This window comes from Oratosquilla oratoria, chromosome 15, assembly GCF_046742065.1.
Source record: "Oratosquilla oratoria isolate Oo_2021 chromosome 15, ASM4674206v1, whole genome shotgun sequence".
Lineage (NCBI taxonomy): Eukaryota > Metazoa > Arthropoda > Malacostraca > Stomatopoda > Squillidae > Oratosquilla > Oratosquilla oratoria.
Window position 1 is genome coordinate 38,269,036 of NC_134791.1, and position 288,358 is coordinate 38,557,393.

At 39.1% G+C, this 288,358-nt stretch overlaps 3 protein-coding genes across 8 annotated transcripts in view; 2 read left to right on the top strand and 1 right to left on the bottom strand.

Annotated features, from left to right (window-relative positions):
- Positions 1-12,928: 12,928 nt before the first annotated feature.
- LOC143033412 (coiled-coil domain-containing protein 174) lies at positions 12,929-181,488 on the top strand. 6 transcript variants are annotated; one of them, XM_076198811.1, is made up of 10 exons: positions 12,929-13,145; positions 38,683-38,794; positions 44,895-44,938; positions 86,704-86,916; positions 117,992-118,094; positions 118,308-118,423; positions 159,038-159,152; positions 169,954-170,080; positions 174,132-174,344; positions 180,786-181,488. In XM_076198811.1, the coding sequence occupies exons 2-10, from the start codon at positions 38,756-38,758 to the stop codon at positions 181,355-181,357; spliced, it is 1,542 nt and encodes a 513-aa protein (XP_076054926.1). In that variant the 5' UTR covers positions 12,929-13,145; positions 38,683-38,755; the 3' UTR covers positions 181,358-181,488. The 6 variants fall into 6 exon arrangements, with proteins under 6 accessions (XP_076054926.1, XP_076054931.1, XP_076054928.1 ...); XM_076198816.1 differs by lacking the exon at positions 86,704-86,916; XM_076198813.1 differs by lacking the exon at positions 38,683-38,794 and having other exon boundaries at positions 12,931-13,150; positions 86,717-86,916.
- A 1,356-nt stretch (positions 181,489-182,844) lies between these two features.
- LOC143033130 (zinc finger BED domain-containing protein 5-like) lies at positions 182,845-203,467 on the bottom strand. The gene is made up of 4 exons (XM_076198336.1): positions 202,013-203,467; positions 192,441-192,503; positions 190,806-190,935; positions 182,845-182,918 (listed from the first exon to the last, which is right to left on the bottom strand). Exons 1-4 carry the CDS (start codon positions 203,465-203,467, stop codon positions 182,845-182,847), a joined length of 1,722 nt encoding a protein of 573 aa, XP_076054451.1.
- A 67,995-nt stretch (positions 203,468-271,462) lies between these two features.
- Syx5 (syntaxin 5) overlaps positions 271,463-288,358 on the top strand; it is a 103,286-nt gene continuing 86,390 nt past the window's right edge. Inside the window, exons 1-2 of the mRNA XM_076198817.1 lie at positions 271,463-271,485; positions 284,620-284,769. Of these exons, the coding sequence (XP_076054932.1) occupies positions 284,638-284,769 (132 nt within the window). The 5' untranslated portion in view covers positions 271,463-271,485; positions 284,620-284,637. The remainder of the gene's footprint in view (positions 271,486-284,619; positions 284,770-288,358) is intronic.

Genomic DNA, 288,358 nt, shown 5'->3' on the forward strand with positions numbered 1-288,358 from the left:
CACCAGTTATATTCAAATCCCATTGTAGCTTTCAAAGTGGTACCATCGCAAATGCCAAGATATTCCGCAAACTACATTCCAAGAACTCGGTGAGATGTCCCTTGGATACTGGTGCAACTCTTGCGTAACGAACGGGTGCTTCGAGGATAAACTGTTGCTTTTTTGTATAACCATAGTAGTTTGTTGCAGGAAGCACAAAAAGGGAACAAATATTTTTGCACAATACACCAAGTACATCAACACCTATAACCTTGGGCAAGTTTGAATTTAAGATTTGTTATATTCTTGGGGGTGTTTCTCGGCGTGTTTCAAGTATCGGTTATCGCTTATCGCCCCCCCCCCCCCCAATAACAATCCTGGATCCGTGCCTGGGTGGTATGGATCAAACTTCACTCTATTTAGAAACACTATTGTGTTTTTAGTGTAATAGACTGCATATAGTTCAATTATTTTCTAAAAGGTGTAATTTCCATATAATATGATCAAAGAGAAGTTACGTTTTTATCCGCAGAGATATGATAGATTCTGAATGGAGAACATTCACGCTCGATTGCTCATCACATCAATTACGCCCTGTCATTTACCCTAGTCCCTATCTCTGATTGACGTGCTAACCACACCGCAATTACCGAAAGTACTGCTACCCGAGACTTCCCCCTTCTTGAGAAATCTCGCTCTGGCAGGATTATGTCCCGGTCTCACGCGTTAAGGCGCACTCGGGCCTCGTGTTCGATATTTGTTGCGAGATTACAAAGGCGGAGCATGCCGACAGGAGACCTTTTGGCCCATATCTAGGTCGGATGCGAGAAAAAATCTTAATAGTAAAAAATAAATAAATAAAAACTATAATAATGTAGATAACAAATAGAATACATAAATAAATGCAAAGGTATAGTTAAATAATAAACAGGTTTCGTGCGTTAAGCGACTTATTTGGCACCAAAAGGATTTTTTTATGTTCATTCATCCATTCATCCATAAATAAATAAATAAAGGTAAATAAAGTATAAATAAAGAATGACCAAAGTAGTTATGTTGGTGCTCAAAAATAATAATGGCATTTTGGTGTTCTAAATTTTAAGTAAACAAAGAAACGAGTTAAGCGTAAACATGTCCAGCTTCAGAATAAACTAAATACATTGCGATCAGCATCGCGATGGCATATCAGATGTCAATGATTTCCTTCGTCTTGTTGGAAGAAGTCTGCGATCATGAACTAAAAGTTTCAATAAACTGTGTTTCTCATGATGATATCTGTGCTAGAACGTTGACAAATACCCGTAATTCTACTCGTCTTACATAATTGTAAACTTATTAAAGTGAATGATTATATTACATTGTATTGAAAAATGTATATCATGTGTCTATACATAGTAAAGAATTATCTATACATAAATTTCAATCGTTCTTGAATGATTGTATTACATTGTATTGAAAATAATGCATATCATATGTGTCTATAAATAATAAAGAATTGTATAGACATGAATTTCAATCTATCTTTTTTTCTTAATATAGATATTTTAAGCTGATTATCCTATTATAACTTGAAGATGAGGACTAATTGTCCAGAAGACTAAATGCCTGAAGACCAGTTATTTTGCAAAGGAAGACCAATTGTCCGAAGACTAAATGTCCCGAAGACTAAATGTCCGAAGACTAAATGTCCGAAGACTAAATGTCCGAAGACTAAATGTCCGAAGACTAAATGTCCGAAGACTAAATGTCCGAAGACTAAATGTCCGAAGACTAAATGTCCGAAGACTAAATGTCCGAAGACTAAATGTCCGAAGACTAAATGTCCGAAGACTAAATGTCCGAAGACTAAATGTCCGAAGACTAAATGTCCGAAGACTAAATGTCCGAAGACTAAATGTCCGAAGACTAAATGTCCGAAGACTAAATGTCCGAAGACTAAATGTCCGAAGACTAAATGTCCGAAGACTAAATGTCCGAAGACTAAATGTCCGAAGACTAAATGTCCGAAGACTAAATGTCCGAAGACTAAATGTCCGAAGACTAAATGTCCGAAGACTAAATGTCCAAAGACTAAATGTGACAATAGTTAATCAATTAATAAAGGTTTATTGTATAAATTATGTACATGGATATATAAATTTATATGCAATGCGGGTAACAGCACGCCAGTGGGGGAGTTATCGTGCCCTAGTGGGTGGAAGGTGAGAGCGTGGGCCCTTTCCCTCAGGTGGGCGGCGTGGGCTGTAAAGGGCAGCCACTTGTCCACGGATCCATGACAAAATACCTCCACCCAAAATACCTCCTAAACCACCCATAATACCTCCATACGGAAACAGCATATTCTATATGTGGACGAACTAACGATTTATATAGCTTGTTAAGTGGTGGACTTTTGAAATGCATAGGTATAGTTAGATAATAAACAAACAGGTAGATAATAAATAATAATAAATTGACATATAACTAATAATAAATGAAAATCAAACAGACAAATGATAACAAAACAAAAACAATATGTATAGTATAGAATCCCATAGAAAGTATCATTAGAGGACTTTTTCATTCAGGATTATGGTAGTATGGTAGATCAAAGGAATAATCAATTCTATATAGAAATTGTTAATCAAAGGAATCAATGAAAATCAAACAATAAACTCTTTGATCTGTGCACCAATGGTGTCTGGTGATTTTTGCTCACTTGACGATTTAGGATTTTAACCTACAAAGGATTACAAAGGCGGAGCATGCCGACAGGAGACCTTTTGCTCCATATCTAGGTCGGATGCGATAAAATCTTAATTATAATAAATGAATAAATAAAAACTAATGCAAATAACATAAAATACATAAATAAATGCATAGGTATAATTAAATAATAAACAAACAGGTAAATAGTAAATAATAATAGATTGACATATAATTAATAATACATGAGAATTAGACAGACAAATGATAAAACAAAAACAAATAATATAAAATAAAAGATTAATTACAGTATCTTGCTTAGGTGTTTACCTAAATGATTTTTAAATGTCATGGACATTTTGGAATGATATTGTAAACAATACGTACAGTAGAGTATAGAATCCTATATCAGTACCTGGTCGCCATCTGTAATGGCATATAGTAATTAAGCCGATTTTCAAAAATAAAATAAAATAGATAGATAGATAAATAAATAAAATAAAATAAGATACATCTGACTCCAATTACTATATGCCAAACTTCCATGTTGAATCAGCCTAACCCAAAAAGTGAAGTACCTACAGTCAAGCAGAAATTCGGGTGAAGCCCTTCTGGTAAGATTACAAAGGATTACAAAGGCGGAGCATGCCGACAGGAGACCTTTTGGTCCATATCTAGGTCGGGTGCGAAAAAATCATAATAATAATAAATTAATAAATAAAAACTATAATAATGTAAACAACAAATAAAATACATAAATAAATGCATAGGTATAGTTAAATAATAAACAAACAGGTAAATAGTAAATGATAATAAATTAACATATAACTAATGATAAATGAAAATCAAACAGACAAATGATGACAAAACAAAAACAAATAATATAAAATAAATCATAATCATTACAGCATCTTGCTTAGGTGTTTATCTAAATGATTCTTAAAGCTTCGAACTGAACTATATTGCACTACCTGTGCAGGAAGTTTATTCCATTCATTAATTACATGGCTGGCGAAGTTTTTTCTACCTACTTCCAAATTGAATCTATTTCCGGACAGTTTGAGACCATTGTTTCTTGTCTGATTCTCATTCAATGTGAAAATTTGGTCACTTTTGATGTTGTCAATTCCCTTTAGAATTTTAAAGGCCTGTATCAAGTCACCTCTGAGTCTACCCTTTTTTAGGGAAAACAGATTTTTTTTAATCAGTTTTGTGGCTCGCCGTTGTACTTTTTCCAGTCTGTCAATGCCTTTAATGAGATTCGGTGACCATACGGAAACAGTATATTCCAAATGTGGACGAACTAACGATTTATATAGCTTGTTAATGAGTGATGGACTTTTGAAGTCAAAAGATCGCGCAATCAGTCCTAGAATCTTATTTTCTTTCTCAGAGGCTGAAATACGCTGCTTGGTTGATTTGAGATCGTTACTGATAATTACGCCGAGATCTTTTTCACTATCCACGTTTGTTAACGAATTTCCAAATAACTTGTAATCGTACTTACTGTTATTTTTACCTATGTGCATTACCTTGCATTTACTTGTGTTCATTAGCCATTTTTCAGACCATTGCTGTAATTCATCTAAATCTTCTTGAATATCTAATTGGTTTAAGTGATCATTTGCCATTCCGCACAGTTTTGTATCATCAGCAAATTTGGAAACAGTAGTCCATTGTCTATATCATTTATATATACTATGAATAAAAGTGGCCCAAGAACGGAACCCTGAGGAGGCTGAAATACGCTGCTTGGTTGATTTGAGATCGTTACTGATAATTACGCCGAGATCTTTTTCACTATCCACGTTTGTTAACGAATTTCCAAATAACTTGTAATCGTACTTACTGTTATTTTTACCTATGTGCATTACCTTGCATTTACTTGTGTTCATTAGCCATTTTTCAGACCATTGCTGTAATTCATCTAAATCTTCTTGAATATCTAATTGGTTTAAGTGATCATTTGCCATTCCGCACAGTTTTGTATCATCAGCAAATTTGGAAACAGTAGTCCATTGTCTATATCATTTATATATACTATGAATAAAAGTGGCCCAAGAACGGAACCCTGAGGAACTCCACTTGTAATATTTTTCCGTCTAGAAGTTTTTCCATTTAAAACAACTCTCTGTTTTCGATCATTCAACCAATTACTAGATGAAGTCCCTACACACACCTATGCAAAAACATAAAGTTCGGGTGAAACCCTTCTGTGTGCCCTTTATAATTGTAACACTGATAGTCCTTCATTGCTCTTTGTCTTGGTTATGTGAAACTATCCAAAAATAAATTGATATTCGTATAAAATCATTGATTCTTTGCTTACACATAACATTTTAGTTATTTGGATTATTTTTATTTCATCATTATATATTTTTCAGTTTTTTTTTCCTTTCTTATTCATAGAGAATCAGAAACAATGCATGTCTGATGCTGTGTGATTCTCATATGTATGTCTGAAAGTTGATGGCAGGAAACTAAGTAATTTATCATCTTTTTGTATTCGTCACGTGACATAGTAAAACCCAACTGATATAAATTATTCATGCCTAATTTAACATTTTCATGCCTGCTGTTCAAAATATTATTTTTCTTGGTTTGAGATCGTAATATACAGCACGAATTATGCTGTGCCCAAATGTCGCACCCAGTACTTTGTGACCAAATGTGTGCCCAAATGTCTTGTGCCTAAATGTCCTGTGCCCAAATGTCTGGATACCCACAGAACATCCCACGTAGAGTCGTTGTTCTTGCCTTTATAGATTGTTGTCCGCACTCGTAAATTCGTGGCTAGGTGCTAATTCCCGCACAGTGCTACCGAAAAAGAGTTGAACTGGCAATTCCATCCCCGGTTACATGAATCGTTCGGTTCTTCACACCACCACACCTGTCAAGGACTGCAACGGCATTCGTATCAGGTTCCAGATGAGCTTCAAACTTGCCTAAAGTTATAGGTGTTGATGTACTTGGTGTATTACGCAAAAATATTTGTTCCCTTTTTACGCTTCCTGCAACAAACTACTATGGTTATACAAAAAAGCAACAGTTTATCCTCGAAGCACCCGTTCGTTACGCAAGAGTTGCACCAGTACCCAAGGGACATCTCACCGAGTTCTTGGAACGTAGTTTGCGGAATATCTTGGCATTTGCGATGGTACCACTTTGAAAGCTACAATGGGATTTGAATATAACTGGTGCGTTATCCCAGTCCATTCTGTGGTCTTCTTGGTTGGCATGATGGAACACGGCGAAGTTGACGTCAATATTTAATGGAGTTTTTGTATTCCTTTTTTATGTATATATAAAATATGTATTTCTATTCAACTATGTCCTCTTTGCATTGAATATGTAATATACGAAAGCGCTCTGCTTCGTTAGTTTCTTTTTTCAAGTGGTCTACTTTGCGTAATACAATGTACGCAATATCATATTTCATAGCTTATAAATTTTGTATAGCGTATCTTAAATAAAATTTAATGAAAATTTTGTATTTAATTGTATGCAATATTTATGTAATCTTTGTATTGTAAAGAAATAAACAACAACAGTTTTTAAAATAAAAATGTTCACTCTACCTTTATTCAAGTTAGTATGCAAATATGCCCCACATGTTCGAACCTCACAAGAAATTCTAAAATTATTATGTTTTTGGCCAACTCCATCAACCACGCTTAGCAGGGTTGCCAGGTTTTCTACCAGGAAAAATGCCAACTTCTGACAAAATGCTGCAAAAATGTTTTTAAAACATGCCCCAAAAATGCCAACCATTACATTTCCTAAGATTTATTTTGTATTTTGGTTTTACATGTGTAGTTAAAAATAATGTATATAACTACAATTACAATATGAAAACTATTTTTTACGGTTGACTAGCCAATATAATACAATACCACATGATATAACCAAGATCAAGTAGTTAAAGATAATGTGTATAACTACAATTACAATATAAAATATTTTTCTACTGTTGACTAGCCAATGTAAAACAATGTCACATGATATGACCAAGATCAATTTATATCATTCATGTACACCATCATTTAATTCTAGTGGTACTGTAATAAACCATCATCCTCTGAAATAAATCTACTTCAAGACTGTGTGAAAAGGAAAGAAAGATATGAACTTCCAAAATAAAATATATTATACTCCGTATTATGTGAGAAAGAAAAAATACCAATAACTAAAATAAAATGTATTACTCCATACATTACGTTTAGGTTCCTAAGTAAACTTTTTTGTATCCTCTACAATAAATTAAACCAGTTTATTAAACAACCTCCTAGAGACTCTGATGTACATAAATAGAAAATACATTTGTGACTTTTCTATTGTGTTCAAATATAATCAAAAGCATCATCAGATTTAGAAATGTTTGGTGCACTACTGCGTTATTACATATTTTCACTAAAGAAGAGCTGAAACATTCTTTGGCTAGGCATAAAATCTTTACATTTCCCACATAACCAAGATAAATTTATATCATTCATATACATCATCATTTAATTCTTGATACAAGTAAAAGAGTGATCTCTAATCACGACCGGGTATTTAAAAACGCCCCCCAAAAATGCCAAATTCTCAAAAATGCCACCCAACAAATTTTCCTGCCAAACACAGTTAAAACATTCCAGATACAAAATTTGGCATTAAAAACGCCAATCTGGCAGCTCTGACGCTCAGTGATGATCTGCATTCGCAGAACATAGATGGCAGGCTATCGGTAACCATGAATCGTAACCACGAATCGTAGCTGGGGTCGGTAATTTTGCAGAGGATAAAAACGTTACTTCTCTTTGATCAAATTACATGAAAATCACACCTTTTAAAGAAAATAGTTCAAATAATGCAACCATATGCTAATTTGTTACGGTATATGTAGCTGTGGTCGGTCATACTGCAGAGGCTAAAACATAACTTCTCTTTGGTCAAATTACATGAAAATCACACATTTTAAAGAAAAGAGTTTAAATAATTCAACTATATGTAGTCTATTACACTAATAACACAACAATAAGAAACTTAAAAGTGTATTTTGATCCATACCACCAGTAATCATAGACGTGCGGGCTGGACGAGTCGTAGCCGGATGATAAAAACGTAAGTTCTCTTTGATCATATTACATGGAAATCACACACTTTAAAGAAAATAGTTCAAATAATGCAACCATACATATATAGAAGTGTGCATTTGAGCAAAACCCGTCCTTTTTTGTATTTTCTCTGTTTTCTCTGCAATTAGTGAGACCCCTATGATCTGTATATGATATATTTTATTTATTGCCAAATAAACTTATTATTATTATCATTATTATTATAATTATTATTATTATTATTATTATTATTATTATAATTATTATAATTATTATTATTACTATTATATTATTATTATTATTATTATTATTATTATTATTATTATTATTATTATTATTATTATTATTATTATTATTATTATTATTATTATTATTATTATTATTATCATTATTATTATTAATTATTATTATCATCCTATTTCTTAACTTCTGTATAGGTCAACTTTACTTATTAATCTTATTATACAATTGACCAGTGAAGAGACAAACTACAGTACACGATTATTTTTTCTAAGAGTATGATCTCTTTAAATAGGATTCGAATTACATATTATTGAAGGTGTTATTATTTTGATTCTTTGAGAACGACATACTTTTATTTACAGCTTTATTTACAACTTGTCTATGAAGTTGGGGCTAAGAAATGTGAAAATTATTATTATTATTATTATTATTATTATTATTATTATTATTATTATTATTATTATTATTATTATTATTATTATTATTATTATTATTATTGTTGTTGTTGTTGTTGTTGTTGTTATCATCATCATCATCATCATTATTATTATTATTATTATTATTATTATTATATAATACGATAGCGTGTGTGTTATTTATTTATTTTGTGTGTCACGCTTACATTAAAAGCAACGACCTTCCGTGGTGTCGAAGTTCTCGAAGCTGCCGAAGTTCTCGAAGGTGCCAAAGTTCTCGAACGTGCCGAAGTTCTCGAAGGTGTCGAGGTTCTCGAAGTTCTCGAAAGTGCCGAAATTGTCGAAGGTGCCGAAGTTCTCGAAGGTGCCGAAATTCTCGAAGGTGCCAAAGTTCTCGAAGGGGCCGAAGTTCTCGAAGGTGCCGAAGTTCTCGAAGGCGCCGAAGTTCTCGAAGTCGCCGAAGTTGTCGAAGGTGCCGAAGTTCTCGAAGGTGCCGAAGTTCTCGAAGGTGCCGAAGCTCTCGAAGGTGCCGAAGTTCTTGAAGGTCTGGAAGGTCTCGAACTTCTGGAAGGTCTCGAAGATCAAATGAAAATGAAGAAAGAAAATATGGACAGCTCTATGTAATTGAAACAAATGAAGCATTAAATCTGAGGTTAAATGCTAATCAAAATTCTAATTGCATATATTCAGTTTTCGAAAAAATATCTCAAGCAATGGTCGATAATCTTTATGTAGGGGCATATAAAAACATGAGAACTGTCGAACTTGAAGAGCAACAGAGAGCTACATTACAAAATATCCCTCCCAGAAAAATAACCATGCAATTTATTGCCGGCCCTGATGCGAGGAGATATAATAATCCAACAAATGATGAAATTGCAGCAATATTTGTCGGTGATGATGGAGCACCTCCTGTCCAGCGTGACATTATAGTGTACCATGAAGGACAACAGAGGGAGAGGATATCCTACCTCTCTTGCCATCTTGATGCAATGATTTACCCTTTTCTCTTTCGTGTAATTTACACGGGTTCCGCTAGTTATTATTATTATTATTATTATTGTCATTATTATTATTATTATTATTATTATTATTATTATTATTATTATTATTATTATTATTATTATTATTATTATTATTATTATTATTATTATTATTATTATTATTATTATTATTATTATTATTATTATTATTATTGTCATTATTATTATTATTATTATTATTATTATTATTATTATTATTATTATTATTATTATTATTATTATTATTATTATTATTATTATTATTATTATTATTATTATTATTATCAATTATTATTATCATCCTGTTTAGAGTGAGAAACGAGGAGGTGAGGAGGAGAACGGGGGTGGAATAGATACTTGTGTTTCTAAAATACCCGATTTCAGTAAAGCTCAGTTCATAGGACTACGTCAGGAGCTTCAGCTTACAGATTGGGAGGCAAAATTCAACGAAAGACCTGTAGATCAGATGTGGGAAATATTTCAAAATACGCCCACTAAGATGATTCAAACTTACATTCCTTTTAAGGACAGACGTCCCCCAAATCAGACTCGCCCAAAGTGGCTCGACAAAGAAACTGAAAAAAGTATTGCTAAAAAGAGACAGGCTTATAAGAAAAAGTGCTCGGGTGCATCTAATGACTATGAAAGTTATGTATCAATACAGAGAGATTTAAAAAAGACAATAAGAAAAAGAAAACGACAATACGAAATGAACATCGCTGAGAAATCCAAAGAGAATTCCAAAGAATTCTACAGTTACATTAGAGATAAAAAGGTTGTTAGGAATCACATTGGTCCACTATTCTCTGCTGACGGTCAACTTGAATATTCAAATGAAGGAATGTGTAATATCTTAAACAATTATTTTAGCTCGGTATTCGTAGACGAAACACCTCAAAGTGAACTCCAAACTGAAACCTGTGAAAAGTCTAGGGTAAACTTACTCACTACGGTAAATATAACAAGAAAAAATTAAATGGTGTATAGATAAACTCAAAGTTAATAAAACACCAGGGCCTGACGGTTGGCATCCAAGAATCTTAAAGTAAATTAAAAATGAGATTGTTGTTCCATTATAAATTATTTTCAAGAAATCCATCATATCCGGAGATGTCCCAAGAGAATGGAAGCTAGCTAACGTTACTCCCATATTCAAAAAAGGTGACAAAAAGAAACCAAATAACTATAGGCCTATAAGTTTGACTTCATTCGTAGGAAAAATAATGGAAACTATCATCAGAGATGCTATCGAACATCATTTAGAAAGTAACCGTTTGATAAATGATAGCCAGCATGGTTTCAGAAGGAAACGTTCTTGCGTGACTAACTTACTCGAATTCTACAACACAGTTATCTCGAATTATAACAAAAGAAACAATATAGATTTAATATATCTAGACTTTGCAAAAGCTTTTGATACCGTCCCACACGAAAGACTACTTACTAAATTAGCTTTGCATGGAATAAGTGGTAGCCTATTAAGTTGGACTAGTAATTTGTTGAATGGTCGAAAACAAAGAGTTGTTTTAAATGGAAACACTTCTAGATGGGAAAATGTTACAAGTGGAGTTCCTCAGGGTTCCGTTCTTGTGCCACTTCTATTCATAGTATATATAAATGATATAGACCATGGACTTAAAATCTACTGTTTCCAAATTTGCTGATGATACAAAACTGTGCGGAATGGCAAATGATCACTTAAACCAATTAGATATTCAAGAAGACTTAGATAAATTGCAGCAATGGTCTGAGAAGTGGCTAATGAGATTTAACACGAGTAAATGCAAGGTAATGCACATAGGTAAAAACAACAATAAGTACGATTACAAGTTATTTGGAAATTCGTTAACGAAAGTGGATAGTGAAAAAGATCTCGGCGTAATTATCAGTAACGACCTCAAATCATCCAAGCAGTGTATTTCAGCCTCTGAGAAAGCAAATAAAATTCTTGGACTGATTGCGCGATCTTTTGATTTCAAAAGTCCATCGCTCATTAACAAGCTATATAAATCGTTAGTTCGTCCACATTTGGAATATGCTGTTTCCGTATGGTCACCGAATCTCATTAAAGACATTGACAGACTGGAAAAAGTACAACGGCGAGCCACAAAACTGATTCCAAATATCAAAAATAAATCATACGAAAATCGACTAAAACATATGAATCTGTTTTCCTTAAAAAAGCGTAGACTCAGAGGTGACTTGATACAGGTCTTTAAGATTCTAAAGGGAATTGACAACATGAAAAGTGACAAATTTTTCACATTGAATGAGAATCAGACAAGAAACAATGGTCTCAAACTATCCGGAAATAGATTCAATGTGGAAGTAGGTAGAAACAACTTTGCCAACCGTGTAGTTAATGAATGGAATAAACTTCCTGCACAGGTAGTGCAATGTAGTTCAGTTCGAAGCTTTAAGACTCATTTAGATGGGAACCTGGGCGGGGTGCTGTGATGATTTGTGATTTGTTTTGTATTGTTTGTTTGTTTTTGCTTTGTTATAATTTGTCTGTTTGATTTTCATTTGTTGTTGGTTGTGTGTCAATTTATTATTATATACTGTTTACCTGTTTGTTTGTTATTCAACTATACCTATGCATTTATTTATGTATTTTGTTTGTTGCATACATTATTATAGTTTTTTTTATAATTATTATTTCATTATTATTATTATGATTTTTTTCCGCATCCGACCTAGATATGGACCAAAAGGTCTCCTGTCGGCATGCTCCGCCTTTGTAATTCTTTGTATTCCTTTGTATTAGGATGGTTTGGACACATGGAAAGAATGAGTGAAGAAAGACTAGTAAAATAGGTATGGAAGGCAGATGTGGAGGGAGTGAACATGAGGGGACGTCCTAGGATGAGGTGGATGGATGGGGTGAAGGGGGCTTTGGGGAAGAGGGGAATGTCTGTTGAGGAAGGACGGGAGAGGACAGAAGACAGGGGTGAATGGAGAATGGTTGTATATGGATGATGTTGTGATGCATGGGGGGTGAGGTAGTATGTGTGAGCAAAATTTGACGCAGCCCGAAGGGATTTCTCACTGTCTTCTCCTTTTATGCAATGGGGGGACGGAGAGGGGGGGGGGTCGCCGATTTAATGAAGCGGCCTTGCTGTGGATGTGCTGTGTCTTGCAACACTGCTTCTGACCCAGGGCAGTGGACAAGGTGCAGGGATGACCCGTCATTCAGGTGCTAAGATGAGAGGGAGGGTGGAGGGGTGTGGAGTGTATTCAGGGATGGAATGGGTGGGAATGGTTTTATGCCATTTCCTTTTTGGCTACCTCCCTTGTAAGGGAGGAAAAGCCTTGGTATATGTATGTATCATCCTGTTTTTTAACTTCTGTACAGGTCAACTTTACTTATTAATCTTAATATACAATTGACCATTCAAGAGACAAACTACAGTACACGATTATTTTTTCTAAGAGTATGATCTCTTTAAATGGAATTTGAATTCCATATTATTAAAGGTGTTGTTATTTTGATTCTTTGAGAACGACATACTTTTATTTACAGCTTTGTTTACATCAAGTACTTATAACCTGTCAATGAAGTTGGGGTTAAGAAATGTGAAAAAATATTGAAAATAACTGACGTTAAATAGTTATAGTATGCTCGTTAGACTGCACTGTAAACAGTACAAGAGTCTTTACGTTAGACATTGAAGAATAGGAAGATATTTTATCATATTGATGGGGTAAGGTAGGCCTTTTCTTTTAACCATTTATGATTTTCTTTTGGTAAAATTACTATTTATTACTTTCATCTGTAAGCTATATTCATTAACTTTAAAGTGGTCCACTCAAATTTGTCAAAAAAGAAAATAAAAAAAAAATGGCCTAGGCAGGTTTGGTCTCTTCTGGTCTCGTGGTAAGCCCTGCCTTTGGTCACTGTTTAGGTACGGGCACAAAATTTACATTTTTTTATAATTCTTAAATTATTGTTGCATATGAAAGGCAATTTGATTAAAAACAAAATACTTTTTAATTTTTTGAAATAGCTCAAAAAATAAGTGAGATACGATTTATTGAATTATTTTTTTAGCCCGCATTTTTGGCTGGACTTCATCATAGCAAAATGTTAGAATTAAGGGTGGTCATTTGTAAAGATTTCGGTAAAGAAATACACGTTAACTCTAAACCACTGGTCCAATTTTATTAAAATTCGGAATACTTGGGTTTTAAGGATCAACAAATTACATGAGTATGTCAAAAACAATGCAAGACATCTCCATCATACCATATTTGCCTTTTCATGGCAACCATGAAGTTGTCAATTTTCAGATTATCATAAATAAAATCCAAACCCCTGGCCCAACTGACATGCAACTTGGCATTTCTAGGTTTTATGGGTCAATAAAACACCTGAGCATGTCAATAACATTGCAGGACCTTCTTCTGACACCATTCTTACAAATATCTATCACGTTGCCATGGCAACTGTTGTCAATTTAGAAATAATCAATAAAATCCAAACCGCTGGCCCAACTGACATGCAACTTAGCATGCACAGGTTTTATGGGTCCAAAAATATCCCGAGCATGTCAAAAACAATGCAGGACTTTCCTCTTATACCGTTTTTACTGACACCTATCACGTTGCCATGGCAACAATATGTCGAATAGGCATCTAAGCTTCAAGAAACTTAGATTGCACAACTGCGCTATTACCAACGATTTCAAAGTTGCTCATATCCGGTAGAATAGAGGCTAATAAACAACATTATTACATTCAATATTATATGATTTCGTTTCTTGCCTTTACACTTTTACTCGGAAAACTAATTTGCCAAGGCTAATATAAAAAATTGCGTTGAAACCGGCAAGAATTAGTAAAGTTTTGAAGAACTGGGCATAAACTTGTTTAACAACAAGATAATTTTAATACCCTGCGGATGTGCTGAACGCTCCAAGCATTCAAACTAAGCCAAACAAAAATCAAAATCCAACGGGGCGCAAAAGATGGCGATATCGGCGCCGTGCATGGTTTCGCGCGTGACCATATCCCTACATGTGATGACCCTAAGCTCAAACATTAAGTGATCAATGATCTTAATCTTCTCATTTCCGGGAGAAAATAAGTTGATAAACATGTTTATAAAAATTAAAATCATAGTTAGTGATGCCTTACCGTAATATTTTTACTCTGAAAACTATGTTGCCAAGTTTGATAACCAAATTTCCGTTTAAATCGCTGAAAAATTGTTTCTAGTTTAAGAATTGGGCATACATTTGCAAAACAACAAGGTAATTTGAATATCTTGCGCATGCGCTGAACGCAGCAAGCATTCAAACCAAGCTAAACAAAAGCTAGTGGGCCGCAAAAAATTGCGATGTAAACAGTACATGGTCGACAGTGGCGCCGCGCGTGGATTCGCGCGTACCTACACTGTTACTTTACTTATGACATAACTTTCATAAGTGATAAGTTATAAGTAAACATAAGTTATGTTTACTTTTGTTGTTACTGGATGCATTAATGTATAGACCTGTATCATTAACATCAGTTGTGTGCAAATCCTTAGAAAGAATACTTGCTAAACTAATATATGATTACATTGAGGAAAATAATCTGTTAACACATGATCAATTTGGTTTTCGCCCTGGAAGATCTACCGAAGATCAGTTATTGATCACGTATGATGAAATTACTCTGGCACTTGATCGTGGAAAAACAGTTGACTTGATTTTATTTGACTATTCCAAGGCCTTTGATGTTGTTAATCATAACATTTTCAATTTTGTTGGACAAATTGATAAACCTAGGGATTACAGGCAAAGTTCTTTTCTGGATTAAAGATTTTCTTACAGAACGGGTAATGAATGTTGTTGTGGCACATGCTAAGAGTTCACCTAAGCAGGTAACCAGTGGAGTCCCTCAGGGATCAGTTTTGGGGCCTCTACTCTTCTTGCTGTACATTAACTTCATTACGTCAAATACCAGGTCTCCTACTAAGATATTTGCCGATGATTTGAAGCTGTATGTTAGTGTTGAGGTATGTTCAAAAGAAGATGCCTTGACTGCGGTGAGAAAATGTCAGGTGGACATTGATACTCTCTACCAGGTATCTGAATCTTGGGGACTTGCACTCAATCCAGCAAAGTGTGTTGCCATAAGGTTTACCAGAAGCAATGCTTTTTGGACAGATTTGGTAGATGTTCATTATCATGTCAATAACGTATCTATTCCATTTCAGGAATCAGTTACGGACTTGTGTGTGTATTGATAACAAACTTAAATTTCACCAACATATTTCTAATATTGTACATAAAGCAAGTGGAGTATCAACCAGTATTCTCCGATCAACAGTTAATCGGCAAGACTCTTTTATGCTTCCCCTTTTCACCACACATGTGCGTCCTTTGCTTGAATATGCATCCTCAGTTTGGAACTTGGGTTATGTAGGAGATGTTAGACAGTTGGATTACTCGCAGCGACTTAGGACTCTTAACCCCTTCCATACGGGGCTGCACACGTAGGCGTCATGGGGAGCGAGTGTATTCGCGAGGCTGCCATATCGGCGTCTTGATTATATTTATTGTAGTCGCCCCTCCATAATGACATTCTTTCTAATTCTTTTGTAATCGCATTTTCTATGGTTATCAAAATTCACGGGTGAAGAGAGAACGATCGATATAAGCGGTGACTATATTTTATGATGCGAGTATTATTACGACACATCGTACGGCTGGCATTGGTTGCTGCCACCGAGATCTAAGTCCATGACGCCTACGTGTGCGGCACCGTATGGAAGGGGTTAACTTATATTCTATTAAAGGGAGATTACTTAGGCATGATATAATTAAATGTTGGCATATTTTCCATGGGAAACTAGCAATTTCTCGTGATGACTTGTTCCCTCGACCCTTGTTGAGTAGCACAAGGGGCCATGACTTCAAAATTGGTCACACCAGAACACAAGTAGAAGTACGGAGAAGGTATTTTAGTATTAGATGTGTGAATCTGTGGAATGAATTGCCAGCAGAACTTGTTAATTGCAGTGATATTGATGTGTTCAAATGAGGTCTTGCAGCTTATCTCGGTGATATATTATTTGATTATATTGCATAAGGCAGTACCAATCGACACCTTGACACAGCTCCATGCAGTGTTGCTGCTTATGATACACTATCCAGCCAGTTGCAATTAATATATAAAGGTCATGTGTAGAATTATGGGCTGGCGTATCAGCAGAGTGCGGCTTCCTTGCCTACATCATAAGCTGGATGTGGATGGGAAGCCCACCAGGTAAGAGAACCAGGTAAGAGGCCACTAAGTGACTAGGCCTCTATATCCAGATCTTCGTTGATCATTTTTCTGGTCACATTGAGATTGAGATTTGATTCAGAATTAAACTTGACATCTTGACTATTCCGGGTCTCACTAATTGCTGAACAAACCGAACAAAACCGAGAAAAGCCGAACAAAACCACAAAACCCAAACAAGGACGGGTTTTGCTCAAATGCACACTTCTATATATGTATGGTTGTATTATTTGAACTATTTTCTTTAAGATGTGTGATTTCCATGTAATATAATCAAAGAGAACTTACATTTTTATCCTCTGCAATTTTACCGACCCCGGCTACGACTCGTCCAGCCCGCCGTCTAAGATTACTTGTGGTATGGATCAAACTACACGCTTTTAAGTTTCTTACTGTTGTGTTATTAGTGTAATAGACTGCATATAGTTGAATTATTTAAACCCTTTTCTTTAAAATGTGTGATTTTCATGTAATTTGACCAAAGAGAAGTTATGTTTTAGCCTCTGCAGTATGACCGACCACAGCTACAAATACCGTAACAAATTAGCATATGGTTGCATTATTTGAACTATTTTCTTTAAAAGGTGTAATTTTCATGTAATTTGATCAAAGAGAAGTAACGTTTTTATCCTCTGCAAAATTACCGACCCCAGCTACGATTCGTGGTTACAAATTTACCGCTAGCCTGCCATCTATGTTCTGCGAATGCAGATCATCACTGAGCGTCAGGGTTGCCAGATTGGCGTTTTTAATGCCAAATTTTGTATTTTTGGAATGTTTTTACTGTGTTTGGCAGGAAAATTTGTTGGGTGGCATTTTTGGGGGGCGTTTTTAAATACCCGGTCGTGATTAGAGATCATCTTTTACTTGTATCAAGAATTAAATGATATATATGAATGATATAAATTTATCTTGGTTATATCATGTGGGAAATGTTGTAAAGATTTTATGCCTAGCCAAAGGATGTTTCAGCTCTTCTTTAGTGAAAATATGTAGGAAATGAGTAGTGCACCAAACATTTCTAAATCTGATGATGCTTTTGATTATATTTAGACAATGGAAAAGTCACAAATGTATTTTTTATTTATGTATGTCAGAGTCTCTAGGAGGTTGTTTAATAAACTGGTTTAATTTATTGTAGAGGATACCAAAAAGTTTACTTAGGAACTTAAACGTAATGTATGGAGTAATACATCTTATTTTAGTTATTAGAAATTTTTCTTTCTCACATAATACGGAGTATAATACACACAGTAATACAGAGTATAATATATATACACAGTAATACAGAGTATAATATATACACGGAGTATAATATATATACACAGTAAAAACATTCCAAAAATACAAAATTTGGCATTAAAAACGCCAATCTGGCAACCCTGACGCTCAGTGATGATCTGCATTCGCAGAACATAGATGGCAGGCTAGCGGTAAATTTGTAACCACGAATCGTAGCTGGGGTCGGTAATTTTGCAGAGGATAAAAACGTTACTTCTCTTTGATCAAATTACATGAAAATCACACCTTTTAAAGAAAATAGTTCAAATAATGCAACCATATGCTAATTTGTTACGGTATATGTGGCTGTGGTCGGTCATACTGCAGAGGCTAAAACATACCTTCTTTTTGGTCAAATTACATGAAAATCACACATTTTAAAGAAAAGGGTTTAAATAATTCAACTATATGCAGTCTATTACACTAATAACACAACAGTAAGAAGCTTAAAAGCGTGTAGTTTGATCCATACCACCAGTGATCATAGACGGCGGGCTGGACGAGTTGTAGCTGGGGTCGGTAAAATTGCAGAGGATAAAAACGTAAGTTCTCTTTGATCATATTACATGGAAATTGCACATTTTAAAGAAAATAGTTCAAATAATGCAACCATATATATATAGAAGTGTGCATTTGAGCAAAACCCGTCCTTGTTTGGGTTTTATGGTTTTGTTCGGCTTTTCTCGGTTTTGTTCGGCAATTAGTGAGACCGACTATTCCAGGGGTCTCACTAATTGCCGAACAAACCGAACAAAACTGATAAAAGCTGAACAAACCAACAAAACCCAAACAAGGACGGTTTTTGCTCAAATGCACACCTATATATATGTGGTTGCATTATTTGAACTATTTTCTTTAAAATGTGTGATTTCCATGTAATATGATAAAAGAGAAGTTACATTTTTATCCTTTGCTAAATTACCGACCACAGCTACGATTCGTCCAGCCATATACATCATCATTTAATTCTTGATACAAGTAAAAGAATGATCTCTAATCACGACCGGGTATTTAAAAACGCTCCCTAAAAATGCCAAATTCCCAAAAATGCCACCCAACAAATTTTCCTGCCAAACACAGTAAAAACATGCCAAAAATACAAATTAAAAACGCCAATCTGGCAACCCTGATGCTCAGTGATGATCTGCACTTGCAGAACATAGATGGCAGGCTAGCGGTAAATTTGTAACCGCCAGTTGGTAACTTTGCAGAAGCTAAAAACATAACGTCTCTTTGGTCAAATTATATGAGAATCTCGCATTTTAACCCCTTCCATACGGTGCCGCACACGTAGGCGTCATGGACTTAGATCTCGGTGGCAGCAGCCAATGCCAGCCGTACGACGTATCGTAATAATACTCGCATCATAAAATATAGTCACCGCTTATATCGATCATTCTCTCTTCACCCGTGAATTTTGATAACCATAGAAAATGTGATTACAAAAGAATTAGAAAGAATGTCATTATGGAGGGGCGACTACAATAAATATAATCAAGACGCCGATATGGCAGCCTCGTGAATACACTCGCTCCCCATGACGCCTACGTGTGCGGCACCGTATGGAAGGGGTTAAAGAAATGAGTTGAAATAATTCAACTATATGCAGTCTATTATATTAATAACACAATAGTAAAAAACTTAATAGAGTGAAGTTTGATCCATACCACCAATGGTCATTGAGGACGGGCTGGATAAAAACGTAACTTCTCTTTGATGATATTACATGGAAATCACACATTTTAAAGAAAATATTTCAAATAATGCAACCATATATATATAGAAGAGTGCATTTGAGCAAAAACCGTCCTTGTTTGGGTTTTGTTGGTTTGTTCGGCTTTTATCGGTTTTGTTCGGTTTGTTCGGCAATTAGTGAGACCGCTGTTCCAGTGCTTGTCAAAATAACGTTCGAAGGGAGCTTTGGTAGGAGCATTTACAGCATGTTACATGTAACATGGGTAGGTGGGCTGTTCCAGACATCCATAGTGAGAATCCTATATGTAAAATAGTTCTTTCACAACACTATTTTGGCTCTCCTTTTGCACAGCTTGTTACCATGTCCCCTGGTTACTTATTCCCTAGTCATGAAAAATGGTGTTGCAACTTCATTTTTGCCATGTGGATGTAGGGACAGGTACAAAAATTTCAAAATGTTTTTAACCCATAAATTCTTTTGCATATGAAAGAATTTCTTTAGAAAGAAAATACTTTTTAAATTTTTTAAATAGCCTCAAAAATAAGGGAGATACATGTTTTTTTTTTTTTACATTTTTTATCCCAAATTTTTTACTAGACTTACTCTAATAAAAGGTTTTAATTAAGGGTGGTAATTTGTAAAGATTTTGGTAAAGAAATACACATAAACTCTAAACCACTGGTCCAATCTTTATTGAAATTTGGAGTACTTGCACTTTATAGGCCAGCAAATCACCTGAGCATGTCATAAACAATGTAGGACATCTCCATCATACCAAATTTACCTTTTCATGGCAACAATTAATTATAAATTTAGAGACTATCATCAATAAAATACAAACCACTGGCCCAGTTGACATACAGTTTGGCATGTGAAGGTTTTATGGGTCAAAAACAATGTAGGACCTTCCTTTTATACTATTCTTACTGTCACCTATCATGTTGCCATAGCAACTATCATCAGTTTAGAGATAATCATCTATAAAATCAAAACCCCTGGCCCAATTGACATGCAACGTGGCATGTGAAGGTTTTATGGATCAACAAATCACCTGAGCATGTCAAAAACAATGTAGGACCTTCCTTTTATAGTATTCATACTAACACCTGTCACATAACACATTTCATTGGGGTGTGGATAGAACCTGGAGGACTAAATCCTGTAAGTAGTTTATAATTTATGCTCTACAAAGGAACCAAATATGCCAAACCTTGAGTTGTTTACTAAATGGTTTGGATATATGACACTAATTGGATTAGGTGTGTAATACTGTTCACTCCTTTAAGTGAGGTAGGTTTGGTCTCCACCTCAAGTATAAATAGGGTCTGGCCATTAGATTATCTATGATTATACATTTCTCTATTTCGTATACATATAGATCTAATATAATGGATAGTAGATGAAATTTTGAATTATCTTTTATTTAATCCATAATTGTCTTGTCTATATATTTTCATTATACTGATGAATTCTGTATACTGGTCGCGGTATAGTAAGTTTCGATATTTTGACATGGGCTATGGACTACCTAGAAAAGGCCACTTGCTCGCTTGGGGTCAGATTTTGTAGGAGGGAAAAAGAACTTTAGGAAAATGAATAAATAGTTGTGTATAAAAGGGGACTATTGCCACTAAGTGCTTTAAGGGATATCTATTAGAGTTTTGTGTTGTGGCTTTGCTAATGATGAGGGGATTCTTTTGGCATTCGTGATAGTGGTAAAGATCCGGACTTGTGTATATACTAGGAGGGGATATGAATGGTAATGTCATATCTCCAAACTATTTAGTAAACAACTCAAGGTTTGGCATATTTGGTTCTTTTGTAGAGCATAAATTATAAACTACCTGTGGGATTTTGTTATAAAGGATTTTGTCTTACAGGATTTTGTCCTATGAGATTTAGTCCTCTGGGTTTTTGTCCATAGACCTGTTCCAACAATGTAATGTATGTGCATAACATAGCCTGTCCAGCATCTTAAACATTTATTTGTCAACAACACCCTCTACATACTACAACCACTACAAATGAGTAAGTATCAGAGAATCTCGGTGTGTCGAGTAGGCATTTTTAGACAGCAAATGCACAGCCAAGTCATCACCAATGATTTCAAAGTTGCTCATCTCTGGGAGAAAAGAGGCTAAAGAACATGAATATCAAATTAAATAGTTCTTATGTATAGATTTCCACTTGAAAAATTAATTTGCTACGGCTAATATCGAAATTTGTGTTTAAATTGGTGAAAGTTAGTATAGTCTTGAAGAACTGGCATACACTTGCAGAACAGCAAGGCAATTTGAAAATCCTGCATATGTGCAAAATGCTACAAGCATCGAAACTGAGACATACCCTTCAAACAGCAAAAAATGTCAAGGAAAACAGTAAACCTGTGACGGTGGGGCTGGCCATGGATTTGCACGTACCTATTATATGTCTTTATCATATTTCCCCTAGCTCATCTATAAACTAATGATGGTAAATCTAATTTTTTCAGTCTTTCCTCATACAGTATGTTAGGTTCTTTAGACCAGGATCATCTTTGTGGCTCTTCTTTGGACATTTTCTATTGCTCTAATATCTTTTTTCCTCCAAGGGTTCCAGACTGCTTGGGCATATTCCAAGATGGGTCTTACCATGGTTATAAACAGTGAATGGAACATTTTTAAATCCATGTGTTTTAAAGTCCTATGGATGACACCCATAATTTGATTGACTTTGTTGATTTTGCATTATATATGGCCTTCAAACTTCAATTTATTGATCACATCTTCTTCTTCTTGTTTATATTTTAGTTCTGATAAAATTATGCCATTTGAACTGTTTTATGTGTTATATCTGTGATCATAATTATTATTAGCGTGATGCCCACTTAAATGCATTATTTTACATTTACTTGGATGTAGTTTTAGCAGCCACGTATCAGACCATTTATAGAGTTTTTTTATGTGTTCTTGGAGTATGTTATTGTCATTTGGGCTTGATATAGTTCTGAACAGTTTAGCATCATTGGCAAATAAATAAACAATAGATTTTATAGCATCTGGCAAGTTGTTGGATGAATTGAGTCAGGTCCTGGTGACTTGTCATTATCCCACTTAACACATCTTGCCATTCAGATTCTTCTCCATTAACAGTAACTCTTTGCTTTCTTCCAAATAAGAATGACTCAAACCATCTGTATATTTGTTCAGTTATTCCATATATTTTTAGTTTGGTCAATAGTCTATTGTGGGAGACTGGTAAATTCTTTCATAAAGTCCAAATAAATCACTTCCACACTATTACTGCTTTCTAGAGTTAATGTCCAGATATCAATGCCCTTCAATAAATCCGTATTGTTTATTGATTAGCAGATTATTCGCTTTCATGTGATAAAGTATATTTCATCTGATTATTTTTTCTAATATTTTATAAGTAATGCATGTGAGACTTACTGGTCTGTAGTTTTCAGCTCTTCTTTTATTTCCCATTTTATAAATTGCACTAATATTGGCTGTCTTCCAGTCCATTGGTATTTTGCCAGTTAGGAGTGTTGTTATAAATAATAGTTAGAGTCTTACTTATCTCATGTCTCATCTCCCAAAGCACTCTTGGATGAATTGAGTCAGGTCCTGGTGACTTGTCAATTGTCAGGTTTGTCAGGTGTTGTGGCAGCACTACTTCCTGTGATACCTCAACTTGGTTGAGCTGGTTAAATTCTGGAACTCTGTTCAAAGGTCAGATCATCAGTGTCACTTTCCCTAGTAAAGACTGATGCAAAAAAAATTGGGTAATGTTTATGCTTTCTCTACATCAGTTGTGTACAGGTTCTGACTCCCTTCAGTTTCATTTTCAAGATCAGGAATGTTAGTTGTAGTCTTCAGTTTACCCTTGACATACTTCCAAGATTTCTTAGGATTTGTTTTTGCTTCTTGTGCTACACAATTTTCTGTCTTTCTATTATTATTATGTAGCAACCTCTTAACTTTATTTCGTTGCCTTATGTATTCCTTATGTTTGTTACGATCCCGAGTTTCCATGTATCTTTGCCAACATTTGTGTTTTTTTCTTATAGCTTCTATAGTAACTTTTAATTAGATTTACCTTTCATTGCTGAAAGTTCAGAGAATACTTTAGTTGGTATGTTTCATCTAGTATGTTCCATGCATCCACCACTCTGTGGGGAAAGCTTTTCTTTTTCAGGTCTCTTCTATAACTGTCCTTTTTGAGCTTCTTTCTATGTCCTCTTGTGTTTCTCTTATCCCAATTTAGTACATCTTCTCTATCAAGGACTTCCATACCTCTCATAATTCTGTAGATAGTCAACAAGTCACATCTTTCTCTTCTTTGTTCCAGAGTTGGTCATTCTAGTTTTGACAATCTTCATATGACAGTTTTGACTAGTGTTGGGGCCATCTTCATAGTTGCTCTCTGGATTCTCTCAATCTTCCTTATATTCTTTTTAGTACTGGGTGACCATAGTGTTGCTGCATACTCCAATTTTGGCCTTATCAGTGTGACTAGTATTTTCTTTACCATTTCTTCATCCAAGTAAGTAAAAGCCACTTTTATTGATCTTATCAAGTTATAGGCTTCACTGATAATTTTGTTCATCTCTTTGTTAGGGGACATATCTTTTGTGATGATTATTCCCAGATCTTTTTCAGATCCCATTTTCTTTACTTCCTTTGTACCAATTTTATATTGTCCTGATATCCTTTTTTTACTTTTTCCAAGTTCTATAATGCTACATTTCTTAATGTTGAAGTCCACTTCCCACTTCTGACTCCATTCCCAAACCCTGTTCAGATCTCTCTGCAATGAGTCACAGTCTGTTTCAGTACTCCCTTTCTTTAACAATTTTGCATCATCTGCAAAGAAGCTCATGTAACATTCCACACCCTCGTCCTAGTCATTCACATAAATAGTAAACATTATTAGAGCCAATGCTAATCCTTGTGGAACTCCACTAATTACCTCTTCCCATGTAGAACTCTTATCTCTGAGCACTGCCTTCATTTTTCCTCCATGCAAAAAGTCCTCCATCCATTTCAATAGTTTACCTTGTATTCCTCCTATGGTTTCCAGTTTTCTTAATATTTTTTGGGGTAGAACTTTATGAAAAACTTTTTGTAGATCTAGGAAAGCACAATCAGCCCATCCATCCCTTTCTTGTGTTATATCTAGTAGTCTTGAGTAAAGACAGATCAAATTTGTGGTATATGATCTTCCCTGTCTAAATCCAAATTGTCTCTGATTTAGTATATTACAAAGGATTACAAAGGCGGAGCATGCCGACAGGAGACCTTTTGATCCATATCTAGGTCGGATGCGAAAAAAAAATCATATTAATGATAAAATAATAAATAACTATGATAATGTAAATAACAAATAAAATACATAAATAAATGCATAGGTATAGTTAAATAATAAACAAAGAGGTAAATAGTAAATAATAATAAATTGACATATAACTAATAATAAATAAAAATCAGACAGACAAATGATAAAACAAAAACAAATAATATAAGATAAATTATAATCATTACAGCATCTTACTTAGGTATTTATCTAAATGATTCTTAAAGCTTCGAACTGAACTACATTGCACTACCTGTGCAGGAAGTTTATTCCATTCATTAACTACACGGTTGGCAAAGTTGTTTCTACCTACTTCCAAATTGAATCTATTTCCGGACAGTTTGAGACCATTGTTTCTTGTCTGATTATCATTCAATGTAAAATTTTTGTCACTTTTGATGTTGTCAATTCCCTTTAGAATCTTAAAGACCTGTATCAAGTCACCTCTGAGTCTACGCTTTTTTAGAGAAAACAGATTCATATGTTTTAGTCGATTTTCGTATGATTTATTTTTGATATTTGGAATCAGTTTTGTGGCTCGCCGTTGTACTCTTTCCAATCTGTCAATGTCTTTAATGAGATTCGGTGACCATACGGAAACAGCATATTCCAAATGTGGACGAACTAACGATTTATATAGCTTGTTAATGAGTGATGGACTTTTGAAATCAAAAGATCGCGCAATGAGTCCTAGAATCTTATTTGCTTTCTCAAAGGCTGAAATACACTGCTTGGATGATTTGAGGTCGTTACTGATAATTACGCCGAGATCTTTTTCACTATCCACTTTTGTTAACGAATTTCCAAATAACTTGTAATCGTACTTACTGTTATTTTTACCTATGTGCATTACCTTGCATTTACTCGTGTTAAATTTCATTAGCCACTTCTCAGACCATTGCTGTAATTTATCTAAATCTTCTTGAATATCTAATTGGTTTGAGTGATCATTTGCCACTCCGCACAGTTTTGTATCATCAGCAAATTTAGAAACAGTAGATTTTAGTCCATGGTCTATATCATTTATATATACTATGAATAGAAGTGGCACAAGAACGGAACCCTGAGGAACTCCACTTGCAACACTTTTCCATTTAAAACAACTCTCTGTTTTCGACCATTCAACCAATTACTAGTCCAACCTAATAGGCTACAACTTATTCCATGCAAAGCTAATTTAGTAAGTAGTCTTTCGTGTGGGACGGTATCAAAAACTTTTGCAAAGTCTAGATATACTAAATCTATGTTGTTTCTTTTGTCATAATTCGAGATAACTGTGTTGTAGAATTCGAGTAAGTTAGTCATGCAAGAACGTTTCCGTCTGAAACCATGCTGGCTATCATTTATCAAACAGTTACTTTCTAAATGATGTTCCATAGCATCTCTGATGATAGTTTCCATTATTTTTCCTACGATTGAAGTCAAACTTATAGGCCTATAGTTATTTGGTTTCTTTTTGTCACCTTTTTTGAATATGGGAGTAACGTTAGCAAGCTTCCATTCTCTTGGGACATCTCCAGATATGATGGATTTCTTGAAAATAATTTCTAATGGAACAACAATCTCATTTTTAATTTCCTTTAAGATTCTTGGATGCCAACCGTCAGGCCCTGGTGTTTTATTAACTTTGAGTTTATCTATACACCTTTTAATTTTTTTTGTTATATTTACCGTAGTGAGTAAGTTTACCCTAGACTTTTCACAGGTTTCAGTTTGGAGTTCACTTTGAGGTGTTTCGTTTACAAATACCGAGCTAAAATAATTGTTTAAGATATTACACATTCCTTCATTTGAATATTCAAGTTGACCGTCAGCAGATAATAGTGGACCAATGTGATTCCTAACAACCTTTTTATCTCTAATGTAACTGTAGAATTCTTTGGAATTCTCTTTGGATTTCTCAGCGATGTTCATTTCGTATTGTCGTTTTCTTTTTCTTATTGTCTTTTTTAAATCTCTCTGTATTGATACATAACTTTCATAGTCATTAGATGCACCCGAGCACTTATATTTCTTATAAGCCTGTCTCTTTTTAGCAATACTTTTTTCAGTTTCTTTGTCGAGCCACTTTGGGCGAGCCTGATTTGGGGGACGTCTGTCCTTAAAAGGAATGTAAGTTTGAATCATCTTAGTGAGCGTATTTTGAAATATTTCCCACATCTGATCTACAGGTCTTTCGTTTAATTTTGCCTCCCAATCTGTAAGCTGAAGCTCCTGACGTAGTTCTATGAACTGAGCTTTACTGAAATCGGGTATTTTAGAAACACAAGTATCTATTCTAAAATTGTTTAGGAGTTTGAATCTAACTAGGTTGTGATCGCTATTTGCAACAGATTCACCGACTACTACATCAGTTACCATGCTTTTGCGGCTAGTGATCAAAAGATCGAGTAAGTTTCCATATCTTGTGGGCTCTTTTACATGCTGAATTAAGTAATTGTCACCAAGAAAATCAAACAAGCGACTACCTATATGGTCATGTTCAAGGGTCATCCAATCAATGTCAGTAAAATTGAAATCACCCATTATCAATAAATCCCGGTTGCAGAAACTAGACAGTTCTTGAAATAACAGTTTGTCGTCTGCTAATGATAATGTCTTTGGCCTATATATTACACCTATATTCATTTTTTGTCCATTTGTTTGGGTTGACTCAACCCACAAACTATCATATGCATCCTGTTTCACTTTCTCTAAAACACAAGCATGAACATTGTTTTTAACGTACAATAGAACACCCCCACCTTTCTTGTGGTTTCTATCCTGATGAAAGTGTTTAAATCCCGCAATATTAAATTCAGCTTCGAACTCTTTACCATTTAACCATGTCTCAGTTATTCCTATCATATCGAGATTTTCGCTTTTGACATACGCCTGTATTTCTTGAAATTTGTTTCTAATACTACGAGCATTAAAGTACATGGTTTTAAGAAACTCGTGATTATTTCTTTTTGACACATTTTGAATTCCAATATCATATCTTACATTATCATTTTGTTTTTCATTTATACCTTGCTCTATATTATTATTTGGTCCTTCATTGACGTTCAATGCCTCATTAACATTTCTCCTATCAAAATTAACATTTCCCCCATCACAGACATCTGGTCGATCACGGTCATCCGATCTCTTTTGTACATTTTGTCCCCCTACGTCACCGTGATTCACGCCGGCCTCCCGTCATTCAGTGACATTATGTCCGGCATCCCTTTCTAAAATTATATTTTGTCCTCCAGTGACATTGTATCGTACCGTGATATTTTTACCTCCATTATAATTACATCCCATCGTGATCTTTTGTCTTCCACTGTCATTACATCCTATCATGATGTTTTGGCCTTCATTGACATTCTGTCCGGTATCCCTTCCTAAAATTATATTTTGTCCTTCACTGACATTATATCCTACCGTGATATTTTCTCCTCCATTATCATTACATCCTATCGTGATATTTTGTTCTCCACTATCATTACTTCCCATCGTGATCTTTTGTCCTCCACTGTCATTACATCCCATTGTGACATTTTGTCCTATGACATTACATCCTAATGTGACATTTCGTCCTCTAGCGACATTATATCCACTGTCATTACATCCTATCATGATATTTTGGCCTTCATGGACATTCTGTCCGGTATCCCTTCCTAAAATTATATTTTGTCCTTCACTGACATTATATCCTACCGTGATATTTTCTCCTCCATTATCATTACATCCTATCGTGATATTTTGTTCTCCACTATCAATACTTCCCATCGTGATCTTTTGTCCTCCACTGTCATTACATCCCATTGTGACATTTTGTCCTATGACATTACATCCTAATGTGACATTTCGTCCTCTAGCGACATTATATCCTAAAGTTATATTTTGTCCTATACTGGCACATTGTTCTACATTAGTGCTATACTCTACACTGTTTTCCCAAGTACATTCTATTTCCCCTTCCCTTTGGGCTTCTACCCTAAAAAAGGAGCTAATTCATTACAAACTCCCACAATGAGGTTTGTAAGAACATCTTTGCCTCTGCGGGTAAGGTGGATCCCATCAGAAGCGTAAAGGTCATGGCGCCTAGAAAAGAGATACCAAGGATCAAGAAAGTGGTATCCCAATTGTGTACACAACTGCGATATCCTATCATTGATCCCTATGGCTCTACTGTTGTTGTTGTTGTCGTTCCCTAGACTGTCTGTCCGAGCAGTCCCGTCTCCCCAAGGAAGGCCACAGCCGAAACTGGGTTTTCCCACAAATCCTTTATAGAGTGTATGTTGTGTTGTTTGCGTGCATGATTGTGTATAATGCAGTCTTCCATTATGTGTTGTATGGTATGGGGTGAAGTGTTACATCCTGGGCAGCTGTTCACAACACGGTCGTCCAGCCTCTTCTGGTAGCTTAGAAGTGCTGGGTGGTAACCGCATCGCAGTCTGGCCAAGTGGACTCTGTCCTTTCGTGGGAGAGAGGATTCAGAAGGGTGGATATCAGGGGGTCTGGCATGCAGCAGTGTGTTGTCTTTCAGTGTGTTAATGGAGCGGTGAGTGATATGATTATGAATATGTTTCCGGAGGCTGGTATTTGGTGGTTGTGGAGGAAGAGAAGAGAGTATCTGTGCGTAATAAAGGTCTTTGGGTGTAGCTTTAATGTTTCTTGGTGTGTGTGGGTGTTCTGCTATGTAGTGTAGCGGGTGTGATGTGTTTGTGGTGGCTGCAGCAAGTGTTTGTGTGCCTCTCATGTCGAGGTGGTCCTTGACTTTGAGGACTTTTGTTTCATGGTGTAAATGGTCTGTAGGTGATGTATTTGTGCAGCCTGTAATTGTTTTTAGGGCTTTGTTTTGTATGATTTGAAGGGTGTTGTGGTGTGTCTCACTGAGATTAGGAGCCCATGCAGGACTCGCATAATTCATCACTGAGCGTATGCATTGTTTGTATATTGTTATATTAGTTTCTTTGTTTTGTCCAAATGTTGTTCCAGTGATTGACTTAAGTGCATTAAGTCTAGGTGTGCATTTGTTTTTTATGTTTTATGGCTCTACTGTTCCAACACGAGCCTGCGTAGATCCTCGGGAGGATCCCACAGACTACGTGACGGCTCCCACGTTCCTTCATCTCCTGAAGGAGGACCTTGTAATTCCGAACAAGCTCCTCTGATCTCACCCTACCTAGATCAAATTTGTGGTATATGATCTTCCCTGTCTAAATCCAAATTGTCTCTGATTTAGTATATTGTTCTCCAGATGGTTTATCCATCTACTTTTTATAACTTTTTCACAAATGTTGGCTACCATGCTTGTAAAGGAAACCATTCTGTAATTTTTTGGGTCTTCCTTATTTCCTCTTATATAAATTGGTACAATGTCAGCATTTTTCCAGTCTTGTGGTATTTTTCCTTCTTTGAGTGAACAACCTAATATGTTATATATCTTGTCTGTTAGTTCTTCTTTACATTCTTTTAATATCCAGTTTGCTATTCCATCCAGGTTGTGCGATTTCCTGACATCAAGTTTCATTATATGGTCCATTATTTCTTTCCGTGCTACTATTATTTCCCTCATTGTGGTGGTGATTTCACTTCTCTCCCTTCATCCTGAAGTTGTACATTTTCTCTAGTGAAAACCAACTTGAAGTGTTTGCTCATGACTTCAGGCATTTCTGTATCTTCTGTGTATTCCATATTCCCATGGCGTAGTTTCACTGTTTCCTGTGTGATTCACCAAGGTCTTGGATCACGTGTTATACTCATGATCAACAGCTATTTCCCTCCCAGAAGAGAGATCAGAGCTCATACATGACCAATCTATGGGTAATGCTGTGACCTTACATTCACACTCACCCCCAACTCACCCCGCTCATGAGAGTTGGAGTAACGACTCACAGTGCAGCGATATTGAAATTATTTCAGCCCTGGATGGGATTTGAACACAGACCATTGTAGTGGTGGCCATGATCGCTACCACTTTGTTTGTATATTTGCATAAGCATGACATCATTTAAGGAATACATTAAGGTTGTTCAAGCCCTTCCACACATTCAAATCAAGGTTCATGCAGAATGTCACTCCATTTCTTTCTGCTCTCACACCTCCATTAGATTAATAATGTTGGTGTTCTCACCAGATGTGCAAAATGTACCACTCTACATTTGGTACATTTTGTACTTACAACTACTTATATTTATACATTTAAAATTAGTATATAATGTTAATTTACCTTAGTCACATAAATGTATACATACAACTATGATATTATTTTCATAATCACTCAAAGACATGACAGTTGGGTCCTCAGAACCTTCATTATAAGGGAGACCAAGATGATGTTAACAGTTTGGAAGACACTAGTGCAGCCTGTTATAGACTACTGCAACAAGCTGTGGTGGCCTCACAAGAGGAGTGACATATAGCATCTGGAGGCAGTGCAGAAGTCCTTCACCAGAAAAATTTTCAGGACTGCGAGACCTGAATTACTGGGACCACCTTAAGGAGCTGGGGCTGTACTCAGAGCAAAGAAGATGTGACAGGTGCTGAGCCATCTACATTTGGAAAGTTCTAGAACAACAGGTACATGACCCTACAGCTTCAGACCTCTTATAGCTCACCACCAGCAAGCAGACTGAATGCAGGTATACAAGAAGGAGCCTGCCATTCAGTACCCCTACAAGGATAAAGACCCTCTTTGTGTCCAGTCTGACACGTGATAGGCCAAAAGTTTTTACTGCTCTGCCCAATGAAGTGAGGGGCATCACTGGCTGCTTGGTAGACAAGTTTAAAGCTGGCCTGAACAAGTTTCTGTGGATGGTACCAAATGAATCCCCAGTGCTGGGCTACACCAGTTGATGTAGGACCTGCAACCACTTACCAGATTAAGTGGACCTAATGGACAGGGATATCAGTTCTGGCAGTAGTGGTGGACCACCAAGACTGTGAGGACAACCTTAAGACATTATCAAATACCAAAAATATCAGAAAGTGCCACATGTAGGAGGGGAGGAAGAAGGTTGCTCTAATAGAACATAATGTAACAGATCTCTACCATAACCTTCTGTAGTGGCTGAACATGGCAGATTGTATACATTGTAGCAGCTGTACTTTCATCTCAATTTACCATATCATCTCTTAGGATTTAACACAGTGTGGAAAAACTTATCTCTCATATCCTTCAGAGATGTCTTTTAAGTTGTGTACATGACTTGATGCCCTCCTGTTACAAACCAAGAGGTCTCTGTCAACTTTGTTAATTTATTTCAGTGATCTGACTATGGTAATCAAGTTCTTATTCACTCTTTGATCCTACAAGGGTGAGAATCATTTTGATTGTTGCTATTTGTATTTTCAAGTTCTTGAGTATATCTTTTATTTTGTGTGGGGACCATACTACAATTATATACTGTATCTTGGACAACCTTGGGTTTTTATGATTTGTACCATCATCTTTTTATCTATGTAGTGAAAGGTGAAAGGTCACCTTTATGTACTTCAGCAATTTGTATATCAGGGTGTCCCTTAACACCTGGGATTTTTCTCCTTTTTTTTTTCTTTAATTGACTCACTTCCCCTTGATTTTTTAAGCTAATACCTTGCGTTTTTTGACACTGGAATTAATTTTCCAAGTATAGTATCTAAAACTTTACAATAACTTACAGTCCATATCTCTCATTCTTTTGACCTTTTGTGTCATCTGGAAATGTGTTTTGATAACTTGTACCATCCATTATGTCATTTACTTAGGAAACATAATAGGAACAAGTACTGACCATTGTGGGACTCGGCTGGTCACTGCCTTCCATCTTGAGATTTTAGCTTTCACTACTACCCTAATGTACCTGCCCTCTAGGAAACCTTTCATCAGCTTAAGTCCTCCAAAATATTCAAATAGCCAAAGTATGATTGTAAGGGACTTTGTTGAAGATCTTCACTTCAACTTGGTACACAATCCATCCAGCCCTCAGGTACAGTGGACCCCTGCCTATCAGTGACTCGCCGTTCATGACCCTGCATATCTCTGACTTTTATTATAGAACCTACCTATTGAGTATTTGCAGTTATGCCTATCTGTGATGCCTACACATCTTGGCATTAGTACTTAAAATCTTGATTTTCCCCTCTTAATTTAAGTCTTAAAAATGATCCAATTTATAAATACATATATTGAATAAAAAATAAAATAGCAATATACATTACATAAACTAATATTACATGCCCTAGGTAGGAGACTTCATTCTGGAAGAAGTGACACTTCTCCAGCATCAAAGAGAGGCCTGCCTCCTGTGATCTCTGAAGGACATCCTCAAGGTTGTTGAGGTGGTTGTCCCAAGTGGTTCCCAGAACAATGATATTGTCCATGTATATCATCGCACTAATCCCTGACAGCCCTGCTAGTACCTGATTCATCACCTGCTGAAATCATGATGGGGCGTCTTTCAATCCAAAGGGAAGAGATGTGAACTCATAGTGCCCTTCATGTGTTGAGAATGCAGTTTTCTCACAGCTGCTCTCTACTAGCGGGATCTGGAGATACCGTGATTTAAGATCCAATAGAGAAAATATGATGCTGGTGCTGAGACTGTAACATCAAGTTGATGTCGGAGAGTGGGACCTATTATCTACTACATCTTTGTTTAGTGCTCGAAAGTTGAGACAGTTGAATCATTTTGTTCTTCTTTAGGATGGGGATGACAGGAGCATTGTATGGGGATTGGGATGGGTGGATGATCCCCTTATGAAGCATGTCTCCAATGAGTTTCTGGATTTCCTCTCGGAATTTCTCAGGAATGGGGTAAGATTTGCAGTATACAGGCAGTCCAATGGTCCTAATTTCATGGAAAAAGTGAGGCATAACCGTTAGTAGATCCCTGGTAAAGCAAAAACTCGAAGCTAGACTCTCCTTGCTATTTGGGATGGGGGAAAATTTCCTTACTTCCCATCATTGCTTGTCACCTCGTAATGTATCCACTTTCTCGGTCGCTTGCACCGTTCCCACTAATATGTCTGTTCCGCCGTCTACCAATGTGATCTCCTATAGGAGGTTAAGTTCCCCAGCCATGTGGTCTTTCTGGATCTCAAGGGCATCAGGTCCCAAGTTCAGGAACGGGACTTTGCACCAAACCTTTCCTTCTGTTCTGTGCAGCTCCACTACTCCCAGGCTGGCACCCTCAGCATATGCACATGCCATGAACAATGCCAAGATTGCTTGACCTGTGGGAGTGAGCTTGTCTGCTCTCTGTGAGACCAATCCTAGTGTTCCCCCCGAGAGACCCAGTACCCATTAAGCCTTGATAGTTCTAACTGGGAACGTGGCTACCTCGCTTACCCCCTGATGACTGCCTCTCCTCACCCAAGGCGAGCATTGGTGTTGCTGAAGCACTTGTCCCTGCAAAGATTACTGGAATATCCTTGCCGTCAACTTTGAATGTTAAAAGACGGAATGTTAAACTCACCCTGTGGGCCAATATCTAAGCCTAAAATCAACTTAGCGGGAAGACCCTCAGCAGGGATGACAAAGAATGTGTGTGTAAACTGGAAACCTGCTAGACCAAACCTTACAGTAAACTTGCCAAGGTTGAGCATCTCTGAACCATCCACTACTATGATTCTGGTGGTACCCACCTGTAAACCTTCTGCATCAAGGGGCAGGACACTCTTATGAATTAGAGGTACTGCATATAGATGAAAAAAAAGGGCTGTTTTTGATTAAAAAAAAAAAAAAACACTTTTTATATATATATATATATATATATATATATATATATATATATATATATATATATATATATATATTGGAAGTAGGCCGTTAATGCATGCGTTGTTAAAGTCAACAGCTGAGATAGCATTATTCTGTTTATAGAATATCTTTTCTATGTTACGCACTAATGTGCGGTCGTCTGGATGCAGATTTCTGAGTAGAGTACTGAAGTCCATGGTGTTTTCCTCTAGACGTCTTTCGGCTCTAATTAGCCATCTTCAGGAAGTGTTGTCTGGTTGAATTGTTGACAGAGAATGACGCAGTTTGATTGTGTGGCGGTATATATCGGCGGAGAGCGGAGTGCCCAAACGTCCGCCCGCCAATCAGCGCGCGGGGTGCATCCTCTGTCTTCTCGTTGGTAACGACGTTTCAGGTTGCTGCTGTATATTAATAGCGGGTTTTTGATTGTAAATTAGCACCGCAGTCGCCTAAATTCTCGGTACATTGGCATCACCACTACAACACTGTCTAAGAGAATTTCAGCACATCTGCAGGACGGCGCCATAAGAAGACACTACTTGTACGAGCATGGACTAACACTTAAGAGACACCATATGGAAGGCACCACCACCATCATTGAAAGAAACAATGACACCAGAAGACTAAAGATGACAGAAGCGGTGCTAATTTACAATCAAAAACCCACTATTAATATACAGCAGCAACCTGAAACGTCGTTACCAACGAGAAGACAGAGGATGCACCCCGCGCGCTGATTGGCGGGCGGACGTTTGGGCACTCCGCTCTCCGCCGATATATACCGCCACACGATCAAACTGCGTCATTCTCTGTCAACAATTCAACCAGACAACACCACCTGAAGATGGCTAATTAGAGCTGAAAGACGTCTAGAGGAAAACACCATGGACTTCAGTACTCTACTCAGAAATCTGCATCCAGACGACCGCACATTAGTGCGTAACATAGAAAAGATATTTTATAAACAGAATAATGCTATCTCAGCTGTTGACTTTAACAACGCATGCAATATATATATATATATATATATATATATGTGTATATATATATATATATATATATATATATATATATATATATGTGCAAAGTAGACCACTTGGAAAAAAGAAACTAACGAAGCAGAGCGCTTTCGTATATTACATCTTCAGTGCAGCACTTGTTGCACTGAAGATGTAATATACGAAAGCGCTCTGCTTCGTTAGTTTCTTTTTTCCAAGTGGTCTACTTTGCATAAGTGAACACACGTACCCGTGTTCTTATTAGCATATATGTATATATATATATATATATATATATATATATAAACCTTGACAAAAAAAAAATTGATTTTTTTTTTCAGGCCCATAGACCTTGATTAATTTGTGCATACTTTATTGTATATCCTATTTTATGTGTATGTTTAACCATTCATGACAAGGAAATTTGGAGTGTTTAATCTTTGAAGATTATACTAAGAGTAAATTTTGTAAGGTAGCCATATTGGCCCATATACAGTGCTCGACAAGGAGGTATGAACGGTTAGCGAGAATGAGTGATGAGGAGAATGAATGAGTCATAAATCAATAAACAAAAGCTCACTTCGTACCTCTAATACTTTCATGGGTGGCCTTTACTTGCAATGATCTCACGAAGGCGGTTTGGAATGGAAGTTACGTATTTGGCAAGATGTGCAGGGGTTATACTAGCCCAGGATTGGCGAATAGCTGCCTCGAGCTTGGGCACAGAGCTCGTATCTTTACCCTGTTGGTCTTGTTGAATGTGGTTCCACAGGTTTTCTACTGGGTTTATATCAAGACTATTGCCTGGCCAGTCTGCTATGTAAGGTATATGACAGTCTTTAAGCCACTGAGTAACACTATGAGCAGTGTGGGCTGGGGCGTGATCTTGTTGAAAGATGTTAGCACCTGAGCTATTAAGAGAATCCGCCAGGTGGTCATTTAAGAGTTGATAATAAACATATTGGTTCACTTTTACATTTTTCGGTAGTACAACAAGGCTCCCAAGTCCTCTTCCACTAAAACTTCCCCATACCATGAGAGAATCAGGGTGTTTAACTGTTTGTTGAACGTACCGGGGGGTCAAGAGGGTCGCTACCCACATGGCGATACACGTTTCCACCCCTATTGCCAGTCACAGTAAAGGTGGACTCATCAGTCCAGAGAATATCCAGCCACTTGTCATCATCCCACTCGACCCTACGGCACCTTTGGTTAAGAGTGAGAAGAGGCTTCTTCACCAGGCGGTGGCTTCTGTACCCAAGGTCGTGAATGCGGCGGTTAACTGTTCGCACACTAACCTTCCCAAAGAGTCCTGGGTTACTTTCTTTTATTTTTCTGGCGGTAATACATGGATTATGCTCTAACTGTCTCTTGATAACATTAGTAGCACGAGGGGATGTCTTTTTGCGGTACCTTTTCCTTGGTTTGTAACCGGGTGTGTCACAGCCACCATCCTTCTTAAAAATGGCAACCCACTTGCACACAGACGTCTTGCCAACCCCAACCTGCTCTATTATTTCCTTTGTTTGGTGACCAGATTTATGTAAAGCTATGATCTGGGTTATTGTCTCTTGTGATAAATACTTGCTCTTGCCCATATTAAGGCTAGAAAGCACCTCTGTCTGCAAAAAACACTGACCGCCTAGGTGGCATCACCAGAACACTCACAGAACAAAAAGCCTCCCCACGAAGGCCAAGAGAACATAAGAACATAAGAATAAAGGAGACTGCAAGAGACCATAAGGCCTATACTAGGCACCTGTATCCATCACCACCTGTCATCCCCATCCATAAAGTTATCTAATCGTTTCTTAAAACAACTGATAGTTTCAGCGCTTACTACATGGTTACTAAGTTTATTCCATTCATCAACCACCCTATTAGTAAACCAATTCTTGCCTATTTCCTTCTTAAATCTAAATTTGTCCAGTTTATACCCATTACTGTGAGTCCTGCCCTGTTTTTTTATTATGATGACCTTGTTTGCATCACCCTTATTATAGCCATTGATCCACTTGAACACTTCTATTAGATCACCCTGCACTCTGCGTCTTTCCAGAGTGTGTAAGTTTAGGTGCCTAAGCCTCTCTTTGTAAGGCAAATTTCAGAGTCCATTTATCATTTTGGTCATTCTTCTCTGTATTGATTCTGGTGAATTGATGTCCATTCTGTAGGACAGAGACCAAAACTGTACCGCATAGTCAAGGATGGGTCTAACTATCACTAGATAGAGTTTAATAATTACCTCTGCACTTCTATTCGTTACCGTCCTAGCAATGAAACCTAATGCTCTGTTAGCTTTATTCCTGGCGCTAATGCACTGCTTCCTGGTTTTAAGGTCCGGACTCACCAGAACTCCCCAGTCCCTCTCGCACTCAGACTTTCTAAAAACGTGTTACCTAAGATGTATCTATTTGCGGGGTTGTGTAGCCCTATGTTTAACACGCTACACCTAGAGATATTGAAGTTCATTTGCCATTTCACCGACCATGTGAACAATTTATTAAGATCATCCTCAAGAGGCAACTGAGGGATGATTGATAGCATGCATCATAAACCCTACCTTTAGGTCCACCCACTTGTCCGTTCGCACTTCCTTGTCCATATCATTTACCCCCCTGCTAGGGTCTTACCATTTGGTACAAAGAAGTACAAATGGTGGCGGCCCTGTCCGTACTTTCTTGTCAAATACTGTACAGTATCTACACTTGTTGCAGCATCTGAGTCCTGACTAAAAAGGTCAATTACTTGTTATTTTTATACTGTGTCTGATGTCTCTTTGGATAAGGTAGATACGCATATGTGGAGGGATGAATCAAGTACTTACACCTGTTTATATATACTTGATATTTAATATCTGAACAAATTTGAACATGTAAAAAAAAAAAAAAAATTAACTTGCGATTAAAAAAAAACTTTTTTATTTTTTTTTTTTGCATCACTAGTAATGCAGCCCCCATGTCAAGGAGAGCACAAACTGTCTGGATGGCGTTTGACCCAAACAACTGAACTGCCACCATGGCCAACCTACCCCAGCACTATGAGCGCTGGAAAAATGTACGTGGACAATTTCCATGTGCTTTCTTGGCATGGCAGTTACCTTGAGTTGGACTTCCCTCTGTGTGAGAAGTTTTTTGACTGGCTACCACTAATAGGAAAGCTAGACTGGCCTTCGTTTCTCACATGACCTGTGCAGCCGCAGGCATGGCAAGGCATGCTTGTCTGGCCATGTGGGTGAAAATAGCACGCTTCGGTAGAGTGGCCCAGTTTCCTACACTGGGTGCAGTAGGGATGCCACCTGTTTTGGATACCATCCCATGGTTCTGTTTCCATGTGTTTCTGTGTCCTCTGGCCCTGTGAAGAATGTATATATCTTCCTCTTGAAGTGTTGTCTCTGTCTCTTGTGAATGGTGAGTCTAGAAAAAATCTGTATGCCTGTTGAATGTAGAGATGGAATGGCTTGGTGTCATAACAGGTGATTGTGAGATGTTGCTCATGGCAGGGTATATTGTCAAGGCTGAGTACCTGTTGCCGGAATATTTGGTCTTTATGGGTAAGTTATGTTGTTGTGCATAGTCTATGGGAGCATGGAGAACTGCCGAAATGGACGCTTCCCCCTTGCAAGTGAGGACCCTTATGAATTGCTTGGGCATGGTTGCCTTTGATTTATTGATGGCAACATAAATGGTATGCTCTTCCTTGTTGGGCTAGTAAACCACATACAACGCGACGATATCATCCAGGCGCAGTGTGTATGAGGTGAGCGTTTCAGAACTCTTCATCACAGCAGTGTCTAAATGGCCACTAATGCTATCAGCCGAAGCTGGTGAGTAAAAGAATTTCTTGATTGCTGCCTTAAAATTATTCCAATTGTTGGGATGCTTACCCCTGAACTAACCTAGCTGGCATCGCTGCATTGCCCGCCAATTTTTGTTGGACAACACTGATCTTGTCAGTGTTGCTCACCTCTGGACTCCACCTTTCTTCCAAGAGACTGAGCCAAGTTTGAACATTGTAGCATGCTGGCTGCCCATCCATCGGGTGTCGAGTTACCCCCCTGTCAAAATCAACTATGGAATGTCTGCTGTAGCCTGCAGTGCCTTGGACTGATGACTTGCATGGCCAGTCTCTTTAGGCTTATTTTGTCTGCTAGTTGAAATGTTATTAAAAACAGAAATTGTTTCTTTTGTGTTCACACATAACCATTCTAAACTGGGTTTAGAATGGGTACATGTGTAGAGTGTATTGCCTCTAACCACTGCCACTGCCACTGTGGTAAAGTGGTACTGAGGGTGAGGCTAAATACAAACACAGGGGCTCTGTGTCTCCTTTATTTGTGACTAATAGTTGTGGTGGAGCAAATGGGAAAAACTAAATACCTTACTTGTGGAAAGGACGTGCTGTGCTCGTGGTGTGTGACTTGTCCCTTTAGGGGTCATTGCTTATCAGAATGGTGCCTCCAACCCAAACGACCCTCTGCTTGCTGGGCTGCCCAGCCAATCATCTCCCAGAACAGCAGCCACATCACCCAGCCTGCATAGTGTGGGGGCGGAGCAAACCTGGCTTAGAGCACACTTGGCTGCTTGGCGGGCAACTGTGGTCCATGTTGCATACACATAGGAAAACGGGGACAAAGCCTGCATAGTGTACACATGGTGAAACAGAGGAACAAAGCCCATGTCAGCTCACCACAGGGTGGTTGATAAGGCTAAAAAATTGACTATGTAGTGGTATCCAGGAGAAAAGTAGGAAGAGTTCTGGATGTCCATAATCTTAGGGGAGAGAGTGGAGGATATCAGATAATTTTTTGGTAGAAGGTAAATTGAGAGGGGTGGATAGATGGAGAAGGAGGAAAAGGGGAGAAGGTAAGGAGGTGCTTGAAGTAAATTGTTGAAATGAGAAGAAAAAAGGGCGGGAGTACAAGGAGAAGCTGAGAGAAGTGTGGGAGGTGGTGAAGGATAGAGTAGAGGTAGGAGTTGAGGAGGAATGGGGGTGTTTCAAGGAGAGAGTAACAAGGTATGCAAAGATAGTGTGTGGAATAAGGAGAATGGGAGGGAACAGAAGGAAAGATAGTGGTGGAATGATGAAATGAAGAAGGTTGTAGAAGAGAAGTATTCACAGACTGGTTGCAAAGTAGGATGAGAAAAACATATGAGAAGTACAAAGAAGAAAGAAGAGAAGCAGTACATAATATAAAGGAAGGAAGATGTGAAATTGGGGAGGAGTCTGTCAGAAAATATTGAAAGTAATAAAAATATGTTTTGGAAGGAATTTAAAAGAAGGGGAGGTGAATTAAGTAGAGAAGAAAAGATAAAAGGTATAGATGGAGAGATGATAACAGAAGAGGTAAAGGGGATATGGGCAGAGTATTTTATGGAGCTGCTAAATGTAGAGGAGGATAGGGAGGGAGTGGTGGTAGCAGTGGGAGGTACCAAGAAAATGACCATGTTGGGTGAGGAAAATGGAGGAGAAATAAGAAAAGATTAGGTGCAAGCAGTTATTAAAATGATGAGAGCAGGTAAGTCACCTGGGTTAGTTGGGTGTCACATGGAGTGTCTGAAGAAGGGAGGTATAGTAATTGGACTGGCTAGTGAAGTTGTTTAATGTGTGTCTAGAGTGCAAAAGGACTAGAGGAGTGCCTGTATAGTTCCACTTTACAAGGGAAAAGGGGACAAGTGTGAGTGTAGTAGTTTCAGAGGGATCAGTTTGTTGAGTGTAGTTGAGAAGGCTTATGGGAAGGGTTTTAATTGAGAGGATTAGGAGGGGAAGAGAGGGGGTAATTGGTGAGGAACAGTGTGAGTTTAGAGGTAGAGGTTGTGTGGATCATATGTGAGAAAGCTTTAGGAAAAGGTAAGGATGTTTTTTTGGACCTTTATGGATTTGGAAAAGGCTTATAACAGGAAGGCATTGTGGGAGGTTTTGCAGGTATTTTGGGCTCAGGGGAAAGTTGAGTTTTTACTAGAGTAGTAGAGCCTGTGTTAGAATTAGAAATGGAGAGAGCAAGTGGTTTGAGGTAAAGGTGGGATTCCATTAGGGATGTGTCATGTCACCATGGCTGTTCAATGTGTATATGGATGGGGTAGTGTTGGTGGTAAATGTGAGGATAATAGGGAGAGGACTGAAGATTGTGAAAGAAAATGGGGAAAAGTGGAAGGTGAGCTAGTTGTTTGCTGACAACACTGAGCTTGTTACAGGATTAGAGTGGGAATTAAGGGACTTAGTGACAGATTTTGAGAAAGTATGCAATAGGAGAAAGTTGAAGGTAAATGTGGGTGAAAGTAAGGTGATGAGATGTAAAAGGGGAGAGGATGACAGCAATTTGGAAGTAAGTCTTAATGGAGAGAGGCTGGAGGAAGTGGATAGCAGGAAAGGGAGGAGTGGAGATAGAGGTAAGTTGTAGATTGAGAAAAGTAAATGCCTTGGTGTATTAAAAAATGTCATACGAAATAGGCAACTGGAAATGGATGCAAAGAGATTATATGAAGGGGTGGTTATGCTGACGGCACAGTATTGGGCAAAGACATGGAATTTAATAAAGGCAGAGAGGAAAAGTTTAAATGTGTTTGAGATGAAATGCCTGAGAAGTATGGTAGGGGTTACAAGGTTGGATAGAATGAAAAACAAGGAGAGTTGGTGGGAAAAGGAGATGGGAGATAGGGTTGAGGAAAGAGTATTGGGATTGTTTGGATGCATGGAAAGAATGAGTGAAGAAATATTAGTAAAAGAAGTGTGGAAGGCAGAGATGGATGGAGTGAACATGAGAGAGTAACCATGGATGAAATGGATGGATGGGGTGAAAGGGGCATTGAGGAAGAGGGGGATATCTGTAGAGTAAGGAAGGGAGAGGACAAGATAGGGGTGAGTGGAGAATGGCTGTGTATAGATGATACTGTGATGCAAGGAAGGGAGTAGGTGGGGGATGGGGGTTTAGGGAATGGTTATATGTGAATGATATTTTGATACAGCCCAAAGGGATTTCTCCCCTATCTTCTCTTTTTCTGCATGACGGGATGAAGAAGGAGGGGTTGCTGATTAAGTGAAGTGACCTTGCTGTGGATGCATTGTCTTATTACATTACTTCTGACCCTGGACAATGGGCGAGATGCAGAGATGACTCATCATCCATGAAGAGATAAGATGAGAGGGAGGAAAGGGTGGTGGATGGGAGTGCACTGGATAGGGATGAAATGGGTGGGGGTGGTTATTATGCTTTTTGACTTTGGCTTCCTGGTTACAAGGAAAAAGCCCTTGGTATATAGATAGATCTGAGGCTGGATACTCATGACTACAGTATTGTATTTCATAAAAAAATCTTGTAACTTACATTCCTCCCATTGTAACTACTTACCCATTTTCAACATATGGGGGTAACCATTTTCACTGGCAAGTGGACATTGTAGGTCGGTGAGACTTTTAACAGCTCAAGGGAAGATGTGAATTGCAGTGTTTATATCACATAATTTCTTGGAAGCTTATGCTTACAGGAACTCCACCAATGATGAAACATGGTCATCCCTTTGTAACTACATAAAACTCATTCTCAGTGAATGGGAGCAGCCATCTTCACTGGCAAGTGGACATTGTAAGAAGGCAGCTGTTTGTTGCAGTGTTCATATCATGTCCTTTCTTGGATGCTTATTCTTACAGGAACTCCACCGATGATCAAATGTGGTCACCAGTAGGTTGAGTGACTCTCCACTTTGGTTTTATTTTGCAATTTTGATATGAAATATAGTATACACTTCCAGCATCTGTAAGATGATAAGCATTATTATTACTATGGAGTGAGAGTGATTCTTATGTTCTGTATATGTGAATGCAATGAACTGTTATATCCCATTATGTCTCCTAACATTATTTTTATGTTTTGCTGGACCAGAAATAATAATACCTATAGTTATAGCTTCCACAAACACTTTATTGTAAACTATGGTCATTTTTTGGTAGAATTTCAAGGGAAAAGTATTTTCAAATTTACTTATTTTCAAATTGTCCTCATAACCTCATCATTGGTAAAATTTGCTCTTTTTTGCATGCTTTTCTAACATGTGACTTTTCTGTGCTTACATTTAGCAGCTATGAGGAAACATGTCATTAGCTGAAACCCCAGGACAAGCTATGTTCTTGTTAGCTGTAACCAATATTAGCTGATGAGTATGAAGATTGATAGTTGTAAACTCCACGACATATAAGATCGTGGTTACAATGTCCGAGACAGACGTTTGAATACAAGTTGTAACAGACCTTGTAGCCATATTGTAAAATTTAGGTAAACTAGATACAATCTCCACGACCTTGTAAGTTACAATGAGTTTTGAGTGTCCGCCACCTGTTACAGTGAACCTGATGTCATAATAATATTTTAAATCAGAAATGTTTTTACATATAGTCATGATGATTCAACTTCATGAATTAATCTGTATTACTCAAGTGCATTTTAAAGTGCAAGTATATTTTATGAGTAACAATCATGCTCCCAGTTGGCAATGTTTGCCAACTGCTCATGATGTCAGAACTCCTGCTGCTTCTGACCAGAAGGGCATATGTTTCTTGTCTTTAACCCTTTCACTACGGGCCACATCGCACGTCTGGCAGCATTAGTTGCCAAACGTGCGATGTTGCATCATAATACTCGCATTATGAAAAAGAAAGTCACTGCTCTATCGCTCGTTCTCTTTCACCCATGAATTTTGATAACCATAGAAAATATGATGAAGCCAGTTTACAGAGTATGGGGGTCACGCAGGTACGACTATGATAAATATAATCAAGACGCCGACATCGGCATCCTCGTGTACCCACTTGCTCCTCATGACGCCTATGTAGGCGTCACTGTATGGAAGGGGTTAAGGAGCCCAGGCATGGTAGAAACTATTGATCATGGCTGTACAGTTCCAATTTATGTTCATGAAGAGCTGGAGTCCAGGAACCATGGTTGGAAAGAATGCAAACTCAGAATTTGTCATTAGAAGTATATTTTGGTCCATAGTAAAGTTAGATGTATCTTCTTAAACTAAGGAAATTCACTCAAATTTACTCATAGTTTGTTTAAACCTTGTATTATTTTGGCATAATAGAAGTAATAATCTAATGTAATTTCAATCAGGAATGAAATATAGTTGTATAAATATAATGTAACTTTGTTTTTGAATTACAGGAGGAAATCTCTGAAAAAGAACACTTAGGAACATGGAGACAGGAGTAAGTATTACATAATTTTGTGTTGGAAGTAGAGTGAGCCTGGTAGTTATATATAAACTAATTTGGATTAATGTAATTCTAGTAGGTCATCTCTAGCAACATGTACCATATCAGTTGCCTTTCATCTGTTTTACCACAATGATGACTGGTCATCCCTGCATCTTGCCCACTGCCCTGGATCAGAAGCAGCGTTACAAGACACAGCACATCCACAGCAAGGCCGCTTCATTAAATCACAAACCCCCCTTCTGTCCCCTCATGCTGAAAAGGAGAAAATGGAGAAATCCCTTCGGGCTGCTTCAATTTATTTTTCACATATACTCCCCCACCCTCCACCTACTCCCCCTCATGCCTCACAGCATCATCCATACACAACCATTTTCCATTCGCCCCTATCTTCTGTCCTCTCCCATCCTTCCTCAACAGTTATTCCCCTCTTTCCCAATTACCCCATCCATCCATTTCATTCTAGGTCGACCCATAATGTTCACTCCTTCCACTTTTGCCTTCCACACTTCATTTACTAATCTTCCTTAACTCATTCTTTCCTTGTGTCCAAACCATCCCAATACTCTTTCATCAATCCTATCTTCCAACTCCCTTTCCACCCCTGTTCTCCTCCTCACCTCCTCATTTCTCACTCAATCCAGCCTAGTAACCCCTATCATACTTCTCAGACACCTCATGATCACTCCCATGATTCCACCATGTACAGTGCTATCAACACAATCACTTCTTCATACAATTTCCTCTTAGCATCCATTCCCAAATGTCTATTTCTCATTACAATTTTTAATCCACCAAGGCATATACTTGCTTCTCTCAGTCTACATTCTACCTCCACCTCCACTCCTCCCTTTCCTGCCACATTCGCACCCGAGTATCTAAAACCATCCACTTCCTCCAGTCTCTCTCCCTTAATACTCACTTCCAGCCTGCTGCCACTCTCTCCCTTGTACATCTAATCATCTTACCTTTATCCACATTTATCTTCAACTTCCATCTTTTGCACACCTTCCCAAACTCTGTCACTAACTTCCTCAATCCCCCCTCTGATCCTGCTACAAGCACAGTGTTGTCACCAAACAACAACTGGTTTCCCACTTTTCTCCATCTTCTATAACTATCTCCAATCCCTGACCCACACTACCCTTGCATTTACCTCTTGCACCACCCCATCCATGTATAAATTGAACAGCCAAGGCAACATAACACATCCATCATCCAGGAGGTGTCAAGATAAGAGGGTGGAGGGGAATGGAGTATGTTGGGAATGGAATGGGTGTTAGTGGATTTTATGCCTTTGTTTTTTGGCTACCTCCTATGTAAAGGAGAAAAGTCTTTGGAATATGTATTGTATCGAAGTGGAGGAGGAGGAAATATTTAGATATAATTTATTGTATTTATTATCCAGGTTTGTAAAAGAGAGTTATCATTCTAGAATTTTATTTACATAACAAACCCTTTTGTAACAGAATATTTAGTCACAGTTTAAGTATTTAATTTTAATATAACTTAAAAATCAGAAGACAAGAATCATGTGAGATGAAATAACCTCCCCCCACAAAAAAAAAAAAAAAAACACTGTTGTGTAAAAAACTTGTTGGGAGAAAACAAAGCCCATGCACGGGAAACTTAGAAGCGGTAAAAGCCTATTTGGACACACCAACATTTAAAAACCCAAAAGGTGACTTACAAATCTAAACACAAACTCTACAACAATACACGGACATAATGAGAAAAACAAAAGGTGGAGGAAACAGATTAAAAAGGTCACCCATGAGGATAGAATTGACAAAAACCCGAAGACATGCCAATTAAAAAAAAACAAAAGGATGAACCCACAATCCTAACAAAACCTTGCACCAGACATAGGACGTAATGGGAAAAACATAAAGGTGTAGGAAACAGATTAAAAGGGTCACCCACAAGAAAAAAAATTGACAAAAGCCCGAAGATATGCCAATTAAAAAAGAAAACCCAAAAGGATGAACCCACAATCCTAACAAAAACTCGCATCAGACATAGGATGTACAGTCGAACCTCGAAAGCCCGGACCCCGAATGCCCGGACCCTCGTATGACCAGTCGAAATGAACAAAGGGCGGACTTTTCAAGCAAAGTTCCCTATTTGTCTGGTAGGTGGCAGCGACGGCCGTACACATGTACTCAAACCCGGCCCAATCAAGCCGCCACCAGGGCTGCCGTTTCGTAGAATTTTGTATCAAAACGTAGTAAAATAGCGGCATGTAGCAACTGCACAAGGACATGAACATTTTTCTACATATCAGTGGGCTGTTATAAACATTCAAAAACTCAAACTTTTGTTTAAAAATCATAGAACTAGTTATAAGATAATAAATGGAACATCAAAATATGACTTTTATTGGTAATTGTGTTACTTATAAAATATTATACCCCAAAAGATACGTTTTTACGGTGTAGAAAAAAGTTCTACGCTAAAGTTTCAGCTTTCTTTTAGTGATAATAATATAAAAAAAATAATTTTTATATCTTACTGAATATGTTAGGGCATGGGGGCCTTATATGCATTCAAGAATAAAAAACTAGAACCACCATTTTGTCAAAGTTTGACAAGTACATCTTGCTATGAAAGTCTGCACACGCCCGAGAAAAATGTATGCCCCGGTATGGCAACACTCCCATTCTACACGGCAGTGTAGAAAACGCGGCAACCCTGGCCGCCACCACTGTCCCGCGTGCATACATTCCGATATTTACAGTGTACGTAATAAAAAATACAGTACAGTACACTGTATATATATTACATTTACATGCCTGTATTACAGTTATTATTACAGAATTATTAGTATCATAGCATTATTATTACAGTGTTAGAGTATTATTCTTATGTGTTTCTATGCCATATCATACATTACCTATACGTATACCGCTATGAAAATCTACGGTTGTTAGGGCGATATTTTTGATGACCGGATGTTTAGCATGACTGGACCACCCTTCCCCCCAATTAGTCCGGGCTTTCAAGGTTCGACTGTATTTTCTATAAAGACCCACTTACGTGTTTTTAAAACCCTAGGCTGATACATACCTTGTGGGCAAAACGTCTCTGCAAGGAGACAGAATGGCCGGGTCTCGACTCGGGGTTTGACCCTCTCTTTTAAAGGGCTCCCCAATTGACCTGATGGGTCACTGGAGCCAGAGGCTGAAAGGACAAAAAGGAAGTTTTTCCCATCCCACTTAGAATAATACCATAGAAGCCTAATCCACTTACACAACCTTGAATTACACACACAAGGATATTATGCATGTAACAATAAAAACCTTGATACTAGCACAAAAAGTAAAAAGGACAATAAAATGATTAACCGGCAACTTGACATGCATGAAGCACATGTCCAGCCAGTCTCCCAGCGATTGAAAATGTTACCACATGAATACAATTTGAATACAATTAAAAGATTTTTAATACAAAGATTTGAGTACATTGTCACATACTAACATATGGTAACAGAAGATACACAAAAACCAGTAGTTGGAAATCTGGTTACATTACATAAAATAAAGATTGTAAAATACAAAGAAAAAGAAATATAACCAAAAATTTACAACTTGGCAAATCTGCGCTCCAATGCTAACATTCACGGCTACTTGACCTGAGGGCAAGGGCATTAAGGGGGTTGACTCTCATTTTGGTGATTCGCTCGATCGGATTATGCATTTCTGGTCCTCCCAACCTTATCTTTTTATGTAAGACAATGGAAATTTAACACAATGTGCAGGGAAATGGGATGCATCTGTGACAGAAATTTCATTGAAATCCATTAAGAAATGTTTACACAACAGACGATTTACTTGCAATTTTGAGTTATTTTTGAAATAACGTTTATTTTTCCAAAACTATGAGGATAATAATGATTTCCTTTGATGTACAGTTAGTAGACATCCAGATGTACCTAAACTAGTATACTCGTAATTATAAGTGAAAAAGAAAGAAAGTCAGCCTTACAGCAAATTATAATAAAACCCCATAAAATCACAACTTTAAAAGATTGTCAAAAATATATATCAAGTAGGTTAAGAATGAATTTACTAATATTGTTAGATATAAGTATCACGATCATTTTCCAACAAGAATGATCAAAATTGCTTATTTACACATGAAGTTATAGTTACTTTTGTGCGAAAAAACTAGTTTTGAGAAAATAGCATTTTTATGTTTATATATTCACTACATAAAAGTGCCTCCAAAGAGTATCAAATGCACATATCTACTTACATAATCCTTTGACCATTTCTGGGAAGTAAGCAGCTGATGTTCATTACATTTCTTTTGTACCCATGCCAGCTGAGAATCGTGACAATCCTAACCTTTCATATCCTTCACATAATGAATGGTACACATGCATTACAATCCCTTTGCTACGGTGAGTATTCTTGCACTTCTCAGGTTCAGAATGGAGAAAAATACTTCGGCAACTATCACATCTGACATATTTAGTTATGGAGTACAGTAGTGAATTTATAAACAAGAAATGTATAAAACACAGGATAGCATGTGGAGAAATTACGCACGCATACGCTGAACCCTTTTTCGATCGCACTGAGTGTGGTGACTGCTGCCTAACCTATCGTACAACAATATCAGAGTATAAAACTCTCAAAAAAAAAACACACAAAAAAACGACAAAATACAAGGAAAACAAACCATAGCAAAGAAAGGGGCATGTCTGACGGGCGGACTTTTAAATCTCTGGCCCTTTAAACCCGCCATCACCTGAGAAGGGTGGCGTTATACGTCTGGAAACCAGTCCTGCGGTGTTCAGGGACACCACACCAGTCCACACACGAAGTTTGACAAAATCGAGTATTTTTCACCGAAATGAGAGTTAACCCCCCTTAACAAAAGACCGCCGCTGGCTGATCTGACCATGTTGACCTTGGGTGTGTCAATTGGTCTAACAGCTAGCCAATAAGGGGGGGGGGAGTGAAAACTGTGTGCTTGCCGACAACTTACGATCACCATGAGAAAGAAAGAAAACACGTGAACATTGGATACGTGACACCTCCCCACCAAGAAAAAAAACAAAAACGTGTATGAGCATAGCTCTTACACATTTTTTTAAGATTTTCATTTCCTGCAGAAATCAGTGCAAAACTTCTGGCTACTGTCTGGCGTAGGCAAAAGCAAAGATGGGCAAACAACACTCACTTGCACTTGACGAATGAGACCCAACTGCAACAAGACAACAAACTCCTGCAACAGGACACTAAATGACGATGCGCTACACTGAAAAACTCCACTGCGATGGTGTCACTAACACCAAAGTTGTAAGCTACTGAGATGGCCAGCCCCACGGTTTGTCTTCAAATCCCTTGTGGGAAACTTATCCTTTATGGCGAGCAGCTCTCGTTTCCGCTCGACACTTAGGTGCCCCCAACAGAAAAATAGGCAGGGGGGCCGTTTTTGGTCTCTACCTCATCCTCGGCTTTGCTCGCCGGGCCCGTTGAGGCAAACGGGAACCCCCCCCTTAAGGCTCCTCAGAGACCCTCTTGTGGTAACCCTTTGACAAGTGATGTGACACGGCCACTGTCTGCAGCTCCTATCTGGTGTAGCGATCACATAGTTGGCAACCCTCACCCTTAAAAAAAAAGAAAAATGGTACAGATCTTGGTACTTAGCCTGTAAAAGCGTCCCCTAAAATGGCAGAAGGACCAAAACTAAATTGCCTTCCTGTCAAACCTGTGCTTGTGCACAGGACTGAGACTCATCCAGGTGCTCTGCATTAATTTTCCAACACATGATTAAATATCTAACCATACTACAAAAAATAAAATCCCTAGGCCTCTACTAAAACAGACAAAAAAAATAAATAAATAAATAAATAAAAAGTGTTGAGCATCACACAATTAAGAAAACCGCATTTGCACAAAACTGACTTGATTGTCTGGCAGTTTCTTCACACTACACCCACTTCTCAATGTCATTAACACCAACACTGAAAAATGAGGATTACCATCCGCTTGCACACGGAATGGTTCCTCAGTCTGTAATTGTCACCTTGAATGGGCCTGTCAGGAGGTCCCACGATGTCCAGCTGTATGGCAGAGAATATTTCCAATTCCTTCCATTGGTTGGGAGACCTGGCCGTATACGTGGTCCTTGACCTTCTGACTTCCTTGCCAAGAGAGAGCCTGGCTTTGCCTCTCGAAGGTCTCACAGATGCCTGGGTGGTCTGCAAAACATCCGTCGTGGGCCACTTCCAAGATGGCCCTCCGGTTAGCTGTGAGACATTGCTCCACGGCTGCCCAAGGATCCTCGTCCTTGGAAAAGGTAGACGGCAATAGCCGTCGGGGCAGCATACCGCCGCGTAGATGAAAGGCGAGTGTCTGTCTCTCCTTCTACCCCTCCTTGCGGGCATCTGGGTGTTTTGGGTGGCTAATGAGTGTGCAAATTAAAGAGTTAAATTTTATATTTGGATACACACAAAATGACACAATCAACAAATGCGTGCACCTTCAACAAGGCCGTCTTCGACACTGACGCCACGCTCTCCTTCGTGCCAAAACAAAGACGCTCATCGCATCTGCGATATCTAACATAAATACAAAATACATTTTATAATATAATCATTACAATAATTACTAAAATGATACAATACATATACTATACACCATGCCAACACATCACTTGGCCCGCACCACTCTGTGCCCTCACCGAGCAAACAAGAAAAAAACTGACCGAGGCAAGGAGAATCCAAATGAGACAAAGACAAGCCACACACATACCACAAACACAACAGTGGCAGACAGAAGTGTGGGACAAAAGGATATAATAGCCAGAGGTACGATGTGTCGTAATAATACTCGCATCATAAAATATAGTCACTGCTTATATCGATCGTTCTCTCTTTCACCCGTGAATTTTGATAACCATAGAAAATGTGATGAAGACAGTTTAGAGAGTATGTCATTATGCAGGGGCAACTGCAATAAATATAATCAAGACGCCGATATGGCAGCCTCGCATATCCACTTGCTCTTCATGCCGCCTACGTATGTGGCACCGTATGGAAGGGGTTAAATAAACACATACATATATGAGGACATAAAGACAATACATACAACACAAAAAGGAAAATAAGACTGGCGCCAGTTAACAAAAATACAAATACAGCAATTGCCGGACATCCGGGACATGATACTTAATATCTAAACACGACAAAATACAATACAAGAATACACAAATGGGAAACATCACAAGAATACATAAATGGGAAACATCACAAGAATACATAAATGGGAAACATCACAAGAATACATAAATGGGAAACATCACAAGAATACATAGATGGGAAACATCACAAGAATACATAACACTACACAATGAAAGTTCAGGTAATCACAGGACCCCTTGACCTAAGGTCATAACAATGAGGGGTAGATAGACAAGGCATAGTTCTTGGTGTGGGCCCAGGAGGAGGCCGGGTAAAGGTAGGGATAGGCACTTGAGTCTTCTTGAGCCTATCAGCATGTGAAATCTTGCTAAGGCCTGTAGAGGGGTAAAAAATCCTGAACTTGTTAGGATATTGGCGTTCAGTCACCAAAAGGGGGCCCTCAAATTTACAATTTAATTTTGACTGGCAATCAGGCATGCTTTTGAAAACATGATCAACACTGATGGTCACAGGTGTTGCACGAGCATGTTGTTGTTTCAACATGGCGGCCTTTGAAACATCCAGTTTATCTCTAACAGAAGTATAAATGGCATGCAGCACATGACTGTAGTTTACTATAGTCATCTAAATTGTAGAGGGGACGAGCAGGGCTGTCAAGCACATCATATGGGAGCCATTTCTCAACTCCAAAGATAACATAATGAGGCGTTTTGCCCGTTGAAACATTAATGGTGCTATTGATACAAGCACTAAAATGGGGAAGCCAATCCTCCCAAGACTCATGAAAATTACTAGCAAGGTGACCTAGGATCTCTAAAATTTTCCTGTTCGTCCTCTCCACAAGACCATTGGACGCTGGATGATAAGCAGTCACGAATGTCTGTTTGATACCATAACGTTCACAAATACCTGCCAAAACCTCGTTCCTAAATTCAGTCCCATTATCACTAAGGAGCACCGAAGGAGTGGTGTATGGACACAACACATGGGAAACTAAAGCATGTGCTACAACTGGTGCAGATTTGTTACGTAAGGGAGCTAAGACCACAAAACGACTAAAGTGATCCACGCACACAAGAACATACACAGAGCCCTGCGTGCTACGAGGCAGTTGCAAAAGGTCTATAGCCACAGTCTGAAAAGGGCAAGAAGGAGTAGGGTACTCTAAGATGGGAGCAGTGCTCGTAGAACCTTTGTTCTGGGCACAAGAACTACACCGGGCTACATGAGAGGCAATATCTAGTCGCATTTTAGGCCAATAATACTTCTTCCGTGCCATAGCCAGAGTTTTGTCAGACCTAGGTGACCAGCCTGAGGGGCATCATGAGCAAGGGACAAAACAACGGGAACTAGAGACTCAGGGATCACTAGCTGTGCCACATCTTGCTCAAACACTTCCACATTACGAATGAGAACCTTGTCCTGCAGGGAAAATTGGTACAGAGGTACTGGTAAAGCTGGTAAGGTGGAATCATCACCAGACTCCAAAGCATAAATGACAGCAGACCAAACAGGGTCTTCACGCTGAGCTTTGGCCAGATCTTGCAGGGAAAAGTTATGAATCACGGTAACAGCAGCAACAGGTATATTCCGTGAAAGTGCATCAGCAATGTGGTTCGCACGCCTGGGGATATGTTTTAGGGTTGAATTGAATTCCTCAATCGTGAGGAACCATCTGGCTAGGCAGCCTGACAGATTCTTGCTCTTAAAAAGCTGAGTGACAGCAGTGTGGTCCGTGTAGACTGTAATAGGATATCCAAAAATGATATCACGGAAGTGCTTTAAAGCCCACACCACTGCCAGGGCCTCTTAATGAGTAACAGAGTAATGGGACTCAGGCTTGTTAAGAATGCGACTAGCATATGCAATAACATGAGGTCTACATCCATCTACTTGTTGCATGAGTACAGCTCCAATACCTGTACCAGAAGCATCTGTACAAATAGTAAAGGAAATACTATAATCAGGGAAAGCCAACACAGGTGCTTCAGTAAGAGCAAGCTTCAAGGAATCAAAACTTGTTTGATGGACATCACGCCACTGGAAGGAAGAGTCCTTCTTGAGAAGGCGAGTGAGAGGGGAAGCAATTGAAGCAAAGTCTTTAATGAATGCACCATAGTATCCTGCAAGTCCAAGGAAGGAACGTACATTTTCAACCGACTTTGGTATAGGGAAGTCCTTGACTGCCTTGATCTTTTCACCTGTGGTATGGATACCATGCTTGTCTACAACATAACCTAGGAACTGGATACTAGCCTTGAAAAAGGAACACTTGGGTAAGTTGAGTTTCAACCCAGCTTCAGCAAAATGTTGCAAGACCATGGACAACTTAGAAAAGTGGCTTTCCACATCTTTGGAAACTAGAATCAAATCATCCAGGTAAACAAAAAGTCCATTCCCAATTAAGCCATGAAAAATGGAGTTAACTAAACGCTGGCAAGTCAAAGGAGCATTCCGCAAACCCATGGGGCAACGAAGCCATTCATAGTGCCCACTGGGAGTCGAGAAGGCCGTGATCTTACGAGACTTCTCCAGGGGTATCTGCCAAAAACCTGCTTTTAAATCTAAGGTGGTGAACACCGTATTACCAGTGCCAATGGACTGAAGAAGCTCGCTTAAGATAGGCAGAGGATAATGATCTGGAAGAGTGACCTGATTGACTTTCCTGTAATCAACAACAGGACGAAAAGATCCATCTTTCTTAGGCACCAGGAGAAGAAGCGAGTTCCACTCAGAGTGGGACTCCTGTACAACACCTTCACTCAACAAATCGTCAACCAAGGACTGGGCTATAAGCCGACGAGAGTGAGGTAGCCTGTAAGAGGGGACGTAAACAGGACGAGTGCTTGGCTGAAGATCAATTCTATGAACCACATGGTCCGTAACCCCTAACGGATCACCTGGTAAAGCCAGGTGGGTAACTAGCAGGTCAAGGAGATGAGGCATCTCTTCAGGAAAATCAATCTCGCCTACAAATGTGGTAAGCTCAGAAGCTAAGTGAGCAGGGTCACATGTTGGAGGAGACTGTAATACAGAAGCTGCTATAATAGGTGAATCCTGGAAAGCAGCAACGTGTACCACCTCAAAGGAGCCTAAGTGACTGCCAGGAGAGAGAGGAATAGGAGCACCTGTGACATTGGTTACCATCACTGTGGTAACATGATCCTCGCGAATAGTGGAGAGAGTTCCTTCTAGGGCAAGCCGACGAATACGAATAGAGTCAGGCAAAGAGAGAACGTCAGACCCTATTGGGCCACCTGAGACGCGCACCGGAACTCGAACAGAACTTGAAGGTTCAATAAGATGCTCTCCTACAACAACAGCAGCACAATGAGTAACAGGGGTAGAGCACTTAGAAGTTGGGACAGGCACATGTGCGGACTGATCAAGCACAGGAGAATCACAAACAGAAACTGGCCTATCCGAAGCAGAGATACAAAAATTGCAGAAAGTCACTACACGGCGACTAGGAGAAATATCTATGCTATGAGCTGTAAGAGCATCAGTACCCAAGAGACAATTCCACTTAAGGGCAATGCCAGAGACAACAGCAAAAGTGACATTGAAGACTGTAGCATGCGAGGGAAACTGTAAGGGAAGACAAACAGATCCAAGAACAAGCAAGGGAGAACCTTGCACAGAATGCAAATTATTACAAAAGGGAGATAAAGGGAGATTATACAATTCCCGTAGAGCCTTTCTACTTAACAGACTACATTCTGCACCAGTATCTACAGTGACAGAAAGAGGCGTATCCCTAGTAAGAAATTGAAAGGTAAGTAGTTGAGAAGACTCAACAGCCACAAAGGGAATTATTTGAGACCGAACATTGCTGGTCAACTCTTTGGGTTGTGAAACACGTGCTGGGGAAAATGGGATTGACAAGGCTGGTGAGAAGTCTCATCCCTAAGTTTCAAAACCTTGAAACATTGATCAGTCGAGTGTTTACAATGACCATGGATATGGCAATAACTGAGTCTACCTGGAGGTTCTACTCTGGAAAGGTCATGCGACAGATTACAAGAAACAGTAGGTACACTCCTGCGAACAGGGGACAGTCTTGACTTGTGTACCTGGCGCCTACGACGGTAACAAAAGTCGCTCGAATGACCAGACCTGTTACAAAAGGTACATAACAGGGGAGGGGGGGTAACTGTAGATTGAGGGGAACTATGAGTAGGAACTGTAGACTGAGAGGACTGAGGAGAACAAGGGACATGACCATGTTGATGAGCATTGCTAATACACAAGGAACTAAATGGTACTTCCCCTAGTTTACGGGAAAGCTGTGACGCAAAAGACAAGAGAGTCTCATCAGGCTTATACATGAGAGAAGATGCTGCTCTTCTCTCAGAAGGCACCAAAAAAAGGGTATAGAAGAGAAATTCAATGATAATATGAAATCTATCTAAAGTGATATTGCCATTATCTACCCAATCGGAATGTGAAAGTGACTCTAAAGCGTAAACAGCAAGGATACTGGCCTGAGCTTGCGCCCGTCTATAATCAAGAGTGCCCAGTCGGGATAAGAGAGTATCAGCCAGTTTGAAGCACCAATGGAATGAACCACCACCAGGGGTATCTGAAAAAAGTTTAAGGAAGTTAGACCTAAAGGTGTCATAGTTATAGTCCAGAGATTTGGGATCTAAACACGACGCTGAAAGTAACTCCGATGCTAGAGAATTTGGCACAATCTGGGACCTCACAAAGGAGATCTTTTCAGGCCCCGTCGAAACAGTTGACTGGACAATGGCGTCCTCACATTGGTGGATAAAATCAGCCGCCCTATAATGAGGATCTTGACCAGAGAATTTAATGACTGACAGGTCCTGATGGAGCAACGTCAACTTGTGAGCCATTGTCTCAGATGAGTTTAGTGGACTGATAAACGAAGGCCTCTTTGACTTAGACATGATAGGAGATGACAACCTTAACCCACTTCGTAAGAGCATACGAAAACACTGACACCAAGCAAGAGTTAATGCAATTACAACACACTAGCACAAAGCATCAAATAATGTAAAAAAAAAAAAAAAATACTGTATAGAGAATTCACATGGGCATGGGACACGAACGTAAGAGAATGATATAATTCACACAAACAGAAGCATTGAAACACAGAAACAATGCAATACAGTCGAACCTCGAAAGCCCGGACCTGGAATGACCGGACCCTCATATGACCGGTCGAGATGAACAAAGGACAGACTTTTCAAGCAAAGTTCCCTATTTGTCCGGTAGGTGGCAGCGACAGCTGTACACGTGTACTCAAGCCCGCCCAGTCAAGCCGCCACCAGGGCTGCCGTTTCGTAGAATTTTGTACCAAAACGTAGTAAAATAGCGGCATGTGGCAACTGCACAAGGACATGAGGAAATTTTTTCTACATATCAGCGGGCTGTTAAAAACATTCAAAAAATCAAACTTTTGTTTAAAAATCATAGAACTAGTTATAAAATAATAAATGGTACATCAAAATATGACTTTTATTGGTAATTGTGTTACTTATAAAATATTATACCCCACAAGATACGTTTTTATGGTGTAGAAAAAAATTCTACGCTAAAGTTTCAGCTTTCTTTTAGCACCAGGGCTGCTGTTTCGTATAATTTTGTACCAAAACATAGTAAAATAATGGCATGTGGCAACAGCACAAGGACATGAATTTTTTTCTACATAGCGGCCTGTTAAAAACATTAAAAAACTCAAACTTTTGTTTAAAAATCATAGAACTAGTTATCAAATAATAAATGGTACATCAAAATATGACTTTTATTGGTAATCGTGTTACTTACAAAATATTATACCCCAAAAGATACGTTTTTACGGTATAGAAAGAAATTCTACGCTAAAGTTCCAGCTTTCTTTTAGCTTTCTTTTAGAGCTTTTAGCTTTCTTTTAGAGCTTTCATCTACTAGAACAAGAGGCTGTGTAACCTTGTTGAGGTGCAGTGGCTTAACCTACTTGGTGTCTGCTCGGATCTGATGAAAGCAGATTTGTAACCTTGGTGGAACTAGTTAGCAGTCTCGAGGACCACGACAGGCCTAGCAAGCCGGTGGTTTTGATACTCTTGCTCAAGAAACACAAGTGATGCCTCGGAGCAGACGGAACTTATGGCAATGAACTCGAAATGATAATGGACAGTCTCTTAGGAATATTAGATAAGGTACAATCAATGCAACTACATTGAATGGTAAATTAGAGGAGGTTGTGGAACTAATGTTGGAGAGAAATATAGACATCATGGGGATATGTGAAACCAGGTTAGTTGGAGGGGGTATGAAGAAGATACACAATGATTTTCATCTAATTGATAAAGGAATGGACTATGAAAGAAAGTATGGAGTAGCATTTATCCTTGCACCAAACTTTGCAGAAAGAGTTGGTAAGATAGAATATGTTAATGAGAGAAAATTGGGTATGACACTTCAATTAAGTACAAGTAAAGTATCATTAATACAAGTATACGCACCACAACAAGGAAGACCCCAAGAAGAAAAAGAATTATTTTATCAGAAATTACAGGATACCTTGGACAAAATTGAGGATGTAGACAAGATCGTACTGGGGGACCTGAATGCCCATGTTGGAAATAAGAGAAACAATATAGAAAGTGTGATGGGTGCATTTGGAATAGGTGAGGTGAATGGTGAAGGTGAAAATCTGATAGACTTCTGCATTAGAAACAGCTTGGCTATTATGAATACATTTTTTAAGCACAGAGACACCCATAAATGGAGCTGGTACAGGTGGAATTCTGAAAGAGGATATTATGTAGAGAAGTCAATGATAGATCTGATCTTAACTAACAAAAAAAAAATCCAATGCCACCGGTACTCACAGACTGAAGCTAGCTATTGTTGGCAAATCAAAAAAGCCCTGAGTCCTTAAGGACATTGACCTTGAGCGTGACCTACCTGCCATCTACTACAATTCAAAAAATGCCTGGTTCACATCTTACATATTCACCAGCTGGTTCACGAAACATTTTGTGCCCGCAGTACGAAAATTTCAGATAGAAGTTTTGGGCATCAAACCTGAGGATGTCAAGGCTATCCTCATCCTTGACAACGTGCCGGCACACCCTGGCGTAGAGCAGCTTACGAGTGCTGACAGGTGTATCAAGCCCTTGTACCTCCCACCAAACACCACATCATTGATCCAACCCATGGATCAGGGCATAATTGGTGCTCTAAAGAGGCGCTACAGCTGCAAATATATGTGCGAGGTGTTAGTTGTCAATGAAGACGAGGAGGATGAAAAAGAAGACACCTGCGGTGCCAAGACCCTAGAAAACTTCAAGGCCTACAGTATACGGTCTGCCATCTACAACCTCGCAGGTGCTTGGAGTGATATGAAGATGTCAACACTTGTTAACTGCTGGAAGCCCTTACTTGAGGACGAGGATAGCCAGGGAACAGATTTCGAGGGGTTTGATGGTTTTGAGGCTGTGGACTTCCACCGAATGTTTCGAGAGGCAGGTGAACAAGATGTCAGGCTCGATGATGTTCAGGAATGGTTGTATGAGGGTGATGGGTTACAGGGCCATGAGGTAATGACGCCCGAATCAATTGCCAATGACCTTCAGAGGGATGACGATGACGAAGAGGAGGAAGAGGAGGAGGATGAGCCTGCCCCTAAGTACAAACTGTCTGAACTCTGAACCTGTGTGGACAAAATTATCAGATATACAGAGTACACCAAAGAACAAGAAGCCACCAGCCACTACACACAGCTTAGGTTGTTAAGGGAGTTTATAATAAAGCAACAGCACAAGGGAGGCAAGCAGTCCAAGATCAGCTCCTTTTTTGCCCCTTGTCTTAGGCCTGCTACCAATACCCTAGAGAACCCTATACCAGGTCACAGCCACATCCCAGACCCTCAACCGGGACCTGGTATCCTGATGGAAACATCGTACTCTGAGTCAGATTAATCTCAGAGTCCAGTATCCTGTACATAGTGTAAATACATCATAGGGTAAGTTAAATGAAAACTTTTACTTTTTATTAATACACTAAATGTACTGTACCATATCCTATCATTTCAAAAAAGCAAAAGATTGAGCCCAGTAGTTAGTACCTAACGTAATAAAAAATACAGTACAGTACACTGTATGTACAGTACATTTACATGCCTGTATTACAGTTATTATTACAGAATTATTAGTATTATTATTACAGTATTGTTATTATTACAGTGTTAGAGTATTATTCTTATGTGTTTCTAAGCCATATCATACATTACCTATACGTATACCGCTACAAAAATCTACGGGTGTTAGGGCGACATTTTCGATGACCGGACTTTTGGCACGACCAGACCGCCCTTCCCCCCAATTAGTCCAGGCTTCCGAGGTTCGACTGTACATATATCAATAATAAAGAAAAAATTATAGGAAGACCATAATTACCAAAATTATGTAAAAAAAAAAATGTATAATGCACTGATACGTAAATGTACCCAAGGCTAAGGGGGTTACATTTCCAAAGGTAAACAAAGAGTGATGTCATACAAATGGCCGCCCAAGGCACGACCGGATAGATGAATTTTTTTTTTGTATATATTCACAATATATTCACAAAATCTAAAAAAAATGACAATACAAGTATGCCGAAGGCAAAACTTATACAAAACTGTTAAGTGACAAGGTAGCCAATGTCTGTGGCGCAGAGCGTACGCTTGCAATACACAAGGCCAGGGAGCCGTCGACCGAGAATTTTGAGACTGCAACCACGAATCCGTCTTCATCCACGGAGCAATTTAAACGGCAAGTCACGAAGTGACTTGAGACGACCGTCCCACTAAAGCAGCCAGCGATATCAGTCCCAAAGAAGGCCGGCCACGAAGATTCTCGGGGAAAACGTGCAAATTAAATCACACAGCGGCATGTACCCAAGGGTCCTGAACAATGTTGCTGGTATTTGGTGCTATGTTTACGTAAATAAAAAAAAGTCACTGGTCCACAATGAGAAAACACTAGTACGTCTCACTATTAACAAATCCTGTAGCCTGTGGAAATGAAAATGGGAGAGAGAAAAAGAACACAACGGACACTCAGCACTCTAATTTTAGTCTGTGGAGGCGTGCACAATGATTGTTTATCCGCTGCCACCATTTAATGTTTTGGGTGGCTGATGAGTGTGCACAGTAAAGGGTTTAATTTTATATTTGGATACACACAAAATGACACAATCTACAAATGCGTGCACCTTCAACAAGGCCGTCTTTGACACTGACGCCACGCTCTCCTTCGCGCCAAAACAAAGACGCTCATCGCATCTGCGATATCTAACATAAATACAAAATACATTTTATAATATAATCATTACAATAAATACTAAAATAATACAATACATATACTATACACCATGCCAACACATGGGTGGCCCACAAGGTGAGTAGAGGGGATGACTAGCTGTTCCCCAGCTGCCCAAGGTACATCGCCCTTGGATAAAGTGGACAGCAACTGCCATCCGCACGACACCTCGCCGTGTAGACAAAGGGTGGGTGTCTGTCTCTCCTCCTCCTCCTCGTCAGTTTCCTCCAAAAAGGGGGCCAACTCCTTGTCCTCTGTCTGGGCTGCAATCGGCTCTGGTCTCCCTGAAATGGACTCCGTTGGTGCAACCAACTCATGTCTCCCAGAAATAAACTTCTCTGGGGAAGAACTCACTAAAACATTATCACTCTGGATAAACAGGGAGGAAATGTCGAGAATATCATCGTTGGGCTGGATGCCCGCATTCTCTTTAACAGGGTTAAGAGACTCAGGAGGTGGGTGTTCAGCTGTCATTGAGCGGGTGAAAGAACACAAAGGAAATAAACTGGTGGATGGCCTCTTCTACTTTGGATAAATCTGGGGAACTTTCAGGCTTCACCTGGAGAATCGGAGAGGGGTTTTGCCCCATTTTCCTTCCAGTTAAATTGTCCCCTAAAACCAAATCAACGCACTGAGTTGGAAGCTCAGGCAAAACAGCTTCTGCAGCCTTCCCCTTAAAACTCTTTGTGTCCATGTGCACCTCAGCCAGGGGGACACTGTTCCGATTCCCAATTGATGACGACACTACACACTCCCCAGTCTCCTCTCCTTCTATTAAACTAGCATGAATGGTTTGTGGAGCCCCTGAGTCGTGCAAAACTGTGATGGGTTTCAATTCCTCTTCTACAGTGACTTTATCAACAGACAAAAAGATCTGGTGACCTACGTCTGGTGCTTGAAGGACACTTGCCAACCTGCCCTTCTGGGTTAACCTCAGGCTCTGATGCCTTCGAAGACAATACAGACTTAGATTTCTCTGCCTTCATCCTTGGCCAACACCAATCTATCTTATGACCTATTTTGCTACAGTATGAGCGCTGTTACTGTAAATGGCCCTTAACTTTACTTCTGGGAACAGGTTTAGAATTACCTTTGCCAGATGAAGGGCGATAGGCCTCTCTCTTGGGCACAGACATATCTAAAACAAAAGATGGTTGGGGAGACAATACAAGTATGCCGAAGGCAAAAATTATACAAAACTGTTAAGTAACAAGGTAGCCAATGTCTGCGGCGCAGAGCGTACGCTTGCAATGCACAAGGCCGGGGAGTCGTCGACCAAGAATTGTGAGACTGCCACCACGAATTCGTCTTCATCCACGGAGCAATTTAACTCTGCTAACCGAATCTGCATTTAACTCTGCTAACCGAATCTGCATTTAACTCTGCTAACCGAATCTGCATGTCTATAATTTTGAGCTGGAGCTATAGATGATGGAAATCCACATATTTTGGTGAGTTGTTTTCTGACTGCCTGACCAAATCACTTCCTGGCTCCTCCCCCACTCTTTGTGACTCGTCTGACATTCCGGTTCTGTTCAAAGTAAATACTGTCTTGTATTACTAATAAAAATTGGGTTAAAACAAAAATCTCATGTGAAATCTGGCAAAAGATTGCCAACTGTAACAACAGTGGCAGGAGGAGGAAATATTTAAATTTAATTTATTGTATCCAGGTTCATAGAAGATAGTTGCATTTTAGAATTTTATTTACATAACAAAACCCTTTTGTAACCAAATTTAATCACAGTATAAGTATTTAATTTTAATATAACATAAAAATCAGAAGACGAGAATCACATGAGATAAAATAACCGACAACTTACAACCACCACGAGAAAGAAAACACGTGAACATTGGATACATGACAGTATGTATGCACCACAATGATGTTCTTAATATATTTCATGCTGGATTAAACTAGAATGATTGTTATGATTGTTCAAGCAAAGGTAGGACCATGCACTGAAGGGATTATCTTGATTAATTTTTGCTATAATGATGCAGACAAGAGATTTAGTGCTAGCTAATGGCAAACCATTTTATTCAGTTAGAGCTAATCCTGTGGTGTGGAGATTCATCTATACCAGACATGGGACTGTAATAATGAAATGCATTAATGTAAATTGTAGTGTTGTGATAGTAAGTTGGTATTATGTAGAAGAAATATTTTTAAAAAGAAAAAGAACATATGCAAACATGCCAGAAATAACTGGTTGCTAAGTCAAAGAACACATACATATCACACACACACAAACTAAATCTACCAACCCTGGAACAAAGAAGAGAAAGAGGTGATTTGCTAACCATCTACAGAATTGTGAAAGGGATGAAAATTCTTTATAGAGATGACTTACTAAAGTGGGACAGAAGAAAACCAAGAGGACATAAGAAGAAACTTAGGAAGGACAGTTACAGAAGAGATCTGAAAAAGAACAGTTACAGAAGAGATCTAAAAAAGAACAGTTTCTCACACAGAGTGATAGATATTTGGAACAAACTGAATGAGGTGTCATCTCTAAGAAAAGTTGTAATATTGAGACTCCACAATGGAATCAAAGGTATGAAGAGGAAAGTTATTTTGTTTTTTTCTGGCTTTGCAAGAGATGATAGAAGACAGGGTAAAAGTATAAAATTAGAAAGGGAGATGAGGTATAAAAATATTTCATGGAATCAAGAGATTACAGAGTTAACCACTTCCATACGGTGACGCCTACGTAGGTGGCATGAGGAGCAAGTGGGTACTCGATGCCGACGTCGGCATCTTGATTATATTTATTGTAGTTGTACCTACGTAATTTCCATTCTCTCTAAACTGGCTTCATCAATTTTCTATGGTTATCAAAATACACGGGTGAAAGAGAACGGACCATTGAGCACTGACTTTATTTTTTATAATGCGATTATTATGACGCAACATCGCATGTCGGGCAGCTAATGCTGCCAAACGTGCGATGTGCCCCGGAGTGAAGAGGTTAAAGAAAGAGATATATCTAAAGAGTGAATATCTTGCAATGCATAAAGAAGTGAATTAAAAAAAATGCAGAAATAAATAGAGAGGTAGATGACCTAAAAAAAGAACTAATCAAAGTAAGAAATGAAAATGAAAGGATTAAAAAATGAAGATACTAGCAAAAATGAGGCTTTAAAAAGAGAGGTAAATGAACAGATTAAAGTGGTGACTGAGAAAGTTGGAGATAATATAAGGGAGACAGATCTTCATAAAATTAAAAACCAATGAAAATTAGATCAGGAGAAAAAAAAAAAAAAAAAAGCATGTAAAGAAATTGTCCAACAACAAGTACAAGAAAATGTGAAACATTTATTAAAGTAATCAAAGAAAAAGAAAATTAGGTTCGGGACACAGACAAAAAAAAGTGCATAGTGGTATATGGTATAAAGGAAAAACACAATTTAGTTAGGCACTTAAGAGAAAGGAGAAAAAAATAGCAAGAGAAATTCTGAAAGAAGTACAAGATGAGGGGCAAGAAATAGAAAAAGAAATAGTGCACAGAATGGGACAATACTCAGAAGAAAAGAATCAACCTCTGAAAATTAGACTAAGGTCACAAATGATTGTAGAAGTATTAGCAAAAACAGGAAAGTTGGCAAAAAGTGAAAACTACAAAAGTATATGGATGAGAAAGGAAATGATTGATGAAAAAAAAAGAGACAAGACACTAAGAAATGAAGCAAATGAAATAGATTAGTAAAGAATGGAGACTGAAAAGGATTTTTTTTTTTTTTTTTTTTTTTTTTTTGAGTGCTGGACTTTAGGCTGAGAAAATGGTATATCAAAGGAAAGGAGGAAAAGGAAAGAAAAGTAACTCATGCCAACATAGATGGTCTGATTTCAGGATTAGATGAATTAAATGATTATCTGACAGAAGAAAAACCAGATATAAGAATTGTGGGAATGAAATTAAAAGGTCCACTAACACCATATAGTGTTTGACAAGGTTTATACAATCACTGGATGAAAAATAGAGAGAAAAAGCAGGGTGGAGTCATGTTTTTTACTAAAAAGGGCTTAGATGTGATGAAGATCTCAGGAAAAAATAATGTGGAAATGATCATGATAAGAGTTGAAAATAGTGACATGAAAAGTAGAAAATTTGTGGTGATCTGTGTGCCCCCGAGAACATGTTCTTGGAAAGAGAATGACCATTCTAAAATGCTGGGAGACACAAGTTATACATTAACCACTTCCATACATTAGAATTGAACAACACAAGAAAAATGTTAGGGATGGCAATAATTCTAGTGGAATATTCAAGCATATCAAATTAAATAATCATCCAGTTGATTGGGGTAATGCCCAGGCAATCTATTATACCAACAACATAATAGCAAGAAACTTAATAGAGTGTAGTTTGATTCATACCACCAGTGATCAAAATACCAACCTACACAAGGGCTTATATAAACTTGATAATTTTATTTGTCAAGAAATTAGTAAGATAATATCAGGTAAAATGTAACCCAGTGACTATGACCTAATGTCGCCCCACCATCATTAGTGGAAATATTGACCCTTGCGACTGTGACCTGATGTCGCCCCACCATCATTAGTGTATTGACATTGACCTTCCGCCCTCCAGGGGGTAATTGTCCGCTACCCTTATTCAAACTGTCTTTGTTCCTTTTGTCATGTATATATTATCTATGCATTTCTATTACTATGTACTTGTTGCACTGAAGATGTAATATACGAAAGCGCTCTGCTTCGTTAGTTTCTTTTTTCCAAGTGGTCTACTTTGCATGAGTGAACACATGTACCCGTGTTCTTATTAGCATATATATATATATATATGTATATGTATATGTATATTTACCTACAGTAGTTGTATTATACGGGAAGGGGAGCTATGCTCGTGGTGACCTGTTTTTGTATCTCGCAAGATCAAGTTTGTCCTTAAATTCTTGTATTGTGTTTGCACACACTATTTCTTCATCCAATTTGTTCCATATATCTATCACTGCATGGGAAGCTGTTCTTTTTCAGGTCTCTTCTGTAGTTATCCTTTTTGAGTTTCATTGCATGTCCTCTTGTTTTTCCTCTGTCCCACTTTAATAAGTTCTCTCTATCAAGGCATTCTTTTCCTTTCATAATTCTGTAGATGGTTAGTAGGTCCCCTCATTCTCTTCTTTGTTCCAGGGTTGGCAATTCCAGTTTGGCCAGTCTTTGTTCATATGTCAGGTTTGAAAGTGGTGGGGCCATCTTTGTCATTGCTCTTTGTATTCTTTCTAATTTACTTATATTCTTTTTTGTACCGGGTGACCATACCAGTGATGCATGTTCCAGCTTTGGCTTTATCAGCGTTTGTAATATTTTCTTGATAATTTCCTTATCCAGGTATTTAAAGGCCACCTTTATTGATCTCAACAAATAGTATGTTTCTCTGACTATTTTATTTATATGTTTATCAGGTGACATGTCTTTGGTGATGATTGCTCCTAGGTCCCTTTCAGAATTTACTTTCTTCACTTCTTTTCCATCAATTTTATACTGTCCTGATATTCTCTTCATGCTTTTCCCAAATTCAATTATACTGCACTTCTTGATGTTGAATTCTACCTACCATCTCTTGCTCCACTCTGAGATTTTGTTCAGATCACTCTGCAGTGAGTCACAGTCTATTTCAAAGTTTATTCTCTTTAATAATTTTGCGTAATCCACAAAGCAATTCATGTAACTTTCAATGCCTTCGTCAGTGACATTTACATATACTATAGCAAACATTATTGGAGCTAGTACTGACCCCTGTGTGTAAAAAAAAAAAAAAAAAAAAAAAAAAAAAAAAAAAAAAAAAAAATATGTATATATATATATATATATATATATATATATATATATATATATATATATATATATATATATATATATATATATATGCAAAGTAGACCACTTGGAAAGAGAAACTAAAGAAGCAGAGTGCTTTTGTATATTACATCTTCAGTGCAAAAAGTACATAGTAATAGAAATGCATAGATTATATATAAATGGAAAAAAGGAAGGACAGTTTGAATAAGTGTAGCGGACAATTGCCCCCTGGAAGGCGGAAGGTCAATGTCAATACACTAATGATGATGGGGCGACATCAGGTCACAGTCGCAAGGGTCAGTGCATCCACTAATGATGGTAGGGTGACATTAGGTCACAGTCGCAGGGTTACATTTTACCTGATATTATTTTGCTTATTTCTTGACGGATAAGATGATCAAGTTTATATAAGCCCTTGTGTAGGTTGGTATTTTAATCACTGGTGGTATGGATCAAACTACACACTATACACTCTATACCATACCACCAGTGATTTTTGAAAACCTGTCCAGTGTTGTCTGCCTTTGACGATTTTTCAGATTTTTTTTTTTTTAAATGATCAATAACATTGTCATTGAACAAATTGATGCTCCTGTTGACCACAGCAGTGTTAGGATGCCATTTTTCCACCACTCTCTGTGTTTTCTCCCAGTGATAACACAGTTCTTTAATTTCTGCAGTGGAAATGCTTCCCTTACTACTTTCCTCCTCTGAAGAAGAAAGTTCTTCAACCACTTCTTGCTGCTCCCTGTGCAGTTCTTGGAGTTCTTCAGTTGTTAGCTCATTTCTGTGGTCTTCGACCAACTCCTCCACATCATCACAGTCTACATCCAAACCCATGGACTTCCCCAGGGTCACAATATCATCCACCACTACAGGCTCCATGTCAAAGCTAGCACGAGACTGAGCTGAAGCGACTGTGTGGCGCAGCCAGTAACAAGGTGACGCTGTCTGAATGGCGGGGCAAGTGTACGAATGACGAGTTGAATTTTATTTGATCAAGTTGGACGAATAACGAGTTGTACGAGTAGAGAGGTGGACGAATGGCGGGGTTCCACTGTATGTACTGTATGTACTGTATGTATATATATATATATATATATATATATATACCTAGTTGTTACCTAGTTGTATTTTACGGGAAGGAGCTATGCTCATGGTGTCCCGTCTTCATATCTCATTTTATCTAGACTTTTTAAATTCGTGTATTGTTTTTGCACACACCACTTTCTTGTCTAACTTGTTCCAAATGTCTATTACTCTGTGGGGAAAGCTGTTCTTTTTCAGATCTCTTCTATTACTGTCTTTCTTGATTTTCTTTCAGTGTCTTGCATTTCTACTGTCCCATTTTATTAGATTCCCTCTATCAATAGTCTCTATGCCTTTCATGATTCTATAAATAGTTATCAAGTCTCCTCTCTCTCATCTTAGCTCTAATGTCTGTAGCTCAAGTTTTGCTAGTCTCTCTTCATATGATAGTTCTGAGAGTGTTGGTGCCAATTTTGTAATTGCTCTTTGTATTCTTTCAAGTTTTGTTATATATTTTTTTGTACTTGGTGACCATGTCGTCACTGCATATTCCAATCTTGATCTTATCAAAGTGAATAATATTTTCTTTACCATTTCTTCATCCAGGTATGTAAATGCCACTTTGATTGTTCTTATTAAATGATAAGTTTCTCCAAAAATTTTGTTTATATGTTTCTCAGGGGACATAATTATGACTCCCAGGTCCTTCTCATTTTCTACTTTTTTTTATTTCTTCTTCCCCCAATTTATATGATCCCCTTATTCTTTTTTTGCTTCTTCCAAATTCCATTACACTACACTTCTTAATATTGAATTCCATCTCCCACTTCCTAGTCCATTCCCATACTTTATTGAGATCACTCTATAGCGACTCACAATCTTCTTCAGTGCTCACTATTTTAAATAATTTTGCAGTATCCACAAAGAAGCTCATATAACTTTCAATTCCTTTATCCATATCATTGATATATATAGCAAACATTATTGGGGCCAGAACTGTTCCTTGTGGAACCCACTTATCACTTCATCCCAATTAGAGTGTTTGTCTCTTATCATTACTCTCATTTTTCTTTCATGCAAGAGGTCTTCCATCCACTTCAGCAGTTTGTCCTGTATTCCTCCCGCAGTTTCTAATTTCTTAAGCAACTTCTTATGTGGCACCTTATCAAAAGCTTTTTTTCAGGTCTAGAAATGCAATCAGCCCATCCATCTCTTTCTTGTATTACATCTATTAGTCTTAAATAGAAACACATTAAGTTTGTGATGCATGATCGTCCTTGTCTAAATCCAAATTGCCTTGGATTTAGTACATTGTTTTTTTTTCCAAATGCCTTACCCATCTAATTTTGATAATTCTTTCACAAATATTTGCTATCATACTTGTAAGAGAGACCGGTCTATAGTTAGTAAGATCTTCTTTGTTTCCACCCCTTATATATTGGTACTATATTTGCTCTTTTTCAATTTTCTGGAAATTTTCCTTCTTTCAATGAACTGTTTATTAGACTATGTATTTTGTCTGTTCATTCCTGCATTCTCTCAAAATCCAGTTTGCTGTTTCATGTGGTCCATGCAATTTTCTGACATCAAGATTACTCAAGTGTTTCATTATTTCATTCCTTGATACTTCTATCTCTTTCATAGGCGGACTTTCTCCTCCCATTCGATATATCTAGGTTGCATGTTCTCCCATGTAAACACCGATTTAAAATGCTTGTTCATAATTTTCTGCCATTTCTATTTCCTCTGTGTATTCAACTCCTCCTTGTCGTAGTTTCTCTAATTCTTGTTTGTTTTTCAGTTTGTTGTTTACAAATCTGTAAAATAGTTTTGGTTGATCTTTACATTTTTCTATAACATCTTTTTCATATTTTTTCTTCTCTGCACACTTGTACATATTCATTTCTATAATTAGTATATATTTTTCCGTTTTTCAGGTATTTTGTCTTTTTTCCATTTTATCCAAGCTTTATCTCTTTTGTCTTTTAACTCCTACATCTTTTGTTGCACCAGCACTTTACATATTCTTTTTCTTGCTTTTGTCTTGGGACATGCTTTTCCACTCCTTTATAAATTTTTGTCAAAATATTCCATTTCTCTTCTACTGTTGTTTCCTCCTTATGTATTTTTTCCCAGTCTTCTTTTTGAAAGAATTCTCTTATTTTATCAAAATTTGTTTTTTCATACATCAATCTTCCCTTTATTGTTCGTTTTTTCATGTATTTTTCCTCATTTAGTTCCAGTTCAATCAATATGTGGTCACATTTATTTATTGGTGTCTTATATTCAATCTTGTCCACTATTTCAGGTTCTGATGTGATTGTTAGGTCCAGTCTCGATAGTTCTTCCTCATTTCTATACCTAGTATTCTCTTGAATCCATTGTGTCATTGTATGTTCTATAATTATAATCATATCAGGTAGTACATTTCCCCATAGGTCGTCTCCACCCTTCACTGTCATCTCTTCCCAGCAGATTTCTTTACAATTAAGGTCACCCATTATAACTATTCCTCCATCTTCCATTATCTTATTTAGTGTTATCCTGGTGTCTTATAACATACTTTTGTGTTCTCTCTCTTCCCACGAGGCCATTTTAGGAGGCACATTATTTACTACAAACTTCCTCCTCTTCCCAACCTTGTCCTCCACTTCCATCATAATCATCTCTACTCTATTCTTTTCATATGTGACATTCCTCACATTTATATCCTTCTTAGTCAGGAACATAACTCCACCCCCTTGTTTTACCTCTCTGTTTCTAATCCAATAATTATATGCACCATGTCCTACACTGGTTGGTAGTGGACCTTTCAATTTTGTCTCTACAATTCCCATTATGTCTGGTTCTTTTTCCTTCAGATAATCAGTCAGTTCGTTCAATCCTGTTATTAAGCCATCTATATTTGTGTAAGACACTTTTAATTTTCTGCTACTTCCATTGTGTTTTCTGTTTCCCTTCTGTTTTCCTCTGCTATGAACCATTTCCTCACTTTCATATTCACTACTCTCCAATAGAATTTCTCTTTTTCTGACTCTGTTCTTTTCTTGTTTTTTTCCTTAGCTTCTAGTCTTTTTGTTTTCTCCTCTCTTTCCTCTTTATTCATTTCTCTTTTTATCCATACCTGTTTATATTGCTCACTGTCTGCTAGTTTCCCTGTTTTTGCTAAGATATTCTCTGCTGTCATTTGTGACCTGAATTTAACCTTAATTGGTCTGGTCTTATCTGTATTATATTTCCCTAGCCTATATATTTCTTATATTTGTTTTGCTATTACTGGTTCATACTCTTGAACTACTTCTAATATATTATTTACTTTTTCCTTTTACTCCTTTATTCTTGTAGTCCTATTTAGATTATTCTTCTCTTCCATCCCTAATATAATTATACATTTCTTTTTATCTGCTAAGTCTCTTACTATGTTCTCCTTCTCCCTCATCACTTTAGTAACTGTGTCTTCAATTCTTTCATATGTTGTTCCATTATGCCTCTAAATTCCCTTTTATTGTTCTCTTGTACTTTTTTCCAACCACTTACCTCCTTTGCTATGGTCTCTTTATTCTCTTTATTACATACATACATATACCAAAAGCTTTTTCCCCCTATATGGGGGGTAGCCACAAAGAAAAAGGCATAGAAACCACTCCCACCCATTCCATTTCCTATATATTCCACTCCCCTCCACCCTCCTCCCTCCCTCTTATCTTGGAACCTCCTGGATGACGGGTCATCCCTGCATCCTGTCCACTGCCCTGGGTCAGAAGCAGTGTCGCAAGACACAGCACATCCACAGCAAGGCCGCTTCATAAATTTGGCGACCCCCCCTCTCCGTCCCCTCATGCAGAAAAGGAGAAGACGGGGTGAAATCCCTTCGGGGTGCGTCAATTTTTATTTATACGTACTTCCTCACCCCCCATCCCCCACCCACTCCACCTCATGCATCATAGCATCATCTATACACAACCCCTCTCCATTCACCCCTATCTTCTGTCCTCTCCCGTCCTTCCTCCACAGACATTCCTCTCTTTTGTAATGCCCCTTTCACCCCATCCATCCATCTCATCCTAGGATGCCCACTCATATTCACTCCTTCCACCTCTGCCTTCCATACTTCTTTTACTAATCTTTCTTCACTCATTCTTTCCATGTGTCCAAACCATCCTAATATCCTTTCATCAACTTTATCTCCCAGTTCCCTTTCCACCCCTGTTCTCCTCCTCACCTCCTCATTTCTCACTCTATCCAGCCTAGTAACCCCTATCATACTTCTCAGACATTTCATCTTAAACACATTCAAACTCCTTCTCTCTTCCTCTCTCATGTTCCATGTTTCTGCCCCGTACAATGCTGTTGGTACAATCACTCCTTCATATAACCTCCTCTTAGCATCCATTCCCAGATGTCTATTTCTCATTACACTTTTCAATCCACCAAGGCATTTACTCGCTTCTCTCAATCTACATTCTACCTCCACCCCCACTCCTCCCTTTCCTGCCACATTCACACCCAAATATCTAAAACTATCCACTTCCTCCAGTCTTTCACCCTTAATGCTCACCTCCAGCCTGCTGTCACTCTCTCCCCTTGTACATCTCATCACCTTACTTTTACCCACATTTATCTTCAGCTTCCTTCTTTCACACACCTCAAACTCTGTCATTAACTTCCTCAATCCCTCCTCTGATCCTGCTACAAGTGCAGTGTCGTCAGCAAACAACAACTGGCTCACCTCCCACTTTTCTCCATTTTCTTTAATCATCTCCAACCCCTGACCCACCACCCTTGCATTCACCTCTCGCACCACCCCATCCATGTAAAGATTGAACAGCCAGGGTGACATAACACATCCCTGACGAGGTCCCACCTTTACCTCAAACCATTCACTCTCTCCATTTCTAATCCTAACACAAGCTCTACTACTCTCGTAAAAACTCTTGACTGCTCTTAACCTCATCACTCTGGGGCACATCGCACATCTGGCAGCATTAGCTGCCAGGCATGTGATGTTGCGTCATTATAATTGCATTATAAAAAATAAAGTCACTGCACAATCACGCGTTCTCTTTCACCCGTGAATTTTGATAACCATAGAAAATATGATGAAGCCAGTTTAGAGAGAATGAGGGTCACGCAGGTACGACTACAATAAATATAATCAAGACGCGACGTCGGCATCATCGCGTACCTACTTGCTCCTCATGACGCCTACGTAGGCATCACCGTATGGAAATGGTTAACAGCTTTCCTCCTATCCCATATATCTGCAGTACCTCCCACAGTGCCTTCCTATCTACCCTGTCATAAGCCTTTTCCAGATCCATAAGAGCCCAGAAAACATCCTTACCCTTTCCTATAGCTTTCTCACATATCTGTCTTACCACAAAGATCTGATCTACACAACCCCTACCCGTCCAAAACCCGCACTGTTCCTCACCAATTACTCCCTCTGTTCCTCTCCTAATCCTCTCTATCAAGACCCTCCCATACGCCTTCCCAACTACACTCAACAAGCTGATCCCTCTGAAACTACTACACTCACACTTGTCCCCCTTTCTCTTGTAAAGCGGAACTATACAGGCACTCCTCCAGTCCTCCGGCACTGTACCCTCTCTCCAGCAAACATTAAATAACCTCACCAGCCAGTCCACCATCACTGTACCTCCTTTTTTTTAGACATTCTGCATGGCATCCATCCAGACCAGGTGCCTTACCTGCTTTCATCATCTTAACAGCTGCTTTCACTTCATCCTTCCCTATTTCTCCTCCATTTTCCTCACTCATCACTCTCAATTTCTTAGCGCTTCCCACTGCAACTACCTTTCCCTCCCTATCCTCCTTCACATTTAGCAACTCCCTAAAATACTCTGCCCACCTTCCTCTCACTGCCTTCTCTTCCATTATCATCTCTCCATCTGCCACTTTTACCTTTTCCTCTCTACTTGATTCGCCTCCTTTTTCTCTTTTAATTTCCTTCCAAAACATCTTTTTATTGCTTTCAAAATTTTCTGTCATACTCCTACCCCATTTCACATCTGCTCTCCTCTTTGCTTCCGTTATCTTATGCTTAACTTCCTTTCTCTTTACTTTGTACCTCTCATACAATTCCCTCATCCTAATTTGCAGCCAATCTATGAATGCCTGCTTCTTTTCTTCTACACAATTCTTTGCTTCCTCATCCCACCACTCACTACCCTTCCTTCTTTTTCCTACCACCCTCCTTGTTCCACACACCATCTTTGTACACCTTATGACTCCCTCCTTGAACCATCCCCATTCCTCCTCCACTCCTAGTACTACTCTATCCTTTACTCCCTCCCACTCCTCTTTCAGTTTCTTCTTAAACTCACTAACTCACTCTCCTTTTTTTCCTTATTTAAGCAGTTCACTCTAAGTACCTCCCTACCTTCTGTCCTTTTCCTCTTTCTCCACCTATTCTCCACTCTCATTTTACCTTCCACCAGAAAATGATCTGATATTCCCCCACTCTCTCCCCTTAGAACATGTACAGCCTTAACTCTTCCTACCATACTCCTGGTCACCACTATATAGTCCATTAATGCTCTATCTGCCACCCTTCCATCCACCACTCTCTCCCATGTGTACTTATGCTTGACTTTCTTCTTAAATACTGTATTAGCTATCATCAACTCTCTTTCAAGGCACATCTCCACCATCATTTCTCCACTACGATTTATACCGGGAACTCCATAGTTCCCAATCACTCTGTCTATTGGTTCATTTCCTACCCTAGCATTAAGGTCTCCCAATACAACTACATTGACATTTCTCTCTAATCCCTCTATATACTCATTTATATCTACCCAAAAAGCCTCCCTTTCCTCTACGCTCTTCTCACTACCAGGTCCATACGCACTTACAAAAACCCACATCCCCCTTCCCAGTTTCACCTTCATCCACATCAACCTTGATGAAACCTTCCACTACCCGCTTACTTATCTCTTCACTTACTAGTATAGCCACCCCTTCTCTCCCTCGTCCCCTCTTCACTCCTGAGTACCTCCCAGCTACACTCCCAAACTCACAGTTGCCCTTTCCTTTCATTTTAGTTTCACTCAAAGCCAGCACATCCATCTTTCTTCTCACAAACATACTGCCAATCTCGTCCCTCTTACTCTCATCTGTACCACATCCACGCACATTATTTATTATTCCTCTTTAATTCCTCATTCTCTTCCTTTACTTCTCTTAACTGTCTTTTTAATTAACTGTCTTTTTAATTCTATTTCTTTAGTTAGGTTTTGATTGTCCTTCTTTAGTTCTTCCAGCTTATCAACTCTTTGAGTAATTGGCTTTATTTGGTTAAACTCAACTTCCCAATTTTCATTCATTTCTTTTAGTTTCTCCTCTAAACTTACTAGTCGGGGGAGGTTGTCATTTCCTCCCTCATTAAATCCATGGAAATAGTTATCTTTACCTTCCATTGCATTGCTCTTATCTATATTTCAAATTTTTACATTTTTACTAATCACATAGACTTCACAGTCAGGCCATCTCTTGTTTACATAGCATCTGAGATGTTCCTGGGCCCTATCTTCCCCTTCCTCATTTCCTTCCATTTTCCTCAGTAATCCCTCCCCTTCTCCTTTTTCTTCACCTTCCCACTACACCACAAGCTTTCCCCTTCCCTATTAATACAACACAGGTACTTCCTTGTGATCCTCGAAACTTGTAGAAATCACAGGAGTCCAGACTTCGCTGCCACTCCGACCAACGTGTATTTACCTAGTTGTATTTACCTAGTATTTTACGGGAAGGGGAGATATGCTCGTGGTGTTCCGTCTTCATATCTCATTTTATCTAGACTGTTTTTAAATTCGTGTATTGTTTTTGCACACGCCACTATAACTGTCTTGATTTTCTTTGTGTCCTCTTGTATTTCTACTGTCCCATTTTATTAGATCCTTTCTATCAATAGTTTCTATGCCTTTCTTGATTCTATAAATAGTTATTAAGTCTCCTCTCTCTCTTCTTTGCTCTAATGTCTGTAGCTCAAGTTTTGCTAGTCTCTCTTCATATGATAGTTCTGACAGTGTTGGTGCCAATTTTGTAATTGCTCTTTGTATTTTTTCAATTTTTGGTATACATTTTTTTTTTGTACTTGGTGACCACGTCGTTGCTGCATATTCCAATCTTGGTCTTATCAAAGTGACTAGTATTTTCTTCACCATATCTTCATCCAGGTATGTAAATGCCACTTTGATTGTTCTTATTAAATTATAAGTTTCTCCAAAAATTTTGTTTATATGTCTCTCAGGGGACATATTATTCATAATAATGACTCCCAGGTCCTTCTCATTTTCTACTTTTTTATTTCATCTTCTCCCAATTTATATGATCCTCTTATTCTTTTTTTGCTTCTTCCAAATTCCATTACACTACACTTCTCAATATTAAATTCCATCTCCCACTTCCTACTCCATTCCCATACTTTATTGAGATCACTCTATAGTGACTCACAATCTTCTTCAGTGTTCACTTTTTCAACAATATCGCATCATCTGCAAAGAAGCTCATATAACTTTCAATTCCTTTATCCATATCATTAATATATATAGCAAACATTATTGGTGTCAGAACTGTTCCTTGTGGAACACCACACCACTTCATCCCAATATATAATATATATAGCAATATAATATATATAGCAAATAATATAATATATATAGCAAATAATATAGTATATATAGCAAACATTATTGGTGTCAGAACTGTTCCTTGTGGAACACCACACCACTTCATCACAATTAGAGTGTTTGTCTCTTATCACCACTCTCATTTTTCTTTCATGCAAGAGGTCTTCCATCCACTTCAGCAGTTTGTCCTGTATTCCCCCTTCAGTTTCTAATTTCCTAAGCAACTTCTTATGTGGCACCTTATCAAAAGCTTTTTTCAGGTCTAGAAATGCACAATCAGCCCATCCATCTCTTTCTTGTATTACGTCTATTAGCCTTGAATAGAAACACATTAAGTTTGTGACGAATGATCATCCTTGTCTAAATCCAATTGCCTTTGATTTAGTACATTGTTTTTTTCCAAATGCCTTACCCAACTAATTTTGATAATTCTTTCACAAATTTTAGCTATCATACTTATAAGAGAGACCGGTCTATAGTAGGGTCTTCTTTGTTTCTCCCTTTATACATTAGTACTATATTTGCTCTTTTCCAATCTTCTGGAAATTTTCCTTCTTTCAATGAACTGTTTATTAGACTATGTATTTTGTCTGTTAGTTCATTCCTGCATTCTCTCAAAATCCAGTTTGCCATTTCATCTTGTCCATGCGATTTCCTGACATCAAGATTACTCAAGTGTTTCATTATTTCATTCCTTGATACTTCTATCTCTTTCATAGAGGGGGGCTTTCTCCTCGCATTTGATATCTCTAAGTTGTATGTTCTCCCTTGTAAATACTGATTTAAAATGCTTGTTCATAATTTTTGCCCTTTCTATTTCCTCTGTGTATTTACACTAAAGTATATAAGACGTCAGATAACAATGATAATTACGATACTATTTACCTTGACTTTAGCAAAGCGTTCGATAGGGTGCCACATCGGAGACTACTAAATAAAATCAAAGCCCATGGCATAGGAGGAAAAGTGTTAGAATGGATTAGAGCTTGGATTAGTAACAGAAAACAGCGGGTCACCATAAATGGAGTAAAATCTAGGTGGGGCAATGTTACTAGTGGGGTCTCCCAGGGCTCGGTTTGGGGTACCTTGTTGTTCATTACATACATAAATGACTTAGACGACGGGATATATGGTGATGTTAGTAAGTTTGCGGACGACACTAAAATAGGATGCCTAATTAGGTCAGGAGACAATGCAGAGATTCTGCAAGATGATCTTAACAAATTGTTCACATGGTCGGTGAAATGGCAAATGAACTTCAATATCTCTTAAGTGTAGCATGTTAAACGTAGGGCTACACAACCCCAACAGTAGTTACAGCTTAGATAATATGCTTTTAGAGAAAACTGAGTGCGAGAGAGACTTGGGAGCTCTAGTGTGTCTGGACCTTAAAACCAGGAAACAGTGCATTAGTGCCAGGAATAAAGCTAACAGAGCATCAGGTTTCATTGCTAGGACGGTAACGAATAGAAGTGGAGAGGTAATTTTTAAACTCTATCTAGCGATAGTTAGACCCATCCTTGACTATGCGGTACAGTTTTGGTCTCTGTCCTACAGAATGGACATCAATTCACTAGAATCAGTAGAGAGAAGAATGACCAAAATGATACATGGACTCAAAAATTTGCCTTATGAAGAGTGGCTTAGGCACCTTAACTTACACTCTCTGGAAAGATGCAGAGTATGGGGTGATCTAATGAAGGTGTTCAAGTGGATCAAAGGCTTTAACAAGGGTGATGCAAACAAGGTCATCATATTAAAACAACAGGGCAGGACTTGCAGTAATGGGTATAAACTGGATAAATTTAGATTTAAAAAGAAAATGGGCAAGAATTGGTTTACTAATAGTGTGGTTGATGAATGGAATAAACTTAGTAACCATGTAGTAAGCACTGAAACTATCAGTTGTTTTAAGAAACGATTAGACAACTTTATGGATGGGGATGACAGGTGGTGATGGATACGGAGCTGCCTAGTGTAGGCCTTATGGTCTCTTGCAGTCACCTTCATTCTTATGTTCTTATGTATTCAACTCCTCCTTGTCGTAGTTTCTCTAATTCTTGTTTGTTTTTCAGTTTGTTGTTTACAAATCTGTAAAATAGTTTTGGTTGATCTTTACATTTTTCTATGACATCTTTTTTGTATTTTCTATTTTTCTTCTCTGCACACTTGTATATATTCATTTCTATAACTAGTATATATTTTCCATTTTTCAGATCCTTTGTCTTTTTTCCATTTTATCCAAGCTTTATCCCTTTTGTCTTTTAACTCCCTACATCTTTTGTTGTACCAGCACTTTACATATTCTTTTTCTTGCTTTTGTCTTGAACATACTTTTCCACTCCTTTATGAATTTTTGTCAAAATATTCCATTTCTCTTTTGTTGTTTTCTCCTTGTGTATTCTTTCCTAGTCTTCTTTTTGAAAGAATTCTCTTATTTTATACATACGTATACCAAGGCTTTTTCCCCCTTACAAGGGAGGTAGCCAAAAAGAAAAAGGCATAAAATCATTCCCACCCATTCCATCCCTAAATACACTCCACTCCCCTCCACCCTCCCTCTTATCTTAGCACAAGGTGCAGGGATGACCCGTCATCCAGGAGGTGCTAAGATTATTTTATCAAAATTTGTTTTTTCATACTTTCATCTTCCCTTCCTATATTGTTAGTTTTTTTTCCATGTATTTTTCCTCATTTAGTTCCAGTGCAACCAATATGTGGTCACTTTTACTTATTGGTGTCTTATATTTAATATTGTCCACTATTTCGGGTTCTGGTGTGATTATTAGGTCCAGTCTTGATGGTTCTTCCTCATTTCTATAGTATTCTCTTGAATCCATTGCATCATTGTATGTTCTATAATCATATCAAGTAGTACATTTCCCCATGGGTTGTCTCCACTCTTCACTGTCATCTCTTCCCAGCAGATTTCTTTATAATTAAACTCACCCATCATAACTGTTCCTCCATCTTCCATTATCTTATTTAGCATTATCCTTGTGTCTTCTAATATATTTTTGTGTTCTTTTTCTTCCCATAAAGCCATTTTAGGAGGCACATAATTTACTACAAACTTCCTCCTCTTCCCAACCTTGTCCTCCATTTTCATCGTAATCATCTCTACTCTATTCTTTCCACATGTGACATTCCTCACATTTATATCCTTCTTAGTCAGGAACATAACTCCACCCCCTTGTTTTACCTCTCTGTTTCTAATTCAATAATTATATGCACCATGTCCTTCACTGTTGGTTGATAGTGGACCTTTCAATTTTGTCTCTACAATTCCCATTATGTCCACTTCTTTTTCCTTTAGGTAATTATTCAGTTCGTTCAAGCCTGTTAATAAGCCATCTATATTTGTGTAAGACACTTTTAATTTTCTGCTACTTCCATTGTGTTTTCTGTTTTCCTCTGTTATGAACCATTTCCTCACTTTCATATTCACTACTCTCCAATAGAATTTCTCTTTTTCTGACTGTTCTTTTCTTGTTTTTTTTTTCCTTAGCTTCAAGTCTTTTTGTTTTTTCATCCTGTCTTTCCTCTTGATTCATTTCTCTTTTTATCCATATCTTTTTATATTGCTCACTGTCTGCTAGTTTCCCTGTTTTTGCTAAGATATTCTCTGCTGTCATTTGTGACCTGAATTTAACCTTAATTGGTCTGGTCTTATCTGTATTGTATTTCCCTATCCTATATATTTCTTGTATTTGTTTCGCTATTTCTGGTTCATCATCTTGCACTACTTCTAATATATTATTTACTTTTCCTTTTTTTCCTTTATTCTTGTAGTCCTATTTGGATTATACTTCTCTTCCATCGCTAATATAATTATACATTTCTTTTTATCTGCTAAGTCTCTTACTATATTCTCCTTCTCCCTCATCTCTTTAATAACAGTGTCCTTAGTTTGTTCTTTCATCTGCTGTTCCTTTATACCTCTAAATTCCCTTTTATTGTTCTCTTGTACTTTTTTCCAAGCACTTACCTCCTTTGCTATGGACTCTATTCTTTTTATTACTCCTCTTCAATTCCTCATTCTTATCCTTTACTTCTCTTAACTGTCTTTTTAATTCTTCTATTTCTTTAATTAGGTTTTGTTTTTCCTTATTTAGTTCTTCCAGTTTATCAACTCTTTGAGTAATCAACTTTAATTGGTTAAACCCAACTTCCCAATTTTCATTTATTTCTTTTAGTTTCTCCTCTAAATTTACTAGTCGGGGGAGGTTGTCATTTCCTCCCTCATTAAATCCATGGAAATAGTTATCTTCACCTTCCATTGTACTGCTCTTATTTATATTTCTAATTTTTACATTTTTACTATCTTCGACTTCTTTTGTTGACACCGTCTGACTTCCTGGACCCAATCTTCCCCTTCCTCATTTCCTTCCATGTTCCTCAGTAATCCCTCCCCTTCTCCTTTTTCTTCACCTTCCCACTACACCATGAGATTTCCCCTTCTCTATTAATACAACACAAGTACTTCCTTGTAGCTGTGATCCTCGAAATTTGTAGATATCACTGGAGTCCAAATTTCATTGTCACTTGACCAATGTGTGTGATTCACCTTGGTCTTTGGATCACATGTTGGACTCGTGATCAACAGCTATTTCCCTCCCGGAAGAGAGCTCAGAGTTCGTATTACCGGTCTATGGGTAATGCTATGACCTTACATGCACACACACCCCCAACTCCCCGCCCACGAGAGTTGGAGTAACAACTGGAAGCGCAGCGATGTTGAAATTATTTCAGCCCTGGAGCAGGATTCGAACCAGGTACCGCTGGTACCACCGTACTGACAGTCTGGGACTCTACCAACCTCGCCACCAAGTCGTTGGCGTGTGTTTATTTGCCTAGTTGTATCTTACAGGAAGGGGAGCTATGCTTGTGGTGTCCTGCCTCTCAGTGTCTAGTTTGCTCTGAAATTCGTGTATGGTCTTTGCACACACTATTGTTTCATTCACTTTGTACCAAGTATGTACTTAGTTATATTTTGCTGGAAGGGGACCTACGCTCGTGGGGTCCTGCCTTTGTATCTCAGTGTCTAGTTTGCTTTTAAACTCATGAATGGTTTTTGCGCACACTATTTCATTGTCCAGTTTGTTCCAAGTGTCCACCACTCTATGTGGAAAATGTTTTTTTTTTTTCCCAGATCTCTTCTGTAGCTATGTTTTTTTATTTTCTTTCCATGTCCTCTTGTGCTTCTCTTGTTCCAGTTTAACAAGTCCTCTCTATCGAGTATTTCTGTGCCCTTCATGATTATGTACATGGTCAGTAGGTCACCTCTCTCTCTTCTTTGCTCCAGAGTTGGTAACTCCAGTTTAGCCAATCTCTCCTCATATGACAAGTGCAGGTGCCATTTTTGTGGCTATCTCTGGATTCTTTCTATTTTCTTTATATTCTTTTTGGTACTGGGTGACCACAATGTTGCCGCATATTCTAGTGTAGGCCTTATCAGTGTGACCAATATTTTTATAATAATTTCTTCATTCAAATATGTAAATGCCACTTTTATTGATCTTAGCAAGTTGTAGGATTCTCCGACAATTTTGTTTATCTGTTTATCATCAGACAAGTCATTTGAGATAATTACACCCAAATCTTTTTCGGATCTCTCCTTCTTTACCTCCTTGGTTCCAATTTTATATTGTTCTGATATTCTATGTTTGCTTTTTCCAAACTCCATTATGCTACACTAGTTAATATTGAAGTCCACTTCCCATTTCTGACTCCAGTTCCATACTTTATTCAGGTCCTCCTGCAGTGATTCACAATCCTTTTCAGTTTTTACTTTCCTTAACAGTTTAACATCATCTGCAAAGAAGCTCATGTAGCATTTCACATCATCACCCATGTCATTCACATAAACAGCAAACATTATTGGAGCCAATACAGATCCTTGCGGAACTCCACTGATCACCTCATTCCAACCAAAATATTTTTCTCTGGGCACTACTCTCATCTTTCTACCAATCAGGAAGTCCTCCATCCATTTTAGTAGGTTCCCTTGTATCCCTCCTATATGTTCCAGTTTTTTTTAAATAATTTTTTGTGTGGTACTTTGTCAAAAGCTTTTTGTAAGTCCAGGAAGGCACAATCAGCCCATTTAATCTTGAGTAGAAATATATTAAGTTTGTGGTACATGATCTTCCTTGTCTGAACCCAAGTTGTCTTGGGTTTATTATATTGTTGTCTTCCAGGTGTTTTACCCATCTATTCTTGATGATTTTCTCACAAATTTTGGCTATAGTGCTTGTTAGTGAGATTGGCCTATAGTTAGTTGGGTCTTCTTTGTTTCCTCCTTTATGTATTGGTACAATGTTAGCATTTTTCCAGTCTTTTGTTATTTTTCCTTCTTTAAGTGAGCAACTTATTATGTTATGTATTTTGTCCGTTAGTTCTTCTTTGCATACTTTTAGAATCCAATTTGCAATTCCAACTGGGCCATGTGATTTCCTGATGTCAAGGTTTGACAGATGTTCCATTATTTCTTTTTGTGTTATTGTTATCTTGCTCATGGGGGGAGATCACCTTGCATTTCCTTCATCCCAATATTGTGCTTTCTCTTTAGTGAAGACAGATTTGAAGTGATTATTCATGACTTCGACCATTTCTAATTCTTCTGTGTATTCTATGTTCCCTTGGCGTAGTTTCACCATTTCCTGTTTGTTTTTAAGTTTACCATTCATGTATCAATAGAATAGCTTGGGTTGCTCTTTGCATTTATCTATAATATCCTTTTCATGGTTCCTTTTTTCCTCTCTTCTCACTTTAACATACTCATTTCTATAGTTTAAACTTGCCATTTTCCAGTTTTTTTTAATCTTTTCTCCATCTTTTCCAAGCTCTGTTCCTTCTATCATTTGCCTCACTGCATCTTTTGTTGAACCAGCATTTGATGTACACTCTAGCTTCTGTCTTGGTACATGCCTATTCACTCCTTCATTGTAATTATCCATCAAGATATCCCATTTCTCTTCCACTTTTGTCTCTTCCATGTAAAATTTTTCCCCGTTTGCATTCTGGAAGAATTTCTTTAGTTTTGCAAAGTCCGTTTTGTTGTACATCAGTCTTCCTTTCCTATGCTTTTCATTTATCTCCATGTATATTTCTTCCTTTAGTTCAGTCTCAACGAGTATATGGTCACTCTTTCCAATTGGTGTCTTGTATTGGATGTTATCCACAATTTCAGGTTCTGTTGTAAATATTAAATCTAGTTTTGAAGGCTCCTTGTTATTTCTGTATCTGGTGTTTTCACTGACCCACTGAGTCATTGTATATTCCATGGTCATGACCAGTAGTACATTACCCCACAAGTCTTCTATCACTGTCATGTTATCCCAACAAATTTCTTTGCAATTGAAGTCCCCCATAATTACCAGATTACCCCTGTCCATTAGTATCTTATTTAATGATTGCCTTGTATCTTCTAACATTTTCATATGGTCATTCTCTTTCCAAGCATTCATTTTTGGGGGCACCACAAACTTTCTACTTTTCATGTTCTTGTCTTCGACTTTTATCATGATCAGTTCTATATTACCTTTGCCCTCTGCAATTTTTGTCACGTTAAAGTTTTTCTTGGCCAAGAACATGTCCACTACTCTGTGTGGAAAACTGTTTTTCTTCAGATTTCTTCTATTACGATCCTTTTTGAGTTTCCGTGTCCTTTTGTGTTTCTCTTGTCCCAATTTAGTAAGTCTTCTCGATCAAGTATTTCTGTGCCTTTCATTATTCTATAGATGGTCAGTAGGTTGCTTCTCTCTCTTCTTTGTTCCAAAGTCAGTAATTCAGTTTAGCCAGTCTCTTTTCATATGACAAGTTTGAAAGTGCTAGGGTCATTTTCATGGTTGCTCTCTGTAATCTTTCAATTTTCTTTATATTCTTTTTGGTACTGGGTGACCTTAATGCAGCAATTAGCCTTATTAATGTGACTAATATTTTCTAATCATTTCATCATCCAAATAGGTAAATGTTCCTAATAGTGCTGTAGGGCTGTGGGTACAATCACTCCTTCATATAACCTTCTCTTTGCATGTGCCCACAAATACCTAATACCTTTTTGTACATACATATACCAAAGTCTTTTTTCCTCCTTATAAGGGAGGTAGCCAAAAAACAAAGGCATAAAAACTGCTCCCACCCATTCCATCTCTATCACACTCCACTCCTATCCACCCTCTTCCCTCCCTCATCTTGGCACCTCCTGGATGACAGGTCATCTCTGCATCCTTTTTGTAATAACATTTTTGATTCTATCCAGCCCTTCACTTTCCTCCTTTATTCCATAGTTCACCTCCACATTCTTTCCTCCATTCACTGTCACATTTAAAATTCCACTTCCTCCAGCCCCTCACACTTCATGCTTACACCTCCCACCATTGTTACTCCTTGTGCATTTGATGACTTTACTTTCACCTACATTTACTCACAATTTTTTCTCATACACCCTTCAAACTCAGTCACCAATTGTTTCAGTCTCTCCTCAGAATCAGCCACATACACACTATCATTTGCAAACAACAACTGGTTCAACTCTCATGTCCCTCTACCCTCACCCATGAACTCCAAACCTCTGCCTAGTATTCTTGCATTTTTTTTACCTTGTCATCCTATCCATGTATACATTGAACAACCCAGACACAGCCTCATTATCACCTCAAATTATTTACTTTTTCCATTTCCTACCCTTATATATGTTCTAGTACTCACGTCAAAACATTTGGTCACCCTCAGTAGATATCCCTCATTACTGTACATTCATACACTCCACAACCATTAAACTTGCTGTACACTATCCCCAAGTTCATGTATGCCCCCCCCCCAAAAAAAAAAAATTCCTTACCTTTTGCCAAAATTTTCTCGCATGTGTCACCACAAACACTTCATCAATTCGCCCTCTTCATTTCCTAATCCTTTACTACTCTTCTCCAGACTGCCTAGGCAAGATAATTATCAAGTTTGTCTAGATAGTTTGCTTGAAAAAATTTTCATCATGGTTTTATTTTATGGTAAGTATGGCCTCAAATTTCACTAAGTGAAACTTTACTAAGAGATACAGCTCCACAGTGGCTGGCAGTTTTTCTGACTCTCCCAAAGGTCTTTTTAGGAAGAAACTTTGGATTAGTGTCTGTGTTGTATTGGACTGTTTCTATGTCACCAATTGGAAGTGGTAAGTGGAGAGGTCACCAGTTGTCCACTAAATGTGAAAAGATGAAATACCATTGAAACTGACAGATCTTGGGCCCATGTTAACCTCTTCACTCCGGGGCACATCGCACGTCTGGAAGCATTAGCTGCCCGACGTGCGAAGTTGCGTCATAATCGCATTATAAAAGATAAAGTCAGTGCTCAATCGTTCGTTCTCTTTCACCCGTGAATTTTGATAACCATAGAAAATATGATGAAGCCAGTTTAGAGAGAATGGAGCTTATGTAGGTACGACTACAATAAATATAATCAAGATGCCAACGTCGGCATCATCGCGTACCCACTTGCTCCTCATGCCGCCTACGTAGGCGTCACCGAATGGAAGTGGTTAATCCCTCAGGGCTCCCCTTATGGAGGTAGTTTTGAAAATGGGCAGCTCCACTGTATATCTTGTAGGACCACTATGAACAGGAATCTGTCATTGGTCCCTCACAGGTAATATTTTTGGGTTGTTTGCAGAAAACTGGGGCTAAATGTCTCCTACAATAGAGAATTGGGAGATTGATTGATTGCATATCACCATGGTATATTTTTTTCTTCATTGTCATTAGAATTTCATTTTATTAGCATTAATTCAGTATCTATTTACAGCTTGTGAATTTGAAAGCTGAACTTCATAAGAAGCGTACAGAAATCAAGCAATTCAAGACAGGTGAACGAGGGTTATTTAGTAAAGCTTCAGGACCAAAGAAAGTAAGAAAACCAGATAGAGTCAACAGTGGAGTTGATTCAAGGGCAGCCAAGGATCTTCATGAAGTCTCTCAAGAAACACCATCAGAAGCTCAAGCAAAGTAAGGATTTATACATACATATACCAAAGGCTTTTTTCCCAGTTTCCCCCCCCCCCCAAAAAAGGCATAAAAATCACTCCCACCCATTCCATCCCTAACATACTCCACTCCCCTCCACCCTCTTCCCTCCCTCTTATCTTGGCACCTCCTGGATGACCTGTCATCCCTACATCTCACCCACTGCCCTGGGTCAGAAGCAATGTTGCAAGACACAGCACATCCACAGCAAGACCACTTCATTAAATTGGCAAAAAAAAAAACCACATGTAGAAAAGGAGATGGGGAGAAATCCCTTCAGGCTGTGTCAATTTATTTCTCACAATACTCCCTCACCCCCATCTCCCACCCTCTCCTTTCCATGCATCACAGCATCATCCATACACAACCATTCTCCATTCACCCCTATCATCTGTCTTCTCCTGTCCTTCCTCAACAGACATTCCCCTCTTTCCCAATGCCACTTTTACCCCTTCCATCCATCTCATCCCAGGTTGACCCCTCATCTTCACTCCTTCCACATCTGCCTTCCACACCTCTTTTACTAGTCTTTCTTCACTCATTTTTTCCATGTGTCCAAACCATCCCAATACACTTCATCCACCCTATCTCCCAACTCCTTTTCCACCTCCTCATTTCTCACCATATCCAACCTAGTAACCCCTATCATACTTTTTAGGCACCTCATCTCAAACACATTCAAACTCTTCCTCTCTTATGTTTCATGTTTCTGCCCCGTACAGTGTTGTCAGCACAATCACTCCTTTATAGAATCTCCTCTTAGCATTCATTCCCAAATATCTATTTCTCATGACACTTTTTAATCCACCAAGGCATTTACTCGCTTTTCTCAATGATAGTGATGAGTGAGGAAAATGGAGGAGAAATAAGGAAAGATGAGTTGAAGGCAGTTGTTAAGATGATGAGAGCAGGTAAGGCACCTGGGTTGGGTGGGTGTGATGCAGAATGTCTAAAAATTGGGAGGTACAGTGATGGTGGAGTGGCTGGTGAGTTTATTTAATGTTCATTTAAAAGAAGGTAGAGTACTAGAGGACTGGAGGAGTGCCTGTATAATTCCACTTTACAAGGGAAAAGGGGGCAAGTGTGAGTGTAGTAGTTTCAGAGGGATCAGTTTGTTAAGTGTAGTTGGGAAGGCTTATGGGAGGGTTTTGATTGAGAGGATTAAGAGAGGAACAGTGTATTTAGGACAATAAGGCATTAAGTGGATAAGATTTTTGTGGTAAGGGAGATATGTGAGAAAGCTTTAGGAAAAGGTAAGGATGTTTTTTGGGCCTATATGGATTTGGAAAAGGCTTATAACAAGGTAGAGTAAGGCAATGTGGGATGTATTACAGATATATGGGATAGGAGGAAAGCTGTTATTAAGTGAATTTCAATTTATATACAGTGGGTAAAGTATTTCAGAATGTTGTTGAATGTGGAAGAGATTAGTGATTGATTGATTGTGGCAGTGGATGAACTAGAAAAGCGACTCATGAGAGAGGAAAATTACATGGATATAGGTAAAGATGAGGTACAAGGAGCATTGAAAATTATGAGAGGTGGTAAGGTATCTGGACTGGATGGATGGTATGTAAAGTATCTGAAAAAGGGAGGAATAGTTATGGTGGATTGGCTGGTGAGGTTGTTTAATGCATGTCTAAGGGAAGGGAGTGTGTCAGAGGATTGGAAGAGTGCATTTTTAGTTCTGCATTACAAAAGAAAAGGAGACAAATGTGAATGTATTTGTTTTGGAGGGATCAATTTGTTGAGTGTGGTTGGAAAGGCATTTAAGATGGTGTTAACCACTTCAGTACGGACCTTAAATCTCGCGGGCAGCAGCCAATGCCAGCCGTATGACGTGTCGTAATAATACTCGCATCATAAAATATAGTCACCGCTTATATCGATCGTTCTCTCTTTCACCCGCGAATTTTGAAAACCACAGATATGGCAGCGTCGCGAATCCATTTGCTCCTCATGACGCCTACGTGTGCGGCACCGTATGGAAGGGGTTAATTGAGAGGATTAGGAGAGGAACTGAGAGTAATTGGTGAGGAATAGTGTGGGTTTAGGAAAGTAAGAAGGCATAGGATAGAATATACATGAAGGCAGTGGGATGTATTTCAGGTATATGGGATAGGGGGAAAGCTGCTAAGGACGGTCTAAAGCTTTTACATGTATTTACCTAGTTGTATTTTACAGAAAGAGCTATGCTCTTAGTGACCATCTTTGTATCTCTCAGTATCAAGTTTGTTCTTAAATTCTTGTATAGTATTTGCACACACTGTTGTCTCATCCAGTTTATTCCAGATATCCACCACTCTGTATGGGAAGCTATTTTTTTTTCAGATCTCTTCTATGACTATCCTTTTTGAGTTTCTTTTCATGTCCTCATGTTTTTCTTGTGTCCCACTTTAATAAATCATCTCTAGGACTTCCATCCCCTTCATAATTCTGTAGATAGTAAGCAGATTTCTTTCTCTTCTTTGTTCCAGGGTTGGTAGTTCCAATTTGGACAATCTCTGTTCGTATGTCAATTTGGAGTGTTGGTGCCATCTTTGTCATTGCTCTTTGTATTCTTTATCTTTTCTTTATATTCTTTTTAGTACTGGGTGTCCATAGTGTCGCAGCATACTCCAATCTTGGTCTTATCAGTGTTAACTAATATTTTCTTTACCATTTCCTCATCCAAGTAATCAAAAGCCACTTTCATTGACCTTAGTAAATTGAAGATTTCTACAACTACTTTGTTGATATGCTTGTCTGGTCACATGTCTTTGCTGATAATTACTCCTAAGTCCCTTTCTGAGCTTACTTTTTTGACTTCCTATGTACCAATTTTGTATTAACCCAATATTCTATTTTTACTTTTTCCAAAAAGGAGAACGGAGGTGGAAAGGGAGTTGGGAGATAAGGTTGACGAAAGAGTATTGGGATGGTTTGGACACATGGAAAAAATGGGTGAAGAAGATTAGTAAAAGAGGTGTGGAAGGCAGAGGTGGAAGGATTGAATATGAGGGGGAGACCAAGAATGAGATGGATGGATGGGGTAAAAGTGGCATTGGGAAAGAAGGGAATGTCTGTTGAGGAAAGACGGGAGAGGATAGAAGATGGGGTGAATGGAGAATGGTTGTGTATAGATGATGCTGTGATGCATAAGGGGAGTGGGTGGGGGTGAGGGAGTATGTGTGAAAAATAAATTGATGCATCCCAAAGGGATTTCTCCCCATCTCCATTTCTGCATGAGAGGGCAGAGAGGGGGAGGGGTCACCGATTTAATGAAGTGGCCTTGTTGTGGATGTGCATCTTGCCCACTGCTTCTGACCCAGGGCAGTGGGCAAGATGTAAGGAAGACCCATCATCCAAGAGGAGCCAAGATAAGAGAGAGGGTGGATGGGAGTGGAGTATGTGGAGATGGAATGGGTGGGAGTGGTTTTTATGCCGTTGTTTTTTGGCTACCTCTTTTGTAAGGTGGAAAAAGCCATTTGTATATGTAAGTACATACATATACCAAAGGCATTTTTCCTCTTACATGGGGGGTAGCCGGTATGTAAGTACAGACTAAAACAATATGCCATTAAATTTGATGTAAGTGCCATGAAGGATAGGAAAGAAATTTTACATGCTTGTAAGGATATAAAAGTTCTTTGTAATAAAGACATTGAGGAAGCTGTGTATAAATGGTAATATAACAGTGTTTTATAAAAATGAAAGTGCATGGCATAGAAATTACAGCAGCTGCAGAGAAACTTGCTCATCACATGGAAAAATGAGCGAAGACGATTAGTAATAGAGGTGTGGAAGTCATTGGTTTGTTGTGGTGTTTTTGTAACTGTCACAGCATTTGCAACAAGGTGGAGCATGCTAAAGCTGGCAGTGCTCATTCTGGTGCTCTTGAGCCTTATAGGCTTAAATTAAATGAGTTGATAAAAAGGAGGTTTTAACCCAGCTCTGTAATGCTGATGAAATGGCATTCTTTACCCAAAAACTCTCAAACATTTTGGAATGAAGATACTACTCCAGGGAAAAAATAAGGAAAAATTCTGCCTCACTGGGTGCAAATGCTGCTGGAACACAATACTTTAAGCCAGGGAAGGCTGTTAAACCATGATATATGAAGGACTATATTTGTGAGTAGCCAGTTGTGTACTACAACACCAAAAATGTATGGTTTAATTCTGCCATTTTTAGCAACTGGTTCATCAAACATTTCATTCCTGAAGTGCTTAACTTGCAAGAAAATCTGATCATTTTTATGACAGTCACATGTAGGATTCAAACCCACTGCTTTCTGCCATTTGTAAGATTACCTTCACAGAGCCTACATGTGACTGTCATAAAAATGATCAGATTGATGTCACTGTCACTAGCGAATTTCTCTCTCAAGAAAATGTTCTACATATTGATCCTGAGGATGTAAAGCACTTCTACTTGATGACATACCAGTGTATCCAGATGCTGACAAGTTAGTGAGCACTGATGGGAAGATTTGTGCTCATACAACCCATGGACCAAGAAGTCATTGTTTCATGCAAGAGACATTATCATTCAAGATATCTTCATGTAATTTTGGTTGTAATAGAGGAAGAGTAAGGTTTAGAAGAAGACACTAGAAACCAGTGAACTCTTAAAAGCATAAAAAACTACAACCTAAAGTCTGCCATTTACAATTTTGCCTCATCATGGAAAGATGTAAAGGTGAAGACACTTGCAAACTGCTGGAAGACATTAATGATTGATGAAGATCCAGAACTAGACTTCCATGGTTTTGAACTGCAAGACTTTACTGTGTGCTGGAGAAATGTCACAGAAGATGATGTAGAAGATTGGCTTGAAAAAAATTATGCTGATCCTAGTTACCAGGTTTTATTAATGGAGGAGATAGCTGAAGTTGTTCTTGCAAAGAAAGATGCAGGAGAGAGTAGTAGTGAGGAGGAGGAGGAGGAGGAAGTGGTGGTAAGACTGGAAATGTCAGAGGTAAGAGAGTCTCTTGACATACAGCTTACATTGATGGCACTGATTTCCATGAAATTCAGGTTTATTATGAACATTTGTGTACTTTAAGAGAACTAGCAATTTGTGAACAATATAACAGAAGCAAATAGTTAAAGCTGGATACATTTTTCAAACATTGAATAACTGAACTGGAGCCAGGCTCATCACCATGGCTATCACCACAACCTAGTACCAGTTTGAGCACTGCTCCAGATGGAACCAGCAGTGCTTAAGTAGAATATACCAGCTTTAAATCAGTGTAAATTGCTACTCTGAGTCCTCAATATAAGATTACGCCAAAAATAAACCTCATCTCCCCCCACATCAGGCAAATGAATTTTACAAATGTACAGTATATGTATTTACTTATGTTAGTATTTAATATACTTTTCTATTTATATTGGTCGTTATGCTGCTTGTTATGTGTACAGTACATGGGTAACACTTTTGTGGACCTTAGTGGTGTTTTCCTTGTATTTCCATTGCTTTAACCCCTTCCATACGGTGCCGCATACGTAGGCGTCATGAGGAGCAAGTGGATACGCGAGGCTGCCATATCGGCGTCTTGATTATATTTATTGTAGTTGCCCCTCCATAATGACATACTCTCTAAACTGTCTGTAATCACATTTTCTATGGTTATCAAAATTCACGGGTGAAAGAGAGAATGATCGATATAAGCGGTGACTATATTTTATGATGCGAGTATTATTACGACACGTCGTACGGCTGGCATCAGCTGCTGCCCGTGAGATTTAAGGCCCACTCTAAAACACTTCACATCAATGGACAACCTTTCCCCTCAGTTAGTCCGTTAATGAGAGGTTCATCTTTTTGGGGAGAGGTGCTGTTGTATTGCATGAACACCCCAGTAAATAACCTTACTAGTGTTTATCTTTACACAACTTCTTCATAGTCTAGACGATAACATAATAAGAATTGTGGAATTCAGAAAATCTGATGACTCTGAGACAGTTCCATCCATTACCAATTTGTATCCCTTAGAGTTAGATTCAATTTATGAAAGCAAGCCTTGTGAGGTTGAGTTTGAATTTGACCAGCGGCAGGATGAACTCCCACTTCACAAAACTGGTTCGAGTGAGCTGCCAGGTACACCAGATGAGAAGCAATCTGTTTATGATTCAGAGAGTGATCACTCCTTAGATGAGGGTGCTGCTATTGTCACTCCTGACCTCTCTCAAAACTTTGAGCACCAGTGTCCTAAGAGAAAAGATGCTCAGAAATTTGATAGGAAGTTGAAACAATGGACCAGATCTGATCTTTTGTGATTAACTGTTTTTGCAAATATATAAATTGATTTAAGGAATGTTCATTTATAGATTTATTTCCCAAATGTTGGCAGCTCTGCCTTTGATAATAATAAACTGTTTTGTTAATTATTGGGGGACTTGTTTGAACTACATGTTGACTTCCTGCCCCAACCAATCAGTGGAGGGCAGTTGGTTGTAACTGCTCTTAAGAACAATTTATCTAAGCTCTGCCATGACTTTGTTCCTATTCTTTTTTCTGTATTCAGAGAATCAAATAAGTAGAAATTAACCAAATTCTCTTAATACCTAAAGCTGTTCATACCTTCTCCAAAACATTCACCTTTTCTTACTTCTCTATCCATCTTTGCCCTTGTTCTCCTTTGTTATATGCATCTCAATTAAGTGACACACTTTATGTAACCAGTAAGTAATTTCTTTTTGAGTTATTAAAATTTTTCTAGGAGCTGTCAAGAGTTTTTATGAGAGTAGTAGAGCTTGTGTCAGGATTAGAAATGGAGAGAGTGAGTGGTTCGAGGTAAAGGTGGGACTTCGTCAAGGATGTGTTATGTCGCCCTGGCTGTTCAACTTATACATGGATGGGGTAGTGCGAGAGGTAAATGCAAGGGTAGTGGGTCAGGGATTGGAGATGGTTAAAGAAAATGGAGAAAAGTGGGAGGTGAGCCAGCTGTTGTTTGCGGATGACACTGCGCTTGTGGCAGGATCGGAGGAGGGATTGTGGAAGTTGGTGACAGAGTTTGGGAGAGTGTGTGATAGAAGAAAGCTGAAGATAAATGTGGGTAAAAGTAAGGTGATGAGATGTACAAGGGGTGAAAGTGGCAGAAGTCTGGAAGTGAGCATTAAGGGAGAGCGACTGGAGGAAGTGGATAGTTTTAGATACTTGGGTGTAAATGTGGCAGGAAAAGGTGGAGTGAAGGTGGAGGTAGAAAGTAGATTGAGAGAAGCGAGTAAATGCCTTGGTGGATTAAAAAGTGTAATGAGGAATAGACATTTGGGAATGGATGCTAAGAGGAGACTATATGAAGGAGTGATTGTGCCAACAGCACTGTATGGGGCAGAAACATGGAACATAAGAGAGGAAGAGAGAAGGAGTTTGAATGTGTTTGAGATGAGGTGTCTGAGAAGTATGATGGGGTTACTAGGCTGGATAGAGTGAGAAGTGAGGAGGAGAACAGGGGTGGAAAGGGAGTTGGGAGATAGGGTTGATGAAAGAGTATTAGGATGGTTTGGACACATGGAAAGAATGAGTGAAAAAGACTAGTAAAAGAGGTATAAAAGGCAGATGTGGAGGGAGTGAACATGAAGGGACGTCCTAGGATGAAGTGGATGGATGGGGTGAAGGGGGCTTTGGGGAAGAGGGGAATGTCTGTTGAGGAAGGATGGGAGAGGACAGAAGACAGGTGAATGGAGAATGGTTGTATATGGATGATGTTGTGATGCATGAGGTGGAATGGGTGGGGGGGATGTGGGGTGAGGTAGTATGTGTGAGCAAATTTTGACGCAGCCCAAAGGGATTTCTCCCCATCTTCTCCTTTTATGCATGGGGGGACGGAGAGGGGGGGGTCGCCGATTTAATGAAGTGGCCTTGCTGTGGATGTGCTGTGTCTTGCGACACTGCTTCTGACCCAGGGCAGTGGACAAGGTGCAGGGATGACCCATCATCCAGGAGGTGCTAAGATGAGAGGGAGGGTGGAGGGGTGTGGAGTGTATTCAGGGATGGAATGGGTGGGAATGATTTTATGCCTTTTCCTTTTTGGCTACCTCCCTTGTAAGGGGGAAAAAGCCTTGGTATATGTATGTAACAAATAGTTCAAATATTTATTTCATCATTTCTCATTATTCAGATAATCACATATCTTACACTTTTTGCATGCATATACTTTCTTTTCTTTTATGTAGAAGCAACTACAAGTGCACTGTAATATAACTTGTATCTGTACCAAAACAAAACACTGACATAGATAATTTATACCAAAACAAAAAATTGCCTTAAACAGTGATACACCACAACATCCTACAGACCATACAAAACAAAGCTCTAAAGACAATTACAGGCTGCACAAATACAGCACTTACAGACCAATTAAATCTATTTCCGGACAGTTTGAGACCATTGTTTCTTGTCTGATAATCATTCAGTGTGAAAATCTTGTCACTTTTGATATTGTCAATTTCCTTTAGAATTTTAAAGGCCTGTATCAAGTCACCTCTGAGTCTATGCTTTTTTAGGGAAAACAGATTCATATGTTTTAGTCGATTTTCGTATGATTTATTTTTTACATTTGGAATCAGTTTTGTGGCTCGCCGTTGTACTTTTTCCAATCTGTCAATGTCTTTAATGAGATTCGGTGACCATACAGAAACAGCATATTCCAAATGTTGATGAACTAATGATTTATATAGCTTGTTAATGAGTGATGGACTTTTGAGAGAATTAGGAGAGGAACAGAGGGAGTAATTGGTGAGGAACAGTGTGGATTTAGGACAAGTAGAGTTTGCGTAGATATGATTTTTGTTATAACACAGATATGTGAGAAAGCTATTGGAAAGGGTAAGGATGTTGTTTGGGCTTTTATGGATTTGGAAAAGGCTTATGACAGGGTAGACAGGAAGGCACTCTGGGAGGTTTTGCAGATATATGGGATAGGAGGAAAGCTGTCAGGAGCTGTCAGGAGTTTTTACAAGAGTAGTAGAGCATGTGTTAGGATTAGAAATGGAGAGAGTGAGTGATCCGAGGTAAAGATGTGTTATGTTGCCCTGGCTGTTCAACTTATACATGGATGGGGTGGTGCGAGAGGTAAATGCAAGGGTGGTGGGTCAGGGATTGGAGATGGTTAAAGAAAATGGAGAAAAGTGGGAGATGAGCCAGCTGTTGTTTATGGATGACATTGCGCTTATAGCAGGATTGGAGGAGATATTGTGGAAGTTGGTAACATAGTTTGGGAGAGTGTGTGAAAGAAGAAAGTTGAAGATAGATGTGGGTAAAAGTAAGGTGTTGATATCTACAAGGGGTGAAAGTGGCAGCAGACTGGAAGTGAGCATTAAGGGAGAGCGACTGGAGGAAGTGGATAGTTTTAGATACTTGGGTGCGAATGTGGCAGGAAAGGAATGGAGGTGGAGGTGGAATGTAGATTGAGAGAAGAGTAAATGCCTTGGTGGATTTAAAAGTGTAATGAGAAATAGACATTTGGGAATGGATGCTAAGAGGAGATTGTATGAAGGAGTGATTGTGCTAGCAACACTGTATAGGGCAGAAACATGGAACATAAGAGAGGAAGAGAGAAGGAGTTTAAATGTGTTTGAGATGAGGTGTCTGAGAAGTATGATAGGGCTTACTAGCCTGGATAGAGTGAGAAATGAGGAGGTGAGGAGAACAGGGGTGGTAAGGGAGTTGGGAGATAGGGTGGATGAAAGAGTATTGGAATGGTTTGGACACATGGAAAGAATGAGTGAAGAAAGACTAGTAAAAGAGGTATGGAAGGCAGATGTGGAAGGATTGAACATGAGGGGTCAACCTAGGATGAGATGGATGGATGGGGTGAAAGGGGCTTTGGGGAAGAGGGGAATGTTTGTTGAAGAAGGACAGGAGAGGACAGAAGACGGGTGAATGGAAAATGGTTGTATATGGATGATGTTGTGATGCATGAGGTGGAATGGGCGGGGGGATGATATGTGTGAGAAAAATTTGACTCAGCCCAAAGGGATTTCTCCCCGCCTTCTCCTATTATTTAAATTTTTCTTATTAACTTTTTATGTGGTACTTTGTCAAAAGCTTTCTGTAAGTCCAAGAAGGCACAATCTGCCCAGCCATCTCTTTCTTGTATTATCTCAATTAATCTCGAGTAAACTATATTAATTTTGTGGTACATGATCTTCCACTTCTAAAGCCAAATTGTTTAGGGTTTAAGATTTTATTTTCTTCCAAGTGTTTGATCCATTTATTTCTAATAACTTTTTTGCATATATTTGCGTATATTTACGGTTCTAATTGCCTCCTAATAACCGTAGGAGGCAGTTAGAACCGTAGAAGTACGATTTGATATCTTCCTTGGCCGACCAGAGCGATGCTTTGGAGTACGAATGATGTCACTTCCTTCGTCTCGAAATTTCTTGGTCCACTTTTGCACTTGACGCACTCCAATTCCCACACGAGTAGCAATATCTTTACACTTATAACCCTCCTTATAGAGGGTTATGATTGTAACAACTGTGTCTCTTTCCAGCTCTTTACCACTTCCCATTACGGAGATATCAAGGCACAAAAACAGAGACCACCGCAAAAAAAAGACTACTCTCCGTGAGAGATGTTTAGAAAGTGACTCCATGTGACATTGAGTGCGCCTAAATAGAGTTGCCAAATAGTGTGTATTGTCTCGGCTAAATGCGGGTACAAACGCAAGCATTGAAAAATAGCGAAAAGTTTGGGTGGAAAGTTGTATTTTTCGCATGTTTTGAGTTTAGGGGAAAGTTGGGGCGCCTATAATTTTGCGCCCAAACTTTTCGCGGCTACTGTATATATATATATATATATATATATATATATATATATATAATATATACATATATATATATATATATATATATATATATATATATATATATATATTAATATTTAAGTTGCAATTTTTTCAGTCTCAAGTTCAGTACTCTAATTTTTTTTTTTTTTTTTTTCCCCCGTCTGTGTTCTTTTCTCATTTCTATCATTGGCTTCAATTCTGAGAACCTTGTCTTTCTCTTTTTCCTCATCACTCACTTCCTTTTTTATCAATATGTGTTTGAATTTCTCGCTGTTTCCTTATTTAATTGCTTTCTATAATACCTCCTCGGCTATCATTTGAGTTCTTAGTATTATTTTCAGAGGTCCATGTTGTTTTTCTTTTGAATATTTGCCTATCCTGTGAATTTTGTCAATTTCTTTGTCAAAATTTTGCCCTTCACCCTGTATTTCAAAATTTCCTTAGCTATTTCCTTTTCCTCCTTTTCTCTCTGGTATTTATACACATGTTTTTCTTGGATACCATGGACCACAATGCATTTACCTTTGTCAACTGTGTCTCTCACTCAATTTTCCTTTTCTTTAATTACCTTCATAACTGTTTCTTTTGTATTTTCTTCCATCTGCTTTTGTACTATTTCTCTAAAAGATATTTTTTTATTTTCCTTTTCTTGTTTCCATTGATTTTTTATTTCAATGAGGTCTGTTTCTTTAATTGACTCTTCCACCTTTCTGGTCAATACCTGTAATTGCTCTTTGACCTTTTTCAGTTCTTCATTTTTATTTTCGTCCTCATTTTTCATTCTATTTCTCATTTGAGGATATCAGTTTTGCTCTTTAGGTCAATTCTCTGATCATTTGCTTGTCACTCTTATGCAAAGTAATCAATTCCCTAAGTACAGCTCGGTAGTCCAATTTTAAATCTATGATTTCTTCCAATAATTCGTTTACTTGGGATTTCTTAATGCATTGCTATATCTAACTTCTCCATCTATATCTAAGCCCTTACCTATTTCTCCTGGATTTCTTTGAAAACCTGAAAAACTGTTGTTCCCTCACCTTTGGTTATCCTTGGAGTGTCAATTAAACATGTTTTTTTGGGAATGACATCTCTTGGTGATTCCACCTTACTTATATCCAGGCCTCTCTTCATTGGTTCGTTTAATATTCTTTCGTCTTTGTCTTTCTCCATTGTGCCAACTATACTTATTTCAAGAACTGGATTACCTTATCGGTCACATGAGAAACATAGCCTACACATCCTGCACAATAACAACTAGTTTCCTTTGTGTCATCGACAAAACCGCTTGATAGGTGCTCAATCACTGCACTTCCTTTCACTTTGGTGTCTTGTTTACGTGTATTTACCTAGTTGTATTTTACGGGAAAGGGAGCTATGCTCGTGGTGTCCTGTCTTCATATCTCATTTTATCTAGACTTTTTAAATTTGTGTATTGTTTTTGCATGCACCACTTTCTCATCTAACTTGTTCCAAACGTCTGTTACTCTGTGGGGAAAACTGTTCTTTTTCAGGTCTCTTCTATAACTGTCTTTCTTGATTTTCTTTCAGTGTCCTCTTGTATTTCTACTATCCCATTTTATTAGATCCTCTCTATCAATAGTTTCTATGCCTTTCATGATTCTGTAAATAGTTATCAAGTCTCCTCTCTTCTTTGCTCTAATATCTGCAGTTCAAGTTTTGCTAGTCTCTCTTCATCTGATAGTTCTGACATTGTTGGTACCAATTTCATAATTGCTCTTTGTATTCTTTCAAGTTTTGTTATACATTTTTTTTTGTACTTGGTGACCACGTTGTCGCTGCATACTTCAATCTTGATCTTTTAAAAGTGACTAGTATTTTCTTCACCATTTCTTCATCCAGGTATGTAAATGTCACTTTGATTGTTCTTATTAAATTATAAGTTTCTCCAAAAAATTTTGTTTAAAAGTTTCTCAGGGGACATATTCATATTAATGACTCCTGGGTCCTTCTCATTTTCTACTTTTTTAATTTCTTCTTCTCCCAATGTATATGATCCCACTATTCTTTTTTTATTTCTTCCAAATTCCATTATACTACACTTCTTAATATTGAATTCCATCTCCCACTTCCTACTCCATTTCCATACTTTATTGAGATCACTCTGTAGCGACTCACAATCTTCTTCAGTGTTCACTTTTTTCAATTATTTTGCATCATCCGCAAAGAAGCTCATATAACTTTCTATTCCTTTATCCATATCATTAATATATATATATATAGCAAACATTATTGGGGCCAGAACTGTTCCTTGTGGAACTCCACTTATCACTTCATCCCAATTAGAGTGTTTGTCTCTTATCACCACTCTCATTTTTCTTTCATGCAAGAAGTCTTTTATCCACTTCAGCAGTTTGCCCTGTATTCCTCCTTCAGTTTCTAATTTCTTAAGCAACTTATGTGGAACCTTATCAAAAGCTTTTTTCAGGTCTAGAAATGAACAATCAGCCCATCCATCTCTTTCTTGTATTACATCTATTAGCCTTGAATAGAAACACATTAAGTTTATGACGCATGATCGTCCTTGTCTAAGTCCAAATTGCCTTGGATTTAGTACGTTTTTTCCAAATGCCTTACCTATCTAATTTTGATCATTCTTTCACAAATTTTAGCTATCGTACTTGTAAGAGAGACTGGTCTATAGTTAGTAGGTCTTCCTTGTTTCCCCCCTTATATATTGGTACAGTGTCAGGGGGGTACAATTTATGGTTTGTATACTCGGTATTATTGAGAATTCGGGCGAGAGAGAAAGAAACACCAAGGTAACACTAACACGTGTTTTTATTGGATATAACACAGAGCACTATCCTATCTACTTCTCAAACACATATATAATAAATATCACCAGCGTGATGTCTACAAGACTACAAGACTACAAGTCTACATATATACTACACCACTCCTCGCACTGCGGGCGCGAGGCTCTCCTCGAGCGTAGTCTCCTTCTTCCGGACGAGTCCCCTTGTTGTCCTGGTGGACGGGCGCACGTCTCCTCCTTGTGTCCTGGTCCGACGAGTCCCCTTGTTGTCCTGGTGGACGGGCGCACGTCTCCTCCTGGTCTCCTTCTGTCCCGGTGCCCTCCCTCCGTGGAACTGGGAGGGGGGGGAGGGTCCGCCCTCAACGGCAGACGACCGTAAAGTCTGTCTCCTCCTTCTGTCCTGGTGCCCTCCCTCCGTGGAACTGGGAGGGGAGGGGGGGTCCGCCCTCAACGGCAGACGGCCGTAAGGTGTGTGTGTCGTTCCTCTTTGTCCTTCCCTCTTATACATCCGGGAGGGTGAGGGAGAGTGGGTGGTGGCGATCTGCGCATGCGCGTAACGACGGTAGTGACCCCGTAGTGACCAGTTGGCAGGCCTGAAAGCCAAGCATGACCTCACGCCACATTCCTCGGCAGGTCAGGTGCTCTGGTTCACCAGCACCAAGCTTCGTCTCGGGCCAAATCACGTGGTCGACGGGGGATGACCAAACGTCCGCGCCGACAGCCCTCCAAGTCTCGTCACGTGACCCACGTGACATTCCTCCGACGATGGGGACAACTCGCGACGCGGGTCGCGAGTTGTAATGTGCCTAAAATATCTAGCCTTGCTACCTCGATCTTGCGGTATGAGCGAAAAACCTCAGGATCTTTCTTTTTCCTTGAGGGAAAACTCCTTACGCAAGATCGAGAAGCTGTGGCTAATGTGACCAATATGGCATGACATATAAGTGTCGAATGTCTGTGCGTGTGTGTGTGTATGTAGACGTGACTGTATAAAAAAAAACGATGTCTCCTTCCTCCGGATCTGGGGACAAAAAGATACAGCAGTATTTGTTCTACACACATTTCCGAGTCTGGAAAATAAGACTGCCTACAGCTCTGATTTGCCTACGGCTCACGCTAGCTCAAACTAAACTCCTACAGCTCACGCTACACTCCTACAGCTCTGAATGGCTGAAAAACTAAGCACTCCTACAGCTCTGACTGGCTGAAAAAACTAGCACTCTCTCTACTGCTCCACTAGCTGGAAAACTAGGCACACTCCTATCTTCTCTCTAGCTAGAAAAAAAAACTAGCTATCTCTCTAACTGAAGCACTGGAACAAACACTCCTATCTGGAACTTCTCTGGTTCCGCTAACCTGATCCACGGCCGGAATTCCTTTCTCGGCTCTGCGGGACACGAACGAAGGGATCAATTCGCCCTACCTTGCTAAACTGGCTCAATCTATAGCTCTCACTAGCTAAAACCTAGTCACCCTCTACAGCTCACGCTAGCTGAAACTGACTGCTCGGGTTGGATCCAAATGCTGTGGGGACCAGCACCTTGTGTTTCTATCTCTCTTTCTCAACCGAGTCCCTGTTCGACGCGCCAGTGTCAGGGGGGTACAATTTATGGTTTGTATACTCGGTATTATTGAGAATTCGGGCGAGAGAGAAAGAAACACCAAGGTAACACTAACACGTGTTTTTATTGGATATAACACAGAGCACTATCCTATCTACTTCTCAAACACATATATAATAAATATCACCAGCGTGATGTCTACAAGACTACAAGTCTACATGTATACTACACTCCTCGCACTGCGGGCGCGAGGATCTCCTCGAGCGTAGTCTCCTTCTTCCGGACGAGTCCCCTTGTTGTCCTGGTGGACGGGCGCACGTCTCCTCCTTGTGTCCTGGTCCGACGAGTCCCCTTGTTGTCCTGGTGGACGGGCGCACGTCTCCTCCTGGTCTCCTGTTCCTCGTGGTCTCCTTCTGTCCCGGTGCCCTCCCTCCGTGGAACTGGGAGGGGGGGGGTCCGCCCTCAACGGCAGACGGCCGTAAAGTCTGTCTCCTCCTTCTGTCCTGGTGCCCCCCCCCCTCCGTGGAACTGGGAGTGGAGGGGGGGTCCGCCCTCAACGGCAGACGGCCGTAAGGTGTGTGTGTCGTCCCTCTCTGTCCTTCCCTCTTATACATCCGGGAGGGTGAGGGAGAGTGGGTGGTGGCGATCTGCGCATGCGCGTAACGACGGTAGTGACCCCGTAGTGACCAGTTGGCAGGCCTGAAAGCCAAGCATGACCTCACGCCACATTCCTCGGCAGGTCAGGTGCTCTGGTTCACCAGCACCAAGCTTCGTCTCGGGCCAAATCACGTGGTCGACGGGGGATGACCAAACGTCCGCGCGGACAGCCCTCCAAGTCTCGTCACGTGACCCACGTGACATACAAGTACTCCTCGTTTAACGACGACAATTGGGACCAGCGCGCCGTCGTTATTCGAATTGGTCGTTAAGCGAAAGTGTATACATATACATACATGTACTGTATGTACAATGTCCAGCAATACATGTATCTTTATTTTCGTGTATTTTCCCTCTTTTATACAGTACATTAAAGCTTTATTTACTGTTTATTTACAGTGGTTAGGTTCCTAAAATTACCGTATATGACCAAATCCGCGTATGCTGACATTCCATATTGAATACCGGGGTATTTTTTTAGTTTCGACCATGGGCGCAATATAGCAATAGAAAATTAATTATTAATTTTGTAAATTAAAATGTATCAACGTAATATGCAATTTTGTGGGCGAAAATGAAAGTAAAAAATACCTTGCTACAAGAAAATATGCTAATGAACGAAGTCGGGAGCATAGGCTCGGGACGCCACCTTGTCGTCTGCCAACGTCTCTCACGACGACGACAACGAGGACGAGCCGGATGACATTTAATTTGCAGGTAATGATTTATTAAACACAGGTTAAGTTAGAAGAATTAATTTATCATCCTTTCATTTCTTCGACATCGGCATCTAGTATAACAAACATGGTGTACCATTCGTCCGAAATGACTTCGTTACTTACGAAATGTGTTTTAGCATTTTTTTTTTCATTTCCGCTCACAAAATTGCATATTACGTTGATACATTATAATTTACAAAATTAATAATTAATTTTCTATTGTTATATTGCGCCCATGGTCGAAACTAAAAAGTTACCACTACCGGTATACACTGTACCCCAGGTAGTTTTTGCAGCTTGCAGGATGGTAATGTAGGCCTAAGCTTCAGAACACTTTACCTCACAGCTAATATCCACCGTACAAGTTCATTTATAACATCATACAAATTTGCCTCAGCCAACTTAATTATTGTACACGACGTCGTAACTTCGGGAGATTTACGTTAAACGACGTCATAAAGCCCGTCGTTACTCCGAGTTGTCGTTAACCGAGTAGGTCGTTAAATGAGGAGTACCTGTTCTATATTTGCTCTTTTCCAATCTTCTGGAACTTTTCCTTCTTTCGATGAACTGTTTATTAGACTATATATTTTGTCTGCCAGTTCATTCCTGCATTCTCTCAAAATCCAATTTGCCATTTCATCTGGTCCATGTGATTTTCTGACATCGAGATTACTCAAGTGTTTCTTTATTTCATTCCCTGATACTTCTATCTCTTTCATAGGGGGGGGGGGGCTTTCTCCTCCCACTTGATATCTCCAGGTTGTATGTTCTCCCTTGTAAACATCAATTTGAAATACATGTTCATAATTTCTGCCATTCTTATTTCCTCTGTGTATTCAACTCCTTGTCGTAATTTCAACAATTCATGTTTGTTTTTCAGTTTGTTTACAAATCCATAAAATAGTTTTGGTTGATCTTTATATTTTTCTATGACATCCTCTTCATATTTTCTCTTTTTTTCTCTACACACTTGTACATATTCATTTCTATAACTAGTATATATTTTGCATTTTTCAGGTCTTTTAACTTTCTTCAATTTTATCCAAACTTTATCCCTTTTGTCTTTTAACTCCCTACATCTTTTGTTGTGCCAACATTTTACAAATCCTTTTTCTTGTTTTTGTCTTGGAACATACTTTTCCACTCATTCCTTATAAATTTTTGTCAAGATTTCCCATTTCTCTTCTGTTGTTTCCTCCTTGTGTATCCTTTCCCAATCTGCTTCTTGAAAAAATTCTCTTATTTTATCAAAATTTGTTTTTCCATACATCAATCTTCCCTTTCTATATTATTCGTTTTTTTCCCATGTATTTTTCCTCATTTAATTCCAGTTCAACTAACATGTGGTCACTTTTACTTGATGTCTTATATTCAACCTTGTCCACTATTTCAGGTTCTGATGTGATTATTAGATCCAGTCTCAATGGTTCTTCCTCATTTCTATACCTAGTATTCTCTTGTATCCATTGTGTCATTGTCTGTTTTATGATCATATCAAGTAGTACATTTCCCCATAGGTCGTCTCCACCCTTCACTGTCATCTCTTCCCAGCAGATTTCTTTGCAATTAAAGTCACCCATTATAACTATCTTCCTCTATCTTCCATTATCTTAGTGTTATCCATGTGTCTTCTAACATATTTTTGTGTTCTCTTCCCACGAAGCCATTTTTAGGAGGCACATAATTTACCACAAACTTCCTGCTCTTCTTGTCCCTGTCCTCTATTTTAATCATAGTCATCTCCACTCTATTCTTTCCATATGTAACATTCCTCACATTTATATCCTTCTTAGTCAGGAACATAACTCCAACTCCTTGTTTTAATTTTCTGTTTCTAATCCAATGATTATATGCACCATGTCCTACACTGTTGGGTGGTAATGGACCTTTCAATTTTGTATCTACAATTCTCATTATGTCAGGTGTCTTTCCCATCAGGTAATCATTCAGTTCATTCAAGCCTGTTATTAATCATTTTTGAAATTTTTTCCTCTAGACTTGCTAATCAGAGGAGGTTGTCATCTCCTCCCTCATTAAATCCATAGAAATAATTATCTCCACTTTCTATTGTGCTACTCTTATCATATTTCTAATTTTAATGCCTTTACTGATTTGTTCAACTTCACCTATGTCATCAGCACATCTCTTGTTTACATTCCTTCTGACATCCAGGGTCCGTTCATCCCCTTCCTCATTTTCTTCCATTTTCCTCAATAATCCCTCCCCTTCTCCTTTTTCTTCACCTTCCCACTACACCACGATCTTTCCCCCTTCCCTACTAATACAACACAGGAACTCCCTCATTGTTGAAATCCACAAAAATTGGGTTTTTTCCAGAGTTCCAATATTTGCCGTCAATCCGACGATCGTGAGTGTGTATTTACCTAGTATTTTATGGGAAGGGGAGCTATGCTCGTGGTCCGTCTTCATATCTCATTTTATCTAAACTATTTTTAAATTCATGTATTGTTTTTGCATACACCACTTTCTCATCTAACTTGTTCCAAACGTCTATTACTCTGTGTGGAAAGCTATTCTTTTTCATATCTCTTACATAGCTGTCTTTCTTGATTTTCTTTCCGTGTCCTCTTGTATTTCTATCATCCCATTTTATTAGATCCTCTCTATCAATAATTTCTATGCCTTTCATGATTCTGTAAATAGTTATCAAATCTCCTCTCTTCTTTGCTCTAGTGTCTGTAGCTCAAGTTTTGCTAGTCTACACCTGATAGTTCTGAGAGTGTTGGTGCCAATTTTGTAATTGCTCTTTGTATTCTTTCAAAAAAAATTTATACATTTTTTTTGTACTTGGTGACCACATCGTTGCTGCATATTCCAATCTTGGTCTTATCAGAGTGATTAGTATTTTCTTCACCATTTCTTCATCCAGGTATGTAAATGCCACTTTGTTCTTATTAAATTATAAGTTTCTCAAAAAATCTTATATGTTTCTCCCAGGTCCTTCTCATTTTCAACTTTTTTTATTCCTTCTCCCAATTTATATGATCCTATTATTCTTTTTTGCTTTTTCCAAATTCCATTATACTACACTTTTTAGTATTGAACTCCATCTCCCACTACCTACTCCATTCCCATACTTTATTGAGATCACTCTGTAGTGACTCACAATCTTCTTCCGTGTTTACTTCTTTTTTTATAGTTTTGCATCATCTGCAAAGAAGCTCATATAACTTTCAATTTCTTCATCCATATCATTAGTATATATAGCAAACTTTATTGGGACCAGAACTGTTCCTTTTGGAACACCACTTATTACTTCATCCCAATTTGAGTGTTTGTCTCTTATCACTATCATTTTTCTTTCTTGAAAAAAGTCTTCCATCCATTTAAGCAGTTTGTCCTGTATTCCTCCTTCAGTTTCTAATTTCTTAACTTCTTATGTGGTACTTTGTCAAAAGCTTTTTTTAGGTCTAGAAATGCACAATCAGCCCATCCATCTCTTTCTTGTATTATATCTATTAGCCTTGAATAGAAACATATTAAATTGGTGACGCATGATCGTCCTTGTCTGAATCCAAATTGCCTTGGATTTAGCACATTTTTTTCTAAATATTACCCATCTACTTTTGACAATTCTTTCACAAAGTTTTGCAATTGTACTTGTTAGAGAGACTGATCTATAGTTGGTAGGGTCTTCTTTATTTCCCCCTTTATATATAGGTACTATATTTGCTTTTTTCCAATCTTTTGGAACTTTTCCTTCTTTCAAGGAACTGTTTATTATGCTATGTATTTTGTCTGCCAGTTCATTCCTGCATTCTTTCAAAATCCAGTTTGCTATTTCATCTGGTCCATGCGATTTTCTGACATCGAGATTACTCAAGTGTTTCATTATTTCATTCTTTGTTACTTCTATTTCTTTCATAGGGGGGACTTTCTCTTCCCATTCAATCTCTCCAGGTTGTATGTTCTCCCTTGTAAACACTGATTTAAAATGCTTGTTCATAATTTCTGCCATTTCTATTTCCTCTGTGTATTCAACTCCTTGTCTTAATTTCTCCAAATCTTGTTTGTTTTTCAGTTTGTTGTTTACAAATCTGTAAAATAATTTTGGTTGATCTTTACATTTTTCAATGACATCTTTTTCATATGTTCTCTTTTTCTCTCTGCACGCTTGTACATATTCATTTCTATAACAAGTATATATTTTCCATTTTTCAGGTCTTTTGTATTTCTTCAATTTGGTCCAGGCTTTATCTCTTTTGTTTTTTAACTCCCTACAACTTTTGTTGTACCAGCACTTTACATATTCTTTTTCTTGTTTTTGTCTTTGGACATATTTTTCCACTCCTTTTTTATAAATTTTTGTCAAAATATTCCATTTCTCTTCCACTGTTGTTTCTTCTTTGTATATTCCTTCCCAGTTTTCTTTTTGAAAGAATTATCTTATTTTTTTATTTTTATTTCTTTTATTATACATCATTCTTCCTCTTCTATATTGTTCATTTCATTTCATGCATTTTTCCTCGTTTAGTTCCAGTTCAATCAATATGTGGTCACTTTTACTTATTGGGGTCTTGTATTCAATCTTTTCCACTATTTAAGGTTCAGATGTGATTATTAGGTCTAGTCTCGATGGTTCTTCATTTCTATACCTAGTGTTCGCTTGTATCCATTGTGTCATTGTATGGTCAATAATCATCTCTAGTAGAACATTTCTCCATGAGTCGCCTCCAACCTTTACTGTCATCTCTTCCCAGCAGACTTCTTTGCAATTAAAGTCACCCATCATAACTATTCTTCCTCCATCTTCCATTATCTTATTTAATGTTATCCTTGTGTCCTCTAACATACTTTTATGTTCACTCTCTTCCCACGAGGCTGTTTTTGGAGGCACATAATTTATCACAAACTTTCTGCTCTTCTTATCTCTGTCTTCCACTTTGATCATAATCATCTCTACTCTATTCTTTCCATATGTGACACTCCTCATGTTTATATCTTTCTTAGTCAGGAACATAACTCCACCTTGTTTTGTCTCTCTGTTTCTAATTCAATAATTATATACATCATGTCCTACACTGTTGGATGGTAGTGGACCTTTTAAATTAATTTCTACAATTCCCATTATGTCCGGTTCTTTTTCCTTCAGATAATCATTCAGTTCATTCAATCCTGTTATTAATCCATCTATATTTGTGTAAGACACTTTTAATTTTCTGCTACTTCCATTGTATTTTCTGTTTCCCTTTTGTTTTTCTCAGGTATGGCCCATCTCACTTTCATATTCACTACTCTCCAATAGAATTTCTCTTTTTCTGTCTTTGTTCTGTTCTCGTTTTTTTCCTTAGCTTCTTGTCTTTTAATTTTTTCCTCTCCCTCTATTCATTTCTCTTTTTATCCATACCTTTTCATATTGTTCACTGTTTGCTAGTTTCCCTGTTTTGGACAAGATATTCTCTGCCGTCGTTTGTGACCTGAATTTAATCTTAATTGGTCTGGTCTTATCTGTACTATACTTTGTGAGTCTATACATCGCTTCAATTTGTTTCATGATTTCAGGTTGATCTTCCTGAACTAATTCTAGTAAACTGCTTACTTTTTCTTTTTCCTCTTTGATTCTTGTGGTTCTATTAATATTATACTTCTCTTCCATTCCCAATATAATTATACATTTCTTTTTATCTGCTAAGTCTCTTACTATATTCTCCTTCTGTTTCATCACTTAAATAACTGAGTCTTCAGTTTGTTCTTTCATTTGCTGTTTAATTATGTCAGTAAATGCAACTTTACTGTTTTGGATTTTTTTCCAACCCTGTGCTTCTTTTGCTATGGATTCTTTATTCTCTTTGTTCTTCTTTAATTCCTCATTCTCCTCTTTTACTTCTTTTAACTGTCTTTTTAATTCTTCTATTTCTTTAGTTAAGTTTTTGTTCACCTCTAATTCTTCCAATTTGTCAGCTCCCTGCGTAATCTCTGCCACCTTACTGAACCTACTCTCCCAATGTTCGGTCATTTTCTCAAGTTTTTCCTCTAGTCTTGCTAATCGGGGGAGGTTGGTATCCCCCCCCCTCATTAAATCCCTGGAAATTATTATTCTCACCTTCCATTGTGCTGCTCTTATCTATATTCCTAATCTTTACATTTTTGTTAATCCCTTCTCCAAAATCATTGGTCCTTCGCTTGTTTACAAGACGCCTGGCCTCCTGGACCAAGTCCTTCTCTTCCTCATTTCCTTCCATTTCCCTCAGTAATCCCTCCCCTTCTCCTTTTTCCTCACCTTCCCACTACACCACGAGCTTTCCCCTTCCCTGTAAATACAATAAGGTACTTCCTTGACGTTGAGATCCATGAAAATTTAATTTTTTCTTCGGAACTCCAATCTTCGCCGTCCATCCAACGAATGTATTTACCTAGTTTATTTTACGGGAAGGGGAGCTATGCTCGTGGTGTCCCGTCTTCATATCTCATTTTATCTAAACTATTTTTAAATTTATATATTGTTTTTGCACACACCACTTTCTCATCTAACTTGTTCCAACTGTCTATTAATCTGTGAGGAAAGCTGTTCTTTTTCACATCTCTTATATAGCTGTCTTTCTTGATTTTCTTTCCGTGTCCTCTTGTATTTCTATCATCCCATTTTATCAGATTCTCTCTATCAATAATTTCTATGCCTTTCATGATTCTGTAAATAGCTATCAAATCTCCTCTCTCTCTTTGCTCTAGTGTCTGTAGCTCAAGTTTTGCTAGTCTCTCTTCATATGATAGTTTTGAGAGTGTTGGTGCCAATTTTGTAATATCTCTTTGTATTCTTTCAAGTTTTTTTATACATTTTTCTGTACTTGGTGACCATATCAGTGCTGCATATTCCAGTCTTGGTCTTATCAGAGTGATTAGAATTTTCTTCATCATTTCTTCATCCAGGTATGTAAATGCCACTTTGATTGTTCTTATTAAGTTATAAGTTTCTCCAAAAATCTTATTTATATGTTTCTCAGGTGACATATTATTCATAAAAATGACTCCCATGTCCTTCTCATTTTCTACTTTTTTTATTCCTTCTCCCAATTTATATGATCCTGTTATTCTGTTTTTGCTTTTTCCAAATTCCATTATACTACACTTTTTAGTGTTGAACTCCATCTCCCACTTCCTACTCCATTCCTGTACTTTATTTAGATCACTCTGTAGTGACTCACAATTTTCTTCCGTGTTCACTTTTTTTAACAGTTTTGCATCATCTGCAAAGAAGCTCATATAATTTTCAATTCCGTCATCCATATCATTAATGTATATAGCAAACATTATTGGGTCCAGAACTGTTCCTTGTGGAACACCGCTTATTACTTCATCCCATTTTGAGTGTTTGTCTCTTATCACTACTCTCATTTTTCTTTCTTGAAAAAAGTCTTCCATCCATTTAAGCAGATTGTCCTGTATTCCTCCTTCAGTTTCTAATTTCTTAAGCAACTTCATATGTGGTACTTTGTCAAAAGATTTTTTTAGGTCTAGAAATGCACAATCAGCCCATCCATCTCTTTCTTGTATTATATCTATTAGCCATGAATAGAAACATATTAAATTGGTGACGCATGATCGTCCTTGTCTGAATCCAAATTGCCTTGGATTTAGCACGTTTTTTTCTAAATATTTTACCCATCTACTTTTGAATTTTTTTTCACATATTTTTGCTATTGTACTTGTGAGAGAGATTGGTCTGTAGTTGGTAGGGTCTTCTTTATTTCCCCCTTTATATATAGGTACTATATTTGCTTTTTTCCAATCTTCTGGGACTTTTCCTTCTTTCAAGGAACTGTTTATTATGCTATGTATTTTGTCTGCCAGTTCATTCCTGCATTCTTTCAGTATCCAGTTTGCTATTTCATCTGGTCCATGCGATTTTCTGACATCAAGATTACTCAAGTGTTTCAATATTTCATTCTTTGTTACTTCTATTTCTTTCATGGGGGGGACTTTCTCTTTCCATTCGATCTCCTCAGGTTGTATGTTCTCCCTTGTAAACACTGATTTAAAATGCTTGTTCATAATTTCCGCCATTTCAATTTCCTCTGTGTATTCAACTCCTTCTCTTAACCCCTTCACTCCGGGACTTAAATCTCACGGGCAGCAGCATATGCCAGCCGTACGACGTGTCGTAATAATACTCGCATCATAAAATATAGTCACCGCTTATATTGATCGTTCTCTCTTTCACCCGTGAATTTTGAAAACCACAGAGAATGGGATTAAGGATATATTAGGGAGAATGTAAAAATGCAGGGGCGACTACAATAAATATAATCAAGACGCCGATATGGCAGGGTCGCGAATCCACTTGCTCCTCATGATGCCTACGTGTGTGGCACCGTATGGTAGGGGTTAATTTCTCCAAATCTTGTTTGTTTTTCAGTTTGCTGTTTACAAATCTGTAAAATAGTTTTGGTTGATCTTTACATTTTTCTATGACATCTTTTTCATATTTTCTCTTTTCCTCTCTGCACGCTTGTACATATTCATTTCTATAACAAGTATATATTTTCCATTTTTCAGGTCTTCTGTCTTTTTTCCATTTGGTCCAAGCTTTATCTCTTTTGTCTTTTAACTCCCTACAACTTTTGTTGTACCAGCACTTTACATATTCTTTTTCTTGTTTTTGTCTTTGGACATATTTTTCCACTCCTTTTTTTTTTTTTTTTTTTTTATACATTTTTGTCAAAATATTCCATTTCTCTTCCACTGTTGATTCTTCTTTGTATATTCCTTCCCAGTTTTCTTTTTGAAAGAATTCTCCTATTTTATCAAAGTTTATATTTTCATACATCATTCTTCCTTTTCTATATTAATTTCTTTTCATGTATTTTTCCTCATTTAGTTCCAGTTCAATCAGTATATGGTCACTTTTACTTATTGGTGTTTTATATTCAATCTTTTCTACTATTTTATGTTCAGATGTGATTATTAGGTCTAGTCTCGATGGTTCTTCTTCATTTCTATACCTAGTGTTCTCCTGTATCCAGTGCGTCATTGTATGGTCAATAATCATCTCGAGTAGAACATTTCCCCGTGAGCCGTCTCCACCCTTTACTGTCATCTCTTCCCAGCAGACTTCTTTGCAATTAAAGTTGCCCATCATAACTATTCTTCCTCCATCTTCCATTATCTTATTTAATGTTATCCTTGTGTCCTCTAACATACTTTTATGTTCACTCTCTTCCCACGAGGCTGTTTTTGGAAGCACATAATTTATCACAAACTTTCTGCTCTTCTTATCTCTGTCTTCCACTTCGATCATAACCATCTCTACTCTATTCTTTCCATATGTGACACTCCTCATGTTTATATCCTTCTTAGTCAGGAACATAACTCCACCCCCTTGCTTTGTCTCTCTGTTTCTAATCCAATAATTACATGTGTCATGTCCTACACTGTTGGGTGGTAGTGGACCTTTTAATTTCGTTTCTACAATTCCGATTATGTTCGGTTCTTTTTCTTTCAGATAATCATTCAGCTCATTCAGTCCTGTAATTAATCCGTCTGTGTTAGTGTAAGACACTCTTAGTTTTCTGCCACTTCCATTGTATTCTCTGTTTCCCTTTTGTTTTTCTCTAGTATGTCGAATTTCCTTACTTTCATATTCACTACTCTCCAATAGAATTTCTCTTTTTCTGACTCTGTTCTGTTCTCGTTTTTTTCCTTAGCTTGTTGTCTTTTCATTTTTTCCTCCCTTCTTTCCTCTTTATTCATTTCCCTTTTTATCCATACCTATTTATATTGTTCACTTGCTGCTAGTTTCCCTGTTTTTGATAAGATATTCTTTGCCGTTGTTTGTGACCTGAATTTAATCTTAATTGGTCTGGTCTTATCTGTACTATACTTTCCGAGTCTAAACTTCTCTTCAATTTGTTTCATGATTTCAGGTTCATCTTCCTGAACTAATTCTAGTAAACTGCTTACTTTTTCATTTTCTTCATTGATTCTTGTGGTTCTATCTGGGTTGTGTTTCTCTTCCATTCCTAATATAATTATACATTTCTTTTTATCTGCTAAGTCTCTTACTATATTCTCCTTCTGTCTCATCACTTTAATAACTGAGTCTTCAGTTTGTTCTTTCATTTGCTGTTTAATTATGTCAGTAAATGCAACTTTACTGTTTTCTTGGATTGTCTTCCAACCCTTCTTTAGCTATGGCCTCTTTGTTTACTTTATTATTGCTCTTTAATTCTTCATTCTCCTCTTTTACTTCTTTTAACTGTCTTTTTAGTTCTTCTATTTCCTTAGTTAAGTTTTTGTTTGCCTTCTCTAGTTCTTCCAATCTTTCAACCCTTTGCGCAATTTCTAACATTCTACCGAACCTACTCTCCCAATGTTCGGTCATTTGTTCAAGTTTTTGTTCTAGTCTTGCCAGTCGGGGGAGGTTGATATCCCCCCCCTCTCATTAAATCCCTGGAAATTATTATCCTCACCTTCTATTGTGCTGCTCATATCTATGTTTCTAATCTTTACATTTTTGTTAGACCCTTCATTGTCACTAAATTGATCCGGTCCGGGTTTGTTTACATGGCGTCTGCCTGCCTGGACCAAGTCCTCTCCTTCCTCATTTCCTTCCATTTCCCTCAGTAATCCCTCCCCTTCTCCTTTTTCCTCACTTTCCCCCTAAACCACAAACAGTCCCCTTCCCTGCAAATACAATAGGTACTACCTTTGCGTTGAGATCCACGAAAATTTCACTTTTTCTTCAGGACGTCAATCCTCGTCGTCTGTCCGACGTAAGTGTGTGTGTGTGGTATTAGAGTGTTGTTGATATAGTGATGAGGTATATATTTATATTCTTTTGTCCAGTTGCCAAAAAGTGTTGCTATAGATTTGGCTGGGGCTATTTTGAATTTGTTTATAATGAACCATGTGTTGAGTGTACCAAGGTACGGCTGTATTATTTCAGCAGCTTTGTCTGTGTTACAATGTGTACATGTGATTGTTATAGTGTCTGCATAGGAAGAGATTTGTATTTTTGAGGTATCTGGTGTGGGTATATCATGCATGTATAGATTAAAGAGTGTGGGGAATAGAACTGAGCCCTGTAGTACTCCATTCTTTATGTTCCTGGTGTGTGATGATTGGCCATTATATAACACATAAGCATTCCTGCCTACCAGATAATTGGCCAGCCATTTTTTTTTTTTTTTAATATTGTGCATGTCTGTGCATATTTTGTTTGTTAGATTGTGGCAGGGGATAGCATCAAAAGCTTTACTGATATCTAATGTTATGAGAAGTGTTCTATGATGGGGACTATTTGAATTGATATATACATATACCCTACCAAAGGCTTTTTCCCCCTTACAAGGGGGGAAAAAAACACTCCCACTCCCCTCCACCCTCTTCCCTCCCTCTTATCTTGGAACCTCCTGGATGATGGGTCATCCCTGCATCTCACCCACTGCCCTGGATCAGAAACAGTGTCGCAAGACACAGCATATCCATATACAACCATTCTCCATTCACCTTTGTCTTCTGTCCTCTCTCGTCCTACCTCAACAGACATTCCCCTCTTCCCCAAAGCCCCCTTTACCCCATCTATCCATCTCATCCTAGGTCGACCCCTCATGTTCACTCCTTCCACACCTCTTTCACTAGTCTTTCTTCTCTCATTCCTTTCATGTGTCCAAACCATCCCAATACTCTTTCATCAACCCTGTCTCCCAAACTTGATGTGTTTCTATTCAGGACTAATGGATATAATACAAGAAAGAGATGGATGGGCTGATTGTGTATTTCTAGACCTGAAAAAAAGCTTTTGATAAGGTGCCTCATAAGAAATTTATAAAGAAATTAGAAACTGCAGGAGGAATACAGGGCAAACTACTGAAGTGGATGGAAGACTTCTTGCATGAAAGAAAAATAAGAGTGGTGATAAGAGAAACATTCTAATTGGGATGAAGTGGTTAGTGGAGTTCCACAAGGAACAGTACTGGCCCCAATAATGTTTGGTATATATATTATATGGATAAAGGAATTGAAAGTTATATGAGCTTCTTTATGGACGATGACAACTGCTGAAAAAAGTGAACACTGAAGAAGATTGTGAGTCACTGCCAAGTGATCTCAATAAAGTATGGGAATGGAGTAGGTAGTGGGAGATGGAGTTCAACATTAAGAAGTATAGTATAATGGAATTTGGAAAAAGCAAAAAAAGAATAGTGGGATCATATACATTGGGAGAAGAAGAAATTAAAAAAGTGGAAAATGAGAAGGACCTGGGAGTCATTATTATGAAAATGTCCCCTGAGAAACATATAAAAAAAAAAATTGGAAAACTTATAATTTAATAAGAACAATCAAAGTGGCATTTACATACCTGGACGAAGAAATGGTGAAGAAAATACTAGTCGCTTTGATAAAACCAAGATTGGAGTATGCAGTGATGACGTGGTCACCAAGTACAAAAAAAATATATAACAAAACTTGAAAGAATACAAAGAGCTGTTGCTTTTACAGGGGAGGTAGGGCAACTATTTAGGAGAAGATAGGCAATAAAAGCATGATGGTATACAATATATCTTTTTCCTTTTTTCAGGTTCAAAGCATGATTACAGTGGATTTTGGTAAAATTGAAGCATGGGCAGTCATGAAGTTCCTCTTCTTGCAAGGCAAAGGGGTGGTGGAAATCCATGGCGAGATGAAGGATGTATTGAAGGATGACTACCCATCATACTATACAGTGAAAATGTGGGTGTCAAGGTTTCAAACTGGTCATTTCGAGGTCACAGATGAACCCCAGTCAGGACGGCCAACTTCCGCAACCACAGAGGAGAAAGCCGACGCCGTGCACATCATGATTCTCGAGAGCCGCCAGATTTCAGCTAAAGTCATAGCTGAGACTCTATGGATTTGCCACGAAAGAGTTGGCCACATCATCCACAACATTCTGGACATGAGAAAGCTTTCTGCAAAATGGGTGCTGAAATGCCTGATCACAGATCAGAAGCACATCAGAGTGACAACATCAAAGGCAATTTTGGACCGGTTTGCAGCGGGGATGGCCAATTTTATAGCTCGTTTAGTCACCATGGATGAAACTTGGCTTCATCACTACTCGTATGATCCCCTGACCAAGCAGCAATCAATGAAGTGGTGACACAGTGGTTCACCACGTCCCAAGAAGTTTCGGACCCAGAAGTCTGCTGGAAAGGTATTTGCTTCAATGTTCTGGGACAAAGATGGATTACTCCTCATAAAATACCTGCCCAAAGGGTTGTACCATCAACGCAAAATACTACATGTCTATGTTGGATGAATTGCATGAAGCATTGAAGCAGAAATGCCATGCTGTCCTCTTTTTGCAGGACAATGCACCAGCACACACAGCACATGAAACTCTACGGAAAATACGTGACTTAGGATTAGAATTGGTAGACCACTCATCTTACTCCCCAGACCAGTACCTTCCATCAAGTTCACTCCTAACTGCAGTGGCCAAGAATTCTGCTATTCTTGGAAGCATGGGAAACTAAGAGCAACTGCATAAACGGGTGCATTGATCTCAATCCTATTTATCTAGGAACAAGGAGTAACGCAGTCTAATTCCTTTATTCTGTTTTCCAGTCTCAGTCTTGCTTTACGACCTGACATTTGTTCACCTGATGCCTTTTGTCCGACCTCCTTTCTTGAAAGTGGTCTCCCAGTGCACCTTTTCAACTCCCCCTTCCCATGACTTTTGTCCTCCTTTTCCAGTTTTAGTCACTTCCTTTTTTTTTTTTTTTTTTCCTCTCTTCTGCTCTATCTTTCTTTTTTATCTTTATTGGATCTTTTATTTGTTTGATTGTAATGTAGTTGTTTGTTATTGAGACCTGCACCTCCTTCTGTTCCCCCTTCTTTGCGGACATTTGATCCACCTTCATTTGCGTCTTTGGACTATATTCTGTTGTTTTTACATTTGGGGTTACGTTTTGTTGCTTTTTTGCCACTTGTATTATGTTCACAACCATGTAACTTGTTTATTTCTATTTGTATTTGTATTTTTTGGTATCAATATTCAATTTCAATTGCAGTGTATTTTGTTTGGTTCTTATATTTTTGTCTCATTGTAATTTGTTATTTGTTCTTGACACTTCTTTGCGGACATTTGATCCACCTCCATTTGCGTCTCTGTCCTATGTTCTGATGTTTTTATGTCAGTATTACGTATTGATGCTTTTGCTACACTTGTTTTATGTTCACAGCCATGTAAATTTTTATTTATTTTATTTTCATTTGGTACCAATATTTCATTTCAATTGTAGTGTATTTAATATTGTAAAGAAGTATGCTTGAACATGTGATTGAGAGTGTGAACCTTTCCCAGGTTACTACTTTGACGATTTATAAGGAGTTCACAGTCTTGTAACCATTATACCCCCTGAAGACAATTCCTGGACGGGAATCAAAACGTCAAGCAAATAAACCCTTCAATTGAGTCTGGTGTTTACAGTTTTCCAATATGGATCCCAGACTCCCATATATATATATATATATATATATATATATATATATATATATATTTATATATATATATATATATATATATATATATATATGTGTGTATTTGTTTTTCCAGAGCAATCCTTGAAGAGAAAGCAGATTTGTACCAGAAGTTGCATAGTGGGGTTGAAGTACTTGAAAATGATTCATTGAATGAGAAGTTCCTCATCAATTTCCAGGTGATCCTATTGTCCATATTTTTAGTACCTGTTTATAAAAGCAAATGTTTAAATGTAAAGTATCTGACATGGGGTGTGTTCTATATAAACTATATATATATATATATATATATATATATATATATATATATATATATATATATATATATATATATTTAAGCACTACTGTGTATTATAACTTTAGGTGTATATTCTTATTTCTTCTGTCCACAGAAAAAAATTATTGACAAAGTTCTTCATAAGAAAAAGTTTGAGGAAGAGAAGAAGCAAGGGGAATTAGAAAAGGAGAATCCTGATGAATATCTTGCTGATGGGCCAGAGGATGAATGGTATGTTTCAAGATGTGGTGTTTAGTATAATTACAAGTCCTTAATTTGCATTGTGAATGGGTGATAAACTGATGCAGCCTGAAGGGATTTATCCACATCTGCATTTATTCATAAGGGGACAAGGAGGGTGGGTCATCATGTAAACAAAGTAGTGGGAGTAGTCCAGCTTTGGCTGTGGGGACATTCTCTGTGAGATCGACAAACACATATCTGAAATTCAAAGGTCAATCTGAACAATCATTCAGGAGATATGACTTCAGATATTTTGAGGTCATATGAAAGGTCACTAACATTTGGTGACCAATAACTAGGGTGATAAAAGTCATAGTTAAATGTATATATATTTAGAATCAGAAAAAAAACAAGGAATTCAAATATCAGAGTTTTAGAACTCTAGGGTTGAAAAATTTAATAAAATCCTACTTTATCAAAAATTTGAGGTCAAGATTTGACCTCTGGGGTATCAAAATTGAATTAAAACTTATACATACATACATACATCATACATACATACATACAAACATATACCAAAGGCTTTCTTCCCCATCACACAGGAGGTAGTCAAAAAACAAAGGAATAGAAACCACTCCCACCCATTCTATCCCCTACATGCTTCACTCCCTACTACCCTCTTCCTTCCCTCTTATCTTGGCACCTCCTGGATGACGGGTCATCCCTGCATCTTGTCCACAAGACACAGCACATCCACAGCAAGGCTGTTACATTAATTCAGCGAACCCCCTTCTCTGTCCCCTCATGCAGAAAAGGAGAAGACGGGGAGAAATCCCTTCGGGCTGCATCAATTTATTTCTCATACTCCCTCACCCCCCATCCCCCACCCACTCCCCCTCATGCATCACAGCATCATCCATACACAACCCTTCTCCATTCACCCCTATCTTCTGTCCTCTCCCATCCTTCCTCAACAGACATTCCCTCTTCCTTAAAGCCCCCTTTACCCCATCCATCCATCTCATCCTAGGTCAACCCCTCATGTTCACTCCTTCCACTTCTGTCTTCCACACCTCTTTTACTAGTCTTTCTTCACTTATTCTTTCCATGTGTCCAAGCCATCCCAATATTCTTTCATCAATCCTATCTCCCAACTCCCTTTCCACCCCTGTTCTCCTCCCCACCTCATTTCTCTATCTAGCCTAGTAACCCCTGTCATACTCAGGCACCTCGTCGTAAACACATTCAAATTCCTCCTCTCTTCCTCTTATGTTCCATGTTTCTGCCCCATACAGTGCTATCGGCACAATCACTCCTTCATACAATCTCCTTTTAGCATCCATTCCCAAATGTCTATTTCTCATTACACTTTTTAATCCCCCAAGGCATTTATTCTGTGGTGTACTGTGGCAAATGCAGGATACGAGGTTACATACGAAAGAAAGGAGAATACAGCATGACGCAAATTCTGTAGAAATAGCATTTGTATACCTACAAAGTTTGTTCCATAAATCGATATGTTATTAAAAACTCCTGTTTACTCACGTACAAGTGTATTATTGTGTTAAATATTGAAAATGTGTGTACCCATTGCTATGTTTGTTTGGGCCTGTGTTGCTGTGATCGGATGGAAATAATTATTTCTTCACTTCTGTTTAATTTCATAACATTTCATACATACATACATACATACATACATATACCAAGGCTTTTTCCCCCTTACTATGGAGGTAGCCAAAAAGGAAAAGGCGTAAAAAATTCCCACCCATTCCATCCCTGAAAACACTCCACACCCCTCCACCCTCCCTCCCATCTTAGCACCTCCTAGATGCACCCTGTCCACTGCCCTGGGTCAGAAGCAGTGTCGCAAGACACAGCACATCCACAGCAAGGCCGCTTCATTAAATCGGCGACCCCCCCTCTCCGTCCCCCCATATAAAGGAGAGGACGGGGAGAGTGAGTGGAAGCGCGCTTCTTCTTTTCTACACCCATCCCTCCACCACCCTCTCACTAGTAAGTGAAGAGATAGGTAAACGTGTAGTGGAGTGGAAGGAGGTTTCCTCAAGGATAATGTGGAAGAAGGTGAAACTGGGAAAGGAGATGTGGGTTTTTGTAAGTGCATATGGGCCTGGCAGTGAGAAGAGTGTAGAAGAAAGGGAGGCCTTTTGGATAGATTTAAATGAGTGCATAGAGGGTTTAGGGAGAAGGGTAAATGTAATAGTACTGGGAGACCTTAATGCTAGGGTAGGAAAGGATCCAATTGATGGAGTGGTTGGGAAATGTGGAGTTCCAGGAAAAAAATCGTAGTGGAGAGCTGATGGTGGAAATGTGTCTAGAAAGAGAGTTGATGATAGCAAATACAGTGTTTTGGAAGAAAGTCAAGCACAAGTAACATTTCACACACTTGTAATTAATATTTTTAGAATTTATACTTATAATATTTTCCCCATGTCTGTTTGTCAATCTGTTATCTAATTGGTCCACGTTGGCAAAGCTCCCACAATGCTCTGCTATGTTACCTATAAATAGAGCTAATAAATGCAGGTGACAGACAGTCTCTGTGAAGAAGTCAACCGCTGCATAACCCGAACCTCTTAGTCATTTCTCCTTATCCCTGGCTCCCACCACAATTCGCTTCTTTCAATCTACATTCTACATTCTACCTCCACCACTTCCTTTTTTGCCACATTTGCACTCAAGTATCTAAAACTATCCACTTCCTCCAGTCTCCCTTACTACTCACTTCCAGTCTGCTGCCACTTTTTCCCCTTGTACATCTCATCACCTTACTTTTACCCACATTTATCTTCAACTTCCTTCTTTCACACACTTTCCCAAACTCTGTCACTAACTTCCTCAGTCCCTTCTCTGATCCTGCTACAAGTGCAGTGTCATCCACAAAACCAAAGGCTTTTTCCCCCATACAAGGGAGGTAATCAAAAAACAAAAGCATAAAAAACCAATCCCACCCATTTCATCCCTACACACTCCACCCCCATCCACCCCTCTCCTTCCCTCTTTTCTTGGCTCCTGGATAGCGGGTCAACCCTGCATCTTGGCCAGGGCCCTGGGTCAGAGGCAGTGTTGTGAGACACAGCACATCCATGGCAAGGCTTTATTAAATTGGCAACCCCCACTCCCTGTCTCCTCATGCAGAAATGGAGAAGACGGAAAGAAATCCCTTTCAGCTGCATCAATTTATTTTTCACACATCCCCCACCCCTATCCCCCACCCACTCCTCTCTTACATCACAGCATCATCCAAACACAACAATTCTCCATTTATCCCTGTCGTCTGTCCTCTCTTGTCCTTCCTCAACAGACACTCCCCTCATTCCCAATGCCCCTTTTACCCCATCCATCCATCTCATCCTTGGTCACCCCCATCATGTTCATGCCTTCCACCTCTGCCTTCCACACCTATTTTACTAATCTTTCTTCACTCATTCTTTCCATGTGACCAAACCACCCCAATACTCTTTCATCCACCCTATCTCCCAACTCCCTTTCCACCCCCGTTCTCCTCCTCACCTCCTCATTTCTCTGTCTATCTCTGTGGGAGAATCAGTTAAGGAGATGGATCTCCTAGAAATAGAAAGTCAGTGGAAACAAGAACAAGAAATTCAGAAAATAACATTTAAAGAAATAGTACAACAGCAGGTAGATTAAAAAGCTAAAGAAATGGTAATTAAAGTAATTAAAGAAAAGGAAAACTGGGTAAGAAACACAGTGGATTAAAAGTGCATTACAGTTTACGGTATTAAAGGAAAACATAATGTATACAAATACCTCAGAGAAAAAGAAGATAAAGAAATTGGAAAGGAAATTCTGAAAGAGGTTCAAGAAGAGGGACAAGAATTGAACAAAGACATCGAGGAGATGCATAGGATGGGAGAATACTCTAGAGAAAAACACTACAGGCCACTAAAAATCAAACTAAGGACTCAAATGATAGCTGAAGAGGTACTATCAAAAGCAGCAAAGCTAGCAAATAGTGAAAATTATAAAAATGTATGGATAAAAAAGGAAATGAGCGATGAGGAAATAGAGAAAGAAAAGGCACTTAGAAATGAAGCAAATGAAAAAAACAAGAAAAGAATGGAGACTGAAAAGAATTTTTTGAGAGTATTGGACCTGAAGCTGAGAAAATGGTACATACATATACCAAGGCTTTTTCCCCCTTACAAGGGAGGTAGCCAAAAAGGAAAAGGCATAAAATCATTCCCACCCATTCTACCCCTGAATACACTCCACACCCCTCCACCCTCCCTCTTATCTTAGCACCTCCTGGATGATGGGTCATCCCTGCACCTTGTCCACTGCCCTGGGTCAGAAGCAGTGTCACAAGACACAGCACATTCACAGCAAAGCCGCTTCATTAAATTGGTGACCCCCCCTCTCCGTCCCCCCATTGCATAAAAGGAGAAGACGGGGAGAAATCCCTTTGGGCTGCGTCAAATTTTGCTCACACATACTACCTCACCCCCCATCCCCCCGCACATTCCACCTCATGCATCACAACATCCTCCATATACAACCATTCTCCATTCACCCCTGTCTTCTGTTCTCTCCCATCCTTCCTCAACAGACATTCCCCTCTTCCCCAAAGCCCCTTCATCCCATCCATCCACTTCATCCTAGGACGTCCCCTCATGTTCACTCCCTCCACATCTGCCTTCCATACCTCTTTTACTAGTCTTTCTTCACTCATTCTTTCCATGTGTCCAAACCATCCTAATATTCTTTCATCAACCCTATCTCCCAACTCCCTTTCCACCCCTGTTCTCCTCCTCACCTCCTCACCTCCTCATTTCTCACTCTATTTAGCCTAGTAACCCCCATCATACTTCTCAGACACCTCATCTCAAACTCCTTCTCTCTTCCTCTCTTATGTTCCATGTTTCTGCCCCATACAGTGCTGTTGGCACAGTCACTCCTTCATATAGTCTCCTCTTAGCATCCATTCCCAAATGTCTATTCCTCATTACACTCTTTAATCCACCAAGGCATTTACTCGCTTCTCTCAATCTGCATTCTACCTCCACTTTCACTCCACCTTTTCCTGCCACATTTGCACCCAAGTATCTAAAACTATCCACTTCCTCCAGTTGCTCTCCCTTAATGCTCACTTCCAGTCTACTGCCACTTTCACCCCTTGTACATCTCATCACCTTGCATTTACCCACATTTATCTTTAGCTTTATTCTATCACATACTCTCCCAAACTCTGTTACCAACTTCCTCAATCCTTCCTCCAATCCTGCCACAAGCGCAGTGTTGTCCGCAAACAACATCTGGCTCACCTCCCACTTTTCTCCATTTTCTTTAACCATCTCCAATCCCTGACCCACTACCCTTGCATTTACCTCTCGCACTACCCCATTCATGTATAAGTTGAACAGCCAGGGTGACATAACGCATCCTTGACAAAGTCCCACCTTTACCTCGAATCACTCACTCTCTCCATTTCTAATCCTGACACAAGCTCTACTACTCTCATAAAAACTCTTGACAGCTCCCAGAAGCTTTCCTCCTATCCCATATATCTGCATAACCTCCCACAATGCCTTTCCTTCTACCCTATCGTAAGCCTTTTCCAGATCTATAAAACCCAAAAAAACATCCTTCCCCTTTCCTATAGCTTTCTCACATATCTGTCTTACCACAAAGATCTGGTCTACATGACCTCTACCTGTCCTAAATCCACACTGTTCCTCACCAATTACTCCCTCTGTTCCTCTCCTAATCCTCTCAATCAAGATCCTCCCATAAGCCTTCCCAACTACACTTAACAAACTAATCCCTCTGAAACTACTACACTCACACTTGTCCCCTTTTCCCTTGTAAAGAGGAACTATACAGGCACTCCTCCAGTCCTCCGGCACTCTACCCTCTCTCCAGCAAACATTAAATAATGCTAGGGTAGGAAATGGTCCAATTGATGGAGTGGTTGGGAAATGTGAGTTCCAGAAAAGAATTGTAGTGGAGAGTTGATGGTGGAAATGTGTCTAGAGAGTTGATGATAGCAAATACAGTGAGAAAATGGTACATGGGAAAAAAAAAAAAAATTAAAGATAACATATACATACAGGTAGTCCTCACTTTACGCGCTAGATGCGTTCCAAAAGGCAGCGCGTAATGTGAATTTCGCGTAATGTGAGGAATTAAACTCACTACTTTGCTGTTACAAGTGTTTCCAATACCATAATCCTTCCTGCAGCTGAGCCACGAGCTAAGCATATAACCTCTGACCTGCCTTGTTGTTGTTGATTTACCACCACATATGGGATCACGGGTTAATTGGCCTTTACGCCTTGATAAGTAGCGTCCCTCTGCTGATCTGCACGCTGTTGTTGTTGTTGTAGCGGCAGCTTATTGCGATTCAAGGATGAATAAATTTCTTTCAAGTTTTTTTCTACATTCATTTTTATTTTACTTTTATGAAAATAAAATTACCCTTGTACAATGAAAAAAATCATGGGTCAGGAAACCATCACGCGAGCTGAGATGTTGCTCTCACACGTTTACATACTGACAACAACACAACACTCACCGCTCGCTGTGTACTATTGTAAGATTCCTAACTAGGCTTCACCCCCTGACGTGTCACTGCGCGCTATATCGGACTCGGTGTGTGTGTGTGATGTTTGTGGTGAGGCAGGGGCGGCAGGGTCATCGGGAGCGTCCATCTCCGATTCGGTGCCTGTCTCCGATTCGCTGGTTAGCTGACTTGGTGTGCGTTGTCGGAAGAAGTTTGTGATCGGCTGTTGTTTTGTCTTTTGTTGTTTTTCTTTTAACATAGCATTATAGCAAGCCATGTTCTCCATCACACGTCGTATGATGGTGCTGCTCCTCTCGACATTAGGATCATTCTCCTCTATGACCCTCATTGCATGCATCAACGAGTCCATACACTCAGACAAGTTGGCAGCTGTGAGGGCTCGCTGTGGTCCTGGTGATGCTGCTGCTGCTGCTGCTTCCTCTTTCTCCTCCATCATTTTCACTCTCTCTTTCTCGATGTCAAACAAATCTTCATTGGAGAGCTCTTGTGTGTGAGACTGAAGCAAGTTGTCGATGTCCTCCTCTTCCAAATCCTCGAAGCCAACTTGCTGTGCTAGACGCAGACTTTTAACGTTGGCCTTGGCTACATTGTCGTCTATGCTGTATCCTTTGAAGTCGTGGACGAATTGAGGACACAATTTTTTCCAGACTCCATTGCAGCATGATGTTGGCACTTCACTCCACGAATCCTTGATGAAGGTTAGAGCATCTTTTACCGTGAACTGCCGCCAATAATCACGGACTGAGATGTTTTGTTGCTCCGTCACTTTCACAAGGTTCGCCAATGTTGAACGTAGATAATACGCCTTGAATGTCGAGATTATCCCTTGGTCACAAGGCTGGATGAGCGAGGTCGTGTTTGGCGGTAAAAACACGATCTTGATGTTGTTGCTGATATCGGCCAGGTATGCTGGGTGACTTGGCGCGTTGTCCACAATCAACAAGATCTTGAAGGGGATGTTTTCTTTGTTGCAGTACACCTCCAGCTCCCTGTGCAGTTTATTCTTGAAATAATCGCCAAACACTGTCCCAGTCATCCAGCCCTTCGAGTTGGCGTACCAGTACACTGGCAGAAAGGCCTTGTCGTAACCCTGGCCAAAAAAAAAGAAACGTAAGATTTTATACGGTCTAAAAAATTCATTCGCACAATCTTTTGCATAGAAAATGGTAACATGGAATAAGGTTAGTTTTACAACTCTTACCTTGAGGGCTCGAGGATTCTCTGAGTGATACACAAGTGCTGGCTTGAGTTTGTAGTCGCCCTCTGCATTGGCCCCCAACAGCAGCGTTAAGCGGTCCTTAGATGCCTTGAATCCGGGGGCAGAAGCTTCCTCTTTGGAGATGTAGGTGCGGTTGGGTAGTTTCTTCCAATAGAGGCCGGTTTCGTCGATGTTGAACACTTGCTTTGATGAATAATTCCCGTCTTCTATAATTTTCTTGAGCTCTTCTGGGAATTCGGCTGCAGCTCGAGCATCAGCTGAAGAAGCTTCCCCAACCAACTTCAAATTATGAAAACTGTGCCTTTTTTGAAATTTATTAAACCACCCGTTGCTGGCAGAAAAAGGCTTCTTGTCCCCTTCAATGCTGTCATAAATAGACAGCGCCTTCACCTTAATCAGCGCCAAGCTAACGGGCACACGAGTCTTATTTTGATGCTCAATCCAAGTTGCAAGCATCTTCTCCATCCTTTCCATCTCCATAGGGCGAGAATATGATGACTTGTTAGCTTGTAGAGGCGTTCCTGATTTGGCAGCTTCACGAATCTTGGTGGAGTTTTGTTTTATGGTCCTCACCGTAGACTCGCTGAGGCCCATTGCCGCCACAATCACATTGTTTCTCTGCCCTTTATCTAACCTGTCCAGAACTTCCAGCTTTTGCTCCAATGTCAATGTCTTCCTTGCTTTCTTCTGCCTACCATCACAGGCTGGAAATGTCGCTGGGCGCTTGGGAGCCATGGTAAACAAGAACACTGATGATTTGATGAACACAGAGATGCTGACACAACGAAGCGTTGGTAAACAATGAGCTTGGTGGCGAGAGGGATGCGGAGGCTGGAATCAGCTAGCGTCACCTAGCGGCTGCCTTACGGAACTAAATCGCAGCCCGCGTATTTTAACTTTCCGGATTTCGCGTTACTCTGAGGAATTTGTGTAATGTGAGGAATACCCCCTAGTTTTGGACACCGCTTTAATGTGAAATCGCGTAATGTGAACCCGCGTAAAACGAGGATTACCTGTATATGGTATGATTTCTGGACTAAACGAATTAAACGACTATTTGTTAATAGAGAAACCAGACATAATGGGAATAGTGGAGACAAAATCAAAAGGCCCACTACCACCAAATACTGTGGGACAAGGTATATACAACCATTGGGCGAAAAATAGAATGGAAAAGTATGGTGAAGTCATGTTTTTGACTAAGAAAGGTTTAAATGTGACAAAGATAACAGAAGGAAAAAACAATGTGGAATTGATTATGATTAAAGTTGAAAACAGAAATATGAAAAGTAGAAAATTTATAGTAATATATGTGCGCCCAAAGCACAGGCTTGGACTAATAGTGATCATTCCAAAATACTGGAAGACAGAATGCATTAATTGAGTTATTGAAAGGAGGAAACAGTAATTATGGGTGACTTTAATTCAAAAGAAATATGTTGGGAAGAAATGATAGTAAAAGGTGGAGTAGAACTTTGGAGAAATATTCTAGATATGACCATTGAATACACATTGACTCAATGGGTGAAGGAAATTACCAGATAGTGAAGAACTGTTGGGACTAGACTTAGTATTCACATCAGAGCCTGAAGTTGTGAACAAAATGGAATACAAGACACCAATTGAGAAGAATGACCACTAACTAATAGAGTTCGAACTAAAAGAACAATATTATGTGAGAAGAACTGAGAAAAATAGAAAAGGTGGAAAATACAAGACACCAATTGGGAAGAGTGACCACATACTAATAGAGTTTAAACTAACAGAACAAAATGATGCGAGAAGAAATGAGAAATATAGAAAAGGAAGACTAACAACAAAAATGACTTTGAAAAACTTAGAATTTTTTTTTCAAATGCTAACTAGGAAAATTTTTTAAATGAAGAAACAAAAATGGAAGAGAAATGGAACATGTTAAAAAAAAATACAATGAGGGAACAGATAAATACATACCAAAGAAGAAGCAAAAAAGGGTATACATAGAGTGGTATAACAAAAAGTGTAGTGAAGCTAAAGATAGAAGAGACAATGCCTGGAAAAGACCAAATGGGAAATATACATCAAACTGAGAAACAAATATGTAACAATATGCAGGGAAGAAAAAAGAAGCTATGAAAAAGACATAATAGAAAAATGCAATGACCAACCTAAACTATTCTACAGATATATAAATGACAAACTAAAAGACAAACATGAAATAGTGAAACTGCATGAAGGAAATAAAGAATATATAGATGATGTGGTAATGGCTAAAATTATGATCAAACATTTTAGAAAAGGGGACAAGTGTGAATGTAGTAATTTCAGAGGGATTAGCCTGTTGAGTGTAGTAGGGAAGGCTTATGGGAGAATCTTAATTGAGAGGATTAGGAGAGGAACAGAAGGAGTAATTGGTGAGGAACAGTGTGGATTTAGGACGGGTAGAGGTTGTGTAGATCAGATCTTTGAGGTAAGACAGATATGTGAGAAAGCTATAGGAAAGGGGAAGGATGTTTTTTGGGCTTTTATCGATCTGGAAAAGGCTTATGATAGGGTAGACAGAAAGGCACTGTGGGAGGTTATGCAGATTTATGGGATAGGAGGAAAGCTTTTGGGAGCTGTCAAGAGTTTTTATGTGAGTAGTAGAGCATGTGTTAGGATTGGAAATGGAGAGAGTGAGTGGTTTGAAGTAAAGGTGGGACTTCGTCAAGGATGCGTTATGTCGCCCTGGCTGTTCAACTTATACATGGATGGGGTGGTGCGAGAGGTGAATGCTAGGGTAGTGAGTCAGGGATTGGAGATGGTTAAAGAAAATGGAGAAAAGTGGGAGGTGAGCCAGCTGTTGTTTGCGGACGACACTGCGCTTGTGGCAGGGTCAGAGGAGGGATTGAGGAAGCTGGTGGCAGAGTTTGGGAGAGTATGTGATAGAAGAAAGCTAAAGATAAATGTGGGTAAAAGTAAGGTGATGAGATGTACAAGGGGTGAAAGTGGCAGTAGACTAGAAGTGAACATTAAGGGAGAGCGACTGGAGGAGGTGGATAGTTTTAGATACTTGGGTGCAAGTGTAGCAGGAAAAGGTGGAATGAAGGTGGAGGTAGAATGTAGATTGAGAGAAGCGAGTAAATGCCTTGGTGGTTTAAAGAGTGTAATGAGAAATAGACATTTGGGAATGGATGCGAAGAGGAGACTGTATGAAGGAGTGATTGTGCCAACAGCACTGTATGGGGCAGAAACGTGGAACATAAGAGAAGAAGAGAGAAGGAGTTTGAATGTGTTTGAGATGAGGTGTCTGAGAAGTATGGTGGGGGTTACTAGGCTAGATAGAGTGAGAAATGAGGAGGTGAGGAGGAGAACAGGGGTGAAAAAGGATTTGGGAGATAGGGTTGATGAAAGAATATTAGGATGGTTTGGACACATGGAAAGAATGAGTGAAGAAAGACTAGTAAAAGAGGTATGGAAGGCAGATGTGGAGGGAGTGAACATGAGGGGACGTCCTAGGATGAGGTGGATGGATGGGGTGAAGGGGGCTTTGGGGAAGAGGGGAATGTCTGTTGAGGAAGGAAGGGAGAGGACGGAAGACAGAGGTGAGTGGAGAATGGTTGTATATGGATGATGTTGTGACTGCATGAGGAGGAATGGGCGGGGGGGTGAGGTAGTATGTGTGAGTAATTTTTGACGCAGCCCGAAGGGATTTCTCCCCGTCCTCTCCTTATATGCAAGGGGGGACGGAGAGGGGGGGTCGCCGATTAAATGAAGCGGCCTTGCTGTGGATGTACTGTGTCTTGTGACACTGCTTCTGACCCAGGGCGGTGGGCAGGGTGCAGGGATGACCCGTCATCCAGGAGGTGCTCAGATGAGAGGGAGGGTGGGAGGGGTGTGGAGTGTATTTAGGGATGAAATGGGTGGGAGTGTTTTTATGCCTTTCCCTTTTTGGCTACCTCCCTTGGAAGGGGGAAAAAGCCTTGGTATATGTATGTATGTACTCATAATTGAAAACTCACAAAATTGTGAGGAAGGACAGAGAGAAAGATCCATGCAATGAAAGAAATAATAGTGACACAGAAAGAAATAAGGGGTGAAATAAAAAACCTTGATGTCAAAAAGTCACACGGGCCAGATGGAATTGCAAATTGGATATTGAAAGAATGTATAGATGAACTAGATAATTGATTTCTCACTCAAAGAAGGAAAAGTACCCCAAAATTGGGAAAATGCAAATATTGCACCATTATACAAAGGAGGGGACAAAAAAATCCAACCAACTATAGACCAGTCTCCCTTACAAGTACAATAGTAAAAATATGTGAAAAAGTTATCAAAAGTAAAGGGATTAAATGTTTGGAGGAGAACAAAATACTAAATCCAAAACAATTTGGTTTTAGATGCATAAGATCATGTGCCACAAACTTGATATGCTTTTACTTGTGGCTAATTGAAATAATTCAAGAAATGGATGAATGGGCTGATTGTGCCATCTTAGATTTACAAAAAGCATTTGACAAAGTACCACCCTAAAAGCTACTAAAAAAAAAAAAGTTGAAACAATAGATGGAATACAAGGAAAGTTATTGGAATGAATGAAAGATTTCTTGAACAGGAGAAAAATGAGGGTGATATTGAGAGACAAGAACTCAAGTTGGGAAGAAATGATAAGTGAAGTCCCATAAGGCTCTGTATTGGCTCCAATAATGTTTGCCATATATATAAATGACCTAGATGAAGATGTGGAATGTTATATGAACTTCTCTGCAGAGGAAAATTGTAAATCACTACAGGAAGAGCTGGACAAAGTTTGGAAATGGAGTTAGAAGTGTGAAGTGAATTTCAACTTCAAGAAATATATAATGGAATTTGGAAAAAGCTAAAACAGAATATTGGGACAATATAAAATTGGTACAAAGGAAGTTAAAAAAGTCAACTCAGAAAGGGACCTAGGAATAACTATCAGCAATGACATGGCACCAAACATATCAACAAATTAGTTGGAGAAATTTTCAATTTATTAAGAACAATGAAAGTGGCCTTTGATTACATAGATGAAGAAATGGTAAAGAAAATATTAGTTACATTGATAAGACCAAAATTGGAGCATGCTATGACACTGGACACCTAGTACTAAAAAGAACATAAAGAAATTAGAAAGAATTCAAAGAGCAATAACAAAGATGGCACCAACACTCTCCAAATTGATATATGAACACAGATTGGACAAACTCGAACTACCAACCCTGGAACAAAGAAGAGAAAGAGACCTACTAACCATCTACAGAATTATGAAAGGGATAGAAGTCCATGATAGAGATCACTTACTAAATTGTTTTAGGGTTAGGAGAAAAACAAGAGTACATGAAAAGAAACTTGAAAAGGATAGTTACAGAAGAGATCTGAAAAAGAATAGCTATCCACAGAGAATGATAGATATCTGGAACATAATAAGGAAACAGTGAGTGCAAAAACTATGCAAGAATTTAAGATCAAACTAGATGCTGAAGGATACAAAAGTGGGTTGCTATGAGCATAGCTTTCTTCCTGTAAAATACAACTAGGCAAATACAACTCCCTTCCCAGTTTCACCTTCATCCATATTAACCTTGAAGAAACCTCCTTCCACTCCACTACATGCCTGCCTATCTCTTCACTTACTAGTATAGCCACCCCTTCTCTCCTTTGTCATCTCTTCACTCCTGAGAACTTCCCAACTACTCTCCCAAACTAACACTCACCCCTCCCTTTCAACTTAGTTTCACTCAATGCCAACACATTCATCTTTCTTCTCACAAACATACTGCCTATCTCCCTTTTATTCTCATCTGTACCACATCCACGCTTATTAACCTGTTAAGTGTCTGCTACTGCTTATGCTGTTTTCCAATTTCTTTCCACAATTGCGCTTAGTGGTATATACCGTTCTCAAATTTAAAAGCGCCTCTCAAGCTGTTACGGACTTTATATAACGTATATACATATAGAACACTATAGGAACATCTGACAACATTCTGAGTGCATCTTGAAGTTTGTGGCAACTTTTGCTGGCTTGCTAGAAGGTAGCAAAGAAACATTTTCAGTATGTAGTGTGCGTTCATCATAGAATTATATTCTTATATTTCCTTGAGATAATACAAAAAGGGACAATTACTTTTGTTTTTCTGCATTTTTTGTGTGTGTGTATTTACCTAGTTGTATTTTACGGGAAAAAACTATGCTTGAAATGACCCATTCTCATATTTCTCCACATCCAGTTTATTCTTAAAATCTTGTATAGTTTTGGCACTCACTGTTTCTCTGTTTAGTTTGTTCCTGAAATCACTATGTGGGAAGCTATTCTTTTTCAAATCTCTTCTGTAACTGTCCTTCTGTAGCTTTTCGAGTCCTTGTTTCTCTTCTGTCCCATTTTAATAAGTCGTCTCTATCAAGAATTTCCATCCCTTTCATAATTCTGTTAATGGTCAACAAATCACCTCTTTCTCTTCTCTATTCCAGTGTTGATAGATGTAATTTGTCCAATCTTTGTTCGTATGTCAAATTTGATAGTGTAGGTGCCATTTTTGTCGCTGCTCTTTGAATTCTTTCTAATTTTCCCCCTTTTTTTTTTTTTGCCCATAATGTTGCAGCATACTCTAGTTTAGGTCTTATTAGTGCAACCACTATTTTCCTTAAAAGTGGCAGTTTGCCGACAAGATTGACGAGATATACACCATATGAGGACGGAGCCTTTATTTGTACGACGTTTCGCTTATTACAGCTTTTTCAAGTACTGAATCTGAATCTGAATCTCTAGGAAACACCACCTCGCTTGCTTGGGATCGGTTTTTGTGGGAGGGGAAGAATGTCTGTAGGAAAATGAAAAGATAGTAGCGTATAAAAGAGGGCTATTGCCACCGGGCGAATTGCGAGCGATTAGGGGTTTATTGGTGGTCGTGGCTCGGGAGAAATGGACCGGGAGCTTGGAGGGCAGCGCTGACGCCGGGGTTAGGATTAGGATCACCAACGAAAGTTTAGAAAATAGTAGGAGGCGTAGTAGTAGAGAAAGGTGGAAAAACGGAAAAATCTTTAGTGGGAGGTAAACTGAAATGAGAAGATGTAGTAGAAGAAAAAGTTAGAAAGGAAGCGAATTTTAGTCGAAGAAAAAGTAAGTGTAGATGTTTGTGCGTGTGTTGAGGCACTGTTCGTGAGAGGTGTATGTGTGTATCTTACGGGAAGTGAGTTGAGTTCACTTCCCGCGTGTTGAGTGCGGTCCTGATAAGCCACAGGTGGGGCGAGCGTTGCCTGTTTTTCCCCAGGTTGGATTTGAAGTCCTGTAGAGCTGATCCAGTGGCGGTGCGAGGGGGGGCAGACGGGCGGTGTAAACCCGCCTGCCGACGTCAACGAAGAGATTGGTCCGTAACCAGACCGGCAGCGGCAAAGGAGATGTAACTCCTCGCCACCACCGCTGGCGAGCACGTTGCTGATGAGTCACAGGTGGGGCGAGCGTTGCCTGTTTTTCTCCAGGTTGGGTTCGGGTTCCAGAAGAGTTGATTCAGTGGCGGTGTGAGGGAGGGGCAAACGGGCGGGTGTTGTATGATCTCTTTTCTTCCAATCACAGCTCTGAAAACAGAGAATTACGCGATTGGGAATTGTGTGTAAATGTTAGAAGTGTAAACTCGCTCACCAGCGTCAGCGAAGAGGCCAGCGTTAGGTTGCAGGCCGGTTGGACAGAGAGGTGTCCAAAGTCTCTCCGTCGACCAGCCTGCGATCAGATTAAGGGTTCTGAGTGAGACGGTTTGGGCCTCTGCTTTTGCCAGCGAGCAAGTGTGCGTGTGCCTCTTTTCTTCCAAGCACCACTCTGAAAACAGAGATTTACGTGACTTGGGAAATGTGTGTATTTGTCTTGGTGTAAACCCGCCTGTCGACGTCAACGTAGAGGTCGGCCATGCCAGACCGGTAGCAGCTAGGAGATATATCTCCTAGCCACCACCAGCCGGTGAAGATTCCTTGGAGTTTGTTGAGAGAGCTGGTTTGAAGAGACGTCCGACCTCTACGAGCGCTGTGTTGATTCAAGTACAAGTTGAGATACACTGGCTTTGGTGCCTGGTGTCTGGTTGTTGTGTATTTCCGTCTTTGTGATGTCTTTTATCGTTCTGCTTGTCTGGCACACTATTTCCAAGTTGATGGTTCTTAAAAGACGTGTCAGGTTGGTGGCAACGTCGCCGGTTGGCAACACGAGACGTCTTGTTGTGCTGTCCTGCTGCCTACGGCTTTCCCAAATCTTAGCGGCCTGCTGTCTGCAATTATCTAAAAGAAATTCTGGAAATTTTAGTGTTAAAAAGGTCTCTTTAATAAACCTGCCAGACAAGCAGAACGATAAAAGACATCACGAAAACGGAAATACACAACAACCAGACACCGGGCACCAAAGCCGGTGTTTATCGTATTCCATGTTCAGGATGTGATAAAGTTTACATCGGAGAAACGTCACGCAACCTGAATACACGAATACGTGAACACCGTTACGACGTCAGGCATGATGTTACCACCAATGCATGTGTGACACATAGAAACAAGGAAAACCATCTTATGGACTGGAAGAATGCAGAGCTGCTGATACGGGAACCAGACAAAATCCGCAGGAAGTGTTTAGAAGCAGCAATCATTCAAGGAACGAACACTATTGAACAAAACAGGGGCATGTTTAACATCTTGCCTCACATTATTCCCCTAATACCCATGGCCAGCAAAATATTAAATATCTAAACCACCCTTTGTGGACATTTCGCCCACAGACGTTTGGGCCAGCATTCTCATCCTTTCCCAGTGTCCAATCCCCCTCCCCCTTCTCCTCCTCCTCCTCCTCCTCTTCCTTCCCCCCTTTTCTCTCCCTGTTCCCTCCTTTCCCCTTATTTATCTCAAGCATTTGTATCTCAACTTGTACTTGAAAAAGCTGTAATAAGCGAAACGTCGTACAAATAAAGGCTCCGTCCTCATATGGTGTTTATCTCGTCAACCACTATTTTCTTTACCATCATTTCTTCATCCATGTAGTCGAAGGCCACTTTCATTGATCTTAATAAGTTGAAAGCCTCTCCAACTAATTTATTGACATGTTTATCAGGTGTCAAGTCACTTGAGATAATCACTCCCAGGTCCTTTAATGAATCTACTTTTTTGACTTCCTTGTTTCCAATTTTATATTGACCTGATATTCTATTTTTGCTTTTTCCAAATTCCATTATACTACATTTCTTAATGTTAAAGTTCATTTCACATCTCTGATTCCATTCCCATATTTTGTCAAGGACTTCTTGTAGCTATCTGCAATCTTCTTCTGTGCTTACTCTCTTGAGTAATTTGGCATTGTCAGCAAAGAAATTCATGTAACAATTCACTCCCTCATCCATATCATTTATATATATGGCAAACATTAAAGGAGCCAATGCAGAGCCTTGTGGGATGCCACTTATCACATTATCCCAGTTCGAATTTTTATCTCTAAGTACCACTCTCATTTTTCTCCCACTTAAGAAATCCTTCATCCATCCCAGTAGCTTACCTTGTATTCCTCCTATTATTTCAATTTTTCTTATTCATTTTTTTTGTGGTACTTTGTCAAAAGCCTGCAAGTCCAAGAAGGGGCAGTCTGCCTAGCCATCTCTTTCTTGTATTATCTCAATTAATCTCAAGTAAAAGCATATTAAGTTTGTGGTACATGATCTTCCACTTCTAAAGCCAAATTGTTTAGGGTTTACTCTTTTATTTTCTTCCAAGTGTTTGTGTGTGTGTGTGTGTATTTACCTAGTTGTATTTTACAGGAAGGGGAGCTATACTCGTGGTGTCCCGTCTTCACATCTTGTTTTATCTAGCCTGTTTTTAAATTTGTGTGTTGTTTTTGCACACACCACATTTTCACCTAACTTGTTCGAAACATCCTTTGGAAAAGCTGTTCTTTTTTAGGGTCACTTCTATAATTGTCTTTCTTGATTTTCTTTCCATGTCCTCTTGTATCTCTACCATCCCATTTTATTAGATCCTCTCCATCAATAATTTCCATGCCTTTCATGATTCTATAAATATCAAATCTCCTCTCTTCTTTGCTCCAATGTCTGTAGTTCAAGTTTTGCCAGTCTCCCCTCATATGATAGTTCTGAGAGCATTGGTGTACTCTTTCAATTTTTGTTATACATTTTTTTGCACTTGGTGACCACGTCATTGCTGCATACTCCAGTTTTGGTCTTATCAAAGTGACCAGTATTTTCTTCACCATTTCTTTGTCCAGGTATGTAAATGCCATTTTGATTGTTCTTATTGAATTATAAGTTTCTCAAAAAATTTTGTTTATATGTTTCTCAGGGGACATATTACAGTCACTATCTGAGTTACCTAGATCAGTTCTGACCAACCAGTCGTAAGTCGGATTGGTCGTAAGTAGAATCCCATTCAAAATGGCTCCATATTAAAAAAAAATTCTTATTTTTTTAATGTTTTAATACTGTACTGTATTTCAGTATATATACTGTACATATACAGGTACTGTATGTATATATATAGTGAGACCTCTCATTAACGGATGTTAATTAGCTGTGTTTGCAGTGTTTTTGCTGTGTTTTTGGTGCTGTTGTTTAGTGCGTGCAATCACTATGCCACCCAAAAACCACTCCAAATCAACAGATTATTCACATCAGCGGACACTGATACCCCCCTTCTTAATGAGAGGTAGTACTGTACTATGCCTGTATACACACACACACACACACACTTCAACGAACGGACGGCATAGATGACGTTCTGAAGAAAAAGTGAAATTTCGTGGATCCCAAAGCAAAGGAAGTACCTATTGTATTTGCAGGGTGGGGGAAAATTGCTCGTGGTGTAGGGAAAGTAAGGAAAAAGGAGAAGGGGAAGAATTACTGAGGGAAATGGAAGGAAATGAGGAAGGTGAGGACTTGGCCCAGGCAGGCAGACGAAATCTAAACAAACGAGGGCCGGACCAATTTAGCGATGATGAAATGTCTAACAAAAATGTAAAGATTAGAAGTATAGATAAGAGCAATACAGTAGAAGATGAGAATATTTTCCAGGGATTTAAAGAGGGTGGGGGGGGAACACCATCCCCCCCGATTAACAAGACTAGAAGAGAAACTCGATAAGATGATCGAGCACTGGGAATTTAAGTTCGGTCACGTTAACAACATTGTGCAGAGAGTTCAAAAATTGGAAGAACTAGAGAAGGCGAACAAAAACTTAACTAAGGAAATTGAAGAATTAAAAAAAACAGTTAAAAGAAGTAAAAGAAGAGAATAAAGTCTTAAAGGAGAATAATAAGGAGAACAAGGAGGGTTGGAAAAAAATCCAAGAAAATAGCAAAGTTGCATTCACTGACATAATCAGACAGCAAATGAATGAACAAACTGAAGACTCAGTTATTAAAGTGATGAGACAGAAGGAGAATATAGTAAGAGACTTAGCAGACAGAAAGAAATGTATAATTATATTAGGAATGGAAGAGAAACATAACCCAGATAGAACCACAAGAATCAAAGAGGAAAATGAAAAAGTAAGAAATTTACTAGAATTAGTTCAGGAAGATGAACCAGAAATAATGAAACAAATCGAAGAGAAATTCAGGCTCGGGAAATATAGTACAGACAAGACCAGACCAATTAAGATTAAATTCAGGTCACAAACTACAGCTGAGAATATCTTATCCAAAACAGGGAAACTAGCAACAAGTGAACAATATAAAAAGGTATGGATAAAAAGGGAAATGAATAAAGAGGAAAGAGAGGAAGAAAAACAGAAAAGACTTGAAGCTAAGGGAAAAAATGAGAAAAGAACGGAGTCAGAAAAAGAGAGATTCTATTGGAGAGTAGTGAATATGAAACTAAAGAAAGTCGACATACAAGAAAAAAAAAAAAGGGAAACAGAGAACACAATGGAAGTGGCAGAAAACTAAGAGTGTCTTATACAAATATAGATGGATTAATAACAGGATTGAATGAGCTGAATGATTATTTGAAGGAAAAAGAACCGGACATAATGGGAATTGTAGAAACAAAATTAAATGGTCCACTACCACCCAACAGTGTAGGACATGATGCATATAATTATTGGATTAGAAACAGAGTGAAAAAGGAAGGGGGTGGAGTTATGTTCCTGACTAAGAAGGATATAAACGTGAAGTGTGTCACATATGGAAAGAATACAGTAGAGATGATAATGATGGAAGTAGAAGACAGAGATAAGAAGAGCAGAAAGTTTGTGATAAATTATGTGCCCCCGAAAACAGCCTCATGGGAAGAGAGTGAACATAAAAGTATGTTAGAGGACACAAAGATAGCATTAAACAAGATAATGGAAGAGGGAGGAAGAATAGTTATGATGGGCAACTTTAATTGCAAAGAAATCTGCTGGGAAGAAAAGACAGTAAAGGGTGGAGACGGCTCATGGGGAAACGCTCTACTTGAGATGATTACTGACCATACAATGACACAATGGATACAGGAGAATATGCTGTTTCCGTATGGTCACCGAATCTCATTAAAGACATTGACAGACTGGAAAAAGTACAACGGCGAGCCACAAAACTGATTCCAAATATCAAAAATAAATCATACGAAAATCGACTTAAGCACATGAATCTGTTTTCCCTAAAAAAGCGTAGACTCAGAGGTGACTTGATACAGGTCTTTAAGATTTTAAAGGGAATTGACAACATCAAAAGTGACCAAATTTTCACATTGAATGAGAATCAGACAAGAAACAATGGTCTCAAACTGTCCGGAAATAGATTCAATTTGGAAGTAGGTAGAAACAACTTTGCCAACCGTGTAGTTAATGAATGGAATAAACTTCCTGCACAGGTAGTGCAATGTAGTTCAGTTCGAAGCTTTAAGAATCATTTAGATAAATACCTAAGTAAGATGCTGTAATGATTATAATTTATGTTATATTTGTTTTTGTTTTGTTATAATTTGTCTGTCTGATTTTCATTTATTATTAGTTATATGTCAATTTATAATCATTTACTATTTACCTGTTTGTTTGTTATTCAACTATACCTATGCATTTATTTATGTATTTTATTTGTTATTTTTACATTATTATAGTTTTAATTTATTATGATTTTTTTTTTTTTTTTTTTTTTCATCCGACCTAGATATGGATCAAAAGGTCTCCTGTCGGCATGCTCCGCCTTTGTAATCCTTTGTAATGAAGAAGAGCCATCGAGACTAGACCTAATAATCACATCTGAACCTAGAATAGTGGACAAAATTGATAAAACACCAATAAGTAAAAGTGACCACATATTGATTGAACTGGAACTTAATGAAGAAAAATATATGAAAAGAAATGAACAATATAAAAAAGGAAGAATGATGTATGAAAAAACAAACTTTGATAAAATAAGAGAATTCTTTCAAAAGGAAAACTGGGAAGAAATATACAAAGAAGAAACAACAATGGAAGAGAAATTGAATATTTTGACAAAAATTTACAAAAAAGGAGTGGAAAAGTATGTCCCAAGACAAAAACAAGAAAAAAAAAAAAAATGTAAAATGCTGGTACAACAAAAGTTGTAGGGAGTTAAAAGACAAAAGAGACAAAGCCTGGACCAGATGGAAAAAAGACAGACCTGAAAAATGGAAAATATATACCGGTTATAGAAATGAATATGTACAAATGTGCAGAGAGGAAAAGAGAAAATATGAAAAAGATATCATAGAAAAGTGTAAAGATCAACCAAAACTATTCTACAGATTTGTAAACAATAAACTGAAAAACAAACAAGACTTGGAGAAATTAAGACAAGAGGGAGTTGAATACACTGAGGAAATGGAAATGGCGGAAATTATGAACAAACATTTTAAATCAGTGTTTACAAGGGAGAACATACAACCTGAAGAGATTGAATGGAAAGAGAAAGTCCCCCCCTATGGAAGAAATAGAAGTAACAAAGAATGAAATATTGACACACTTGAGTAATCTTGATGTCAGAAAATCGCATGGACCAGATGAAATAGCAAACTGGATTCTGAAAGAATGCAGGAATGAACTGGCAGACAAAATACATAGCATAATAAACAGTTCCTTGAAAGAAGGAAAAGTTCCAAAAGATTGGAAAAAAGCAAATATAGTACCTATATATAAAGGAGGAAATAAAGAAGAACCTACAAACTATAGACCAGTCTCTCTAACAAGTACAATAGCAAAAATTTGTGAAAGAAGTATCAAAAGTAGATGGGTAAAATATTTAGAAAAAAACAAAGTATTAAATCCAAGGCAATTTGGATTCAGACAAGGATGATCATGCGTCACCAATTTAATATGTTTCTATTCAAAGCTAATAGATATAATACAAGAAAGAGATGGATGGGCGGACTGTGCATTTCTAGACCTAAAGAAAGCTTTTGACAAAGTACCACATAAGAAGTTGCTTAAGAAATTAGAAACTGAAGGAGGAATACAGGGCAAACTGCTAAATTGGATGGAAGACTTTTTGCAAGAAAGAATAATGAGAGTAGTGATAAGAGACCAACACTCAAAATGGGATAAAGTAATAAGCGGTGTTCCGCAGGGAACAGTACTGGCCCCAATAATGTTTGCTATATATATTAATGATATGGATGAAGGAATTGAAAGCTACATAAGCTTCTTTGCAGATGATGCAAAACTACTAAAAAGAGTGAAAACAGAAGATTGTGAATCACTACAGAGAGATCTATATAAAGTACAGGAATGGAGTAGGAAGTGGGAGATGGAGTTCAATACAAAAAAGTGTAGTATAATGGAATTTGGAAAAAGCAAAAACAGAATAACAGGATCATATAATTTGGGAGAAGAAGGAATAAAAAAAGTAGAAAATGAGAAGGACCTGGGAGTCATTGTTATGAATAATATGTCACCTGAGAAACATATAAATAAGATTTTTGGAGAAACTTATAATTTAATAAGAACAATCAAAGTTGCATTTACATACCTGGATGAAGAAATGGTGAAGAAAATCTTAATCACCCTGATAAGACCAAGATTGGAATATGCAGCAACGATATGGTCACCAAGTACAAAAAAATGTATAAAAAAAATTGAAAGAATACAAAGAGCAATTACAAAATTGGCACCAACACTCTCAAAACTATCATATGAAGAGAGACTAGAAAAACTTGAACTACAGACATTAGAGCAAAGAAGAGAGAGAGGAGATTTGATAGCTATTTACAGAATCATGAAAGGCATAGAAATTACTGATAGAGAGAATCTGATCAAATGGGATAACAGAAATACAAGAGGACACGGAAAGAAAATAAAAAAAGACAGCTATAGAAGAGACTTGAAAAAGAACAGCTTTCCTCACAGAGTAATAAACAGTTGGAACAAGTTAGATGAGAAAGTGGTGTGTGCAAAAACAATACATGAATTTAAGAATAGTTTAGATAAAATGATATATGAAGACGGGACCCCACGAGCATAGCTCCCCTTCCCGTAAAATACAACTAGGTAAATACAACTAGGTAAATACACCCTTTCACCAAATGGACGGCGAGAACTGGTGTTCCAAAGAAAAAGGAAAAACTACGTGGATCTCAACATCCAGAGAAATGCCTTTTTGTATTTATAGGGAAGGGGAGTGCTCGTGGAATAGTGGGGAAGTGATAGGGAAGGAGAAGGGAAGGGATATTGAGGGAAATGGAAGGAAATGAGGAAGGGGAGGACTTGGTCCTAGAGTCCAGGCGTCTTGTAAACAAACGCCGAACCAGATGACTTGGATCTTGATGATGGGACTAACAAAATTGTAAAGATCAGAAACATAGATAAGAGCAGTTCAATGGAAGGTGAGGATAATAATTTTCAAGGATTTAATGAGGGGGCGGCGGATATCAACCTCCCCCGACTGGCAAAACTGGAGGAAAAACTTGAACAAATGACTGAGCATTGGGAGATTAGGTTTGGCAAGATGTCAAAAATTGCCGAGAGGTTTGAAAAATTGGAAGAACTAGAGAAGGCGAACAAAAACTTAACTGATGAAATAGAAGACCTAAAAAGACAATTAAGAGAAAAGTGGAGAATGAAGAATTAAAAAAGAACAATAGAGACATTAAAGAAAAAATAGCAAAAGAGGCAGAGGGGTGGAGGAAGATACAAGAAAATAGTAAAGTTGCATTTTCTGATATAATTAAACAGCAAATGAAAGAACAAACTGAAGACTCAGTTATCAAAGTGATGAGACAGAAGGAGAATATTATAAGAGACTTAGCAGACAAAAAGTAATGTATAATTATATTAGGAATGGAAGAGAAACATAACCCAGATAGAACCACAAGAATCAAAGAGGAAAATGAAAAAGTAAGAAACTTACTAGAATTAGTTCAGGAAGATGAGCCAGAAATAATGAAACAAATCAAAGAGAAATTCAGACTCGGGAAATATAGTACAGACAAGACCAGACCAATTAAGATTAAATTCAGGTCACAAACGACGGCAGAGAATATCTTGTCCAAAACAGGGAAACTAACAACAAGTGAACAATATAAAAAGGTATGGATAAAAAGGGAAATGAATAAAGAGGAAAGAGAGGAGGAAATAAGGAAAAGACATGAAGCTAAGAAAAAAAACGAGACCAGAACGGAGACAGAAAAACAAGAATTCTACTGGAGAGTAGTGAATATGAAATTGAAGAAATGGAAAATAACAGAGAGAAACACAAAAGAAACAGAATACAAAGGAAATAACAGAAAGTTAAAAGTATCCTACACAAATATAGATGGACTAATAACAGGACTGAATGAACTGAACAAATATCTGAAAGAAAAAGATCCGGACATAATGGGATTTGTTGAGACAAAATTAAAAGGTCCACTACCACCCAACAGCATAGGACACAATGCATATAATTATTGGATTAGAAACAGAGAGAAAAAGCAAGGGGGTGGAGTTATGTTCCTGACTAAGAAGGATATAAGCGTGAAGAGTGTCACATATGGGAACAATAGAGTAGAGATGATCATGATAGAAGTAGAAGATAGAGATAAGAAGAGCAGAAAGTGTGTAATAAACTATGTGCCCCCAAAAACAGCCTCGTGGGAAGAGAATGAACATAAAAGCATGTTAGAAGACACAAGAATAACACTAAACAAGATAATGGAAGATGGAGGAAGAATAGTTATGATGGGCGACTATAATTGCAAAGAAATATGCTGGGAAGAGATGACAGTAAAGGGTGGAGAAGACTCATGGGGAAGTGTTCTACTTGAGATGATTACTGACCACACAATGACACAATGGATCCAAGAGAACACTAGGTATAGAAATGAAGAAGAACCATCGAGACTAGACCTAATAATCACATCAGAACCTGAAATAGTGGAAAAGATAGAATACCAGGCACCAATAAGCAAAAGTGACCACATATTAGAACTAGAACTAAATGAGAAAAAATACATGAAAAGAAATGAACAATATAGAAAAGGAAAATTGATGTATGAAAAAGCAAATTTTGATAAAATAAGAGAATTCTTCCAAAATGAAAACTGGGAAAGAATACACGAAGAAGATACAACAGTAGAAGAGAAATGGAATATTTTGACAAAAATCTATAAAAAAGGAGTAGAAAAGTATGTCCCAAGACAAAAACAAGAAAAAGAATATGTAAAGTGCTGGTACAATAAAAGTTGTAGGGAGATAAAAGACAAAAGAGACAAAGCCTGGGCCAAATGGAAGAAAAACAAAAGACCAGAAAAATGGAAAATATATACTTGTTATAGAAATGAATATGTACAAGCGTGCAGAGAGGAAAAGAGAAAATATGAAAAAGATGTCATAGAAAAATGTAAAGATCAACCAAAACTATTCTACAGATTTGTAAACAAACTGAGAAACAAACAAGACTTGGAGAAATTAAGACAAGGAGTTGAATACACAAAGGAAATTGAAATGGCGGAAATTATGAACAAACATTTTAAATCTGTGTTTACAAGGGAGAACATACAACCTGAAGAGATTGAATGGAAAGAGAAAGTCCCCCCTATGAAAGAAATAGAAGTAACAAAGAATGAAATATTGAACCACTTGAATAATCTTGATGTCAGAAAATCGCATGGACCAGATGAAATAGCAAACTGGATTTTGAAAGAATGTAGGAATGAACTGGCAGACATAATACATAGCATAATAAACAGTTCCTTGACAGAAGGAAAAGTTCCAAAAGATTGGAAAAAAGCAAATATAGTACCTATATATAAAGGGGGAAATAAAGAAGACCCTAACAACTATAGGCCAGTCTCTCTAACAAGTACAATAGCAAAAATTTGTGAAAGAATTGTCAAAAATAGATGGGTAAAATATTTAGAAAAAAACAATGTGCTAAATCCAAGGCAATTTGGATTCAGACAATGACGATCATGCGTCACCAATTTAATATGTTTCTATTCAAGAAAGAGATGGATGGGCTGATTGTGCATTTCTAGACCTAAAGAAAGCTTTTGACAAAGTACCACATAAGAAGTTGCTTAAGAAATTAGAAACTAAAGGAGGAATACAGGGCAAACTGCTAAATTGGATGGAAGAATTTTTGCAAGAAAGAAAAATGAGAGTAGTGATAAGAGACCAACACTCAAAATGGGATGAAGTAATAAGTGGTGTTCCACAAGGAACAGTTCTGGCCCCAATAATGTTTGCTATATATATTAATGATATGGATGAAGGAATTAAAAGCTATATGAGCTTCTTTGCAGATGATGCAAAACTATTGAAAAAAGTGAACACGGAAGAAGATTGTGAATCACACAGAGATATCTAAATAAAGTACAGGAATGGAGTAGGAAGTGGGAGATGGAGTTCAATACAAAAAAGTGTAGTATAATGGAATTTGGAAAAAGTAAAAATAGAATAACAGGATCATATAATTTGGGAGAAGAAGGAATAAAAAAAAGTAGAAAATGAAAAGGACCTGAGAGTCATTGTTATGAATAATATGTCACCTGAGATACATATAAATAAGATTTTTGGAGAAACCTATAATTTAATAAGAACAATCAAAGTGGCATTTACATACCTGGATGAAGAAATGGTGAAGAAAATTCTAATCACCCTGATAAGACCAAGATTGGAATATGCAGCAACAATATGGTCACCAAGAACAAAAAAATATATAAAAAAAAACTTGGAAGAATACAAAGAGCAGTAACAAAATTGGCACCTACACTCTCAAAACTATCATATGAAGAGAGACTAGCAAAACTTGAGCTACAGACACTAGAGCAAAGAAGAGAGAGAGGAGATTTGATAGCTATTTACAGAATCATGAAAGGCATAGAAATTACTGATAGAGAGAATCTGATAAAATGGGATGACAGAAATACAAGAGGACATGGAAGAGACCTGAAAAAGAACAGCTTTCCTCACAGAGTAATAGACAGTTGGAGCAAGTTAGATGAGAAAATGGTGTGTGCAAAAACAATACATGAATTTAAAAATAGTTTAGATAAAATGAGATATGAAAACGGGACACCACGAGCATAGCTCCCCTTCCCGTAAAATACAACTAGGTAAATACACACACACACGTCTGTTAGATGGACGGCGGAGATTGACGTCCTGAAGAAAAAGTGAAATTCTCGTGGATCTTTACGCAAAGGAAGTACCTTATTGTATTTACAGGGGGGGAATTGCTCGTGGTGTAGTGGGAAAGTGAGGAAAATGGAGAAAGGGAGGGATAACTGAGGGAAATGGAAGGAAATGAGAAAGGAGAGGACTTGGTCCAGGCAGGCAGACACCATGTAAACAAAAAGAGGGCTGGACCAATTTAGTGATGACGAAAGGTCTAACAAAAATGTAAAGATTAGAAACATAGATATGAGTAGCACAATAGAAGGTGAGGATAATAATTTCCATGGATTCAATGAGGGGGGGGTGGATACCAACCTCCCCCGACTGGCAAGACTCGAAGAAAAACTTGAACAAATGACCGAACATTGGGAGATCAGGTTCGGTAGAGTGTCAAAAATGGCGGAAAGGGTTGAAAGATTGGAAGCACTAGAGAAGGCAAACAAAAACTTAACTAAGGAAATAGAAGAACTAAAAAGACAGTTAAAAGAAGTAAAAGAGGAGAATGAAGAATTAAAGAGCAATAATAAAGAAAACAAAGAGGGTTGGAAAAAATCCAAGAAAACAGTAAAGTTGCATTTACTGACATAATCAATCAACAAATTAAAGAACAAACTGAAGACTCGGTTATTAAAGTGATGAGACAGAAGGAGAATATAGTAAGAGACTTAGCAGATATAAAGAAATGTATAATTATATTAGGAATGGAAAAGAAATATAACCCAGATAGAACCACAAGAATCAAAGAGGAAAATGAAAAAGTAAGCAGTTTACTACAATTAGTTCAGGAAGATGAACCAGAAATAATGAAACAAATTGAAGATAAGTTTAGACTCGGAAAGTATAGTACAGATAAGACCAGACCAATTAAGATTAAATTCAGGTCACAAACGACGGCAGAGAATATCTTGTCCAAAACAGGGAAACTAGCAACAAGTGAACAATATAAAAAGGTATAGATAAAAAGGGAAATGAATAAAGAGGAAAGAGAGGAGGAAAAAAAGAAAAGACTTGAAGCTAAGGGAAAAAACGAGAGCAGAACGGAGTCAGAAAAAGAGAGATTCTATTGGAGAGTAGTGAATATGAAAGTAAGGAAATTCGACATACTAGAGAAAAACGAAAGGGAAACAGAGAACACAATGGAAGTGGCAGAAAACTAAGAGTGTCTTACACAAATATAGATGGATTAATAACAGGATTGAATGAGCTGAATGATTATCTGAAGGAAAAAGAACCGGACATAATGGGAATTGTAGAAACAAAATTAAAAGGTCCACTATCACCCAACAGTGTAGGACATGATGCATATAATTATTGGATTAGAAACAGAGGGACAAAGCAAGGGGGTGGAGTTATGTTCCTGACTAAGAAGGATATAAACGTGAGGTGTGTCACATATGGAAAGAATACAGTATAGATGATTATGAATGAAGTGGAAGACAGAGATAAGAAGAGCAGAAAGTTTGTGATCAATTATGTTCCTCCGAAAACAGCCTCGTGGGAAGAGAGTGAACATAAAAGTATGTTAGAGGACACAAAGATAACATTACTGTAAATAAGATAATGGAAGATGGAGGAAGAATAGTTATGATGGGCGACTATAATTGCAAAGAAATCTGCTGGGAAGAGATGACAGTAAAGGGTGGAGACGGCTCATGGGGAAACGCTCTACTTGAGATGATTACTTACCATACATTGACACAGTGGATACAGGAGAACACTAGGTATAGAAATGAAGAAGAACCATCGAGACTAGACCTAATAATTGCATCTGAACCTAGAATAGTGGAAAAGATTGAATATAAAACACCAATAAGTAAAATTGACCACATATTGATTGAACTGGAACTAAATGAGGAAAAATACATGAAAAGAAATGAACAATATAGAAAAGGAAGAATGATGTATGAAAAAACAAACTTTGATCAAATAAGATAATTCTTTCAAAAAGAAAACTGGGAAGGAATATACAAAGAAGAAACAACAGTGGAAGAGAAATGGAATATTTTGGAAAAAAAAAAAAAAAATTATATAAAAGGAATGGAAAAGTATGTCCCAAGACAAAAACAAGAAAAAGAATATGTAAAATGCTGGTACAACAAAAGTTGTAGGGAGTTAAAAGAGACAAAGCTTGGACCAGATGGAAAAAAGACAAAAGGCCTGAAAAATGGAAAATGTATACTTGTTATAGAAATGAATATGTACAAATGTGCAGAGAGGAAAAGAGAAAATATGAAAAAGATATCATAGAAAAGTGTAAAGATCAACCAAAACTATTTTACAGATTTGTAAACAACAAACTGAAAAACAAACAAGATTTGGAGAAATTAAGACAAGGAGTTGAATACACAGAGGAAATGGAAATGGCGGAAATTATGAACAAACTTTTTAAATCAGTGTTTACAAGGGAGAACATACAACCTGAAGAGATTGAATGGAAAGAGAAAGTCCCCCCTATGAAAGAAATAGAACTAACAAAGAATGAAATATTGAAACACTTGAGTAATCTTGATGTCAGAAAATCGCATGGACCAGATGAAATAGCAAACTGGATTTTGAAAGAATGCAGGAATGAACTGGCAGACAAAATACATAGCATACTAAACAGTTCCTTGACAGAAGGAAAAGTTCCAAAAGATTGGAAAAAAGCAAATATAGTACCTATATATAGCCTTGGTGGATTAAAAAGTGTAATGAGAAATAGACATCTGGGAATGGATGCTAAGAGGAGGTTATATGAAGGAGTGATTGTGCCAACAGCAATGTACAGGGCAGAAACATGGAACATAAGAGAGGAAGAGAGAAGGAGTTTGAATGTGTTTGAGATGAAATGTCTGAGAAGTATGATAGGGGTTACTATGCTAGATAGAGTGGAAATGAGGAGGTGAGGAGGAGAACAGGGGTGGAAAGGGAACTGGGAGATGGGGTTGATGAAAGAATATTAGGATGGTTTGGACACATGGAAAGAATGAGTGAAGAAAGATTAGTAAAAGAAGTGTAGAAGGAGTGAATATGAGGGGGCGTCCTAGGACGAGATGGATGGATGGGGTGAAAGGGGCTTTGGGGAAGAGAGGAATGTCTGTAGAGGAAGGACGGGAGAGGACAGAAGATAGGGGTGAATGGAGAAGGGTTGTGTATAGATGAGGCTGTGATGCATGAGGGGGAGTGGGTGGGGGATGGGGGTGAGAAAATATGTATGAGGGGGGTCGCTGAATTTATGAAGCGGCCTTGCTGTGGATGTGCTGTGTCTTGCAACACTGCTTCTGACCCAGGGCAGTGGACAGGATGCAGGGATGACCCCATCATCCAGGTGGGAGTGATTTCTGTGCCTTTTTCTTTTTGGCTACCCCTCGTGTAAGGGGGGAAAAGCCTTTGGTATATGTATGTATGTATGTTCCGGGTATTCTTATTAGCAAACTAATAATAGGTATCTGCTAGATGAGGATGTAAGTACATAAATATCCTGCATCCTAAATTAATTGATCAAACTCTTCCATAAATGCCTTAGATGCGCATCACTGCTAGCAGCCTCACCTTTTGACAACACATGGTGAAACTGGTAACGCTCTCAAAAGCGATGAAACCACCCAGCACTCGCTATGAATTCATGTGAAATGTATTCTTCACCTGCATGTTCTTTCAACATGTGAAATTAACTTGTAGCCTTACTTTGCACTCCTTGCAACATCACTTTCACATTTCTATGCCTATTATCTTCCAACCATGTGTATAGCAACTTTTCCATCTCTGCCGTAACTGGCGTATGCGATGCTGGGCTACCACAACTATCTTATGCACTGTGCTGCCAGACATATACTGTAAACTCATAATAAGCATCTGCTAGACGTGGTTGTAAGTATGGTTGGTCATAACTCGCGTACATTGTAACTTGGATAGTGACTGTATTCACAATAAATGACTCCTAGGTCCTTCTCTTTCACCACTTTTTTAATTTCTTCCTCTCCCAATTTATATGATCCTACTATTCTTTTTTTGCTTCTTCCAAATTCCATTATACTACACTTCTTAATGTTGAATTTCATCTCCCGCATCCTACTCCATTCCCACACGTTATTGATATAACTGCAGTGACTCACAATCTTCTTTAATCTTCTTTAGTGCTCACTTTTTTCAACATTTTTGCATCATCTGCGAAGAAGCTCATATAACATTCAATTCCTTCATCCATATCATTAATATATATAGCAAACATTATTGGGGCCAAAACTGTTCCTCGTGGAACTCCACTGATCACCTCATCCCAATTGGAATGTTTGTCTCTTATCACCACTCTCATTTTCCTTTCATGCAAGAAGTCTTCTGTCCAGTTATGTAGTTTGCCCTGTATTCCTTGGGCAGTTTCTAATTTCTTTAGCAATTTTTTATGTGGCACCTTATCAAAAGCTTTTTTCAGGTCTAGAAATGCACAATCAGCCCATCCACCTCTTTCTTGTATTATATCTATTAGTCTTGAATAAAAACACATCAAGTTTGTGACACATACATCGGTCGGACACGGTCGGAGCAACACGCATTTTCGGAGCGCTGGCTTACGAGCGAAAATATAAACAACAAACGATCAGCGGCGGCCTTTTTGTTTATACGCGGAGTGGTAAGCTGTGCATTCGTGGTGAAACAATGTAGGTCGAATTTGTATCTCCGTTACTTTATTTTTTTATTTTTTTTTATTGTTCATAAAAATGGAAACCCCTAAATCCAAGGACGCATCTAAAAGAAGCCTGGAGGAAACTAAAATCGAAACTCCACTAGGAGTAGTGAGAAAAAAATCATGCTTCGCTTCAACACCTAGAGAATATCAAAGACTAGACGTAAGTAGATTTTCTGGGTTTGAAAGGGAAGGAAATGGATTATTAAGAATAGAAAATGACAGAGAACCCAGATACAGGAACATAATGAGGAGTAGAGATCTAAGTGATATCGTAGACGAACTATTAGAACATAAAAGCGAATATAAGATAATGTACCAGGAAGTATCAAACCTAAGGAAAGCCAACGAAGAAAACAATAGGGAGATAGACGAGTTGAAAAAAGAATTAAAACAGCTTAAGGGTGAGAATGAGAGGTTGAAAAGTGAGGATAATAGTAGGAACGAGGTTCTGAAACGAGAAATCAAAAGTCAAATGAAAGAAGTGACCGAAAAGGTGGAGGAAAGAATTAGGGAGAACGACCTACAGGAAATCAAAAAACAGTGGAAAATTGAGAAGGAAAGTCAGGAAATATCTTTAAAGAAAATAATGGAACAACAAGTAAAAGATAATACAAAAGAAACTGTAATTCAGGTTATTAAAGAGAAAAGTAACCTAGTTAGGGACACTGTGGATAGAAAAAGATGTATAGTAGTCTATGGCATTAAAGAAAAGCACAATGTACCAAGATACCAGAGGGAAAAGGAAGAAAAAGAGAGTGCCAAAGAAATACTAAAGGAGTTACAAACAGATGAGTTAGGCTGGGACAGAGAAATCGAGGAAACTCATAGAATGGGCAAGTACTCTAAAGATAAGCTATATAGACCATTAAAAGTAAAACTTAGATCGCAATCAAGTGTAGAAGAAATTTTAACTAGAACAATGAGACTAGCAAATAGTGAACAGTACAAAAATATATGGATCAAAAAAGAAATGAGTGAGGAAGAAAAAGAGAAAGAAAAGGAACTTAGGAATGAGGCAAATGAAAGGAATGAGAATAGAACTGAAAAAGAAAAGGAGGAGTTTTTTTGGAGAGTGATAGACATGAGGCTGAGGAAAAAGCACATAGAGAAAGTGGAAACAAAGAAGACAGAAGGGGAGGAGGAGAAAGGAAACTAAAAATAGCTTACACAAATATAGACGGAATAATCTCAGGAATAAACGAATTAAATGATTATCTAGTATTAGAAAAACCAGACATAATGGGAATTGTAGAAACCAAATTAAAGTTCATACTAACACCCCACACTGTGGGACAAGGAGAATACAACTGTTGGACAAAGAATAGAAAGAACAAGCAGGGCGGAGGAGTTCTAATTTTGGCCAAGAAAGATTTAACTGTAACAAAAATAACTGAAGGAAAAAATAATGTAGAATCAATTATAGTACAAGTCGAAGGTAAAAAAATGAAGAAAAGAAAATTTGCAGTGGTATATGTACCTCCTAAGACACAAGCCTGGTCAGAGAGGGATCACGCTGAGTTACTAGATGATACAAAGGAAGAACTAACTGAAACACTGAAGGATGGAGGAAATACAGTAATTATGGGTGACTTTAATTCAAAAGAAATATGCTGGGAAGATATGACAGTGAAAGGGGGAGAGAAACACTGGGGCAATGTACTCCTTGACTTGACCATTGAATACACAATGACCCAGTGGATTAGAGAAAATACTAGATATAGAGGAAATGAAGAACCCTCAATATTGGACTTAATACTTACAACAGAACCTGAGATAATCGATAATATTATTTACAAAACTCCGATAGGAAAAAGTGACCATGTACTAATAGAAATGGAGTTGAAAGAACAACCAGACCAAAGCAAAAATGTTAAACATAGAATAGGAAGACCCATGTATAACAAAACAAACTTTGAGAAACTTAAAACATTCTTTCGCAATGCAAACTGGGAAAAATTCCAAAACGAAGATACAGGGATAGAAGAAAAATGGAACATACTAAAAGAAATTTATAATGAAGGAGTGGACAAATTCGTACCACAAAAAAAAATGGAAAAGGCATACATAAAGAACTGGTACAAAAAAAGATGTAGTGAAGCAAAGGAAAAAAGGGACAAAGCTTGGAAAAAATGGAAAAGAGATAAGAAACAAAGCAAATGGCAAACATACATCAAACTAAGAAACAAATATGTAAAAATACGCAGAGATGAAAAGAGAAATTACGAAAAAAAGATAATAGACAAATGTAAAGAAGAACCCAAACTATTTTACAAATATGTAAATGGAAAACTGAAAAACAAACAAGAAATAGAAAAACTGCACCAAGATAAAAAAATGTTTACAGAAGAACTGGAAATGGCTGAAATAATGAACAACCACTTCAGATCAGTATTCACAATAGAAAAATCGCCTAACAGTGAAGTTAGAGAGAGAAAATTATCCCCAGCAATGAAAGAAATAAACGTAACACAAAAAGAAATCAGTGATCAAATTAAAACCCTGGATGTCAGAAAATCACATGGCCCAGACGGAATAGCAAACTGGATACTGAAAGAATGCATGGAAGAATTAACTGACAAAATATATGATATAATTAAATCATCAATTAAAGAAGGAAAAGTACCATTGGACTGGAAAAAAGCAAACATTGTACCAATTTATAAGGGAGGTGATAAGGAAGATCCATCTAACTACAGACCGGTCTCACTAACAAGCACAATAGCAAAAATTTGTGAAAGAGTGATCAAAAACAGATGGGTTAAGTACCTGGAAGAAAAATCTATACTGAACCCAAATCAATTTGGATTTAGACAAGGGAGATCCTGTACAACAAATCTGATTTGCTTTTACTCAAGATTAGTAGACATAATAGAAGAAAGAGATGGATGGGCAGACTGTGCTTTTCTGGACCTGCAAAAGGCATTCGATAAGGTACCTCATAGGAAACTAATAAATAAGATAGAGTCAAAAGGTGGCATCAGAGGAAAATTATTGGAATGGATGAAAGACTTTCTGATTGGGAGGAAAATGAGAGTTGTAATTAGAGAAAAATTCTCCAACTGGGAAGAAGTAAAAAGCGGGGTCCCGCAAGGATCAGTACTGGCACCAATCATGTTCGCTGTATACGTTAATGACATGAATGAAGGCGTGGAGTGCTATATAAATTTTTTTGCAGATGCAAAATTACTTAAGAAGGTAAAAACGGAAGAGGACTGCAACTCATTGCAACAAGATCTGGACACAATATGGAATTGGACTCAAAAATGGGAAGTAAAATTCAATATTAAGAAATGCAGCATAATGGAATTTGGAAAGAGTAAAAATAGAATATCAAAAGATTACAGAATTGGGGAAGAAAAAATAAATAAAACTAACTATGAAAAAGATCTTGGAGTGATGATTGGAAAGGACATGAAACTAGATAAGCATATAAACAAGATGTTCGGAGAAACCTACAACTTATTGAGAGCAATCAAAGTGGCATTTACCTATATGGACGAAGAAATGATAAGGAAAATACTACACTAATAAGACCAAAACTCGAGTACGCAGCATCACTTTGGACACCCAGTACCAAAAAGAATATTAAGAAACTAGAAAGATTACAAAGAGCGACAACAAAACTAGCACCGACACTCGCCGAACTAACATATGAGCAAAGACTATCCAAATTGAACCTACCAACTCTGGAACAAAGAAGAGAAAGAGGAGATTTGCTAACTATCTACAGAATAATGAAAGGAATGGAAGTTTTAGACAGGAACGACCTATTAATGTGGGACAACGGTAAAACAAGAGGACACGGAAAAAAATTGAAAAAGGATAGTTATAGAAAAAACTTGAAAAGGAACAGTTTCCCACACAGAACAAATTAGACAACAAAACAGTATGTGCTAACACTATACAAGATTTTAAGATAAAACTTGATGCGGAGAGATACAAAGACGGGTCACCACGAGCATAGCTCCCCTCCCGTATATTACAACTAGGTAAATACAACTAGGTAAATACATGATCTTCCTTGTCTAAATCCAAACTGCCTCGAATTTAGTACATTGTTTTTTTCCAAATACTTTACCCATCTACTTTTGATAATTCTTTCACAAATTTTTGCTACCATACTTGTAAGAGAGACTGGTCTATAGTTTGTAGGATCTTCTTTGTTTCCCCCTTTATATATTGGTACTATATTTGCTCTTTTCCAATCTTCTGGAACTTTTCCTTCTTTCAATGAACTGCTTATTAGACTATGTATTTTGTTAGTTCATTCCTGCATTCCTCAAAATCCAGTTTGCCATTTCATCTGGACCATGTGGTTTTCTAACATCGAGATTACTCAAGTGATTCATTATTTCATTCCTTGTTACTTCTATCTCTTTCACAGGGGAGACTTTTCCTCCCACTTTTGACATCTCCAAGTTTTATGTTTTCTCTCGTAAACACTTATTTAAAATGCTTGTTCATAATTTCTGCCTTTTCTATTTCCTCTGTTTATTCAACTCCTTGTCGTAGTTTCTCTAATTCTTGTTTGTTCTTCTGTTTGTTGTTTACAAATCTGTAAAATAGTTTTGGTTGATCTTTACATTTTTTATTACATCTTTTTCGTATTTTCTCTTTTCTTCTCTGCACACTTGTACATATTGATTTCTATAACAAGTATATATTTTCCATTTTTCAGGTCTTTTGTCTTTTTTCCATTTTATCCAAGCTTTATCCCTTTTGTCTTTTAACTCTACATCTTTTGTTTTACCAACACTTTACATATCCTTTTTCTTGTTTTTGTCTTGGAACATACTTTTCCACTCTTATAAATTTTTGTCAAAATATTCCATTTCTCTTTTGTTTCCTCCTTGTGTATCCTTTCCCAGTCTGCTTTTTGAAAGAATTCTCTTGTTTTATCAAAATTTGTTTTTCCATGCATCAATCTTCCCTTTCTATATTGTTCATTTTTTTCATGTATTTTTCCTCATTTAGTTCCAGTTCAACTAATATGTGGTCACTTTTACTTATTGGTGTCTTATATTCAATCTTATCCACTATTTCGTGTTCTGATGTGATTATTAGGTCCAGTCTCAATGGTTCTTCCTCATTTCTATACCGAGTATTCTCTTGTATCCATTGTGTCATTATATGTTCTATAATCATATCAAGTAGTACATTTCCCCATAGGTCATCTCCCACCCTTCACTGTCATCTCTTCCCAGCAGATTTCTTTACAATTAAAGTCACCCATTATAACTATTCTCCCTCCATCTTCCATCATCTTATTTAGTGTTATCCATGTGTCTTCTAACATATTTTTGTGTTCTCTTCCCATGAAGCCAGTTTAGGAGGCACATAATTTACCACAAAGCTCCTGCTCTTCGCAGCCCTGTCCTCCACTTCCATCATAATCATCTCTACTCTATTCTTTCCATATATGACATTCCTCACATATCCTTCTTAGTCAGGAACATATCTCCACCCCCTTGTTTTACCTCTCTGTTTCTAATCCAATAATTATATGCACCATGTCCTACACTGTTGGTTGGTAGTGGACCTTTCAATTTTGTCTTTAGAATTCCCATTATGTCTGGTTCTTTTTCCTTCAGGTAATCATTCAGTTCATTCAAGCCTGTTATTAAGCCATCTATGTGTAAGACACTTTTAATTTTCTGCTACTTCCATCGTGTTTTCTGTTTCATTTCCGTTTTTCTCTGCTATGAACCATTTCCTCACTCTCATATCCACTACTCTCCAATAGAATTTATCTTTGTGTGATTCTGTTCTTTTCTCGTTTTTTTCCTTAGCTTCTAGTCTTTTTGTTTTCTCATCCTCTCTTTCCTCTTTATTCATTTCTCTTTTTATCCATACCTTATTATATTGCTCACTGTCTGCTATAGTCAGCGCAACGAGAAGTGAGCGCTAAGGCGGGGTTAGGAGATTTCCCCGTTGTTGCCACATCTCCACAGATAACACGGCCCACACGGCTCATACTGAATGCAGTGTGAGGGGGGCGGGGCCAGAGAATAGATGTAGCGGCAACGTCACTCTCTCTTGCTCATATGCCATGTCTATGACTCGAGGAAATGAAACCTTTGTACAGAAAACATTGCATTGATTTTTACCTCAGTGGTGGTGTGTGACAAAAAATTATAACAATTATATGTGGCAACATTATAAAAATATAAAATAAAATTATAAAATAAAATAAAATTATAAAATAATTATATGTGGCAACACAGGGGGACTCCCAGTGCTTCGCCCTAATGGCCATTTCTCAATGCAACGAGTATAGTTTCCCTGTTTTTGCTAAGATATTCTCTGCTGTTGTGTGTGACCTGAATTTAACCTTAATTGGTCTGGTCTTATCTGTATTTTATTTCCCTATTCTATATATTTCTTCAATTTCTTTCCCTGTTTCTGATTCATCTTCTTGAACTACTTCTAATATCTTGTTTACCTTTTGCTTCTCTTTTACTCCTGTGGTCCTATTTGGATTATGCTTCTCTTCCATCCCTAATATAATTATAGATTTCTTTTTGTCCACTAAGTCTCTTACTATATTCTTCTTCTCTCTCATCACTTTAACTGTGCCCTTAGTTTGTTCTTTCATCTGTTGTGTCACTATATCTCTAAATACAATTTTGTTGTTCTCTTGGACTTTTCTCCAACCCTGTGCTTCTTTTGGTATGGACTTTTTATTTTCTTTATTATTATTCTTTAATTCCTCAATCTTGTCCTTTACTTCTCTTAACTGTCTTTTTAATTCTTCTATTTCTTTAGTTAGGTTTTGATTCTCCTTCTTTAGTTTTTCCAGTTTATCAACTCTTTGGATAATTAGTGTTAATTGGTTAAACCTTACCTCCCATGCTTCATTATGTTTTTTAGTTTCTCTAGATTTACTAGTCGGGGGAGGTCATCGCCTCCCTCATTAAATCCATAAAAGCAGTTATCTTCTCTTTTCATTGAGCTACTATTATCTATATTTCTACTTTTGACACCTGTACTGCCCTGTTCTACCTCATCTGTGTGTTCTGCACACCTTTTGTTGACACCCCTTCTAATGTCTGGGGCCTGTTCATCCCCTTTCTCATTTCCTTCCATTTTCCTTAGTAATCCCTCCCTTTCTCCTTTTTCTTCACTTTCCCACTACACCATGAGCTTTCCCCTCCCCAACTAATACAACAAAGGTACTCTCTCATTGTTGAGATTGACAAAACTTGAAGTTTTTTTGAAGTTCCAAACTTTGCTGTCACTTCAACCGAAGTGTGTGTGTGTGTATTTACCTAGTTGTATTTTACAGGACAAGAGCTATGCTCACAGTAACCTGTTTTCATATCTCTCCGCATCCAGTTTATTCTTAAAATCTTTTATAGTTTTGGCACTCACTGTTTCTCCATTTAGTTTGTTCCAAAATTACAGGTGCCTAAACTTATTTGCTAAACTCAAAACACATGAAATATACCTGTTTCTGATCAAACTTTTCCCAATTTTTCAATGCTAATGTCTGTATCGTTATTTAGACGAGAAAATATGCACCACTTGGCAACTCTTTTGTTGCTTCTGGGATCACGTGGTGTCAGTTTGTAAATATCTCTTGCTTGGACTAGTTGATTTTTTGCGGTGGTCTCTGTTATTTGTGCCTTGATATCTCTGTAATGGGAAGTGGTAAAGAACTGGTAAGAGACACAATTGTTGCTATTATAATCCTCTATAAGGAGGGTTATAAATGTAAAGATACAGCCACTCGTGTGGGAATTGGAGCATGGCAAGTGCAAAAGTGGACCTAGAAATTTTGAGATGGAGGAGGTGATGCCATTCCTACCATCAAACCTCGCTCTGGTCGGCCAAGGAAGATATCTAATCATACTTCTTAGGTTATTAGGAGGTTTTTGAATAAAGATCTAACAGTCGCAGCTCAAAAACTGAAGGAAAATAACTCAACACTGCTGCAGGACAAGTCTTACATGTAAGATGTATTTCTGTGAAGTATGGTAGGGGTTACTAGGCTGGATAAAGTGAGAAATAAGGAGGTGAGGAGTAGAGCAGGGGTGGAAAGAGAGTTGGGAGATAGGGTTGATGAAAGAGTATTGTGATGGTTTGGATACATGGAAAGAATGAATAAAGATTGCTAAAAGAGGTGTGGAAGGTAGCGGTGGAAGGAGTAAACATGAAGGGGTGACCAAGGATGAGATGGATGGATGTGGTAAATGGGGCACTGAGAAGAGAGGAATGTCTGTTGAGGAAGTAAGGGAGAAGACAGAAGATAAGGGTGAATGGAGAATGGTTGTGTATGGATAATGCTGTGATACATGGAAGAGAGAGGGTGGGGGGATGGGGGGTGAGGGAGTATGTGTGAATGATATTTTGATGTAGCCCAAAGGGATTTCTTTCCATCTTCTCTTTTTGCGCATGAGGGGATGGAGTGGAAGGGTATCTGATTAAATGAAGCTGACTTGTTGTGTCTTGCTACATTGCTTCTGACCCAGGGCAGTGGGTGAGATGCAGGGATGACCCATCATCCAGGAGGAACCAAGGAAAGTGGGAGGGAGGGGTGGTGAATGGGAGTGAAGTATGTTGGGATGAAATGGGTGGGAGTGGATTTATGCCATTGACTTTAGCTACCTCCCTTGTAAGGGGGAAAAAGCTGTTGGTATATGTATATATATATTTTTCCAGGGTTGAATACACTGATGCTTTAGGAAGGACACGAGAATGTATGAGGAAGGACCTGGCTGATATGAAACAGCGGGACAGGGAGATCATGGGACTAGATGAGGATGAAGAGAAAAAGGTATGTATATTTTGTACTTTTTGCTATGAAGAGTTATTGGGCGTAGCCTTTTCCATTTTACATTTTAGGTCTGGCAGCCAACACACCAAAATACATGAATTTAAATATAAATTTAAATAAAAATTCGTGAATTTTAATCTAAGTATGATAACTGGAGGATATGGAGATATAGCCCAAGGTAGCCATATGTGAATTTTTAGCATGGTGTGATAGAAGGAGAGTAGAATATAAGACCAAGTGAATGTTGCCCCCTTCTTGTATATGCTTAAGTACAAATCTACAGCCCCACACTGGCTGGCAATAGTCCCTGGGACCTTTCACAGATCTCTCTGGGAAGAAACTTCAGACTGTTGTCTATGTCGTTATTGTTGTTGTCGTTCCTTAAACTGTCTGTCTGAACAGTCCCATCTCCCCAAGGAATGCTATGGCCGGAAAGGGGTTTTCCCACAAATCCTTTATAGTGTATGTTGTGTTGTTTGCTTGCATGATTGTGTATAATGCAGTCTTCCATGACGTGTTGAATAGTGTGGGATGAAGTGTTACATCCTGGGCACTTGTCCACAGTGCAGTCATCCAGCCTGTTCTGGTAGCTTAGAAGGGCTGAGTGGTGGCTGCACCACAGTCTGGCCAGGTGAACTCTGTCCTTTTGTGGGAGAGAGGATTCAGAGGGATGGATAACAGGTGTTCTGGCATGCAGCAGTGTGTTGTCTTTTAGTGTGTTAATGGAGCAGTGAATGAATATGTTTCTGGAGGCTGGTATTTGGTGGATGTGGAGGAAGAGAAGAGAGTATTTGTGTGTGATATAGGTATTTGGGTAGTTTTTTTATGTTTCTTGGTGTGTGTGGGTGTTCTGCTATGTAGTGTAGTGGGTGTGCTGTGTTTGTGGAGGCTGCAGCAAGTGTTTGTGTGCCTCTCATGTCAAGGTGATCCTTGACTTTGAGGGTTTTTGTTTCATAGTGTAGATGGTCTGTAGGTGTTGTATTAGTGCAGCCTGTAATTGTTTTAGGGCTTTGTTTTTTATGGTCTGAAGGGTGTTGAGGGTCTCTGAGATTAGGTGCCCATGCAGGACTCACATAATTCATCATTGAGTGTATGCATTGTTTGTATATTGTAGTATTAGTTTCTTTGTTTTATCCAAATGTTATTCCAGTGATTGATTTGTGTTAAGTCTAGGTGTGCATTTATTTTTTATGTTTGTGATGTATTGTTTAAAAGACATGGATGTATCGTATGTTATACCATGAATTTTTGGTGTGTGCGAGTGTTGTTGATATAGAGGTGAGGTACATATTTTTGTTCTTTTGTCCAGTTGTTGAGAAGTGTTGCTGTAGATTTGGCTGGGGCTATTTTGAGTCTGTTTATAATGAACAATGCGTTGAGTGTATCAAGGTATGGTTGTATTGTTTCTGTAGCTTTGTCTGTGTTACAGTGTGTGCATGTGATTGTCATGTCATCTGTGTAGGAAGAGATTTGTATTTCTGAGGTGTCTGGTATGGGTATATCATGCATGTATAGATTAAAGAGTGTGTGGGATAGAACTGAGCCTTGTGGTACTCCATTCTTTATGTTTCTAATGTGTGATGATTGGCCATTATATGACACACAAACATTCTTGCCTGCCAGATAATTGGCCAGCCATCTTTTGGTGTTATTGTGCATGTCTGTGTTATATATTTTGTTTGTTAGATTGTGGCAGGGGATAGCATCAAAAGCTTTACTAATGTCTAATGTTATGAGAAGTGTTCTATGATGGGGCCTATCTGAATTGATGCCATCTAAAATTCTTTGTGTGAGGTTTATTAGAAGAGTGTGGAGTGTAGTGGCCTAAAACAGTGTTGTGATTCAGCAAGGGGAATATGTGGTGTGATGAGTTGAAGTATGAGGCATTCAATGACTTTGGAGGGGGTGCAGAGGAGTGTGATTGGGCAGTGCAATGTTGGGATTGTTGGGTCTTTATTGGGTTTTGGGATGGTGATTATTTTCCTTTGCTTCCAGATGTAGGGTATAGTGTTGTGTGAATAACTGTAGTTTGCAATGTTTGTGAGTGTGTGTATACCATGTGGTCCAATGTGATTTAGGAAGATGTTACTTATGTTGTCAGGGCCACAGGTGGATGAATGCTTGAGGTTATGTATTATGTGTTTTGTCTGACTGTCTATGAAGGGTGTATAGTCTGAGTGTGTGGGAAAGTCTTTCTTGCGTTGAATGGTACATTTGTCGTCAGGGTGAGAAGTGAGATGGCTTCCCTGTGCAAAATGATTTATGAGTGTGTTTGCTTGTTGTCTGAGGGTAAATTATCTGTTGTGATTATTACTGTGTGAGTGTGTGTTGTGTTACTGTTGGATAGTGTAATGCTGTTGAGTGTTTTGTACAATTTGCTAGTGTTTGTTTTGTGATCTAGCGTATTGACAAAATTTTGCCTATTTTGTGTTTTCTGTCTATGTATTTTATTGATAATCTCAGTGTTTAGTGTTTGTATTTGGTCTGTTATGTTTTGAGGGATAGGTGTGGGGGTATGGTGTTTAAGTGCATCTCATTGTCTGATGAGGCCTTGGATTTCTGGTGTGAAGTTGGGGTTGTGTGATTTTCTGTTGCCTCTAGGAATGTATCTCTTTTCTGCATTTTGTATGATTGTATTAAAAGTGTGCACAGCATTGTTTATGTTTGTGATTGGTGTACTGTTAAGTGTCTCAAAATGTTGTTCTCTCTCTTCAGTAAAAGCTTCCCAGTTAGCTCTCTTGTAATTGGTGTATGTGTGTGTGTGGCAAACTGGGGTGCATATTGTTTTGGTGGTGATGATGATTGGAAGGTGGTCAGATCCCTTGGATCTGACCACTCTCCATGAAGTTGTTAGGGTTAGTCAGGGGGAGCAGAAGGTGATATCAGGAAAGGAGGGGGTGTAAAGAGCCTTTGTGTGGGATATGTGTATGATTATGTATGTTGTTCATGATGGTCAGTGAGTCAAGCTGAGTCTGCATATCAAGCCCTCTGTCTGTGTCAGGGTTGTCAACATACCAGGCTGACAATTTGTCATTGAAGTCACCACCCGTGATGAGGTTAGGAATTGTGGCTAGTTGATTAAGTTGAGGCCTGAAGGTGTTTGGAACTGTGAGGGATGATTGAGAGGGGATGTATATGTTAACTATTGTCAGTGTTGATTTGTTGCCTGTATGGATTTGAATAGATTGGATTTCTGTAGTGTTACCTGTGGTAGGGAAGAGGATTTTGGTTGTGGTGTTTGTGTCCACAAAACAGATGGATTAGTGGATCAGGGTGATTAGTCCACCACCATTGCTGTTGGTCCGGTCTTGTCTAATGGTGGTGAAGTTGTGAAATGATGGTGTTTTGTGTGTTGTAGTTTTGTTTCTTGTATGATGGCAACATGTATTTTGTTTGAGGAAGTGTTCGAGTTCTGTTTTTTGTGTTGATGACATCATTGTTCTGTTGTAATATGTTGATGTTATGTGTTCTGTATGTGTTGTATGTTGCTGTCTGGGTTGGGGTATTGATGGGGAAGGTATAGGATTTGGGTTTGAGGGAGGGAGATGTGTGATTGGGGACAAAGGAGGGAGAGGACAGATTGGGGACAATGGCGGGGGGAGACTGGGTGTGGGTAAGGGTGCAGGCTGTGGTTGGGAAGGTGGGAATGAGGTTATTGGAGGATAGGTAGAACATGTCCAAGTTTTGTGTATTTGTTTGTATCTTCAAGTATTGTACAAGTGAAGTGGGCCCAGTTTTTGAATATGTTGCATTGAACTGAGCCCTCTGTCTGCTTGAGGTGATCAGTTTGGAGCATGTTGGGCATGTGTATTTTGTGATGGGCCTAGGATTGCTCTCTACATCTTCAGCTAATAGTAGAAGAGGGGGTGAATGCCAGAAAAACACTCCTTAGTGCAGAAAAAATGTAACAGCGCATGTTGTAAAAGGATTGTGGTACTCACCCAGGCGACCGAAGCCCCTCGTGGGGATAGGTGCCACCTGTGTAGAGCTGGTGGCCAGGGATGTTTGCTGCAGTTTGGCTCCCAACATTTGGGGTTAGGGGGTGGTCCCACTATGAAAATGCTGCCACATCAGGACTTGTTGTGTATGTTGTATTGGTCACTGGCTGAAAGTGATAGTTGAAGTGGTGCAGTTGCTGGTGTTGGTCCCTCAGGGCTGTATCTCATGATGAAGGTGAGGTGAGTCAACAAGTTTTGAAAAAGGGCAGCTCCACAGTCCATGCCATAGCACCACCACATGCAGGTACCTATTATTGGTTCCTCAAAACAAACACACCCAAAACATATGATAAATAAGCATAAATAGTATAGTATACATCTGTAGAGCTGCAGCAATTTTTCCACAAGTGCACCAAACATGTTGCATTTTTATGAGAAACCAAACTGTCACCACAGACCGCATTACCTATATTTACAGATCACACTACAATTAGAGAAGACAGAATGCAAAATAAAGGTGCACTTTGTAACATTAATACACAAAAGTATGACTTTTTTCCAAAAAGACAGATGAAACCAATCACTCAGACATTAAAAATAATCACCATCCAGACACAAAGAAAACAATGTACAACATTACAAACATCTACATACCATTCACATCAAAACCCCAAGGTCTCATTTCCTATTTTTCAATATGCCAAAGGACTTTTCCCCCTTTTAAAGGAGGTAGCCAGCCAAAGCATGCACCTACTTCCAGCCATTTCACTCCCATCCACCACACATTGTTTCCCTTCCATCTTAGCTCCTCATGGATGAAGGGTCCTCTCAAATCACTTCCTCATTTTATCATAGAATTTGCAAGGAAAATCAAACCCACCCATACATACATACATACATACATACATACATATACCAAGTCTTTTTCCCCCTTACACGGGGGGTAGCCAAAAAGAAAAAGGCATAGAAACCACTCCCATCAATTCCATTCCCTACATATTCCACTCCCCTCCACCCTCCTCCCTCCCTCTTATCTTGGCACCTCCTGGATGACGGGTCATCCCTGCATCCTGTCCACTGCCCTGGGTCAGAAGCAGTGTTGCAAGACACAGCACATCCACAGCAAGGCTGCTTCATAAATTCAGCGACCCCCCTCTCCGTCCCCTCATTCAGAAAAGTAGACGGGGAGAAATCCCTTCGGGCTGTGTCAAATTTTTTCTCATACTTCCTCACCCCCCATCCCCCACCCCCCTCATGCATCATAGCATCATCCATACACAACCCTTCTCCATTTACCCCTATCTTCTGTCCTCTCCTGTCCTTCCTCAATAGATATTCCTCTCTTTTATAAAGCACCTTTCACCCCATCCATCCAACTCATCCTAGGACGCCCCCTCATATTCACTCCTTCCACTTCCGCCTTTCACACCTCTTTTACTAGTCTTCACTCATTCTTTCCGTGTGTCCAAACATCCTAAAATTCTTTCATCAACCCTATCTCCCAACTCCCTTTCCACCCCTGTTCTCCTCCTCACTTCCTCATTTCTCACTCTATCTAGCCTAGTAACCCCCATCATACTTCTGAGACACCTCATCTCAAACACATTCAAACTCCTCTCTTCTTCTCTTATGTTTAACCATCTCCAATCCCTGACCCACTACCCTTGCATTCACCTCTCGCACCACCCCATCCGTCCCACCTCCCTTGCATCTCGCACCTGTCACCTGACCTAGCAGCCCAGGAGATCAACTCCCACTTCACCTCTATCTGTCAGACATTACCCCCTCTCGACCCTTCCCGCCTACCTGCCTACCTCCCTTCCCCCTCACCCCCCATTCAAGTTCAAGTTTCCGACGTAGCTACTAAGCTGGGTAAACTCAAACAAAATAGATCCACAACCCCCTCTGACCTTCCTATTAAAATCTACAAGGAATTTGCCCCTGAACTTGCCCTCCCACTCTCCTCCATAATTAATGCCTCTTTAAGCCAAAACACCTGCCCCAGCAACTGGAAAATATCATATGTTACTCCCATCCCCAAAACCCTCAGCCCACAATCACTAAGTGACCTTAGGCCCATCGCCATCACCCCTATCCCAAGCCTTGTATGTGAAGACTTGGTTTTTAACTCCGTTTACAGCAACATAAAACACTCAATAGATGCCCAACAATTTGGCAACATGAAATCCTCCTCTACCACTCACTGTCTCATTGACCTACTCAACTTCCTTCACAACAACCTAGACAAGCGTAACACATCCCTAGCTGTTACCTTTGTAGACTTCAGGAAGGCCTTTGACCTTGTTGACCACAATGTTGTTCTCTCCAAAGCCATCCAACTGGGGATCCAGCCCCACCTAATAGCATGGCTGGCAGATTTCCTCACCGGACGACGGCAGGCGGTCAGGTACCAAGGGTCAACTTCCCCCCTCCTCCCTTTAACTTGTGGGGTCCCCCAGGGTACCAAAATGGGTCCCCTATGCTTCCTCATCCTTATCAACGACGCCCTCATGGACACTCCTCACAGATGGAAGTACGTGGATGACAGCACCGTAGGCATCCCCATCAACACCAGGCGGCCTGATTACGCACCACTACAAAACACCCTGAACAAGCTCATGATGTGGACGGAAAACAACAACGTCACAATCAACACCAACAAGACCGTAGTGATGCACTTTTGTACCTCCACCCAAGCAGTACCTCCTCCACAACTTTCATTGGGCCCCCACCCCCTCCAATTGGTGCAATCCACCAAGATCTTGGGCATCACACTTGATGCTCAATTAAATTGGAACCAACATATCACCAATATAGTCAGGACAGCGTCTTACAAACTGTATATGCTGAGTAGGTTAAAATCACTAGGAACACCTACATCTGAGCTACAGGAGGTCTACAAAACTTTCATACTCCCCACCCTCATGTATGCCTCACCAGCCTGGTACAGCTCACTCACCCTCACACAGAGACAAAAGCTGGAGAGGGTACAAAAGAGAGCGTGCAGGATCATCCTGGGCGTGGAGTACAGCAGCTACGACCATGCTCTTACCACCCTTACTCTATCTAGGGTGTCCCAGCAGCACGGGGAGGCACTAAGGAAATTTGGGGAAAGCCTGCTTTCCCACCCTAGACACCGTCACCTTCTCCCTCCTGATGCTCCACCAACTCGCCACGCCACTAGACACATAAATAGACTCATACCAATCAAAGCGCCAAGGACAGACCGCTACAAAAACAGTGCTATCCCATCTATTGTGCACATAATTAACTCATTGTAAAATTGCTCCATGTATATATTCCAAGTTTTATATCTTTAATCAACTTTTCCAATGTATTATTGTCAGTGTACCACTGTAATAGAAATAAACCTTTTATTATTATTATTATTATTATTATTATTATTAGATTGAACAGCCAGGGCGACATAACACATCCCTGATGAAGTCCCACCTTTACCTCAAACCATTCACTCTCCCCATTTCTAATCCTAACACAAGCTCTACTACTCTCTTAAAAACTCTTGACTGCTCTTAACAGCTTTCCCCCTATCCCATATATCTGCAGTACCTCCCACAGTGCCTTCCTGTCTACCCTGTCATAAGCCTTATCTATAAAAGCCCAAAAAACATCCTTACCTTTTCCTATAGCTTTCTCACATATCTGTCTTACCACAAAAATCTGATCTACACAACCCCTACCTGTCCTAAAACCACACTGTTCCTCACCAATTACTCTCTCCGTACCTCTCCTAATCCTCTCAATCAAGATCCTCCCATAAGCCTTTCCAACTACACTCAACAAGCTGATCCCTCTGAAACTACTACATTCACACTTGTCCCCCTTTCCCTATGGAACTATACAGGCACTCCTCCAGTCCTCCGGCACTCTACCCTCTCTTAAACAAACATTAAATAACCTCACCAGCCAGTCCACCATAACTGTACCTTCTTTCTTCAGACATTCTGCATGGCATCCATCCAACCCAGGTGCCTTACCTGCTCTCATCACCTTAACAGCTACTTTCACTTCATCTTTCCCTATTTCTCTTCCATTTTCCTCACTCATCACTCATTTTCTTAGTGCTTCCCACTGCAACTACCTTTCCCTCCCTATCCTTCTTCACATTTAGCAACTCCCTAAAATACTCTGCCCACCTTCCTCTCACTGCCTTCTCCTCCATTATCATCTCTCCATCTGCACCTTTTACCTTTTCTTCTCTACTTGAAGAACATACATACATATACCAAGGCTTTTTCCCCCCTTACAAGGGAGGTAGCCAAAAGGGAAAGGCATAAAATCATTCCCACCCATTCCATCCCTGAATACACTCCACACCCCTCCACCCTCCCTTTTATCTTAGCACCTCCTGGATGACAGGTCATCCCTACACCTTGTCCACTGCCCTGGGTCAGAAGCAGTGTCACAAGACACAGCACATCCACAGCAAGGCCACTTCATTAAATCGGCGACCCACCCTCTCCGTCCCCCCATGCATAAAAGGAGAAGATGGGGAGAAATCCCTTCAGGCTGCATCAAATTCTGCTCATACATACTATCTCACCCCCCATCCCCCCACCCATTCCATCTCATGCATCACAACATCATCCATATACAACCATTCTCCATTCACCCCTATCTTCTGTCCTCTCCCGTCCTTCCTCAACAGACATTCCCCTCTTCCCCAAAGCCCCCTTCACCCCATCCATCCACCTCATCCTAGGATGTCCCTTCATGTTCACTCCCTCCACATCTGCCTTCCATACCTCTTTTACTAGTCTTTCTTCACTCATTTTTTCCATGTGTCCAAACCATCCTAATACTCTTTCCTCAACCCTATCTCCCAACTCCCTTTACACCCCTGTTCTCCTCCTCACCCCCTCATTTCTCATGCTATCTAGCCTAGTAACCCCTATCATACTTCTGAGACACCTCATCTCAAACACATTCAAACTCCTTCTCTCTTCTTCTCTTATGTTCCATGTTTCAGCCCCATACAGTACTGTTGGCACAATCACTCCTTCATACAGTCTCCTCTTAGCATCCATTCCCAAATGTCTATTCCTCATTACACTTTGTAATCCACCAAGGCATTTACTCACTTCTCTCAATCTACATTCTACCTCCACCTTCACCTTTTCCTGCCACATTTGCACCCAAGTATCTAAAACTATCCACTTCCTCCAGTCGCTCTCCCTTAATGCTCACTTCCAGTCTACTGCCACTTTCACCCCTTGTACATCTCATCACCTTACTTTTACCCACATTTATCTTTAGCTTTATTCTATCACATACTCTCCCAAACTCTGTCACCAACTTCCTCAATCCCTCCTCTGATCCTGCCACAAGTGCAGTGTCGTCCGCAAACAACAGCAGGCTCACCTCCCACTTTTCTCCATTTTCTTTAACCATCTCCAATCCCTGACCCACTACCCTTGCATTTACCTCTCGCACTACCCCATTCATGTAGAAGTTGAACAGCCAGGGTGACATAACACATCCTTGACGAAGTCCCACCTTTACCTCAAACCACTCACTCTCTCCATTTCTAATCCTGACACAAGCTCTACTACTCTCATAAAAACTCTTGACAGCTCCTAGAAGCTTTCCTCCTATCCCGTATATCCGCACAACCTCCCACAGTGCCTTTCTGTCTACCCTGTTGTAAGCCTTTTCCAGATCCATAAAAGCCCAAAAGACATCCTTCCCCTTTCCTATAGCTTTCTCACATATCTGTCTTACCACAAAAATCTGATCTACACAACCTCTACCCGTCTTAAATCCACACTGTTCCTCACCAATTTCTCCCTCTGTTCCTCTCCTAATCCTCTCAACCAAGATCCTCCCATAAGCCTTCCCAACTACACTTAACAAGCTAATCCCTCTGAAACTACTACATTCACACTTGTCCCCTTTTCCCTTGAAGTGTGGAACTATACAGGCACTCCTCCAGTCCTCCAGCACTCTACCCTCTCTCCAGCAAACATTAAATAACCTCACTAGCCAGTCCACCATCACTGTACCTCCTTTTTTTAGACATTCTGCATGGCATCCATCCAGACCAGGTGCCTTACCTGCTTTCATCATCTTAACAACTGCCTTCACTTCATCCTTCCTTATTTCTCCTCCATTTTCCTCACTCATCACGGTCATTTTCTTAGCATTTCCCACTGCAGCTATCTTTCCCTCCCTATCCTCCTTCACATTTAGCAACTCCCTAAAATATTCTGCCCATTACTGACCATTACATTCCCACTGCAGCTATCTTTCCCCCCTATCCTCCTTTACATTTAGTAACTCCCTAAAATATTCTGCCCGTACTGACTTCTCTTCCATTATCATCTCTACATCTACTCCTTTTACCTTTTCTTCTCTACTTGATTCGCCTCCTCTTCCTCTCTTAATTTATTTCCAAAACATCTTTTTATTACTTTCAAAATTTTCTGTCATACTCTTACCCCATTTCACATCTGCTCTCCTCTTTGCCTCCTTTACCTTTTGCTTTACTTCTCTTTTCTTTTCTTTGTACCTCTCATATGACTCCCTCGTCCTATTTTGTAACCAATCTGAGAAAGCTCGCCTCTTCTCTTCTACAGCCTTCTTTGTTTCCTCATCCCACCATTCACTACCCTTCCTTCTATTTCCACATGTCCTTCTTGTTCCACATACCATCTTTGCACACTTTGTGACTACTTGAAGAAGAAAAAAAAAAAATACAGGAAGGCAAAATTACCAAAATGCAGTGAAGAAATAGAAAACAACTTTGTAGATTTCATCATAACTCAACACTCACCCATAGATAAAGCTATAGAAAGACTCATTAAGACCATACTAAAAGTCACATATGAATTTCATTGTTGTAGACAAGTGATTGTGAAGAGGAGCAGTATCAGGACTGGGCTCAGCACATGCAGCGTACCAAGTGGGAACAACAAGAAGCTGAAAACAGGGTCAAACCTAACCTACATTATCAAGATGTGTTGTTTGATGGTGAGTAAACAAAACTTTAACAACTAATAATTGTATTTGATATGGAGTAAGATTACAGTTTACATGCAACTCTAAAGTTAGGTTGAGGTGAACCCAAGTCCTGATGACAGTCACCTTGGCCGGATTAGATGTTACTGCTAACAGTATTTGTGGTAAAATATGTTTGTATTTACCTAGTTGTATTTTACGGGACGGGAGCTATGCTCGTTGTGACCCGTTTTCATATCTCTCCACATCCAGTTTATTCTTGAACTCATGTATAGTTCTGGCATTCACTGTTTCACTGTTTAGTTTGTTCCAGACATCGATCACTCTGTGTGGGAAACTGTTCTTTTTCAGGTCTCTTCTGTAACTGTCCTTCTTCAGCTTCTTATTGTGTCCTCTTGTTTCTCTCTTGTCCCATTTCAATAGGTCATCCCTATCAAGAACTTCCATCCCTTTCATAATTTTGAAGATGGTCAACAGGTCGCCTCTTTCCCTTCTCTGCTCCAATGTTGACAGCTGTAATTTCTCCAATCTTTGTTCATATGTCAAATCTGATAGTGTGGGTGCCATCTTTGTCGCCACTCTTTGGATTCTTTCTAATTTCTTTCTGTTTTTCTTTGTGCTTGGTGCCCACATTGATATAGCATATTCTAGTTTCGGTCTTATCAATGTAGTAATTATTTTCTTAACCATCTCTTCATCCATGTAGTTGAAGGCCACTTTCATTGATCTTAATAAGTTGTAAGTTTCTCCAAATAATTTATGTACATGTTTGTCAGGTGTTAAGTCACTTCAGATGATTACTCCTAGGTTCCTCTCTGAGTTTACTTTCTTTACTTCTTTGTTTCCAATCTTATATTTTCCCGAAACTCTGTTTTTGCCTCTTCCAAATTCCATCATGCTACATTTCTTGATGTTGAAGCTCATCTCGTATTTCTGGCTCCATTCCCATACTTTATTCAGGTCATCTTGTAGCGATCTGCAATCTTCTTCTGTTTTCACTCTTTTGAGTAATTTAGCATCGTCAGCAAAAAAAATTATGTAACAATTTACTCTGTCCATATCATTTATGTATATGGCAAACATTAAAGGAGCCAAAACAGAGCCTTGTGGGACACCATTTTTTACATCTTCCCATTTCGAACTTTTGTCTCTAAGTACCATTCTCATTTTTCTCCCAGTTAAGAAGTCCTTCACCCATTCCTATAGTTTACCTTGAATTCCTCCTATTTTTTCAATTTTACTTATTAATTTTTTGTGTGGTACCTTGTCAAAAGCTTTCTCCAAATCCAGGAAGGTGCAGTCTCCCCATCCATCTCTTTCTTGTATTATCTCAATTAGTCTCGAGTAAAAGCAGGTTAGATTTGTGGTGCACGATCTTCCTCTTCTAAAACCAAATTGTTTGGGGTTTATTATTTTATTTTCTTCCAAGTGTTTGGTCCATCTGTTCCTGAAAATCTTTTCACATATTTTTGCTACTGTGCTTGTGAGGGACACTGGTCTAAATTTTGTAGGATCTTCCCTGTTTCCTCCTTTGTGTATTGGTACTATGTTTGCATCTTTCCAATCTTGTGGTACCTTCCCTCTTTTAATGAGAAGTCTATTATCTTGTATAGTTTATCTGTCAGTTTGTCTATACACTTTTCAATATCCAATTTGCAATTTCATCTGGTCCATGTGACTTTCTGACATCTAGGCTTTTTATTTGGTCTCTTATTTCCCTCTGTGTTATTTTTATTTCCTTCATCATGGGTGAACTTTCTAGTTGTTCGTCCTCCTGGGGTTGTGAGCTCTCAATTGTAAAAACAGACCTGAAATGTCTGATCATAACTTCTGCCATCTCTGTGTCATCTATGTACTCTTTATCTCCTTCATGCAATTTTACTATATCATGCTTATCCTTTAGTTTGTCATTTATATATCTGTAAAAGAGTTTTGGTTGATCCTTACATTTGTCTACGATATCCCTTTCATATTCTCTTTTTTCATTCCTGCGTATGTTTACATATTCGTTTCTAATTTTTTATGTTTGCCATTTAGATGTTTTCCTGTCTTTTTTCCATTTTTTCCAAGCTTTATCTCTCCTGGCTTTAGCCTCACTACATCTTTTGTTGAACCAACATTTTATATAGATTTCTTTTTGTTTCTTTTTTGGTACATATTTGTTAACTCCCTCTTTATAATTTTCTTTAGATATGTTCCATTTGTCATCCATATTTGTTTCCTCTAGGGAACCTATCCCAATTTGCATTTTGGAAAAATTTCCTTAGTTTTACAAAGGTCATTTTGTTGTACATATATCTTCCTTCTCTATGTTTGTCATTTCTATGTTGTTCTGTTCTTTTAATTCAAACTCTATTAGTATATGGTCACTTTTTCCAATTGGTGTTTTATATTCCATTCTGTTTACAATATCTGGTTCAGAGGTTAATATTAGGGCTAGTTTTGATGGTTCCTCATTGTTTCTATATCTCTGTGTGTGTGTGAATATTCAGCAAAAGGTAAGGATGTATTTTGAGTGGTCATGAGGTTCAAGAAAGCCTATGATAAGGTTGGCAGAGAAGCACTGTGATGATGATGAAATGTTTAAGCATTGTGCAATACCAGTCTGTTGGAGCATGCCCATCACATATTATCAAAGGATGCCAAGCTGAGAAACATATCATAATTTGGCTGGAAAATCTCACTCTGCTTTCCCATTGGTTGAAGATCTTTAAACTACCGCTTTACAGATGTTTTACAACTACTTGAAATGTTGGCTCATATTCATAGGGTATATAAAGGGGGATGCAGAGAACAACCTAGACAGATTCAATAGAGTAGAGAAGCAGAGGGACTATAGAGAGAAAACAAAGCAGAAAGAGAAAACAAGAAAAGATGCTGAATTTCTTCTACTTTTGTCAATTACAACAACTCTGCTAAACAAGTCCTTTGGACCACAGCTACAGCCCCTCTTCTCCAGGCAAAGTGTTTAGCCTTTGTTTTTCAAATTGTATTAGACAATCTCCAGATTGCTGCTTGACCACGAGTGACTCGACTCTCTTATTTTCTCTGTTTAACAAACATCATGTTCCCAACTACCAGAAGCTTCTGCCAGAAGAACTGCCATGGGGGAATGACATCTAAATCCCATGTCGGTCCCAAGCCTGGATAAAAGAGGAGGGTTGTCATGACAGGCCTAGCTAGCCGGTGACGTAAAAAGACCTATTTGCTCAAGAAACTCAAGGGACATTAAAATGGATGAAGAGAGATTGCAAAGAAAAGATGTAACTGGACACCAGAAGGTAGCAGATCTAGAGGTAGACCGAAGAAAAGATGGAATTGAAGAAATCCTAGAGGCAAATGGATTAGGAAAAATAGAGGATTTGAGGGAAGAAGTAAGCTTTGAGAGGATAATCTGGAGAAGTGTGCTGGCCCAACTGACAGGCTGAAAGCCTACCTGGGAGCAGAAGTAAGAAGTAAAAAAAAATGTAAACAGCATATTCTAAATGTGGATGAACTACAACACAATATATCTTCTTTAAGTGACTTATAGTCCTGCCTGGAGGCTGTTGGCAGTTTCCTGGAAGTTATAGGTTGTCTAGAACAGAGACCAGGGGCAACGAATTGATTGATTGGATATAATTTGCATGTTTGTGTCATCCAGAGCAGAAGGTGGATGACATATGTATATGCGTCATGAGAAAAGAGGAGAGCCCTATGAAACTCAGGTATGTTTTTGGTATATGAAGTGGCTGCTGCATACTCTATATATCCCTGCTTGCTATAAAGGTAGTTTGCCTTCCTTTGGTGTTGTTTAGGAATGAAGTCATATATTTTGTGTATGAAATGAGTATTGTGTGTTGTATTGATTTGTGGTTGAGTCCATCCAGTATATGTAAGACTGGTGAGTAATGCTGTTGGGGAAGGAAGGAGTGAAAGAGATGAGTATAATGGGAGAGGATGTTCCTTTCCCATTCCTACCCACCTTGCATTGCAGCTAATGGAGTGTAGGTTGGAAAAAAACATTATTTTCCACATTAGTACTTTATATTTATCATGCATTATTTTCAATTGTTACTTACAGAGGCACGAAGCCATGGTGTTGGATATGTCAAGCTGTCTGGAGATGCTGAGAAGAGAAAAACCCAGCTAGATTTACTGACTCAGTTGAGATCAGACATGGAACAAGCAGCTGCTGCCAAATCTGTGTCTGATGCCAAAAAGAAGAAGTTGATGGATATTCGTTTAGCAAAAGTTAAACAGAGGAAAAGACTAAAAATGGGACTTCCCATGACAGGTAGATGGATTATGTTTTTTGTTAACAAGATACACATATCCTATTGTGATTTTCAAAACCTTATTTAGGCAGATATGTGAGAAAGCAAAGGGTAAGGATGTTTTTTGGGCCTTTATGGATTTAGAAAAGGTGTATGACAGGGTAGACAGGAAGGCACTGTGGGAGATTTTGCAGATATATGGGATAGGAGGAAAGCTGTTAAGAGCAGTCAAGAGTTTGTACAAGAATAATAGAGCCAGTGTTAGAAATGGAGAGAGTGTGGTTTGAGGTAAAGGTGGGATTTTGCCAGGGATGTGTTATGTCGCCCTGGCTGTTTAATCTATACATGGATGGGGTGGTGCAAGAGGTTAATGCAAAGGTAATGGGCAAGGGATTGGAGATGGTTATAGAAAATGGTGAAAAATGGGAGATAAGCCAGTTGTTGTTTGCTGATGACACTGCATTTGTAGCAGGATCAGAGTAGGGATTAAGGAAGTTAGTGATGAAGTTTGGGAAAGTGTGCAAAAGAAGGAAGTTGAAGATAAATGTGGGTGAAAGTAAGGTGATAAGATGCACAAAGGGAGAGGATGGTAGCTAATTGGAAGTGAGTATTAACCTCTTCAATATGAGTCAAATTCTCTTGGGCATCAGCGGCCTGATGTATGATGATGCATCACAATACTCACATTATAAAATATAAAGTTACAGCTGTATTAATAATTCTCTTTCACTCTGAATGTTAATAGCCATAGAAAATATGATCAGACCAGTTCACAGAATATGGGGGTCACTCAGCTACAACTACAAAATAAATATAATCAAGACTCCGACACCATTATTGTCACATACCCATGTGCTCCTCATGACGCCTTCATAGGCCATATGGAAGGGGTTAAGGGGGAGATGCTGTAAGAAGTGCTTTAGATACTTGGAGGCAAATGTAGCAGGAAAGGGGGGAGTGGAGGTAGAGGTAGAACGTAGATTGATAGAAGCAAGTAAATGCCTTGGGGAATTAAAAAGTGTAATGAGAAACAGACATTTGGGAAAGGATGCTAAGAGGAGATTGTATGAAGGAGTGATTGTGCTGACAGCACTGTATGGAGCAGAAACATGGAACATAAGAGAGGAAGAGGGAAAGGGTTTAAATGTGTTTGAGATGAAATGTCTGAGGTATGGTAGAGATTACTAGGCTAGAGTGAGAAATGAGGTGAGAAGGAGAGTGAGGGTGGAAAAGGAGTTGGGAGATAGGGTTGATAAAAAAAAGTATTGGGATGGTTTGGACATATGGAAAAAATGAGTGAGGAAAGATTAGTAAAAGAAGTGGGGAGGGCAGAGGTGGATGCCGTGAATATGAGGGGGTGACCAGAGATGAGATGGATGGATAGGGTAAAAAGGGCATTGGGAAAGAGGGGGAGTCTGTTGAGGAAAGAATGGAGAAGACAGATGATAGGGGTGAATGGAGAATGGTTGTGTATGGATGATACTGTACTGTATGAAACAGAGTGGGTGGGAGCTTCGGGGGGTTTGGGAGTATGAGTGAACGATATTTTGATGCAGCCCAAAGTGATTTCTCTCTGTCTCCCCTTTTCTGCATGAGGGGATGGAGAGGAGGGGTCGCTGGTTAAATGAAGTGGCCTTGCCGTGGATGTGCTGTCTTGCTGCTTTGCTTCTGATCCAGGGCACTGGGCAAGATGCAAGGATGACCCATCATCCAGGAGGAGTTACAATAAGAGGGAGGGAGGGGTGGTGAATAGGAGTGGAGTATGTGGGGATGAAATGAGTGGGAGTGGATTTACGCCTTTTGACTTTGGCTACCTCCCTTGTAAGGAGGAAAAAAAACATTGATATGTGTATGTATTCACATTAGTAGCGGGATCAGAGGAGGGATTAAGGAAGTTAGTGATAGAGTTTGGTAAGGTATGCATAAGAAGGATGTTGAAGATAAGTGTGGGTAAAAGTAAGATGATGAGATGTACAAGGGCAGAGGATTGCAGCAAATTGGAAGTTAGTATTAAGGGAGAGAGATTGGAGGAATTAGATAACTTTAGATACTTGGGGGTAAATGTGGCATGAAAGGGAGGATTGTAGGTGGAGGTAGAATGTAGATTGAGAGAAGCAAGTAAAGCCTTGGGGGATTAAAAAGTGTAATGAGAAATAGACATTTGGGAATGGATGCTAAGAGGAGATTGCATAAAGGTGTAATTGTGCCGACAGCACTGTACGGGGCAGAAACATGGAACATAAGAGAGGAAAAGTTGAAATGTGTTTGAGATGAAATACCTGAGAAATATATTAGGTTTACTAGGCTTGATAGAGTGAGAAATAAGGAGGTGAGGAGGAGAGCGGGGGTGGAAAAGGAGTTGGGAGATAGGGTTGATGAAAGAGTATTAGGATGGTTTGGACACATGGAAAGAAGAGTGAAGAAAGATTAGTAAAAGAAGTGTGGAAAGCAGAGGCGGGTGGAGTGAACATGAGGGGGTGACCAAGGAGGAGATGGATGGATGGGGTAAAAGGGGCATTGGGAAAGATGGGAATGTGTTGAGGAAGACAGAAAATAGGAGTGGAGAATGGTTGTGTATGGATGATGCTGTGATGCATGGGAGTGGGTGGGGGATGGGGGGTTAAGGAGTATGTGTAAATGATATTCTGACACAGCCTGAAGGGATTTCTTTGCATCTTCTCTTTTTCTGCATGAGGGGACAGAGAGCGTGGTCACTGATTAAATGAAGTAGCCTTGCTGTGGATGTGCTGTCTTGGTGCATTGCTTCTGACCCAGGACAATGGGTGAGATGCAGGGATGTGCCATCATCCAGGAGCCAAGAAAAGAGGGAGGGAGAGGTGGTGAATGGGAGTGAAGTATGTGCGGATGAAATGGGTGGGAGTGGATTTATGCCTTTGACTTTGGCTACCTCCCATGTAAAGGGGAAAATGCTGTTGGTATATGTATGTAGATTATCAAATGTGTCAATAGTTTTGTTGATTCATTAACTGAGGCCATTTAGTAACTGAAACATCCAACATATGTAAACTTTCTGTGATGCTCTACATACTATACACTGAAAAAGATTGTCGCTACAGAGTGATCTCAATAAAGTATAGGAATGGAGTAGGAAATGGGAGATGAAATTCAATATTAAGAAGTGTAGTATAATGGAATTTGGAAGAAGCAAAAAAAGAATAGTGGGATCATATAAATTGGGAGAAGAAGAAATATAAAAAGTAGAAAAAGAGAAGGACCCGGGAGTCATTATTATGAATAATATGTCCCGTGAGAAACATAGAAACAAAATTTATGGATAAACTTACAATTTAACCCCTTCCATACGGTGCCGCACACGTAGGCGTCATGAGGAGCAAGTGGATTCGCGACGCTGCCATATCGGCGTCTTGATTATATTTATTGTAGTCGCCCCTGTGTTTTTACATTCTCCCAAATGTGCCCTGAATCCCATTCTCTGTGGTTTTCAAAATTCGCGGGTGAAAGAGAGAACGATCGATATAAGCCGTGACTATATTTTATGATGCGATCATTATTACGACACGTCATACGGCTGGCATTGGCTGCTGCCCGCGAGATTTAAGTCCCGTACCGAAGTGGTTAATAAGAACAATCAAAGTGGCATTTACATACCTGGACAAAGAAATGGTGAAGAAAATACTAGTCACTTTGATAAGACCAAGATTGGAGTATGCAGTTACGACGTGGTCACCAAGTACAAAAAAATATATAGCAAAATTTGAAAGAATACAAAGAGCAATTATGAAATTGGCACCAACACTCTCAGAACTGGCATAAGAAGAGAGACTAGCAAAACTTGAACTACAGACATTAGAGCAAAGAAGAGAGAGAGGAGACTTGATAACTATTTATAGAATCATGAAAGGCATAGAAACTATTGATAGAGAGGATCTAATACAATGGGATAGTAGAGATACAAGAGGACACGGAAAGAAAATCAAGAAAGACAGTTATAGAAGAGATATGAAAAAGAACAGCTTTCCCCACAGATTAATAGACATTTGGAATTAGTTAGATGAGAATGTGGTGTGTGCAAAAATGATACACGATTTTAAAAATAGTCTAGATAAAACGAGATATGAAGATGGGACACCACGAGCATAGCTCCCCTTCCCGTAAAATACAACTAGATAAATACAGTGGGGGACAAGAACTTAGGTGCCAGAGTAAAATTAATAAATTTCCTCAAATAACTTAAATTATCAGGTACTTTCCAGCTCTAGTACTTTGTTGGACATCCCTTTCTCTTGATACATTCTTGGAGACGTTTAGTGACAGATGCTGCAAGATTTTGAAGCCACATAGGGTCCATATTCTTCCAAATATCCTTGATGGCTACCTCCAGCTTGGAGATTGATGAAGTGTTGGGCTCACATAACTTATCATTTATGAGCACCCAGAGGTTCTCAATTGGCGAACTATCTGGCCAATGTTTTATATACTCCACATCACAGAATGCAAACCATTTTTTAATGAGTTTAGCAGTGTGGAATGGTGCATCATCCTGCATGAAAACATCTGTTTTGCACTGAATAACACAGTCCTCCAAATGATCATTAATTAGCTCAAAATATTGGTCTGCATTCAGAGTTACATTTTTTGGTAGCCAAAGGCACCCCAAACCATCAGTGAATCAGGATGTTTTACAGTACCATGTGTGAAGTTTGGATCCAAAAGATCACTGCCAGGACACTTTTCCAAGATGGTTTCCAATAATGGTGAAAGTGGCTTCACTCCAAAACACATTTTTCCACTTCTCCACTGCATAGTGTGCAGCAATGGGCCAAGAAAACTCATGATGCTGGTGGAGTTGATCCACCATTACAGAACAAGCCCACAGGGAGGCCCAGGAAGACCACTCCTTGTACTCTGAAGGTACTGAGGAGACAGGTGGATGCAGTCCATGTATAACAGCACCACAGTACGCCGCCACCTGCATGATCATCTGCAGTTCTCACACCACAGTGCTCGCAAGAAACCACTTGTATCCATAAAACAGAAAAAGAACAGGGTTGCTTTTTGCCACAAATATTTAAAGTGGGATGTGGAGAAGTGGAAAAATGTGTTGTGGACTGATGAAGCCACTTTTAATGTTACTGGAAACCGTCTTGGCAAAGTGTGTTGTTTTCCTGGAAGTGATCCTTTGGACCCCAAATTCACACATGGTACTGTAAAACATCCTAATTCACCGATTGTTTGGGGTGCTTTTGGCTACCATGGTGTGGGATCATTAGTGATACTACCAAAAAATGTAATTCTAAATGCAGACCAATATTTTGAGCTAATGATCATTTGGAGGACTGTTTTATTCAGTGCAAAACAGAGATCTTCATGTAGGATGGTGCACCATGCCACACTGCTAAACTCATTAAAAAATGGTTTGCATTCTGTGATGTGGAGTATATAAAACATTGGCCAGGTAATTTGCCTGATTTAAACCTAATTGGGAACCTCTGGGCGCTCATGAAAGATGAGTTATGGCCTGACACTTCATCAGTCCCCAAGCTGGAAGTAGCCATCAAGGATATTTGGAAGAATATGGACCCTATGTGGCTTCAAAATCTTGTAGCATCTGTCCCTAATTGTCTCCAAGAATGTACTAGAGAGCTGGAAAGTACCTGATATTATTTTTACTCTGGTGCCTAAGATTTGTTCCCCACTGTGTGTGTGTATATACCTAGTTGTATTTTACGGGATGAGAGCTATGCTCGTAGTGACCTTTTTTCATATCTCTCTGCATCCAGTTTATTCTTAAAGTTGTGTATAGTTTTAGCATTCACTGTTTCTCTGTTCAGTTTGTTCCAGACATCAATAACTCTATGTGGGAAGCTATTCTTTTTCAGGTCTCTTCTATAAGTGTCCCTCTTTAGTTTCTTTTCATGTCCTCTTGTTTCTCTTATGTCCCACTTTAATAAGTCATCTCTATTGAGGATTTCCATCCCTTTCATAATTCTGTAAACGGTCAATAAATCACCTCTTTCTCTTCTCTGTTCCAGTGTTGACAGATGTAGTTTCTCCAGTCTTTGTTCATATGTCAGATTTGCCAGTGTAGGTGCCATTTTTGTTGCTGCTCTTTGGATTCTTTCTAATTTTCTTATGTTCTCCTTTGTGCTGGGTACCCACAATGTCGTGGCATATTCTAGTTTAAGTCTTATCAGTGTAACCACTATATTTTTAACCATCTCTTCGTCTATTTAGTCGAAGGCCACTTTCATTGATCTTAGTAAGTTAAAAGTCTCTCCAAATAATTTGTTGATGTGTTTGTCAGGTGTCAAGTTGCTTGAGATGATTACTCCCAGGTCCCTTTCTGAATTGACTTTTTTTACTTTTTTGTGTGAAGAAAGGCCTTTGGTGTATAGGTTAATAAATAGACATTTAAAAACAAGTTCTTTTGCATGGTATAACATTTTCCTGTTCATTACAGAGAATTTCATATTTTCCAGAAACAATTGAAGATAAGCTGAAAACTCCTCAGCTGTCAGATGATGAGGGAGATGATGTAGTAAATCCTCAGATTCCCATTGCAACCCCAGAACACCAAAGTCAAGAGGTTTCAACCACAGTGAAGGAATCAGTCACCAAAAAGACATCAACTCGTGAATGGGATATTGGGAAATCAGGTGTGTCTTCACTAACACAGGAAGAATGGGTAGAACGTAATCGGTGTCAGCGCAACAAGGAGTTTGCACCACCTTCAGTATATAAGTCATCTGGAAGAGATAGGCATAAGAGGCAAAGAAGTGACACAGATTTTGGAAGGGACAGTTTTAATAAACCAGATGATCGAGACCAGGGCCAGAATAGCAGTAGTACACAGTTTTGGTCATCATCATTAAACTCTCAATCTTGTAGAGATGAAGAAATGGATGAGCCAAGAATAAATGAATTTGCTCCTCCTGCTACATATGAATATTATGGACCTTCAAGTAAAGGGAATAGGAATAAGCCAAAGAAAACTGATTTAGATGATGCAATTAACCAGGGGTTGGCATATTACAGATCAAAGACACAATGATTTTAGCGTGAAAATTTTATTTTTACATAGTTTAAATTATGACTTTTCTGCATTTAAATTGTTACAAGTATGAACTTTTAGGTTTAGCTCTGATTATTTGTAGATGTGGAAATAAAAGCAGTGGAATACTCTATTTATCTTTATACCGAGGGTTTCATCCCCCTTAAAAGTGAGGTAATAAATCAAAGGCATGAACCAACTCCCACCCATTCCACTCTAATCTACCACCCTTGTTACCCTCACATCTCAGCTCCTCATGGATAAAGGGTTATCCCTGTCTCTTGCCCACTACTTGGCTCACAAACAATGCAGCAAGACATGGTACAGCCACAGTAAAGTTGCTTCATTTAACCCTTTCCCAAAAATTTTTTGTTAAAAACTTTTCATTTTCAGACAATTTTTTTTATTTTGGTTTTATATAGTATTTTTCATGCTGATTCTGAAAAACAGTTTTTATTTAATTTTATTCCCATTTTTGTGGTTGACTTTTTATTTTGAAAATACCTTTGTAGTCAAAAAACGAGTTAACTCGTCTTCCTATAAACCATATGTAAAAAAATATTTCACTCCAAACCTCCTTTTCAGTGGAGTATACTGTACCATCCTAACCTTCCCTTGAACAACATAAGGCTCTTGTCTATATATACATCTTGCCTAGGGATGTGACACTTCGTAAAGTTCTCACACAATCTCATAAATTCATCATAAATTTTATACAATTTTGGGTTGGGGTGGGTTTCTACATCATGAGTTTCATTATTTACAAAATGAAGATACTGTTTTATCTTACTGTACCATTTCAGAGTCATTAGCATCCAAAAAATTGGTCTTTCAAGCAGTTCATCTTGTGACCAGTTCATTTCTTCTGGCATTTTCACAATACCCAAGCATTTTCATGGCAAAAAATATGAAAATTTCAGCCTCTGTTACAGGGCGCCACAAAGAATCACCTCGTCCAGTTTGTTCAGCAAAATGATTAGTCTCTACCAGTACCAGTCAATAATCCCATTATTGATAAAAAGACTGAAGATTTCAAAAGCACTCATTTCTGTTGAGTCTTCATCAACCATAATTCCAGGATTTCCTGTGAATGGGAAATGTGGTGGTGCTGCATTCATGCACTCCTCTGACAACTTAAGGCTTGTCCAGGCTCTCCCATCACCTCCCTCCTCCTCCTCATCATCAATTGTGGAGAAATAGTCATTGTTTGATGAACTGGCACTGTCATTAGAAGTATTCAAGCGACTGAGGGAAGGTTCATATTCACTATCTCCCTCAGAATTAGACATTTGGGGTGTAATTTCTTTGAAAAAGCTATAAAAAACAAGTGGTCATGCGGATGAAAACTGCATCAGACCACAGTGGCTGCCATAGTGAGTCTAGTAAGAAAGCGGCCTTGAACTGCCCCAGCACTACCTTGTATGCCTCCGCCAGCTGTACAATTTGCTGAGAATACTCATTTCACACATAGAATGGCTTAGAAAGGCTTAGAATCGATGAGTAAATACATCTGTAGCTGGTTTTTGAAGGTTAAGTTTTAGCCAAGTATTCTTGTCGATGACTGAAAATGGAATATTAAGTGAAAACAAGTATACCCGTTTCTGCCGGGGAAGAGGTTAAGGGAGTGTTGCATTGCTTTGTAGAGTAGGTGAAATATATATATTTTTTCAAATATATGTTTAATGAATATCTATATACAGACGCTCCTCTACGTACGTTCATTCGCTTTACGTTTTTTCGATTTTACGTTTGAACTGACTAAGAATTTTTTTTTTTTTTTTTGAGTGAATTATTTAGTTTAGCGCGCTCTCCGTAGTTCAAACGATACTATGCATGACGCTGCGTCCATTGTTTACATTGCACAAACGACAGACTGAAAGTGCCTTGCCTCATCCTCCTCCTCCTCCTCCCCTCCTCCACCATCTCAATTTATGTTGCTTGAATTTAATTTATTTGAAATTAATGTTATTATTTTACAATGTTATGTGTATAATTAATGATTTAGGGGTGTTTTGTAAGATACGGTAATAGAATTTACGGGGGTATAGTACAGTAACAACTTATGTTCATTTTCAACTTACGTTCGGCCGTTCGTAACGTAACTAAAATGTAAGTTGAGGAGCGTCTGTATTAATACGCTTGTAACTATCCATCGTGTGTGTCACGCGGTGACGTCATGGCAACAAAGCCTTCCAAAATTGCTGACGACTGATTGGCTGCGAGCGAAGCTAGAGTGGTGACGTCATGGCAATGGAGACGACTTATTGGCCGAGAACGGTGATGTCACAGCAAAAAAGGAGACGACTGATTGGCTGCCAGCTAAGCGACAGTGGTGACATCACAGCAACAGAAACGACTTATTGTCCGAGAGCGGTGACGTCACGTCGCTTCAGCGCGTCCGACACGACGTCACGGTGCAAAGGAATTGAAGTAGTTTATTCTTGCTAAAGACAGATGATTTTATTCACCTATTTATCACATTCTTTCGATAAATGAAATATTAAAAAGGCATTCATTCAAAGCTTAACATGTGACGTCATGTTGCGTTGCTTTCTGAGCTCCTGACAGAACCTCACGAAAATAAGTAGATAAATAAATAAATAAACAGTATTCAAACGTCTATACAAGTTTAATCATAGGTTACATGAAGATAATCAAACGTCTATAAATGTTTGTTGTGACATGACATAAACGATTAAAAAATTTGTATTGCCTTTATGATTGACCTAACGAGAAAGAGAGAGAGAGAACGGGAGAATTTGACGACGTCGGGAGACTTTGACAACTCCTTCGGGAGATTTTGAAGACTCCTTCGTAATACTTCAAAGTTGAATAAATGTGGAATTTCCACGGGTCCTATGTGACATGACATAAACAATTCAAAATTTTTTATTGCCTTTATGATTGACCTAACGAGAAAGAGAGAGAGAGAGAGACGACGGGAGAATTTGACGTCGGGAGACTTTGACGACTCCTTTTGGAGACTGAAGACTCTTTCGGGAGATTTTGAAGACTCCTTCGTAAATCCCGTGGAATTTCCACGTGTCCTGCTAGTAGGTATAAATACCCCTTACATTAGTGTGTAATTCCTCAGGGTATTGTGTTCCTCCTATGTATATATAAGGCATAGTGAATAATGAAAATATAATGAGCTCTAGTGAAGCTCTAATTACTTATGGAAAATCCTTCCACATCATTCAGCTTGGTATGAAATGAAATCTTAGAGTCTGGGGAACAAATCTTATTGAATACATTTTTTTCAAGCTAATACCTCTGATTTTTTATTAATTTGTTTCTCTGAATAATTAAAAAATGCTGCAAAATTCAGGTTTCATAAAAAAAAAAGTCAAATGTCTTATTTTTTTACTGTAGAAAATAAAGAGCATGATGTTTTCTTTCAAATGAAAAAAAAATGAAAAAAAAAAAATCATAAAGAACAACCATTTTTTGCAACCATTTGTTTGATGGTTGCAATGTATAGCAAATCTCCAATTTCCTCTTCTTTGATGATGAGGTGTGAGGGTGAGTGGTGTGGCGTGGGTGGAGGAGGTGTAAGGTGGGCGTGGCTAGTAAATGCTTGCAGAGTGCTGGGTGCAGCTTTGCTGCTTTTCTCCTCTTTCTTTTTCTTGTTTCTATTTCAGGCACTCACGGGCCCTCTCTATATTCTGCCGTTTCACTCTCTTGTTTCTTGTTAATTTTTCCATGATCACAGCAACAATACAGGGCAAGGAATCAAAATTGTTGTGTATGGTGAGAGTGCCAGGAGCGACGTCACCTTTGACCTTTTCAAGAGTACTGATGTCCTGTCCACTGTCTTTGTGGGATATGCTGGTGGGAATAGTTGCCAAATATCTCCATAAACACAATTCTGTAGGAAAAAACGAAATAGCTATAGCAATGTTAATGCTATTTCAATATACAGAATGTTTTTTATGCAATGGGTTGCCAGAGGTTGCCAATATTTTATCTATTTTATGTTGTATAAAAAAATAGAAATGAAATACAGTTGTATAACTTTGCATGAGTGTTGCCACCATCATAGAGATTCTTTTGAAATGTTTACCTAAAATTCGCTCATTTACCATAATCATTCGAATGATCACTGGCGACGCTCCCTTAATCAGTGACACCCACCTCCATCCCCTCATGCAGAAAATAGAGAAGCCAAAGAGAAATCCCTTTAGGCTGCATCAGTCCAGAACTGGGATTAACTGGTATATTCAAATGGAATTAATTAATCTTTTTAACTTATTTTACAACTATGTATGTAAAATTTGCAACCTCTTTCTCGGCAGTTTAAGGATACTGCTATATTAAGAAGAAAACAGTATCTAAAAGTTGTATTGGAGGATCCGAATACTAGAGTAGATGAGCCAGAGGATGAAGTTATAGGAAAATATGGAATCAATCCAGCAGCCTCCAGGAAATTGCTTAGAGGAGAGATTATTGTATTGTTGTCTGGGTATTGTTAGTGCGGGCCACTGTAGTATGAGGAAGGAATGAAAGCCGAGAGAAAACATTGGAGTCGTTTACTGAAATAATAATAGTATACTGAATCTGTTTTCCCTAAAAAAGCGTAGACTCAGAGGTGACTTGATACAGGTCTTTAAGATTCTAAAGGGAATTGATAACATCAAAAGTGATAAAATTTTCACATTGAATGAGAATCAGACAAGAAACAATGGTCTCAAACTGTCCGGAAATAGATTCAATTTGGAAGTAGGTAGAAACAACTTTGCCAACTGTGTAGTTAATGAATGGAATAAACTTCCTGCACAGGTAGTGCAATGTAGTTCAGTTCTAAGCTTTAAGAATCATTTAGATAAACACCTAAGTAAGATGCTGTAATGATTACAGAGGAATTACTATCCAGAACAAATATATTAGCAAATAGGGAACAATACAAAATATATGGATAAAAAAAAAAAAAGAGTGAAGAAGAAAAAAAAAAAAATGGCCTCAAACTGTCCGGAAATAGATTCAATTTGGAAGTGGATAGAAACAACTTCCCCAACCGTGTAGTTAACGAATGGAATAAACTTCCTACAGAGGCAGTGCAATGTAGTTCAGTTTGAAGCTTTAAGAATCATTTAGATAAACACCTAAGCAAGATGCTGTAATGATTACACTGGCCTGCGAAGTTTCAAAGGTAAAGCATCTGATAACTGATTCTAGGGTAATTTGCTATGCAGAATCTAAAAATCACACTCATTTTGTTCAATCAGATCACGTTTTCGAGATACAAGGCGGTAAATATAATTAAAAACGCCATTTAGTACTATTTATTCCCTTTAATTTTGGAAAACAATTCTTGACAAAAGAAATAATGTTTTCTTGCATAGTTCAGAAGATAAAGAGGATATATTACAGAAAATCTAATCATGGATGAAGGGCCACCACGTCTCGTTTCAAACACCAACAGTAGTCCGCAAGAAAGTTCACATCCCACCGGCCTTGGTAGCGTTCTTCCATGACACGAATATCCTGGTGGAAACGTTCTCCCTGTTCCTCACTGAAGTCACCACAGTTCTGAGGGAAATAGTCTAAGTGGGACCGTAGAAAGTGCATTTTGACTGACATGCGAGCCCCTAATTTTTTATAGCTGTTCAAGAGCTCATCGACTTCTTTCTCGTATTCTGCACTTCGGTTATTTCCTAGAAAGTTTCTTATCACTGACTTAAGCGACCACCAAACGGACAGCTCAGCTGCATTCAGTGCATCATCAAACATTGAGTCCTTCATAAGTTCCCTTATCTGAGGCCCATCAAAGATGCCAGCCTTAAGCTTTTCCAGACTGATCCGAGGAAACTTCTGCTGAAGAAAAGTAAATCCCATGCCATCCTTGTCCATTGCCTTCAGAAAGTTCTTCATCAGTCCCAGTAAAGGTGGGAGTAAGACCTTGTTTGGTTCAACAAGAGAATGAGCCTGAACATTGTGTGAACCAGGTTCCAAACGTTGTCGTGGTGGCCATTCTTGTCTGACAAAATGTTGATCATCAGCCCGACTATCCCACAAACACAAAAAGCATGGATACTTTGTGTACCCACCCTGTAGTCCCAAAACCAATCCAACTACCTTAAGATCTCCACAGATCAACCAACCATGGTCATTGTAGTTCAGAACAGACAGTAGCTGATCCATGTTGTCATGAGTTTCTTTCATTTGCACCGAATGACCGATTGGAATTGAAGAGTATTTATTTCCATTGTGAAGGAGCTGCCTTGAGACTTCTGCTGGAAGAGTCGATGAACAGTCTCCATTCAGTAGCAACATAGTCCAGCCCCATTGATTGAATCAAACCAGCAATGTTGTTGCAGTAAACTAATGACGAGTCCTTCTGGGTTGTGAAGAACTGTCTAAATTCTCTTTCATGCTCTCGGTACCAAAAGAATGTTGTCTCAGGTGCTAGCAAATTTTTCTCACGAAGACGAGAACCCAGAAGCTGTGCTGATTCCTTTGATAGGTTTAGATCCCGTGTCAGGTCATTGAGATCTGCTTGTGTTAGAGGCACTGGCCGGTCATTCTCTTCTGGCATGTATTCTCCACCCTCTGCCCTGTCTAGTGCGTTATCAGATTCCGATTCAGAGCTAGATTCCATTGCAACATCTGGCTCGGGAACGGGCAGGCCTGGACTATGAGGGACTGGTCGTATGGCAGACGGAACATTAGGATACTGAATACAATGCTTGTTCTTGCGGTTGACTCCTTTAAGATTAGTCATGCAGAAATAGCAGTTTGACACATGATCTTTACCCTCTCTCCAAACCATTGGAACAGCAAATGGCATACTCTTCCTTTTTTTATTTCTCCAATCACGCAAGTTCTCGACACATGTTTTGCAGCTAACATGGGGTGCAAATGGCTTGTCCTGGTCCCCAAGCTTAACTCCAAAGTAAGCATGATATGCCTTCTTCACAAAATCAGTTATATTTGCTAGTCGACGAGGAAGAATCACATTACCACATATGTAGCAGAACCTATCAGGATGATTTGTGCATTTGCGTTCCATTTTCTGTCAATCTAAGATACGTGTCCAAAATAGAAACACAAGAAGCACAGTCACATTGATTGGAGATTACACTTTTCTAAACCATTTTCAGTTTCAGTGTTGTCAATGCAGTTTCAGTTTCAGTTTCGGTTTCAGTTTCCTGAAAGTAAACAAAAACATCATTAGGTTTCAGTATCAGTTTCGGGGTGCTACAGTATAATTTTTATGCAAAAAAAAAAAAATAAGAATAGGCTATACCTGCAGCCTCGTTTTCCTTATACTTAGTACTATACAAGGCCCAAAAGTCGCACTTCTCATATCTCAAAAACTAGACCTGATCCAAGGAAACGGATGGCATTTTTGGATTTAGCGCACCAAAAAACCTATAAATCACTTGAAAAACCTTCGACCTTTGAAAAAAAAAAATTAAACGCAGGCCAGTGTTATAATTTATTTTATATTGTTTTTGTTTTGTTATCATTTGTCTGTTTGATTTTCATTTATTATTAGTTATATGTCAATTTATTATTATTTACTATTTACCTGTTTGTTTGTTATTTAACTATACCTATGCATTTATTAATATATTTTATTTGTTATTTACATTATTACATTACTGTATTATGGTTGTATATGGATGATGTTGTGATTGCATGAGGTGGAATGGGCAGGGGGGGTGGGGGGTGGAGGGTGAGGTAGTATGTGTGAGCAAAAGTTGACGCAGCCCGAAGGGGTTTCACCCCGTCCTCTCCTTTTATGCAATGGGGGGACGGAGAGGGGGGTCGCCGATTTAATGAAGCGGCCTTGCTGTGGATGTGCTGTGTCTTGCGACACTGCTTCTGACCCAGGGCAGTGGACAAGGTGCAGGGATGACCCGTCATCCAGGAGGTGCTCAGATAAGAGGGAGGGTGGAGGGGTTGTGGAGTGTATTCAGGGATGGAATGGGTGGAAATGATTTTATGCCTTTCCCTTTTTGGCTACCTCCCTTGTAAGGGGGAAAAAGCCGTGGTATATGTATGTATGTATTTACATTATTATAATTTTTTATTTATTATTTTATTATTATTATGATTTTTTTTTTTTGCATCCGACCTAGATATGGACCAAAAGGTCTCTTGTCGGCATGCTCCGCCTTTGTAATCCTTTGTAATCTTTGTACTGTGTTTCATAAGAGAGATGCACACAAATATAGCATGGACCAGGGTGGGTAGAATGACAATGAGTGGCCAGTAATGGCATGGTGCCCAAAACAAGGGTTACAGATGTGAATTTGTTCAAGAGAGTGGTGGAATATGTGGAATATCTGATCATCTGGTGGAAAGGATATAGATAGTGAATGTAAAACTGAAGGAAGAAGAGATGGTAGGGAGGCAGAGAGGTGCTGAATAGGAAAAAGGAAGAATATCAAGCAAAAGTGAAAGAAGGGAAATGGTGGTGCAGTAATTATAGTGTTTGAAGGTAGTAAAACATGGAAAGACAGTATAGGAGGAGGAGGATGGTTGGGAACAGAATGGCAGTGGTGGTAGAAAATAAATATATGAGGAAAGATTTTGAATGGTTAGGTGGAAGTGAAGTGTTACTATGGACTGTAGTTTACCAGTACATCTGTCCTTCTGGACAACCTCATACTGCCATCATACAGTACATTATACAGGTAGTCGTCGACTTACGACTGCAATGGGTTCTGACGTTACTCGATTTGGTCGTATGTCGGGCATGTGTTAAATTCCCATAGGAATAGTAGACTCTTAAAGTCATAATTTACCCACATTATTCTTGTACATACATTATGTGTATATGTATATATATATATATATACAGTATATATATATATATATATATATATATATATATATTGCCATATTTAGTACTCTGAACATGTGTCTCTACAACATCAATCCATTTCATATTCTTAAGTTAGGCTTAAATCAAACATATAATATTAGTTATTACAATTGGTTTAATATTGAAAACATAAAAATAATACAGTAATACTGAAAAATACAATTATGTACAGAAGATGTTGAAAAAAAATAGAAAACATTTGTGGAAATACAAAAAGACAATTTAAAACAAAGACACAAACAAAACTTAGTCACTGCTCAGATAGCTGGCACTGGCCTGTGGATCATCTGGGTCAGCTGTTGATGTGGTGGGAGGAGGGGTAATGGTCAGTGTTGCAGTGGGTGGGGTAATGGTCGGTAAGGTGGCTGCAGGGGCAATGGTAGCAGTGACAGGTGGAGATGTGCGTTTCATGAACATAGTTTCGTTTGGATTGATTTTTTTTTTTTTTTTTCATCATAAATTTGACAATATGGACGCACCGCATCGTTTATCATCCTTTCAATCCTTGTAAAGCATTCAAAGTTGGGGTCCATTTTTTCCAACTGTAGTGAAGCTTTCTAATAATCCCTTAGTGGTGAATTTCCTAACTTACAACTCTTCTTCTTCTTCCTCTGCCTGTCTTCTCTTCAGCCATTCGTTCCTCTTCCAGTTCAATGAGTTCTTCATTTGTTAGTTCACCAGGTTCTTGATCTAATAATTCTTCTACATCTTCTAATTCACATTCCAATGAAAGTTCTTTTGACAGCTTTGAGGATTGTTGCTATACTGTTTGCTGTGCCAGTGCCCTTGCAGCAGCCTGTTTTGCACCATCCTCTCCGCCGTCTTCCCCATGCAGCTTGTCAGGCTGATGGGGCGATAAGCACCAGGTTCTTTTGGCTTTGGAATTGGCGTTATGATTGCCGTCTTCTAGGCTGTTGGTAGCTTGCCAGTTCTCCAAGACGCGTTTATCACCCTTAGAAGTGCCTCGTCACCCGCTGGCCCAAGATGGGTCAGCATGGAGTAGGTGACAAGGTCCTCTCCAGGTGCCATGTCTGAGCTGCTCCTGTGTGTGACCCGTAGCTCCTGAAGCGTAAAGCTAGTGTCAGTATCATCCGACCGACTCATCATGTCCTCAACACTATGGCGCCTCACTCCTTGGAGGTCCTGCAGTGTGTCTTGAACACACTGCGGGAGTGAGGTGCTGCTGGAGCGAGAGACAAACTCCTGCACCAGCCGCTGCGCCTCAGCATCAGGGGCATGATGAGTGCGTCGCTGTTGAGTCCTGCCAGTAGCTCTACGGAGCTTGGACCACAACTCTGCTAGGGAGGTGGGAGCGTTAAAGCCCTCACACCATTAAAGAAATTTCGCTCTTCTGGCATCTGCAGCCGTGACGTGAGCGTCACGAACTGCAGCGCGCAAGTTGGCCAAATTGGTCGAGTTCGGCGCCGTCAGAAAACACGCCTAAGCATGTTCACCCGATGGTTGGCCTCTCTCATCTCGGGGGTATAGTACCAACTGTTCTTATGTTCCCTGGGGGACTGGCGAGTCTTCGGGATGGCTCTGTTAGCAGCCACCTGAAGGGCTGTAGAAAAGTCAGCTTCTAACGTTTCCACGTCCTCTCAAAGGCCGTCCAGTCTGCCAGAGCAGTCTTCCACCAGGGAACAGGTAATACAGCCGGTATGGGTGGTGCATCCCGTATGTGCACAGAGACACCGAAGTGATCGCTAGTGACACTAGGATGCACCTCCCAGGTTACCCTAGGGAGGAGAGTGGCCATCGCCAAGGTCAGATCAAGTCGCCCACCTTGCACGTACATCGGATTACATCATTCAACAACGCAATGTCAGGGCATTCATCTAATATGTAATTTAAGTGGCGCCCAGCGACATTGGGCCCTTGGGGCGACATCAAGATGTTATGATGGGCGTACATACATACATACATACATGCATACATAGACAGGCAAGCAGATGTATGTATGTATGTATGTATGCATATATACATACATACGTGCGCACGTACATAGGCTACATGCATACATACATACATACATATATACATGCATACGTACATACATACATACATACGTCGGCTTGCCTGTCTTTGTATGCATGTATGTATGTATGTACAGTATGTATGTATGCATGTAACCTATGTACGTGCGCACGTATGTATGTATATATGCATGTACGTATGTAAGCTTGTATGGATCTCTCTCTTTCTTTTTCTCTCTCTCTCTCTCTCACCGTCTTTAAAGGCTGAACAACTTACCATTATTGATGGGAAGTATGGGTTTGCTTCTTGGAGCACAGCGTCTCCAGCCTTGGGGCGATGCTGGAAACCGCAACACTTGTGTTTCTAAAATACCCGATTTCAGTAAAGCTCAGTTCATAGGACTACGTCAGGAGCTTCAGCTTACAGATTGGGAGGCAAAATTAAGTGAAAGACCTGTAGATCAGATGTGGGAAATTTTCAAAATACGCTCACTAAAATGATTCATACTTACATTCCTTTTAAGGACAGACGTCCCCCAAATCAGGCTCGCCCAAAGTGGCTCGGCAAAGAAACTGAAAAAAGTATTGCTAAAAAGAGACAGGCTTATAAGAAATATAAGTGCTCGGGTGCATCTAATGACCTTGAAAGTTATGTATCAATATAGAGAGATTTAAAAAAAAACAATAAAAAAAGAAAACGACAATACGAAATGAACATCGCTGATAAATCCAAAGAGAATCCCAAAGAATTCTATAGTTACATTAGAGATAAAAAGGTTGTTAGGAATCACATTGGTCCACTATTATCTACTGACGGTCAACTTGAATATTCAAATGAAGGAATGTGTAATATTTTAAACAATTATTCTAGCTCAGTATTCGTAAACGAAACACCTCAAAGTGAACTCCAAACTGAAACCTGTGAAAAGTCTAGGGTAAATTTACTACGGTAAATATAACAAAAGAAAAAAATAAAAGGTGTATAGAGAAACTGAAAGTTAATAAAACACCAGGGCCTGACGGTTGGCATCCAAGAATCTTAAAGGAAATGAAAAATGATGATGGTGATGATCTATGAAATTTTTGGCTCGAAGGCCAAGCGCCGGAGCCGGTAGGCCATTCAGCGCATATTTATCTCATATAGATAAAAATTCAAGTAAAACAGTAAAAACAATAAACATTCACAAAAACACATCACAACAACATACACTCACAAGCACTCATATACACAATCTTAAATTTCATAAAATAAATCGATGTCTTTCAAAAACTTTACAACATTCTTCACATGAGCTTCCTCCCCTAAAATTTGTTTAAAAGATAAATTTGTTAGGAAATTTGCCCTGCGCTTATTAGAGAATGCAGTGTACTGAATTAAAATGTGTTTTATTGTAAAAACTTCTTGGCAAGTGGGACATTGGGGGCCCAGCCTTTCTGCTCCACTTGCCATCAAAAATTTATGGGTAATATAGGAATGGCCAATTCTCAATCTTGTTAGAACAATACTTGAACTTCTGTCCAAAGAAGGACACTTCCAAGGGTTCACCAAGGGGTGAATCTCTTTTAACTTGTAACTATCGTCCAGCCTTGTCCATTGTTCTTGCCACTTTTCCATTGTATAACGATGAATTACTTGTTTGAAGTCTGTATGTGGGATCTTTTAGTCTAATATATGGTTGAGCCTAGTGGCGGCTTTGGCTGCAGCATCGGCCTGTTCATTTCCAGTGATACCCACATGGGACGGCACCCAGCAAAAGTTTACTTTTATTTTCTTTCTGTTGTTAATGAGAATCAACCAGTCCTGTATTTGTTGAATTAAAAAGTGACGAGATAATAATGTATTTAGAGAGGATACAATGCTCATGGAGTCTGTGAAAATAACGACGTTCTTATTACATGGAACAGAATTAAAAATAAATTTGAGGGCGTTGCTGACTGCCAGCAGTTCAGCAGTAAAAACAGAGCTAAAATGAGGCAACTTTCTCTTTAAAACTGTGCTATCAGATACAACAGCACAACCAACACCATCTTGGGATTTTGATCCATCTGTATAAATAAAAATTGAATCAGCATGTACTGATAAATGTTCTAAAAATTCACTTTTTAACCCTACAGCAGTTCCATTTTTCTTGTTTTTAAGAGGACATTTTACAGTGGGGCATCGGTCCCAAGGAGGAATTTGGGAGGCGTGATCTCAGCAATTGTATTAGGAACAAGTCCTACCTTCTCTGCCCTAACTTCACATCTCACTTCTAAAGGTTTCGGCAGAATACTTTTCCTTGGAGCTCTGGCTACCGGCTGCTTTACATATTTGAAGTTTGGATTCTGTTTTGATGTCAAGACACGAGATATATATCTAAGGCTTAATTCCTCCCTGCGAATATAGAGGGGAGGAACTCCTGCGTCCACATACAAGCTATCCACTGGAGATGTTCTATAGGCTCCCGAACAGATCCGCAAAGCCATATTGTGGACTATATCAAGCTTCTTTAATGAAGTTTTACATGCCGATCCATAAATTTGACATCCATAATCCATTTTCCTAAGGCACAATGTTTGGTAAAGCCTTATTAAAGTTATACGATCTGCTCCCCAGTTGAAACGAGACACTACCTTTAGTATATTAAGTCGCTGTTTAACAGTGTATACAACCTCGTTTATGTGATGAGTGAATGTCAACCCTTTGTCCAAAACCAGACCCAAGTATTTTACTTGATCTTCATATGGTAATATAACACCCTCTAAGAATAGTGTTGGTATCTCTTCCTTGCGTCTTAGTCTGGAAAACCTTATGGTTTTTGTTTTTCAGCAGAGAATCTGAAGCCCCTGCTATTAGCCCATGCTGTTGCTAAGTTAATAACCTCTTGAATCTTTTGGCCTGTTTCTAATGTTGTCCATTTGCTACACACAATAGCGAAGTCATCAGCATAAGCCAATCCATGAACTCCTGCGGGAACTTGTTCTAACAAACTATTAATGGATATGCTGAAGAGTGTAGGACTCAGAACACTTCCTTGGGGAATCCCTTCCTCTTGAAGATATACAGAAGAGAAAGAAGAGCCCACTCTGACTTTTAGATAACGGTCAGACAAGAAATCCTTTAAACAATTGAACATATTACCCCCGATACCCCACTCTGCAACTTGCTTCAGAATGCCTCCCCGCCAGGTAGTATCGTAGGCATTTTTCAAGTCAAAAAACACACCAATGCTCGAGTTCTGAATTGCAAAGGCATTCTGAATCTCACGAGTGATAAAAAGTAAGGGGTCCAGAGTGCACTTATTTCTTCTAAATCCAAACTGTCGGTTAGATAGGAGATTTTTAGATTCCAAAAACCAAATTAAACGCATATTAACCGTTCATAGATCTTACAAATGCAGCTAGTGAGAGCAATAGGTCTGTAACTTTGTGGGTCATGGAGTCTTTTCCTGCCTTTAAGATTCCTATGATGATTGAAGTCTTCCAAGATTTAGGAGAAGATCCAGAAGACCAAAATTTGTTCAGCACATTTAAAAGGAATTTCTTCGACGATATGGATAAGTGAGCAACCATGGAATAAAGAATGTCATCTTCTCCAGGAGAGGTTGGGGAGGATAAAGATAAAGCATGATCCATTTCATCCAAGGTGAAGAGAAGATTATATGCCTCCGAGTTCGTATTGGTAGGAGGAATAATCGTGGTCTTGATTCTAATTCTTCTGAAATTATCTGAATAATGTAGTGGGCTTGAAATATCAGCATAATGTCTTCCAAAAGACTCTGCTACTTCTCTTGTATCTGATATAAAAGAGTCATTTATCTTCAGAATGGGTAAAGGAGATGGAGTAAACTTTCCTTGTAGTTTTCGAATCCTATTCCATACTAAGGTAGGGGAAGAGTCATATTTCAATTCGCTAATGTATTTAATGAAGGATTCCCTCCTTGCTTTCTTGAAGATTTTCTTCTGCTTTGCTCGAGCTCTTCTGTACGTTATCTTATTGACTAAACAAGGATATCTCCGATATCTCTTATAGCAAGTTCTTGTAATCTTTCTGCTTAAAGCACATTCATCGTTCCACCAGGGGACTACTGGGCGTTGAGGTTTACCAGCTGTCCTAGGAATGGAAGAGAAAGCACCAGAAAGTATGATGTCTACCAGATAATCATATGCATCAGAGTTACTACAAAAATCACTAGTCTTATGATTAATCTCAGTGGATCTCCTAAATAATTCCCAATTAGCCTCTCCTGTCTTCCATTTAGGTAAGCAAGAAGAGGGAGTGTTCTTTAAATATTTGATATGGATAGGCCACTGGTCGCTACCATGTAGATCTTCATCTATTGACCAACTGTAGTCTAATCTTAAGGATGAGGAACAAATAGTTAGGTCTATAGCAGAACTTGAGTTGTGAAAGACATCAAACCTAGTTTTGGAACAGTCATTCATCAAAATGACATCGTTATTATAAATATATTCTTCAATTATATTGCCCCAGGGGTCACACCTTGATTCACCCCATAGAGGATGCTTGGCGTTAAAGTCACCCATTAAAATAAAAGGCTCAGGGAGCTGGTCAACCAAAGATTGTAGGTCATTTAACTCAAACTGACGGGGGTGGTTATATATGTCTAGGAGTCGATCTTCCAGTTCAGGTTCCAAATATAAAGAACATAAAGTGATCCATTTAGTGGTAAAGATTTGTACTGCACAAGCCTGTAACACCGAATGTAGCTGGACACTTCTGTGTTTTACAGATTTCTTAACAATGATACCAGTACCTCCATGGGCACGGCCCCCAATCATAGGAGGAGATCTGTAAAATTTATAATTAAGTCCAACATTAGGGGATAAATCACCAAGCATAGTTTCTTGGAGACAAATAGCAGACACATCATGTTCTTTAAAGAGAATCCAAACCTGCTCTCGATGAGAATTAAAACCTTGAATATTCCATTGAATTATGGACATTATACTGTTTTCTTTTTCTTTTTTGGGTCTACTGGTCTGGCAAGAGAAGTCTGGGAGAGAGAGGGTCTACAAGATGGGTTCTTTTCTAATTTCTTTGCTTTCGCGGGTGGCATCCTCCTCTCTGACAATGGTCCGACCGACGATGTAGAGTCTGGGTTATTAGTTCCTTTCTTAGATTGCTTATCACGATTTGGGGAAGAAGATGGAGATGAGGGTGGACTGTGGAGTCTTTTACTGCGCACAGCTTCAGACTCCATAGCTTTGCTTCTGTGCGCCTCAACTGAGTGAGGCACATCAGTCCGTGATCCCTTTATTGGGGAGCCCCCCAAGTTTGGAAGGTTGACTGATTGAGAGGAGGCTTTATTAGAGGAACCCTGTGGGGTTTCAGCAATGGGAAATTTAGGTGCCCCTCTAGATGGGGCAGGAGACATTCCCTCAACTGGGGATGGGAGAACCTCCGCAGAGGTGGGTTGAGGAGTACTACAATTTCCAAGTTGTGGAGCAGAACGATTAGGTCTAGTAGTGACTCTTTCACGTTGAGGCTTGGGTTTAGCATTTGGTTGATCCTCATTGCTTCTGTACACCTCTACCGAGTGAGGCACATTAGTCAGCAATCCCTCTACTGGGGAGTCCCCCAGGTCTGGAAGAGAGATTGCCTGAGAGGAGGCTTCATTAGAAGAAGCCTGTGAGGTTTCTACAATAGAAACCTTAGGTGCCCCTCCAGATGGGGCAGGGGACACCCCTTCAACAAGGGGTGAGGAAACCTCCGCAGAGGAGGGTTCAGAAGTATTAGAAATTCCTAGTTGAGAAGAAGAAAGACGGTTAGATTTCATAGTAACAATTTTACACTGAGGCTTGGGTTCAGTGTTAACAGAAGAATTCATATTGGCATTTTTATTTCTATTGGGTTCTACAGTTGGCTGATCCACTTTACTATTTGTTTTAACAACATCACTGTATCTTTTGGAATTACTTAATAGTCTTTTAGCATGTCCTACACGTTCTGCATGAGCTTTTAGTAGTATTTCCTGTTCCTTCTTATAAATTACACAGTTCTTATCTCTGGCATCATGCTCTTCTTTACAATTTATACAAACTGTTGGGCGGGAACAATCCCCATGTTCAGGCTGAGCACATATCAAACATAGTTTGTCCCTTGCACATCTGCGGGAAGGATGGCCAAAACCATAGCAGTTAAAGCACTGACGGGGACGGGGCTTAAACTGTTTCACATAAACAATCTCTTTTTCTGTCTCTACATAATGAGGTAGATCTTCACCAGAAAAAATTAAGATAATCATAGAAGAACGAGGGATTTTAGCAACCTTCCAAACATTAGTTGGGCACATTTCTAAAATTTCTTCTTCCTCAAAGTCATACAGATCTCTATTAAAAATTACCCCTTTGGCATAACTAAAGGTATAGTGGGGTTTAACTTCCTTAATGTCGGATTTCTGTTTCAAGTTAAGCACCATGGCAGCTTGTTCATAAGATTTTACATGAATTAAGAAGGAATTTCTTCCAAATCGTGATACCTGCGAGTTAGTCAAATTACCAGAGCCAAGGTGACTCTTCAAGAATCTTCTAAACTCGAACAAGTTAGCACGTTCCTTTGCAAGAGTAATAATAAGCCACTTAGCTAGATTGGGAGGCCTCTGCACACTTTCCTTCCTTTCCTCTACTGGGTTTTCTGGATAAAAGATATCCAGGTTAGGTGGCACTCTAGCAACAAGTTGGGCCGAAGATTCATTTTCATTGCAATTATTATAATCCAAGCAGGCAGCAGCTGCATCCTGATTAGAAAGAAATGAGATCCAGACTAGCCAAGCTTTAAAGTTGTCAGTTAGTTTAACCCTGATCTCTTTAATTTGTCCAAATTTACGGAACTTTTCATACAAGTCTGTATAACTCTTATCAAGAGAGACATATTTTAGATGTAAGATTCTATGACTATTAGGGGCAGTATTTGAGCTATTTATTGGTTTCTGAGTATCTAAAGATGTTTTCATCACTTCAGAATCCATTCTAATTGTAAGTTTCTGGGCTACAGAGTCATCTGTCAATGAAGTCTTAGTATTTTTACCAAAGTCCTTTTTCAAGCCGGAGTCATCAACTGGGGGTTTTACTTTTGCTGAGTCAATAGCGTCAACATTAGGATTTACAATATTAGGAGAGGGATCGGGGGGTTTAGGAGGAGGATCAGGTAGTGGTGGAGGTTTAGAATATTCAGTTTGAACAGCCACCATGATCGTGTATATTTATGAGGCCACACCATATATTAGGAAAGAAAGATAAATGCACAGAAGAAGATACTGCAGTTGCCTGATGCCTCAAGCAATAATAAAAAAAAAAGTCTCTGCAGAGTCGGGAAGTTACAGAAACGACTATTTACACATGCAGGGCCTCGGAGGTGAGTTAGAGACTTTGTCAACCCGGGGTTTGTCCTCTTTTGTTTTGTCCCATTTAAGATGGTTCCGGTGTAGTCACTCTGCAGGTGTACTGGATAGGGAGAAAGGAAGTCGGCAGCCTAGTACCTACCTCACAAACATGCATTCCCCATTCGGTGGGCTTTCGGCCCTCGCAGGGAGTAGTGACCTCGTGGTATATATCCCCACTTGACTGGGTTCAGACATGTAGCTTAGGAGGCACCAAGATACCAGAACCTTCCTTAACAAGTATTAGAGAAAGATGGTCAAAAAGGAGAGTAGGGTAACAAATATGAAGGGTAGGGATAGGGGAATTCACTACCACCCCACAAAAAAAAAAAAAAAAAAAAAAAGGCTCAGTTTTCGTCTGGTAGCTTAGGGCTGACCTCTCCAGCTCAGCCCGTCCTTGCTACACGGAAGCCCCCCCCCCCCACTACATCAAAGTACTGGGCCTCGGGGGGGGGGGGGATTGAAAAATGAGATTGTTGTTCCATTAGAAATTATTTTCAAGAAATCCATCATATCCGGAGATGTCCCAAGAGAATGGAAGCTAGCTAACGTTACTCCCATATTCAAAAAAGGTGACAAAAAAGAAACCAAATAACTATAGGCCTATAAGTTTGACTTCTATCGTAGGAAAAATAATGGAAACTATCATCAGAGATGCTATCGAACATCATTTAGAAAGTAACCGTTTGATAAATGATAGCCAGCATGGTTTCAGGCGGAAACGTTCTTGCGTGACTAACTTACTCGAATTCTACAACACAGTTATCTCGAATTATGAGAAAAGAAACAATATAGATTTAATATATCTAGACTTTGCAAAAGCTTTTGATACCGTCCCACACGAAAGACTACTTACTAAATTAGCTTTACACGGAATAAGTGGTAGCCTATAAGGTTGGACTAGTAATTGGTTGAATGGTCGAAAACAGAGAGTTGTTTTAAATGGAAAAACTTCTAGATGGAAAATTTTTACAAGTGGAGTTCCTCAGGGTTCCGTTCTTGGGTCACTTCTATTCATAGTATATATAAATGATATAGACCATGGACTAAAATCTACTGTTTCCAAATTTGCTGATGATACAAAACTGTGCGGAATGACAAATGATCACTTAAATCAATTAGATATTCAAGAAGATTTAGATCAATTACAGCAATGGTCTGAAAAGTGGCTAATGAAATTTAACACAAGTAAATGCAAGGTAATGCACATAGGTAAAAATAACAGTAAGTACGATTACAAGTTATTTGGAAATTCGTTAACAAAAGTGGATAGTGAAAAAGATCTCGGCGTAATTATCAGTAACGATCTCAAATCATCCAAGCAGTGTATTTCAGCCTCTGAGAAAGTAAATAAGATTCTGGGACTGATTGCTCGATCTTTTGATTTCAAAAGTCCATCACTCATTAACAAGCTATATAAATCGTTAGTTCGTCCACATTTGGAATATGCTGTTTCCGTATGGTCACCGAATCTCATTAAAGACATTGACAGACTGGAAAAAGTACAACGGCGAGCCACAAAACTGATTCCAAATATCAAAAATAAATTATACGAAAATCGACTAAAACATATGAATCTGTTTTCCCTAAAAAAAAGCGTAAACTCAGAGGTGACTTGATACAGGTCTTTAAGATTCTAAAGGGAATTGACAACATCAAAAGTGACCAAATTTTCACATTGAATGAGAATCAGACAAGAAACAATGGTCTCAAACTGTCCGGAAATAGATTCAATTTGGAAGTAGGTAGAAACAACTTCGCCAACCGTGTAGTTAATGAATGGAATAAACTTTCTGCACAGGTAGTGCAATGTAGTTCAGTTCTAAGCTTTAAGAATCATTTAGATAAACACCTAAGCAAGATGCTGTAATGATTATAATATATTTCATATTATTTGTTTTTGTTTTGTTATCTAGACTTTGCAAAAGCTTTTGATACCGTCCCACACGAAAGACTACTTACTAAATTAGCTTTACACGGAATAAGTGGTAGCCTATTAGGTTGGACTAGTAATTGGTTGAATGGTCGAAAACAGAGAGTTGTTTTAAATGGAAAAACTTCTAGATGGAAAAATGTTACAAGTGGAGTTCCTCAGGGTTTCGTTCTTGGACCACTTCTATTCATAGTTTATATGATATAGACCATGGACTAAAATTTTCATTTATTATTAGTTATGTCAATTTATTATTATTTACTATTTACCTGTTTGTTTATTATCTAACTATACCTATGCATTCATTTATGTATTTTATTTGTTATTTACATTATTATATTTATTTATTAATTTATTATGATTTTTTCGCATCCGATCTAGATACGGACCAAAAGGTCTCCTGTCGGCATGCTCCGCCTTTGTAATCCTTTGTAATCCTTTGACACAGAGTCGTGATCGATACATGTTTTTTATGTATGTTAGTGCGGAAAATGTAACTTCACAAAGGTAGGTCGATCCGAAAGGCGTCAGTACATTCATTGCGGTCTTGGATAATCCTGGATATTCTTCTGCCACTGATATCCAAAACTTGTCCAGTGTTGTCGACTCAAACTTCATCCGTAAGGTTCCATCACTCGAAAGTTCAAGCAGGGCATTCTCCAGATCTGATGGTAAGTGACTCCCGGTAGCAGTGAACGGCTGTTGAATCCAGTCATGTTGTTGTGGAGTTGTCTCTTCCTTGAAGTACTTTTTGAAGTGGTTAAAGAGGCTTCGAAGGTGAATGGCGATGGCTCCCCTCATGTTATCCAAACATGCGTGTAATTCATTCTCTTCAACGAATTCTTCCAGCAAGGGAAACATTTCAACATTTCCCTCTTCATATCTCACAGCCCATCGTTCTAGCTTCCTTCTGAATGCATTTACTTTGTCGGACTTTGTCAAAATGTTTGTGTTTGGGCCTTGTATTGACAAGTTCAGCTCATTCAATTTTTCATATATGCTTGCAAGATATGCAAGTTTTGCTAGCCATATGGAGTCACACAAATGAACACTGAGTGTGGACCCACATTCAAGAAGAAAGAGGCGAACTTCATACCTCACCTGATACAGGTGTGTGAGAACTTTGCCTCGGGAGAACCACCTGGCCTCTGTGTGGAGCAATAAAGCCTCATAGTCCGAACCCATGTCCTTACAAAGTATGGCAAACAATCTGGCGTTCAATGGCTGTGACTTTATGAAATTGACTATTTTAATTGCAGTTTCAAGAACACTGTTTAGCTCTGGAACAAGAGCCTCACTGGCAAGAGCTTCCCGATGAATGATACAATGAGCGAAATTCACATTAGAAGCCACCTGCATGATTTTTCCTCTTAATCCTTTTCTTTCACCTAGCATTGCCCCAGCCCCGCCTATGCATACACCGACACACTGGTCCCACAGCAATCCCATCTCACGTAGCTTGCTGTCTAACTCTGTGAAAATAGCATCCCCTGTGCATGTTCCTTCCAGAGTAGAGCAAAACAGCATGTCTTCATGAAGTCTTCCATCAAAACTGTATCTTATGAATACGAGTAACTGAGCAGAATTTGAGATGTCAGTCGACTCATCAATCTGCAAAGCATACCTCACATTCTTCACTCTTTCAATCAGTTGACACCGAATATCATCTGCAATGTCATGAATACGCCGCCTTACGGTGTCGTTTGACAGAGGGATGGTATCAAGGTCACCGGCCACTTTTTCTCCGTGCATAGCTCGACACATTGCCACTGCAGCAGGCTTTATGAGGTCTTCACCAATTGTGTGTGCCTCTTTCCTCTGTGCAATTAGGTATGCAACCGCATATGATGCCGTTTGAGCTTTGGCAGGAGTTGTAGTTCTCTGTGTTATCACCTGCTTTTGTCCTTGTAGATCTTTTTCCTTTCGTTGGAAAAAGTCTTTTGTCTTTTGAGCATGATCTGGATGTTTGGTTTGCAAGTGTCTTTTCATTTTTGCTGGTTTCAGGCTTTCGTGTGCAAGAACCTCAAAACACAGAACACACTGAGAAAATGAATATCATTAACTGTACAGCAAGTAAATCCATACTGTATGAATTCTTCCTGATAGTTTCGGCGTTTGGATGGTCGATCACACTGGTATGTTTTTGCGTTATGACCGTCATGGCCTTTATTCCCACTTGATGTGCTTGGTTGCTCGGAATTAACATCATCAGATGCTTCACTGATATCTGTTGATGTGTCCTTGCTTGTAGATCTACGAATTATCCACCGTTCCATGGCGCAGGCTAAAGAGTAACGATATCACGAGAGTAGAGTTACACGAACCTTTCGAAACGATACTAACGGCCTTCTCACAAAATACACGCCTTTACTGAGTACATATGCCACTTGTAACTACACGAATAATTCTAAAATAAAACTGTCTGAAGTGAGGACGCACATTACAAAGCGGTAACTATTATCAATATTACAAGATTATTAGTGAGGCGTACTTAATACAGCAAAGAAAGCATGCATACATAACGTGGTTTTATGATGTATTATCGAACATCGGGCACATCGACCACTACTGACAAATACTATGCTTAAAGCATCGAAAAATGGCCTTTAAGGCGTGGTTTATGAAATCCCCAGTGTTGCCATTATCACCGTACCTCTGTCTTTCTTTCTCTCCTTGTGTTTCTATACAAAATTGGTGTATTTCCGAAGTTTTCGTTTCTCCCAGTCGTAAACTTGGCATATGATCGAGGGAGCGCGAGGTTGCCGTTTCCTGCACCACACCGTTCAGTGGAGGAATTCTTGGGGTCGCATACAAGTGAAAGAACAGTAAGAAGGAGATGTGGCAACATTGGGTGGTGGCTCCGCCTTAACGGCCATTTCTTGCTGCGGCGAGTTATAGACGCGTTAGGATGGGTAGTGGGAGGAAGAGGAGGAGGAGGGGTTGCACGATCTCGATCGCGACCCCTCAAAATTATTTCGCGACCCCTCTGAGGGTCGGGACCCCCACTTTGAGAACCTCTGCTCTAGAGGAAAGTTCTCCAGAGAAGACATTAGACATGGTGGAAACTCTATTCTTCCGTCTGCTGCTGGAGGACAGTTGTTTCTGGTAAATCAAGAACAATCCAACACCAGAAGAAAGATGACACCATTGTTGCCACCCAGGAGCCACCCTCGAGCACTACCTCCAGCAGTGCCCCGCAACTGCTTTTCTGAGGAGAGGGCCTCCGACAACATCTGAAGGTCTTGTGCCGCTTATACAGCCACCTCAGCCACTTTGAATTGCGTCGGCTGGTGGAGTGTCAGCCCCCCTTCATTTTTTTCTCATATGTTGATTCATTGCTATTGATTTAATTCAGTTAATGTTAGCAAAGGGTGTATTCACCGGGATGTGCATACACATCCCACATATGTGGACATACTTTTCCACTCCTTTTTTTCTTTTTATAATTTTTTGTAAAAATATTCCATTTCTCTTCCACTGTTGTTTCTTCTTTGTATATTCTTTCCCAGTTTTCTTTTTGAAAGAATTCTCTTATTTGATCAAAATTTGTTTTTTCGTACATCATTCTTCCTTTTCTATATTGTTAATTTCTTTTCACGTATTTTTTCTCGTTTAGTTCCAGTTCAATCAATATGTGGTCACTTTTACTTATTGGTGTCTTGTATTCAATTTTTTCCACTATTTTATGTTCAGATGTGATTATTAGGTCTAGTCTCGATGGTTCTTCTTCATTTCTATACCTAGTGTTCTCTTGAATCCATTGTGTCATTTTATGGTCAATAATCATCTCGAGTAGAACATTTCCCCATGAGTCGTCTCCACCCTTTACTGTCATCTCTTCCCAGCAGACTTCTTTGCAATTAAAGTCACCCATCATAACTATTCTCCCTCCATCTTCCATTATCTTATTTAATGTTATCCTTGTGTCTTCTAACATACTTTTATATTCACTCTCTTCCCACGAGGCTGTTTTTGGAGGCATATAATTTATTACAAACTTTCTGCTCTTCTTACCTCTGTCTTCCACTTCGGTCATAGTCATCTCTACTGTATTCTTTCCATATGTGACACTCCTCACGTTTATATCCTTCTTAGTCAGGAACATAACTCCACCCCCTTGTTTTGTCTCTCTATTTCTAATCCAATAATTATATGCATCATGTCCTACACTGTTGGGTGGTAGTGACCCTTTTAATTTTGTCTCTACAATTCCCATTATGTCCGGTTCTTTTTCCTTCAGATAATCATTTAGTTCATTCAATCCTGTTATTAATCCATCTATATTTGTGTAAGACATTCTTAATTTTCTGCTACTTCAATTGTATTTTCTGTTTCCCTTTTGTTTTCTCCGGTATGGCCCATTTCCTCACTTTCATATTCACTACTCTCCAATAGAATATCTCTTTTTCTGACTCTGTTCTGTTCTCGTTTTTCCCCCTTAGCTTCATGTCTTTTCTTTTTTTCCTCCTCTCTTTCCTCTTTATTCATTTCCCTTTTTATCCATACCTTTTTATATTGTTCACTGTTTGCTAGTTTCCCTGTTTTTGCTAAGATATTCTCTGCTGTCGTTTGTGACCTGAATTCAATCTTAATTGGTCTGGTCTTATCTGTACTATATTTCCCGAGCCTATACATCTCTTCAATTTGTTTCACGATTTCAGGTTCATCTTCCTGAACTAATTCTAGTAAACTGCTTACTTTTTCTTTTTCTTCTTTGATTCTTGTGGTTCTATTTAGGTTATATTTCTCTTCCATTCCTAATATAATTATACATTTCTTTTTATCTGCTAAGTCTCTTACTATATTCTCCTTCTGTCTCATCACTTTAATGACTGTGTCTTCAGTTTGTTCTTTCATCTGTGATTTTACTATGTCATTAAATGCAATTTTGCTGTTCTTTTGGATTTTTTTCCAACCCTGTGCTTCTTTTGCTATGGACTCTTTATTCTCTTTGTTATTCTTCTTTAATTCCTCATTCTCCTCTTTTACTTCTTTTAACTGTCTTTTTAATACTTCTATTTCTTTAGTTAGTTTTTGGTTTTCCTTCTCTAGTTCTTCCAATTTTTCAACTCTATGCGTGATCTTCGTGATTTCACCGAACCTATCCTCCCAATGTTTGACAATTTTCTCAATTTTTTCTTCTAGGCTTGCTAATCGGGGAGGGTTGGCTTCCTCCTCCACATTAAATCATTGGAAATTGTTATCTTCACTTTCCATTGTGCTGCTCTTATCTATATTTCTAATCTTTATATTTTTGTTAGTCCCTTCATCATCACTAAATTGACGTTTGTTTATATGGCGTCTGCCTGCCTGGACCAAGTCCTCCCCTTCCTTATTTACTTCCATTACCCTCAGTAATCCCTCCCCTTCTCCTTTTTCATAACCTTCCCACTACACCACGAGCTTTCCCCTTCCCTATAAATACAAAAAGGTACTTCCTTGACGTTGAGATCCACGAAAATTTCACTTTTTCTTCGGAGCTCCAATCTTCTCCGTCAATCCGACGAATGTGTGTGTGTGTGTGTGTATTTACCTAGTTGTATTTACCTAGTTGTATTTTACGGGAAGGGAAGCTATGCTCGTGGTGTCCCGTCTTCATATCTCATTTTATCTAAACTATTTTTAAATTCATGTATTGTTTTTGCACACACCACTTTCTCATCTAACTTGTTCCAACTGTTTATTACTCTGTGAGGAAAGCTGTTATTTTTTCTTCAAGTCTCTTCTATAGCTGTCTTTTTTTTTTTTTCTTTCCGTGTCCTCTTGTATTTCTGTCATCCCATTTTATCAGATTCTCTCTATCAGTAATTTCTATGCCTTTCATGATTCTGTAAATAGCTATCAAATCTCCTCTCTCTCTTCTTTGCTCTAGTGTCTGTAGTTCAAGTTTTTGTAGTCTCTCTTCATATGATAGTTTTGAGAGTGTTGGTGCCAGTTTTGTAATTGCTCTTTGTATTCTTTCAATTTTTTTTTATACATTTTTTTGTACTTGGTGACCATATCGTTGCTGCATATTCCAATCTTGGTCTTATCAGGGTGATTAGGATTTTCTTCACCATTTCTTCATCCAGGTATGTAAATGCAACTTTGATTGTTCTTATTAAATTATAAGTTTCTCCAAAAATCTTATTTATATGTTTCTCAGGTGACATATTATTCATAACAATGACTCCCAGGTCCTTCTCATTTTCTACTTTTTTTATTCCTTCTTCTCCCAATTTATATGCTCCTGTTATTCTGTTTTTGCCTTTTCCAAATTCCATTATACTACACTTTTTTGTATTGAACTCCATCTCCCACTTCCTACTCCATTCCTGTACTATATTTAGATCTCTCTGTAGTGATTCACAATCTTCTTCAGTTTTCACTCTTTTCAGTAGTTTTGCATCATCTGCAAAGAAGCTCATATAGCTTTCTATTCCTTCATCCATATCATTAATATATATAGCAAACATTATTGGGGCCAGAACTGTTCCCTGCGGAACACCGCTTATTACTTCATCCCATTTTGAGTGCTGGTTTCTTATCACTACTCTCATTTTTCTTTCTTGCAAAAAGTCCTCCATCCAATTTAGTAGCTTGCCCTGTATTCCTCCTTCAGTTTCCAATTTCTTAAGCAACTTCTTATGTGGTACTTTGTCAAAAGCTTTCTTTAGGTCTAGAAATGCACAGTCCGCCCATCCATCTCTTTCTTGTATCATATCTATTAGCCTTGAATAGAAACATATTAGATTGGTGACGCATGATCGTCCTTGTCTGAATCCAAATTGCCTTGGATTTAACACTTTGTTTTTTTCTAAATATTTTACCCATCTACTTTTGATAATTCTTTCACAAATTTTTGCTATTGTACTTGTTAGAGAGACTGGTCTATAGTTGGTAGGTTCTTCTTTATTTCCTCCTTTATATATAGGTACTATATTTGCTTTTTTCCAATCTTCTGGAACTTTTCCTTCTTTCAAGGAACTATTTAGTATGCTATGTATTTTGTCTGCCAATTCATTCCTGCATTCTTTCAGTATCCAGTTTGCTATTTCATCTGGTCCATGCGATTTTCTGACATCAAGATTACTCAAGTGTGTCAATATTTCATTCGTTGTTACTTCTATTTCTTCCATAGGGGGGACTTTCTCTTTCCATTCGTTCTCTTCAGGTTGTATGTTCTCCCTTGTAAACACTGATTTAAAATGTTTGTTCATAATTTCCGCCATTTGTACTTCCTCAGTGTATTCAACTTCCTCTTGTCTTAATTTCTGCAAGTCTTGTTTGTTTTTCAGTTTATTGTTTACATATCTGTAGAATAGTTTTGGTTGATCTTTACACTTTTCTATGACATCTTTTTCATATTTTCTCTTTTCCTCTCTGCACGTTTGTACATATTCATTTCTATAACCGGTATATATTTTCCATTTTTCAGGTCTTCTGTCTTTTTTCCATCTGGTCCAGGCTTTGTCTCTTTTGTCTTTTAACTCCCTACAACTTTTGTTGTACCAGCATTTTACATATTCTTTTTCTTGTTTTTGTCTTGGGACATACTTTTCCACTCCTTTTTTGTAAATTTTTGTCAAAATATTCCATTTCTCTTCCACTGTTGTTTCTTCTTTGTATATTTCTTCCAAGTTTTCTTGTTGAAAGAATTCTCTTATTTTATCAAAGTTTGTTTTTTCATACATCATTCTTCCTTTTCTATATTGCTCATTTCTTTTCCTATATTTTTCTTCATTAAGTTCCAGCTCAATCAATATGTGGTCACTTTTACTTATTGGTGTTTTATATTCAATTTTGTCCACTATTCTAGGTTCAGATGTAATTATTAAGTCTAGTGTCGATGGTTCTTCTTCATTTCTATACCTGGTGTTCTCCTGTATCCATTGTGTCATTGTATGGTCAGTAATCATCTCAAGTAGAGCGTTTCCCCATGAGCCGTCTCCACCATTTACTGTCATTTCTTCCCAGCAGATTTCTTTGCAATTAAAGTCGCCCATTATAACTATTCTTCCTCCATCTTCCATTATTTTATTTAATGTTATCTTTGTGTCCTCTAACATACTTTTATGTTCACTCTCCTCCCATGAGGCTGTTTTCGGAGGCACATAATTTATCACAAATTTTCTGCTCTTCTTATCTCTGTCTTCCACTTCTATCATAATCATCTCTACTGTATTCTTTCCATATATGACACCCTTCACGTTTATATCCTTCTTAGTCAGGAACATAACTCCACCCCCTTGCTTTTTCTCTCTGTTTTTAATCCAATAATTATATGCATCATGTCCTACACTGTTGGGTGGTAGTGGGTGTCACGTCACACCGGATTCATACTCGTGATGTGACATATTCATTCCTGGAGCATGACTACACTGTGTTTTGCAACCCCTCAGCGTGACCTATAATACGGACCAAATATGGAGCGGCCTAAGTCCGACGGTTGTGAAGATGGCGTCCCCTCTCTTGACCTAGAACGCGCGCGAAAGCTCTCGTAGACAAGCGGCGGAGTGGTACGAAACCAACGCCGCCCGCTAGCTGAGGTCAAGGGGCGCATTAACCAAGAAGAATGAGACGAATTAGCGCCTCCCCTCCTTTTCTACCTCACTGTCTTGTAGGTTAAGGTATAAGCTAGGGAATTATTGTAAACCCTCTCCATGCATAAATTAAGGAAGTAATGGATGTGTGGAGTTGGGTAGATAGGGACAGGAATATATGTATTAAGATAAGTTGGTACTTGGGCAATAGCACCTGTGTTGTGCGGCTGGGGTATAAATTGGGGGGTGCAGATACCCACGCTGCTCCCTCCGCACTCGACCTCTGCGCATTGTCGGTACTTTGTAAGTAAGAGATATTCTCACTAGTTGTGTTAGTAAATATTTCAGTGATTTTGTATATCTTCTTTCTTTATCCTGGCGTGTTGGATGTATCTATAAAGGGGCGATTCTTCTCTGAGACTCTGGATTGTATGAATTACTCAAACTCTGTTTTAGAGTTTGATGTAACACACAAAAACTGAGCTTAGGGCATGACATAAATGGAGGCCTGACCGGGATTGTATGTCAAGTCACACCGGATTCATACTCGTGATGTGACATATTCATTCCTGGAGCATGACTACACTGTGTTTTGCAACCCCTCAGCGTGACCTATAATACGGACCAAATATGGAGCGGCGTAAGTCCGACGGTTGTGAAGATGGCGTCCCCTCTCTTGACCTAGAACGCGCGCGAAAGCTCTCGTAGGCAAGCGGCGGAGTGGTACGAAACCAACGCCGCCCGCTAGCTGAGGTCAAGGGGCGCATTAACCAAGAAGAATGAGACGAATTAGCGCCTCCCCTCCTTTTCTACCTCACTGTCTTGTAGGTTAAGGTATAAGCTAGGGAATTATTGTAAACCCTCTCCATGCATAAATAAAGGAAGTAATGGATGTGTGGAGTTGGGTAGATAGGGACAGGAATATATGTATTAATTAAGATAAGTTGGTACTTGGCCAATAGCACCTGTGTTGTGCGGCTGGGGTATAAATTGGGGGGTGCAGATACCCATTTATGTCATGCCCTAAGCTCAGTTTTTGTGTGTTACATCAAACTCTAAAACAGAGTTTGAGTAATTCATACAATCCAGAGTCTCAGAAAAGAATCGCCCCTTTATAGATACATCCAACACGCCAGGATAAAGAAAGAATATACAAAATCACTGAAATATTTACTAACACAACTAGTGAGAATATCTCTTACTTACAAAGTACCGACAATGCGCAGAGGTCGAGTGCGAAGGGAGCAGCGTGGGTATCTGCACCCCCAAATTTATACCCCAGCCGCACAACACAGGTGCTATTGCCCAAGTACCAACTTATCTTAATTAATACATATATTCCTGTCCCTATCTACCCAACTCCACACATCCATTACTTCCTTTATTTATGCATGGAGAGGGTTTACAATAATTCCCTAGCAAGACAGTGAGGTAGAAAAGGAGGGGAGGCGCTAATTCGTCTCATTCTTCTTGGTTAATGCGGCCCTTGACCTCAGCTAGCGTGCGGCGTTGGTTTCGTACCACTCCGCCGCTTGCCTACGAGAGCTTTCGCGCGCGTTCTAGGTCAAGAGAGGGGACGCCATCTTCACAACCGTCGGACTTAGGCCGCTCCATATTTGGTCCGTATTATAGGTCACGCTGAGGGGTTGCAAAACACAGTGTAGTCATGCTCCAGGAATGAATATGTCACATCACGAGTATGAATCCGGTGTGACGTGACATACAATCATCATTGCATCCAAAATATGAGGGACCATTCAAGGTACTTGAAAGTAAAGGGGGCCACAATTATGTCTTAATAAACCCAATGAGAAAGTCTGGGGTCCAACAAGTACATATTAACCTCCTTAAAGAGTTCAGGGGAATAGTAGAAGAGGGTGCAATTGGGGTAGTCGAGACAGGACGAGATGATGGGAGCCTGGATTCAGACATTGATAATCTAAATCTGTTTTATGATTTGGACAGATCAAACACTAGTGAGGCAGAGGAGAAGTCCTTATCCTCACTAGAGGGAGAAATGCGGGAAGAGGTCAGAACGTTGCTAGGCGAGAATGCCAATGTGTTCTCCTCATACCCCACCGTTACCCAAGCGATACACCACGACGTCGTCCTAGAAGATGGAGCGAGGCCTGTGAGGCAAGCCCCGTATAGACTGTCGCCCCAGAAGAAGCGAATCATGGAGGAGGAAGTCAGGCAGCTCATGGAACAAGGGTTGGTGGAACCAAGCACGAGCCCCTGGGCTTCGCCTGCTGTGTTGGTTCCGAAACCCGGAGGTGAGTGGAGATTGTGTGTGGACTATCGCCGTCTGAATGCTGTGACCAAAGCTGACCCCTACCCTCTTCCACGAATTGATGACCTCATTGAGGAGGTTGCAGCAGCTAGGTTCCTGTCCAAGCTGGATCTAATGAAGGGGTATCACCAAATCCCCCTTACTAGTAGAGCATCGGAGGTCTCCGCATTTGTTACTCCACAAGGGCACTTTCAATATAAAGTTACCCCCTTTGGAATGAAGAACAGCGGAGAATCCTTCCAACGCCTGGTCAATTGGATAGTTGAGGGATTACCCGGTGTCAAGGCATACTCAGATGACATTGTAGTTTTCTATGACAGTTGGGAGGATCACCTTCACCAGCTCTTTTGGAAGGAGCACCATCGAGTACTTGGGCCATCAGGTTGGCCAAAATTGTATCTCACCAGTAGAAGCTAAGGTGAAGGACATTGCAGAGTTCCAGGTCCCGAAGACGAAGAAGGGGATCCGAAGATTCTTGGGTATGGTGAACTATTATAGAAGGTATTGTCCAAACCTCGCTGATGTGACCGCTCCCTTGACCCGCATGCTCTCTTGTAATCCTTTCAGGTTGAATGAAGGTGCAAATGCAGCTATTGATGAGTGCAAGAGGCTTCTCTCAAGTCGTCCCGTCTTGGTGGCTCCTGACTATAGTAAGACATTCTTTATTCTATGCGACGCCAGTCAAGTGGCTGTAGGTGCTGTGTTGGCTCAGGAAAGGGATGGTTCCATGCGGCCTATTTCATTTATGTCTCAAGTCCTCAAGGATTATCAGACTAGGTATTCCACAATTGAGAAGGAGGCCCTCAGTCTCGTATTAGCGCTAAAGAAATTCCAGGTGTTTTTAGATGGTAAGGTGATAGTTCTTAGTGATCATAATCCTCTTAAGTACATTATAGAAGGGAAGGCTAAGAGTGATAGGTTGGCTCGGTGGGCGCTAGCACTCCAGGGTCACGATTTGAATCTTAAATATATTTCAGGGAAGAGTAACATGATTGCTGATGCCCTGTCACGTCCAGACACAAAATGTTCAACCCTTGCTCCGCAGGTTTGAACATTTTTGTCCGGTGAAGGGGGATGTATGTCACGTCACACCGGATTCATACTCGTGATGTGACATATTCATTCCTGGAGCATGACTACACTGTGTTTTGCAACCCCTCAGCGTGACCTATAATACGGACCAAATATGGAGCGGCGTAAGTCCGACGGTTGTGAAGATGGCGTCCTCTCTCTTGACCTAGAACGCGCGCGAAAGCTCTCGTAGGCAAGCGGCGGAGTGGTACGAAACCAACGCCGCCCGCTAGCTGAGGTCAAGGGGCGCATTAACCAAGAAGAATGAGACGAATTAGCGCCTCCCCTCCTTTTCTACCTCACTGTCTTGTAGGTTAAGGTATAAGCTAGGGAATTATTGTAAACCCTCTCCATGCATAAATAAAGGAAGTAATGGATGTGTGGAGTTGGGTAGATAGGGACAGGAATATATGTATTAATTAAGATAAGTTGGTACTTGGGCAATAGCTCCTGTGTTGTGCGGCTGGGGTATAAATTGGGGGGTGCAGATACCCACGCTGCTCCCTTCGCACTCGACCTCTGCGCATTGTCGGTACTTTGTAAGTAAGAGATATTCTCACTAGTTGTGTTAGTAAATATTTCAGTGATTTTGTATATCTTCTTTCTTTATCCTGGCGTGTTGAATGTATCTATAAAGGGGCGATTCTTCTCTGAGACTCTGGATTGTATGAATTACTCAAACTCTGTTTTAGAGTTTGATGTAACACACAAAAACTGAGCTTAGGGCATGACATGGGCCTTTTAATTTTTTTTCTACAATTCCCATTATGTCCGGTTCTTTTTCTTTCAAATAATCATTCAGCTCATTCAATCCTGTTATTAATCCATCTATATTTGTGTAAGACACTCTTAGTTTTCTGTCACTTCCATTGTGTTCTCTGTTTCCCTTTTGTTTTTCTCTTGTATGTCGAACTGCCTTAGTTTCATATTCACTACTCTCCAATAGAATCTCTCTTTCTCTGACTCCGTTCTGCTCTCGTTTTTTTTCTTAGCTTCAAGTCTTTTCTGCTTTTCTTCCTCTCTTTCCTCTTTATTCATTTCCCTTTTTATCCATACCTTTTTATATTGTTCACTTGTTGCTAGTTTCCCTGTTTTGGATAAGATATTCTCTGCCGTCGTTTGTGACCTGAATTTAATCTTAATTGGTCTGGTCTTATCTGTACTATACTTTCCGAGCCTGAATTTTTCCTCAATTTCCTTCATAATTTCTGGTTCATCTTCCTGAACTAGTTTTAGTAAACTGCTTACTTTTTCATTTTCCTCATTGGTTCTTGAGGTTCTATCTGGGTTATGTTTCTCTTCCATTCCTAATATAATTATACATTTCTTTTTGTCAGCTAAGTCTCTTACTATGTTCTCCTTCTGTCTCATCACTTTAATAATTGAGTCTTCAGTTTGTTCTCTCCTTTGCTGTTTAATTATATCAGTAAATGCAGCTTTACTGTTTTCTTTTATCGACTTCCATCCCTCTATGTTTTCTTTACTATTCCTCTTCAATTCCTCATTCTCCACCTTTACTTCTTTTAACTGTCTTTTCAGGTTTTCTATTTCATCAGTTAAGTTTTTGTTCGCCTTCTCTAGTTCTTCCAATTTTTCAACCCTTTGTAGAATATTGTTAACATGACCGAACCTACGCTCCAAGTCCTCGATCATCTTATCGACCTTCTCTTCTAGTCTTGTCAGTCGGGGGGGGGGGGGGTTGTGTCCCCCACACCCTCTTTAATTCCCTGGAAAATATTCTAATCACTTTCTACTGTATTGATCTTATCTATACTTCTAATCTTTACACTTTTATTAGACATTTCATCGTCGTCGGGGGGCCGTTTGTTTACCTTTCGCCTGTCTGCCTGGGCCAAGTCTACTCCTTCCTCATTTCCTTCCATTTCCCTCAGTAATCCCTCCCCTTCTCCTCTTTCCCTACTTTCCTACTACCCCACGAGCAATTTCCCCCCACCCTGTAAATACAATAGACACTTCTCTTTGCGTTGGGATCCACAAAACTTCAATTTTCTTCAGAACGTCTTCTAAGCCGTCCGTTCGTTGAAGTGTGTATTTACCTAGTTGTATTTACCTAGTTGTATTTTACGGGAAGGGGAGCTATGCTCGTGGTGTCCCGTCTTCATATCTCATTTTATCTAAACTATCTTTAAATTCATGTATTGTTTTTGCACACACCACTTTCTCATCTAACTTGTTCCAACTGTTTATTACTCTGTGAGGAAAGCTGTTCTTTTTCAAGTCTCTTCTATAGCTGTCTTTTTTTATTTTCTTTCCGTGTCCTCTTGTATTTCTGTCATCCCATTTTATCAGATTCTCTCTATCAGTAATTTCTATGCCTTTCACGATTCTGTAAATAGCTATCAAATCTCTCTCTCTTCTTTGCTCTAGTGTCTGTAGTTCAAGTTTTTTGTAGTCTCTCTTCATATGATAGTTTTGAGAGTGTTGGTGCCAGTTTTGTAATTGCTCTTTGTATTCTTTCAATTTTTTTTTTTATACATTTTTTTGTACTTGGTGACCATATCGTTGCTGCATATTCCAATCTTGGTCTTATCAGGGTGATTAGGATTTTCTTCACCATTTCTTCATCCAGGTATGTAAATGCAACTTTGATTGTTCTTATTAAATTGTAAGTTTCTCCAAAAATCTTATTTATATGTTTCTTAGGTGACATATTATTCATAACAATGACTCCCAGGTCCTTCTCATTTTCTACTTTTTTATTCCTTCTTCTCCCAATTTATATGTTCCTGTTATTCTGTTTTTGCTTTTTCCAAATTCCATTATACTACACTTTTTTGTATTGAACTCCATCTCCCACTTCCTACTCCATTCCTGTACTATATTTAGATCTCTCTGTAGTGATTCACAATCTTCTTCAGTTTTCACTCTTTTCAGTAGTTTTGCATCATCTGCAAAGAAGCTCATATAGCTTTCTATTCCTTCATCCATATCATTAATATATATAGCAAACATTATTGGGGCCAGAACTGTTCCCTGCGGAACACCGCTTATTACTTCATCCCATTTTGAGTGCTGGTTTCTTATCACTACTCTCATTTTTCTTTCTTACAAAAACTCTTCCATCCAATTTAGTAGTTTGCCCTGTATTCCTCCTTCAGTTTCCAATTTCTTAAGCAACTTCTTATGTGGTACTTTGTCAAAAGCTTTCTTTAGGTCTAGAAATGCACAGTCCGCCCATCCATCTCTTTCTTGTATTATATCTATTAGCCTTGAATAGAAACATATTAAATTGGTGACGCATGATCGTCCTTGTCTGAATCCAAATTGCCTTGGATTTAACACTTTGTTTTTTTCTAAATATTTTACCGATCTACTTTTGATAATTCTTTTACAAATTTTTGCTATTGTACTTGTTAGAGAGACTGGTCTATAGTTTGTAGGTTCTTCTTTATTTCCTCCTTTATATATAGGTACTATATTTGCTTTTTTTCAATCTTCTGGAACTTTTCCTTCTTTCAAGGAACTGTTTAGTATGCTATGTATTTTGTCTGCAAGTTCATTCCTGCATTCTTTCAGAATCCAGTTTGCTATATCATCTGGTCCATGCGATGTTCTGACATCAAGATTACTCAAGTGTGTCAATATTTCATTCGTTGTTACTTCTATTTCTTCCATAGGGGGGACTTTCTCTTTCCATTCAATCTCTTCAGGTTGTATGTTCTCCCTTGTAAACACTGATTTAAAATGTTTGTTCATAATTTCCTCCATTTCCATTTCCTCAGTGTATTCAACTCCCTCTTGTCTTAATTTCTCCAAGTCTTGTTTGTTTTTCAGTTTATTGTTTACAAATCTGTAGAATAGTTTTGGTTGATCTTTACACTTTTCTATGACATCTTTTTCATATTTTCTCTTTTCCTCTCTGCACGTTTGTACATATTCATTTCTATAACCGGTATATATTTTCCATTTTTCAGGTCTTCTGTCTTTTTTCCATCTGGTCCAGGCTTTGTCTCTTTTGTCTTTTAACTCCCTACAACTTTTGTTGTACCAGCATTTTACATATTCTTTTTCTTGTTTTTGTCTTGGGACATACTTTTCCACTCCTTTTTTGTAAATTTTTGTCAAAATATTCCATTTCTCTTCCACTGTTGTTTCTTCTTTGTATATTTCTTCCCAGTTTTCTTGTTGAAAGAATTCTCTTATTTTATCAAAGTTTGTTTTTTCATACATCATTCTTCCTTTTCTATATTGCTCATTTCTTTTCCTATATTTTTCTTCATTAAGTTCCAGCTCAATCAATATGTGGTCACTTTTACATATTGGTGTTTTATATTCAATCTTGTCCACTATTCTAGGTTCAGATGTAATTATTAAGTCTAGTCTCGATGGTTCTTCTTTATTTCTATACCTGGTGTTCTCCTGTATCCATTGTGTCATTGTATGGTCAGTAATCATCTCAAGTAGAGCGTTTCCCCATGAGCCGTCTCCACCATTTACTGTCATTTCTTCCCAGCAGATTTCTTTGCAATTAAAGTCGCCCATTATAACTATTCTTCCTCCATCTTCCATTATTTTATTTAATGTTATCTTTGTGTTCTCTAACATACTTTTATGTTCACTCTCCTCCCATGAGGCTGTTTTCGGAGGCACATAATTTATCACAAATTTTCTGCTCTTCTTATCTCTGTCTTCCACTTCTATCATAATCATCTCTACTGTATTCTTTCCATATATGACACCCTTCACGTTTATATCCTTCTTAGTCAGGAACATAACTCCACCCCCTTGCTTTTTCTCTCTGTTTTTAATCCAATAATTATATGCATCATGTCCTACACTGTTGGGTGGTAGTGGGCCTTTTAATTTTGTTTCTACAATTCCCATTATGTCCGGTTCTTTTTCTTTCAAATAATCATTCAGCTCATTCAATCCTGTTATTAATCCATCTATATTTGTGTAAGACACTCTTAGTTTTCTGCCCACTTCCATTGTGTTCTCTGTTTCCCTTTTGTTTTTCTCTTGTATGTCGAACTGCCTTAGTTTCATATTCACTACTCTCCAATAGAATCTCTCTTTCTCTGACTCCGTTCTGCTCTCGTTTTTTTCTTAGCTTCAAGTCTTTTCTGCTTTTTCTTCCTCTCTTTCCTCTTTATTCATTTCCCTTTTTATCCATACCTTTTTATATTGTTCACTTGTTGCTAGTTTCCCTGTTTTGGATAAGATATTCTCTGCCGTCGTTTGTGACCTGAATTTAATCTTAATTGGTCTGGTCTTATCTGTACTATACTTTCCGAGCCTGAATTTTTCCTCAATTTCCTTCATAATTTCTGGTTCATCTTCCTGAACTAGTTTTAGTAAACTGCTTACTTTTTCATTTTCCTCATTGGTTCTTGAGGTTCTATCTGGGTTATGTTTCTCTTCCATTCCTAATATAATTATACATTTCCTTTTATCAGCTAAGTCTCTTACTATGTTCTCCTTCTGTCTCATCACTTTAATAACTGAGTCTTCAGTTTGTTCTCTCATTTGCTGTTTAATTATATCAGTAAATGCAACTTTACTGTTTTCTTTTATTGACTTCCATCCCTCTATGTTTTCTTTACTATTCCTCTTCAATTCCTCATTCTCCACCTTTACTTCTTTTAACTGTCTTTTTAGGTTTTCTATTTCATCAGTTAAGTTTTTGTTCGCCTTCTCTAGTTCTTCCAATTTTTCAACCCTTTGTAGAATATTGTTAACATGACCGAACCTACGCTCCAAGTCCTCGATCATCTTATCGACCTTCTCTTCTAGTCTTGTCAGTCGGGGGGGGGTTGTGTCCCCCCCACCCTCTTTAAATCCCTGGAAAATATTCTCATCACTTTCTACTGTATTGCTCTTATCTATACTTCTAATCTTTACACTTTTATTAGACATTTCATCGTCGTCGGGGGGCCATTTGTTTACCTTTCGCCTGTCCGCCTGGGCTAAGTCTACTTCCTCATTTCCTTCCATTTCCCTCAGTAATCCCTCCCCTTCTCCTCTTTCCCTACTTTCCTACTACCCCACGAGCAATTTCCCCCCACCCTGTAAATACAATAGACACTTCTCTTTGCGTTGGGATCCACCAAACTTCAATTTTCTTCAGAACGTCTTCTAAGCCGTCCGTTCGTTGAAGTGTGTGTGTGTGTGTGTGTGTGTGTGTGTGTGTGTGTGTGTGTGTGTGTGTGAATAGACTATGAATCGGCAGTCTACTCGGATTGCCGGAGGAACCAAAAGCCTTTTAATTCCTGGTCAGGGAAACAAAGTGCGTTGACCTTAAACTAAAATACATAGATTGGAGGTACGTGTAAAGACAAGTTTCGTTGGAACCACACCGTACTTAAAAATACATACTAACAACTAAACAGAATATCTAAATGTCTATTATTCTGTGAGGAAAGCTGTTCTTTTTCAGATCTCTTCTATAGCTGTCTTTCTTGATTTTCTTTCCGTGTCCATTTGTATTTCTATCATCCCATTTTATCAGATCCTCTCTATTAATAGTTTCTATGCCTTTCATGATTCTATAAATAGTTATCAAGTCTCCTCTCTCTCTTCTTTGCTCTAATGTCTGTAGTTCAAGTTTGGTTATTCTCTCTTCATATGATAGTTCTGAGAGTGTTGGTGCGAATTTTGTAATTGCTCTTTGTATTCTTTGTTTTGTTATACATTTGTTTGTACTTGGTGACCATATCGTTGCTGCATATTCCAATCTTGGTCTTATCAAAGTAACTAGTATTTTCTTCACCATTTCTTCGTCCAGGTATGTAAATACCATTTTGATTGTTCTTATTAGATTATAAGTTTTTCATTTTTTTTATATGTTTCTCAGGTGACATATTATTCATAACAATGACTCCCAGGTCCTTCTCATTTTCTACTTTTTTATTTTTTCTTCCTCCAATTTATATGATCCCACTACTCTTTTTTTGCTTCTTCCAAATTCCATTATACTACACTTCTTGATATTGAATTCCACCTCCCACTTCCTACTCCATTCCCATACTTTATTAAGATCCCTCTGTAGCGACTCACAATCTTCTACAGTGTTCACTTTTTTTTTTCAAAAATTTTGCATCATCTGCAAAGAAGCTCATATAACTTTCAATTCCTTCATCCATATCATTAATATATAACAAACATTATTGGGACCAAAACTGTTCCTTGTGGAACACCACTTATCACTTCATCCCAATTTCTTAAGCAACTTCTTATGTGGTACCTTATCAAAAGCTTTTTTCAGGTCTAGAAATGCACAATCAGCCCATCCATCTCTTTCTTGTATTACATCTATTAGCCTTGAATAGAAACACATTAAGATTGTGACGCATGATCGTCTTTGTCTAAATCCAATTTGTCTTGGATTTAGTACTTTTTTCACATGTTTTACCCATCTAGTTTTGATCATTCTTTCACAGATTTTAGCTATCGTACTTGTAAGAGAGACCGGTCTATAGTTAGCAGGGTCTTCTTTGTTTCCCCTTTTATATATTGGTACTATATCTGCCCTTTTCCAATCTTCTGGAACTTTTCCCACTTTCAATGAACTGTTTATTAAGCTATGTATTTTGTTTGTTAGTTCATTCCTGCATTCTCTCAAAATCCAGTTTGCCATTTCATCCGGTCCATGCGATTTTCTGACATCGAGATTACTCAAGTATTTCATTATTTCATTTCTTGATACTTCTATCTCTTTCATAGGGGGGACTCTCTCCTCCCATTCGATATCTCTAGGTTGTATGTTCTCCCTTGTAAACACCGATTTAAAATGCTTATTCATAATTTCTGCCATTTTTATTTCCTCTGTGTATTCGACTCCTCCTTGTCGTAGTTTCTCTAATTCTTGTTACTTTTCAGTTTGTTGTTTACAAATCTGTAAAATAATTTTGGTTGATCTTTACATTCTTCTATAACATTTTTTTTCGTATTTTGTCTTTTCTTCTCTGCGCACTTGTACATATTCATTTATATAACTAGTATATATTTTCCATTTTTCAGGTCTTTTGTCTACTTTTTTTTTTATTATACCCAAGCTTGATCTCTTTTGTCTTTTAACTCCCTACATCTTTTGTTGTACAAGCACTTTACATATCCTTTTTCATGCTTTTGTCTTGGGACATACTTTTCCACTCCTTCTTTATAATTTTTGTCAAAATACTTCATTTCTCTTCTACTGTTGCTTCCTCCTTGTGTATTCTTTCCCAGTCAGCTTTTTGAAAGAATTCTTTTATTTTGTCAAAGTTTGTTTTTTCATACATCAATCTTCCCTTTCTATATTGTTTTTTTTTTCGTGTATTTTTCCTCATTTAGTTCCAGTTCAACCAATATGAGGTCACATTTACTTATTGGTGTTTTATATTCGATGTTTTCCACTATTCCGGGTTCTAATGTGATTATTAGGTCCAGTCTCGATGGTTCTTCCTCATTTCTATACCTAGTATTCTCTTGTATCCATTGTGCCATTGTATGTTCAATAATCATATCAAGTAATACATTTCCCCATAGGTCATCTCCACCCTTCACTGTCATCTCTTCCCAGCAGACTTCTTTACAGTTAAAGTCACCCATTATAACTATTCGTCCTCCATCTTCCATTATTTTACTTAGTGATATCAATGTGTCTTCTAACATATTTTTGTGTTCTCTTTCTTCCCACAAAGTCGTTTTAGGAGTCACATAATTTACTACAAACTTCCTGCTCTTCCCATCCTTGTCCTCCACTTCCATCATAATCATCTCTACTGTATTCTTTCCATATGTGACACACCTCACATTTATATCCTTCTTAGTCAGGAACATAACTCCACCCCCTTGTTTTACCTCTCTGTTTCTAATCCAACATTTATATGCTCCATATCCTACACTGTTGGGTGGTAGTTACAAAGGATTACAAAGGCGGAGCATGCCGACAGGAGACCTTTTGATCCATATCTAGGTCGGATGCGAAAAAATCATAATAATAATAAAATGATAAATAAAAACTATAATAATGTAAATAACAAATAAAATATATAAATGAATGCATAGGTATAGTTAGATAATAAACAAACAGGTAAATAGTGAATAATAATAAATTGACATATAACTAATAATAAATGAAAATCAAACAGACAAATGATAACAAAACCAAAACAAATGATATAAAATAAATTATAATTATTACAGCATCTTACTTAGGTGTTTATCTAAATAATTCTTAAAGCTTCGAACTGAACTACATTGCACTACCTGTGCAGGAAGTTTATTCCATTCATTAACTACACGGTTGGCAAAGTTGTTTCTACCTACTTCCAAATTGAATCTATTTCTGGACAGTTTGAGACCATTGTTTGTCTGATTATCATTCAATGTGAAAATTTTGTCACTTTTGATGTTGTCAATTCCTTTTAGAATTTTAAAGACCTGTATCAAGTCACCTCTGAGTCTACGCTTTTTTATGGAAAACAGATTCATATGTTTTAGTCGATTTTCGAATGATTTATTTTTGATATTTGGAATCAGTTTTGTGGCTCGCCGTTGTACTTTTTCCAGACCTCTCAATTTTGTCTCTACAATTCCCATTATGTCCGGTTCTTTTTGCTTCAGGTAATCATTCAGTTCGTTCAAGCCTGTTATTAATCCATCTATATTTGTGTAAGACACTTTTAATTTTCTGCTACTTTCATCGTGTTTTCTGTTTCCCTTCCGTTTTTCTCTGCTATGAACCATTTCCTCACTTTCATATCCACTACTCTCCAATAGAATTTATCTTTGTCTGACTCTGTTCTTTTCTGTGTTTTTTTCTTAGCTTCTATTTTTTTTTTGGGTTTCTCATCCTCTCTTTCCTCTTTATTCATTTCTCTTTTTATCCATAACTTTTTATGTTGCTCACTGTCTGCTTGTGTCCCTGTTTTTGCTAAGATATTCTCTGCTGTCGTTTGTGACCTGAATTTAACCTTAATTGGTCTGGTCTTATCTGTATTATATTTCCCGAGCCTATATATTTCTTCAATTTGTTTTCGTATTTCAGGTTCATCTTTTTGAAGTACATCTAATATTTTATTTACTTTTTCCTTTTCTTCCTTTATTCTTGTAGTCCTATTTAGATTATACTTCTCTTCCATCCCTAATATAATTATACACTTTTTATCTGCTAAGTCTCTTATTATATTCTCCTTCTGTCTCATCACTTTAATAACTGTATCTTCAGTTTGTTCTTTCATCTGCTGTGTCACTATATCATTAAATACAATTTTATTGTTCTCTTGGATTTTCATCCAACCCTGTGCTTCTTTTGCTATGGACTCTTTGTTCTCTTTATTATTCCTCTTTAATTCCCCATTCTCATCTTTTACTTCTTTTAACTATCTTTTTAATTCTTCTATTTCTTTAGTCAGGTTTTTGTTCACATTCTCTAGTTCTTCCAATTTTTCAACTCTCTGCGCAATCCGTAAAAGTTGACCGAACCTATTCTCCCAATGTTCGGTCATTTTCTCATGTTTTTCCTCTAGGCTTGCTAATAGGGGGAAGTTGATACACCCCCCCCCACCTCATTAAACCCCTGGAAATTGTCATCTTCACCTTCCATTGTGCTGCTCTTATCTATATTTCTTATCTTTACATTTTTGCTAATCCTTTCTTCTTCACCAAAATCATCCGGCCTTCGTTTGTTTACAAGGCGCCTGTCCTCCTGGACCCAGTCTTCCCCTTCCTCATTTCCTGCCATTTTCCTCAGCAATCCCTACCCTTCTCCTTTTTCATCGCCTTCCCACTACACCACGAGCTTTCCCCTTTCCTATATATACAAAAAGTTACTCCCTTGTCGTTGATATCCACGAAAATTGATGTTTTTCTGGAGTTCCAATCTTCGCTGTCACTTCGGCTGTCGTGTGTGTATTTACCTAGTATTTACCTAGTTGTATTTTACGGGAAGGGGAGCTATGCTCATGGGGTCCCGTCTTCATATCTCATTTTATCTAAACTATTTTTAAATTCATGTATTGTTTTTGCACACACCACTTTCTCATCTAACTTGTTCCAACTGTCTATTACTCTGTGAGGAAAGCTGTTCTTTTTCAAATCTCTTCTATAGCTGTCTTTTTTTATTTTCTTTCCGTGTCCTCTTGTATTTCTGTCATCCCATTTTATCAGATTCTCTCTATCAGTAATTTCTATGCCTTTCATGATTCTGTAAATAGCTATCAAATCTCCTCTCTCTCTTCTTTGCTCTAGTGTCTGTAGTTCAAGTTTTTATAGTCTCTCTTCATATGATAGTTTTGAGAGTGTTGGTGCCAATTTTGTAATTGCTCTTTGTATTCTTTCAATTTTTTTTATACATTTTTTTGTACTTGGTGACCATATCGTTGCTGCATATTCCAATCTTGGTCTTATCAGGGTGATTAGGATTTTCTTCACCATTTCTTCATCCAGGTATGTAAATGCAACTTTGATTGTTCTTATTAAATTATAAGTTTCTCCAAAAATCTTATTTATATGTTTCTTAGGTGACATATTATTCATAACAATGACTCCCAGGTCCTTCTCATTTTCTACTTTTTTTATTCCTTCTTCTCCCAATTTATATGTTCCTGTTATTCTGTTTTTGCTTTTTCCAAATTCCATTATACTACACTTTTTTGTATTGAACTCCATCTCCCACTTCCTACTCCATTCCTGTACTATATTTAGATCTCTCTGTAGTGATTCACAATCTTCTTCAGTTTTCACTCTTTTCAGTAGTTTTGCATCATCTGCAAAGAAGCTCATATAGCTTTCTATTCCTTCATCCATATCATTAATATATATAGCAAACATTATTGGGGCCAGAACTGTTCCCTGCAGAACACCGCTTATTACTTCATCCCATTTTGAGTGCTGGTTTCTTATCACTACTCTCATTTTTCTTTCTTGCAAAAAGTCCTCCATGCAATTTAGTAGTTTGCCCTGTATTCCTCCTTCAGTTTCTAATTTCTTAAGCAACTTCTTATGTGGTACTTTGTCAAAAGCTTTCTTTAGGTCTAGAAATGCACAGTCCGCTCATCCATCTCTTTCTTGTATTATATCTATTAGCCTTGAATAGAAACATATTAAATTGGTGACGCATGATCGTCCTTGTCTGAATCCAAATTGCCTTGGATTTAACACTTTGTTTTTTTCTAAATATTTTACCCATCTACTTTTGATCATTCTTTCACAAATTTTTGCTATTGTACTTGTATTGTATTGTAGGTTCTTCTTTATTTCCTCCTTTATATATAGGTACTATATTTGCTTTTTCCAATCTTCTGGAACTTTTCCTTCTTTCAAGGAACTGTTTAGTATGCTATGTATTTTGTCTGCCAATTCATTCCTGCATTCTTTCAGTATCCAGTTTGCTATATCATCTGGTCCATGCGATTTTCTGACATCAAGATTACTCAAGTGTGTCAATATTTCATTCTTTGTTACTTCTATTTCTTCCATAGGGGGGGACTTTCTCTTTCCATTCAATCTCTTCAGGTTGTATGCTCTCCCTTGTAAACACTGATTTAAAATGTTTGTTCATAATTTCCGCCATTTGTATTTCCTCAGTGTATTCAACTCCCTCTTGTCTTAATTTCTGCAAGTCTTGTTTGTTTTTCAGTTTATTGTTTACATATCTGTAGAATAGTTTTGGTTGATCTTTACACTTTTCTATGACATCTTTTTCATATTTTCTCTTTTCCTCTCTGCACGTTTGTACATATTTATTTCTATAACCGGTATATATTTTCCATTTTTCAGGTCTTCTGTCTTGTTTCCATCTGGTCCAGGCTTTGTCTCTTTTGTCTTTTAACTCCCTACAACTTTTGTTGTACCAACATTTTACATATTCTTTTTCTTGTTTTTGTCTTGGGACATACTTTTCCACTCCTTTTTTGTAAATTTTTGTCAAAATATTCCATTTCTCTTCCACTGTTGTTTCTTCTTTGTATATTTCTTCCCAGTTTTCGTGTTGAAAGAATTCTCTTATTTTATCAAAGTTTGTTTTTTCATACATCATTCTTCCTTTTCTATATTGCTCATTTCTTTTCCTATATTTTTCTTCATTAAGTTCCAGTTCAATCAATATGTGGTCACTTTTACTTATTGGTGTTTTATATTCAATCTTGTCCACTATTCTAGGTTCAGATGTAATTATTAAGTCTAGTGTCGATGGTTCTTCTTCATTTCTATACCTGGTGTTCTCCTGTATCCATTGTGTCATTGTATGGTCAGTAATCATCTCAAGTAGAGCGTTTCCCCATGAGCCGTCTCCACCATTTACTGTCATTTCTTCCCAGCAGATTTCTTTGCAATTAAAGTCGCCCATCATAACTATTCTTCCTCCATCTTCCATTATTTTATTTAATGTTATCTTTGTGTCCTCTAACATACTTTTATGTTCACTCTCCTCCCATGAGGCTGTTTTCGGAGGCACATAATTTATCACAAATTTTCTGCTCTTCTTATCTCTGTCTTCCACTTCTATCATAATCATCTCTACTGTATTCTTTCCATATATGACACCCTTCACGTTTATATCCTTCTTAGTCAGGAACATAACTCCACCCCCTTGCTTTTTCTCTCTGTTTTTAATCCAATAATTATATGCATCATGTCCTACACTGTTGGGTGGTAGTGGGCCTTTTAATTTTGTCTCTACAATTCCCATTATGTCCGGTTCTTTTTCTTTCAAATAATCATTCAGCTCATTCAATCCTGTTATTAATCCATCTATATTTGTGTAAGACACTCTTAGTTTTCTGTCACTTCCATTGTGTTCTCTGTTTCCCTTTTGTTTTTCTCTTGTATGTCGAACTGCCTTAGTTTCATATTCACTACTCTCCAATAGAATCTCTCTTTCCCTGACTCCGTTCTGCTCTCGTTTTTTGTCTTAGCTTCAAGTCTTTTCTTCCTCTCTTTCCTCTTTATTCATTTCCCTTTTTATCCATACCTTTTTATATTGTTCACTTGTTGCTAGTTTCCCTGTTTTGGATAAGATGTTCTCTGCCGTCGTTTGTGACCTGAATTTAATATTAATTGGTCTGGTCTTATCTGTACTATACTTTCCGAGCCTGAATTTTTCCTCAATTTCCTTCATAATTTCTGGTTCATCTTCCTGAACTAGTTTTAGTAAACTGCTTACTTTTTCATTTTCCTCATTGGTTCTTGAGGTTCTATCTGGGTTATGTTTCTCTTCCATTCCTAATATAATTATACATTTCCTTTTATCAGCTAAGTCTCTTACTATGTTCTCCTTCTGTCTCATCACTTTAATAACTTAGTCTTCAGTTTGTTCTCTCATTTGCTGTTTAATTATATCAGTAAATGCAACTTTACTGTTTTCTTTTATTGACTTCCATCCCTCTCTGTTTTCTTTACTATTCCTCTTCAATTCCTCATTCTCCACCTTTACTTCTTTTAACTGTCTTTTTAGGTTTTCTATTTCATCAATTAAGTTTTTGTTCGACTTCTCTAGTTCTTCCAATTTTTCAACCATTTTTAGAATATTGTTAACATGACCGAACCTACGCTCCAAGTCCTCGATCATCTTATCGACCTTCTCTTCTAGTCTTGTCAGTCGGGGGGGGGGGGGGTGGTGGTTTGTGTCCCCCTGTCTGCCTGGGCCAAGTCTACTCCTTCCTCATTTCCTTCCATTTCCCTCAGTAATTACAAAGGATTACAAAGGCAAAGCATGACGACAGGAGACCTTTTGATCCATATCTAGGTCGGATAAAAAAAAAAAAAAAAAAAAAAAAATCAAATTAATAATAAATTAAAACTATAATAATGTAAATAACAATTAAAATACATAAATAAATGCATTGGTATAGTTCAATAACAAACAAACAGGTAAATAGTAAATGATAATAAATTGACATATAACTAATAATAAATGAAAATCAGACAGACAAATTATAACAAAACAAAAACAAATAATATAACATAAATTATAATAATTACAGCATCTTACTTAGGTATTTATCTAAATGATTCTTAAAGCTTCGAACTGAACTACATTGCACTACCTGTGCAGGAAGTTTATTCCATTCATTAACTACACGGTTGGCAAAGTTGTTTCTACCTACTTCCAAATTGAATCTATTTCCGGACAGTTTGAGACCATTGTTTCTTGTCTGATTCTCATTCAATGTGAAAATTTGGTCACTTTTGATGTTGTCAATTCCCTTTAAAATCTTAAAGACCTGTATCAAGTCACCTCTGAGTCTACGCTTTTTTAGGGAAAACAGATTCATGTGCTTAAGTCGATTTTCGTATGATTTATTTTTGATATTTGGAATCAGTTTTGTGGCTCGCCGTTGTACTTTTTCCAGTCTGTCAATGTCTTTAATGAGATTCGGTGACCATACGGAAACAGCGTATTCCAAATGTGGACGAACTAACGATTTATATAGCTTGTTAATGAGTGATGGACTTTTGAAATCAAAAGATCGCGAAATCAATCCCAGAATCTTATTTGCTTTCTCAGAGGCTGAAATACACTGCTTGGATGATTTGAGGTCGTTACTGATAATTACGCCGAGATCTTTTTCACTATCCACTTTTGTTAACGAATTTCCAAATAACTTGTAATCGTACTTACTGTTATTTTTACCTATGTGCATTACCTTGCATTTACTTGTGTTAAATTTCATTAGCCACTTTTCAGACCATTGCTGTAATTGATCTAAATCTTCTTGAATATCTAATTGGTTTGAGTGATCATTTGCCACTCCGCACAGTTTTGTATCATCAGCAAATTTGGAAACAGTAGATTTTAGTCCATGGTCTATATCATTTATATATACTATGAATAGAAGTGGCCCAAGAACGGAACCCTGAGGAACTCCACTTGCAACACTTTTCCATCCAGAAGTTTTTCCATTTAAAACAACTCTCTGTTTTCGACCTTTCAACCAATTACTAGTCCAACCTAATAGGCTACCACTTATTCCATGCAAAGCTAATTTAGTAAGTAGTCTTTCGTGTGGGACGGTATCAAAAGCTTTTGCAAAGTCTAGATATATTAAATCTATATTGTTTCTTTTGTCATAATTCGAGATAACTGTGTTATAGAATTCGAGTAAGTTAGTCACGCAAGAACGTTTCCGTCTGAAACCATGTTGGCTATCATTTATCAAACGGTTACTTTCTAAATGATATTCGATAGCATCTCTGATGATAGTTTCCATTATTTTTCCTACGACCGAAGTCAAACTAATAGGCCTATAGTTATTTGGTTTCTTTTTGTCACCTTTTTTGAATATGGGAGTAACGTTAGCTAGCTTCCATTCTCTTGGGACATCTCCTCTTTCCCTACTTCCTACTACCCCACGAGCAATTTCCCCCCACCCTGTAAATACAATAGGCACTTCTCTTTGCGTTGGGATCCACAATACTTCAATTTTCTTCAGAACGTCTTCTAAGCCGTCCGTTCGTTGAAGTGTGTGTATTTACCTAGTTGTATTTACCTAGTTGTATTTTACGGGAAGGGGAGCTATGCTCGTGGGGTCCCGTCTTCATATCTCATTTTATCTAAACTATCTTTAAATTCATGTATTGTTTTTGCACACACCACTTTCTCATCTAACTTGTTCCAACTGTCTATTACTCTGTGAGGAAAGCTGTTCTTTTTCAAATCTCTTCTATAGCTGTCTTTTTTTATTTTCTTTCCGTGTCCTCTTGTATTTCTGTCATCCCATTTTATCAGATTCTCTCTATCAGTAATTTCTATGCCTTTCATGATTCTGTAAATAGCTATCAAATCTCCTCTCTCTCTTCTTTGCTCTAGTGTCTGTAGTTCAAGTTTTTGTAGTCTCTCTTCATATGATAGTTTTGAGAGTGTTGGCGCCAATTTTGTAATTGCTCTTTGTATTCTTTCAATTTTTTTTATACATTTTTTTTGTACTTGGTGACCATATCGTTGCTGCATATTCCAATCTTGGTCTTATCAGGGTGATTAGGATTTTCTTCACCATTTCTTCATCCAGGTATGTAAATGCAACTTTGATTGTTCTTATTAAATTATAAGTTTCTCCAAAAATCTTATTTATATGTTTCTCAGGTGACATATTATTCATAACAATGACTCCCAGGTCCTTCTCATTTTCTACTTTTTTTATTCCTTCTTCTCCCAATTTATATGTTCCTGTTATTCTGTTTTTGCTTTTTCCAAATTCCATTATACTACACTTTTTTGTATTGAACTCCATCTCCCACTTCCTACTCCATTCCTGTACTTTATTTAGATCTCTCTGTAGTGATTCACAATCTTCTTCAGTTTTCACTCTTTTCAGTAGTTTTGCATCATCTGCAAAGAAGCTCATATAGCTTTCAATTCCTTCATGCATATCATTAATATATATAGCAAACATTATTGGGACCAGAACTGTTCCCTGCGGAACACCGCTTATTACTTCATCCCATTTTGAGTGCTGGTTTCTTATCACTACTCTCATTTTTCTTTCTTGCAAAAAGTCTTCCATCCAATTTAGTAGTTTGCCCTGTATTCCTCCTTCAGTTTCTAATTTCTTAAGCAACTTCTTATGTGGTACTTTGTCAAAAGCTTTCTTTAGATCTAAAAATGCACAGTCCGCCCATCCATCTCTTTCTTGTATTATATCTATTAGCCTTGAATAGAAACATATTAAATTGGTAACGCATGATCGTCCTTGTCTGAATCCAAATTGCCTTGGATTTAACACTTTGTTTTTTTTTTTTCTAAATATTTTACCCATCTACTTTTGATAATTCTTTCACAATTTTTTGCTATTGTACTTGTTAGAGAGACTGGTCTATAGTTTGTAGGTTCTTCTTTATTTCCTCCTTTATATATAGGTACTATATTTGCTTTTTTCCAATCTTCTGGAACTTTTCCTTCTTTCAAGGAACTGTTTAGTATGCTATGTATTTTGTCTGCCAGTTCATCCCTGCATTCTTTCAGTATCCAGTTTGCTATATCATCTGGTCCATGCGATGTTCTGACATCAAGATTACTCAAGTGTGTTAATATTTCATTCTTTGTTACTTCTATTTCTTCCATAGGGGGGACTTTCTCTTTCCATTCGTTCTCTTCAGGTTGTATGTTCTCCCTTGTAAACACTGATTTAAAATGTTTGTTCATAATTTCCTCCATTTCCATTTCCTCAGTGTATTCAACTCCCTCTTGTCTTAATTTCTCCAAGTCTTGTTTGTTTTTCAGTTTATTGTTTACAAATCTGTAGAATAGTTTTGGTTGATCTTTACACTTTTCTATGACATCTTTTTCATATTTTCTCTTTTCCTCTCTGCACGTTTGTACATATTCATTTCTATAACCGGTATATATTTTCCATTTTTCAGGTCTTCTGTCTTTTTTCCATCTGGTCCAGGCTTTGTCTCTTTTGTCTTTTAACTCCCTACAACTTTTGTTGTACCAGCATTTTACATATTCTTTTTCTTGTATTGGGACATACTTTTCCACTCCTTTTTTGTAAATTTTTGTCAGATTATTCCATTTCTCTTCTACTGTTGTTCCTTCTTTGTATATTTCTTCCCAGTTTTCTTGTTGTTTCCCTTTTGTTTTTCTCTTGTATGTCGACTTACTTTAGTTTCATATTCACTATCCAATAGAATCTCTCTTTTTCTGACTCCTTTCTTTTCTCGTTTTTTTCCTTAGCTTCAAGTATTTTCTGTTTTTCTTCCTCTCTTTCCTCTTTATTCATTTCTCTTTTTATCCATACCTTTTTATATTGTTCACTTGTTTTGGATAAGATATTCTCAGCCGTAGTTTGTGACCTGAATTTAATCTTAATTGGTCTGGTTTTGTCTGTACTATATTTCCCGAGCCTGAATTTCTCTTCGATTTGTTTCATTATTTCTGGTTCATCTTCCTTAACTAATTCTAGTAAATTTCTTACTTTTTCATTTTCCTCCTTGATTCTTGTGGTTCTATCTGGGTTATGTTTCTCTTCCATTCCTAATATAATTATACATTTCTTTCTGTCTGCTAAGTCTCTTACTATATTCTCCTTCTGTCTCATCACTTTAATAACTGAGTCTTCAATTTGTTCATTCATTTGCTGTCTGATTATGTCAGTGAATGCAACTTTGCTATTTTCTTGGATTTTTTCCAACCCTCCTTGTTCTCCTTATTATTCTCCTTTAAGACTTTATTCTCTTCTTTTACTTCTTTTAACTGTTTTTTTAATTCTTCAATTTCCTTAGTTAAGTTTTTGTTCGCCTTCTCTAGTTCTTCCAATTTTTCAACTCTCTGCACAATGTTGTTAACATGACCGAACCTACGCTCCAAGTCCTCGATCATCTTATCGACCTTCTCTTCTAGTCTTGTCAGTCGGGGGGGGGGGGGTTGTGTCCCCCCACCCTCTTTAAATCCCTGGAAAATATTCTCATCACATTCTACTGTATTGCTCTTATCTATACTTCTAATCTTTACATTTTTATAAAGACATTTCATCGTCACTCAGCTGGTCGGGGGGCCGTTTGTTTTCCTTTCGCCTGTCTGCCTGGGCCAAGTCTTCTCCTTCCTCATTTCCTTCCATTTCCCCAGCAATCCCTCCCCTTCTCCTCTTTCCCTACTTTCCCACTATCCCACGAGCAATTTCCCCCCCCACCCTGCAAATACAATAGGCACTTCTCTTTGCTTTGGGATCCACGAAACTTCAATTTTCTTCAGAACGTCTTCTATGCCGTCCGTTCGTTGAAGTGTGTGTGTGTGTGTACTCTGTACATGCCATTGTTTTAAGGTTTATATTATAAACGGAACATCATCATCAGGAATTTGGAGTCCACTGCTGAAGAAATGCTTACCCTAATCTATTCCAAGAACTCCTTTAACTGGGTCTGTGTGTGTGTGTCTAATGTGGAGACAATGTAGACTATGAATATATACAAAAAATAAATCATATCCAGAATCCAGGGTATAAGATATGAAGGCAATATTTACAAGAAATTTATATTTAAAAAAGGCAGACTCATGCAAGCATGTATGGAACCTTTAAATAAAAATTAATAAACAGACACACATTATAGGATCCAAAAATCAATGCATATCAATTTAATAAGTAAACATTAGATATGAGGTAAATGATCGGTAAGGTAAAACCACGGCAATGTAGAAAAAGAAAAGTAATTAAAACAAAAAAATTGCATGAGGAAGATAAAAAGAATGCTTATAAAACTAAACTTACACAAAAATTGGAGAAGCAAAATGATGAGGAAAAAGAAAGATGGGACATTTTGAAAGAAACAATCAGTGAGGTAGTAGAAGAAACTTTAGGGGTAGAATGGATTGGTAGAAATAGGAAAAGACACACACCTTGGTGGAATGAGGAGGTCAAACAGGCAGTAAAAAACAAACTTTAAAGTTAAGAAAGTGACTAAGAAGACGAACAGCTGAAAACCGAGCAGAATATGTACTGGCAAGGAAAGAAACAAATTTTGCAAAAGATCGAGCAAAGACCGAGACACGGAAAAATCTGGGAGAGAAATTGACAGAGGATTTACAGAAAGGAAAAAGTTATTATATGGTATAGCAAAGCCATATAGGAAAAGCAAGGCAAAACAATATAATATTAAAGACCTAGAGGGGAATGTTCTTACAGATCAGGATGAGATAGACAACAGATGGACAAAATACTTCCAAGAACTCCTAAATGCAGGAAATGAGGAACAATGGCAAGAGATGGAGAAATATTTAGATGGAGAAGAACATGATGAAATCACAGAAAAAGAATTTGAATGGGCATTGAAAAAAATGAAGAATTCCAAAATACCAGGAGTAGATGAAATATCAATAGAGCTAATAAAGGAAGGAGGAAATGTAGTACAGCAAAATATATTGAAGCTCATAAATAACATCTATAAAGAAGGAACAATACCAGAGGAGTGGGGTAAAACCCTTATAGTCCCATTTTTCAAAGGTAAAGGTGATGCTGGAAATTTTAACACCTATAGAGGGATTTCCCTCATACCCCACATCACAAAGCTATATGAGAGAATAATTGAGAGAAGAGTACGAGACCTAGTAGAACCATTATTAGGAGAGGAGCAGCATGGTTACAGAAGTAATAGATCAGTAACGGACTTAACTTTTGGACTAAGGATGGTGATAGAAGGCATGGGAGTATAACCAAAGCCTATACATCGCTTTTATTGATCTACAGAGGACTTTTGATTGTTGTATGACAAAAGTAGACATAAGCAGGATTCAGGCAGCGGAAATGAGACCATTAAGAGCCATAGTTGGAAAGACGAGGAGAAAAAAAAAAAACGAAGATATAAGGAAAAGCAATAGCGTCTGTTCCATGCTATGCAAAATAGATGCTGCCCAGTTAAGATGGTTAGGACATTTAGAAAGAATGGATGAAGAAAGAATTGCAAGGGGATGCTGGGAGTGGATGCCGGATGGAAGAAGGCCAAGAGGAAGACCGAGAAAGAGATGGATTTTTTTTTTTTTTTTTTTTTAAGAAGCCCTCAGCAGACATGACTTGCCCAACATCGAAACTCTGAGGGAGGAAGGGACCTTCCATGATAGAGCCGGATGGAGGAACATGCTGGGACCACTGACAGGCACAACGCCTACTACTGGGAGCTGAAGTAAGAAGTAAGAAGACTAACATTACAGTAAAATAACAATACTCTTGGTAATGAGATGTTGTAAATACAGCAAAAATCACCAAGCACGAATTACAATGATAATAGCTTTAATAACACATTGTAGAACAAAGAAACACATCGCTCTGTTGGTGTAATTGTCAATTTTCACAGAAATATCTTTCTGTTGACAATGTTCTTGAGAATGTCGATGACATCATAACTGACATGAATATCTTTCAGCGCCTTCGTTTCACCACGCCAGTCACAGTATCAGTAGCCGCCATGGCGGTACTGATGACGAGAAGCAAAAAGAAATGAGTCTATGTTCAAGGTCTAGCGAGAGAAAAAAAAAAAAAAAAAAAAAAAAAAAAAGGCGGAAGTCTAAGGGGCAGGGGGGCGCGGGCGTTTACTAACGTGTTGGTGCTGATTAGCTTTACGTGACCTGTCTACCTAGCAGCAAGCGATCGAATACGAGGCCCGAGTGCACCTAGAGCGTGCGAGACCGGGCTTTTCTTGGTGAAGGGGTTCCCCCCTCTCCCGCCGTAAAAGCAATTTTAAACAGAACCACACGGGCTATGCTAATCGTGCAGGGAGAGTTATGTTGGGCATGATCCTGCCAGAGCGAGATTCCTCTAAGAAGGGGGAATTGCCTCGGGTAGCAGTACTTTCGTGAGAGTGGGCGGTAGCACGACAATCAGAGCTAGCGACTAGGGTAATTGCGGCTAAACGAGACGTGAAAGACGTGGTGTAGGAACGCAGCGCGGGTGTCCTTTCCATTCAGAATCTCTTTTCTCTATGCCGTCTCGATTAATAATAATAATTGACTATAGTGAAGTGTGAGGGTGTTGGAGGAAGAAAAGGGGGGGAGGGGGATAGGTGAAGGTAAAGTTTAGAAAGTGAAAGAAGTAGGAGTGTGATAGTGTGGGGCGGACCCACTTGCATGCTGTTTTTGTATTAGTTATGGTCATCCTATCTATGCTCTAAATCATTGTTCCCTAGCTAGCTAATCATATTTATATATTTGAAGGAAAGATTCGTAATTTAGTTATTTAGCCGGCTGTTCTGTTCTGTTCTGTAAAATTTGGGGAAAATATTCCCACGGGCTTTAAGTGTGAGCCCGTTTGGAGGGTGATTTGACTTATGAGTGTGTGTGGGCCCAGCCACACACACTCATACATTCACAAGATGTGCATACGTATATGAAATACGTATGAACATCTCGGTGAATGCACCCTTCCTAACATTAGCTGTGTGTTCAGTGATGGTGGTTTATGTAGCAAGTGGTGTAATAAGATTTGGAAAAAGTGTGGGTGATTCAATATATGAGTGTGTGTGGCTTGGCCACGCCCACTCATACATTTACCGGATGTGCATACCTATGTTAAATATGTATGCACATCTCGGTGAATTCACCCTTCCTGACATGAACGGAGTACACAATAATATAAGCAAAATAATTAAAGGGGGGACTGACACTCCACCAGCCGACGCAGTTCGTAATTACTTAAGTGGCGGCATAGGCGACGCACAAGACCCTCAGATGTTGTCGGAGGCACCTCTCCTCAGAAAAGCAGTTGCGGGGCAATTCTTGAGGTAGTGTTCTAAGGTGGCTTCTGGGTGGCGGCAATGTTGGCATTTCTTCTCTCCTGTTGTCGGGTTGGTCTTAATCTGCCAGAAACAACGGTCCTCCAGCCGCAGACGAAAGAACAGTTTCCACTTTTCTAGGTGTGGAGCGAGGAAGTGCAAGGGGCTCGTAGTCTATGACTGCCCTGTACCACCTCGCCCTCTCTGACACCTTTGCCTCCAGTCTGTGCTGAAGGAACCGTTGTACCTGATTAAGAGCCCTGGTGCGTATGCGCAACTGATTTCTGCTGAGAGGGACGACAACATCGACTTCGGGTCTTTGGTGCGCCGCTTCTGCTGCGGCGTCGGCTAGCTCGTTACCTGGGACACCTACGTGGCTTGGCACCCAGTTGAGCGTAACACTCCTGCCTTCCTGATGCAGCTTCAGCAGGAGTGCTAGGATAGAGGTCAGTAGGCGTACATTGTCGCTGGGCTGTATCGATTCCAAGCTGCCTAGCAGAGACTGTGAGTCCGTGTGGATTACCACAGGACCAGCTCGAGATATTAGAGCATGCTCTAACGCTCCTTGGACCGCTATGGCCTCAGCTTGGAGAGTGGACGCATAATCAGATACTCTCCTGCCGAAGGTCAAACCATCCGTCACGAAAGCAGCCCCCGCACTGCGAGGCCTGTTGGGGTCTACGGAGCCATCCGTGTAATAGACCCCCATTCCAGGTTCCGACAGTGCGCGGATGCCTTGTAGGGCCTGCGCTCGTACTCTTTCCTGATCACATAACTTCTTCTTACTGGGAAGCTTTGTGACAACGAAGGTTGCAGGTATTGACAGCCATGTTGGTGGGGGCTTGAACTCTGGGTGTGGAGAGTCCCTACCCTTCTCAAGTAGAGTGCTGGTGAGCCTGAAGGAGTCCAGGATCCCAGCCGCCTGCGATAGCCAGGTATCAGAGTGGATAAGAGTATCCACCCGTCCCAGAGCTGTCACAAGGCTCTGACTCAGCTCAGTTATCCTGGGGCTCTGGACTTTCTTGGCAAGAAAGTCAACCTCCAGCCTTCTGACCCGTGATGTTAATGAAGGCTATGAAGCCTCCATCTGGAGGTTAACGATCTTGGTCCAAGGTTGAGCTACCCAGGATAATTAATCCTTGCTGCGGCATTTTGGCAAGGCTCCGGGTCTTCAAGCTTGGCAGTTGCCACATTTATGAGAGCTGGGGCAGCGTAGTCCACCAAACTGCGGACTACGTGCACATAGAATGTGCGAAGGACCTGATGCGTGGCACCAAGTGCCTTCCCCGTCATTGCTCTCATAACTGTGGTTCTTGCCTTCAGTCTCTCCTTGAGATAGGCTAGTTCCTTCTGAAAGGTGAGCCTCTCATCAATCCAGACCCCCAGGTACTAAAACTGGTGAACCCAGTCCAGCCTAAGGTCCTGGATGGTGAGGTGCTCCCCTTCTTTCCAGAGTCTCAATGCCATGGCCTTCGATTTTGTAGGGGAGATCTTTAACCCTAACCTGCAACATTCCGTCGCTACAGTGCTTAAACAGCGTTGAGCCCTGTTGAAGCACTGCCGTTTCCCAGTAATTATGAACGCAATGTCATCTGCATAGCAGATGACCTTGCACCAATGTGGTAGAGGTAGTTCCAGAATGTTGGAGACGAGCACATTGAACAGAGTGGGGCTGAGGAACCCCCCCCCCCCCTGTGGAGTGCCATTCTCCAGCATTCTGGCCTCTGATATATGACCCTGAAAGCGTACTTTCGCAGACCGGTGACTGAGATAGTCAGCAATCCAAGAAAGCAGCTTGCCTTTTACGCCCTTGCGAGCAAGGGTGTCTAATATCACAAGTGGACTGGCCAGCTCAAACGCCTTTTTCAAATCCAAAAAGACCACGATGGACGGTGTGCCAGTGACAACATTGAGGAGTGTTGCTATACTGTTTGCTGTGCCAGTGCCCTTGCAGTAAGCATGGATATGCTCATGCATTGGGCCCAGTTTCCACAGCAGCCTGTTTAGCACCATCCTCTCCTCTGTCTTCCCCATGCAGCTTGTCAGGCTGATGGGGCGATAAGCACTAGGTTCCTTTGGCTTTGGAATTGGCGTTATGATTGCCGTCTTCTAGGCTGTTGGTAGCTTGCCAGTCCTCCAAGACTCGTTTATCACCCTTAGAAGTGCCTCATCGCCCGCTGGCCCAAGATGGGTCAGCATGGAGTAGGTGATGAGGTCTTCTCCAGGTGCCGTGTCTGAGCTGGTTTTGTGTGTGACTCGTAGCTCCTGAAGCGTAAAGCTAGTGTCAGTATCATCCGACCGACTCATCATGTCCTCAACACTATGGCGCCTCACTCCTTGGAGGTCCTGCAGTGTGTCTTGAACACACTGCGGGAGTGAGGTGCTGCTGGAGCGAGAGACAAACTCCTGCACCAGCCGCTGCGCCTCAGCATCAGGGGCATGATGAGTGCGTCGCGGTTGAGTCCTGCCAGTGGTTCTACGGAGCTTGGACCACAACTCTGCTAGGGAGGTGTGAGCGTTAAAGCCATCACACCATTCAAGAAATTTAGCTCTTCTGGCATCTGCAGCCGTGACGTGAGCGTCATGAACTGCAGCGCGCAAGTTGGCCAAATTGGTCTGAGTTCGGCGCCGTCGGAAAACACGCCTAAGCATGTTCACCCGATGGTTGGCTTCTCTCACCTCGGTGGTATAGTACCAGCTGTTCTTATGTTCTCTGGGGGACTGGCGAGTCTTCGGGATGGCTCTGTTGGGAGCCACCTGAACGGCTGCAGAAAAGTCAGCTTCTAACGTTTCCACGTCCTATGTTGGAACGTGGGATACTGCCCATTCTTCAACAGACCTCTCAAATACTGGTCAGTTTGCCAAAGCTGTCTTCCACCTGGGAACAGGTAATACAGTTGGTATGGGTGGTGCATCCCGTATGTGCACAGAGACACCGAAGTGATCGCTAGTGACAATATGATGCACCTCCCAGGTTACCCTAAGGAGGAGAGTGGCCATCGCCAAGGTCAGATCAAGTCGTCCACCTTGCACGTGCGTCGGATTTCCATCATTCAACAACGCAATGTCAGGGCATTCATCTAGTACGTAACTTAAGTGGCGCCCAGCGATATTGGGCCCTTGGGGCGACATCAAAATATCATGATGGGCGTTGAAGTCCCCTCCTATTATGAGGAGCCTGTCCGCAGCAAGAGCACACACTTCTCCAAGGTCCAGTTCCGCTCTCTGGCCCCTGTATATGTTGTAGATGGTGTACGTTTCGTGGACCCGATGAAGTCGAACCGCAAGAACTTCCACACCATCCCCACATGATACAGGGTCCAAGATCTCTCTGCAGGGGATCGATGATTTGACTAAGATCATGCACCCCCTAGTAGTGGGTAAGCGAGGGAGGGAGAAGATGCGATATCCCGGAAATCGCACCTCATCGCTCACCAATGTCTCCTGGAGAAGTATGATATCGTAATCATGCTCTTGCGCAAGCACAAGGAGATACGAGCTTTTGCTGCGGAACCCGTTTACGTTCCACTGTAGCAACCTTAAGTGATTATTGAACAGGGCGATGTTCTTCCCTGTCGGTTTCCATTACAATCTCATCTTGTCCTCCCAAGTCAGAGGACAAGATGGGTTGCGACTTTGTAACAGTGGGAGCGTTTCCCTCCTCATCAGAAGAGGAGTCTTCAAGCCTAAGCGCAAAATGACGTTGGGGCTTAGCAGAAGACACTCTCCTAGTCTTTGAAGATGTGGGTGTAGCTTTCCCAATGGTAAAGGTGGGTGTGGCGGGCTTGGGGGAAGTGGATGGGGAGGAGGAGGAGTTTGAGGAGGAGGAAGAGGTAGTGGAAGAGGTAGGGGAGGAGGCAGGAGAGGAGGAGGTAGAGGGGGAGGGAGTCCTCTCCTTTCGCCTAGGGTTCCTCTTCTCTTTTAGGAGTTTGAACACGTTCTTGATGGCCCTATCTACCATGACTAGCATCTTGTCTGGGTCGCTCTCCCCAAGGGTAGTAGCGACTGCAGAGACGACACCAGTCACAATCAGGTCGATATCATCCTCCCTAAGGGGGATGACATCAGACGGATATTGAGGTGGAGGGGACCGTCGGTCCTGTGCTCGTGGAGTTGGTACTGGGGGCGTGGGTTTGGCTTTAGCTTTGGGGGTGGGATTGGAGGCAGGCGTGGATTTGGAGGTGGGCGTAGGTTTGGAAGCAGGCCCGGGTTTAGAGGTGGGCGTGGCTTGTTTGGGAGCTGGTTGTGTTTTCGTGTTTTTCTGTGTTGGAGCTGGTTTCAGTGTTGGGAATTGCTCCTGATTGTTCAGATCAGGAGCACTGTGTGTAGGTGGTGGTGGTGCTGTGGTAGGAGAGTGTTTCCTGCTGCCCCATACAAATGTTCCTGGGCGGGGGGGGGGGCAGGTATGAAGTCCTGTTGCTCCTCTGTACTCTCCTTACAGGCAATGGCCTGAACTTTACGCACTGCGCATGAGGTATTCCAGGCGCGGTGCTTCTTGCTACAGTTGGGGCACATGGCAACAGTCTCAGTGCCAGCCTTGAACTTGTTAAGACAAGTCTCAGTGGCATGAGGCATGCTGCAAATGCCGCACTTGGGCTGCTTCGAAGTGCACCTCGCCTGGTGATGACCATAGCGCTGACACCTGAAGCAACGGAGAGGACCAGGGATGTACATTCGTACATCATACCTGCCATACCATCCCAGGTCAATCGAGTCAAAAGGTTCGCCTTTGATGGTAATCAGCACTTGGCGTGTGGGCGTCTTGTCCCATCGGCGCATCCTCGTGGCCTCAATTACCTGACTGTGATCTTCGATGGCCTCAGTCAAGTAGCCGGTCGGGTAATTGTGTACCACGAGTCGATGCGTTTTGTCCTCCGGGTTAAGCCGCTCCAGGATCACAGGCTTGCCATTAAGCTACTTGATCCCATCCAGCTCCTCGACAAGGTCATAGGTGCTTGGTAACAATAGCACGTTACCATCGCCGAGGGGCCGGAGGGACAGAAGCTTACCACGTAGGGGGCCCTTCTCCAGAGCTCTGACCACCTCGAAGGCCGTGTCATACCCCGCCGAGGGTACGACCTTAAAGGTGAGGAGCTTGCCACCCTTGCCACTAACAGGGGCCACCACGACAGCAGCTTCATCGTCTGATGGAGGCGCTGATCCCGGAGCGCATCGACGCCGTTTCGACACGCCAGTGACACTATCAGTGGCCGCCATGGCGGCACTGAGTACTAAAGGTAACGGAGTAACGTAAAATCAGTGTTCGTGGAAAAAAAAGGCGGAAATCTAAGGGGCAGGGGGGCGCGGGCGTTTACTAACGGGTTGGTGCTGATTAGCTTTACGTGACCTGTCTACCTAGCAGCAATCGATCGAATACGAGGCCCGAGTGCACCTAGAGCGTGCGAGACCGGGCTTTCCTTGATGAAGGGTTCCCTCCTCTCCCGCCGTAAAGGCGATTTTTCAAAGAACCGCAAGGGCTACGCCGATCGTGCAGGGAGAGTTATGCAGGGCATAATCCTGCCAGAGGGAGATTCCACAGAGAAGGGTGAATTGTCTCGGGTAGCAGTACGTTTCGATGGTAAAATGGTCGTAGCACGTCAATCAGAACTAGCGACTAGGGTGAAAGACGGCTATAAGGCGTAATTCTGGTGGCGAAGTAATCCAGCGTGGATGTCCTCTCAGTTCAGAATCTATCTTATCTCTGTTCAGCTACTACTACAGGATATGATAGGTAAGATGGAGGAGAGGGGGGGAAGGGTTGGAGGGTGTGTGTGTGTGTGAAGTAAAGGAGGAAATGGAAGGAAGTTAGAGCTATAATAGATGTGGGGCAGACCCACTTGCTACTTTGGTCATACATAATTATAATTATTTGTGCTGTGAAGCTATGCCTAGTTAATCCTTTAATGTTGGTTGGAGGCTGGTCCATCTTCCGCAGGATCGGTTGTCTGTTCTTCTTCTTGAGCTGTTTTCGATTGTTGTTGGCTGTTATTTGGTTAGTTTTAGACATTTATATATATGTATTTTTTTGTTTGTTAATTTTTGTTCTAAAAATGTATACCACTTTTTCTTGCCTAATTATAGGTTTTTGATTTTTTTTTAGGGGGTATGTATTCTTTTATTTATTTATTTATTTATTTATCTATTTATTTATTTATCTATTTTGTGTGTGTGTGTGTGTTGTTATGGTGGGGGTGTGTCTTGATTTCTACATGTATGCACTTTTTTTTTCCTTTTTTCAATGAGTATGATTTTTTTCCCATTGGGATGACGGCTAGTGATTGTTATCTATTCATTTTTGCATTCACAATGTTGGGGGAGGGTAGTGACTCCTATTACCATACTCATTGATTTTTGTATGATATCACGTGCGATTGATTTCACGTGTTATCATTTATAATAACAATAATAATAATAATAATGTTAGTGATAATAGTAGTTATATTGTTAGTTGGGTTAGTATGGTTAGTAGAACAATGAAGGATAGTGATGTATTTTGTGTTTAAAGTATGTATTTAGGTTCAGGTGGAGGGCCGTTTATGATAGGGAACACTCTAGGCCACCAGTTGTGATCGTGTCCGTCTTCTGTGTCTACGTCTTCGCTGTTTTGTACTATTTCTGGGTTTGTTATTGTAAGTCTGTTCCATGTTCTGTAAGCTTGTCTGTGAAGTCTTGTGTTAACTGCTTCGAGTTTATGTTGTATGTGTAGTTCTTCTGCTGTGTTAAGGTATGGGGGTTTGGAGTGTGTGGCGAATCGTAGTGTTTTCAGTTTTGTTTTGTATTGACTAGTTTTTGGAGTTGACTTGGTTTTAATGTGATTGTTGTTATTGGTATGTATTCTAGTTGAGGTCGTACAAGTACTTTGTATAGTCTTAATATTAGTTTGGTGTCAAGGTTTCTGAATCGTCTTAGTGTCTGTAATGTTTTTTCTGCTTGTATTTTCCTGTTGTTTGTGTGTGTTTGTAGACCTCTGTTTCCAAGTGTTAGTCCTAGTATTTTTATGTTTCTTTGTTTGTGTATATGTGTGTCTCCTACCCATATTTCTGCTGGTTTCTGTGTTGATATGTTTAGTAGTTGGAATTTTGTTGTGTTTGTTTGTATTTTCCATTGTTGTTCATATGTGTTTATGGTTTCTATTGTTCTGCTTGTTTTTAGTGCTAACATGTTTTTGCCTTTTTTGCTTGGGTATGTGATTATCTGTGTCAGGTCATCTGCAAATTGTACGTGTGTGACTCCGTGTGTCGGGTTGGGGGTGTCGTGTGTGTAGAGGTTGAATAGTGTTGGTGAAAGGATACTTCCTTGGGGGACTCCACTGTATATGTTGAAGGGTCTTCCTGTATACTGGTGTATTCGTATTTGTGCTTGTCTGTTGTCGAGGTAATTGCAGAGTATCCTTGTTAGTATGTCTGGGAGGTGTGTTTGGTGTATTTTGTATTTAAGTCCTGTGTGCCATATTTTGTCAAATGCTTTTGTTATGTCTCGTGATGCTATGTTACATCCGTGGTTGTGTCGTTGACTTATGGCTATTGTTTCGTATAGTGTGGCTATGGCTGTGTGTGTCCCTCTTCCTCTTGTGAATCCATGTTGGTTTTCGTTTATTAGGTTGTTATTGTGTGTTTAAGTAGTCTTTGTAGTAGGAGTTTTTCTAGTATTTTTCCTGGGGCTTCGAGTAGTGATATTGGTCTGTAGTTGTTTATGTCTGTGAGTTTTTTTCCGCGTTTGGGTATGAATGTTAGTGTAGCTGTTTTGAATATGTCGGGGAAGTATCCCATGCTGAATGTTTCAATGAAGATTTCTGTGAGTAATTGTAGTGTTGAGTCTGGAATGTTAGTTAATGTTATTTTGTTTACTTGTGATTGTCCAGGTGTCTTGTCTTTGAAGTTCTTTATTATCTGTTTGACGTTAGCTAGTGTAAAGGGTTTTGTGAGTGTTTTCTCTGGGTCGAGTCATCTCATGTCAGCTAAATTGATAGGGGCAATGTCATCTTGTATTTCTTGTACTTGTGTTGTGATTGTTCTTTCGTGTTCCATGTCAAATGTTGCGTTTTCTGCTGGTGTGATTCTGAATATCTTTCTCTAATGTTGTCTGAATATGTATTCTTTTTCTTTGTCCTTGTGTATCTTGTGGTTATTGTGTATGATGTAAGGGGTGGTGGTGGTAGGTGTTCCTGTTAGTCGTTTAATTTGTGTCCAGAAGTATTGGGTGTCATTGTGTTGTAGGTTTATCTTTCGTATTTCATTGTTCCAGTGTTCGTCGTATAGTTGTTTGTTTTCTTCTAGTAGTTGATTTTGGATGTCGCGTAGTGCTTTTTTTGCTTGTGGTGTCCATGTGCCGGTATTGTGTGCTTGTGTTTGTAGCTGCTGATATTGCCATTGTAGTAGTTTTAATGTATCTGATTGTCTTGGGTGTGGTAGAATTTTATGTTTTGTTTTGGGAATGTGTTTGTCCATGGCTTGTTGTATCATAGTGTACCATGTGTTGAGTTTGTCGCCAATGTATTGTTTATTTCGTGTTGTTCTCTGTCTTTGTCTGTCGTATTTTGTTCTTTCTATGTCTAGTGTGTTCTTGAATCCTATCCAGTCTGCTTTGTGGAATGTATATCTTTCTGGTGTAGGTATTGTTATGGGTTTTGTTGCCAGTGTTAGATGTATTGGGATGTGGTCTGATGTAGTTAGTTGTCCTGGTGTGATTCTGTAGTTAAAGTGATGATGTCTGTTGTTAGTACTGTATTATGTCTGGTGTTCCTTGTCCATTGTGTGTGATGCAGGTGGGGAAGTCTGGCCCTAAGTGTCCTCTCTGTATTAATTGTGCTATCTGTCTTCCTGTGGTGTTCGCGTTGTTGTTCCCTAGTGTGTGATGTTTGGCGTTCATGTCTCCTAATATGTATACAGGTAGTCTTTTTCTTGTTAGTCTTTGTGTGCCATCTATATGGAAGAGAGGTCTGGGGGGTAAGTATAGAGTTGCTATTATTATGGATCCTTGGTTTGTGTCAATTTTGACTGCTAGTATTTCGTCCTGAAAGTCGTCTAGTATTTTGTGTTTAATGTTATGTTTAATGGCTATTGCTATGCCTGCTTGTGCTTGATTAGAGTCGTTTCGTCGGTGTACTGTGTAATTGTGTATTTTCAATCTGTCAGGTGTACCTATCGAGTTTAAAAGTATTATGTCTGGTGTTATGTTGTATATGTTACAGAATTCGTTTCTTCTGTCGAATGTCCACTGTATTATGTTGTGTTGTATGATGTGTATTTGTTCCATGATGTTGAGGTAGAAATGTGTAGTTGTTGTTTATTCGGCGTTGTGTGTCCAGTGTGGTTCGTGTTCTGTGTTCTTGTTGTGGAGGTCGAAGTATCCTTGTTTGAGATTCTTGAATTTCTTTTCGCTTATTATCGTTATGGTGTAGTTGGTTAAGTTGATTGTGTTGTTGGCTATTTTCTCTATAATGTCTTTTTCCTGTTGTGGTGATGTGTATATTATTTTCAGTTTTTGGTTGTTGATGAGTGTTTTGAGAGTGTCATGTGTGGGGTCTGCTGGTATATCTTCTGTTACTGGTGCTACAATTTGAAGTCCCAGGTTGATTGGTTTTTGGTTGGTTGGTCTTTGTTTTTGTGGGGGATTGGTTTCTTCGGTGGATGATGCAGGTCTTTTTAGTGTTTGTTCTGTTGTCTCCATGGGTTCTGTGATTTGTGTGACGTTAGGTGTTATGATGTGTTGTGTTTGGTCTTTAACTGCCTTTGCTAGTAGGGTTGTGTTGATGGCTTGTGGGGGGATTATGACTGAAGGGAGACCGTTGGCTTGGTATATGGTGTTGAGTGTGTTTTGGAATGAGCCTGGTTCTACTGCTTCCATAAGTGTAGCTAGTGTGATGCCTGTGTTTACTGTTGTCATGTGGTGAAGTGTTGAAGTTGTGGTTGTTGGTGTAGGGAGGAGTGCGGGTTTTGACTTGGTGGCAGAGGCGTATGTTTGTGTATTGGTGTGTGTTTGTTGATTTGTTTGTTTGTTGATTTCCTTCATCTTTTCCTTTTTCTTGGGGCACCGCATTGCAATAGCTGGGTGGTCTCCCTGGCAGAGGAGGCACTTTGTTATTACACAGTGGCAGTCGTTCCTTCTGTGTTCCATTGATGCACAGTTCCAGCAGGCCATGTATGGGAATGGGTGTGGGCAGTGTTTGCGCGTGTGGTCGAGTGAAAAACAGTTGTTACATTGTGGGATGTATGTGTATGTCTTTCCTAAGTGCATGTGTGGGGAAGGATTGGCAGAACATCTTGATTCCTTGACTGTGTGCGTGGGAGTGTGATGACTTCAGTGACTGTAGTGTTTATGTTAAGTCTCTCAATTTCTGCTTTGATTTCTTGTTGTGTGTGGTTTGTTACGTGTTGGTCAACTTATGTGATTACGAGTGTTCTGTTAGCGTTAAGTTCTGGTGGGTCCTGAATGTCGAATCCGTTGTTTGAGAATTGGTCCTTAGTTTGTTTCTGGCATAGTGTTTCAGTGGTTGTGTCGTCTGTAAGGAGAAGAAATGCGTTGTGTTGGGGTATAAGTTTATGTATGTGCATGTTGTGTTTGGCTAGAGTGTCCCATAATTCCTTGGTTCGTGATTGTCGGTTAGTGTTGGAACGCGAGTCCTGGATCCTGACTCGACCCATTGCGCCGAGCGCAATGGGTTAAGCGTCTTTGTGTCCTAGTGTTTTTTGTTTGTGTAATACGTGTTGGGTAAAGGGTGGTGATTGTCAAGCGATTGTTGTATGGGTGGGTGGCGGGGGCAATGGGGTTAATCGAACGGGTTAGCGGAAAGAATGCAAAACGTGGGCATACACTGACATTGTGCGAGGCGTAAAACGGGGGCTGAAATCTCGACGTGGGAGGTGATGCTCGATACGGGAGGGTGGGGGAGTCAGGTTCAGTCTCTGGCGTACCTATGCCGGTTATGCTACAGGAGGCACGAGACCGGGAGGGAGGTTTTCCCCCCTCTACTGCAGAACAAACAAGTTTTACAGACCGCAGGGGCTATGGTTGTCTACAGTAGAGTTAAGGGGGACATGAATCGTCCGACAGAGCGAGATCTCGGAAGAAATCGAGAATAGCTCGGGTATCGGGAATTTTGTAATCGGAGCTTGCAGCGGTACATCTTCACTGCACGGCAGTTGGTTGGGCAGTCGTGTAGTCAGTTGTAGTGTCTGTTCAGCCTAATAATAATAATAAATATCGACAGGTAAGTGAGAAGGTGTGGGAACAAGAGGGGGGAGGGGGTGATAGGTGAAGGTAAAGTTTAGAAAGTGAAGGAAGTGCGAGTGTGACAGTGTGGGGCGGACCCACTTGCATGGTGTTATTAATACTTTAGCGGTTATCCTATCTATGCTCTAATTAAAAATTCCCTAGCTAGCTAATCATATATATATGGTATGAAGGAAGGACTTGTTTCCTGTTGTACACTTTTGATTGGCTTTTAGCTTTTAAATATGGTTTTAATTTGTGATGTTATTGATTTAATTATATACAAGTCCTTCCTTCGTTTTGCACAAATTATAATAAATATTAACATGAGTTGGGAGCAGGTGTGGCTATATAATGGCAAAGTGCCGTAAGTGTTAATTCAAGTTTCTTAGTTTAAGTTCTTATTTCAATTTGTGTTTAATTTAAGTGATGGAGTGATTCACACCTGCTTCTATTTATTATATATATATATATATATATAGATATACGTTTTTTTTTTTTTTTTTTTTTTAAGGGAGGTTATTTCACCTCCTCTGTCACCTCTGTCACCACCACTATCGGTCCTCGACCGTTTACACATCTATTAGTCTCGTAATTCCACTCACAAGGCCCCAAGCCTTCGTTACTTCAGTTCCAATAACTTTCAAGTCCCTCTTATTCAGTAGGCCCCATGCCTTGTATTTCTCATGTATTTCAGACCGGTCCTTAGGTTAAGGAAAGTTAATTAGCTCTTTTCTTTTCTTTTCACTACAATTACACTGTCTTGGTTACACTCAGGATCTCTCTCCCTCGTCTCCTCTCGAGATCTCTATACCATACGCCAAGCCACCTTCGTCTGACGTCACTAATTTTTCTAATCCAATCTCCTCTGACTTCTCAAATAAATGTCACTCCTTATGGGTGTGACTTTGAATTCATGCACCAATAACTTTTCTCCTCCACCTTTTTCCTCCAATCCGGAAAGCTGTTACATTGTCACAAGCAATATCGTTTACCTCAGCATTTGTCAAACGAAAATAGCATTGCGCTCACAGCATGTATGTTACATCAGCAATTATTACAACAGTCACCTCCCGTCGGCCGTGTTTATACAGACAGAACGGCGCCTCCAGTCTTTGTTTATAAAACAGTTGATGGCGAGCTAACGCGAGTCTGACTAAGCTATTGTCGCTTGTCGGCGACTAAACAATCCGCGGACTCAGCATTTCAATACCCTAGTGTTTCATAACCTTATTAGCATTCGTACTCCGGTCCTCTTCATCTACTGAAATTTCTACCTCCATCTACCGGCCTCTTACAGTTACGTTTGTTAGTATTTGGCTAATGTGCCGTGTGAATTCTATTACTATTATGGTGTTTTGAGTGATACACACATATCCTGTGGATATGTGTGTTTGTATGAGACAATGTGCCTTATATATTATTTATTTTTATATTACGTTATATCTTATATACGTAACCTTCCTTTTTTATTTTATTATCATTATTTTATTTATTTATTATTAGCTAGTGGCCATGTCTGTGGCGAAAGGACTGGGTTTTAGCCTAGTATTGTTTTAAGTCTGGGCCAGTTTTTTTTTTTTTTTTTTTTTTTTTTTTTTTTTTTTTTTTTATTGGGGAGGTGGGGGTATTATTTTGTAAGTTGATATGTTGTTCCATGCTTTACTGCTTAGTCTGATGAGTCTTGAGTGCATTGTTTCTATGTTTGTTGTTTTGAGGAGTTGTTCTTGTGTTTCTAGGTATGGTGGTTTATGTTTTAGTGTTTTCCTTAATGTTTTGTTTTGTAATGTTTGCATGTTTTTTATGTTTGTGTGTGTGCTTGTGACTGATTATTGGGGGGTATTCCAGTTGTGGTCGTGCCAGTGTTTTGTAAAATTTTATTTGTGTTTTTGTTGTTAGTCCTCTGAAGCGTCTTAGTCTATTGAGTGTGTTTTTTGTTATTTGTATTCTGTTTTTGATGTGGTGTTTTATTCCTTGTGTGTTGATGGTGAGGCCTAGGATGTGTGCTTGTTTATTGTATGGTATTATGTTGTTGTTTATTTTTATTGGTGCTGGTTGGCGTGCTGAGATGGCTAGTAGTTGGAATTTGTTTGTGTTTGTAGATAGTTTCCATTGTTTTTCGTATGTGTTAATTTTGTTGATTTTGTGTTCTGTCTTTCTGGCAAGCATGTGTTTTCCTGTAGTGTTAGGGTATGTGATTATATGTGTGACGTCGCCTGCGTATTGTATAGTGTAGCTTCCGTGTGAAGGTGGTGGTATGTCTGATGTGTATAAGTTAAACAATGTTCCTTGGGGAACTCCGCTTTGGAGAGGGAAGGCTGGTCCTATTTAGTGGTTTATTTTGATTTTTGCTGTTCTGTTGTCTAGGAAGCTACACAGTGTTTTCGTGATGGTGTCTGGAGGGTGTGTTTGAAGTATTTTGTATTTAAGGCCTTCGTGCCATACTTTGTCGAAGGCCTTGGATATGTCGCGTGATATTATGTTACATGCGTGTTTGTGTCTTTGTGTGTCTGCAATTGTTTCATATATGATGGCGAGTGCTGTGTGTGTTCCTTTGCCAGGTGTGAATCCATGTTGGTGTGGGTTTAACATGTCGTGTTCGTGTAAGTGTGCCATAAGTCTGTTTGTGATTAGTCTTTCGTATATTTTTCCAGGTGTTTCTAGTAGTGATATGGGTCTGTAGTTTTGTATTTGTGTGGTGTCTTTGTTTTGTTTTGGTATGAATGTGATGATTGAGTTTTTTAATTTTTGTGGAAAGTATCCTAGGCTGAGTGTTTCGTTGTATATATCTGTGAGTAGTTGTATTGTTGTGTTTGGTAAGTGCGCGAGTATTTGTTTCGTTATGCCTGATTGTCCTGGAGCTTTGTTTTTGGTGTGTTTGATTATGTTTTTAACGTCTTCTAGTTGTATGGGTTGTCCGATGTAGTTGTCAGTGTCTAGTCTGTCTAAGTCTATGTTTGCGTAAGGTTGTGTTTGTTGGTGGTGTTGTGTTATGTATGTGAGTATTTTTGTTTCATGGTTTGTGTCAAATTGTGTGTTTTCTGTTGGTGTGATCTGAAAAATGTTTTGCCATACCTGTCTGAATGCGTTTTCTTTGTCTTTGACGCCGTGTAGTTTGTCGTTGTTATGTGTTATGTATGGTGAAGTGTTAGTGTTGGATCCTTGTAGTCTCTTTATTGTGTTCCAGAAGTCTTGTGTTTTTTTTTTTTAGTTTAATTTGATGTTTGATATTAATTTGTTCCATGTTTCTTCGTAGTTTCTTTTGTATTCTTCTAGTATTTGTGTTTGTAATTGTTTAATTGTTTGTGTTGTGTGTGGAGTCCAGTTGTTTTCTGTTATGGCTTTGCTTTTTATGTTGTTTGCTTTCCATATTAATTGTTTTAGTGTTTTAGATGTTTTAGGGGTGGGTAGTTGTTTGTGGTGTGTTGTAGGTATGCTCTGTGCGATTGCGTTGTGTAATAATTTGTGCCAGTTTTCTATTTTGTCGTGTATGTATTTTGTGTCTTTTATTTGTGTGTTTGTGTTGGCTTGCGTTTCTGTGTTGTTGTATTCTTCTGTTGTTGTTTCTAGAATTGTTTTGAATTTCTTCCAGTCTGCTTTGTATAGTAATCTAGGTGGTGTGGGGATAGTGGTCGCTGTGGTGGATAGTGTGAAGTGTAGTAGTATGTGATCTGATGAAGTTATGTCGTCTGGGTGTATTCTGTATGTGAGGTGGTGGTGTCGGTTGGTGAATATCATGTCTGGGTTGCTTGTTCCGGTGTGTGTAATGCTTGTTGGGAAGTCTGGGCCTAGGAAGGTGAGGTGGTTCTGTGTTATTAGTTGGTGTATGCTTTTTCCTACGTGATTATTGTATGTGTGTTTTAGTGTTTTGTGTTTTGCATTAAAGCCTCCTATGATATATGTTGGTTGTGGTTTCTGTATGATTTTCAGTATGTCTTGTGTTGGTAGGTATGGTCTTCGTGGTGGGAGGTATGTTGTGGCTATGATTATGGGTCCTTTGTTTGTGTGCATTTCAATGGCTAATATGTCTTCATCAAAGTCGTCTAATAGTTTGTATTTTATGTTTTGTTTTATGGCTATAGCTATTCCTGCGTTGTCTTCGTTGTAAGTGTTTTGTGTGTGTGTGTGTTGTAGTTAAATATTTTAACTGTGTTTCCCTATTGAATTGAGTAGTATGATGTCTGGTGTTTGTGTTAGGTAGTGGTTGCTTAGTTGGTTTCTTCTGTGGAATGTCCGGTGTTGTACGTTGTGTTGTAGTATGCGTATTGTGTTCATGTGTGTTTGATTTATTGGCTGTTGACTGTCCAGTGAGGTGTGTCTGTTGGTTTGTGTTTACGGATGTCGTAGTATCCTTGTTGTGCTACAACCACTACTAGTTCGGAAACGTACTGCTACCCGAGACAATTCCCCCTTCTTGTGGAATCTCGCTCTGGCAGGATTATGCCCAGCATAACTCTCCCTGCACGATCGGCATAGCCCTTGTGGTTCTGTCAAAAATTGTCTTTACGGCGGGAGAGGTGGGAACCCTTACTTCAAGACAAGCCCGGTCTCGCACGCTCTAGGTGCACTCGGGCCTCGTATTTTATCGACTGCTTGCTAGATAGACAGGATACGTTAAGCGAATTAGCACCAACGCGTTAATACACGCCCGCGCCCCCCTGCCCCTTAGATTTCCGCCTTTTTTATTTCGCTAGTCCTGCACACAAACACAGTTCCTTTGTTAATTCCCGTCATCAGTACCGCCATGGCGGCTACTGATACCGTGACTGGCGTGGTGAAACGTAGGCACTGCGCTCCAGGATCAGAGCCTCCATCCGATGATGAAGCTGCCGTGGTGATGGCCCCTGTTCATAACAAGGGTGGCAAGCTCCCCACCTTCAAGGTCGTACCCTCAGCGGGGTACGATACAGCTTTTGAGGTGATACGAGCTCTTGAGAAGGGCCCCCTCCACGGTAAGCCTGTATCCCTCCGGCCCCTTGGCGACGGTAACCTGCTGCTGTTACCGAGCAGTTACCAACTCGTCGAGGAGCTGGAGGCAGTTACATCATTGAATGGAAAGCCTCTGACCCTGGAGAGACTCAATCCCGAGGACAAGCGGTACAGACTCGTGGTGCACAATTATCCGACCTCAATAATGACTGAGGCCATTGAGGACCACCCTCAGGTGATTGGAGCCACGAGAATGCGCGGCTGGGATAAGACGCCCACCCGCCAGGTCTTGATCACCATAAAAGGCGAACCGTTCAATCGTATTGACCTGGGGATATATGGCAGCTATGATGTACGAACGTACATCCCTGATCCTCTCCGTTGTTTTAAGTGTCAACGTTATGGTCATCACCAGGCGCGGTGCACTTCCAGGCTACCGAAATGTGCCATTTGCAGCATGTTTCATGCTACCGAGACTTGTCTTAACAAGTTCAAGGCTGGCACTGAGACTGTGGCCAAGTGCCCCAATTGTAGCAAGAAGCACCGCGCCTGGAATACTTCTTGCTCAGCTCGTAAAGCTCAGGCCATTGCCTGTAAGGAGAGGACAGAGAAGCGACAGGACTTCATACCTGCCCGCCCCCAGGTACATTTGTATGGGGCAGCAGGAAGCACTCTCCCACTGCACCACAGACACCTACACCTAGTGCTCCCGATTTAAACAATCAAGAGCACTTCCCAGCACTCGACACAGACACACGCACACACACCCGAACTCAGCCAGCTCCCAAAAAGACCCCCACACCCAAACCTACGACTAAGCCCACGCCTACCCCTAAGCCTACGCATAAGCCCACGCCTACCCCTAAGCCTACGCATAAGCCCACGCCTACCCCTAAACCCACGCCCCCAGTACCGACCCCACGAGCACAGGAACGGCGGTCCCCTCCACCTCAGTATCCGTCTGATGTCACCCCCCTTAGGGAGGATGACATCGACTTGATTGTGACTGGTGTCGTCTCTGCAGTCGCTACGACCCTTGGGGAGAGCGACCCAGACAAGATGCTAGTGATGGTGGACAGGGCCGTCAAGAACGTGCTCAAACTCCTGAAAGAGAAGAGGAACCCTAGGCGAAAGGAGAGGACTCCCTCCCCCTCTACCTCCTCCTCTCCCGCCTCTTCCTCTTCCTCTGCCTCCTCCTCCTCCCCTTCCACTTCCCCCAAGCCCGCTACACCAGCTTTTACCATAGGGAAGGCAACACCTACAACCTTAAGGACGAGGAAAGTGCCTTCTGCTAAGCCCCAACGTCATTTTGCGCTTAGGCTTGAAGACTCCTCTTCTGATGAGGAGGGAAATGCCCCCACTGTTTCAAAGACGCAACTCATCTTGTCCTCTGACCGGGGAGGACAAGATGAGACAGTAATGGAACTAGACAGGGAAGAAAGTCGCCAAGTTCAATAATCACCTAAGGTTGCTACAGTGCATAAACGGGTTCCGCAGCAAAAGCTCGTATCTCCTTGTGCATGCGCAAGAGCATGATTACGATATCATACTACTCCAGGAGACATTGGTGAGCGATGAGGTGTGATTTCCGGGATATCGCATCTTCTCCCTCCCTCGCTTAACCACTACTAGGGGGTGCATGATCTTAGTCAAATCATCCATCCCCTGCAGTGTGATCATGGACCCTGTATCATGTGGGGATGGTGTGGAAGTTCTTGCGGTTCGACTCCATCGAGCCCATGAAGTGTACACCATCTATAACATATACAGGGGCCAGAGAGCGGAACTGGACCTTGGAGAAGTGTGTGCTCTTGCTGCGGATAGGCTCCTCATCATAGGAGGGGACTTCAACGCCCATCATGATATTTTGATGTCGCCCCAAGGGCCCAATGTCGCTGGGCGCCACTTAAATTACGTACTAGATGAATGCCCTGACATTGCGTTGTTGAATGATGGAAATCCGATGCACGTGCAAGGTGGACGACTTGATCTGACCTTGGCGACGGCCACTCTCCTCCCTAGGGTGATCAGGAAAGAGTACGAGCGCAGACCCTACAAGGCATCCGCGCACTGTCGGAACCTGGAATGGCGGTCTATTACACGGATGGCTCCGTAGACCCCAACAGGCCTCGTAGTGCGGGGGCTGCCTTCGTGACGGATGGTTTGACCTTCGGCAGGAGAGTATCTGATCATGCGTCCACTCTCCAATCTGAGGCCATAGTGGTCCAAGGAGCGTTAGAGCATGCTCTAATATCTCGAGCTGGTCCTGTGGTGATCCACACGGATTCACAGTCTCTGCTAGGCAGCTTGGAATCGATACAGCCCAGCGACAATGTACGCCTACTGACCTCCATCCTAACACACCTGCTGAAGCTGCATCAGGAAGGCAGGAGTGTTACGCTCAACTGGGTGCCAAGCCACGTGGGCGTCCCAGGCAACGAGCTAGCCGACGCCGCAGCTGAAGCGGTGCGCCAAAGACCCGAAGTCGATGTTGTCGTCCCTCTCAGCAGAAATCAGTTGCGCATACGCACCAGGGCTCTTAATCAGGTACAACGGTTCCTTCAGCACAGACTGGAGGCAGAGGTGTCAGAGAGGGCGAGGTGGTACAGGGCAGTCACAGACTACGAGCCCCTTGTACTTCCTCGCTCCACACCTAGAAAAGTGGAAACTCTGCTCTTCCGTCTGCGTCTGGAGGACCGTTGTTTCTAGGAAATCAAGAGAGATTCAACACCTGCAGAAAGAAGATGCCACCACTGTAGCCACCCTGAAGCCACCCTCAAGCACTACCTCCAGCATTGCCCCGCAACTGATTTATTTTCTGATGAGAGGGCCTCCGACAACATCTGAGGGTCTTGTGCGTCGCCTATGCCGCCACTTAAGCGATTATGAACTGCATCGGCTGGTGGAGTGTCAGCCCCCACTATAAATTTATATATGTATATATATATATATATATATATATATATATATATATATATATATATATATATATATATATATATGTATGTCTCACTTAGCACCATTCACTATAGTATTCACTTGTAACATCATCACTTGAAACACCAACACTGATACATCATGAAGGGTGCATTCGCCGGGATGTGCATACGCATTTTACATTAGTATGCACATCTTGTGAATGTATGAGTGTGTGTGGTTGGGCCCACACACACTCATAAGTCAAATCACCCTCTAAACGGGCTCACACTAAAAGCCCGTGGGAGCTTCACTCCCGAATTTAACAGAACAGAACAGAACAGCCGAGACGGGCAGTTCACCACGATCGGTGGTGGCGAGGAGATGTATCTCCTTTGTTGCTGCGGGTCTGGCACATGCCGACCTCTTCGGTGACGTCGGCAGGCGGGTTTACACCAGAGACAAATACACACACCGTCACTGGATCAACTCTACAGACTCTCAAACCCAACCTGGGTAAAAGCAGGAACAGCTCAGGCCTTACATGGGGCTAAACAGGAACGCGCTCTACACCCGGGAAGTGAACTCTACTCACTTCCCGTAAGATAAATACACACACCTCTCACAAACATAGGTACGACCCACGCACAAACATCTACACTTCCTTTCTAACTTTTTCTTTTACTACATCTTCTCATTTCAGCTTACCTCCCACTAAAGATTTTTCCGTTTTTCCACCTTTCTCTACTACTACGCCTCCTACTATTTTCTGAACTTTTGGTGATTGTAATCCCGGCGTCGGCGCCGCCGTCCGAGTTTCCAGTCCCTTTCTCCCGAGCCACGACCACCAACAGCCCCTGATCGCTCGCTTAATCGCCCGGTGGCAATAGCCCTCTTTTATACACTACTATCTTTTCATTTTCTTACAAACATTCTTCCCCTCCCACAAAAACCGATACCGCGCAAGCGGGTGGTCTTTCCTAGCAAATCAGAAATCAGTTCACAAACACTCTTCTTAAAATAAACAACACAAACGTTCCAATGAAAGACCATACCTGTGTGCTGGGTAGCACACTGGATAGTGGCCTTACCTGGACCCCACACTTCCGCAAACAGGGAGCGAAGGCTAGGGCTGTGCTGGGAAGGCTAAGACGCTTCAAAACTGCAACACTGACCACCAAACGTCGATTGTACCTAGCCCTTGTCAGACCTATTCTGTGCCAATCCCCGGGACCAAGCCAGCTGACATGTCCCACTAACAACTACGACCATCAGAAGGTTCAGAATGCCGCTGTCAAGTTCATCACGGGTTCGCGATGGAGCGATTTCAGAACCGCTGAGTCCCTACACCGAATTTCCAACATCCGTCCACCCAACCAACACAAACATAAACTTCACACGAGACACCTAGAAAAAGTCCACGACAGACACAAACACCTAATACAACACATTACACCTAGACCACACCGTACAGACTATCTGTCAGCTGCGCCCGTCCCACGTGCGGTGTACACGATAAGACATGTATAACCGTACTTATCAATAATGCACCCCTTCACCAGCTTTGACTGGTGATAACGATCATAATAATAATAATAATAATATTGTATGTAGCCCATTAATTGACAGGCTATAAGCATACATGTTGGAGGCATCAACCCTCTATGTGTAGAATACACACAAAACCATACCGCAAACAAAACTAACACAACTACATGCACAAACAACTACATAAACTTTCTCTTCTACTGCAATTATTTTCATTTCCAGCTTTCTTTCCTACTACATCGGAAATTTACCTACTACTAAAATTATTTCCAATTTCTCTATCTTTCCCTAAGACTAAGCCTCCTACTCATTTTCTAACTTTGTTGGATGAGGATAAGAATAGATATTCCATGTAACCTCACGGTTACACATCAATCGCAGTCTCCAACCCCAAGTCTCCTGCCCATACCTCCAAAGCCACGACGCCGCGAAATAAATATCCCTAATCGCCCAGTGGCAAAATCCCTCTTTTATACACTACTATCTTTTCATTTTCTTACAGACCTTCTTCTCCTCCCACAAAAACCGATCCCGCGCAAGCGGGTGGTCTTAGCTAGCAAATCGCAAATCGTTCACTCCAGGACACGACCTCTTCAAGCAGCTCTCCTCAACAAGTAATACTCCTCTTCAAGCAGCTCTCTACTTTAAGCAGCAGTTCTCTCCAGCAAGACGCCTCGGGACCAGTTCTCTCCAGCAAACCGCCAGCAAGTCGTCTCATTTCCTCCTGTGATTCTTCGCCCACAGCCACGACGCTTGAAGCCTTCACTCTGGACCTACTCCAAACGAGACCTCGTCCGAACCCTCCGCGCCTATTAACCATTAAACTTTAGTGTTAAGTGTTGTTGTGAGTCTCATTTTACCTGGCTTGTCCGAACCATATCACCACACTCCTATCGCATACCCTCCCAAACTCCTTCACTAAACCCTTTCTCTGATCCTGCCACAAGTGCATTGTCGTCAGCAAACAACAACTGGCTCACCGTACAACTGTACGATAACACCCTCCCTACGGGTGTTATCGTACAGTTGTTGACAACGACTTTACAGACCAGCATTGTACCACCCAAGACTGACGTAGGCTGTAATACAGAAAAATCTGTATTAGACCAGAATAACTCTCCATCCCCTCCTGCTGCTTCCCTTTCAAGTGATGAAGACCAAGACTGATGTAAGCGAAGTGAGGAAAATGAGAGCGATATTGTGGAGTGATATTGTGACGTCACAAAGGATTACAAAGGCTGAGCATGCCGACAGGAGACCTTTTGGTCCATAACTAGGTCGGATACGAAAAAATATAATAATGATAAATAAAAATAGATAAATAAATAAAAGATAAATAAAATAAAATAATATATAAATAATAATAAATAAATAAATGCATATGTATAGTTAAATAATAAACAAACAGGTAAATAGTAAATAATAATCAATAGGCAGATACATTATACTAAATGAAAAACAAGCATTACACATCTTCCTTAGGTGTTTGTCTAAACGAATCAAGCTTCGAACTGAACTATATTGCACTGCCTCTGCAGGAAGTTTATTCCATTCATTAACTACACGGTTGGCGAAGTTGTTTCTACTCACTTCCAAATTAAATCTATTTCCTGACAGTTTGAGATCATTATTTCTTATCGGTGTGAAAAATTTGTCACTTTTGATATTGTCAATTCCCTTTAGAATCTAAAAACCTGTATCAAGTCACCTTTGAGTCTACGTTTTTTTTTTCTTAACAGATTCATATGTTTTAGTCGAATTTCGTAAGATTTATTTTTTGATATTTGGAATCAGTTTTGTGGCTCTTTTGTACTTTTCCCAATCTGACAGCGTCTTTAATGAGATTCGATGACCATACGGACGAACTGACGATTTATATGGCTTGTTAATGAGAGTCCTAGAATCTTGTTTGCTTTCTAAGAAGCTGAAATACACTGTTTAGATGATTTGAGATCGTTACTGATAATTACGTCGATATCCTTTTCACTATCAACTTTTGTTAATTTTTAACGAATTTCCAGATAACTTGTAATCATACTTGCTGTTATTTTTACTTATGTGCACAACCTTACATTTATTTGTGTTAAATTTCATTAGCCACTTTACAGACCATTGCTGTAATTTATCTAAATATTGAATATCTAAATGATTTAAGTGAGTATTGCCATTCTGCACAGTTTTGTATCATCAGTAAATTTGGAGACAATAGACTTTAGTACGTGGTCTATATAATTTATACATACTATGAATAGAAGTGACCCAACAACGGAACCCTGAGGAACTCCAATCGTAACATTTTTCCATCTAGAAGTTTTCCATTTAAATTGGTTTTCAATCATTCAACCAATTTCTAGTCCAACTTAATAGGCTAAATTAGTAAGTAGCCTTTCGTGGGGGGACGGTATCAAAAGTTTTTGCAAAGTCTAGATATATTACATCTATATTGTTTCTTTTGTCATAATTCGAGATGACTGTGTTGTAGAATTCGAATAAGTTGGTCACGCAAGAACGTTTCCGTCTGAATCCATGTTGGCGATCATTTATCAACCAGTTACTTTCTAAATGATGTTCGATAGCATCTCTGATGATAGTTTCCATCATTTTCCCTACGATTGAAGTCAAGCTTGTAGGCCTGTAGTTATTTTTTTCACCTTTTTTTGAATATGGAGTAAAGTTAGCCAGCTTCCATTCTCTTGGGACATCTCCGGATAAGATGGATTTCTTAAAAATAATTTCTAATGGAACAACAATCTCATTTTTAATTTCCTTTAAGATTCTTGGATGCCAACCATCAGGCCCTGATGTTTAATTAACTTTTTTGTAGCTTAAATTGACTGTATCATAAAATATACTGTTCAGATTGAAAATCAAACTTAATTTTTCTGTTACATAACGATGGAAGGTTTCAGCCCATCGTTACCTAAAGTTTAGTAAACTGGTCAATTCATGGGCCCCTCCGTAGCTCTTGGACCCCGGAACAATGTATCTACTGAAGGAGGGATAGATACATTGTCATATATGTGTGGAAGATCCTTGAGAGAAGAGTACCAAATGTGTGACAACAAGAAAACACCAACCCAAGAGGAGGAAGATTATGGTACTCGCATTTTTAACAGTCTCCCTCGAGAGATTCGAGATCACATCCCCGGAAAGCTTCAAAAGAAGACTTGATAAGTGGCTGAGCACAATACCAGACGAACCGCCAAAACCAGGATGCTCAAACTCCCACCACAACTTGTGGTGGGAGTTTGAGCATCACAACACCCTCTCAGAAAACACACGGAGGGCAGTTCAAGACCCTGGAACCAGTGGTGGCCCATCTCAACTGTGCCATTAACAGGCGAAATTTTCCTAAGTATCCTAAGTATTTCAAACGAAAGCATGCTCCAACACCTCGCAGGTGTATATATTTCCTGCAAACATATAACATAGGCTTTGAAGAACCAATAATTCCTCATTAAGTAAATCAATATAATATTGGGTTGGGCCATTGGTACTGGGCTTTAGTCTTTTTTTTCCATAACTGAGACTAGGATTTTGTCCTACTTGACGGCTGCGATTTTGTCCGCTGGGATTATGTCATGTCTTCTGGTAATTTAAGTCTGCCAAGGTCATAATTTCTATTTACAAAATCTTATTTGTCTCCTTGAATTTTTGAACTGGCATATCGATCTGCAGTATTTAGTGATGTATATCCTGGACTTACTTTAAAATTCCCGCTTCATTGAAAATAATTTGGAAAGCCTATATCTCAGAATAAATAGGTTATAGTCCATATAGTTAAATTTCTAAAGTTTGGTAAAATCATTGTTATTTTTGTTTATATGAAAGTACCTAGAAAATAGTTTTAGTTCAGAAATGCTAAAATGACGTCAGCTTGAAGTCGTGGCCTTCCTATGTTTACGATAGTGGAAGGAAAGGAGGTGTGAATTTCATTGATAGGATAAGGTAACTAATAGAGACGTGTGCCGTCATTGGTCGTGATGTGTTATTTAATTTGAATTGAAATCGCGTGTATAATGATTACTGTCATTATGAATGCACTGATACGACAGGAAAAGCGAATTCTGGTTAAACCTATTGTATCAGCTGGGTAAAATCTTATGACCTTGCAAGACAGACGGTTGACGTTTGCATATTTCTTACATTTGGACTCCGTAGGTGGCTTAAACTGTAGGTAATGTACTAGTATTGTTAATCTTATTCATCATATCTTGTTAGTTTCCCTGTGCACGAATAGGAGACAAGTGGTCGGCCTGGATGGAAATGATATTATGATAATGATTACAAAGACAGAGTTGTTTACTTGGTGCAGTAGATAATATTTGACATGATCTGTGCTGAACACATCCTTGTCTGGTTTTAGATGAATGCTTCTTAACTTTAGAATTTCAATCTTTAAAACAGGTTAAACACAGGTTGCTGGTTGGCCATCTTCAGCCAAACATATTGGTTGCAACTGACATGGCAGTTTCTGACTAATCGTCTAATGAAAATTGTGAAAATGTCAGGTTTTGAAAAAATAAATCTTTTTTTAGACGTGCACATGCGATATAGCATTAGGAAATTGAATATTTTGTGAATTACAACACATCAACGTAATATGTTTTTCTTGGTGAAAATCAATAACAGAAAACGTTAAAAGTAAAAGCGATACACAAACTAAGTCATGGCTACTCCTTAAGATGCCATCTTTGTTTCGATAGATTGAGAGGTTGAGAATGACTAAGATGACCTTGATGACTTCTAGAATTACAGGTGATGCATTACTAAATGCAGGGTAGGTTAGGTTAGACAAATTTATCATACTTTAATTTTTTTTTTTTTATCTCTGCATCTACCAAAACAAAGATGGACTCTCAAGCAGTCACAGCAGCTATGTTTTTTGTGTATCACTTTTAGCAACATTTTCTGTTATTGATTTCTGCCAAGAAAAATATACATTAATGTATTATGATTTACAAAATTAATATTAAATTTTCTATCGCTGTATTGCATAAGTGTGCCCTTCTAAAAACTTACCAAGATAAATGCCGTTTGAAAAATAATAATTTTTTGTAAAAGGAAATTTGAAAATATGTACTTAATTTTTTTTGTTGTAAATTTTTTAGAAGTGTACACCTACGTGATATAGCAATAGAAAATTGATCATTAATTTTATAAAGTATAATACATCAGCATAATATATGATTTTCTTGGCAGAAATCAACAACAAAATAGTTGCTAAAACCAATTTACTAATGAACGAAGTCATGGTGGTTGAATGTCCTTCTGAAACTGGGGCACATACTCACAGATGAAGTTCTAGAAGAGGCTCATGCCTGTGACTCCAGCTTGATAACCTGATTGCCTGTACAGTGGTGGTGGAGGTTAATTGTGCTCTATAATTAAATATCTGTTCTTGGCTTTTGCATATTATATCTAGTCTTGATTCAAATTGTAACACTGTGTCTGCATTGACCAACTCTGGCACATCATTCCAAGGATTTACTACCCGATTTGAAAAGACATATTTTCTTATATTTAGTCTTGCTCTCTCTTTAAAAATCTTCTTTGAACTTTCTCTTATGTTGTCCTCGTTCATCTTAATACCTCTTATACATTGTTGGTCATACTTGGTTTATTTGGAGAAGTTCCGAGGTCTATCCTCACAGTCGTAGTGATCTACCACTGCTGCCAGTCCTGCTGTCCCTCCTCACAAGGGCCAGTTGGTCTATTATTGTGTTGGAAGACAACTTACTGATGGCAGTGTAGCCTGGCACTGGGGGCTCATCTGGCACCTTCCATAGAAATCTGTCCAGCACATGCTTGAAGTTGTCCACCGGGCAGTTGGTTCTCTCACTTCTTTTGGAAGTGTATTGAAAATTTTTGTACCCTTGTGACCTAGGCTGGATGCCAGTAATGTCTTATTTTTTGGTGGGAGAGTTTGTCTCTCACACTTGTGTCTGTGCTTCACACTGTGAAATGGCTTGATTGTTGTGGGCGTGGGGTCAGGAACAAGGCCCTCCAGGATTTTCCATGTATAGATGACCCTATACCTTTCTCTCCTCCTTTGTTGGGAGTAGAGTCCCAGTGCCTCCAAGCGATCCCAATAATTGAGATCCTTCATCCCTCTAATATGCCTGGTGTAATTTCTTTGTACAGCCTCAAGCCTCTGGACGTCTCCTTGTTTATGTGGTGACCAGAGTTGGCTACGGTAGTCCAGGATAGGTTGTATTAGCACCTTCCAAAGGGTTAGTATTACCTCTGCCACTCTTGAGGAGAAAGTCTGTAATACCCAGCTGGCCATCCCTCATGTTCTTTTCACAGTCTGCGTGATGTGGTGCTGGAAAGTAGCGTCATCACCTAGATGTATACCCAGACATTTTACATGGGCTTTGGGTGTGATTTTCATTCCTCTTTCTGTGTGCAGTTCGGTGTAATCTTTAATATCTTGGTGCCATATCTCATGACCTCAAACTTCTCTTCATTGAGCTGCCTATTGCAATCGTTAGCCCAAGCATAGACGATATCAAGGTCGTCTTCTATATGGCATACGTCTTTACTTTTCAGCACTGCACGACTGATGTGGGTATCATCGGCAAAAGACAGGAGGGTTGAGTCCACTCTCCTATTTATGTCATTCATATGAATTAAGAAAGTGGAGGGGGCCAAGGACAGAGCCTTGTGGTACTCCACTTACTACTTTGGTTTCGCTGGACTAAAGGCCATCAACTGCGACTGTTTGGGTACAGTTCTTTAACAGCCAGTTGTAGTGTGTCAGTAGATTTGAGAGGCAGGACCGACCTTTTCTAAAGCCATGCTGGTTCTCTTTTATAAGGTTATTCTTTTTGAGGTATGCAAATAGTTTGTCCCTTATGCATTTCTCAATTACTTTGATGATGTGGGACATGAGGGCAGGCAAAATCCTGTCTCCTTTATATATTAGGCTTTTTTCTGTGTAATCATCTTGTAAGTTTCAATTTGATCTCCTCTTGATCTTCTGTAGGCCAGTATCGGTAGATTAATTTCTTCAGCCTTTTACTTCATAACCATGTCCTTTCAGCAGTGGTATCGTTCTTGTGGCTCTTTGTTGAACATTTTCAATAGCCTCGATGTCTTTAACTAGGTGAGGACTCCAGATCTGATTGGCATATTCTAAATGAGGCCTTAATATTGCAGTGTACAATGCTTTCAGGATGAATATATTGAGGCAGACAAAATTTCTCCTAATAATGCCAAGAATGTTGTTAGCCTTATTGATTTTCTCAGTGAAATGCTCAGTGAATGTCAGATGGTCATCGATGACAACTCCAGTGTCCATTTCAATTTTAGTACTGGTTATGTTGCCGTACATCTTGTACTCTTGTTCTTTAACATTAGATCTACCTATTTTCATATGTTTATTGGTTGTGCACACCTATGTGATATAGCAATAGAAAATTAATTATTTAATTATTTGTAAATTATAATACATCAACATAATATGCGATTTTCTTGGCAGAAATCAGTAACAAAAGATGCTAAAACCAATGTACTAATGATTGAAGTCATGGTGGTTGAATGATACGCCATGTTTGTTTTGATAGATGTTGAATTCGAAGAAATGAAAGGATGATAAATTCTTCTATTCCAACCTAACTTATGTAACCTAACCTAACCTAACCTGTATTTAGTAATTTGGTACCTCAAATTCTAATGATTATCCAGGTCGTTGTCATCGTCATCGTCATGGATGCTAACAGCCTGATTATTATTGTACCTCAGGCAATTAATAGACAACAGCAGAACCCCGTGTTATCTCATAAAATCTAAGGAAGCCCTGTTGTCTTTGTAACAGCACTTATTAATGTCACCTGTAGTTGGAGAATACCCTGTCCACAACTGACAGTGACTGGACTGGACAGACAACAGCATGGCGTCTGTACCATATCCTAGCGGCTTCGTTCGTTAGTAGATGTGCTTGTAGCAAGGTTTTTTGTCATTTATTTCTGCAAAAAAATTCGCATACTACGTTCATGTATTTTAATTTACAAAATTAATATTTAATTTTATAATGCTATATCGCATAGGTGTGCAGAACTAAAATAATACCTTTTTATTTTTATCAGCTTCTGACCCAGGGCAGTGGACAGGATGCAGGGATAACCCGTCATCCAGGAGGTGCCAAGATGAGAGGGAGGGGGGAGTGAAATATGTAGGGAATGGAAAAGGTGGGAATAGTTTTTATGCCATTTTCTTTTTGGCTACCCCCCCGTGTAAAGGGGAAAAAACCCTTTGGTATATGTATGTACATATTTTTATCTGGATGATAGTTGAACATCCAACTCTGACCATTTTCTCAGTTCATCTATGTCTTCCTGAAGCTTGTTACAATCCTCTTCATTTGTAATTGTTCCTTAAATTCTTGGTATCACCAGCATAAAGATATACCTCGCTCCCATGTTTAAGGGACCGTCAGGTTGCTTTATAAGGGAGCATGTCCTATAACTTTTTTAATCTCTTTGATGAACTTAGGTATAATTACCATTTACATTTGTCTATAATTCCCCTGGGTATTTTATTCCTCACATGTCTATATAAAGTGTAGTGAAGATATAATGAAGTTTAATGAAGCTGTAATTAATCATATGGAAATCCTTCCACATAATTAAGCTTGGTATATATTGCAAGCTTAGATTCTGGGGAATATAAGTTATAATGTACATTTGACCAAACTTATACCTCTGATTTTTTGTGAATTTTCTTTTCTGAACATTTCAAAGATGCTGCAAAATTCAGGTTTCTTAAATAGAAAAAAAATATAAAATAAAATTTCTTTTATTTTTTAATATAGGAAATAAAGAGCATAATTTTATCTTTCAAATGAAACAAAAATGACAAAAATCCATCAAGAACAACCGAAGATATAACAACAAAAAGAACAAAAACATTAAATGTACATGAGAAGGCATTTAAATTTTGTGCGACATTTTTAAAAGGCCCCAGCCCCATAGTCCCCGCTTTTGGTCACTTTACCATTTTTACTTTTCACTTTTTTTCTCCTCCTCTCGTTTCTTGTCTCTTCTTTCGAGGGCAGACTTATGAATATGGGTGTAGGGTTCTCCAAGAAGAGGAACAACAAATCCTTCTTTATAACCAACATTGTTGGATGCTGTCCTCTTCGTTTGTTTGTTTTTTTCCTTCTTGTTTCTTCATCTGGCACGCAAGGGCCTTCACTGCATTCTTCCTCCTTGCTCGTTGGCTTTTTGTCAATCTTGCCATGATTACCGCAAGAAATTACAGTGAGGAATCAAAAATATGAAGCACGGTGAGAGCTTCAAAAGAACGTGACCTCACTTTGACGTTTGGATGGGTACTGATGCCCTGATGTCTGCTATTTCTGATCTATGCTTGTGGGAGGAGTTGCTAAATACCTCCATAAACACAATTCCGTAGCAAAAAACAAAATAGCTATAGAAAAAATTAACGCTATTCCAATATACAGAATATTTGATACGCAGTGGGGTTGCCAATAATTTATCTATTTTATTCTGTATAAAAAGATAGAAACGAAATACAGCTCTATAACTTTGTAGGAGTGTTGCCAACATCATAGAGATTCTTTTTAAATGTTTTCCTAAAATTCGTTCATGTACCAGATTTTTTCGAATAATTGCCCCTGACGGACCCTTAACCACATCTGAAAGATCATTGATGAACATAACAAATACCAGAGGCCCCAGCATTAATCCCAGAGGCATCCCACTGGTGACCTCCCTCCAGTCAGAGGCCTCATCATTAACCATTACTTGTTGCTTTCTGCCAGACAAAAAACTTTTAATCCACTAGAACAGATTACCGTCTATTCCATAACTTTTTATCTTAGCCAGTAGTCTTTTGTGTGGAACTCGGTCAAATGCCTTCATAAAATCACAATAAACAACATCTATGGCTTAACCCTCATCAATGACCTCCATCCAATTTTCCAAGACCTGAATCAGTTGAAGCACTGTTGATCTGCCAGAGATGAACCCAAATTGTTTATCACAAAATAAGTTTTGCATTTTCATATGGTGGATTATTGCTTCTCTCAGGACTGATTCCATTAATTTACTGAAAACACTAGTTGGGCCTACAGATATGTAGTTACCAGGGTCACTCTTGCTTCCCATCTTAAATATTGGTGTTATTTGCACTATCTTCCAATCCTCCGGAACTACTCCATCTTCCAGTGAGCTACTGAATATTATTTTCAATGGTGCTAATAATTCTTCCATCAGATCTTTAACAATTCTTGGGTGAATACCATCTGTTGATAAAGTTGTCCCCATAGAAATGCTTAAAGTTCTGATTGATTCCCTGGTACATTGGCTAAATAAACAGTCACATTTGGAGGCAGGTAAACAACAAAGATGTTACCTGAAACAAATTCATGTGCAGGAGTATGAGCCCTGCAATTGTCCAGTATGAGAAGGACTTTGGAATCCTCACTCAACCCCTGCTGATGAAGAAGCTCCTTCACTTCCACTACAAAGGTATGGAAGAGCCACCACTTGAAAAGTTCAGCCACCATCTACGCCTTGCTGTTGGCATTATAATGGACTGGCAAATGATGAACATCTTTAAATGTCTTGGGTTTCTTAAATTTGCCAATCAGGGCAGTGGACAAGATGCAGGGATGACCCATCATCCAGGAGGTGCCAAGATAAGAGGGTGGAGGGGAGTGGAGTGTGATAGGGTTGGAATGGGTGGTGTGACCGATAATTGGTTGCGATTACATAAGGCAGACTTAATGCAGGCAAGATAAACTCCAAGCCGGAGTTTCTTCTATTTATTAACAATAATCTGGGTCTTCAAACAACAAATTATCAATAGGCCCTTTAGGCAAAATACAGTAAGTGCCGGGCTTTGACCTTGGGCACACCTGCGTCTGGCAGGCACTTGACCTGACCAGCTCTGGCTGGCAGGCTCTTGCCCTGCCCAGCTCTACTGTCTTGGTTACATTATGGTCCACTAATAAAGGAGGTTAGTGGGTTGGAGTCAGTTTTACTTATGGGGGTTAGTCGTATGGTTAGACATGGTACGTCTATGTTAGCTTATGGGTAATATAATTGGGGCAGGTATAATAAAGGGGGTTCAATGGGTTTCTCTGGTGACATTAGGCATCTCTGAGTGGTGATATCCTGTTTGTCTGAGTTACTGCTGAGGTCTGGGAAAGTGAAGTGCCATGTTGCATGCATGTGGATCACGTGTGTGGTGAGTGTGGTTAGATATGGTTACATTTCCTCCCTGACCTTTTGAGTTACATTCGCGTACCTTGGGTTAAGGTCGTGACAGTGGGGTTTTGGCATACATAATTGCAAAAGAAATATTAAGATATGATAATTTGTTAAGTTGCTAGTGGGAGACATTGACATGTAAAATTTATTTGAATGAGTAAAAAGGGGGTTTTATGTACATTATCATATCTTGAATGTGTTCAGTGAAGCAATGTAAAGATATTTACATTTCTTTGTATATTTTCTTTTCAATGAGAATGAATTTGTACTTTCACTTATGTTCTTTCTCTGTTCAATGAGATTTGTTGATATCATTTCTATGAGATATATTTAGTTTGTATAAGGGTTCATTTTCACTAGAGGCATAGATTTACTGAAGACATGACATCCTAAATTGTTGTTATTTTTTTTTTTTATGTGTTTGAAAAGAAAAGAAAAGAAGTAAAGCAAAAGGTAAAGGAGGCAAAGAGGAGAGCAGATGTGAAATGGGGTAGGAGTATGACAGAAAATTTTGAAAGTAATAAAAAGATGTTTTGGAAAGAAATTAAGAGAGGAAGAGGAGGCGAATCAAGTAGGGAAGAAAAGGTAAAAGGTACAGATGGAGAGTTGATAATGGAAGAGATGGCAGTGAGGGGAAGATGGGCACTTAGAATTGAAGCAAATAAAAAACAAGATAAGAATGGAGACTGAAAGGATTGATTTTTTATTTTTTTATTTTAGAGAGAGTACTAGACCTGAGGCTGAGAAAATGGTACATAAAAAAGGAAACATAAATAAAAAAAGAGAAGAAGAAAAAAATAACATATACATAGTATGATTTCTGGACTAAATGAATTAAATGACTATCTGTTAGAGAAACCTGACATAATGGGAATTGTGGAGACAAAATGTCCACTACATTAAATACTGTGGGACAAGGTCTATACAACCATTGGGCAAAAAATAGAATGGAAAAACAGGGTGGAGTCATGTTTTTGACTAAGAAATGTTTAAATGTGACAAAGATAACTGAAGGAAAAAATAATGTGGAATTATGATTAAAGTTGAAAAATATGAAAAGTTAAAAATTTATAGTAGTATATGTACCCCCAAAAACACAAGCTTAGACTGATAGTGATAATTCCAAAACACTGGAAGACACAAAAAAATGCATTAACTGAGATATTGAAAGGAGGAAACATAGTAATTATGGGTGACTTTAACTCAAAGGAAATATGTTGGGAAGAAATGACAGTAAAAGGTGGAGAGGAACTTTGGGGAAATATTCTACTGGATATGACCATTGAATACACATTGACTCAATGGGTGAAGGAAAATACCAGATAGAAACAATGAACTATCGAGACTAGATTTAATATTCACATCAGAGCCTGAAATCATGGACAAAATGGCATACAAAACACCAAATGGGAAGAGTGACCACATACTAATAAAGTTGGAACTTAAAAGAACAAAATTATGTGAGAAACATAGAAAAGAAAGACTAATGTACAACAAAATGGACTTCGAAAAAATTGGAAAACTTTTTCAAAATGCAAACTGGGAAAAAAATTTAAATGAAGAAACAAAGATGGAAGAGAAGTGGAACATATTAAAAGAAAAAGGCAAGGCGGGAACAGATAAATAAGTACCAAAGAAGAAACAAAAAAGGGTATACATAAAGTGTTGGCATAACAAAAAGTGTAGTGAAGCTAAAGATAGAAGTGACAAAGCTTGGAAAAGATGGAAAAAAAAGACAAAAAAAAAAGACCAAATAGCAAACGTACATCAAATATGTAGGAAAGAAAAAAGAAACTATGAAAAAGACATAATAGAAAAATGCACAGACCAACCTAAACTATTCTACAGATTTGTAAATGACAAACTAAAAGACAAACATGAAGTAGTGAAACTGCATGATGGAAATAAAGAATGTATAGATGATGTAGAAATGGCTGAAATTATGATCAAACATTTTAAATCTGAATTTACAAAATTGGGAGGAAGGACAGAGAAAGATCCCCTGCAATGAAAGAAATAACAGTGACAAAGAAAGAAATAACAGAACAAATAAAAAACCTTGACATCAGAAAGTCACATGGGCTGGATGAAATTGCAAATTGGATAATGAAATAATGTATAGATAAACAGACAAAATACATACATATACCAAGGGTTTTTCCCCCTTACAAGGGGGGTAGCCAAAAAGAAAAAGGCATAAAATCATTCCCACCCATTCCATCCCTGAATCCACTCCACACCCCTCCACCCTCCCTCTTATCTTAGCACCTCCTGAATGACGGGTCATCCCTGCACCTTGTCCACTGCCCTGGGTCAGAAGCAGTGTTGCAAGAAACAGCACATCCACAGCAAGGCCGCTTCATTAAATCGGCGACCCCCCCTCTCCGTCCCCCCATTGCATAAAATGAGAGGACGGGGAGAAATCCCTTCGGGCTGCGTCAAATTTTGCTCACACATACTACCTCACCCCCTGTCCACCCGCCCATTCCACCTCATGCTATCACAACATCATCCATATACAACCATTCTCCATTCACCCGTCTTCTGTCCTCTCCCTTCCTTCCTCAACAGACATTCCCCTCTTCCCCAAAGCCCCCTTCACCCCATCCATCCACCTCATCCTAGGATGCCCCCTCATGTTCACTCCCTCCACATCTGCCTTCCACACCTCTTTTACTAGTCTTTCTTTACTCATTCTTTCCATGTGTCCAAACCATCCTAATATTCTTTCATCAACCCTATCTCCCAGCTTCCTTTCCACCCCCATTCTCCTCCTTACCTCCTCATTTCTCACTCTATCTAGCCTAGTAACCTCCATCATACTTCTCAGACACCTCATCTCAGACAAAATACACAAGATAATTGATTTCTCACCCAAAGAAGGAAAAGTACCACAAGATTGGAAAAATACAAATACAGTCAACTCTCAATTAACACGAGTTTAACGCATCTTTTATTTAATACGAGTTAATTTTTAAGGATTTTTTTTTAAATAACAACAATTTCGATTTAATGCAATTTGAATTTGGCGTTAACAGCACTGAGAGAGATGGCCTCGGCGCGGTCAGTCTCCTGTGCCCTGTGTTGATCTCAGTCTGAAGATAGCCTGCACTGTGGGTGGAAGTGTCTGTGTTAAAGGTGAGGGGGGATTTTCATCTCATTGCGCACCATGTTAAAAAATGTACCGTATATATCTTGCTTATTTATGCATCAATTTTGATCATTCAAACACCATTCTATTGCAAATTTCAAGGAGAAAAAGATGATCAAACATTTTTTTTCTTTATACATAATGATGTTATGTGAATCTGTGCATATATGGAAACAGTGAAAAACATTCACCTTCCAATGTTTACCATCAAAGATAATGTACAAATCTATTTTTTGTTTTGATAGATTTTTTAAGCATAAAATACTGAACAAAATGGTTTTTAAATGATAAACATCGGTTGATAAATAATGGAGAAATTAGACTTTGAATGATTGAATTATGAGTTTTCGGGAAACGACAAAAAATGAAACCTATAGCTAATTTTTTGTACCCATAGTTTTGCATTGTGTTTATTATCTGCAGGACACTATATTACCTTCCAATATAATTACCTTGGTTATGACCAGTTTACTGCTACTGTAGATATATAGATATAGCTGCAGTATAATTTGGGCCTTTACCGGTACTATACTGCAGCTGCAGTACTGTACCTCACCACTGGTGGATCATTAGAACAACAGTTTTGGCTGCAAAGGCTACAGGGTTTTTGATCAACCAGTGGTGGGCCCCTTCCCTGTAAACTGCTGCTGTTCACCATATTCTGTAGTAGCTACTGTAGGCCTATTTGCCAACATCATGATTTTAGAAATTGCCGGCACTATACTCTGAAGAGGGCTTTGCTGTCTTCTTTCGCTTCAGTCTAGGGCCCTTTTGGATTGAAGCTTTCTTCTTTCTGCTTTTGTCTTTCCTATGTAAAAAGTGAACAGCACTGCTTGTTGGTTCACCAAAACCAAGGTGTGGGATGATACTGCCACTTTCATAGCCAAAATTGTGTTGAAGAACTGTATGGGCTGCAGAGTACTGCACGTTTTTCAGCCCATAATACTTCGTCTTAGCGAGTCCATGCCAAATTTTACTATGTAGGGACTCATTTGGATTTTGAGTCCTGCCACCTAAACACAAAATAATAGCTTGAAATGGTATCACACCGACAAGACACAACCAAATCTGTTATCAGTACTTCCTGAAATAAGTTTTGTTTTTTTCTTCACCTTTTGAAGCTCCATTCTTGGCAAAACTTGCGTTTTTCCTCCATCTTTTCAGTGCTTCATAGAAAACGGTAAGGGAGAACTAAAGAAAAAAAAAATTCTAACCTTTTTTGCAGACGAAAAAAAAAAAATTCCTTTTTGACATCTGACTTTCTACCACACGTGTACACTCACTATCCGAGTTACGACCTAGATCGGTTCCGACCAACCGGTCGTAAGTCGAAACGGTCGTAACTTGGACCGTATACATTCGAGGTGTATACTCAAGGACATATGATGCAGAGCGTAAATCCAGCTCAAATGTTTCGTTTGTGGCCTCATTGTAGAACATTCTCAGGGTATGCAAAATATCCAATACTCTTTGATTGTTATACTAAATAATAAATGACATACATACATACATATACCAAGGCTTTTTTTCCCTCTTACCAGGGGGGTAGCCAAAAAGGACAAGGCACAAAAACATTCCCACCCATTTCATCCCCGAAAACACTCCACACCCCTCCACCTTCCCTCCCATCTTAGCACCTCCTAGATGACGGGTCATCCCTGCACCCTGTCCACCGCCCTTGGTCAGAAGCAGTGTCGCAGGACACAGCACATCCACAGCAAGGCCGCTTCATTAAATCGGCGACCCCCCCTCTCCGTCCCCCCATATAAAGGAGAGGACGGGGAGAAATCCCTTCGGGCTGCGTCAACAATTTTACACAGGATTCTTATTAGAGACCGAAAATACAAATTAACACAAAGATACAAAATATAAAAAATAGAAAATATGCAGGTAAAAAACAAAAACAAATAAAATCCACTTTTTGGTTGCACATCATCTACACTTTCTTCGTGCGTACGGTCGAGGGAAAGGTCAGGCAGTAGGTCTGGCGAGGCAGCATGGGAGATCCGTTGGTCAAGGCATAATTAATAAAAAGAGGTTGAAGTGATAAAGGCTTAATAATATTTAAAATAATTCCCTCAAATGTACATGAAAACAAGTACAAGATTAGCTTCTATGCACTGGGCTCAATCATCGCCTCCCATGCGAAAACGTTCGGTCTCTCTTCGTAAGAAAAGAACGATAATCATAGCATAACGTTATTTCACCAAATAAATATTTTATGCATGGAATAGTACAGTGAGATGTATTGTCTTATTGAATATAAGATATTATACTTCAGAACTCCAGGAATATCATAGACTTGGGTTAAAGCTATTTGTATCCATGTTTGTACACTACAGCTTTCGACTTTCGACCAATAGAGAACTCGAACCAGAATGAAAAGTACGAATGCAGGACTACTGTAAAACGACTCTGTCTTGGCTTTTGGGGAAGCGTGTATCACCGAGAAATGAGGAGCTGAGGAGGAGAACAGGGGTGAAAAAGGATTTGGGAGATAGGGTTGATGAAAGAATATTAGGATGGTTTGGACATGGAAAGAATGAGTGAAGAAAGACTAGTAAAAGAGGTATGGAAGGCAGATGTGGAGGGAGTGAACATGAGGGGACGTCCTAGGATGAGATGGATGGATGGGGTGAAGGGGGCTTTGGGGAAGAGGGGAATGTCTGTTGAGGAAGGAAGGGAGAGGACGGAAGACAGAGGTGAGTGGAGAATGGTTGTATATGGATGATGTTGTGATTGCATGAGGAGGAATGGGCGGGGGGGTGGGGTAGTATGTGTGAGTAAATTTTGACGCAGCCCGAAGGGATTTCTCCCCGTCCTCTCCTTATATGCAAGGGGGGTCGCCGATTAAATGAAGCGGCCTTGCTGTGGATGTGCTGTGTCTTGCGACACTGCTTCTGACCCAGGGCGGTGGGCAGGGTGCAGGGATGACCCGTCATCCAGGAGGTGCTCAGATGAGAGGGAGGGTGGGAGGGGTGTGGAATGTATTTAGGGATGAAATGGGTGGGAGTGTTTTTATGCCTTTACCTTTTTGGCTACCTCCCTTGGAAGGGGGAAAAAGCCTTGGTATATGTATGTATGTATGTGTATCACCGATCTGGCAAAACTGCCCTTTCTGACCATTCCCACCTGCCCTGATTATCGGTGGGAACTGGGAATCGAAATACGGTATAATATCAATTCCAGTAAAATTATGGTATATGGTAGACATCGTATGGTAGATGGTAGACACACACTAAATTATGGTAGAAATACTATAATTATGGCAGACAGCGCAACCTTGGTGAGATGCTGTGCTGTGCTGCCGTAACTGTCGTACGGGATGCTGGACGCCACGTGCAAACGTACAGTAAATCAGTAAACTCATAATATGTGCATGTAGGCATCTGCTGAATGTGGTCGTAAGTACGGGTGGACGTAAGTACGGGTGGACGTAAGTCGCACAGGTCGTAACTCGGATAGTGGGTGTATTTGTTTACACTCAACCGCGAGTGTGGGCATTTAAACACCATTTAAACACTGTAATCATAATAATAGGCCCCCAAAAAAGTGCGCTCTTGTTTTCTTAGGTACTTTTGCGTTATTTGAAGCAAAAAAAAAATGTTTGATAAATTTGTCATAATTCGTCAAAAAATCCCCCCTAAGGACCGTGATAAGATCATAAAAGTTTGAAAAATTGTTACAGAGAAATGAATACTTTAGTTAGAGATTGTAAACTCTCGTTTTCTGTTCTACACCAAAAGAAAACAGTGACACCAACCCACAATTAATGGTAAACTAATTTTTAAATGTATGGACCATGATTATAAGTCATAAAAGCTTGAAAAACTGTTACAGAGAAATGAATAATTTAGAGATTGTAAACGCTTGTTTTCTGTTTTACACCAAAAACAAAAATGGTGTCACCAACCCACAATTAATGGTAAACTAATTTTTAACGATGAGTGCCCGGGATTCGGAGGAAGAGGTGAGTGAGGTGGAGAGTGGCTGGTGACGAGGGTGGCTGGTGACGAGTGCGCACATAGAATAAATAACTGTGTACTACAAATAAATACAAAGAATGTGTGTTTTTGTTGTTTCTGTAACCTACAAATGTATTAATAATGTGTTCAAGTTCAGAGTAACAAAATCCCAAAATAGATAAGACTTTCTCAGTGTCCAGGAACCTATCCCCCCCCTATTACCATTATTTCCTTTGGGAAAAATATGTTTAACTAACGCAATTTTAATTAACATGACATCTCCAGGAATGTAACCCTTGCGTTAATTGAGAATTGACTGTATTGTACCAATATACAAAGGAGGGGACAGAAAATCCAACCAGCTATAGACTGGTCTCCCTTACAAGTGCAATAGCAAAAGTATACAAAAAAGTTATCAAAAGTAAATGGATTAAACACTTGGAGGAGAATAAAATACTAAATCCAAAACAATTTGGATTTAAACCTGGAAGATCGTATGCCACAAACTTAATATGCTTTTACTCAAGGCTAATAAAGATAATTCAAGAAAGGGACGGATGGGCAGATTGTGCCTTCTTAGATTTACAAAAGGCTACTAAGAAAAATTGAAACAATAGGTGGAATACAAGGAAAGTTATTGGAATGGATGAAAGATTTCTTTAGCAGGAGAAAAATGAGGGTGGTACTTAGAGACAAGAACTCAAATTGTGAAGAAATGATATGTTTGCCATATATATAAATGACATGGTATGGAATGTTGTATGAACTTTGCACATGATGCAAAACTACTAAAGAGAGCAAGTACAGAGGAAGATTGCAAACCATTACAAGACCTAGGCAAAATCTGGAAATGGAGGTGGCAGAGTGAAGTAAATTTCACCATCAAGAAATGTAGTTTAATGGAATTTGGAAAAAGCAAAAACAGAATATCAGGATGATACAAAATTGGTACAATAGAAATTAAAAAAGTCAACTTGGAAAGGGACCTAGAGGTAACTATCACCAATGACATGGCACCAGACATATCAACAAATTAGTTGGAGAAACTTTCAATTTATTAAGATCAATGAAAGTGGCCCTTGACTACATGGACAAAAAAAATGGTAGAGAAAATATTAGTTACATTGATAAGACCAAAATTGGAGTATGCTGCAACACTATGGACACATAGTACAAAAAAGAACAAAGAAATTAGAAAGAATTCAAAGAGTAACAACAAAGATGGCACCAACACTCTCCAAACTGACATATGAACAAAGATTGGACAAACTTGAACTACCAACCCTGGAACAAAGATGAGAAAGAGGAGACCTGCTAACCATTTACAGAATTATGAAAGGGATGGAAGTCCTTGATAGAGATGACTTACTAAAATGGGATAGAAGAAAAACAAGAGGACACAAAAAGAAACTGAAAAAGGATAGTTACAGAAGAGATCTGAAAAAGAATAGCTTCCCAAACAGAGTGATAGATATCTGGAACAAAATGAGGAAACAGCGAGTGCAAAAAGTATTCAAGAATTTAAGATCAAACTGGATGCTGAAAGATACAAAAGCAGGTCACTACGAGCATAGCTCTCTTCCTGTAAAATACAACTAGGTAAATACATACACACATGTGCATGCACACACACAGAATTTAGTTAGGAATGCAGTTGACAAGAAAAGATGCAGTGTGATTTATGGTATTAAGGAAAAGCATGATGTGCCTAGATACCAGAGAGAAAGGGAAGAAAAAGAGATTCTAAAGAAATTGAGGAAACTTACAGAATGGGGAGATACTCAAAAGAAAAGCAATTTAGGCCACTAAAGGTAAAACTTAGGTCACAATTGATAGCAGAGGAAATACTATCCAATCTATACATGGATGGGGTGGTGCAAGAAGTGAATGCAAGGGTAGTGGGTCAGGGGTTGGAGACAGTTAAAGAAAATGGAGAAAAGTGGGAAATAAGCCAATTGTTTGCTGATGACTCTGTACTTGTGGCAGGATCAGAGGGGAGATTGAGGAAGTTAGTGACAGAGTTTGAGAAGGTGTGTGAAAGAAGGAAGCTGAAGATAAATGTGGGCAAAAGTAAGGTGATGAGATGTACAAGGGGAGAGAGTGACAGCAGGCTGGAAGTGAGCATTAAGGGAAAGAGACTGGAGGAAGTGGATATTTTTAGATATTTGGGTGTGAATGTGACAGGAAAGGGAGGAGTGGGGGTAGAGGTAGAATGTAGAATGAGAGAAGTGAGTAAATGCCTTGGTGGATTAAAAAGTATAATGAGAAATAGACATTTGGGAATGGATGCTAAGAGGAGGTAATATGAAGGAGTGATTGTGCCAACAGCACTGTACAGGGCAGAAACATGGAACATAGGAGAGGAAGAGAGAAGGAGTTTGAATGTGTTTGAGAAGTATGATAGGGGTTAGGCTAGAGTGAGAAATGAGTAGGTGAGGAGGAGAACAGGGGTGGAAAGGGAGTTGGGAGATAGGGTTGATGAAAGAGTATTAAGATGGTTTGGACTCATGGAAAGAATGAGTGAAGAAAGATTAGTAAAAGAGGTGTGGAAGGAGTGAATATGAGGGGGCGTCCTAGGATGAGATGGATGGATGGGGTAAGAGGGAAATGTCATTTGAAGGACAGGAGAGGACAGAAGATAGGGGTAAATAGAGAAGGGTTGTGTATGGATGATGCCGTGATGCATGAGGGGGAGTGGGTGGGGGATGGGGGTGAGGAAGTATGTATGAGAAATATTTTGATGCAGCCCGAAGGGATTTCGCCCCATCTTCTCCTTTTCTTCATGAGGGGACGGAGAGGGGAGGTCGCCGAATTAATGAAGTGGCCTTGCTGTGGATGTGCTGTGTCTTGCAATACTGCTTCTGACCCAGGGCAGTGGACAGGATGCAGGGACGACTCATCATCCAGGAGGTGCCAAGATGAGATGAAGGGAGGAGAGTGGAGTATGTAGGGGGTGGAATGGGTGGGAGTGGTTTCTATGCCTTTTTTCTTTTTGGCTACCCCCTCGTGTAAGGGGGAAAAAAGCCTTTGGTATATGTACTGTATATGTGTACATGTTTCTAGATTATTCAAGTAGGCTTGGGTGTTCTTTGTTGCTATTCTGTATTTACTGTGCTAGTTTATTGTCAGGTCATCTACACATGAGAGAACATTGGTGTTTAGTTTTGATTTTGGAGTTAGGAGATCACTTGTGAAGAGATTGAACAGTAAAGGTGAAAGTATTTTTGTTTGAGATTGGGTTGTTTTTGGTTAATTAGTATTGTCTTCCTGCTATTAAATTGGACGACTTCATGTCATTGTTATGAATCTGTTCCAATGATCTCTTTGGATAGTGTGTATAGTATACAGACGCTCCTCTACTTACGTTCATTCGTTTTACGTTTTTTCGATTTTACATTTGAACTGACTGTAAAAAAAAGAAAAAAAAAAATTTTGTAGTGAATTTTTTAGTTTAGCGCGCTCTCCGTAGTTCAAACGATACTTACGCATGATGCTGCGTCCATTGTTTACATGGACAAACGACAAACTGAACGTGCCTTGCCTCCTCCTCCTCCTTCCCTCCTCCTCCACCTCCTTCCCTCCTCCTCCACCATCTCAATTTATGTTGCTTGAATTTAATTTATTTGAAATTAATGTTATTATTTTACAATGTTATGTGTATAATTAATGATTTAGGGGTGTTTTATAAGATACGGTAATAGAATTTACAGATGTATAGTACAGTAACAACTTACGTTCATTTTCAACTTACGCTCGGCCGTTCGGAACGTAACTAAAACGTAAGTTGAGGAGCGTCTCTAGTATGGGGACCTTGTCAAAAGCTTTGTGTATATCTGTGGCTACCATGACATTTCTTTCTAATGTGTTGTTTTTATGGAATTTTTTCAGCTTTAAGTGTGAATTTATGATTGCATTTATGTTTATTTGTAGTATGTTTAGGGTGTGTTTTTGGGTGCAGGTGCTATGTGTCAGTAGCAAATGAAACAATAGTAAAGCTGCAAGTTAACAAATTGTATTTTACTCAGGTTTCTAGTGCATAGAATGCCAAAACTAGAAGGTTGTAATTTTCAGAATGAAGAGAGGACACTTGTCATGCAATTTGATTATGGAAACTGAAATCGGACAAATGACTCCTTACCTCCAGACTCTGGCAATGGTTAACTAAAACTGACTTGCTGTGGGAAGATACCTAGTGACACCCATGTTGTACATACATATACATATACCAAAGGCTCTTTTCCCCCTTACATGGGGGGTAGCCAAAAAGGAAAAAAAGCATAGAAACCACTCCATCCATTCCATCCCCTACATATTCCACTCCCCTGCACCCTTCTCCCTCCCTCTCATCTTGGCACCTCCTGGATGATGGGTCATCCCTGCATCCTGTCCACTGCCCTGGGTCAGAAACAGTGTTGCTAGACACAGCACATCCACAGCAAGGCCGCTTCATTAATTCAGTGACCCCCCCTCTCCATTCCCTCATGCAGAAAAGGAGAAGACGGGGAGAAATCCCCTCGGGCTGCATCAAATTATTTCTCATACATACATACTTCCTCACCCCCCATCCCCCACCCACTCCCCCTTATGTATCACAGCATCATCCATACACAACCCTTCTCCATTCACCCCTATCTTCCGTCCTCCCCTGTACTTCCTCAACAGTCACTCCTCTCTTTTGTAATGCCCCTTTTACCCCATCCATCCATCTTATCCTAGGATGCCCCCTCATATTCACTCCTTCCACCTCTACCTTCCACACCTCTTTTACTAATCTTTCTTCATTCATTCTTTCCATGTGTCCAAACCATCTTAATACTCATTCATCAACCCTATCTCTCAACTCCCTTTCCACCCCTGTTCTCCTCCTCACCTCCTCATTTCTCACTCTATCCAGCCTAGTAACCCCTATCATACTTCTCAGACATTTCATCTCAAACACATTCAAACTCCTCCTCTCTTATGTTCCTTGTTTCTGCCCTGTACAGTGCTGTTGGCACAATCACTCCTTCATATAATCTCCTCTTAGAATCCATTCCCAAATGTCTATTTCTAATTACACTTTTTAATCCACCAAGGCATTTACTTGCTTCTCTCAATCTACATTCTACCTCCACCCCCACTCCTTCCTTTCTTGCCACATTTGCACCTAAGTATCTAAAACTATCCACTTCCTCCAGTCTCTCACCCTTAATGCTCACTTCCAGCCTGTCACTCTCTCCCCTTGTACATCTCATCACCTTACTTTTTACAAAGGATTACAAAGGCGGAGCATGCCGACAGGAGACCTTTTGATCCATATCTAGGTCGGATGCGAAAAAAAACCCTCATATTAATAATAATAAAATAAATAAAAACTATGATAATGTAAATAACAAATAAAATACATAGATAAATGCATAGGTATAGTTAAATAATAAACAAACAGGTAAATAGTAAATAATAATAAATTGACATATAACTAATAATATATGAAAATCAGACAGACAAATGATAACAAAACAAAACCAAATAATATAAGATAAATCATAATCATTACAGCATCTTACTTAGGTATTTATCTAAATGATTCTTAAAGCTTCGAACTGAACTACATTGCACTACCTGTGCAGGAAGTTTATTCCATTCATTAACTACACGGTTGGCAAAGTTGTTTCTACCTACTTCCAAATTGAATCTATTTCCGGACAGTTTGAGACCATTGTTTCTTGTCTGATTCTCATTCAATGTAAAAATTTTGTCACTTTTGATGTTGTCAATTCCCTTTAGAATTTTAAAGACCTGTATCAAGTCACCTCTGAGTCTACGCTTTTTTAGGGAAAACAGATTCATATGTTTTAGTCGATTTTCGTATGATTTATTTTTGATATTTGGAATCAGTTTTGTGGCTCGCCGTTGTACTTTTTCCAGTCTGTCAATGTCTTTAATGAGATTCGGTGACCATACGGAAACAGCATATTCCAAATGTGGACGAACTAACGATTTACATAGCTTGTTAATGAGTGATGGACTTTTGAAATCAAAAGATTGCGCAATCAGTCCTAGAATCTTATTTGCTTTCTCAGAGGCTGAAATACACTGCTTGGATGATTTGAGGTCGTTACTGATAATTACGCCGAGATCTTTTTCACTATCCACTTTTGTTAAGGAATTTCCAAATAACTTGTAATCGTACTTACTGTTATTTTTACCTATGTGCATTACTTTGCATTTACTTGTGTTAAATTTCATTAGCCACTTTTCAGACCATTGCTGTAATTGATCTAAATCTTCTTGAATATCTAATTGGTTTGAGTGATCATTTGCCACTCCGCACAGTTTTGTATCATCAGCAAATTTGGAAACAGTAGATTTTAGTCCATGGTTTATATCATTTATATATACTATGAATAGAAGTGACCCAAGAACGGAACCCTGAGGAACTCCACTTGCAACACTTTTCCATCCAGAAGTTTTTCCATTTAAAACAACTCTCTGTTTTCGACCCTTCAACCAATTACTAGTCCAACCTAATAGGTTGCAAAGCTAATTTAGTAAGTAGTCTTTCGTGTGGGACGGTATCAAAAGCTTTTGCAAAGTCTAGATATACTAAATCTATATTGTTTCTTTTGTCATAATTCGAGATAACTGTGTTGTAGAATTCGAGTAAGTTAGTCACGCAAGAACATTTCCGTCTGAAACCATGCTGGCTATCATTTATGAAACGGTTACTTTCTAAATGATGTTCGATAGCATCTCTGATGATAGTTTCCATTATTTTTCCTACAATTGAAGTCAAACTTATAGGCCTATAGTTATTTGGTTTCTTTGTCACCTTTTTTGAATATGGGAGTAACGTTAGCTAGCTTCCATTCTCTTGGGACATCTCCGGATATGATGGATTTCTTGAAAATAATTTCTAATGGAACAATCTCATTTTTCATTTCCTTTAAGATTCTTGGATGCCAACCGTCAGGCCCTGGTGTTTTATTAACTTTGAGTTTGTCTATACACCTTTTAATTTTTTCTTTTGTTATATTTACCGTATTGAGTAAGTTTACCCTAGACTTTTCACAGGTTTCAGTTTGGAATTCACCTTGAGGTGTTTCGTTTACGAATACCGAGCTAAAATAATTGTTTAAGATATTACACATTCCTTCATTTGAATATTCAAGTTGACCGTCAGCAGATAATAGTGGACCAATGTGATTCCTAACAACCTTTTTATCTCTAATGTAACTATAGAATTCTTTGGGATTCTCTTTGGATTTCTCAGCGATGTTCATTTCGTATTGTCGTTTTCTTTTTCTTATTGTCTTTTTTAAATCTATATTGATACATAACTTTCATAGTCATTAGATGCACCTGAGCACTTATATTTCTTATAAGCCTGTCTCTTTTTAGCAATACTTTTTTCAGTTTCTTTGTCGAGCCACTTTGGGCGAGCCTGATTTGGGGGACGTCTGTCCTTAAAAGGAATGTAAGTTTGAATCATCTTAGTGAGCGTATTTTGAAATATTTCCCACATCTGATCTACTGGTCTTTCGTTTAATTTTGCCTCCCAATCTGTAAGCTGAAGCTCCTGCTGTAGTTCTATGAACTGAGCTTTACTGAAATCGGGTATTTTAGAAACACAAGTATCTATTCTAAAATTGTTTAGGAGTTTGAATCTAACTAGGTTGTGATCGCTATTTGCAACAGATTCACCGACTTCTACATCAGTTACCATGCTTTCGCGGCTAGTGATCAAAAGATCGAGTAAGTTTCCATATCTTGTGGACTCTTTTACATGCTGAATTAAGTAATTGTCACCAAGAAAATCAAACAAGCGACTACCTATATGGCCATGTTCAAGGGTCATCCAATCATCCAGCCTACATTTATCTTTAGCTTCCTTCTTTCACACACCTTCTCAAACTCTGTCACTAACTTACTCAATCCCTCCTCTGATCCTGCTACAAGCGCAGTGTTGTCAGTAAACAACAACTGGCTTATTTCCCTCTTTTCTCTATTTTCTTTAACCATCTCCAACCCCTGACCCACCACCCTTGGATTCATGTCTTGCACCACCCATCCATGTACAGATTGAACAGCCAGGGTGACATAACACATCCTTGATGAAGTCCCACCTTTACTTCAAACCAGTCATTCTCTCCATTTCTAATCCTAACACAAGCTCTACTACTCTCATAAAAACTCTTGACTGCTCTTAACAGCTTTCCTCCTATCCCATATGTCTGCAATACCTCCCACAGTGCCTTCCTGTCTACCCTGTTGTAAGCATTTTCCAGATCCATAAAAGCCCAAAAAACATCCTTACATTTTCCTACAGCTTTCTCACATATCTGTCTTACTACAAAAATCTGATCTACACAACCCCTTCCTGTCCTAAACCCACACTGTTCCTCACCAATTACTCCCTCTGTTCCTCTCCTAAGCCTTCCCAACCACACTCAACAAGCTGATCCCTCTGAAACTACTACATTCACACTTGTCCCCCTTTCCCTTGTAAAGCCGAACGATACTCCAGCCCTCTGGCATTCTAATCTCTCTTAAACAAACATTAAACAACCTCACCAGCCAGTCCACCATAACTGTACCTCCTTTCTTCAGACATTCTGCATAGCATCCATCCAACCCAGGTGCCCTTACATGCTCTCATCATCTTAACAGCTGCTTTCACTTCATCTTTCCCTATTCCTCTTCCATTTTCCTCACTCATCACTCATTTTCTTAGTGCTTCCCACTGCAACTACCTTTCCCTCCCTATCTTCCTTCACATTTAGCAACTCCCTAAAATAATCTGTCCACCTTCCTCTCACTGCCTTCTCTTCCATTATCATCTTGCCATCTGCACCTTTTACTTTTTCTTCTCTACTTGATTCACCTCCTCTTCCTCTTTTAATTTATTTCCAAAATATCTTATTACTTTAAAAAATTTCTGTCATACTCTTACCCCATTTCACATCTGCTCTCCTCTTTGCTTCCTTCATCTTATGCTTAACTTCTCTTTACTTTGTACCTCTCATATGATTCCCCATGTTGTGATATTCTAAATAAGTTGTGTAATGTTAAAAAAAATGTGTTATTCCAAAATTAGGTGATTTAATTACACATAATTCAAGAAGTACCTATGATTCCAATATGAATGTTTATTAACAATTGTGTACCATATTTCAGCTTCATGGAGTATCTCCAATGACGACACGAAGACGTCGTGTGGGCTCTGAATCGTGGGAAATAGAGCCGAAGACTCTTGGGTGCTCCCTCACACAAGATACAGCCCAGAATAGTGCTGTGGGTACCACATCTGTCACCCTTTTACCACAGGTAATATTTAGCACTTTTACAATGGCAACATATTTCATAGATTTTGCATTTGCCTTGGCTGGCTACCTCTCTGATAAGGGGGAAGAATTCTTTTAATATGTAGATAGATGTCGCTTGCCCTCTGGCACTCTCTGCTTATGCCTTTGGAGAATGTATATATATATATATCCAATTGTAGTGTACAGGAAAGGAGTAACTCTTGTAGGGTTTTGTCTCCTCTCCAATTTATCATACCTAGACTCGTATTCATTTACTGATCCAACTTGTTTCATAGAAGAAGTTGGATTAATTGATGATTTAATTAGGCCTTAATTTTCAGTTATCATATTTACTATCGCCCTTATCAGGGGGAAGAAGCCTATTGATATATATATATATATATATATATATATATGTATTCACTTCACTTGGTCTTTGGATCACGTGTTGGACTTGTGATCAACAGCTATTTCCCTCCTGGAAGAGAGCTCAGAGCTCGTAGGTCTGATCTATGGGTAATGCTATGACCTTGCACACACACACACACCCCCAACTCCCCGCCCACGAGAGTCAGAGTAACGACCCGAGGTACAGCGATACCGAAATAATTTTGGCCCTGGGCAGGATTCGAACTGGGTACTGGGAGCACTTCTACTTCCCAGTTCAGCGCTCTACCAACTATGCCACCGGTGTGTGTGTGTGTGTATGTTAAAGACAGATTGAACATTTTTAGAAGTTCTGCCATGGGATTCGAACCCTGGCCCGTGCGTCGATAATCACGAGGCATTTCAACAACCACAATGCACTTTGATTCTAAGCCATCAACATCGGGAGACCCAATGGAGACCACATGCAGAAATTGAAATGCAATATTGCCAAGGACTCAAACCCAGCAACCACATGACAAGTGTCATAGTAACTTTCCAACTATGCTATCAAGAGAGATATAAGCTTAGAATTAAAGTGCATTGTGGTTGTTAAAATGTATCTTTAATCACTGGGACCCATTCAGTGTTGTACAAATACTTTCCCGCATTTGTATACTTCCAACTGTACTATCATGGTGGAGATGGGTTAAACGCAAAATTTCATGTATGTGTATGTAACTCGAGCATACAAATATATAAGAAAAGTTGCGCTTAACGTATATCTCTCTTGATAGCGTAGTTGGAAATTACTACGACACTTGTCATATGGTTGATGGGTTCGAGTCCTTGGTAGTACTGCATTTCAATTTCTGCATGTGGCCTTCATTGGGTCTCCCAGTGTTAATGGCTTAGAATTAAAGTGCATTGTGGTTGTTAAAATGTATCTCTAATCACTGGGACCCATTCAGTGTTCTACAAATACTTTCCCGCATTTGTATACTTCCAATTGTACTATCATAGTGGAGATGGGTTGAACACAAAATTTCATGTATGTGTATGTAACTCGAGCATACAAATACATTTTTGGTACTGACATGTTGGAACAAAAAAAATCACATTCTTGACTGGGACAAGGCCAAAATTTTGTTTAAGTCCAACATTAGTTTTAGAAGAAAAATCGTTGAATCAGCCTTAATCGAAGAATGTCCGAACTTGAATATCTCCAAAGTTCAATGGTCCCCAGACATAATCTCATGGCTAGCTGTGAGCCGCTTGGTTAAGAATTATCACCTTCCTGACCCTGCTTCCCGCCTGGTCAATTGTACTTATGTCTCTGCAAATTCTTGTAATCTGTACTTTCCTGAAGAGGGCTATAGCTATTAGCCGAAATATAAAAGTTTTCCTCATTTCCTTCCATTTTCCTCTGTAAACCCTCCCCTTCTCCTTTTTCATCACCTTCCCACTACACCACGAGCTTTCCCCTTCCCTGAAAATACAACACAGGTACTTCCTTGTCGTTGTACATACTTACATATACCAATGCTTTTTTCCCCCTTACCAGGGGGGTAGCCCAAAAGGACAAGGCACAAAAACATTCCCACCCATTTCATCCCTGAAAACACTCCACACCCCTCCACCCTCCCTCCCATCTTAGCACCTCCTAGATGACGGGTCATCCCTGCACCCTGTCCACTGCCCTGGGTCAGAAGCAGTGTCGCAGGACACAGCACATCCACAGCAAGGCCGCTTCATTAAATCGGCGACCCCCCCTCTCCGTCCCCCAATATAAAGGAGAGGACGGGGAGAAATCCCTTCGGGCTGCGTCAAAAATTTTTGCTCACACACACTACCTCACCCACATTCCCCCGTTCAATCCACCTCATGCATCACAACATTTTCCATATACAACCATTCTCCATTCACCCCTGTCTTCTGTCCTCTCCTGTCCTTCCTCAACTGACATTCCCCTCTTCCCCAAAGCCCCCTTCACCCCATCCATCCATCTCATCCTAGGACGTCCCCTCATGTTCACTTCCTCCACATCTGCCTTCCATACCTCCTTTACTAGTCTTTCTTCACTCATTCTTTCCATGTGTCCAAACCATCCTAATACTCTTTCATCCACCCTATCTCCCAGCTCCCTTTCCACCCCTGTTCTCCTCCTCACTTCCTCATTTCTCACTCTATCTAGCCTAGTAACCCCCATCATACTTCTCAGACACTTCATCTCAAACACATTCAAGTTCCTTCTCTCTTCCTCTCTCATGTTCCATGTTTCTGCTCCATACAGTGCTGTTGGCACAATCACTCCTTCATACAGTCTCCTCTTAGCATCCATTCCCAGATTCCTATTCCTCATTACACTTTTTAAACCACCAAGGCATTTACTCGCTTCTCTCAATCTACATTCTACCTCCACCTTCACTCCACCTTTTCCTGCCACATTTGCACCCAAGTATCTAAAACTATCCACTTCCTCCAGTCGCTCTCCCTTAATGCTCACTTCCAGATTACTGCCACTTTCACCCCTTGTACATCTCATCACCTTACTTTTACCCACATTTATCTTCAGCTTTCTTCTATCACACTCCCAAACTCTGTCACCAGCTTCCTCAATCCCTCCTCCGATCCTGCCACAAACGCAGTGTCGTCCGCAAACAACAGCTGGCTCACCTCCCACTTTTCTCCATTTTCTTTAACCATCTCCAATCCCTGACCCACTACCCTTGCATTCACCTCTCGCACCACCCCATCCATGTATAAGTTGAACAGCCAGGGTGACATAATGCATCCCTGACGAAGTCCCACCTTCACCTCAAACCACTCACTCTCTCCATTTCTAATCCTGACACAAGCTCTACTACTCTCATAAAAACTCTTGACAGCTCCCAGAAGCTTTCCTCCTATCCCGTATATCCGCATAACCTCCCACAGTGCCTTTCTGGCTACCCTGTCGTAAGCCTTTCCCAGATCCATAAAAGCCCAGAAAACATCCTTCCCCTTTCCTATAGCTTTCTCACATATCTGTCTTACCACAAAAATCTGATCTACACAACCTCTACCTGTCCTAAACCCACACTGTTCCTCACCAATTACTCCCTCTGTTCCTCTCCTAATCCTCTCAATCAAGATCCTCCCATAAGCCTTCCCAACTACACTTAACAAGCTAATCCCTCTGAAACTACTACATTCACACTTGTCCCCCTTTCCCTTGTTGTTGTGATCCTCGAAATTCATGGATA

Bases quoted from the DNA above. Each gene is read 5' to 3' on its own strand.
- LOC143033130 (XM_076198336.1), bottom strand. From the start codon at position 203,467: ATGAAAAGACACTTGCAAACCAAACATCCAGATCATGCTCAAAAGACA. The intron at 192,504-202,012 runs GTACTGACGCCT...TGCGGTTTCCAG, and splicing joins TATCCAAGACCGCAATGAAT to CATCGCCCCAAGGCTGGAGA. The intron at 182,919-190,805 runs GCAGAGGAAGAA...TTCCATTTTCAG, and splicing joins AATGGCTGAAGAGAAGACAG to TCATCGACAAGAATACTTGG.
- LOC143033412 (XM_076198811.1), top strand. From the start codon at position 38,756: ATGGCCAACCTACCCCAGCACTATGAGCGCTGGAAAAAT. The intron at 44,939-86,703 runs GTAAGTATTACA...GCATTAATTCAG, and splicing joins TTAGGAACATGGAGACAGGA to TATCTATTTACAGCTTGTGA. The intron at 118,424-159,037 runs GTATGTTTCAAG...ATATTTTTCCAG, and splicing joins GATGGGCCAGAGGATGAATG to GGTTGAATACACTGATGCTT.